Below are 273,896 nucleotides of genomic sequence, written 5' to 3'. Positions count from 1 at the left end.
TAATTGCTGAGCCATCTCTCCAGCCATACTTTGTATAGCTTGAATTAGGGGAACCAAGACCAGGCCAAGCTCTCTAGGTCCTGATATCCTTCTTGGGAAAAGCCCATCTTTTCTTTTGAGACTACACTGAAAATGTTGCTTAAGAAAAGAATATTCTCTTTCCCGGGTCTTTGCTCACAGGGTGAACTGGGGAGCTAGGGCAATCCCTTTGACAGGAGCTTTTCATGTGACGGTCCAAATGCTTTTAGATGTGTTTTAAGGGCCTGTTTTCTTTACTCATACAGCTTTGCTCTCCGTGTTTACAGGCAGCGTAGAAACAATCCTGGACACTTAGGTTTGCATACCTACCCTTAGGAACAATATTGCTGTTTAATAAAGTAGGTGGCAAGGTGGGGGTGGCTTGTTCTGAGGTGTAAGTCAGACTGGGGTGCTGTCACCAAATGCCTTTAGATGCTCTGAGAGGGGTGAGCAAAGGAAAGGGAAGTGAAGGTGGGTCTTCCCTAGAAGGGACTCATTTCCTAACATAAACCACACAACTGGGCAAATGGGTTTGAGGTGGAAGGTAATCTGACTCAGTGCCAACACCGTGAACAGCAGTGACAATAGAGCCTGGAGCACCAGACCCTTTGAGAGACTCAGCCCTGGTTCATGGATGAGAAAATGCTCAAAGCATGTCTCCTCTTGTTTTCCTGTTTACATTTGGCTCATAGCAGTCTGGGGCTGTTAACACAGGATGTTGTATAAATCTAAGTGGGCAAAAACCAGCACTTTTTTTTTTAAGATGGGGAATTTTCTAGCAATTCATCTTGAACACAGAACTCCAGCGTTCCTCCATCTCTGTGAGGCTTCCTGCTCCAGTGGATAAATTATGACTTGCAGACCTTGGCATTTCATTAAGCCCGAAGCATTTGACAAACTGCATTTTCAGAAAGTTTTTCCGTGAGTTGGTTTTTTTGAGGGAGGAATTTATGATGAGTTGACTTAATCTTTGCTTTTTTGGAGATGTCTAAAAAAAGTTCTTTCTATAAACAATGGGATTGCACCGAGCAGATTGAAGACCAAGAGCTATGTCAGCTCAGCCTGTAGGAGAAAGGTTGAGCGCCATTTACAGGCCCTGTGTGCAGGCCCGCAAGTCAGCCCTATCAGCTAATTGTGCCGCCCCAGGTCTGGCAGCCCGCCATCCTCACCTGAGCTCCTGGCTCCCACGCCAGCTCGCCTGTGTATTCACTTAGTCCAGCTAACCACTGCGAAATCATTCACAGGCCTGGGACATAGCAGATGTAAGGTGATTTATTTATATATTTTGACTAATAATCTTAACTTGTCGTTTAGTTTTTAACATTTGATAAACGGGCTGGGAGTTTGAAGAGGGAGCTGTTTGTGTTAAATTTATGACCTTGCTTCCTGGCATTTTGGAGTTGGTTATTGCTTTTGCATTTCTTTTTGTGAGGATGGTTTCTGTGTGTGTGTGTGTGTGTGTGTGTGTGTGTGTGTGTGTGTGTGTGTGTGTGTGTGTGAATTCTCCTGCTCACCCTTTTCTGGTTTTTCTAAATTCATTAGTATGATGTTTCACAGAGCAGTTTTCAGAAACATGGTGTATCAATAGAAAGTATAGTGTTTTTGCACATTCCTATACACTAACACAGGAAAACCAAAAACACGTGAGCATAGTATTTTATTAGACCAGTCTTTGTCTTTCCTTATGCCTTACACACAGTGTAAAGGTTTTTGGCATTTTACCAACAATTTGGTTATTTCAAGAGGTAAAACAGGAGACTCAAATTCCCAACCAGATTTCCTTGTCTCCCCAGATAGTGCCGCCATGTGGAATCCGCTGATGGCCGTGATTCCATACCCTCTGAGCCGATGAGAGACACTGTCTCTTCCTAAGCCTTTCTTGTCTGTTCCTATGACCACAGAGAAGTGGACAGGAAGCTGTGAGGCTGTGTTTGGATATTTCCTGTGACTGCTGCCATTGCCCGGGGGATACTATGAGTAATACGGTTGGCTGCTCATTTTGACTGAATGCACAGTTGACTGACTCGTTTCCTGTGAGTCTCTGCCCATGCTGACATACGTCCATGTGGCTTGGATTAAACAGAAAATACAGGCAAAGAAAGTCAGGGATGTGGTAATTATTTGGATAATTCAGATCAAAACCTACTTTTCCATGACATATGTTCAAGGGAAAGATGGCTTTACGTTTGGGAGCTTATTTAGATCAGAGTCTGGCAAATATTCTAGAGAGTAACTATTCCAGAATGTGCAGGCTATACAATCTCTGTTCTAACCATGCAACTTTTTGTGGCACCACAAAAATAGCCTTAGGAAATACCCAGAAGGATGGGAAGTCGTCTCATGGAAAACTTATTTGTGGGTTGGGAGATAGCTCAATTGATGATGCTCGCTTTGTGAGCAACGAGGACTTGAATTGGATCCCTAGAATTCAAATGAGAAAGCCAGGAGATCTTATAGTCCCAACGCTGGGGATGCAGACAGGAGGATCCTGCAGCCTGCCAGCCTTGACCACTGGGTGTGCTCTATGCTCTGCCCCCCAAAGCAAATGGCACCTGGGGAATGATATTCAGGTTGACTTCTGCCCTCCGTGTGCACACGTGTATGTGGGTATTCTCCACTTCCCAGGTCTTGCAATCTATGTGTAAAAAAAAAAAAAAGATGGTACCTCCAGACATGGCTCACAGGCTTGGATTATTTACCATCCTTTGATAAGGTCCAACTTCCATATATATATATATACAGGAGCAAATGGATCTATGGAAGGATAAAGCAAAATGTTAAAAACTTACCTAGAGAGAAATGTGAAGTGAACACCTCTCATTTCTGGCTGTCAGATGCCCAGACACCTTCCTTTACCTATACCTCAGGTGTACTCATAGTCTAAATTTATCAACCAGGCCAGTAAGTTGCCTGGTTGTAAAGTAGGGAATAAAATGCCTTCTGAGGTGTGTGTGTGTGTGTGTGTGTGTGTGTGTGTGTGTGTGTGTGTATGGTATGTATGTATGTATGTTGTGTGTAGGGTGTGTGTATACATGTGTATTGTGTGTATAGTGTGTGTGCATGTGTACGTACATGTGAGGTGTGTGTATGTGTGTCTGTGTACATGTGTGTATATATGTGTATTGTGTGTATGGTATATGTGTGTGCATAACTATATATGTGTGTGGTGGGTACATACATGTGTGTGGTGTGTATATACACATATACACATACACATACACATACACATACATGTGTGTGTGCATAGTCTATCACTGCTATTTATGGAGGTTAAAGTGAATCAAACCTATGTAAGCTGACATGTCAAAGCTCCCTGTTTTTAGAATTTACAGTGTTTTCCTCACTCTTGCCTCTTGCCAATCTTCTCAGTTGTTTCATGCCTTTTTGTGATCACACTGTGACGATCAGGGCTCAGGCCTGGCTGAGAGTGCTGACATCCCGGTGAAGGGAGGGAGGACTGTCTCCAAGCTGAAGAATGAAGAGGAAACACGGGTCCATTCTGGAAACAGAAGAAATGATGTGCAGAGTCTGAGGAAGTGAGGACACGGTGTGGCCAGTGCTGGCCCACACGGCCCAACTTTTTACGGTGTCCTTACCTGTTGTGGGCAGCAGCTGCTCTGACAGAACCATGAGCCTAATCTAATGCAGCCTAAGGTGCAGGATGATCACATGGCACCAACCAAGAGAACCAGTGGCCACGCCGACGGGGGACAAGAGATGCTGGCTGAGGGCTTGGGAAGGTGAAATCTCAGTCTTCTCCACGCATGCTCCCTGCTATATGAATGATTTATTGGCAGCAGAGAGAGTGGTAACCTCAGCAGAGGCAGAGAAGGGGACAGAAAGATAATCTGCATCTATTCCTCTTTGTAATGTCGTACCATCTTTGACCTCTGAGGTCCCCTTTGTCTCTACTTTTGACCTCTGAGGTCCCCCTTGTCTCCCCTGAACCACCTCCCCGTTGCCCTGTTTATTTTACTTCAGCTATTTTTAGGTGAGAAGATGACAGCTACAGTCAAGAGGTTCTCACTGTTTTCCCCTACCACCTCCTTGGTCAAACTGTCTGTCTTCAAATGTCATGTTGTGTATAGAATCCATATTTATGTAGAAAATCTGGTTCTTTTTAACAAAACTGATGCAGCTGTACTTCTCTTATATTCTTGACATTCCTACGAGAAGCAACGGCTACCTTTCAATGTCTTCTTAAGAAGAAATACAATTCTATCCAGAACTCTGTGAATCTGTCTCTCCACACTCTCAGGACTGTCCCTCCCCCCCATTTCTGTCCTCTCTCTGTGCAGCCAAGGCTGCTCACTTGCGACTTTGCTGTTGGGCAAATAATAAGAACAAGTAATGAAATTTCTACAAGCCTAAGCCATTGTAGCGGACTCCGGCAGCCATGTGAGAGCACAGTTCACTGTGCTAGGACATTTTCCATGAGGCGCCGTCATCAGCTCACGTGACTTGTCTCTGATACAATGAAGCGGAAGTCAGAACAGCTTTCAGCCGATAGAGATCTGGAAGAGAATACAGTCAGTATTCGTAAACAAACTATAAATTTCAGGGCAGAAAAATTCCATTCGATATATTAAGCTTTTGCATGAGGCAAGAACAGCATAGTCCTGATAGACAACATGCCTCCAAGTCTCCACTTGATTGTGCACTATGATCCAAGCCAAAATGGTTCAGAGTTCATCGGGAGAGAAAACTACAGCCATCTTGATTCCTAGTAGTAATAGCTAGCGTAAAGCTCACAGTGTTAAACTTTGATATGTACAGACACCCACAGAACTATCAGGATTTATAGTATTTCTAACCTGCCAATAAGTGCCCCAAGTGTTTCCTCTAAGTGAGAGTCTCCACTGAGGCAGCCATTACTCTGAACTTTGTCTCCACACTTTGGTCCTGTGTATTCTTAAGCACCATATAAATGGAGCCAGACATTGTAATCTCTATCAGGGTTGTTTTTTCAACTTGACGGTATTTCCTCTAATATTAGCCATGTTGTCGGTGGTCACAATTTATTTAACCATTTTGCTACTGACAGAAATTCAGAATGTGTCCAGCTTGGGATTATTATACGCTGAAGTAACAAAGTGACCTCATAGATAGCTGTGCGTTCACGCGGGCATCCTTTTAATGAACATGCGTGGGTGTGTCATAGGACAGGTGTGGGCTTAGCTCTGGTACACTTCCTGGCTCTCTAACTTTATTACCTTTGTTGGTAGCTGCCAGTCAGCTCTTAGTGTAGACAGAGGGACTTACTCTATATTCTCAGAGTCTTGGATGACAGTGGTCCAAGATCAAGATGCTGGCAGACTTGGTTTCTGGAGAAGACTCTATTTCTGGTTCAGGACAGATGCCTTCCTGCTGTGATACCTCTTGGCTTTCCCTCAGCTAGGCATAGTGTGTCCTGGCATCTCTTCCTTTTGAAGGATATTAATTCTGTTGGGTTAGATCCCCGCCTCTTTGAATTTACAGGGCCCATCTCCAAATACTTATTGGTCCATCTCCAAATACTTATTGGTCCATCTCCAAATACCAGTGCAGAGGAAGTCAGGGCATCAATTTATGACTTTGGAGAAATAGTCAGTGTATAACAGTGGTCTTCAATTAATATTTCAGTGAGGTTTGAATCCAGATGCCACTGATAACTAATGATGTTGAATAGCTTCTGTATGCCTATTGACCACCAGATACTTTTTTATAAGTGACTGCTCAAGGCATCCACAGAGAGTCATAGGTTCATCATTCCCCATGCAGGCTTGTGGGAGAGCTCGATGCATCCTGGATACTGGTCCTCTGGCAGGCACTTGAATTACAATCCCTCTTCTCTCTATAGCTGCTAATTAATTCATTCTTTTTCTTTCCCTTTCTTTCTCTGTCAGAGACTAAGCCCACGGCCTCACACTCGCTAGGTAGGCAGTCCACCACTGAACTCTCCTCCCGGCCTATTAATTCTCCTCATGTGTTACTATGATAAACAGAGGTTCTTTGTGTGAAGAAAGCCCGGGTTTTGAAACTTTAATAGTGAGTGACTTTTGTGTACTCTTTAGACATATTTGCCCACAGTAAATTTATGATCGTGTCCCCTGTGTACTTGTAGAAGCTGTGTAAGTTTGCTTCTTTACTTTCTAGAGAAAGATCCGTTTGGCACCGTACCACCTATTTAAATACTCCCTGCAGAATACAAGTGTGCTTTGACATCGAATCTTCAGCCTATGTGTGGGCTGTTAGGAGGTTCTCTGTTTTGTGCTGTTGGCCCACGTGTCTCTGTGTTTTCCTCACTGTCTTTACTGTGGTGGCTTTGTATAGTCATAGATAGTATACACCCATTAGATTTAAGCTGTGAATTGCCCTCAGAGGCTTCTTTCTATTTTCACACAGTTTGTCTTAAAAAGCCTGCTGTAATTTTTATTGGAATCCTATTGAATTTATATAAGAACATAGAATCCACACCTCCATTATACTAAGTCTTTTAATTTATGAAAGTGGTCTACCCTTGATCTATTTCAGCCTTGCAAGAGTTTTCTCAAAATGCTTTTTTTTTTTTTTTTTTTTTTGGTAGATCTCTTTTTCATGTTTATTACATTTATTTCTAGACATTTTGCAATTTTTGGTACTATTGCTTTCAACCCTAAAAAAAAAAAAAAAACCCTAAAAACATTTTTAATTGTTTTCCGTAAATGTGCAATTATCTCATGTAAATTATCTTGTTAAGTTACTTTTAAAGACTTGCTTATTTTTATTTTATGTGTAAGAGTGTTTTGCTTGCATGTGTGTATATGTGCCATTTGTATGTCTGGTGCCTGTGGAGACCAGAGGAAGGTATCAGAGTCCCTGGTTTGCCATATAGATGCTGGATTCGAACCTGGGTCACCTGGGAGAGGAACCAGCGTTCTTACTCACAGAACATCTCCTGACCTCATTAAGTGGCTTTAATCAGTCCTAGGGTCTGTGGTTTTGTTTAGCCTCCATGTGTTTCGTCACTCATGCCACCAACAGTGCTGCTTTACTGTGTTTCTTTTAAATATTTATTTTTGATTTTCCCAACTTATTTCTTTCATGTTTTGAAATTCTCTTCAAGGTTTTTATTTTTAACTACTAATTTTTCTTACCTTGTTGTACTAGGATATCTATTATGATATGGAATAAAAGGGACATTAGAGTTGCTTTGTTTTGTCCCTGACTACTAAATAGACTTTGTAGATATTTTTTATCAGATTAAGGGCTTTCTCTGTTATTCTTACTTTTTGTTTTAATCATAAGGCGTTGAATCTTGCTAATTCTTTGTGTTCATGGAGATGAGAATATTTTTCTGCGTTATTGTTTCCGTGTGGTGAGACACTGCATTGACCATGTAAGTGGTGAGACACTGCAGTGATGATGTACGTCCACTTTGCTCTCCTGGAATGATTTCCATTTGATCAGCACGTGCTGTCTTTTTGTGGCATTATTCAATTTGCTGTTAGTATTTTACTCTGCCTTTTTGACTATATGAATTTACTCTCTGTGACAGTCTTTGATATTAGTATTGTGATACTCTTCTTTAAGTCTCTAGAAAGGTTCTGTATGATTTGACAAGAAAGCCACTTGGGTATGTGGTTCTCTTTGTGGGATGTTTTCAAATAAATTGTAAATTAATTTCCTTCCCACCCTCATCCCCTCCTTCCCCCTCCCTCCCTCCCTCCCTCCCTCCCTCCCTCCCTCCTTCCCTCCCTACCTCTCTCCCTCCCTCCCTCCTTCCCTCCCTCCCTCCTTCCCTTCTTCTCTTCCTCTCTTCCATCACCTGCCCTGTCTTGAAAAACTCTTACAGGTTGGCCTTAAGCTTGTGTTTCTCCTGCCTCAACCCCCTGATTACAGGCACACCCCTATGTGCTCTGCCGATTACATTTTGTTTAATAGAATCAAGAACCGTCAGCCTTTCTGTTTCTTCTGGAGTCAGTTTTGTAGTGTGTATAAAATCTCAAATTTCCTCATACTATCCTAATATCTTCTCAGTGTCTGCAGCATGTGTAGTGACCTCTGTTCTTAAATTCAGTCTTCTGGAGTTCATTAGTTTTGTTAATCTTTTGAAGGGACAAACACTTGGATTTATTGATTTTTCCCTCATGCATGCATATTTTATGCTTCATTAACTTCGTGCTCCCCTTTATTATGATAACTCTCTGCCTCCCCTTTGGATGTCAGTTGCTGGTCTCCCACTAAGCTTCTAGTGACGAAATACATTGTTAATCTTCAAATGTTTTCTTTGAACATATATGCATTTGTTCAACATACCCGTCTCTGTGTTTAGCTTTATAAATATTCCTCTAAGCACAGCTTTAGCTGCACTTTTAACTATCTTGATTTCTTTGCTGATTTGTGGTATATTTAAATGTGTTATTGAGTGTCCAAAAATTTGATGATTGTCCATTTACTTTCCTGGCATTGACTTCTCCATAAATAGGATGATATTCTGATCTTAATCTAAAGTTTGTTGAGATTTATTTTTTAAATATTTTATTAGGTATTTTCCTCATTTACATTTCCAATGCTATCCCAAAAGTCCCCCATACCCTCCCCCACTCCCCTACCCACCCACTCCCACTGGTATATAGTTTATTTTTGTTTCTTATACTCTTGGAATAGAATGTACATTATCCAGATGTTGGGTGGAGCATTCATTCTAATTAGGTCATGTTGGTTAATCATGTTGTTCAATTTTTTTGTGATTTTTGCTGATCTTTTATTGGCATATACTATCAGTTCTTGAGACAAATGTGTCAAAGGATGTTCTGCCACCCTAGGTCAGGCGACTCACATTCCTTAAAGCTGTGGTCTGTCCTCATTCCTGGGCCTTGATGGATCAGGCATCTTCAAGATGAACCTGTGGCCTGTGTAGAAAATTCAGAGTGTTTGAGTGACAAATTAATCTATATTAATTGTATGGGAAGTTCCAGTTAGAGTTTAAAATAAAAATGTGTGTGTGTATGTGTGTGCTGCATGTACATGTCTGTGTGTGCTGCATGTGTATACTGTGTGTATGTGATGTGTGTATGCTACATGTTTATGTGTGTGCGCTGAATATGTGCTACATGTGTGTGTATTGCATGTGTGTGTGTGTATGCTACATGTGTGTGCTGCATGTATGTGGTACATGGGTGTCGCATGTGTATGTGCTACATGTGTGTATGGTACATGGGTGTTGCATGTGTGTGTGCATGTGTGTAAGTGTGTGTTCATGTTCTTCTGTGCCTGTGTGTACCTCAGAGGTTGACCTAGGGTGTCCTCCTCTGTTACCCATCTCTTTAGTGTTTGAGACAGACTCTCTCAGTGAACCCAGAACTTGGTAATCACCATGTTTGATCAGACCCGTTCACCATTGCTTCCTAGATGTCTCCCACCCTGTTACCCTTTCAACTCTGTATCCTCTTCATACACTTTCAAATCATTTATTAATAACTTCCAGTTAGTGCTGCCCATGTGTGTCTTAGTGCCATGGTGCCATCCACTGGGGCACGGGCAACTGAGAAGAGGCACCATCTTCTTTTAGGACCATCAACTGCTAATACCTCCTTCATCAAGGGGAGGCCTCAGGGCCCGCCCCACTCACGCTGGAATGTTGACTGTCTTGATCTTATGCTGGTTGTACAGGTAGCCACAGGAGTTGATGTGCAACAGCCATGTGATGTCCAGAAGTCTGCACATCCCAGCTCCCCTCCTCAGCCCTTCCGTCTCTCCACTCTCTTCTGAGCCCTGAATGGGGGGAAGTTGATGTAGATGACTCATCCAAAGCTGAGCAGACACAGTTGCATACCCTTGGCACTTTTGACCAGTTGTGAGAGTCTGCATTAACCACCGCACACTACAAAATGATGCTTCTCTACTCAAAGTTGAAAGCAACACCAATCAATGGATATAAAAATAAACATTTAGAAGACAGTTTGACAGCATGGCCATTTAATACAATAACAGTAGGTTCCATTCTAGGTCATATGGTCTCCCAAGGCATGGGATTACAACCAGGCATGAAATTATTCTTGTGGAGCAGCAGGCCTCATCATCAGTTAGAAAGTGGTTAGTTACCATGGGACCATTGTGTCACAATTATACCGGCAGGCACAGCTTGCCAGGAAGGTTATAATATGCAGGATCCAGTACTGGGTGAGACCATTGGTATCTTTCCCCTGCCCCCAGCAGCCTGCGCAGTACCTTTTGGTAACTATGTAAGCTAATGAACAGGGAAAGAGCTTTGTAGACACTGCTAGCAAAACAGGTGATATCTCCAGCAAAAAGATTTACCATCTGGTTATGGACAGCCAAGAGCAATGGCAGTAAACTGTGCTTCTTTGGCTGTCTCCTGGGCCTCCAGGATCTTTAGTTCACAGGGGGGTACCCCATGCCTGACCTGAGAGTTTCAGACACTGACTCGTGTATTCTGGGAGCAGCATTGTCCACCTATGGCGTGAAACTTCAGCTCAAACTTTACATACACGTGCACACATACATTCTACTGCTCTTTTTGTTTGTTTGTTTGTTTGTTTGTTTGTTTTTGTTTTTCGAGACAGGGTTTCTCTGTGTAGCCCTGGCTGTCCTGGAACTCACTTTGTAGACCAGGCTGGCCTCGAACTCATACATTCTAATTACTTTACAAGCCAGTGTGTTTCTGTAAGGCCTCTTCATCCCATGCCTGACTTTTTGTTGTTGTTTTTTTTTTTTTTTTGATGTAAAAAAATAACTTTATTGAGATATAATTTGCATAGATAAAATTATTTTTTGAAGTAAATCCAATGTATTTTAGAAAAGTCATCATAGTCCAGTTTTACAGTACTTCTATCCTCTTTTCATAGTCTTTGAAGCCATTTGTTGTTGCAATGACAGTCTTGACTATGTTGTGAATTTCATACCAGACTGGCTAAAAATCCAAAATTTTAAAAAGGAAGGAAGGAAGAAAGGAAGAAAAGAAGAAAGGAAAGAAAGAAAGAGAGCGGGAGGGAGGGAGGGAAGAAGGGGGGAAAGAAAAAGAAAGAAAGGAAGGAAGGGAGAGAGAGAGAGAGAGAGAGAGAGAGAGAGAGAGAGAGAGAGAGAGAGAGTTGTTTATTTTTGAGATTGTATTTTGATTACATTTCTTCCATTCTACTCCTCCCTCTAAACCCTCCAATATACATGCCTCTCTCCACTCTCCTTCACATTCATGACTTCCTTTTATCAACTGCTTTTGCATGAATGTATGTATTTGCACATCTATCTATCATCTATCTATCTATCTATCATCTATCTATCATCTATCTATCTATCTACCTATCTATCTGTCTATCTTCCTGAGTATAGCCTGTTGCATTCGTAAAATGTTGCATATGCTTTCATACTTGATCATGTGTCACTGAATAGCCAAGTGGTGTGCTCTTCTCTGGGAAGGACAACTTCCCCTGCTCCCAGTTTCTCTCAGTTGCTTGTGGTCCAGTGGCTCTCAACCTTCCTAACGCTGCAACCCTTTAATACAGTTCCTCAAGTTGCGCTGCCCCTCCCAACCATAAAATTATCTTTTTTACTACTTCATAACTGTAATTTTGAGACTGTTATGAGTCGTCATACATATATCTGATATGCAGGCTATCTGATATGTGACCTCCAAAGAGATCACAACCCACAGGTTGAGAACCAGTGATCTATGTGAAGAGACCACGGAATGAGAAAAACTACAACAGAGATGCCAGAAGCACAGAGGCAGCTCCAACCAGGTAAGAAGGTCTGTTTGTTTGTTCAGCAAATTCTCAATTGGAAGTGGGATCAACACTTCAGCAGTAACTGAAGTAGGGATTCATGTGTCTCTGGACCCTATTTCCATCTGGTGAGTGCTTCCTTGGTTGGCATTTGTGCCAACCCAGGCTGTTAGCAGTTGCACTTGGTACAATGAGGAGCTAACAAGTGAACATAGATATGGTTTTCCTACCTCAGGTCTAAAAGTTTTCTGAAATGAGCAGAAAGTCTTCAGCAGGGTGTCTGGCCATAGAAAGGATCAACATAGCCACAGAAAGGATCAACAGAGCCAGAGCCACTTCCTCCCTTGTTGCTCAGTCTCTTGCTGGGAAAAGAAGCCCCCTGCTGGGTTAGCGTTGGAGACTGAATCTCTAGAACCAGAGCCCAGAAGACAGCAAAAGGGAGAGAGTAGAGGTCTGCTGGTCTGAAGCCTTATAAACAGTGCCAGGATTTTTTCAGAAAAGAAACCAGGCCATTCTGAGCTGTATCAGGCTGTGCTCACTACCATATTTTACGCTGATGCAGCTGAAAGTCAGCACATCCCAGACAGCCATGCCTGGCACATCATTTCTGTCCAAATGTAGACGGATCCCTTCACCAATCAGAAATCAACCCAAAAATAACTGGACTGGCTTCCTTCTGCCCCGACTGGGATCTGTTAGCACTCATCGCTTTCTGAGAACCACAGGGAGGCACATCTTAGGAAAACATTCCTGCCAGCCACTGAAGGAGGGCTGGTGGTTCAGGCTCAGCAGGGGCTCTGGCAGGAATGGAAGCCCGGACTCAAGGTGATGGAGGGCACGTCCGCACCCATGACCTCATGCTGGTAAAACAGCCAGGCTGATCTGCAGTAATGACAAACAGTACCCAGGGCAAAGGTGAGCCTACACTGAGAGAAATGGTAGTACAAAGTTCAAGCTAGGCACACTCTGTGTCAGATTCATCAACCCTGGAGAGCCTTCTTTCTGGCAGGCAGCTTTGACAGCATTTTAGAAGTTTCTCTGGCTAATCAGGTAATCAGGCTGCGGTTGATTAGTGATGTCTGTCATGCAGCAGGAAGGGGCTGGTTGATTCAGGATTTCTCTCAAATTTTAATTTTTAGAAATGAACTCTTCTACCTATGGGAAAAGTTGAGGACTCTGTAGGCTTGCAAAATGAAAACAGTAATTCCTCCATTTTCTTTTTATTACGACAGTATCAAGTGTATAAGAGTTGAGAGGGAGCCCCGTGTCCCATCACATAGCTTCATCCACTATGATTGCTTTACTTATTTATTCCAGAATCCTTCCCTCCGGTCCCTGCTAATCTGCATGTGCTTCTCCTTTGCAGCCCTTCTCATTACAGCTTCCTTAGACTACCAGTCCTGGGCAGAACATTGACTCACGTGTTCCTGAACATATGAACAGAGCACCTACACACACACACACACACACACACACACACACACACACACACACACACACACACACATACGCAGAGGAATGAACACAGTATTTTCTTTGTTAAAACTTTTATTTACTTATTTTTACATGGGCATTTTATCTGCATGCATGTCTGTGTACCACTTGCAGTTTGGTGTCTGGGGGCCAGAAGAGGGTGTCAGATTCCTTGGGATTTGAATAACGGATAGTTGTGGGCTGCCATGTAGATGCTGGGAATTGAACCTGGGTCCTCTGGAAGAGCAGTGCTTTGAACTGCTGAACTGTCATTCCAGCCCTGCTCAGTATTTTCTATGTGCACATTTTATTTCTTCAAATAGAATTACAATTTGCTTAAATTTCTATGTGCACATTTTATTTCTTCAAATAGAATTACAATTTGCTTAAGGCAGAGGCCTCATTTTTATTTCTTGTATGTGAGCCTCCTAATCCTTAAGACACTTACCATGGTCACACACTCAGTAACTTCTTATTCTCAGAGAAACTGGTTTTAAATTAGGACAGAGGGTATACCATGTACCTCAAGCCACATGGACTTTGTTACCACTTTTGGTTCTGTGGCACAGGCTGAGTGGAAATCCCCCGAATTACCCTGAGTTCTTCTGTAACTCAACTTTCCCAACCTGCTTCTACCCATAGGTTAAATGGGGATGGTATATGGTTAGAGAAGATGTGTTGGGGGCATGTAGAGCTATGAATAGATCAGTGAGCACCACGCCAAGTCCAGCTTCATGTTGTCTCAGTGGGATCTCTGCAGTTATTTTCTCAGTCTCTTTCCCAGGACTGCACATTATCAAGATGCTGCTGGAAAAAGCAGAGATTCAAATGTAAAGCCACACCTAGGATCACATCGGCACGATAGTAAGGTAAAAATATGCATGGGGGGTTTGCTCACATCAGCATAGTTAACTGTACCCAGGGTCAGGCCAAATGGAACAGGAAGACATGTGGATGAAATATTATCATAGGAGCAAAGACATGAGAAACTGCTCAGAGCAGCTGAGTGATGATTTCTGACCAACTTTTCATCATCCTTTTGGTTAGTATCTGCAGACACACCCAAGTTCCTAACTCCTCAAGGATGGTGAGGAAGAAACAGGATGTATATGGTTATTTGTGTGTGTGTGTGTGTGTGTGTGTGTGTGTGTGTGTGTGTGTGAGAGAGAGAGAGAGAGAGAGAGAGAGAGAGAGAGAGAGAGGAGACAGCATATGCACATGTATGTTTAATTCAACTGTTGTATATATTAAATAGTTGAAAATAGAAGAGTGTGCTAGGCTTTCTGTAATTGAATTTTCTAAAGCATAAGTAAGTAAAAGGTAGGGAAAGAAGATGAGTTCTTTGATGTCTCCCCCTGGGTTGTGTACAGTTGACCCAATGTCCCTCTCTTGCTTAATGAAGGGGCTTTATTCTGCTCACACTCAAGAGTTGTAGCCTGTTTCTTTGCCTAGAAATGGACATTAAGTTCATGCGCTCTAACAAAAAGGTGGGATGTCCAAAGAGTTAGGGAATGCATACGGGAACAAATCATGGCATAAGAGGCAGCAGAGAAACACGGCGCCCAACTCTCTTCAGGATAGATGGTCCAGCAAAAGAGGCTATGAGATGTATGCGGCCTGCCACCTGTTTTTGTCAATAAAGTTTTATCGGAATACATTCGTTTACATTTTGTCCATAATTTTTGTGTCCACTTGGTGTCAGAGTTAATTTGTTGTGATAAAGATTGTATACCTAATAAATAAATAAATACTAAAGCACAGTTTGCCTTTCATTGAAATTTCTGTCATTTTTGGCCTATAGAATCTGTTTTTGTTTATTGCCTATCACCTGCACCAGCCTTGTGTCAGGTACTTTCATTTCTGGGACTTTTGTAGGTGATATCTCTACCCCAGTGCTCTGTCTGCTTTGTAAACTCACTCCTGTTGTTCTGATGTTAGTATAAATGTCATTTCTCCCATGACACCTTGTTTGGCCCTCAGAAGCTTAGCTAGGTGTCTGTCCTTGCTTCAGAAAATTCAGAATTTGCTACCAGGATGTGAGTCTATGCTGACTGCTTTGTATAGTAATTGTTCAGATCAGAGTTTGGGTCCCCAACTGGACCCTAAGCTTCGTAAGGGCAGGAATCTACCCGTTAACTCTGAATGCCAAGTAGCAGTCACGGAATGCTTAGTTTTAAACCTGATGATCTCACAACCAATGTAGATGTTGCTCCTGTTATAAGTATCACACACACACACACGCACACACATACACACACACACACACACACACACACACACATACACACACACACACACACACACACACACACACACAATCTATAGAAATTCATCATCATACTTTGCTTTTTGAAGAGAATGGGCTCCTCAGTGGACATTCACTGTGGCAGGACAGTGATATCAGAGCCACCCAGTACCACACTTGCTCCCTGCCCCCCAAACATCTTCTTATCAACTCTTCTCTCCCCTTTCTGAGTAAACAGAGGATAACCTACTGAGATTGAAATTATAGAGAATTTAAGAATGAATCTACTTTTTCTTGACCCCTCTACACCAGAATGCTCAACTTTAGCCTCAAGGAGAAAAGTCTTTCCCTCATGGCTCTTAGAGCATATTTATTCCCTTTTTCCTTTTACAGAGAAAGTGGAAAACCAATCCTGTGTGTTATTTCAAGAAGGCGATTTCGTTGAATCCCTTTTCCAGGAAGCCAGGCAGTGGCTTGCAAAGCTTATTTCCTCTTGGCAGGGCTCATGAGATCTTGGTCTGCCTATGTGTAGCTGTGAACTGGCCTCCGAAGACAGCTACCTTAATTCTTTCCTCAAATGCCCAGTGTTAATGTCTAAGATAGTCGCATCTGTGTGAAAGGACATCTCCTGGCAAGGCTTACTGATGTTAATCCACTTATTAAATGAAAGTTGGTAATATTATTCGGATGAGATGGTCTGAATTCCCAGATATACCTCAAATCCCCAATTCAATTTTTTTCTGAGATGTGGAAATTTTCACTGCCATGTTTGCACACCATGAAGTGCTTACCTCTTGTCCTCATGCTCTTGTTTCGGCTCTTTTTATGGTCATTTCCAGCAGGCCTGCTTTGTCATGTTTCTTGCAAGCCCTCAGAGCCTATGCCCATTAACGCCAATGCTCTTTCATTACCACAGATGAGCACTTACGACTTAGTATCACAGGCATTTCCTCTGCAGTCTCTTCCACTCTCTTTTTAAGGCAAGGAAAAAAGCTCCTTAGAAGAAATTATGTAACTCTAGAAATAGCAGCCAGCATTTGAGACATCCTGTGACAGCGAAAAGCCAAATTCCAGATGTGGGGTTTTGATTCTCCAAAGAAATGTGCGTAAGGAAGGAGGGATTGGAGTCTGGTCAGGAACGCCTGAGACATTTGCTGATTGTCCTGTCCATGAAGTGAAGCTCCAGACAGGCAAGGAGAAGGGAGTTGGGACCCAGGCCCAGACCATGCTACCTCTGGCCCTATTTGTCCAGAAGCCCACTGTCTAATGGTGGACTTTCCCAGGCCTGGCCCATCAGGAACAACTTCCTGATGGTCTCAGGAAGTGCTTACCCCAGGAATTCTCAAGTAGGGCAATCAGGACAAGGTGCCCTCCCTGCTCCTTCCTTCCTTTCTTTCTTTCCTTCCTCCCTCCTTCCCTTCTTACTTTCTTTCCTTCCTTCCTATCTCCCTTCCTTCCTTCCTTCCTTCCTTCCTTCCTTCCTTCCTTCCTTCCTTCCTCCCCCCCTCTCTCTTTCTTTCTTTCTTTCTTTCTTTCTTTCTTTCTTTCTTTCTTTCTTTCTTTCTTTCTTCCTTTCTTTCTTTCTTTCTTTCTTTCTCTCTTTCTGCATCTGTTTTCCTTTGGGGTCCTCTCTGCGTATGTTGAACAAGTAACTCCCTGAGCTTTTAAAGTTGACCTTTTGCATCCTTTATCTGAAGTAACTGCTTATTTTTCTGGTTTAGTTTAGTCATAGTTGGTATTTATTTTTTTTCAGATCACACACAGACATGCTTTCAAGTTTTGTCAAGAAATAAACAACATAATAACATTCATAAATAACATTCATAAATATTTATCATATGCAGATATGTGAAGATTTTTAAAGGAAAAGGGGGGACCTGGGGCTGTGTTAAAGTGGAGTTCAGCAGGAGAAAAGGAAACATTCTTTATTTTATTGTTTGAAAACTTGAAGGCAGTCACACAAGGAAGAAACACAAGGAAGTTTTCAAAGCTTTCAAAGGAACCGTGTTCTGTCCCCAGTGTAAAAGCAAGGAAAACAGCTCTTGATTTCCTTAGAAATTTGGATCCGCTGTCCCACAATGACAGGGTGAAGAAATGATTGCACTTAAGAGACGCTGAGTCATGGAGGAGAGGACACTGGCTCTGGAACCAATCAATGACCTAAGACAGAGCTGCTTGGGTCAGGCCACTTGGCATTCCTGCCTTCCCTTTCTCGGAGAGGCCTGTGCTGTCTCCTGGGTCTGGAAGAGAAAGTTGCCTGTAGTTCACTTCAAGAGTCTGGGAAGTGACTGGAGCTCATCAGACAGGATGCAGGGGTTGGAATGGTGGGCACATTCTGAAAACATCTCTGGTTTTGTCTCTGGTTTTGTCCAAGCAGTCGCCCTGGGTTTGCTAAGTAGTTGTCTTAGAGCATTTTGAGAAGACCAAAAGACTAAGAACTTTTTAGGGACCCTGATTAGGTAATACAGAGTGGAATATTCTTGATCTGTGTAATTTCTGCCCAAGTTTATTAGGGTATTTATGGTATCCTTTGTCACTCCCCTCTTTCCCAGACAAAGCACTGTTGTCTTTGGGGCAAATGACTCAGTCCCAGGGCCCCTTCCTGGGCTCAGTGGATGTTTAGTGCCCTTCCTTGTTGTTACCCAGTAAGTGACAGCTACACCCAGTCTTAGTGCATTTGGGCTGTTGTATAACAAAACACTATGCATCAGGTATAAGAACAACTCCTTAGTCTCTTACATTTCTAGAGGCTTTGATATCTAAGATAAAGTAACCTGCACTCTGGGAAAAGACAACCTCAGTGGAAGAGATGCAAGGTTTCTCTCCAGCCTCCTTTGCTTTCTCACCTTTATTTTGTAGCACTGGAGATGAAACTCAAAGCCTTGTGCACGACAGACAAGGATTCTACCTCTGAGTTACATTCTCAGACCATTTTTATTTTATACATTTTGAGAAAAGGTCTTGTTAACCTGCCCAGGCTGGCCTTCGAAATGTGCAGTCCTTCTGTCTTAGCCTCCTGTGTACCTGATGTTAAAGGCATGTGCTACCAAAGTTGGTCAGGCCTCTTTTATAAGGGCACTAATCTCAAATCAGGAAACTCTAGCCATATATCCCAATCATCTCCCAAAGGCCTAGCTTCCTCACATATCACCCAAAGAGGGAAAATTTCAACATGGGTTTAGGAGATGTGCAAACATTTATATTATGGTATGTTCCCATTCTCAGATGCTACCGTCAAAAATGTCTTCCAATATCACTGGGTTGGGACAAAGAGAAAATCTAGCTGAAAACCTCTGGTTAGGCCAAAGTTTGACTTCTGTTTCCTTCTCCCTGCCACTAGACAGGCGTGTCTCTTGTCTCTCACTCACACACTTATCCATGTCATTTATTCTTTGCTCACAGGCCTTTCTCCTCTAGAAATGCCACACTGAGGGACATGGATGACTATATAAAATACAAAATGAAGTCTTTGTACTGATGACTTAATTTTTTTTACATTAACTTTTTTTCTGGGTTGGTGTTAAAAATCCTAAGATATACTAGCACTCAGGTTGATGTGTGCAGAAATTGTGTGTGCCAGAGCTGTTTCATTTAGTTGTACAGGTTTGGAGTTTGAAACTTGAGGCAGCACATGTGAAGTGGAGACAACCGAATTTCCTAGCCTCTAACTCCAGGAAGTGCTATCTACGAGACACTATGAGGGAGGGGCCCCTTGATGCTGACGCTGAGGCTCTGTTCTGCACTGTTCAAGCATTGGAAACCTTTGTTCAATCAGACAAAGCTGACATCCAGCATCAACCCAACCCCAACATTCCAATTTCCAGAAGAAAACCAATCAACTCTATGATTTCATGTAATGAATGGCTCAGCCTGGCGCTCATCGGCAAGTGGGATGTAGGAACTGCACCTCCCAAAGCATCCATGGTGAGAATATTAAAGGGGACATTAGTCTGTGGGGGATGGAGAAGGGTACTCACTTTCTGATCAGCTAAAAGATGGCAAGAGCTCTGTTCTGACCCTGTGCCTTTTACTTCTTAAGTAATGGTAATATTTGATTGAAAACATTGCCCCAGTGATTGGCTCAAAATGGGACAACTCTGAAGAACACATCAGGGCAGGAAGAATCCATTCACTCTGCCCTTGTCTTAGGGCTTCTATTGCTGTGGAGAGATATCATGACCAAAACAACTCTTATAAAGGAAAATATTTAACTGTGGCTGGCTTACAATTCAGAGGCTTGGTCCATTATTTTCATGGTGGGAAGCATGGCAGCACACAGGCAGACATGGTGCTAGAGGAGACAAGAGTTCTACATCTGGATTAGAAGGCAGCAGGAAGAAAGAGTCCACCACTGGGCTTGGTTTGAGCTTCTGAAACCTCAAAGCCCACTCTCATGATACACGTCCTCCAACAAGGTCACACATACTCCAACAAGGCCACAAGTCCTAAAGCCTTCAGATGATGCCCCTCCCTAGTGGGGAGCCTATGGGAGCCATTTTTATGCAAACCACTATAGCCATTTATCAAAAACCATTGGGACTCAATGGCCCCACACATGATAAGATGGCTCTACAAACCTTCTAGTAAAACTCCAGCTGCGCACTCCCACTGGAAGAGACTGCTCTGCTGCCTTCCAGGAAAGATGCAGTACCCGGTGAGAGCATCTTTCCTAGCACTATCCTGGGTAATTTGTTAGTTGTTAGTCGGCTTTTGTTTCTGACGAGGTGGGAAATATACACAAGTGTGTAAAAGGACAAATTAATAAAATTTCATCCTGGTTGCAGAATAGAAGCAGGTTATTTGTAATGGCCAATTATGTATGTCAAAATGCCAAGCCACTGTGTTGAAATACCCAGTTTGATAATAGTCTGGATATTTTTGTGCGCTTTTAAAAAAATAATACTAACTTCACTATGTATTCTGAATAAAGAAGACTGTCCCTTCTAAAGTGGGAGAGCCTCACCCACTTGGTTGAAGACCTGCACAGAGCAGCAAACTTATCTTCCGTGGACAGAAGTGAATGCTGCAGGAAATAGCCTTGGAAGCTTACTACAACGTGACTCTTTCAGCCAGAGAGGCCCGCTCTGCAGAGTCTGAGCCACCCTCCACAGTCATGTGAGCCAAGGCTTTCAATTCATATCCTGTTGGTTCTCTTTCTTTGGAGGGCCTAGACTCTCCTGTGTCTTAGTCCTTTCTCCAGTCATCCAATGATACAATTGGCCTGGGGTAGCCAAGGAACAAATTATCAGGGGAGAGTTATTTTGAAAAGACCTTTGGGTGATTTGTATGTGAGTAGGGCTGAGTACTCGGTTAGAATCATACTCTCCTCACAAAAAATAGGCCCTGCTTCACACCACCTCATCAACCTTGCCTTCATGTGGTGAGTGACCTTAGGCACACAGCAATATAGTATTCTTATCTGATGAACACAGATGACAGTGCAGGCCCAGACTGCAGTGAGGTGCAGAGGGTGTCTCAGGCAAGGGGTCACAGGAAGACATATTTTCCGTTTTCTAGGTGTGTGTGTTGTATAACATCTCTCTGTTTCTATTATCACATGTTGTATGAAACACAGCTCTGGGACTGGGGTGCCACCGTCTGCCACTCCAACCAGCCTTTGGTCCTAACCTTTGGTGCTTCTTTTTAGATAAACGACACAGTGTCAGCAGTTTGCCTTGTGTGGTTCAGAGCCCTGGGTCTGACTTGTGTTCAGCAGAGCAAGGCCTAGCCAGGATGGACCCTGGGTATTAAAGACTCAGGTCTCTCTGTGGAAATGCTGTACAGGGGGGGATTGTCGGGGACTTTAGATGAAGTCATGGGTCACTCAGGAGATGTTGGTGCAACAAATCGATACAATGTAGTCAGACTGCTGCTGAGTAAGGACCGGTAGATGTATGTGACAGATTTTCATGGTTGGTACAGGGGAGCACGCTTGCCCGAGGTTAATGGCTGAAGCTCATGTGTGGATGTAAGTGATCCTTTCTGACCACCGTGGGCAGTGTGATGGTGATGGCACATTACTTTCAACCATTCCCCTCCTGTCAGAGTATCAGAGTGCTTGCTTATGAAGTGAGCTCCAACCTGCAGTTGGTTGCAGGACACCCAAAAGGCTATGCGAAACTACTTTTCCTGTGTTCTGTCATTCTGGATGAAATGTGTCCTGGATATTTAAAATGCATGTCTTGTAATTTATGGTAACATAAACAAAATGGAGCAACCTAGCCTGAAACTCCAAAGACAGAGGGGAGGGCAGAGACGTGCGGCCATGGATAATTCAGTTAGGGCATTCATCTCAGCTTACACGCTCAGCTTGAGTTCAAGTTGTGAAAAGTTGGATCAGCTTCTATCCTACCATGAAAGAGGACATTCTGAAAAAAATATTGCTTTGGATTTGTTTTTAACTTAGGCATATGAGTGTTTTGCTTTCACGTATATGTGCACCATATGTGTGCAATGCCTCCAGAGGCCTGAAGAGGGCGTCACATCCCCATGAACTAGAGTTATGGACAAATGACTTTCTTAAAAATCTTAAAGAAAGCAGTTCACTTGAAAACATTGAAGTGACACCAATGTATATGCAAACATATTTAGAAACTTTTATTGGGTAAGCAAAATTTCCCTATTCCAGGAAAAGAAGTTATTTAGGTACTATTTAATGGAAATCACAATATAACCTTAAAATTTCTGATCAAGTGATTTCCTCTCATTCCTGTGGTCTGCCTCAGAGTTAGTCTTTCTGCTAATCCCTGGACTGCTATAATGCCTATGCTAATTGGACTTATATGGAAATGCTATACGGGGCAATGGCTAACAGAATATAAATTTCACTGTACATTAGGGGTTTAATTGTATGTAAAGCACTGTCAGTTTAAAGTTTCCCATAAATAACATAGAGACGATAAAGGTGGTGACTGTGCTGGACAGCATCCTAGCACTGTAAAAAGGACCTCTGATGAATCAACATTAAGGAGGCAAGGCTTTGGTGCACAGTCTTGGAGGGTTCAGTGGACAATCACTTGGATCCTCTGTTGGGCCTGTGGAATGGCAGTATCTCACGCAGAAGCATAACATACCTGCTGTTAGGAGACTTGGTACTTACTAGCAGATTAGCGATAATTACTGTATTTGGTCTTTCTCCAGCTAGGTCTTATCTCTTTCTTTTTTAGAACTTACAACACCATTATCCAGGAACCAAGCATTCAGCCCAGGAGAGTGTGGAGACATTGCATATTCAAATCATCAACATCATAATGAGTATTTCATCAGTTGAATTGGCTGGTAGATGTTAGCTCTCAAACAATTGTGGTAGATGCTTTAAGAGACCAAGAACAAAGTCCTGGCAATCAGAGGAAGGAGATAGTACCCCTAGGAGAGCCTTCTAAAAGCTTGGCCTTCCAGAATGGACTTGACTACAAAAGACAGTGTGGCAACACAGCCCTGGCACACACATGGCTCAGAAACTGGATGGTGCAGGGCCACACTGGGCCACAGAGACAAGCCCAGCTGGATGAAGAGGGGAGGGAACATATGAAGTGAGATGGAGAATGTAGGATCTGTCACCAGCACCTTGAGTGCACGCCAAGTGTCGATGTTGGATTTGGTGGGTGGGGAAGCCCTTGAAGGATTCTAAGCTGTGAACGCCATGGTCAGGGTTGTCTTCTCTAGAAGGGGCCTTTCATGAGTTACCCAGGGAACGCATAAAATATTGGCAAAGCCATTGGTCCTGGGATTTAGAATGAACTCGGAGCCAGACCACAGCCCAATGTAGATGAGATTTTGGCTCTAAGGATAAGGATTAGCTCAGACCTGAAAACTCACAGGGGTCAGATTCAGCTGGTCTGGTCCCCATGTCAACAGCAGTGCCAACGATTTATGTGTTTTTGGAGTAACCTCACCCCTTCCACTTCCACTCCCTCCTCTCTGTAACAGAGACACAGGACCGGCAGTGATCGATGATAGCACACAGCCTACATCTGGAGAAGAGCCAAGCTGGGTGCGTTTGTCTCAACCTTGTCATAAAAAAGTTGTAGCATCCTGCATGTTACCTCCACCAGTTTTAAAGGGGGCAAAGTATGACTTGGGGACATGTTGCCACCGTATGTTCTGTGTGCCATTGATGTGATCAACACTGGACAGTTACACTTCAGGGTCTCCTGAAGCACTGGGGACACAGAGGCCACGGCCATACACCATTAGAGCTCTGAGCCCTGGGGGTGGGGCACTGCGGTGACTCTTTGGAGGAAACGGCACCTCTCATCTCTTCCTCTCACTTTCTTTATATTCTTTATAGTATTGCCTTTGAGCTGTTGCTGCAGTACCTGTGGGCCGTCTGTCGATGCAGTGTCTGCAAGTAGCATATCTTGGATCAAGCGATGCATATCTTGGAGCCACCTGGTCTGAGACTCCCCCAGGACTCTTAAGGCTTCACTGTCAACATGAGTGTAAAAAGGCTACAGGCCAGCTTGGATGCTTTTATCAGCAGAAAAATCCAATCTTAAGTAATCAAATGTCAACCAAATTTTCTAGTTTGGTGAAAAGGGAGCTGATGGTGTGGTGACCTATATTGTAGAGAATCAGACTTTTAATCCTGACATCCACAGTGGCTGTTCTTCCCATATCTGTTCCCCTCATACTTGTGGTAGTGTGATGTCTGATGCTCCACACATAGCCTCATCTTCACCAGATAGGTGGGGCAGCTATAGGCCACTTGCCTGCTTCTGAACAATCCTCAGAAGTGCCCATGCTGACCACTGGAAAGTCCTATGACCTTGTGACACTTGCCTCTCTGTGCCCAAGGTTTCTAATTAGTCAAGTGTACGACAGTAACCCCCTGTACAGATGTTGTAAGAATGCAATGAATGATCACTGGCTTGCTTTAGTGTTTCCCCAGACCATCTTCAGCAACCTGCTGGTGAGTCAGAGGATAAACTTAGTGAATTGTGACTAACTTAAAAAAAGAGAGAAGTGTGTTAGAGTGGGTGCAAAGAGCGAATGACAATGCACGCTGCATGCCATTAGCGGATGGCGTTTTGTGGAGCTTGTCATTGAGTTTTATATGTATTCATAAACTGTGCGACTGTAATGGAAAGTTGTGTAATAGTTCATGAGGAGAGATTGAGAAGGATTAGCTTGAGCTAATTAGGGTGAAAGGCTGAGGCAGGAGGTGTTCTTCTCACCAGGGCACCGGGAGAGAAGGGGCATGCTGGGGAGAAATGCGAATTGCAAACCCTTCTCTAGGATTTACCACCATGGCAGCTCTCTGACTGAAGAGCTGTGCTCACCTGCAGCCCGTGCAGCATCCTTGAGTCAGACTTCTGTATCTCCCCAGCGTCAGAGAATGAAACTGTGGGGAAGAAGCTAAACAACCAAGGCAAAGTCACAACTGGTGGTGGCAGGGGCCAACCCCAAAGCCTGGCTCTAGAGCCCATACCTTCAGGACACGGAAGCAAGGCTCAGCCTTCAGTGCTCATGGTGGCTATGCAGACTTAGAGGGCTTAGCATGCTGTGAGATAGCCACAAAGACTCTCCAAACAGTTGTCACCACCAGGAATATTATTTTGGAAAGAGCAATTTGTGGTCATAAAATAGGCTTCTCTGATGCCTTCTCTAGACCCAGGCCCTGCAGCTCACGAAGGAGAAGAAACGCTTACTTACTGTTGCATGAGTATGCTTAGCAAAGGTGATGTTCTATGCAGCTTACTCAGTTGGGCTGCTGTAACAAAGTGCTAGAGTCTAGGTGGCTTATAGACAACCCTTCCAGTCATTTCTATTATTGAAACAGATACCCAAGATAGTTAACTTATACAGAAAGAAGATTAATCTTGGCTCACAGGTTTAGTTCTTAACCTGTTGGCCCTATTGTTTTGGACATGTCGTGGCACAATAGATTATATTAAAAGTGTGTGTTAGCATAGGCTCATTCACCTAATGTTGTGTGTGAAAGAGAAGAAGGCTGGACTCTCCTTATTCCCATTGAACTTATGTCTCCAGTGATCTGAAATCTCATAGTAGGCAACACATCTTAGTTCTTCCAGCTCCCAGTGATGGTGACCTGGAGACCAAGTCTTTAATATAAGAGCCTTTTGGGAGAAATTCAAGATTCAACTACAGCAACAACAACAAAATGACTTCCCACGATTGTGGAAGCTGGAAGCAAGCTATGGTGCCTGTGTGGCTGGGTTCTGGTGAGGGCTTCTTTTTGGTTGTAAATAGCTGACTTCCTGCCTTCTCATATGCCAGATAGAAGACAGGAGAGCTCTGCTGGGCTCTTGTTTGTGTGCTCTCCATCTTTATGGCTTGTCCAACACCCAAAGGCTCTGCCCGACATCCAGGGGTTAAGATCTTAATAGATGCAATTTGAGGAAACATAAACATTGAATCCCATTCTCTCATATTATTCTCTAAAGAGCTTATGAGACACAGCCAAGTCTCTAAAGGAGTGGGTGGCACTGGGCTAGCTTGGAGCTGTTTGCCCAGGAACCACCATGTAAAGCCCTCTGCTGTCTGAGGCATGTGAGGTACTGGCCTTAGTGCTGCGTATGGAAACACACAGTAGAAGTCACTGAGAGCATGTGGCAAATTCAGGGCCAGGTTGAGTCCAGTGCTTTAGTAGGCTTTGTGGTCTCTTCCTGGAATATTTAGAGGACAAGCTAAAAAACCAAAGCGTGACCTTCATGTGCCCTGGTAAATGTAGGAACAAAAAGAAATGCCCCAGAGGAGTTTGACCTTATTTTATATGGGGCCATCTTGGTGAGGCTAATGTAATACAGTAGAGGAAGGATTTTTTTTAAAAAGTCCCAAGAGGACTAATAAAATGGCTTTGAATTTCATTATGTAGTAGAAAGAGGCACAAATCCAATTAGCCACAAAATGAGAGATTTTCTATCCCCTCCCTGAAGCTGATTCGAAGATAAGCCGGGGCCCAAGCATATGCTGGGGCTGCTTTTAAGATCTCCATTGTGAAGAAAGATGGTCTTGCCAAGTGTTCAGACCTTAACTTTCCCCTTTGTAAGATGCAGGTGAAAGTGGTGTGCCCTGTGGTTTTTCTGGGCGGCTGCGGTCTGTGCTCTCAGCCCAGCCTGGGGCACACAGCATCAGTATGGGCTGTGGCTTTTATGAACTCGCATGGTAAGTTATGTCACAACTGTGCAGCAACAGAGCTTTTGTTTTTCTTACCTGGCTCTTCGATTTCCCCTCAGTGCTTTTCATACTTCCAAGCTTAATTGATGCTCACCGGCAGTGGTCAGAATGAGAGTAAGCATAAGTGACCGTGTGCTCGAACACGTGGCAGAGTTTAGTGTAAGTGAAGAAACAACAATGAGATTTTTTTCTATCCAATCTTTCAGAGAAATCTGCAGATGAAAGGAGCGTAGAACATGTGACCCTTTATATTCTGTTAATCCATATTCACATGTTTAAGTCAGGCAGCCCCATCAGTGTAAACTGAATTATTCCATAGGAAGAAATAAGGTCCATCTTCCAGAGACTTCGAAACTGGTTTCCTTTTTGTCTACTCTGTTTCATTGTGGCTCATGTGAAACTATGAGCCGCATCATATCTGGCAGAAGAAGTAGTCTCAATTGGGCAAATTGTTGATCTTGAGATGAAAAACAAAACAAAACCCAACAAAACAGCAGAACACACTCCATGGCTCTTCAAAGCCTTGCTCTGAACGGACAGGTACTAAATCTCTTTGCATCTGAAGGGTTAAAAGTTTAAGGTCATCCTTTGGTCAATCCACCATTCAATGGGATGGAGAAATGGAACATTCCTCAGGAGATATTAGGAAAGAATTGGGCAAAATACATCTTTGATATTATCAGTGGGTGATTAAGTCATGTTGAAACCTACATATGAATTTAGGGAGTCAAAAGCCCTGATTGTATTTATTTTACAATATCTAGGGAAAACAGTACACACTTACTGCTATAGTTGCTATGGATTCTATGTCTAGGCCCAGCTTAGCTGTATCCTCTGCTCAGGATCCCACCAGCTAGACTTATGGTAAGGGCTTGTGTTGTGGAGTCTTTTTTATCCAGATCACATGAATATGCCCAGTCTCATCTGATATAGCAGGGCTCCAGGGTTGTTGGCAGAATGCAGTTCTCCGTGGTTGTAAACTAAAGGTCGTTGGCTCCCAAAGGCCTTGTATAGTTTTGCCATACCCTTCCCAAAGGCAAGTGATGACACACAGCGATCTCTTTGTCAACATCACCATGAGTAGACTCCTTTTCTTGTCTGATCTTTCTGGTTTCAGCTTGTTTCTTGGGCACAGTGCAGATAGCATGAGTCTCAGAGCCCATTCTCTGGCATTCAGATTCCAGATTTTTGGCATGTGTAGGTAACTATACTCTCTATGGGTTACTCAACCTTTCTGAGTTCAAATGTCCTTACTCGTAAACTGGGAAAACGAAGATAGCTACCTCCTAGAACTGTTAGAAATTTATGCTATGTCCCTTAGAAATGAGTCTGGGGCACTTCTGGCATTTACCATAGTAGGCTTATACTTTTTAAAAGCTACTTTTATTAATGCTTTAACCTCTCCTCCAGTCCACCACTCATCAGAGGTAGTGGAAAGGAAAGGTTGATAAGGCAAAGGGGGATGTAGACCTGTTTAGAAATAGCTCTTTAGAGCAATTCCAATCTGTATTGTCAGGATATCAACAGTTCAGTTCACATGAAACACCATAGGCAACTCAATCCAGAAGAAACACAATCCAATTGGACCAAGCCTGCAGAAGCAGCAAGAAGTCCTCAGACACCACCAGAAGTTCTTTGGTGTGTTTCTCTCTATGAAGTCATGATGAACAATGGCCAGCAAAGAATGGCAAGACAAACCAATACCATACAGTGTCAAAAGGGAAGACCAGCATTAACAAAGTTCAACAATGACCAGAAAAGAATGACAAGGTGGACCAATACCACACAGCATCGTCCAGTTTTCAAACATCACCCATTCTCTCAAGCATCCGCTTTTGCAGAACTCACATGTCCCTTTTTATAGCTGCTTCCATAAAAACATCAAGTGTCTGTTTGCAGCCAAGCATCCTCCCATGTGTCTGCTTTAGTACAGCCTCTCCTAAGACAGTTTCCAGTAAAACATCACATGACAGAGCTGAGTCTTCAACGAAACCAGAAAATTTTCACTTTATATCATTGTTTTTGTGTGTCTGATGTATGCCACTCACCATGTCACTCAAGGAGCTGGGGACAAGAGCCCTACCCTGGTTGTCTTAGAGTCTGTAGATATTCAAACCAAAGGGACTTGCCACCCCTGTGAATAGTGTTTCAGCATGGCTAAAGACAGAGTGACAGCTTCTAGAAGACATGGGAAGGCTTCATGAGTGTGACTTCATGGGTGTGTGTGCGTATGTGTGTGTATGAGTGTGCATGTATGTGTGTTTATGTGTGCATGTATGTGTGTGTGTGTGTATGAGTGTGCATGTATGTGTATGTGAGTGTGTGTGCATGTATGTGTGTGTGTGAGTGTGCATGTATGTGTATGTGTGTGCATGTATGTGTGTGTGTATATGAGTGTGCATGTATGTGTATGTGAGTGTGTGTGCATGTATGTGTGTGTGAGTGTGCATGTATGTGTATGTGTGTGCATGTATGTGTGTGTGTATGAGTGTGCATGTATGTGTGTATGAGTGTGTGTGCATGTATGTGTGTGTGTCAGTGTGTGTGCATGTATGTGTGTGTGTGTGTGTGTATACTTGGATGAATTTGCACAGGTAATAGAAGCTGAATGGGCAGGAGGCTGGGTGGCATGTCAGAACATAGGAAATGGTCTTGCAATGCTTTAGTGTGTTCAAGAATGGGGTTAGTTTCCAAGGGATGAGGCCAAGAATTTATAGGAGTGGACTGAGGCTATACAAGGATGGGGGATAGGCAGTGAACAGGAATTGGGACAAGAAAGTTCTTTTCGGCAAGGAGTTTGGAGGGTTTCTCAGAATTCAGTAATTGTATATGTCTTTGGGCAGAGGCCTTGAGAAGGTTCATTCACTAGCTAAAAGGTTGTGTCTTGGGGTTGACATCAGATCTTTTGTGGTTACTTGGATGATCTTCCTGTTGCCATTGAGAGTTTGATAATCTGGTTATTGAGGACACAGAAGGAAAAATACCCGAGACGGCAGACTCATTTGTGCTCATCTATGGAGTTTCTGATGGTTTCTGAACTGGGCGGTTCATACCATTTTCTCTTTCCTTTGATGGTGTCAGAATGCTGCTTGCTACACACAGTCCTTTACTTAGAAGTGTCCTTAGAAACTTAGAAACACCCCTTCTTACTATAGTTATGGGCACTGAGCCCAGGATCTCATGCATGCTGGGAAGTGTTCTACCATTGACTGACATCCTTAGCCTCTGTAAATTCATTTCAAGTCAATTGTTGGGACCATCAACTGCCCAGTTCCACAGAAATTATAATGTAACTGGTTGTTAGGTCTTGAGGAGTATTCTGGGGTTGTATAGCACACTGTATACCTGAGTAGTTGCTAACATTTATTAAACAAGTGACATGATTCTAATTCTAATCACCTTTGCTTTAAAAGGCTGGAATGATGGTTCAACAATGAAGTTCTTCCAATGAATGCTCTTCCAGAAGACTCAGATTCAATCTCCAGCTCCCTTGTAGCTCACAACCATCTAGGATCTGATGCCTTCTTCTGGTCTCTGGCAGCACTGCATGAATGTGGAACACACACATGCAGACAAAACACCCATACATGCGAAATAATAAAACAAATTTAAAAATGAAAAAATAAGCATATGGAAATGTTAGATAGAGACAATAATGTGATGATTATTATCCATTCTGCTTAGAATCTGTATCTAGTCCAAATCCCTGGGAACATCAGTTAATGGAAAAAAAAAACCAAAAAACAAAAAACCTAAAAACCTGACTACTGTCCTGGGAGGTAAGTACAGATCAGGAAACCGAGGCTCTAAGAAGTGATGGTGCTGGTCTAGTCCCAGGTACTGTCATTTTTAGGAGATGAGGGTTTTAAGACAAGAAGATCTTAAAGCCATGCATTTTTAAATATTCACTGAATGCTCACTTGTTATTTCCATATTTGGAGAAGGGTATCATAGATCGTTCAAAGACATAACCTCGGGTTTTTGTTACCTTGTTGCAACATTAGAAACTATGCAGTAGAAAGTTCCAAATATCAAAATGTCTCTCCATAGTAAATCACTTGAGTTGACATACATCATTTCCCTTGAAAAAGATACTGGGTAAGGCAAACTGTTTCACTGTAGAATATATGTATGTGTATGTGCATGTATGTGTATGTATATATGTTTATGTATGTATGCATGTGTATGTATGTATATGTATATATATATGTATATGTATATGTGTGTGTATGTATACATGTTTCTAAAAAGTGCAGGAGAGAAAGAGAAGAGGAGAAGAGGGACCACAAGAGAAGGGGAGAAGAAGAAAGAGGCTTTATATGACAAGGAAGCAGCCATTTGCTAACACCAAGCCCCACCCTCAGGATCTCTTAGCTATTTCTTATAGGATTTATTACATGGTTAATAAAACATTACTTTTAAAATTAACAAAATTATATATTTTTAGGATGTACAAGACAATGTTCTGAAATATGTATTCATTGTAGAATGGCTAAATCAAGCTGATAGGCATACATATCACTTCATGTAATTAACATTGCATTGTTCCAGGAGAGCATCACAGCTAGGCTACTGGGGATTTTCAAGTAGACAATGCATCGTTATTAACTATTTATTGTTTTTTTTTAACATTTCCACAGATGCTCTTTAAAATTGGGGAACTGAGAGTCATTCTCCTATATGTTCCATGAGCCCAAATGCCTTTTTAGTGTATTTTATTTGTGAAGAGTTTGATGAGTTTATGGAAAGATGATTTAGTGTAATTTAAATGGCATTAGCCAATAACATGCTGAGTCTGTGACTGGTTAGCTCTCTCCATGTGCACCCCCAGGCCTTGAGAGAAGTGGGGATCTCCACTCCCCATGGCATGGCAGCATCCGCAAAGTTTCCCTTCCATTCCATTCCAAGATGCATTCTCTCAAGGAATTGCTAGCTTTCTTCTCATACCTGATGATAAATCCTATGGAGTACATACCTTAGATGTGCCAAGGAGAGAGAAGGGGTGGGCGGGGACGGGGAATCTTCCTACTGTTGCTTAACTAAGTTGACTTGAGACCAAAACACATTATAAATGTTTACGTTTTTACTTGTAGATAGATGCCACTCTTGGCATCAATCAGAAAAGTTTCTCTTTGCAAAAGCAGCCATGGATGAAGACTCACTGAAGATGCTGAAAATCAGTGACAACTTCTAACAGTCAGGCAGGGCAGAGCGCTTCAGTCCTCGCTCCAGGTTTTCCCTGGAACTTAGTTTTCCTTCTACAGTACATTTAAGCTCCATTGTTCCCAGTGTGTTTATTTGTAAGATGGATCTAATTTCTGCCCTTGAAAAGCCTCTAGAAAGTCTGTCAGGGGAAGGGTAGGACACGTGGTGCTTAAGGGTGGCATTAAAGTTTTAGAAGTGATTTATCTTGACCCAAGGGCCAAATGGCACAGCCTGCAAATGTGATAAATCTAACAAATAAGTAAACAAATAAATAAATAAACGTAAATGCCTCAGAGGAGGCAACTGGCCAATGGGCAGGGAGGTGGTTGGCATTTAGCTTTACAAGAACAGCTGTGGATCCCACATGCTCAGGACAGTTAGAATGTCCCCAGAACAGCTCGTCTGGGTGGGGGGCAGACTTGAGGCTGGAACTATAAATCTGTTCCCCTAAGACAGTGACTTCATGGATACTGACATGGTGGGGAGTGGTTAACTCTTCCTGTGCTGTGTGGTAAATTCAGGAACCAACTAGCACAGTTTTTTGCATAGGCTTTTTTTTTTTAAAAAAAAAAAAAACACGTTCTCTGAACTTTTATGAAGTACATAAGTGGAAGATATCCTGTTTATTGCTGTGCACATGTAAACTCCTGACACATGTGTCAAAAACATACATGAAAGAATTTTGCAGTTTAGTGTGGGCAGGTAGGCCTGTCTTCAGCACTCTTGCAAACTGAAGGGAAGGTTAAAGTGGAATTTCCTTCTGGAATGGCCCATTGTCATCACAGTCAGCAAGTGTGAGAGCAAGCTGGCAAAATCCAGGTTCTTTTTATCATGTCCTTCTATGTCAGCTGCCACCAGAAGGTGTGGCCCAACTCTATCATGGGTCTCCCTGACTCAAGTAATCTGATAAAGAAAATTTCTCACAGGAGTGCCTAGCCGCTAGTGATGTAAATTCAGTCAAATTGATAACCATGGTTAGCCACCACACTATTAATCGGTCATCTATCACGTTCCTATCTCTCTGTGTGCATAGTGTAAGGCCTGTGACCCCTTGGCTGTTGGGCCTGTCCACTCTTATTCTTACAAACGGCCTGTGTACTTTGTCATTTGTCCCAGAGAGCTGAGAAGTTCATACAGGATCCAAGTCACTTGTTTGTTTCTGACTCAGGATCCACCTTAGACAAGGCCTTATCTGTCATTATGGGCTTTCCTTCCTTTGCCCCCATTTTTAATGAAGAAAAAAAAAAGGTCCAGTTTCCATGGGGCCTTTTATCAGTACATTGCAGATTCTCTATCAGAAACCAGCATCTCTTTGCAAGAAGTTTATCTTGTGATTCATGATGGAGTCTGGTCAGTCTCCTATAGTTTAGTCGGGGGCCACTGTACCTTGGAATTTTCTTTTTTTTTTTTTTTTTATAATGCCATCTCATTTTATTTTTATTAATTCCTGGAGAATTAGGTTTCACTGTGGTATTTTCTTTTTTTTTTTTTCCATTTTTTATTAGGTATTTAACTCATTTACATTTCCAATGCTATACCAAAAGTCCCCCATATCCACCCACCCCCACTCCCCTGCCCACCCACTCCCCCTTTTTGGCCCTGGTATTCCCCTGTACTGGGGCATATAAAGTTTGCAAGTCCAATGGGCCTCTCTTTCCAGTGATGGCCGACTAGGCCATCTTTTGATATATATGCAGCTAGAGTCAAGAGCTCCGGGGTACTGGTTAGCTCATAATGTTGTTCCACCTATAGGGTTGCAGATCCCTTTAGCTCCTTGGCTACTTTCTCTAGCTCCTCCATTGGGAGCCCTATGATCCATCCATTAGCTGACTGTGAGCATCCACTTCTGTGTTTGCTGGGCCCCGGCATAGTCTCACAAGAGACAGCTACATCTGCGTCCTTTCAATAAAATCTTGCTAGTGTATGCAATGGTGTCAGCGTTTGGATGCTGATTATGGGGTGGATCCCTGGCTATGGCAGTCTCTACATGGTCCATCCTTTCATCTCAGCTCCAAACTCCGTCTCTGTAACTCCTTCCATGGGTGTTTTGTTCCCAAATCTAAGGAGGGGCATAGTGTCCACACTTCAGTCTTCATTCTCCTTGAGTTTCATGTGTTTAGCAAATTATATCTTATATCTTGGGTATCCTAGGTTTGGGGCTAATATCCACTTATCAGTGAATACATATTGTGTGAGTTTCTTTGTGAATGTGTTACCTCACTCAGGATGATGCCCTCCAGGTCCATCCATTTGGCTAGGAATTTCATAAATTCATTCTTTTTAATAGCTGAGTAGTACTCCATTGTGTTACTTAGAATCATTTTCTTTCTTTCCTTCCTTCCTTTCTTTCTTCCTTCCTTCCTTCCTTTCTCTCTCTCTCTCTCTCTCTCTCTCTCTCTCTCTCTCTCTCTCTCTCTCTCTCTCTCTCTCTCTTTTTCTTTTTGAGACAGGGTTTCTCTGGATAGCCCTGGCTGTCCTGGAACTCACTTTGTAGACCAGGCTGTCCTCGAACTCAGAAATCTGCCTGCCTCTGCCTCCTGAGTGCTGGGATTAAAGGTGTGCCCCCACCATGCCCGGCTTAGAATCACTTTCAATGTGATAAGTAACTGGATACACCTCCAACCCCTGAGAGACAGATGTTCAAGGCAGCCAGAAGGTTCAAAGCTATTTGCAGCAAAAGGCTTGCTCCTCATGTATGGGGTGGGCGTGCACACTCAGTTCTCAGGTGTCACTACCAACTGCAGACATTTCAGCACCTTTTTTTTTTCCTCCCCAAGTCTTGAGTTTCAGGCAGGGAGGTAACCAGACCCTTCACATTTGCCACAGTGATGCTGTTTCAGGCCCTGCGTTTTTGACCTTACAAGTCACCTGTTCCTCTTGAAGTATTGTCACTCTGCTGGGTTGTACAGCTACTATCCAAATTGTCCCAACATCATGGGCAGTGATTTGCAGTCTAAATTCATGTCATCGTTTCTTGTGGCTCTTGCCTTGAATAGCAGGAAGGGCTGTTGGACGCCAGCTGTAGGTGTAGATTTAACTTCTCCTGACAGACTGGAGGGCTCTGTGGATCCCCCTGACCCTGGATGCTCATCTGATCCCTCCACAGTCTTTGTGCCTGCTACATATGTCTCTGTGCACTAGCCATTTATTAAGAGTACAGACTTTAAACCATTCTTTAGCGCTGCACTAGTAAGCCCTTACAGCTGAGCAAGGTCTACCTGGCTGCACACAAAGCTAGGACTCTTTAGCATTGACCAGCTCAGACTAAAGAAGGAGTTTATTGACCCAGGTAACTTAGAAGTTCAGGAGTGTACCTAGAAGCAGGTGACCTAGAGTCTCGGTCCAGGTCCTTAGCCCTTCTACCAGCTGTCATTCCAGATCTTAGTCTTTTCTTCATAGTACAGATAACCTCTTTAGAACTAATGGGAAAGGCAGTAGCTTTTCCTAAAATGCACATCTACCCGACTCCAGAGGAGGGAGCTGTTTGCATCTTCTGATCTCATACTAATCCTGAGTCCAGCCTGCTTGGGTCTGCTTTCTCTCCTAGAATAGCCATTAATGACAGACCTTTGTGACACCTGTGACAATTTCTGCCCATTTCCATCAGGGTTGAAGCCTGACACAGGGGTCAGGCAACCCCACTGGGACTGTGAAGGCCCACTACACTCAATCCCTTCTATCTGCCCAGTCCCTTCCCTGATAGGGTTAAAAGCACACGGAGCTGTTCCTTTAGCAGTCCCTTCCCTGATAGGGTTAAAAGCACACGGAGCTGTTCCTTTAGCAGTCCCTTCCCTGATAGGGTTAAAAGCACACGGAGCTGTTCCTTTAGCAGAAAGACCTCCAGTCAGTCCAGTTTTCTTTCTGTCTTTACTGGGATCCTTTCCTTAGCCTTCTTCACTTGTGGAAATTCTTCTCAGTATTCAAGGTTTAATTAATGTGGACACACATACACTTAGATAGAGAAAGGGAGGGGAGGGAGGGAAGAAGGGAGAGAGAAAGAGAGAAAGAGAGGAAAAATACAGAGAGGGAGAAAGGGAGGGAGGGGAGAGAGAGAGAGAGAGAGAGAGAGAGAGAGAGAGAGAGAGAGAGAGAGAGAGAGAACAAGGAAGGACCCCTAGACTGAGGGTCAGTGCCAGAGCGATGATAACTCCCAAACCTTGACATTTATTAGCCCTGCAGGGTACCCACCATCCTATGCATTCAGATGCCCTTCATGTTTATATAAAACAGCCACAGCACTTCACCCAGATCACTGCACATCACACTTGGGAGGAAGACACATGTGTGATTCATTTTCTCAAAGATGAAGTCTAAAGATTTACTTAAGGACCAAAGAATGTCGTGAGGTAATTTTCCGAAGTGCGGCAGGTGGTGTGGTGACGATCAATTGGCAGGCACGTCTCCTCATCCTAACTGGCTGAGGCTTTGCCTTTCCAACTAGTGACCTTCCCTGTTAATAACCTGATGGAATTTTCAAGGAGGCTGAGAAAGCGGCACTGTCCTTCTCTCCAGGAGAACAGTCCTACGAGCTAACATGTCCGTGAGCCTCAGAACTCAGGAGTTGGTCAGGCTAGCGGTATTTTAAATGCCATTATTGTGGACTCAGACAGGTTGAGTAAAATCAGTAACAACTCAGGAAGCAATGCTATTTGTCCCGAGTTCCTAGAGGGGTTAGTTTTTCTCTTTACTTCAAGACTGGTCACATTACCCTGTGACTGGTTGTAGATATACCCCTGGCCCCAGCAATCCAGAATCTTTCACCGGCAACTGACAGACAAGAACTAAAATCACTTTAAGCCAAAACAAGGTCTTATTGGCTAAGTAACCAAATATTTTGTGCGATCCAGAGGCTCTAACAATGTTTCCCATCCAGTCTCTCTCTGTTCCTCTTTCTCTTTCCCATGATGGCTCTGTTAGTCAGGGTTTCTAAGATTCACTTAAGCTTTTAAGAGCAGTGAGAATGCCCTGGGTCTTGGTGCTGAGGAGGAGAGGGTCCTAGCCTAGACTGTCTCTGAGCCACTCATGAACCACATGGCTCTGTCTGGCTGAACTTGTGGTCCAGGCCTCTGGAGCTTGGTGTTGGGTTAGACCTGCTTGAACTGTAGGGACCTGGGCCAGACAATAGGTTCTCAAGGGACACCAGGAACATCAGAGCTAGAAGGCAGAAGCAGGGATGCTGAGTGAGTACTCTCCTGTGGGGAGAGTGTCGTGAATTTTTCTTACTGCCTTACTCCTGGGAAAGGCTTCCCCTAGTGAGGGTGGTTTGCCAAATACCAAGAGAGCTAGCCTAATTCTCTAATACTTTCTCCTCTACCTCTCTCCCATGGATGAAACAAAACTTCTAGAGGAAGTATAAACACATCCATGGCTTTTTAGCATTTTCTCCCTTCCACTTAAAGATTGTATTTAGTCAAATCACCCTAAAGTTGCCATTTAGAGTCAGAAATTTCAGTGTTATTGCTTTTGACCCTGTCCTTTGACAATTTGGTCGGCACCTTGGTAAATGTTGGCAACAGCACTGCATGTACATCACGGGTATCCTTGGATTCTCTCAACCTCGTCTCCTGTCATCCAGCCGCCCCTCTGCTCATCTCTGCCCTGCTTCCCATTCTTAGGAGGGCCCAGCCAACCTGCAGCTGATGCCCTCCCAACCAACCACTGTGCCGGAATTTCCTGATTTTTCTCACCTAGTCCCACACCTGAATCCCTGCTACACGGAAGCCCTAGTTGGCTGGGCTGGGGTGCATGGCATTAACCAGAGGCCAGCAGGACATGGCAAAGAGCCACAGAGATACATCCTTCTCTTCCCCTCCCTCCTCTGGTCTCCTTTTTCTTTGAGGCTCATTGTGCAGCAGAAGCCAGGGTTGCATACATTTCTTTGCACTGCTCTTTAGGCTCCCTCCTTCACTTCTGTTGAGTTGCCTGGGAATTGCACCTCCCAAAGAAAACAGAACTTAATTCCTGCTTTGATTCCGTTCTCTAGGAGACTGGGCCTAATGTGGCATTATTTTCTTTTTATGTGACACTTTCTCTAAGAGTGCTGATAAGACTGTGTTTCTAGTCCGTTCCCTGTTGGCAGGATGGATAAACTGAGACTCATGAAGGACGTCTCTTGTTCAAAGTTATTGGCTTCATCACTGAGCCATTTAAACGCACAATCCAAGCTTCCTGTCTTCTCGATAATAACTCTGGACCTCATGGAAAGTCTGGGTCTGCCCATACAAAGAGTAGAGAATAATTGGAGTAGTTATTCCAATTATTGAGGCCAGCAACTAAACTTAAAATAACTATATTAATGAGCTCCATGGCTCCACATCACAGGGCATGTCTGGAAATGGCCGAAAACAAGGGATCAGATTCTCTTCAGTGTATTAAGTGCTGTTATTGGTGATGGGAGGGTGTGTGCTTTAAAGTTGTTGATTCTAGGTTTTTTTTTTTAATATTTTACATTTTGGGTCAGTTATTTGCTTTTTAATTAAGGGCAACAAGAATGGCATTCTAGGAAAGACAACTTATTTCTCAAAAGAAGTATGGAGGAAAAGGTTCAGATGTCTTCCACGGGTATGTTATGAGTGCGAAGGCGACAAGAACATTACTTAACATGTGGGCATTTTTTTGTGTTTTGATGTCATTGGTTCTAACGTGACTCCTTGCCATTGCTTTGTGTTTACTTAAAACAAGTTTATTTTTTACAATTTTTAATTGTCAAATATTTTAAAATTTGTTATTTTACGTTATGTGTATGAGTGTTTTGCCTGCACGTATGTGTATGTGTATATGTACGTATGTGCAGCACGTGTGTACTTGCTGTGTTCAGAGGTGAGAAGAGGGCACTGGCTTCCTTGGAACTGCAGTTATAACTGATTGTGAGCTGCCATGTGATGCTGGGAACGGAATCTGGAGCCTCTGAAAGCACAGGAAGTGCTCATAACAGCTGAGGCATTTCCAGCCTCTACTTATTGTTCATGTTAATTATTTATATCATGTTCTGTTACTAGGGAAAAAAAATCCATGAAAGGGGACTCTAATGCAGAAGAAACTCTGGTCCCAACCCCAGTGTGAAAGGACAACCTTACTGCCTTTGGTCTTTTGCTTGGGTGTGGATGTCGATACTTCAGGTGGGCAGACCGGACATTGTGTTGTTGTGTTATCCTTCTGTCTTTCAAGAGTTTTTAAATTGCTCCTGAGGAAGTGGTGTTCAGACTTTAGCTGTATAAAACCACATACCTGCTTTAGACATCACAGAGCGCCTGTGTCTAGAGAAGTCAGTGCCTGTCTAGCATGAACTCTGCTTCTGTGCACAGGACACCAAAACATGAATGTCAAAATAATACATTTCATGAGGCTGTTTGAAAGTGTTTACCTGGTGACCTGTACAGAAATCCAAGTAGATAGATATTTAAAGTATTCAAAGTAAGGGAGGCTCTGCTTTGTTAGAGTGTAAACCCCAAGGAAGGGAGAAAATGTCTAAAATGTCCTGCTGGTCATGGGCATGTTGGTTGGTGTTAGGCTCTCGGTTGGTTCCTTATTTGGAGTTTGACTTTGTTTCCCAGTGACAAATGTCTTGGAAGGAATGGTGAACCTGGAGACAAAAGGGCTTTACCAGGAACTGAAGGAAAGACCAGACCACACTCTTCATGAGCAGAACTTTGCAAAACACTGTTCCTGCTTTCTAGCTGGTGTGCTAGAGCCTGTGACTTGGCCAAGGTGTCTGAAACTCTTCTACATAAAGCAGTGCTGGGCAGCAGCCTCAGGAGTTCGTGGTCTATGCTATTCCCATGGCCGTCCTTCTCCTGTGTCTCACCTTCATAGATTCAGCTGTTGGATGACTGGAGAAGAGTCAGGTTCCTATCAGTTCTGTAAGGCCGAGCATTTAAAACGTGTTGATCAAGAGTATGAAACAAATGAGAACAGGATGGTCCAGATTCTTCTTCCCTGACTCATTCTCTCCAGAGTCTCAGAAGAAACTTGGAGATTCCAAGAAAGCCCCCAGTTTGTGGGGAGGATGAAGAGGTTCCAGAAACGAATAAGAGTTGGCAGCTTAGGGTTGTGAACCTGTCAACGCCTTGAGACAGAGAAACAAATGGCTGAGATCTGGAGCGTAGAGGAACATTTTAAAACCAAGGACTTCTGCCAAAGATTCCTTAATATCCACTCCCCTTAAAATCACAATATTACAATAAAGGCACAATGGAATTCAAATACATTCAATGTACAAACAGCACGGAAGGAAGACTTACCCCTTCCCTGGAGGCAGAAAGAAGTTATGAGCCTAAGGTTTTACTTTTCCATAGAAAGGTAACCAGAATTTTACTATAAACTGATTTAGGCTCTAAGAGCGTAGGAGACAATGAAGACTTTATAAAAAAAGATCACAGAGTAGAATTAGTTTAACAATCACTCCCTTCATATATAAAAGCAATATGGTGAACTATGCAGAAAGCCAAGTAGACAAACATTTAGAGTATTCAAAGTGGGGGAGGCTCTGTTTTGTTAGAATGCAAGCCCAAAAGTAGGGAGAAAATGTCTAACATGTCCTACTGGTCATGGTCAGGTTTGAAAGTTATAGGGCATGGTGTTTTGTTTAAGCTTGGATCCTTATGAAAGAAACAGGGACATCCAAAATATTTGGATTAAGTTTCTAGTAACACAGTCCTAACTTTGCCATCACCCTGACCTTTATTAGCTTTTTTTAAAAAATTCACTTATATGATAATTACTCTAGTAAAGTTACAATATTATAATCCATAGATTTTGAGAAAGTAAAGCCAACATGAATGTGCCTAGGTATCCTTAATCCCCAGACCAATATCATTGCTGAAGATCAAAGACGTAACTAGGAAACATCTAGCTCTAATGCTATTTGGGTGTGACAGCTGCCTCTGTACTTTGAATAGATCAATAACATTCATCTTTTCAGACACTTCCAAACACACTCTCTTGAAGTAACAGACATATACTTCTCACACATGGTTGTGTTGATTAAGAATGATGTATTGGGGTTTCCCCATCAGTTATTTTTAATTGTGACACATGGCACTTGCTACATACCATGTCCTCAAAGTTATCTATGTTTACTGGGAGTGTCATATTATAGAGATCTACAGTATGCCAGAGAACATGTTGGACCCATTTTCACAGATTTGTCTCAGTGGGAACCATGGTGATCATTATTTGTGCACGCCTGGGCATGCGCGCACACACATACGCGCACACACCCCCTGCCTTACCCTGGAGATAGACTGAAGCATGAAATGAGCCACCACAAAGTGATGTGCTATTAATTTATTTATACTTCTGGCTTGGGATTTTCCTGACTTGGTGTGGGGAGATGTTAGGTTTTATGTCTTTTGCTGAGCCTTGCTTTTTTGTTTGGATCAAACTGGAAAATGGGCCAGCAGTGTCTCTGAGAAGACTGTATTGTCCTTTTACATCTTTAAGAATCTCAGGGGAATCCACCAAATTGAGTATATTATCTAGACCTCAACACAACTACTAGTGGGCAACAACTACTTACTCTGGTGAAATCAAACAGTATTACATTTAATTTGAGGTCATCCACAAACTACAACCACTCAAGGAGAACTGTCAAAAGAAAAGAAAGTTCACTTAAGATACCATACTGGGAACATCACACATAGAGAATGTAGTATCCCTGTCTCTGGGGGCCTGAAGGACTACTCATGTAATCCTTGCCTGTCTAATAGAAAGAAAACCTAGAAAGGCACTATACCTAACAGAACAGCTGTGGAAACAAAAGGCCAGAAAGAATTATGTAGAATACAAAGCAGAACAAATGGCCAGGACTCACTTGAGAAGACAGGAAGCAGAGATGGTTGTCTTTGAAGGACAGATATTTTGATATTTGTATCTTACATTACTAGGATTAAATCAAGAGGTATTCTGAAGACATCTTCTATAGTATGAGTGGGGATGAGAGCATCATATCACACTCCATCTGATACCTTTATGGGAAATTCACAGAACAGAGATGGTGTTACAGGACACGGAGCAATAACACGGGGCCCATGGATGGGAACAGGCCACCATTCAGTATCCAGGACCGCCAAGACATCTGTCCCTTGGGGCTCTGCCCAGTGCTGGTCTCAAGGTACTGATCGTAAGCACTTTGCTCCCAACATCTTTGGATTCAGTACTGAAGTCTCTTTCTGTACTGCTCTAGGAGATGTGATCTAAACCTCACTCTGTGATTTCCTGCCCACCGCCTTAGGTTGGCTTTCTGCTTCAGTGCTGGAAATGTGAAGAAAGAACTAGAGTCACCAGAGACCTGCAAGGCAGTTTGCAAATGCTCATTTGTTAGTGAGCCATCATGCCACACGTGACTGTTGCAGATGCTGTTGGTACAGATGGTCAAGGCCTGGCGCCTGGGGGTGTCTTCCTGAGGCTGGGGAGCAGGAAGGGGACAATCAAGTTAACCTCTCTGTGTCTTTCTTGTCATCATCGTCCTGCCTGGCCATTTGCTCCTCTCTGCATGTGTTCCCTGTGCCAAAAAGCTGCTTCATTCTGTGTTTCCTCAGGCCCAGTCTTCATAGCCAAGACCCAGCATCTGGGTAAAGCCAGCATGTGACAGATTTATGCTTAGGAAGGACCAGACCCCAGCAGCTCTTTCAGAATATGGGAACACAGTGACAGGTTTGGTGGCCCTGGCAGCATGGAGACAGCTTTGGGTACGTGCTTGCAGGGTTTGGCTAAGCACCCTGCGTGGTCTGTATGGACCGTGTGAAGAACTTTTGCTGAATGTCTGCAGCACAGCAGCCCGACCTCAGGGCTTGGCAGCCACGCTCTCCAGCTCTCAGTTTGGTACAAAGTGCTATCATTACTGTTTGGAAGTCGCTCCTCCGTATAATGCGAAGGACTTCCAGGAAAAATGCTAGGAGTCACAAACAAAGCCATTACAAAACACAGGGTGATACGAACGCACACATCTTTGCAGGCTGTCGTCCGTTCCCCTCCCCCCCCCCTGCGCACCCCTGTTTTTCCTTTGATTTGACCTTCAGAGCCATCGGCGGGATGGAGGAAGTAGAGGGAGGGCAGGGTAGAAGGGAAGAAGGGAATATTTTCTCCGGTAAACGCAGGAAGCTCAGATATATGTGGAACTCCTTCAACAAGATCAGCTGGGGCTGAAGGATCTTTGGGGCAAACCCGAGTCAGTTTGTGGGTCTTCCCTGGGGAAGGCAGGCAGTGAGGCTGACAACCAGAGAAGTGGGAAGTAGCTCCTTGGTGCTGAGTTTGGCACCGAGTTTTGGGCTCCATTGGAGTCTTTGGCTTCCAAGCTAAACGCAGGGGGGATTGAAACCCACAGCAACCCAAACAAGGTTGAGGCTTGGCAGGAAGTTGCTGTGGGCTTGCGCTGCTCTTCACACGCTCTGGGCCGGGGCAGGTCTCTCAGAGGAGAGAGTAGTCTTTCCCTGCCAGTCCTGGTTCTTTGGACTCATTTGAACTCACACCACTGAATGCATTTACTTAGGGGACTGAGTTTTCCCCGAAGCAAAGCCCCTTCTAACACGTCTATCCTTGGTCTTATTTACCATGTAGCCTGCCAGTGAAGGAAGCCTAGGGTTGTTTTTGTGGAGAACTCATACTGAGATTTGAAGAGGCGCGCGCGCGCGTGCGTGCGTGTGTGTGTGTGTGTGTGTGTGTGTGTGTGTGTGTGTGAAAGGAAAATATGAACAGAGATTCGAAACTGAGATCTTTAGACTGTTAGTGTGAACCCCCACCCCTCAATAGTCCTAGAAAAACAGGCGATGTCGTCATAGCAGCTGCTGATGGCCTGACAGACAGTTTCCGCAGCGCTACATGAGGCCCTTTGGTGTCCCTGTCAGGAGATTGGCAGCTGAATGACACCAATGAGGCCAGGCCTGTATTCCCTCTGGGAACGCCGCCCTAATTGATAGACAGAAGGCAAAGAGAAGGATTGTTTTTGAACCTGAAAAGAATTCCCTTTTTTCTCCCTAAAGCTCACGCCCCCGCTCTCCACAGCTCTACCTCCCCACTTTTTTTTTTTTTTAAGGTGTTTTGTTCCAGAGGAGTTACAGAGCTTAATGGAACCAAGTGACTTTTACCCTTCTCAATCTGTCAGTCAAAAGCCCTGACTCCAGGCCTGTTAAATAAAGTCCTTTCAGAGGCAGACAGGAGAGGAATGTGTCAGTCAGTCACGCAATAGACCCTGTTGTGTTTTCATCTGTCAGAGGGGTGATGGGGGAGAGCCTCAGGCCCTGGGCAGGGCACATTCCCAGCAGCCGCTAAGAGGCCTTGACAAATCCAGGTGTGGAGCCAGAAGGTCCCCATTCACCCACATTCTTGAGGCCCAGACTTGGAGCCCCAGGCACTCAGCTTTGCAGTCAGCTATGAGATGTTTGGGCAAACATTCAGCACAGGGCTCATGCTAAGCATTTTTAACATAAAACCAACCACTAAGTGCCGGGTGACTGTGCAAGGCAAGGCTTTCAAATTAATACACTGCTTAGTGGGAAATACTGCAGACAGTAATGCTCCTGTCCAGGGGCCTTCGGGTAGACTCGAATTCCAAACCAATTTTGTAGAGCTGCTTTCCCCCCTTTTCCTAATACTCTCCTTTCCCATTATATGACAATCCATTAATCTTGCCCGTTTACTTAAATTGCTAGGTGATTTTTTTTTTCTGAGAGCTCTGAACAGTTGCTTTTGTTCATGATAGATTCAGAGTTTTATGTTTAAAAAAAAAACCCTCCTCTGTTAGACACACTAATGACCGACTCCTTAAGTTTGGGTGACACTTCCTCTGAGGGTTTTAGGAAAAAAAATAGGGTGAGGGAGGAGAGAGGGGGAGTACAGAAATTTCTCTGAACAAACAGGACTTGTTCTTCCCTGAGAACTGGCAAAAGCTGCAGGACATCACTCCAGATATTTTTATCTAACACAGAAGGTGTGTAGAGGGGCATGGGTCAGGTCCTGCGTGACAGTGGCCTGACAGTGGGTCTATGGGTCTATAGTCCCTCACTTCCAAAGTTTGTTTGAGTTCAGGATAAACCTGAGTATTAATTCTTTCTTGTTGGTTGTCATCTTTGTCCTCAGGAGAGCCCTTTTTGGGGTTAAATAAGACAACCCCTCCTCACCCGTCTCCTGAGTTCTTTCGCACCCCGAGGTCATCTCCCAGTACACCGCACCCAAAGGAGGCAGCTAGTGAGGTTCTCTGCCATCCTTCCCCCTTTTACCCCTTGTCTAGGAGGTTTAGGTATTAGGGGAGGCGGATCCTTCTGCAGCTTCCAAGACCACTAATATTACTTATAACATAGGTGCACAAGGCCATAAAAACTCCTCTGTTATCTACTTCTGTCCTCTTTTAGCCAAAAATGTAGATTTTATGTTTTCTTCTATTCATGTCCATAGCCCCCCCCCCCCCTCCTGTTTTAGACTAAACTCCAATTTAAAAAGCTTCTGGCATAGCCTGATAAAGTTATTCATGCTGAAGGCAGAGGTCTGAAATTGTCAAAATAAAATGTAACTAAAGCTAAGCAACTTCTAAGGCTACGGGTTTGAGCATTTTGCCATAAAAAAATGAGCTTAGTAAGGAAAAATGGACTGAACCTGGGCTAATTAACAGTGAGATGAAGCTTTCTATTATAGTCTTTCTCATTGTGTTGCTGGGGACGGAACCTAGGGCCTCACACACGGGAAGCAAGCACGCTAAGGCCAGCCACGTCCCTATAGCATCTACAGTTCTATATCAGAGCACCCACAATTCTTGTTCCTCAAAAGTTCTGGAAGCTCTCCTGAGCTTGGCACTCCTCAGGTTGTTTGAAAGGGGCTGTGAGGAAGGCTTTAGGGTCACAGAACACTTCATCTGGAGCATTTTCCTCTGGAATATTAAATGAATCGCAGAGATATGTGCTGTGTGGCTTCCCGAGTCCATCCTTCACTGGTTATTAATGAGCTGCCATACATGGAAAAAAAATAAAAAGCCATTTCTCAGCTCATTTTTTGCCTGCCTGCCTTCTCTTGGCCTAAAACAAATATCGCGCCCTGGTGTTGCTGGGGAACACAAGAACCCTCTAACCAGGGAGACAGTTTTTCTTTCGGGCCTGCAACTTAAAGTGGACTCTGCACTTCAGGCTAAATGTTAGTAACTACACAAACACTTGTGAGCCAAAGTTTACCGCTCACAGAAATCCATAGAACGACAGAGGATCGTTTAATGGGGGAGAAACCTTTAGATAAAGATTCCAGTCCTCAGGTTTTCCCTGCGGCTGCTCAGACCACTGTTCTGTTTAGAGGGCAAGCATGCAAACTCAAACTCCAGAGCTGCTAGGATCCGGATCTTCCTCCGGCTCCTCCAAATTCTATTGGTCTAAGCACCATTGTGAGCAGTAGAGTTTGAGCATCCCAGATCATTTCCTTAGGCCGGGGGCAGTGGGGGGCCGCCTGGGTGACAAGTACAGTACAGACACCGACTCAGTGGGTCCACCCTGACACCCAGTACCAAACACGGTGGGGTCTGTGGCTTGCTGGCAGGTAGATGTCACACTTCAACATCAGCATCTTTCTTAGCCATCGTCCTTAAGTAACGCTGCAGGACACCTGTCCAGTGGGGTCTATATCACCCTGGCTGCTGGCTGCTCTGACTTGCTTGGGTTTCTGGCAATACTTTCCTTTCTGGAGTTACATAGAGAAGGAGCTCAATACCAAGTTTGAAAATCTGGTTGAGAATTCTTAAATTCTGTAATGTAGACTGGTTTAGATTTCAGATGTTTTTTTTTTTTTTTTTTTTTAAACAAATAAAGCTAGCTCTTTTTTTTTTTTTTTAAAGATTTATTTATTATATGTAAGTACACTGTAGCTGTCTTCAGACACTCCAGAAGAGGGAGTCAGATCTCATTACGGATGGTTGTGAGCCACCATGTGGTTGCTGGGATTTGAACTCTGGACCTTCGGAAGAGCAGTCGGGTGCTCTTACCCACTGAGCCATCTCACCAGCCCCTCAGATGTTTTTTTAAAGAAATGCTATTATTCTGTTTTCACGTGCAGAAATTTGCAAAGGTAATGTTTTAGAGTTTCACCTGAAGGCCTCAGAGCCAGGTACCCAAAATGTCAAGGAAAAGCTAATTTTCTGAATTAGGAAATCAATAATTTGGGATATAAATGGAGTCAGGGCTTTGGAGAATTCTTCATCATTAGTTATTTTTTTAAAAGAAGTCCCTTTTCTTTTTATTTATGTGTATATGTGTGTGCCTGTGTGAAGGCATGTCACACATGTGAAGGTGCTCCTAGGGGCACTGGATCCCCTGAGGCTGGAGTTATAGGTGACTATGAGCTACCCGAGCTGAGGGCTGGCTTTGGGTTTTCTGGAGAGCAGCAAGCACTCTGAACTGCTGTGTCTCTCCTGTCCCCTGCCCACTAGTCCTTATGTGACTTTTAGTCAAACCAAGTCAGTGAGCTACTTATCATTTGTAACGGTAACAATCTTAGTAGCAATAGTAATTAATTACAATATAATGGATTGAATCCCTATTAGGTTATTGGTACAATTATCACGAGTACTAAGTGCATCCCATGTGTGGTTTCTTGTGTCAAACATACACTTCCTGTTTGGTTTGCCTAGGTGTGATAAGTTTGTACTGAGGCAAAACACATACATGCATTTGTTTGTTTTGTGGTCAAATAAAGGACGGCATAATTTCAAATCTGACCTGACTACAGTATTGTATTTTTTGATTGTTTACATGTTTGTATTTAAGGGATAGGCTCTTTCCTGTGTTTCCAGTTTGGCCTTGAATGTCTCACTCCAACGATCCTTCTTCTTCCTTCCAGCTTAGTGAAACTACAGATACTCACCACCACACCTGACTAGCATCGTCTATAGACACGATACAGGTCAGAACCAACAGTTTCGTATGGAAACTAACTCCATCTGATACAGAAGAAGCACGTATTAACTCCTTAGGCTCTTTGTCCCTGGTAGGCAGCAAGCAGTTAACACATCTTGCTGTTGAGGCTGGGGGAGTGGGGCCATCAGGATAGGGATATGTTTTATAATCAACTCTGCATTGAGAGTGTAGTCCATGAGCTACAGAGACACTGTCAGAGCTCTCAGGCAGGACAGTAGCATTATCGATGGAGAAATGATGAACACCTGTGGTTTTGTCTCACTTCTCCCCACTACCTCTCCACTCTGGGAAACTTCATTTTCCATCTTAGATGATTCTGTTGGGTTGTGAATCGTAGCGCCCAGTCCTTGGTGCTTGAGGCTTGGGTAGGCTCATGACCCTGATCAGTTCCCGTCCTTGTGTCTGCAGGGAGTGAGTCATAATGTATGGGCACCTTTAACTTACAACACAAAAGCCTCCTAGTTAGATTTAGGGTTCAAAACCCTCAAGATTTAGCCATTGTTCAAGCTACTTTTCATCCCTGTCAAATGCTTGATTAATCAGTTATCAATCCTTAATTATCCCATTTCTCACCGGCAAGAGAGTGGAGTTAAGTCTAAAGACAAGTTTGGAAATGTTGGTGGGTTGGATGAGGTAGCTTGCAGTAGAGACATCATGATAAGCACTGGATTGGCCTTGGGAAACTTTTCCTATTTGGTCATTCATATGGTCAAGCTAATAATCACTTTAACTCTAGAGAAAGTGGATCCAGGGTGTCAGCTAACATTTGTTGAGAATCTGCTCTCTGAGCTGGCATAGTGGTGGGAACCAACAGGGAGCCAATGGTGGAGGGGAGAGTGAGAGAAAGAGAGAGAGAGAGAGGGAGAGAGAGAGAGAATGAGAGAGAGAGCACTAAGGAGAGGATTATGCTGTGTTTTGTTTTGTTTTTAAGAGTTCTACAAGGAACATGGTAGTGTCACATTCTAAGAATCCTGTCACCACCCTTCCTAGACCCTTTCCCAATATACATCATTCTTCTTTGAACCCTCTTAGAACTGCCACTGCAATCCAAAGTTAAAAAAAAAAGTGTGTGTGTGTGTGTGGGGGGGAATTCTGACCCCAAAACGACTTTTTTGTCCGTGCCTGTGATAACTCACTCTGGCTACACCAGAGTTTTCTCTTTTTGCCCCGATTATTTTGGGGAAGAATCAACTTAGAGTCTTCTTGATGTTGAATCTCAGTTCACACCAGGCAGAGGGTAAGGGGGCAAGAGCACCCAGTAGACCTGCAGAAGTCAACCCACGACTTCCATCTGCGTGAGTGGATTCCTTCCTTAGTCCTCTGGGATGGACCTGCTTCTCCGGCCCATGTTCCTGGGTTTATATCTCTAGACTTTGTACAGCAATCTGGGGGTGGTGACTAACTTCAAATGCTTCAGCGTGAGGATATTTTCTCACCCATTTGCCACATAATGTGCTCTTAGAAGCATGCTCAATTTGCCCGAAGAAGCAACACCCAGCAAGAGGACAGAACTGTCGACTTCCTGGAGTGGAAATCTGGCCAGCCTTTTTGAAGACAGGTTTCTGGGGCTTGTTATAACTTTTTCCAGGAGGAAACACTTCTTCACATTGAGTAAAATATGTACTCTTCCTTTCTTGTTTATTTTAGGTGAGGTGTATTTTGGCCCCGTTTTACTCCTGAACTTAAAAAAAAAAAATCACCTTTCTGTGGAATAATTTGCTCTCCTGTCAAATTTATCAGTCAGCATAAGCAGCCTGGAACTGGTTTAGTGGAGCTGTAGGCTGAGCACTCTGACTTAGGCGGGCTAGAGGAACAGGAGTGTGTGAGGTCGAGACCCCGAGAGCCAGCACGCAGCCCTGATGCTTCATTCAGCAATCAAGGGACGACATAAATACAGCAGTTCCGTGCCATCCAAACTGTGGCAAGTGGCCGAGGAACTCATCTAAGGCCACCAAAACCTCCCTGCTTGTGTAAACCCCCTTTCCAAAGGGGCTGGTAATTCCTGCTGCTGAAGGACCTTAAGCCACTTCAGCATGAATACCTCGTGATTGGCAGCAATGCTGGCCATTGTAATCGTCATATTGTTTGGTGGTGGGGAATAATTTTTATTGCTAGCTCAATAGCATTTCACAGTTATTAAACCAGACTCATTGTCCTTCTAGACTCTGAAAGGCTCAGAAACTTTAGGGCATAGAGGAAGAAGAAGAAGAAGAAAAAAGCCAAAGGCACAAAACCTGTCAGTTATTTCCACAGCTCCAATGTGGCTGTCACATTCTTATCTTTTAAGGTGCTGGGGAAGAAAAATGAAAAAGCGGCTTTTCGGATGTGCTTATGGCCAACTTGTTTTCATAAATAAGAATTTATGGGAGTAGATTCAATTATGAAAGTTATTTTAGAATGGTTAAAAAAATGGAAACATTTAAGGAATGGGACACCTATCCTATTATGATTAGACATTATAGCACTTAGATTAAAATAATGTTCACACAATGAGCAGATATAGCTGAATGTCCCATAACCCTGAAGATAAATGCCTGACTGAAGTCATTGCCAGGGCCTGAGTAGAATGCTCCAAGGGGATGAATGGCTGTGATTAGGGAGGGAACACATCTATTTCTCCGAGAGGAAGGGCTCCCGGGTTTATTTAGCAGATAATGAAAGCATCCTGCAAGTGAGCTGAAGGGTGACCTTGTGCATCCACTAGGTGTTAGCGACTGTCCTGGCCTTACCCAGAGGTAAAGCAGCTTAGCAGAGGTTTCTCCCCTTCCATGAATCAAATGAGTACAGTGCCGTAGGCTCCTTCTGTAGGGCTAATTGGAGACCCCACGAGAACAGTAACATAGCTTTTCTTTATGGGTCACCCCCAGTGGAAGCCATTTATGGTCTTTTGTGAACACCAAGTTTCTGGGAATTTGACTAATTTTTGGGTAATTTTTTTTCCCCGGACATCGGAGAGCCCGTTCGCAGAGAATTCGCCCCCCTCAGCTCTTTGTGTGCTTTCTGCATGGTTTTGCTTTGCTTCTTCTAGGCAGAGTTTGCGAGGCCCCGAGGACCACACCAGCGCTCAAGTCAGGGGGCTGCACAATTAATCTTCTGCTGAAAGAAAAATGTATTCTTATTTCTCTTCAAGTGTCTCTGGCAGTAACAGGGTGTGGGCAGAAACTTGTGTTTACCTAAACAAAAAACAGAAGATGTATGACCCCTCTAAACATTCCTGCGGCTGGCTCTTCTCTGAGGATGCCCCTCCGTGGCTGGGAGCCAAGATTCTTTTATTTTTCTAGAAGTAATTACAGCTTGAGAGGACTGTGCCCCATGGCTGACATTGTGGCTGGGGAGTTTATGGGGTTGTGCTAATTCTGTTTGGACATGATTTTCTACTTTTCTTTGTGGGAAGGAGATCCCCTCCCTCCAAATTCTTGACAGTTGCCTCCAGTCATTTTCTCTGCCTTCCAGTCTCCTTGCTCCCAACTCCTGCCACCCTTTACCTCCCAAGGGAAGTCAGGGCTCCCTTGTGGAGTCTTGGACAGTGGGTCCCTCCCTATGCTAACTTCAAGGAACACTTTTCTCCCGACCAAAACCTTCTCTCATCCACCATAGACATTGTTATAGAGTTGATCTATATATCCATAGCCCACAGATAGTCCACCTTTTGTCTCCAAACCTTTCAACATCACCACCCAAAGGGATTTGCATTCAGTTTTGGCATTTAAAACTAGAAAGAGGAACCCGTAAGTCTGTTTCTGGGTAAAATCATTAGACTATTTTAAATAAGGAGTTGTAGGAACTTAATTGCTCTCATCCATAATATAGATTCAATTTACCAATGTTTAATTTCACCTTTCTTTTATTTTTTAAGGAAACACATGTGCATGTGTGTGTGTGCATGTGTGCATATGTACTTGTGTGTTCAGACTGGTCTATGCAGTTCCAGATACTAGGTAAATTGTCACAGAAAGGCAAAAGCATTAAAAAATGGAAACAAGCAAACCAGAAAACCAGAACAGAAGCAACAACACTCTCACAGAACACCCAACTGCCTTCATATATAGAACAGTTATCCTGGTGATACGCACTGGAGTGGAGTATCCCACACTCAGCAGTGGTGACACTGAGGTGGCCTTCTGCTAAATGCAGGTGGAGGACAGCAATGAGCCTTGAGTAGGGAAAGAATACCCAGGGGACACGCTGGTATATCCCAGACACACTGCATCCTGGAGAAGAAGCCTTGTCTACTTGGGCTTTGGGCCTTTTTTTTTTTTTTTTTTTTTTTTAGCTTATTTCAGTGCCAGGCAGGGCTGCTTGGCTCTGACTCCGGATTGTTTAGTAGTGAAGGGGTTATATGTAGGGGTGATCAGAGATTTAAACTGTCATGTCAGTAGTGCCAGGGAATAGGCTGTGTAAGGGCCTTAATAAATCTGCCCTTGACTTATGGCCAAACCTCATTCAGCAGAAAATTATTTCTGCAGCATACTGAATGCTCTGCTGTGATGGAGACAGAAATAAAGAAAGGTGGAAATGAGGAGACGAGAATGGAAATTCAATCCACATGCAGCAGGGGGGACTCCAGTAAAATTGTTTTTTTTGAAATAAGAAACAGAATGTGAAGGACTTCTGGAACAGGGTATATGCCTTTGATTACTAAAAGGTCTTAGGGGACAAAGAATGATTCTCAGGGAAATCATTAGGGAAGGGAGGGAGGGGACAGTGCGTGGCCTGGCCTCAGCTCTTGATGAGTGCTTCTCATTCGTTCATCAGTTGGTTGGCCTGGATCTCATGAGGGAGGTGCTGTGGACCCCGGGGTGAGCAAGAACCTCCAGCACTCACAGCTGGCCAGATAGAGCAACAGGCTCATCTCTCAGGTGAAATGTGTCATGCCTCAGCTCCCTGCAGACCAAGTAATGTGAATGCACTTTGGCTACCAGAGACAAGTTCTCTTGGGAATGGAAGATGGGGAGGTGCAGGATTGCAGATACAGAGAGCGTCAGCACCCGCCACAGCTCCAGAGTTAGTAGTGTAAGGAACAGGGTTTTCATTCACTGGACAGTCTGACTGAAGGGTCAAAGTGGCCTCTGGTTTAAATGAGATGGGATTTATTTCCTTAGGACAAGTTAGAAGGAGAAGGAAAGGGGTAATATCAGTGAGCAATGCATTTTTTTTTTTTTAAGATTGGTTCCTGAAGGCATGGACTATCCTTGCCTCTCCATTTTAGGCCAGAGATCACTTTAATTGGAAGGATAATTTAAGAGACAGGATTCCTTCTTTTTCTGCAAGTTTCGAAACTGTTGGGAAACGCTCGAGGAGCGAGGAACAACAAGAGCATTTCCTCTTCTAAATAATTTATTTCCTGTTAGTAGTTTTCCTTTTCTGCCCTGCACTTCCATTCCCAGAGCTGTAATGAGTTTCGGGAACATAAGGTGTCAGATATTGGTTTGGTGGTGGTGGTGCTGTTGAGATCTCTGAATTCACGACCCCTTCGAGCATCCGAGGCATGGTGCATACATAATTTACGAAGAGATCTGCCGCTTTCATCTGTTCCGCCTTCTAACTTTTGGCGCTTTTTTATCCAAAGGATGATTTGTTTTGCTGCGAAAGAACTTGCCATATTTCCAGAAGTTTCTGCAGAGGACTGGCACCCTGCGGCAGATCCTTTGTGCTCAGGGCGGATTCTGCAGAGTCTTCAATCCTAGAAAGAGAGGGAGGAGAGAGAGACAAAGCCATTCGAGCTGGTTTTCTTAGGGTAGAGGTGGTTGAAGGAAAGGCTCAGTGTGTGAGAAAATACATTCTTGTCCACTAATGAGAACAGTGTTTGGTGGATGGAGCAAAGGATGTGGCCGTGGTAAAGCAGGCTCTGGTTTTGTTGGTCTCACAGGGCTTCGAGGACCTAATTAGCAGCTCACTGAGCGGTGGTCCCTTCTAACAAGCATTCCCCGCAGAACCGCTTTTGTCTTTAGAGGTTGGGTGGGAATACAAATGCAGACTCTTCACTGACTCGCCTCTCTCTTTCAAGTCCTTGTCCACGTTTCTTTCACGTCCAGGTATAGCTTTCTGCTTGTTTTTTCATTTCTGCCTCTCTTTCTGAGAAAGGGCAGTTGAATTCTGAGTGGGCTGCCGAGAACCGGGGCTGAAGTGGCCTCTCTAGGAAAGCCAGAGGAGAAAGAACATTGGGGTTTCCGACCTGGATTGTCTGCTGAGACCAACCCTCGTCAAGAAACCTGCCTCTTATTGATCCATACTCCTCACATCTTAAATATTTAATAATGTGTTTTGCTGCTTGGTAGATTCTTCAGAAACCCAAGCTAATATCTCTTTGTGCACAAATGTGCATATATTTAACGATTGATTTGAGGATGGGCACTGTCTCCTGCCACGTGCTACCTTGAGACTCTTCAGGTAAGAAGCCTGTGGCAGCTGCTCTTCCTGAAGCACGAGGCACATAACCTCTTTATAACCTAAGATGTTCTTTTAAAGATTACTATAGTGTCTGCTTATTCATGTATATCCTATTATTGACTTATCTATACACACACATGTCATCCTAACATGTCATCCTGTGTCATGGATAGAGAGAACCTCTACTGAGATCCTAGTTTCTGTCTTCTGCAGAGAGAACAGCTTGTCCTCCCCTGTGGTAAGCCTTTCACCTCCTCACTTGGTTCTCACTGACACCTGAAGCTTTTTCATAAGGACTTTATTATTATTATTATTATTATTATTATTATTATTATTATTATTATTATTTTGCTGAGTGTCATGTGGTCATCTTAATTTTCACCTGTAAACAAAGTTACAGGATAGTCTCATGGACAGTCTGTCAGGATCTTCTTTAATTTGCAGCTGATAGATTATGTTCATGTTGTCTCTAGGCACCCACATCTCTCCTTTCCCAGCCTTGAAAGGATGGAGTTTTGCAAGAATGCTTCTTGCTCCCCTTTAAGAGCCAGCTGTTAGAAGGACAGAGTCCAGTGTGCCCCGGCCCCCTTTCCACTGCTAGCTTTCTCTTACCCACATCGAATGGCTTTTCTCTACACTTGAATTCAGAGAGCTCCTGCTGGACAAAAGGATGGGAGAACTCAGAGGGAACAAATGTTCAGGGCCCAAGAAGGTGAGGAGGAGGAGGGAGAAGTCACAGGCCAAAGGGAAGCAGGGGTGAGAAAGAAGAGGAGGAGGGCTGGCTCGAAGAGCCTTTCAAAGCCTGATTTGATCAGAAACAAAGGGCACTTGACATGTTTCAAAGAGAAAAGCAAAATTAGTCATTATACCTACCAGCTTGTTTATTGACTGTCCAGTAAATATCAATGCATTCTATCCTTGGACTTTCAACTAAAGAAGTGTTTGTCTTGATTAAAACTATGAAGTGAGATGAAAAGAACAGGGAAAGCATTTGGTCAGGTTTTTGAAATACTGTTTGTAGTGACTGCCTAGCTGCAGAAATGGGAATTTGGAAGGACCATCTGGAAAAGATAGAACAAAAATTAAAAACTGAATGGGGCTGGAGAGATGGCTTCACAGTTAAGAACGCGTGCTGCTCTTCTGGGGGACCCAACCTCACTCCCCAGAACCCACATTTGGTGACTCACAACTGCCTGCAATTCCAGCTCCAGGGTGTCTAATGCCTTCTTCTGGCCTCCAGAAGCTCATGAACATGGACCCCCTTTCTTCTATCTCTTAACAAAGAAAGTATGCTCAGCAGACCAAAGGGAGGGGACCATGTACAGGTGTCCGAACGGTTGTTAATTTGCCAAGTTTTGAGCTGTGAGTTTTACCTTGATGTGGTTTTCAGGGAGGATTATAGTTTATCCTTTGTGAGAAGCACCATCTTATTATAAAATGGAAAGAACAGCCTTCACAGAACCCGAGTCCCGAATTTTGCTTCCGGCATCCATCTCCCATTTACTTAACTAGAGAAATAAAATTGGAGGGAATTTGGCCTTCAGGTTATAGGGCTGGGAAATGCTTTGAGAGACCTTCTGGTTGGATTACTTCTAAACCCTCCCTGACAGAGGAAAATTTATCTTATTTTTAAGTGCTCCCCAGAGGCAGAGTGTCCGCAGACTCCCTTACTAACTCATTGCAGCGTTTAACGATCTCCACATTCAGGAAATTCCTTCTCCTGTCTTACCTAAGCCCCTCTCTGTCCAGCTTAGCCCATTTCTTTTGACCCAGTCCCAGAAGAGATGGGGAAAGAAAGGTCACCCTCTTATATAAACATCCTTTCACATAATTAAAGATTACTATTTAAAAAAATCCCCAAGTTGTCCATCTCTGCTCCCTTATCTCACAGACCCGTCCTGCTTCCTTTAGGGTTCCGCTTTCTTGCAGGGTTCCATCCCATAGCCGTATCTTCACCTTTGCAGAGGTCTCTCTCAGTCATGTCCGCATCACCCAAGGTCTGCAATGTGCACTGGGAGAGGAGACAGAACCTGACACGTGTACTGCATTATTTCCCAGACTCTAAGAGCCCGAGTTCATGGAAAAGGCCGAGTGGTAGTGATAAAATGTGTCTTTTAATTTTAATAGTTTCATATTATAATGATTTTCAAAGTTAAATTTATTAATCCTAGGTTTATGAATATTTCCACTGGTATACATGAACTTTTTAGATTTTTAAGAGTTTTAATAGAATAAAATATCCTAAGAAGCATAGCCTTACCTGGAGTTCACCAATACAATATGCTAAGAACCACAACCTTGGTCTTCACTGGAGACTGGCTACAGGGTCCCTTCTCTGCCCTTAGATACCCAAAGCTTCAGATATTCAAGTTCTTTATAAATGATGCAGCAGTCTGATGTACCGAGACATGCTAGACACTTCCTTCATACTTTAGATTATCTCTATATTCCTAGTTAAGCCTAATACATCATGAATGTTATATACGCTGGGCGGTGGTGGCGCACGCCTTTAATCCCAGCACTTGGGAGGCAGAGGCAGGCGGATTTCTGAGTTCGAGGTCAGCCTGGTCTACAGAGTGAGTTCCAGGTCAGCCAGGGCTACACAGAGAAACCCTGTCTCAAAACACACACACACACACACACACACACAAAAGAATGTTATATACACAAATGCTATACTGCATTGTTTAGGAACATGTGTGTATGTCTAGATGGCTGTAATGAGAGTCACAAAACAAAACCCAAAATCATGAGTCTGGGAAAGTGAATGGTAGTTATGAGGGGAGGCTGACAGAGATGGGAGGGAGATGAAAGAGGGTAGGGGTAGAGTTTAATCATAATATATTATATACACATATAAAACGTCAATTAATATGCCAATAAAAAGAAAATAAATTCCTTAAAAATAAATTTAATTTAAAAAGGTTAAAATGGGTCCACTTTTATTTAGTATTGATATAGTTTTAAAGATACTCTTGATTCGAGGTTGGTTGAACCTGCAGAAAACTCTGTGGAAGGTGAGGTGCTCTGCAGGGTCAAGGTAGCCCCTGCCCGAGCTCCTCAGTTAGATTACAGTCTGCCTTTCCTCACCGTTACCGCCATTTCCAAAGCCTCTTAGTTGTACGTGGGCGTGGCCTGAGGTTTTCCGTGAGCTCACTTCTGCTCCTTGGCTTGTTCTGGATGCTGAGATCCTGGATCCTAGACTGATGTCAAGTGTCAGCACTGCACACAGGCTTGCAGGGTGGGGTAAAAACGCTTGGTGCGTTTCCATAAGAATCAAAGCTGTTCACTAAAGTAGTAATGCATCTTTGTTGTTGTTGTTGAATTTTGCATTCAATGAAATCTTAATCCATTTGAGGAGTTTACAAAAGTTTCAAATATTTGGCAACGCAAGACTCCAAGATGTAGCTTCTTTATAAGTTGCATTAAAACTTTATAAAAATGACTTTAAAAAAAACCCTCAAATTTCCTAGAAGTTTTAAAAGACATGCTTGCAAAGGTAGTAAGTGGGAAAAAAAAAAACAAAACGATGTCTGTTATGCATAGTGTGATGTCTCCTGCTTGTATCCTAGCAACAGGACCCAGAAGAAAGGAGCCCAGAGAGAACCAGCCACACTTCAACCTTCTGCAGAATGAGGCAGCAAACCAGGGACAGTGAGGTATTTAGGAGTGCCAGGGAGGGTAGTCACAGTCACAACACACTCATCTTTATTCTTAGTCATGAAAGGTCACCTACCATGAGCCAGGCAGAGTTACTCCAAAGAATACAGAGTCAAAAGTCCCCACCCACCTTCAGACAGGCTATGTTTGGTTTTGGTTCATTCATTTACTGTCTCCAGGACTTATCATTAGGAAAGTCTCCTTCAAAACGACGATTAAAGAGTAAGATTGGTAAGTTTTGTCTTTAAAAATGAGTGCCTTATTTCGCTTCCATCAAAATTAATTCTTCACAAGGAGTGTACAGTTATATGGAAAATGCCTCCTGGGTTATGCTGTTCACTGATAAGGAGGGTACGGAGCTATCATTACATCTGAAGTCAGTACAGTGCCCACCTCCCCCAGTGGAATTTATGAAAACACACAGGGTTTGAGAAGGGGGATGATGGGAAATTCTTGCGTATTTTACTTTTCAGCATTTTCTCACTTTTTGTGGTAGTCACACATGACTTTTATAATAGCATGACATATATTCATTAAAAGAAAATTATTCCCTTCCATCTTTACAGTCTTTGAGCTTTTGCAGAGTCTCTCATTAAAATACACCTGGGATGAATCAGTCCCTAAGCCATTATCAGTGAAGACTTGAAAGATAAACACCTGGCTCGGAGAGCCAAAATGGTGCCCAGAGGGGAAGCAGGGGGCGGGAGACAAATCAGATGTTTCCCGACTCCTCCTGCACTGCCCCTGAGCAGCTCCTGGCATCGGTTGGATCACAGCAAAGAGTGCACCAGGCTTTGTTCACAGCACCTCACCAACAGGCAGTGACCGAGCTTGGGTTCAGGAGAGAGTTGCTACAGGATGGACAGGACTCAAACCCAGGTCAGCTAGCTGGAGAACTCCGAAGAGCTGCCACAGAAGCCCACGGTGCCTGCACACCAAGTCTCCAATAGTTCTAGGGAGGGCTGGGGACTGGTAACCACATGTCTCGAGTGTTTGAGGTGGTACTGTTTCGTAAGAAATGGCCCTAGGTCTGTTGCTAAAAACATCGCTAAATGCTGTTGTGAATTTGATGGATTTGTTAGAATGCTCTTTATTGGTTCGTTTGGACGTTAGAAAAATTCCTCCCCCAAACTACAGGCCTGACTTTAGTTTAGCAGATAAGCTGCTTTGGATGGAGAAGGGAAAAGTACACTGGGTCAAATACACTTTCCTCAAAGCAGAAGGCGCTGTTTGTGGGTGTGTAAAAATACATACACACAAAAAACCACACACACTTGCAGAACGTTTCCAGAGTGAGTTCAAGATTTGCCCCAAAGGGTCTTACTTTCTGCAACTTTAATTTAGTTCCTAAGCCTTGAGGTCTTGGGTGACTCTGAGTTTAATCAAATGTTAGCACACATGGGAGACATTGCTGTGCCTTTGTCTGTGGATTGATCCAGCCAGCGCTTGGTTGACTATTTTCTTTACTAACTAGAGATTTCAGAAGTGACGGGCCACTGTGTGCAGAAGCAGGTGAAGTCACAGAAGGTTGAGTGACCTGGCTCTGTTTGCAAGATCAGTAATCCTACTACTGAGTCAGATAGAAGGGCTATTTGGTAAACTCAGCCACAGGTCTGTCTGAAAGTCAAGGCTCAAGTTCGGCTTTCAGACACTGGTTATCAAAGGTTTGGCTGAAGAGAGTGAAGGAGAAAGTGGAACCTGCATGGCTTGGTGGGCTTTTCCTCATCATCTTTTAATAGGAAGGAAACTCAATGAAACTTTTGCACAGAAATAGCATAAAGTTTGACCCCTTGCCTTCTTAGCGTGGAATTCTGAGTAAACATGGGTGAAATACAACTTGTCAGCACAAAAATACCGCCTGTCATAGTCATTTGTGTATAAAATATGAGCCGCAGGTTTGGACCATATGGTTACATGAGTTCTAATTTACGTGGCATCGTCTTAAGTCAGCAGAACTCGTCCTGGCCTGCCTGTGGGGGGTGGAGTCAGCACCTCACCCACTGAAGTGAGAAGGCTCCCTGGGGTTTGGCCAGTTTCTGCCCCTGCTATAGACATCAGAGATTTGCAGGGCAGCATGGGACCCTCCCCAAGACAACTGAGCCCTTCCGGGATAAGGCATGTCTGACCAGGCTGTACCTGCAATCGGCTCTCAAAGTTGGACACGTGAAATTGAAAAATATTAAACCTCACAGCTTGTGACTTCTCCGTTCCTTCTGTTCCCACTGGGGGGAAAGTAACACAATCTCTTCCCCCACCCTCCCACGGGTGGGGAGAGCGGACGTTTGGATGCCATTTCAGAGCAATGCTTAATGAAGTGAGAAAATGCATTTGCAGTGTTGGGCTCTGTGGCACACGCGTGCAAGCCCAGAAGAGCACAATGGGTGTATTTTGTGATTTAGACATGAGCTACAAATGCCAAAGAAATGCCGTCGGAAGAAAAATCAGACTTGAAAGTCCAAGCTCAGCTTAGAAACAGATGTAATTTTTGTTTCTTAAAAAAGAAAATTTCAGTGGCCTCCTCTCTGCTCCCCCAAGCTGTGTCCTGTCACTGTCTTAGATGACCTTTCAACGGTGTCTGCCTGGGATACTTTTAGTAAGCAGGTTGGAGCATGTGACCCTTGACTCTGCTGCACATTCTTTGGGGGAGCCTGAAGGCTCTCCAGCTGCCCCCTGGGTGGTCTCTTCAGTTGTGGCCACTGATGTCTGAGCCTGATAAGCTGGAAGACCTGGGACCCAAGACCTTCCTTTGGCCAGCAAAGCACTGAGCAGTGCACCTTGAGGGCCAGGGGCCTCGCCTGGAACAGATGCTCTCGGTGGGAGGCGGTGGGCAGATGGCTTAGATTTTTTTGGCAGGTGTAGAGGATAATCTTGCTTTTGAGGATATTTTTTTTTTTCTACCCTGTTGTCATCAATAGACAACAGACTCCTTCTAGTGTTGACATTTGGCCTAGAGGTGCTGCCTGCACTAAGAACAAAAGCAAAAGCAAGCACAAAAGTGAACTTCGAAACCAACATAGGAAGAGTAGACACAGAGCCTGTTTACTCTTCGAAAGGGATGTATATCCAACAAGGTTACCAAGGAAATGACAGACAGACCCAAAAGACAACAAAGAAAGTAAATCTAGCAACCATTTCAGTTGCTAAGAAATGAGTCATCAATTCAGGGAAGAGACCTTACTATTTGCAAGTTCTGGGTATTTGCTGGGTGTGGCTCCTCCAGACTTACCACAGAACAGTAAAGGTGTTTTAAAATGTAGCAGCTGACTTCCTAGACTTGAATAACACTCTCTGTCATGAAGTTAACAAGCAATGAACCGGCTACATCACTCAGCTTTCTCTGAATCCAAATTCTGTGCTTTCTCTCAGATTGCTACATTGGGAGCTGGTAGGGTTCTCAGTGCGAATAGGTGTGGCTGAGCCTGACAACCTGGTTATTATCCCCAGGAACTAGCTCTCTCTCTCTCTCTCTCTCTCTCTCTCTCTCTCTCTCTCTCTCTCTCTCTCTCTCACACACACACACACACACACACACACACACTGTAATAATTATAAACAAAGCTGGTGTGAATGAGTGCGTATTGATGTTTAAAATTAAGGCTGCCTCGTCTTCACTTCAGTAGCAAGCTGGAACTTACTGATTGGAAGCAAAACATCTTACATGATGAGTTTTTAGCATAAAGAAGTCCCGTTCTTCTCTCTCATGTTCATATGTTGTTAAATCCCATCCTGGGATTCACCTGGCTCACAGATTGTCTGCCCCATGAGGTAAGCTCTTAGAGTTCACAGTTTCTCTGCTTGGATTCTGTCTTAGCCACAGTTCTCTTTTTCTCCTGGTCCCAACCTGGTCTGCTTTTCCTTTTCTGGCACCTGCCTATTTGTCTTCAAGGTCTGCTTCCAGGGCCCACAGGCTGCCTCTTTCCCTGGCCTCCTTTTTGGTGCTGGCCCCTCACTGCCCTTTATCCATCCCATAGCTTAGTACCATGGTTGCTTTGATGAATTAAAAAGGCTCAACGTGGGGAGGTTAGCCCTGTGTTTCTGCTGCCTTGAGAAATAATGCTGAACATTACTGTGCGATGACGATGCTCTTAAGCTACAGAAGTTCAAGACCAGTGTCTGTATTTAAAGCCCTGTTCTGGATGTTCCAGATGTGGCTTCTTTCTGTCTCTGGGGAAGCTTTCCTTGCACAGTCCTAGATAAACTGTAAGTACCTCCATCAGGCCCGGGATGAGGAGCGGGGCTCCTGGTCCTCTTGACATCATTGTTATTTAGGGGGGCTATCTTTGTATTTTTGTTCTTCGCCTTATTTCCTAAGATAGATGTTCCCTGGCAAAGGTGGTGTATGGACAGCTAAAAGCCTTATTCTGAGAATATGTGAGTAGTCTTCAATGATGTTTTTCACCATACAAAATGGGATTTTTCACAATAACCTATTTTCTTTTGGTTCACAAGTGGCATCTATTTTTCTAATTCATCTACTGGCTTCTCAAAGACATCCAGTTATTAAGTGACAAGGTAAGATTTGAACTCAGGCATTTCTCAACTACTACTCAATCTCTGAGCCCATGTGCTAAGGTTGTTTTGGAATAAGTATTAGTCTAAACCAAACGAAGATGCCTGTGTTTGACTTGTTTTGTTTTAAAATAAGGTCTTATTATGTAGTCCAGGTCAGCCTTGAACTTCTCCTGTTCCTGATTTTTGAATGCTGGGAGTATAGGCAAGTACCCCTGCATTCCATGATTCTATTTTTGACTTTCAAAAACTGGAAATTTGTATGTGGATTATATACAAATATAATTCAATATCATATGGATCAAATATCGCAATAATACAATGTCTCTTAGACCAACAATGTAAGAGAGACAGAACCGATGTTCTCTATGTGGGTTGATACGGTCTAGCTTTATCATGGGGCACACATGCCTTCTGGAAGACATCTGCAATAACTGAGGTACCAGTTATTAACCAGCATGATCCAGGTACACAGCATAGGGGGAGTTAACTGAAGAAATGCTGAATCAGTTGGATAATAGGAATCCTGTTTGATGTAATCTTTTCAAGCTTTAGCATATGTTCTATTTCTGGAGTCTGTGTGTGTGTGTGTGTCCCCAAAGACAAAGACAGAGGGACTTTTTATAGTTGGGAGAAAAGCCTCCAGCATGGCATGTGTGCCCTTGAAGCAAATACTAAGACCTGGTTAGATGAAGGCTCCACATGGGGGGGGAGGGGTATTACCATCACCATCCTCTCCAAAATGGCCTCACTTTCCGGGAGGCATGCTATTATTTTCTTTAAATTTTAAAAGTGAGGAAAGTGAGGAAAGTGAGGGAAGCTTATGTTTGTGGAGGGAGAGCCTTGACTCCTGAGCAGCATTGGCTGATAGAGCCTTCTGCCGTGATCAAAATGTTCTCCGCCTGTCCTCTTTAACATGGTAGCCACTGTCCACACGCGGATGCTGGACACATGAAGTGAGTATATGATTACATTTTAGATCTGTGACGATGAGGTGCCATTCAGATTTAAGCTGAAACTGTCACACAAGGCTAGGGGGTGCTCTATTGGGGTGTTTGGGTTTTAAATTCATGGTTTTTGTTACATTTTCTTTGCTTGAAGCAGGGGTTTTAGAGAATGAGGGAATGTCGACATCTCTGCCACTTGATTTTGATGGATCCTAGTTTCTTCCAGAGGATGATAAGGGATTGCGTCTAAACCTTGCACCGTGTCCTTTCCAGAGGGCTGTTAGAGTCTGCACTGATTTCCCAGGGATGCCTAACTACATTGTTCCCGTAAACAAGCCCTATAATAGGCTAAACCAGACTCTGGCGGTTTCTCTCCAGCCATATGGTATCATGACAAACATGACTAATTCCTGCTCTGTTGGTTCTGAATCGTGTTAATCTGCCAACTGGTTAGCGCCCATTATAAAGCAGCTTTTATCAGGAGAGTCTCATTAGCATGTGAAATTAGTCCAAGCCTAAACTTCATTTTGCCAAATCCTCCCTCAGGCTGCTCTTGAGATGGAGCCTGTTCACAATTGAGGTTTTGTGTCTTGACTGTCAGGCTATGTCCAGAAGGTCAATTAGCGTTTTTCTTTCTTCTTCTTTTTGATAGGATATGCCACGTTTATTTGCTGTGATCTAAATTCTGGTAGAGCTAGTCTGTCTTTCTGTTTGTTCTGCTTCTGTGATAGAGAAATATAATCTTTGCCTGCTCACAAAGATAATTTCTTATCATTTGGCTCAATAAAGGCTGACTTATAAATATTCTTCTGTGAGATTTCACCTAATGCATCTCTCCCTGATGTGTATCAAATAACCCCCTCAGCACCAAACCCTTTCAGGGTTACCCCCGAACCTTCTTAAAGTGCCCTTTGCACACATTGTTCAGGAGTGAAAACTAACCCAAACAACCAGAAGCCATTAGGTTCTTTAAAAGAACAGAAATAAGGTTTTAACAAAGAAGGTAGAGGCATGTATATGTTGTACCCCTGAAAGTTTTCTTTCTCTTGGAATTACTCCATTAGTTTTTTAAGAAATAATGCATGTTAGCTAATTTGGGGGGGGGTAGTTATCCTAAAATTCCTTAAATGAATAAAAGTTTAAAAGCATGACTTTGAAAAATTAATCAAAGACAGCTTAGTTTAAGGACAATGGGAGCAGAAGGAGAGAGAGAGAGAGAGAGAGAGAGAGAGAGAGAGAGAGAGAGAGAGATCGCTATGTGAAGTGGACAGGGCCAGTGTTAGGGAAACTGTCATCTCCCTCGTGTCCTGTTTTCTCTCCTGGGGAAGATGATGCTGGACTACATCTATGGAAAGCAGATAGAGTACAAATAGAGTGAACCCTCCACACCCCCCTATGCTGTGCTTTGTCTGGCTGGGCTCTTATTGGATTGTGTTTCATTGGGTTAGCCTCAGCTGTCTCAGAAGAGGAGACCTGCCTTCACTCTCATCCCCATTCTGCTCAGTTGTGTTTGTGAAACTTTCCTAAAAGCAAAATGTTGATGATGATGACTGCAAGTGATGTGTTAAGGTTTTCCCCATTATCTTGACATCTCTCTAAACACATACACACACACACACACACACACACACACACACACACACACACACACACATACACACACACAAAACAAAAACATGGGAGAGAACCTGAAATGTCACTCACTTAAGAATGTAACTTTCTCTGCCCCCCATGAAACATTATTGAGCAGCCGGACACATTATGGGATATTGGATCAGAGTGCTCATGCTGGAACTAGATATTAATTAGTTCTTCGTAGCCTTTGAAGGATTCTGAGTGTCAGTTTTGCCATCCATAAAACGGAAGCACCTACAGCTTCCCTCCTTCTGAAGATAAACTGTCATTATTTGGTTGATGTTGGATCTGGACCATGATGAGGGTGCAATGAGTGGCAGCTATTGTAGCTTCCATCTACAGGACACTGGGTGGAGGGTGAAGGCGCCTTTGTGCTCTCATTGTATGGGGAGCATTGTCACCACTTTCCAAGTCTCAGTTCTGGTCATCGTCGACAGTGGGTAGATTCTCTTTGGGAATGGGACACGGGGTCTTCCCAGGGCAAATGTCAGGCGCTTTGATGTGCTGCTGGGTCAGACTCTGAGAAGCTCCTGAGCAGTCAGCTTCGCCTCCCACTGAATGCCATCTGAGGCACGGCGTTCAAGAGGAAGGAGCTGAAAGGCTTCTGTGTGGGTGGGATGCCTTGAGAAGACACCCGAAGAATTCAGGGTGCCCACTCCTTGCTCATCAATCTCCCATTGTGAGGGGGTCCCAGGCCTGAGATGTTCTCTGAGTGTGGTGTGGGCTGGGCTTCCAGAGAAGACAAGGCCTAGAAGAAGATTCACTAGAGATGCTTTAATGTCTTTGTTTTTAGTCCCAGTTTTGCTTTTGCTGCTGAAGGGCAGGGGTGATCAGAGGGAATATTCTCCTTTCTGACTTAACATGGTTTCTTTTCTTCTCCCCACTTCTCCTTCTCTTCTCCTTCTCTTCTCTCTTCTTCTTCTTCTTCTTCTTCTTCTTCTTCTTCTTCTTCTTCTTCTTCTTCTTCTTCTTCTTCTTCTTCTTCCTCCTCTCTCTTCTCTCTCTCTCTTCCCCCTCTCTCTTCTCTTTCTCTCTCTCTCCCTTCCTCCTTCCTTCTTTCCTTCCTTCCTTCCTTCCTTGTTCATTCATTTGTTTTTTTGTTTGTTTTTCCAGATAGGGTTTTTCTGTGTAGCTCTGACTGTCCTGATACTCACTCTGTAGAGCAGGCAGACCTCAAATGCAGAGATCCACCTGCCTCTGCACCCCCAGAGGGCTGGGGTTAAAGACCTGTGCCACCACACCTGACTGCCATGGTTCCTGCTGTGGGGCAGGATTTTGGTTAATGGGAACAGACCACTTTCATTACAAACAACATTCTCTTCTGTCTTCTTGGCTATTGTCACCATCAAAAAAAACAAAACAAAAAAACAAAAAACAAAAAACAAACAAACAAAAAAACTGCTGGCGGTCTGCAGTGCCCCAGATGGTGGTATTGGACTCTAGATGCCCAGGCTGGTTAATATTTGGGTTGTCACTTTGGCAAATTCCCTCTTAGCTTCAAATTTCCTATCCTTTAAAAAGAATGCTCACATAACACCAAGCCTGTGAGGAGTTTTGGGTGGGGCAAGGGCAGCCATGCTTGCAAAACACGAGCCTGTCATGACTAGATTGGAACAGTGCATGTGGATGGTACAACAGCCAAGGAGAATCAGGTTGGGGATTTTGTCCTAACATTCCTGAACACTTCCTCCAGACCTCCTTTCTTCCTGATATACTTGTGAGGCTCTGTGGCCCTCCTGATGCCTACCTTGCAATCAATGACCCAAGGACAATCATCCTCTGAAGTGTAACTTCAAAGAGCAGCACCTTCTTAAGTTTGAAGAAGCTGTGTTGACCTGAGATGTGTCTATTTGTGGTAAAGAGTACGGGAAGGAAGATATTCAAGGGTGTTATTGAAGCCATGGAGAAAGTCAGAAGGGGCTTCTCATTCACCACAAGGGGTAGGTCTTGCTGGCTGTTGGCCTCACACGCTCGTTATGTATCCACTCTAATCAACCATGTGTCCCTCTCCACCTCTTCACATCCAGCCTCATGTTCTTCTAGAGCTATGTTATTGTCTCATTTGGAGGCTGATGTTCTGTAAACCCTTGCTTACCCTTGCTTGTGAACTGAAATAAAAAGAGGTTAAAAAAAAACTTTGCTTAAAATTAGCAGCAAATTCAAGAACTCCAGGCTTGTCTGTTGATAACTGGCATCTTGAGTTTTCTAAGATGTGGTGACAGATCATGTCTTTAACATTTTTAGTTTTGTGATTGTCTTAGCTACTGAATTGCGCTCTACTTTATTAACTGAGCCAGGGTTTCTCACTAAAGCTAGTGCTGGCCAATTTTCTCATTTAGGTAGCCAGCTTGCTCTGAGGATCCTGTCTCCATTTCACTGAGCATGGGATTATACCATGCCCAGCTAGCTTCTCCTTCTCCTTTGTTTAAGTGCCAGATTCTAATCTTTGTACTTGGACAGTAAGTACTCTGTCCACTGAGCTGTCGCTGGAGCCCAGGGGTCTGTGCCTCATTCACATGTCTCTTGTTAAAAATGGTAACACTGTAAGGATGTGTGTGTATGTAGTATGCTTGTGAGTATGTGTGCAGGTGCATGTGTGTGCAGATCTGAGTTTGACACTGAATGCCTTCCTCAGCTGCTCTCCCTCTTGTTCTCCTGAGACAGGAGCCCTCCCTCACCCGAAGCTCACTGATTCGGCTAGTCTGACTGGCCAGTGAGCTGCAGGGCTCTGACTGCCTCCACCTCCACAGTGCTATGATACAGGTGCCTGGTTCTGTGTGGCTCCAGAGTCAGCGAACTCAGGTCCTTTGCCTCGTAGGCACTTTCCTGACTGAACTAGTGAACTATCTTCCTAATCTCCCCGGGACTTTCAATCTAGTGCCAATTAAATCTTCCAAGGGCGTCCCTTCTGTAACTTATATCAGACAATATGGGGGCCTGTGGTTATCAGATTATTTGAGCCTTGTTTTTAAGGATAATCGAGTGAGCTTGGCAAGCCCGGGATCTCTCTCTCTCTCTCTCTCTCTCTCTCTCTCTCTCTCTCTCTCTCTCTCTCTTTCTTTTTTCTTTCTGCCTTTCATTATAAGAGATTCTGATGGAGCCAGGCCTTGAAGCAGGGGATAAAGCTCTTCTTTAGGGCTAACTACTCCTTGCACACATATCATCCTTCCTACCCTATGGAAGATAACAAATTCCCCCAGGGCCTTTTTTTTTTTTTTTTTTTTTTTTTCTTTTTCTGAAGGAGGAAGCCTTGGAGAAGACTTTGAAGGATCCGGAGTCAAGCCTGGTCCAGTTCCCAGGGATGTAATTTAACAGTGACTGATTGTTCATCGCGTGCTGCTTGAGTGTCATAATAAAGACAGATGGGAGCTGAAGAAAGATCTCCTTAAAACTCCCCTCCAGTACTGGGGCTCTGTAGAGCCCTCAGGGTGGGCTGTTGTGCCCCGGGAAGGGTAGTTATTAGTTAATAGGCACTCACAGAGCTTATAAAATGTTTTATTAAACGACAAATTCCTAAACATTATACAGGGTCCTATTTTGTGGTCCATATGCTGACTGAATTCCCAGATGACTTTAATGAGCAAGTGGCAGCCCATTAAAATTACAGTAGTTTTGCAAAGAAAATAGCTCCCCGGGGGAGGACCAGAAAACACACCAGGCTGCTACTGTGTCAAGAGTTGTCCTGGGAGCTCCTCCCTCCTCCCCCCAAGATTGCTGGTGGGAACAAATCTGCTGCTGTAAGAAGTGTCTGAGAGATGCTGCTTGCTCTTGCTAATCAGCCCCCCTGGTCTTGCTGACCTTGAAACAAGGGAGAAAACAAAGCTTTAGTGTGTGTGTTTTGCTTAATTGAGGAAACCTGCCTTGCTAGCCATCAGAAAGAAAGCGCTTAGTGTCGCCATTTTGATATAGAGAGCTCAATAGTCTCTTCAATAGATGATGGGAGAAAGCAATGGCTTTAGTTCTACCAGCCCAGCAAGCTGTAAACTATAGCCAATGTTCTGTTAAAAGTGTGGTAATCCCTGGTTCACGTTAACAATCACTGTTTTTTGGTGGTGGTGTTTTCTTTTTTGTTTTGTTTTTCTCCAGGAAAGGCGCTGTTGTGTGTATGCCCTAGGGCAGCTTTGGATCCCATTTCCTGTTTGTTTGTTTTGTTTTTGTTTGTTTGTTTTCTTTTTCTGAATATCCACGTGATGCTTTCATATTCTCTGGGCATGGTGCCCAACGCCTCATTCTCTGATGAGGGTATCTAGAGTCTTTCTTTCCCATCAACATTCAAGCACTCTTTATGCCAAGCTGTGGGGAGAGTTTGCCCAGTACCTGAGATGGTAACCCTGTTTTCACTCCCATTTGGAATCTTAGCTATTCACGGTGACCTATAACTCCTGCCAGGAATGGTCTCTAAGTGGACTTTAGGCTTCCACTGATGAGGGCTGAGAGGCAGCAGAATAAGAAAGACACCCTTCATGTTTAAGGGCATTAACTAGCATCACCGATTTATAAACTTGCTGTAAAATTGAAAATGTTTTCTATCTGCATTGTCCAAGAGCTAGAGACTAAGACCTCAATTTCATCTCTGACATAAGGAAGCGAATCTGTTTGTTGGCTTTCTATTGTCTCAGAAAATGTCTAATGTTCTTACCATATCATATCAAAGTTCTTAAAAATAACTGTCATTTATTTTATGTGTATGAGTATTTTGTCTGCTTCTGTGTCTGTACACCATGTTTGTACTGGGTGTCATCAGAGGCCAGTGGAGGTCATGAGATCCTGTCAAATACACTGGGATTGGAATTAAAGATGGTTGTGAGCTGCCATGTGGGTGTTAGAAGTTGAATCTCAGTACTCTGGAATACCAGCCAGTGCTGGTAACCACTGAGCCAACTCTCCAGGCCCTGGTCTAAGTTTTTAGTTGCAAGGAAGAGGTGAGTTCTGTATGACTTAGGCAGCCGAGAAAGTCACTGAATGGGTAGAGAGGAAGGTAGGAAAACTAGGAGGCCATAGGAACAGATTTATGAAGCTGTCAGGAACAAGTGTGGTTTAGTATCCGCTAAAACCATAAGCCCTTTAGTGAGGCCACTGGCCTAAAAACCATAGCCCTTTAGTGAGGACACTGACCTAAAACCATAGCCCTTTAGTGAGGACACTGACCTTGCCTTGGAGATCATTCTAGGCCATTGTGTGTGTGACTCTGCACCCTAGGAGACCCTAGACAATCTTCTGAGATGGGCCCTTATTGCTCTTTGATGATTGGCCAGCATTCCTACTTCAGTGACTCCCTGTTTGACAGTGGCCCGATTGGTGTGATGTGTTTAATTCATCTGAACCTCAGAGGTAAGGGAGGTGAAGAAGTAATTGATGCCTTCATGCTCGACATCCTGATTCAATATTCTGCCCTCAAAGACGCAAGCTGACTAACTCCTCGGATATAGGAAAGTGGTTTGTGCCAGTGAGTAGACAACAAAGACGTGTAGGAAGATGTGGAGAGTGGGAGAAAGGGCATGAGGAAGTGGGAAGAGAAGACCCATCAAACACGCTACAGGTCATACATGACCAAGCTACTGCCTAACTCCACAGTCCTCTCTGTTCACAGCAGTCTGGTGACCTTGGCCTTGCTTTGGTTTTCAGAGCACAGCCCTGCCTTTCTACTTGCTACTGTCCCTGCCAGCAAAGCTCCACCTCTGTCCATGGCTGGCTCATCTCTCAGGTCTTTCCTGAGGCTTTCTCTGACTATCTACTATGAGTCCCTAGTGTCCCTTTTGTCTACGGTATCACCTTTGCTGTCACCCCAGTCCTTGCCACTGTGTGGTTTATGTTCTTGATTATTATTTGATTCTCCCGCCCTTAAGATTGAGTGCCACTATGATCCTCTATGTCCTGTTCAGCATCTCAGCCCATAGGTGTTGAGAGTCCTGATCCTCTATGACCTGTCCAGTGTTGCATCTCCAGCACCTCCATCCAGCATCTCCAGCAGAATGTATCCCAGAGTGACGGGGCAGCTGTGTTAGTTAGTTCAGTGCATAATCAATGGAAATCCACAACACCGCAATTATCCCTAATATAGTAACATACTACATTTAAGGCTTTGTATGTGATGGACACTCTAGCATTCCTCCCATCATCTTGTTCATTCATTCCTTAAAATCTTTGTAACACAGAGCACAGTGGCTGCTGCACTTGAAGCCTACCAACCCTCACTGATCTTGACAGTATGGTTCTGTAGACTGTGTTTTTACATGAGGATCATGGCTGAATCTTTATTGATAAGATGTTAACAGTCTGAACAATAGGAATCTTCTAAAGTCAGTCAGTGATCCTCACTGTGATGAACTTTTACAAAACACTCGAAACAAACAAACCAACCAGCTAGGCCAGTTTTCCATCCATCCTCTGTCTCACATCCACTGTCTACTCCCAGGTGGAGCCAACACCTAGGCTCCAATCTTCTCAGCTTCCTCTTGTGACTTCTGTGGGAAAGCCTGCTCACAAGCCTTTTGCTTTCTGGTTCGTACTGTGACATTCTGCTTGAAGTTTCAGAAGTAGCCTTCCATCCCATTTCCCACCTTGGGACCTTGGTGACATCCCCTACTGCCACCATTTTATATTTTGTGTTTGGAAAGTATCTGTAGCCCATTGGGAGGTCTCATCATTGAGACAAACCATAATAAAGTATGTTGGCTACATCAAGTAGCAAAAACATAAGATAAGATTTTTAAATTTTAAATTATTAAATTATTTAATTATTAAACTGGCGATTTAAAAAGGGCAATCAGACATAGGGAGAAGGATTCTAAACAGTGAGTAAAGTCAGAGAAGTTACAAGGGACTGGACCAGGAAGCAATAAGCTAGAAAACAGGGAGAGGAAATAGTGTCATTAAAACTGCTAAACTCCAAGGAAACGAACTTGGTAGGGAAGTGGGAGGTCTCTATCTGGCAGATCTATGGACACATATTCAGGCAGCAGATTCCATACAAGACACGCATCACACTTATCATTTGCATCCAGATATGTGTTATGGGGGACTGAGAGACTAGAGTCAAAGTCAAGCAATTAGTATTCTTCATCAAGTGTCACCTTCAGGTCAGGAAGAGTTTATGGTGATGAAAGATAATTTAGATATCCTTTGTGATACCTAAAAGTTGAGGGCAGTCTTGAGATGAAGCAGTTTGATCCAGGAACACCTGACACTTTGGTCTTGGAGAGTGAGGTCACCTAGCCTATGGCAGCATTCAGGAGCTCAGCTAAGAATTAGGAAGTACCTTGATGTGTCAGCTCAGTGCCAGACCAGCATCTCAGTGGCCAAGCAGATAAGATCTCATCTTTCAGAGAGCTCAGATTCAGGTTGGATGAGCTTACAACAGTCAGATCGTAAGTGGGAACATTTTGGATTGATGCTACGTGGGCTATGTAACAGGATCACGGGACAGAGGATGATTGGTGGTGAGTAGCTAGGGAAGGGCTTTGAGAATGTGCCTCCAATCAGAGACTTAGATGACAAAGGGCCAACTATAGAGAGGAGCAAACGCCTTCAGAGTGAAAAGAGATGTCTTATTTACAAGGGCTAGAGAGTGACCAGGCTGATGGCTTCAAAATCAAGGTGTCCTGGATAACCTCAGCTTTGCCACACTGAAGGTCTGAATTTGGGCAGATAACTCATCTCCTTTTCTTCAACTAAACTTTGAACTTTACTAGTCAGCCTTGGGAGACTAGAGCTGTCATTAGTGCTAACATTACACGGTAGCATATTCTCAGTACCCTAATGGGCACTGGCCAGATTTGTTCTAATTGCAGGGAGCTGAGAGGAGAAGTCTTCCAACTTTACTCAATCCTGTTTCTTCCTGGGGAAAGAACAGACTTTGATTTGGATACTGGGTGACTGTGTATGGGTTTTATGAGCTCATGTTTCAAAATCTCATGGCTAAATTTGTGTCACTCAGCTTTTCTTGCTTGGTCCATGCCCCTTTTCATTTTGTTCAGCCACAGTGGTGGCAGGTCGACTTCAGAGGTATTTGGCCTGCTCTTATCTCTGTAATCTAGTAACACAGAAACAGGCATCGCTAGAGAAGGAAACCATGGACTAAAAGCTCTTGTAAGTAACACTAACAAACCACATGCAACAATATGCCAAAATTTTGATGCACCAGGGCCCAGCCAGGGTCTTTCCAGGAGTGCCAGGCTGGTTGAGAGATAATGATGCACCCCTCAAGTGCAGGTGCAGCCTGGCACAGTAGCAGACTAAGGAACAAAACTATGTCGTCATCTTGATGGACACCAAAAAGTCTTCTGACAAATTTGATATTCAAGGTAAAAACTCTGAAAATTAGGAATATACTGGCCTTCCCCAACCCAAGAAAGGTCATCTGTAAAACAAACAAACAAACAAACAAACACGCAAACAAACAAACAAACAAACAAAAACTGTAAGTAACATTGTAGATAGTAGGGGATTGAAAGATTTTCTCTAAAGGGAATGAGACAGGGTTGCCTCTTGTCCTCTAATTAATTTAAATTGTGAAACAAGCAAACAAATGAAGGAACAAACAAACACCCCAATATATACATACATCCCCACATATATGAAGAGGATAGAAAAACTTTCTATTTTTATAAGTAAAATCCCAAAGAATGTATCAGAGCACTCCTGGACCTAAAAATAGATTTAGCAACATTACAGAGTACCAGAGCAACATAGGAAGGGTTAGGGTTAGGGTTAGGGTTAGGGTTAGGGTTAGGGTTAGGGTTAGGGTTAGGGTTAGGTAGCCAGTTATGCTTCAATAGCAGAACCAGGATTCTCACTGTGGAAGAGAGATGCTGCAGACATGGGAGATGAGGATGCCCAGACAACCTGTGTGGTGCTGGGTTAGACTCCCAACTATCAGCATAAGTCACTTGTCTCTCAGTATGCCTACAGCTGAACAGGCACCAGAGTAAGTAGGTGTTGGTCAGTGTGTATACACATAGCCCAGCTCTGCCTCCTAAGACAGCCTGGAAGCAGTGGGATGCCTGAGAAATCAACACACCATTTTAGTTTTAAAACACTATTCTCCAAAAAAGGAAATAAAATGATCTTGGAAAAATGATTAATTCTAGGGCTGGCATGGTGAAACTTTAAGATGAGCTCAGAGCATCCAGTACATCTTCTGTTGCCAAAATGGTTAAGAAAGAAGGAAAAGGCGCAGCCTGGGTAAGGAAGGGGCAGGAGACTTTGAAAGGGCACAGGATTCAACCTGAAGAAATTTCCAAAGGTCAAATCTGGAAAATCTGAGTGAGAAAAATAAGTAATGAAAGTACCAGACCATTACCCAAAGAATAAAGTAATTATCAACAAATTTATATAGATACAAATACAAGATTAAATGCATAAGTCCACTGGGGAGAATGGAGGAGAAGGGCCAGTATTTCCCCATAGAAGAATTCCAATCACAATGTAGAAAGTGGGAAAAATAGAAACTCGCTATTGGGACCGCACGGTGATCACTCTGGCAGACATGGCTCCTGGAGGCAGGCTAACGTAGCAGGAGAAATGTTAAACAGAAAGTAGACACTTGTCTAACCTCAGAGTAGCTTCCCTTAGCACATTCAATGCTTTTGTGATTTTTAACATGAGCCTACAGATCCTTCTGATAATATCTCTAGGAATTAGAGTTGGACTGATCTCTCTTGAAGAATAAGCTGGACTTAGTAACTTTCTTCTAATAAGAAGAGAAATTTGTAACTTTCCCTTGAAAGTCGTTGAACGATCAAGGTTCGACTGCACTGGGAGCGAGACTTAACAGTGGTCACGTGCTCCTGAAACACCGCATAGGGCACATTGTCTATCTCGTGGTGTGAACTTCTGTGTGGACCTAGCATTACACAGCCTCAGAAGGACCAGCACTACACAGCCTTGGCCAGCAGTTTCCAAACACGCCAAGGTTATGAAACACTAGGAAATTCAGGGGACTGTCACAGAATAGAAGACAGAAAGTAGAAAAGACAACCCAGTGCTACTGAGGGCCATAGAGTCCTGGGTGGGAGCTGGCAATGAGAAGGTTAAAGAGATCACAGTAGAACCTGTAGTTTGGTTAGCAATGGCTTATCGATGCATGTCTGAGAACTGTGCCATGAATATCCGCCATATGAACATGAGGGAGAGCTGTTGAGAGTTAGCTGGGGACCTCACTCTACTTTCCGAGGAATTAACTTTCATACATTAAGCCTTTCTGTTCTGTTCTGTTCTGTTCTGTTCTGTTCTGTTCTGTTCTGTTCTGTTCTGTTCTGTTCTGTTCGGAGCAGGTTGGCCTTGAACTATTCATCTTCTTTCCTCTACTCTGACTCCAGGGGGCAGGGATTTCAGGTGAGTTGCCCTGTGTCATGGAAGCAAGCCTTTTCTCCTTGTCTTATTTCTTGTTCTTTTCTTTTTAAATGTGGTTCTAGGATGCACGTCCTGGAGTGGGGAAGAGTGATTCTGATTTCTAACCCCCTCCTCAGGATACAAACTGACATGAAAGGAGCAAGACTGATTTCCTCTGGTTTGGGGCAAAGACCAACCACAGAGGCAGGGCTAGGTTGCCTCCTGCCAAGGTACCTGTATGTGTATGTGGGGGTGGGGTGGGAGTGTTGGGAGGTCTGTTGAAACAAAGGGTGAATACCCTCAACCAAAGGTTCTGGCAACCCCCCAAAGACAAAGCTTCCCCTCCCTGTGCCTGAGCACTCGAGCTGACCTTTTCAGTTCTCAGTCTGTCAAACTTTTGCCTTTGGCTGAATCTTGGCCTCTTACTCTCATTAAACAAAAGGAGTGGAGACCATTGGCTTCCAAATGTGCTCTCTGCCTTTTGAAGCTCCAAGAGACTCTGGGCCGGCATAAATCAAAGGAGAGGGAGCTTATTCATTTAGCTCGTCAGAAAAACCCTACTGTCATCTTGTCACATCCAGGAGTTTGCTCTTTTAATAGCTTTATTCTTTTCCCGTTAAGAGAAGGAGCCGTTCCCGAGCACTCATTCCACACTGTATATTAGCCATTTCATTTTTCACCGAGGGGGGAGAATGCCTTTCTACACATGATTAATATTGAAGTTGAATACCAGAAGAGCCGACCATGTGCTGGCTTTGGGCCATCCATCAGCAATTTCACATCTGTAACCGAGCCGCAGCGATTCTCGGCTAACATCATGAACAAATCATGGCTGGTCCACAGTCAGCGCGGTTTATGGACCTTGTGTGACTAGAGCAGGCACTCTCCCCAGGGATGCGGAATCAGGGATGATCTAAAGCGAGGAAGTGCACACGTGACGAGAAAATCCACAGACCTCCATCTTTAACAATTCCCTATTAGAATCTTGCCAATGGAAGTTCAGAGTCTGGCCCTGTCCTTAGTGACCAAGAAGGGAAGAGTGTGGCTCATGGTTTTGAGAAAGACGAGCCAAACAGCCCAAGGGCATAAACACTTTGCATTTGGGTTCACCTGTTGGGTTGAGACTGTGACTGGGCAAAATCCTCACTGCCCTTCCCTGGGTCAGGATGGACACTTCTGACTCACACTGTCCCTTAGGACCAAGTGTTTGGTACCCAGATGGCCTGTGTTGCCTTTGTCTCTGAATGCGCCACCTAACCTCTCTGGCTTCCTGTTTTCTGTGGGATAAAATGCCCCCTGCACTCGGGTGTCCTGACATGGCTTGAAATGTCAACAGATGAGCTTCTCCCCAGCACATAGTAGGTCGAACCTCCCCCCTCCCCAACCCTAGCATGTGCTTCAGTTTCAACCATCCTCTTTCCTCTGTAGAAAGAACAGGGTGTCTCAGGTGGGGTTAAGTGATCAAGACAGCCAGACTCTGCTGAAAGTTTAGTTGAAGGGCAGGTCCTTTCAGGGGAACATGAAGCGCTTTATAAATTGCCTTCAAAAACAGCCCCGAATCCTTCAGTCAGTTTTAAAGGAACTGTTTACCGCTGCATATGGCAGACATTATTTGGAGTAATAAACCCTCTGAGAATCTGAACATTCATGGGCCAACAGATGGGTCAACCTGCTTTGCAATTTAACAAAGTAATTTATTTCAATCACCGGGACAGGGCCTGGGAAGATTACTAATTCAGTTCACAAGCAAAAGCAGAGAACACTACTCCATCCCTGAATTGGGCTGCTATTATGGAAATGCACACCTGTTCAATTGGGTTTGGGGCCGTCTCCATCTCGATTAGTGTTTCTGTTCCTTCTAAGGTATGGACGAAATTGCCGTGGTTTCTTCTGCTGAAACTCATGTTCTAATTGGTGTCAGGATGAGACAAAGATCTCACTGAAAATTTATACCACAGTGTAGGTAAAATGAAGATCATCAGAGTCAGCTTTGAGAAGCTGAGCAGGTGTGCCAAGAGTGTATTCTTAGAATAATTGGGCAACATGCCCTTTCTTCTTGAAGCAATCTTTCCAGGATTTAATGAGAATAGAAAGAAAGGACTGTTCTTCCTCCATCTTCAAACTTACCTAAATCTCCCACATCTTTCCTTCATTTCTCTCCATGCATGCTCATGCAGGAGCCAAAGGCACAAGGGTTTGAGATGGTCCCAGAGAGTATCTCTGGTGAATTTCTTCATTCAAAAGGGAGCGAGCACAGAATGTGTAAAATAACAGGAGTGGAAGTCTCCTGAGTGTCCATTGCCTGCTTGCAGTGCCTGGACTCCAACACCAAGCTGGACAGAGTTTCACTGATAATACGGAGGCTTTGCATAAACGATGGTACCTGGTTTGGGTTTCAGAACCGCCATATGCAATACTAACAGTTCGAGGTTGTTTTGTTGCCCCCCCCCCAATTTTTTTTTTTTAAAGAAGATACTCTTTTCCTTCTAAAGTCTCTCTCTGCTTTGATGTCTACAGTGATTACTTCAATATAAACAAGTGGGCTTTTTTCCCCTTCACTGTTCTTTCTAGACTATGTATTGCTGAAATAAATTCACGCAGAAGGCGATCAGAGCAGCTACTGGGTTCCAGTTGGACTGACAGAGAGCTGGCGATTGGTGGGAGAATCTCATTGTTCGAGGGAGAGATTACTGTAACTGCAGTGGAATGAAGGTTATGAGTTCTGAGTTCTTGGAAGATATTATTAATTTTTAAAAGTCTTTATGTGTAGGATAACAGTGAATACATATCTCAGTAGGGCAGGAAAATGGGGTCTTTCCAAAGTTTATGTTTACCGAATCTTCAACACCTACATGAATTCAAAGGTTGCATATTTGCCCTTGGGCTGCTTATGATGCAATAATAAAATGCCCGGGGTTGAGTGGTTTATAAACAATAGAACTTCATCATTACAGTTTTGAGGCCGTGGTCTGAAATCAGCATGCTAGCAGGTATAGTACCCAGGGAAGTTCTGCTCTCTGCTTCAAGATGATGCCTGTGCACAGAAGGAGCACTGTCCTCCTGTGGCAGAAGGGAACAAGGGCAGAAAGGGAAGACCCTTCATTCATGAGGGGAGAATCCTAATGGACAATTATGTTTCCCAAGTTCCCTCCTAGTAATCCGACCCTGAGTCCCGAACACATGAACATTGAAGGTCATTTAGATAACAGCCTTTCTGAAGAGACACTGAAAAAAATTCCGTGTGAGCAAATTCAAAATGATAAGATCTAGGCAGGCACATGGTCCTCTTCAGTGCTAAGCCAAACCAAGCCTAGGGGCTTTGAAGTTGCTCATATCTGAGACTCCCTGCCCTGTCCTTTTGAATCTTAGCACCACCGCCCTTATTCCTCGGCCCCCAGAGTGCCTCTTTCCTTGAATGGCCACATCATGTTTTCATTGACTGTGCCCCTCCCTTCTTGGTTCCTTAAAAATCTGACCAGTCATTAAGAGAGGCGGCTTTCCCTCAGTCCAGGCCAGGGAGTGTTTCCTGTCTTGTCTCTCCTCCATCTTTCTTTGGTGACATGCAGGCATTCACCTGGATGGTTACCATGACTCTCACCAGCTGCAGCTTCCCTATTTGTCAGATCAATTCTCTTTGTACCAAGACTTCACCCAGCTCTTCAGAGTCCCCCCCCCCTCCTTGCACTGAGGACTCTTGGTACCCTGGGAGCTATTGTCAGTCTGAAATGGCTGTACCCCCTTCCAGTCCCACTTCCTTCACCCCCTCAAATACTCTCTGTGTGGTGGATATAGATATTACGCACTCTGCAGATACACCTTTGCTTTGCTAGCTCCAGGCTTCTGTTGGCCTTCCCTCTTCCTATAACGCCATTCAGAGAGCATGCTTGCTGAGATTTTACCCTTCCTTAGGCAAGCTCCTGCCTCCACTCGCTTTCACCAGATGCATGGTGGCCCCTCTTAAGCACTGGCACCTCTTTGAGTCTTTTGATGTTTTATGGAGCTCAATTTTTTTCTAATTACACTCAACACACCTTCATTCTACAAACATCTACCTAGCACCCATTAAAGACCAAAGTTGGAGGGTCTGCTGTGATTTACTCGTGTGTGTGTGTGTTCATATGCAAGTGTTTGTGCACATGTATGTGTGTGCATAATATATGTCCATCTTTGTATGAACTTGTACAAGTGCAAACATGTGCATGTAGAGGCCAGAGATCAACACTGGATGTCTTCCTCTATTGCTTTCTGCTTAAAAATATCTATCTATCTATCTATCTATCTATCTATCTATCTATCTATCTATCTATCTCTATCTACCTACCTACCCATCCATCTATATAATCTCATATAATCTATCTATCCATCTTTATATCCATCTATTATCTATCTATCTATCTATCTATCTATCTATCTATCTATCTATGTTGTGTAAATGCCTGTATGCGGAGGTCAGAGGAAAACCTGAGGGAGTCGAATCTCTCCTTTCACCATGTGGTTCTGGATACTGAACTCTGATTCTAAGGCTTGGCTGCAAGGACCTTTCCTTCTATCTATCTATCTCTATCTACCTACCTACCCATCCACTAGCCTCCCTCACTGGCCTACTGCACCTTAACTTTTCAGCAAGGTCTCTTAATGATGCAGAGCTCATAAATTCTGTCCAGCTCTTCATTGGATGCTTGGGATGGAAACCCAAGCCCTCCCACTTTCGTGGCAGCCACTGTACTAAGGCATGTCCTCAGCATGTGCGGCGTTTAATGTATGTCTTTCTAGAGGGACCTGTTCTTGAGAAAAGAGCCTCTTGCCAGTGTATCCCATTGATGCCTACACCTTGTGCCCACCCCTCAGCATTTCCACGCCTGGGCAAAGATGCCTTGGGACAGAGCACTCGAGTTTTAACTTTGCATTAAGCTCCTTTGTGGAGAAATAATAGTTTGTGGGGATTAAAGTTGAATAAAATACAAAAGGAGTTTTGACTATAGAAGTTGAGGACTTTTTGAACGCTTTGGATAGTTTTTAATTTGCTGTCTCCACAATGACTGCCACCCCACGACTTTCAAAAATAAAGCCACAGGTGTAGGAAATGACACGAGGATAAAGTGTCAAGTCAGATGGCTTTGCTGTACAGCTACTACCTCACCCACATCCTAACATCATTAGTAGAGTGCATTTCAGAGTCCCCAGGAGAGAAGGGAGAAGTCAACTCTAAGCATTCCACCTGCTTGATTTGGGAGAAAAATTTAATATTTCAAAGTGCTGGCTGGGATCGAAGGGCTGCATGGCAGACCCTTCTCTTGTCTTTTTGGGACAACTAATAGTTATTTCTCTGACAAGCTTGCTGGTCCTTTGGCCACATTATTGTGTTCTTGCCAATGGGATGTGGATTGTCTAGTCAACACTGTGGTCTTACACTCCTTCACCCCAAATTCAGGATGGCAGAGACACAGGTGGTTCAGTCAGGGCCCTGTCTCTTCTCCAGTAAGATCCTGCTTACCTGACACCTCACTCCACCCTGGGTATTCAAATGAATAATGGTAAACTTGGTCTAGGCTACTTGATACAGAGATTTGGAGCCACACAGACCAAAGCGATGCACTGCTCTTACACTGCTCAGAGCCGAGAACACATGGGCAGGTTCTCTGAGACCTTTCATCTTGCTGGGGACCGATTGCTTGGGTCCTCTGTGTGCTGTCAGCAGACCCTGGAAACTTGCGGTATTGGACAAATTGAAGTTGGTTCAAAAGGATGTCTGAAGTCATTCTGTGTTGAATTAAGAAATCAGTAGTTCAAATGTGGATGCAAATTCTTCATCACTTTAGCAACTGAGAAAACTTTCCAGATGTTTCAGAGAGCTGTAAAATACTGTACATTGTTTTCTTTTTCAATGGGAAATTATTCGCAGGGCAATAAAAAGTTGTTTTTTTAGTAAACAGATTATGTTTCAGGCTGCGGTGTGAATGCTTAAAAGGAACGATGCAATCTGCCACTTTTTAAAAGGGGGTTTTAAACATGTCAGTACAGACCTTTCAATCCTCTGTCCCATAAATTCTACTTTTTAAAATGAAATCAACGTGAGCCCCGAGAGCGTGCATGCTACTATATCAAAGCCAGTGAGTTTGGCTGTTTATTGCCACCCATGCGACGTGGCAAAGACGCCGCCTTTTCACATGGGACGTTTTCCTCAACTTTACACCGAGTGAAACTTAATTGCTTTTCGTGTCCTGGGATCATTAGGCCTTAGTACTCCCGGAGGTGGAGGCAAAGGAGAAGCTGAAAAATAAGTCCGTTAATACGTTTCACCTGGAATTCCATCCGTCCTTCCTTGGACTGCCGGTGGTGTGGCAAGTTGCAGTTTGCGAGGCCACTTTCTAAAAGCAGTTCACTTCAACACGGGTAAAATGACTCTTAAGCCAGTTTCTTGTGCTTCAACTATTACTGCCAGGCAAGCGAACAGGATGTGTGATTCTTTCAGTATGTTTGTTTCTAGTATGTTTGTGTCTTAAGAAGGAGGAAATATATAGTCGTCAGAGGAATAGAAAGAAGCCTGGGCAAAGGCCTCCAAGGAGTGACAATTGTACCTACGGAGCAGAGAAAGGACAGATCTGCACAGCCATGCACAGCACAAGGCTTTTCTTCATGTTGCAACACTGGGCTGTGTCCTACTTCTCAAAGGGATTTATGGGTCCTCTTAGATTTAATTACAAATCATGTATGAAAGTTTCTTGCTGGGTATTTGAATGAAGATTATGGTAATTATCCAACTGAGGGTATGAGAAAGGGTACAATTCAAGCCAGTTGTTAGAATTGCTGGCAGAAGTGAAGAGTTCCTGCGAGGATAATGGAAGATGAAAGAGAGAAGGGCTCATGGGAGACAGCCCTTCAGTCTGTGTCCTTGTGAAATGCAAGCAAACCCACGTCATGCTGAAAACACCCTCCCATCCTCCATGGGGATGCTTGCCCCCAGTAACCCACAGGAGACTCTGGTAACCACAGGGAAGGCTGTTATTGAGAGTGGTCTGATACACTAAGACTCTCACCTAATATTGGCCTCTGAGGATACCATGGATGAAGACAGAGTTGGAAAATATGCATCCTTTTTCTTGGCATAGACCTGGAAGATGATGGTTTAATGATACCTTTGTCGCCAATAGCTTTCATTTATGTCCACTCTGGCGTGGCTCAGTAGAACTAGATCCTGACTACCCTTTGTCCTGACCTTCTTTTCAAGATGGCAGCTGCCATCCTTCCTTACTGGATAACAATGTGACTGTGTGGAGAAGAATTTACCAATGTGGGACTGGCTGGATGGCTCAGGGAGGAAGGGCAGTTTCTGCTAAGCTTGATGACCTGAGTTGGCCCCCTGGGACACATAAGATGGAAGGAAAGAACAGACTCCTGAAGGTTGATCCTTCCCCTCCCCCATCCCCGTGCAAGCTCATATGTGCATGTGTGCACAAACAAACAAATAAATAACTCAATAAAATCTAAAGTTAAAACTGTTGCCTATTTGGGTGCTGGATACCAGCCACACTGCCATCTGCGTTCCTTGCAGTTTGAGCACCTGGATCTCCAGTTTATTCTGAAGGCAATTTTTCAAAAGGTAGATCTATAAGACATATCCAACTTCACTGCTTACGTAGACCAGTGGTTTAGGAGCCTCTGTTTTTGCAATCTGTGAACACCCAGAGCTCCCTGCTTTCCTTCCCTTCCATCTCTGATAGGTTCCTCCCCTGGGAGACGTATGCTGAATCCCAGCAGAGTGAACATCAGCCAAGAGAGCTCTGCCTTGTCAAAAATGATCTCCCACATTCCTCCCATGAAGTTTTGAAGGCCTAGATGTAGTTTCTCAGCTAGGTTTGGGGAGTTCAAACATGCCAGATAAAGGAAAGCCCCTTGGGAAGACAGACAAAACAGACTCACTAGTGGAATGTGTATGTGTCTTCATAGACAAAGGGCCCCCGAGGAGGTGACCCTTATGCCAAGATTTGAGACTGAATGAGATTGGACTAGTAAAAATAAAATCCCGAGAGCATTGGGCAGAACCTTGAAATGGGCAGTCTGGGTGGAGAGGAGGCCAGAGCAATGAGGGGGAGAAGAAGGGGCTGGAACAACTGATGGAGGGAAGAGGGTGGGCGGGAGAGCAGACTTTAATGGAGCATTGACAATCCACTCCTAAGGGAAGATTTTTGAGTTGGCTTTTTCTTAAGTAAGCATCGCTTGCAAGGTTTTGAGCTGTCCATCCTTAATTGGGAATGGGGTCAGGAATGGGGCAATGCTTTAAAAATAGTGCTTGTTTGTTTGTTTGTTTTTCCCATATGGCCCTGATCTAATTGTACCGAGGTAACAAGAAAAGACTGTGGGTCCTGGTGGGGATCAGGCTTAATCACAAAGGGAATCCATGAGAAGTTTCAAATAGGGAAGTGACATCTATTTACCTCGTGCCACCAGCTACTAATGCCTAGGGCTTGGATGAGGGCAAAGGACAGGGTCTGTAAAAGTCATGATGATGGATGTTAAGGAACTATCTATATTAAGTATTGAAGGATGACTTGGCTGGCTAAAGAATGAACGACTTTTGATCACAGGGAATTTAAGCCAGAATTAGTCTCTAACTTGCAGCTGTTTTGAACCAATGAGTACTGGCAGTAGCCTTCTAAAAACTGTACACCAAGAAGAAGCTCACTGTGGGAGGGGTAGAAGCCATCGCTGACATATCTGCCTTGGGATAGGAGGTACGGTAGGCAGACATGAGTGTTCCTAGATTGAAAACAAATGTGTAACCTCAGCTGAAATATGCAGAATTGTTTCATTTGTACTCTTGACTAAAACGGGGAAAGGATTGTGCACACTGTAGATCATTTGTGTCTTATGATGAGTTGAAGGATTTTTTTTTAATAATAATTCAGTGGCTCTTTTTGAATATCCAGATGTTAATAATAGTTTCCTGCTATGTGATTAGAAATGAATCTGCCAAGGGAAAAATCCATGAGGCCTTTTCTCTTGGGGGAAGCTGAGTTACTTCTGTTATGTTCTCAGGCTTCCTGGGGAAGTCTATCAACATATGAATTAATGATGGGAACTGGAGTCTGGCTGGTCACCAAGGAATTACCCGCCTTGTTTTCCAACTTTGACCTTTATTATTTACACACTCAGCTTGAAATAGGACAAATGCAGCAACTTCCCAGCTATTTCATTCCTGGAAACCCAGCCATAGTCTGGATGCTTCTGAGAGTGGAAGAGCTATGCATTTCATAGGGAGTTTCTGCTGTCTCTGGTTCAAGAGGCTGAGACCTGCAACCTCATTAATTAAGAGATGATGTGAATGGCAGCTGGGGACTCTCTCTTTTCCATTATAAATTCCCTGACAGAGAAAAAGTGAAAATTCACACACACACACACACACACACACACACACACACACACACACACCCAAGCTTCTGTGAAATGTTCAATAGCTGGCTTGAAGGACATAACAGTGTTTAATTGTTCAATGCTTAACGTGCTCATTTAGTTTTCTCTCGAGAATAGGTTGTCTAGAATAGATCTGGAATCTGTTTTGGAATAAACTGTTCAAACATTACAACACACCATTTGCTGACATAAAGATGTCATAGACGGCTCTAATACTCAGGGACTGAGGCATCTCTGGCATCAGCCTGGTAGTACAGATGCAGCTGCAATGTTTATATGTCATCCCATGTTTAGGCACCGTGCCTTTAACAGTTTGTTGTTCAATTTGATCTTCTCTTGCAAAGTGGAAACATCACAGCAAAGGGGAGGTCTCTCTCAGTGCTGTTTACCAGAGGGTAGTTTTTTTTTTTTTTTAACTTGATGGCATTTTCCTGAGGAGGTAAAGGTGAGCTGAGTCTTGTAGGAACAGCAAACTACAGTGAAGGCTGATGCTTTTCACTCACAGCGAGACAGGTGCTGAGGTTGGCACATCTTCCACCACCAGGGCTCAGTTCTTCCGCAAGCGCACTTTCATGGGAACGGTTATTATGATTCCCATTCAGAGAAGAGGAAACCAGAGTTTACTAACTTGCTCAACAATATTTCCAGGGTCATCTTCTCAGTGGGAACTGTAGCTCTGAGGCACTCCCAGCACGCTCATGGCACTCTTTCTAGAAACCCATGGGATCAATGTGCTGTCGACCTCTGGATCTGGATAGTCTACAACTGAGGATTCAAATAACAGTAGATTGGATATATGCCTTCTCTACCCAGCATGTCTTGTCCCCCCTCTCTAAACAATGTAGTTCAACTGGGTAGCATTTACACTGTAGTATACTAGGCATGAAGAGACAGTTAAGGACACAGGAGGATGTGTGGGGGCTATATGCACACAACATTGTGATTCATCATTGTGACTTCACCATCTTTGGATCTGAGATCCACCGGAGATCCTGGAATCAGTTCCCCATGGATACTGAGAGACAATGGTGGGTTTTCTTTTGTTTGTGTTTACTTTGTTTTACCTTGTCCATGGGGCTGTTTTTTTTTTTTTAACTGATGATGTAAACACCTCAGAAACAGAACTGGTATAGTCAAGGCAGAGGCACTGTGCGCGCGCCCTGATGCAGCTCTCCACCATGAATTTGTGAAGGGAGGAAAAAAAATAAAGCCAGTTTCACCCAATAGCATTCTTCATGGAGCAGTAAAATATTAATATTCATTAAAACAAAATAGAATATTTATTTTCTTAAATCATACTCCCTAAGTTCACATTTTAAAAAAAGATTCAATTTGTAAAGTCCTTGTCCTGTTCACAGAAAAATTATTGCTGCCTTGATGAAAAGAACCAGCTTGGTGGATTTAGCTGTGAATGGAGGTGTTGCGTCTCCCATGGGGCTCCAGTTTTACTTGTAGGAATGACAGAAAAACTTTGGATATTCAGATTTATCGATCTATTTGCATGAATAAACTGAGTGAACTTGTTGTGTCCAGAACATAACTGATAGTGTTTATGGATAAGATTAAAAATTGAGCTTCCCGAAGAAGTTTGGAAGTTTTGACAATTTGGTTTCGCCATCATGCGCCTGTGAGCTTCAGAATGGGTGAGGAGTATGCCAACGAGCTGAGAAGACATGTTGGCTTATGACTCTGTGCCACTTGTGATTCTTCTGTAAAACAGAATGTGCCAGAGTCTGAAAACTTATAGAGCAGAGAGAATTAGTATTTGCGCTTAAAGTTACAAAACCACGTGTGGATGAAAGTCCAAGGTGGACAACGGACCTGACTGTACCCATACTGTAATGGTTTGGTTCTTTGGTGTGATCACACAGCAGTGGTTTGGCTCTGCACTGTGATCATGCAGCAATGGTTTGGCTTTATGTTGTGACTGTACAGCAATGGTTTGGCTCCATGGCTTCAGAGGCCACATTTTAAGTAATCTTTAAGAAGCTGCCGCTTGGCAAGTTCTGGTGAACTCGCACCTCTTCGTAGCCCTCTGTATACCTCTACGTACTTGAAAAGTCTGTCCAAAGGCCTCTTCGTGTTAGAAAGCAGCATTCCTGATGCTGCATAAGCTCTGTGTAACTTCAATCACAGCAGCATATGACAATGGGTTGAGTATCAGGAGTGGGTAAGAGAATTCACCGTAGTTTGTTAAACTAGACAGTTGTAAGATCTGCAAAAGTGTAAAAGAATGCCACTCCCTTCCAAACATTAACCATCGTTAACTGTGGCAAAATGCAATTAACATAAAGTTTATTGTCTTCTACTACACATTTAGGCTGTGGGATATGAGAAATCACTTTCTAACTGAATGGGAAATTTCTTCTTTGCTGGCTAGCTTTCATAATGCCAGATGGTGCTATGCAGGATGCTGAGGCAGACCAGAAATCAATGATCTTATCCTATCCTGAGTTTCATGTGCTCAATTTGAACCCCCCAGGTAAGATTGCCCGTGGGCACAACAGTGGCACAACTACTGTGGGCTAAGGAACCACTTTCTGATCGGCCTTGAGGGCTGATTCTCAGGAAGGGATTTCGTGCCTGGTCTTGTAACTCCGTCAACGGCCCATAGATGGGGAGCTCATAAGCCCTAGAGCAGAAGCTGTTATTGTTATCCTTAAAATAGTCATGCAGTCATATTGCCCTCTAAATATTTGTGTTTATATCCCTAGGCCTGGCTGCTCTCAATCTTGTCAGAAGAAGTTTCTCTTCCATTTTTTTCCCCAAGAAAGAAAGGGGTTGTTTCATCCTACAGCTTGTAGTTCATCATCCAGGGAAGTCAGAGGAGGAGCTCAAGGCAGGACCAAGAGGACCAAGAGCAACTGAAGCAAGCAGGACCAAGAGGTAGCAACTGAAGCGGACTGTGGAGGAGTGCTGTCTACCAGCTTGCTTCCCAGGCCTTGCTCGGTTACTTCCTCTACCATCCAGGACCACCCACCCAGAGGCAGGGACACATATCAATCAGTAATCAATGCCTTACACGCTTGCCCAGGATCCAATCTGCTGAGGGCCTTGAGAAATTTATTTTTGTGGCAGGCAGCAGTGGAGAGATGCAGGACAAGTCCAAGTGCCGAAGAAAAGAGGACAGGTGCTCAGCATCCTTAGGAAGTCCCTACCGAGGTTAAGGGAGGACCCTTGAAGACGAGGTAGAGCGAATGTAAGAGGCAGGGGGTAGGGAGAAGTGCTGTGAAATCCTGTCTTCTGGACATGATATAGCTTACACAATCGTGAACTGACAGCAGCATAGTTATGCATACAAGGCCTGGACAAGATCAAGCCAGCTAAAATGCAGACCTTGATAAGAATGCTCTCCAGGTTTCACCGCTCACCGAGGAGCTGCCGCTGGTAGATAGTTGTTGACAGAGGAAAAATTATTTGGTTTTGAAGATGTGGCCACTGGTAAGTTTCCCACACTCACTAGATGGCCCCACACTTGTGTACAGATGAGTGGTACCAACTAGACTTAGTGAGTTATTGAAAAACAAAACAAACAAACAAAAAAAAAAAACAGACATCTTACCAAGTTGGTGTGTGTGTGTGTGGGGGGGGGGTATAGAAGGAGTGGGACGGTGATATAGGGTTATGTGGGATTATACTTCTTTATGTATGTGTATGAAATTCTCAAAAATAAGAAAAATATTTTTGTGTGTGTTCACCATTTTAAAATATTAAAGCATATTCAATTGTGCAATCCGTCTCAAACCTTCTATCTCCAAATCAAGAGTGTCTGGGCTCTCAATAGGGCAGGATACCAACAATCTTAAATTCTGTGGGAAAAGAATTTGAGAAATGTGGCCTTTGTTATTCTTAGTAAAGCCCTAGTCCTCTCTATACCTGATTTTGACTCTCAAAGCCATGCTAGCTCTGTTGGAGCAGGTGGTTAACCTTGAGCCTTTCCTCTAAAGCCATAAGACAGACTTTAAGTTCTTAATTAAAAACCAGGTACACAGTCTTGTCTCCATTTCTTGCCCTCGTAGAGTTGGATAGGAAGCATTGTGGATGGTGTTTTCTTTCAATGGATTTGGTCCAGGGCTCAAAAGGGTCTTTCCAAGTAACCTAACCTGATCTTTTTCCTAATGCTCTTTAATTCTGAAGATCACAGATGACCTGAACCTAAAGATAATCAGAGAGAAAAACAATTCAGTACACTCCACACCTGAAGAACCAGCCAGGAAGCTGGGTTACCTGCCCTAGTCAACAGGGACTAGGCTGGCATCCAACCTCAGGTTTCTCTGTTGTTCATTTCTCTTTTAGCAATGCTAATGGAGGATATTTGTGGGTTTGAATGCAAGCCTGGAATAGACAGGAAGCAGGAGCAGCCCTGGAGTGAGCCCCATGCTTCCTTGTCACACACGCTTTGCTTGGGTGTGTCATTTTGCCCAGAGATGGTGAGAGCTGTGTTGGCAGTTACACGGACTCCACAAGTTGACACACGTGGAAACCCTTTGTGAGGAGCAAATGACTGCAGGAGGCTAAAGCTGCAGTAGGACAGAAGGGGTTTCAAGTGGGGCCCTGCGATGCTTGTTCACGCAGTGTTGTGTATAGGTACATGGAGTCTCATGGGGCCATGCATCCTGCGGTCTGTTTTCACTTGCATAATTCATAACTTGGTAAGGTGATATTGTCATAACTGAACAGGCCTCTCTCTTTCTCATCCTTGGCAGCCTTTTGGCCCCATTCTTTAATTTCAGACCTCACTAGAAGTCCCCTTGGACCTTCGGTTTGTTATTTCGAAGCTGGGATAAAAAGAGTTTAAGGTATGGACATGTTTAAGAAAAATACACTTATTGCTTTGAGCCTTCTCTTTCATTTTGTGTTATTTGGCAAGCTTCTTAGGTTTGCTGGAGCAGTGGCTGGAGGTTAAGAGACTGAGGGTTGATCCCTGCTCTGTTCTGTGGCCCTTTGGAATTGGTACTTAAGCACTGTATACAATGAGACTGCTGATAGGACCACTAAAGGCCATAGCTACAATGTGGTAGCCCAATGCAACAGCATAGACTGGGTGGCTCCAACAGGAGGGTTTTGTTGTTGTTGTTGTTGTTGTTGTTTTTGGTTTGTTTTTTACTTTTGGAGGCTGCGAAGCCAGAGATGAGTTCTGGTGAGCACTTCCTTCTCATGGTGCACTCACTCAGCAGAGAAAGAAAATGACAGCAGGCTTTCAGAATCACTTCTCAAAAAGACCTCAATCCCATCGAGAAGGGTACCACTCTTAATGTCTCACAAAAAAATTGAATTATTTTCCAGAGGTTCCTTCTCTAAATACCATCACTCTTGGAGTTACCTAGGATACATTGATGTGGTAGGGACACAATTTGGTTCACATCAAGCTCCTCCAGTTTAAATGCTGTAAGTCATATAACATTTGAGGCAGGCAACAAGAACTCTCTCTCTCTACACACACACACACACACACACACACACACACACACACACACACACATATAAAATCTCCACATATAAGGTCCAAGGTCTAATATAATACAGAAAATCCAAACTATAATGCATGCACAACAGCACACACAACAATGCACGTGGAACCCAGAGAAGAGAGCAGAGGTAAGCTCCATGGGACACAGAAGAACACTGACGCCTGACTGTTAGAAGAGATGGAAGAGATAATGTTGAGCTGAATTTCATGAATATGTTAACAGAATTTGAAGATGTTAATAAATGATGGTGAATATGGGGTGGAGGCCAGGCAATAAAAACAAACATGAAAAAGTACCTTTTTTTTTTTTTTTTTTTTTTTTTTTGGTTTGATGATAGCTGAAAGACAGATAAATGACCCCATTCACCTTGAGCCTGGCTGGTGAGGGTTTCAGAAATGTAACTTTACTCCAGACAGTTCTAAAAGGAGTTTGGGACTGAGTATAAATGGCTGGGGAAGCTTCTTGGTGAATTAATAAGCAGAATGGGCTATGAGGACATTGGCGGCAGGGGAATGTAGGAACAGAGCGTGATCCACACTGGGGCCTGTGGTCCACAAAAATGCTAGTCGAGTTTCAGCCTTCTGCTAGCCCAAGCAGCAGTCCATATCAGAATCCTCTAGGTTCTCTGGCACAATGTCTGCAACAGTCATCTTGACATGAACTATCAGGTCCGGTTGTTTTATTGCATCTAGTCTGCTGCAGTTCAAATGTGTTCCTAAAGCCCAGGCCTCCAGAACCTAATTTCCAGCCCAATGGTGCTGAAATAGTGAGGAGGGGTAGGGGCTTTAAAAGTCAAGTATATGCTGAAGATGCCTCTCAGGAATGGGTTTGCACTGTTGCCATGGCAATGGGCTCCTGACAGAAGGATGGGTTGGACTCCATCTCCTTCGTCACTCTGATGTATTTTCTCTCCCTCTCGTTCTCTCCCCACCAGTCCCTCTCTGGTGCAGGTGAATGCTCTCTTGCTCTTCTGCCTTCCATGGTGGGATGATACAGCAAGAAACCTTTTTGCCAGAAGTAGGCTTTTTGGCCATCTAGCTGTGAGAACTGAATTTCCAAAAGGACTGGAATCCTTTTACTTAAAATCTCTCCATCTTAGACATAGTGGGGTAAACTGAGGCTGCTGACACCACCACCTTTCCCTCCAACACCCGAGTCTCCCAGGTTTTTTAAGGAGCACCTTTGACATGATCTCTCATGCAGAGTATATGGTGAGGAAGTCCTCTCATGAATGGGTTAGCACTGTCACCATGACAATGGGCTCCTGGCAGGATGGGCCTGGCACCATCTCCTCTTGGAGAATCTGCCCTCTAAGCTCCCTGTTTGTATTGGTTTCCTGGAATAGCTCATTACTGGAGGCTTTCCTGATTTCCTTCTTGCTGAGTTGGACAGTAATTGGCGTGGTACCGAGCACTCCTCAGTCAACTCCAGATCTCACTATGCTGAATCCATGTTGGGGTCTGTGGGCTTCCTTTCTCTTTCCAGGCCTCACTTCTCATTCCAAGAAATGCTCAAGCCCATTACGGCAGAAGACTTTAAGACACTGCCAGCCTTTGAGTCTCAGTTTAAACCAAGTCTGAGTCCCCATACAGCATCCTAGCATCCCAATGTATGCTTAGCCTGGGTCCTCACATAGTCCCCAGCATCCCAATGTATGCTGAGCCTGAGTTCTACTGTCCCCAGAGCCCTTCTGACCTAAACAACTGTCATCCATTTTGTCCACCAACCGTTTTGGGACACTCAGCTGCACTCCTTTGCAAAAAAAAAAACTTCACCCCATTTTGGCTTGTTTGGCCATTTACACCCCCACATAGAGGGGTGAGGAGGGACATAAGATTCTCACCAGAGTATCAAGCTGATTCCTATCACCTGAGCACAAGATCCTGTTTGGTCTGGGGGAAGAGTCTATAAAGGAGCTGGAGTGTAGAAAGTCCAGAGCAGACTAGGGTTGGGGTTCCATGTATGTGGATAGTGAGAAGTCCTCATCCTTGCTAGGTAAGGCTTTCCAGGTACAGCCTTTTGGAGGAGAGGGTCTGTAAATAAAGCCCAGCTATGGTCCAATAAACTCAATGATTCTCCAGAGTGACCATTGGTACAATTGTGCCTTAGTTCATTGTTGGGCTCTTAGGAGGAGGGGTCGGTGTTGCCCACGTCTGCTCTGGGGAAAGGAATTTCAGCAACACCCTTTCAGGCTTGTCATTGCTGAGCTGGCTTCTTGTCTAGGTGGGAGACAGCAGATTAGGCACCAAAGGTAGCCAGTTATGAGGTGTTATGACCACTGAAAGGAAGCTTGGCAGAAAACCACACATATATCAGAAGTATTGGCCATGGAAATAATGTCAGAAACATCAGGACAGCTAGGTTGTCTTTGGAACCCAGGCAGAGCAGCTGGTCTGAGTCTGGACTCTGCTTGCTGACTAATTAGGGATCTTTGTCCTCAGAGTACTTATGACAGATCGAGAAGCAGGGCTGAAGCTGACTGGCCTGAGATGGTACCACTTCAGCATGATGAAGGCTGAAGTACCTGTGAAGGAATTTGGTTTGGAGGCAGGGACCTGGCTGCAGGCCCAGTCTACATCCCAGGATATAGGACGATAGAGTTTACAAAGACTGTGACCCACTATGACAGTCCTCTGTATTTCCATCATGATGTGAGGTTTCTTCTTAGATCTCACTCTGAGAGTCAATTTATCATGGACTGAAATCTCCAAAACCATGAGGCAAATAAACCTCTTCTCACAGGTGGTACGTCTGAGGCCTATTTCATTTAGAAGTATGGGCTCATGGAAGGCTTCCTAGTCCCTGCTTGTGTTCATTTATGGATGCTCCTATTGATATATGTCCCTTAGTGATGGACTCTTAGGGATGCTTTTAGGTTCCAGTTCACAGAGGCAGAAAGTGCTTCTCTTGGGTGTGGGTTTTTAGAGGTGCTAGTTAAACTGCACATGCATTTACATTTAGATAAATATTCACACACACACACACACACACACACACACACATCCCTTTATAGTACTAGGGATTAGAGATGGAACCCAGGACCCTGTGCATGTTAGACAAGTCGTCTGCCACTAATCCCAACCACATTGGTTAGTTTTGGTTTGCCTTTTGTCTTTTGTTTTTTTGATTAAATGAAGGCCATGCCTCTTTCTACTTCCACCCAAAAACCCACAAGAGTAAGCCTGCATTGCTACTCTTGTCAAGATGTTACCAAAGAATTTCTCTGTTGTCAAAATTCTTTGTTGGAAAATGACTCTCATCGTAGTTCTAAACCAGTGTTTCCTATTATTCTAAGAGAGGACCTTCAAACCTGGGAATAGAGGGAAGACCTATTCAGGCTACAGAGGTCTCAGTAGCAAGTGGTCAGTGGCTTGCGTTCCTCCAGGGTAACTGCCTTTTCCCTCTTTTTCTTGTCTGGTATGCAAAATTCACTTGATGCTCCTGTCAGATTGAGTTTGAGTCACTAGGGTGGACAAGGGGGCTCTTTTTCACGCTGCCCTTCTGACCTTCAAGCTTTGATGTTTCCAGAGCTTTTGAGTGCTTTCTTGGACAAGCTCAGTTCAGGCAGTTCAACTTTCATTTCTTGTTTTGGTCATGCTGCTTGAAGGCACATTAAGCCATTTTCTCCACTGATTTCCTGTTCCTAGATGGGCATGTATTTGTGGGGAAGGTGTCAGCACAGTGTGGCTTTGGTGGATGAGGAAAGATTACTTGAAAAGGAGTTTCTCTCCTGCCCACGTTTCTCCTGTCAAATCGTTTCTCTGTCATCCGCTTATATTAAATGTATGTCTCGGCCCTCTGCAGTGTTCACCTTAGCTCCAGGATGCTCACCAGAGGGGTTCTCTTGGCTAAGTCCCCTGGGAAGCTAGTGTAGTGTAATCTATGTCACAGCCAGTACTGCAAATGTTATTAGAACACAGCGTGATATATCAACATCTCTAAACAGGAATCACTTTTGGAATTTAACTTTGCAGCCATGAAAACTATGTATAGCCAGAGATCTTCCTAGGCAATAATGTTCATACAACATGACGGGGAGCCTAACTACACTCAGCGAGTTCACATTTCAGGTTGAAAGAGAGCAGAGCAATAATTTAGACACAGATGTCCTTTTGTCTTGTCTCCTGAGGAATGAAAAAAAACTCTGTTTTTAGTCAGTAATTTTCATTTTAGATGTCATGCAAGAAAGATTATGGGTCAGGTCACACCCTTTCTCTTTCTCCCTCCCTTCCTCTTTCTTTCCCCCTTTTTTTCTATGTCTGAAGAAGTTGCCACACAGTAGTCACTTCGATAGAACCAAGAGTCCACATTCCTGCTTATAAACATCTTTTCTAAAGCCTTTGCGTCTCTTCCAGCCCTTGATGGGGAGCCCATTTCTCATATATGATGGCTAAGCAAATAGCAAAAAATTATTATTCTTAGAAAGGGAACCCAGTGACTGATCTGTCTGTCTGTCTGTCTTTCTGTCTGTCTGTCTGTGTAGCTATCTTTATGACTTCACAGATTCTAGAAATGAGAGTCTTGTTTCTAGAAAATCCCTTTACTGAAATACCTTATCTACTTTAATATTCAGTACAACCTAAGATGTGTGTATGGCAGACTCTCTCTTTCTGGTGAAGGAGTTAAGGGTTGGCAAGATCAACTCAGGTTTTCAGAACCACACAGCTCCTTGGAGTTCAGGCCCAAAGCTGCCTGAGTTGGAAGTACTTGAGGTCTTCTGCTATGCTTCCTCCAGAGTCTGCAGGACTCTGCAGGGAGGGCTTGCAGGCATCCTGAAGGCATTTTAAGTCTAGTAGCAGAGGACAGCAGATGCCCTGGTCCCTACCTAATCCCAGGCAGTAGAAAAGTCTAATGAAAATGTACATGAAAAGACTTACAGCCTAACATTTGCATTGGGACAGAATCTCTTCGTTATAGCCACACAAGAACAAATCTCTGCTGTTCATTCAGCTCAGAAACAGACAGGAGGAGATTCATCCTGACAAGAAGCATGCCCCTGAGTCTCTCCATTAGCACACCTTCGTTTCTTGCAGTGAGTTCAATTTTAACCAGGAGCTATTGGCCAAGCCTTGCCCAACATGCTGACTAGTGTTATATCAACCAGATACAAGCTAGAATCATTTTAGAAGAAGGAATCACAAATGGAAAGATGCCCTCTCCCCACACACCATTAGATTGGCCTGTAGTACATTTTCTGGATCCATGATTGATATGGAAGTGCAATCTTACTGTGGGTGGTGTCACCTCTGCGCTGGTAGTCCTGGATGCTGAAAGAAACAGGCTGAGTGAGCCAGGAGGAGCAAGCCAATAAGCAACATCCTTCCCTGGCCTATGCATCCGTTATTGCCTCCAGATTCTTGTACTGAGTTCCTGCCTTGACTTTCTTTGATGATTGACTGGGCTGTGAAAGCAGAAGTGAAATTAACCCCTTCCTCCCCTAGCTGCTGTTGGACATGGTATTTTATCACAGCAATGAGAAAAGCAGCTAAGAGACTCAGCTAGGAGGGTATCTGCAGGCGATACAGCTTATCATTTCCCCTTGTCTGGCCTTGAGACATGAATTTGAACATAGGGGAGAAGGGCAGCACCAGGGCAGTGCTGAGGACTTGAGTTCCATCCCTAGGATCCACTTGAAAAGCAGGATGTGTTGGTACAGGCGAGAGCAGGTGGCCCTCTCTCTGTCATCCTGGGAAAAGGATACCTTCTCTTTGGGCTGTTCTCCCACAAATCAGTGGCTGCAGTCCACTTTCAGAGATGACATCAGGAGATGTGACTGAAGAGTCCTTGTCCTTCTTATCTCTGGGAAGCTCCTCAGGGCACATGGGAAGGAGACCCACCCTACAGGCATTCTGTTCTCAGAGTTCACAGACCTCCTGAACTCATGAGACTTCTTACTCTCAGATGACTAACTGAACTCTGGAAATCAGCATTATGCAATCTTTTTTTTTTTTCTGTAGAAACTCATCCTTTGAACCATGTCTGCTTTCATTTGGCAGAGGCCCAGGAGAGGTTGTGTCTCAGGAGTGGTTGCTGAATCATGTGGCGGGTTTCCACAAGAGCTCTATGTGTTAGCAATGCATACCTTCCCTTCGCTATTACCTCTATCATGCCTTCTTGTAAACCTACCAGCCTACAGCTCCTGGTAAGGGCCTGCAGGGCTGGAACACTCTGAGCTAGGATCCCAGTCGTAGCTCAGTGCACTGCTGCCACCACCTAGTGAACTCCAAGAGGGTTCTTAATGCTTTGCTGTGGATATGACCGGCAAGGTTATCCTGAAAAATCCTTTTTCCTCTTGAATAAAAGAATTTGATTTTAGGCTTGGTACGGGGGTCCCTCTGAATGAAGCCCAAGCTTGTCTTGCATCTACAAGAAAAACCAGATGCCCTGTCTAAGAGCCGTGTGTACAAGGAGTGGATGTTTTCCTTTGTGTTTTATCCTCTCTACTGCTGGAGTAAAGAGTGACTGCAGGAGCCTGAGAAACCATGTTGTAACCTGAAGCAGAAGCCACACTCTGGAAAGTCAAGGCTGGAAAAGATGGCTCCGCAACTAAAAGCATGTGTTGCTCTCTCAGACAAATGGGGTTTGATTCTCAGTACCCACATCATGGGCAACAATGTTCTGTAACTCCAGTTCCAGAGAATTTGATGGCCTCTTCTGGATTCTCTGCTCAGTGTGTACATGTAGTACAAAGACACACAAGTCAAACACCCATATACACAAAATAAAAATGAATAAATCTTAAAAGAAGTAGGAGAAAATAAAGAAGAAGGATGGAGAGAAAGAGGAGGAGGAAGAGGAGGAGGGGGGAGGAGAAGGAAGAAAAAGTGGAGGAAGAGGAGGAGGAGAAGTAGAAGAAGTAGTAGTAGAAGAAGAAGAGAAAAATGAGAGGGAGAGGGAGAGGAAGAGGGAGAAGGAGAGGGAGAGGGAGAGGGAGAGGAGAGGGGGAGAGGGAGAGGGAGAGAGGGAGAGAGGGAGAGGGAGAGGGAGAGGAGAAGAAATAAAGGAAACCACATGCTGAGCCAGGGAGCTGAATATGTACCTGAAACTGGCTGGCATATCTGGGTCCTTTTATGGGAAAGATTGCTGCATATTTTGTCATGGAAGCCATCATTACCTCTAGCCCTCTGCACCTCTATACAGTCTAGTCTAACAGTGTGCACTCCTTCTAACTCTTCTGATCTCTTAAGAACAAACCAAAAAAACTCCAGAGTTTCCTGGAATAGTCCCTCAGAGTGCCCCAGTGTTAACTGAGAACAAGCCTGCATCAGGAGGGCTACACAGGTTTCTTCCCAACATTCATACGCCTCTTCTTCCTAAGGATGTTCATAAGGGGATCAGCAGAAGGGAGTTGGCTGGAAAGGCCTCTCCTCTGCAGGGTTCAGCTCATCCGCAGACCCAGCTCGGGGAGCTAGGCTGAATAGCCATATGCTCCTTCACCCTCTGCCCCAAATAATCATTCCAGGACTTTTCCAGACTCCGGGTCTTCATCTGTTCACTTGGCCAAGTTCCGCTCACTGCTACTCAAGCCTTTCCCAAGAACCATCCAATCTGTGCATTTGTACACGTATGCACCTTCTACTATGAAGGGCTTTGGTGTCATTTAGTTCCAAGTCAATCCTATAAAACATTTCAGTCAACCAAGATACCCCAACCACTAGTATGAGGCTGTCCTTCTCCCTTGTGTTCAAACTCATACACCAAGGTTAGACAGGAGGAGACCTTGGGCTGTTCCACCTGCAGACACTTTACTAACAGAGGACTAGAGCATCATCAAGATGCTGCAAGCACTTGACTGACTGAACCACTCCCAGTCCTTAAACCCGGGCTTGATGGTTGTTTTATTTTGATTTCACCTTTTTCTGCTCATCACACTAACCTGGTCTCATTATGCAGCACTGCAGAATGGAATGGAAAATTCTTTTGGCTTGTTTGCTTCTGCAGACATTGGAATGTAAACTAGAGAACATTTGTAAGTTCCAAGAGAGCATCTCGTTTTGTCTTTGAAGACTGACACCACCACGAGTTTCTAGAGCAGTTTGCTATGACTTCATAAGCGTTACCAGAGTTTCCCAAGAGAGAGACGCCATTCCACTTACAGAGCGTCTCAGTTGGTATGATGATTTGCCCCAAAGCACTGGAAAGCTAGCGAAAGAAAAGTGAGAATTCAGCAATGTACAATTGAAGTCTGGGCTTATATTTATTAGATTCATAAGGCCATATTACCGATACAGAGATGGGGGAATTAAGCAGAATTGTCAGTGACATTAATAATATGTGCCAAAGGGCAGGGGAGCTCACTGCTGTGAATGGAGCTGAAAAATTCATGGGCCTCAGTGGATGAAGGCACTCATCAACCTCCGGTCTGGGTAAGAAATTTCTACTGGATCCCAAACTTGAGACTCTGCATGGAAACCTGATAAATGAGCTACTTCATGTCTCCGAGCTGCGTATTCCATATGTGGCTAAACACTTCAACGCTTCAGACCACATCCCTTCTGATTTTAGAATTTTTCCAAATACAGCTGCTATTAAAAACCCGAGTCTTGGATGTAAGAAGAAAAACTTTTGTGGTCCCTACCAAATGAAATGCTCAGCTGTGACTCAGAAGACAATACAGGCATTTACATGCCACGCTTTCTGGAATCCTCATTGAGAAGTGTTGGATGGGGGTCTCCACAGAGGGTGGCCCACATCCTGGTCCCTGCCCAGACCTCACGCCTCTCCCTCTCTCAAATATCTCACAGTGGCAGACACAAAAGCCTGTTCTGTCTTTCCATGGGGAAAAAGAGCCTCTGATTTTGTGACTTGCACAGAGTTTTCGTTTTGTTTTGTTTTTACTTTTACTTTTAAATTATTATTTTAAAATACATCATCTTCCCTCATTAAGTGTTTTGGAATCAGTCAAGATTCAAACCCCTCCTCTTCCTTACTATTTCCTAAGCAGCACACAACTTCTAGGTCTGGGATTGTTTTGAAACCCAGGAAGAACTCACTTGTATGGAGTTGCTTGGTTTTTCATCATCATTGTCAGCATGGATAAACAGTGTGCATCTCACACAACTGAAAGATGTAAATACAGGGTTTCTTTGTGAACTCCACTGGTAGATAAATGTAGCATGCCATGGAATGTTTTACATATGTGTATTGAAAACTCATAAACACACATTTGTTTAAGTTTTGGATATAGGAAGTTTAATTACAAGTAAAAAAAATTGGCAATGTTTATTTCTGTACTAAACTATTTGAAAAAACATGTATTTGTATGTATAGAAAATATATACATATACGAAATGGATGTGTATTTTAGAGTGTGTCTTTATGTAGAATTGCGTGACCCATCTCAGTTGGCTCTGTGTTCACCTTTCTTTATGGACAATGTTCTGAAAGGGTGGTTTTATTATTTCTATGTGATTTTTGAGGGATTAGGTAAAAGCAGATACGAGCTCAGATCTCACCCTCCTCCTGGCTGGTGCCTGCAGCAGTCCTAGAACTGTGAGCCAAACGAAGTGAATGGGGACTCAGTGACAAAGGGACCACCTCTTCTGGTTAACATGAGCATACTAGATGTAGCACTGAGAGTTGCCAGTCACACTGGCATGTGCAAGGCGGCCATGGCCAATTGTCTGTCAGGCTGCTGGGCACATAAGCTCTGAGGCAGGCTGTGGAAGAGAAGACATGCTAACACCGGAAGTCAGCACATCTCGCCATGCCAGTAGCTAGTTTCCATCATCCTACAGAATAACCAGCCTCAAGAAATATTCTCTGTGTAAGATTTGAAGAAGCAGGGGACGTGGACACTATTCTAAACAGCCACAGCCACACATGTTAGTGGCTAAGCCACTGAGTGTGCCCGAGACAAGTGAAATTCAGTGTCCTGATTTGCTGCACATTTCCCAACACTCGCAGGGCTGATGTTCCTGGTTCAACGATCTTTATTTTACTCTTCAGCAAAGGGAGAAAAGTCAAGTAAATGGTCACTATCTTGGGGTCATAGAATGAGGTGGGCTCCGCACTGACCTCTTGGTGCAGTTATAGAATTTTGGTCTGGTGTGCGTTGGAACATGCAATGGGGCATGGAGCCCTGTGCCTTGGGCATGCTAGAAGCACTTTCATCTTTTTACTTTTGATTTTGAGGTAGAGTCTCACTAAGAGGTGCTGAGACCTTGTGGTCTTTTTGCCTCAGTCACACAAGTACCTGAGAGAGCCAAGCTTGGCTTACTTTTCGCTAATTACTCTCTGTCTCTGTCTCTGTCTCTCTCTGTGTGTATGTGTGCATGTAAATTTTAGGTTTACAGAAAGTATTAAATGAAAAATAATGGCTCTCCTCATGTGCCACCCAATCCCAACTGCTCTTCATTCTGACAAACTTGAGTTCACTATTCCTTTAACAATGAATGAACTGATCTTGCTCTATTGGTTATTATAGTGTTGATTAAAGTCTACAGTTTACATTAGGATCTACTCCTTAGATTGGGAAGTCTATGGGTTTTGACGGGTGTATCATTGTGTGTACCCACTATTATAGTGTTATACAAGAATAATCCTGCTGTCCTAAAATCCCCTATCAGTCATCCTTCACAGCTCCGCAACCTCGAGAGCTGTTAAAAAAAAATCCCATAGCATAGAACCCCTTTCAGTGGCATCTTTCCCTTAGCTATACACACTGAGTGTTCCTTCCTATCCTTTAGGGGCTTGATAGTGCATTGCACCAACGCATCCTGTTCTGTCAATATAGATGCCCCAGTCCTTATTCCATTTATGTATGAAAGACATCTTGCTTGCTTTCAAGTGTTGGAAGTTATAAATAAAGCTGCAAGACAGTTATCTTTTTATTATAGGACATTTCTTTCACATGCACCTCACAAGATCCATTTCTAAGAGTGGTTGCTCCTTGGTCTTACCAGACTTTTCCAGTCTGTCTGTCACTGCTGATTCCAAGAAACCTCTTTACTCTGTCTCTATTCACGACTATAATCTGCCTACTCCAACCACCCTCTGGCTGTATTTCCATCTCTTTACCATATTCCCAGTGTTTCCCCCTGTGTAGTAATCCAAGCCTTCCTAGCTTATCCAGGAACCTTTCATATCCCGCTTCTGCTCTCAGGTGTCCTTTTGATGTGGAGAGATGAGCAGCCACTCAGATTTGGTTTGAAGCCTATTCCTCTACTTTGCTAACTCTTTGCCCTTTGCCACATCATCTCATGAACTCTCTTTTTCCATCTGTGATATGGGTGAATACCTTTAACATGTTAGCTTTCCCAATACCTCAGCAGGAGATGCTCCCCATCCTCTTCCCAGGCTGCCTTAAGACCATCACCTTCAGGTGAAGCCACTTCTCCACCTTTTGCATTATCTGTGCCCCAAACTAGACTATGACACTGGCAGGTGTGGTACCAGAGAAGGCTTTTAAGGTTGCATTTCTTTTATTTTAAATCTGTGTCTTCAAACAGGGTAACCTCCATCATCGTAATTTCAAAAGCAAGTCACATCATTGGCCTTGGGGTACACGTCAGCAATCTGCCACTGTTGTAAAGCAGCCAGATAGAAAATAGTATAGGATGAGGGATCGAATCATTAATATTACATGTGCAAAACCCATCCTTGCCACACATGAACAAATGGATGTGGCTTGACTCCAAGAGAACACCATGTTCATGAGTCACAACACATCAGTTTTCTAGTCTATTCCTCATCCTTTTGAAAAAGCAATAACTAGCCATAGCGCCTCGGCTGAGAAAAGCAGGTGGCAGCCACAGTAAGCTGCAGGCTGCTGAGCCCCACCTATGATCCCATAGAGAAAACTGGCTTTGGCAGAGCTGAGGTAATTAGACCCTGGTCTTTGGGATGAAGCTGGGGCAATGAAGGCCATTTGCACTTTGATCTTATCACCTTTATTTGGAGCCCAAATCCAAATTCTCTATATCATCTCAGCTTTGCTACTGCCGACAGCAGGGCCAGGTACATTTTGGTTGGGGGTAGGTAGTGAGTATTGTGGAGTCTTTATCAACACCCCTGGCTCCCACCCACCAGACAGTATCCATAAGATCTGTTTGTCTCCTGGTTGTGACAGCCAAGAATATCTCCAGATATTACTGTGTACCCAGCTGAGAAGGACTGAGTTATTGAAGCTGCCTCAGAATGCTAGGAGATTCACAGAACTGTTAGTAGGCAGGTAACTAGGATAGAGGAGAAACATGCATGTGGGTACATAGATGGGTGCCCACCCACACATAAAGGAGTCGTCCATGAATGGCTTCGTGTTTCTGGAACAGGGCATTTTTCTCTGGATCTCAAATTTAAGTAGATTCAAGAGGAGGATAGAGAAGTAGTTTTCTTCTTCGGTAAAAGTGTGTTATCACATAATGTACCTACAGGAAGTGCTCCCTGGAGGAAATACTTCCTGCAAAAAGTCTGTCTTCCTTCCTTCCTTCCTTCCTTCCTTCCTTCCTTCCTTCCTTCCTTCCTTCCTTCCTTCCTTCCTTCCTCCTCTCTCTCCCCCCTCTCTCTTTTTCTCTCTCTCTCTCTTTCTTTTGGACAAAATCTTGACTCTCTGGAAAAGGAACCTCAGTCGACATTGAGACCTTTCGTTTTTTAATGAAAAAATATAAGAGAAAAAATATAAGAGAAAAAAGGTGTGTGGGGGTAGGGCTGGGAATATTTAAACTCAAAGGAGAAGGCACGTGGTCTGTTTTCACCTGGATTTCCAGATAGAAATACTAAATTGGGAACTGTAGTGCTGGAAAAACTAGACAGCTCCCAGGAACGAACCAAGCAGCATACACCTGAGAGAGAGATCTGCTACGTCAAACTTGGAGTTTAATCATAAAAAGCACGAGTGAGTCCTAACACTTCGTGTGGTCCTCTGTCGTTCTGCATTGGTTCTTTATCATTTCAGGTGAAACTGCCCCGGAGATGTGTAAGAATTAGTTTGATCATCACACAATCAGTTGTATGTTTTGTGATACCGTTTGCTCTCCATGGTGGACAGCTAGCTCTCTAGGGATGCACTCATGGTTCAGCTATGTACAGAGTCTTCCCACTCACACCCATAGTGCCCTGACCCCCCAGTTCAAAACTAATCCGAAGTCATCAAGCCTTGACCCTTAGGGAGGGCAGCCATGCCGTCAGCCAAGTAGGTTTACTGCCCCTCCTTCACTCTCTACCACTCATCAGCCTTGGTTTTATTTGCCTCAAAACTCCCATTAAATGTGTCTTGTAACACACAGTTCATTTCCCATGACCAGCATGTGGAGCTGGGTCGTTCTCCTACCAAAGAATCTAAACTATGCTTCCTTTCAACAACCCCCACACCCTGACCCACGATATACATTTCAGCGTGTTTTGTCTACGGTTCTGATTCCAGCCCTGTCATTTTCCTCATGATCACACCTTTGTGCTTCGGGACAGACACTGCAGAGTGGGAACAAGTCATTGATGCCAATGATACAGCAGCTGACCCAAACTCAGCTGTCACATGCCATCATCCTAGTCACCTACCCACGCCCACCCGCTGTTGACTGAATCATTTTTTTTCCTAATGCATATTCCAGTCTTGATTGACCATCCACCATATGGCAGGACTGTCCTGTGGGCAAGTTTATTAGTAACAGCTCACAGCTGGAGTTACAATAACTCCTCATGGCTTTGACATTGTACTAATTGACCAAGACATGTCTGTGAACAGGATGCAGAAAGTGGCCATTGCAAATTACCCCAAGCACAAATGGGAGGTTTAGTGGCAAAAACCAGTTTCAGATTAAAGGTGTCTGTATTTTAAGGCCAATGGGTGATAGGATGGGGAGATGTGGGAACCTTCTAGAAAGAGGGAGAGAGGAGGTGGGCTGGAATTCTTTGGAGCACCTAGCATGTCTTTATTCAAATGAATTGATTTGAACAAATTTCTGTTAATGAGAAAGAAGCAACTGTACTTAAAGTGGAACTAATCTCACAGTTTCAAACACTCAGACAATTAAGTCACTAAACCCATTGGGCATCCCCTGGTCATACTTCCCTGACTAATCCTGCTGTCCCAGGCAGAGCTGGGCAAGGCCAGAGAACAGTGTGTGCTGTGTTCGCCCTGTCACTTAGCATTAGAGTCAAAGAGGCCAAGTGTAAAAGGGAGCTGCTTGCCAGTGCTCAGGACAGAAGTGAGGGGACAGGCACTTGCTCTGAACTGTGAGTCTGGGGAGCCCCTGAAAAGTTATGAGAAGTGAATGGGCTGTCTGTGCATGGCTGAGGAAATGTCTTTCTCAGATGTTTTCAGCCAGTGACTTGATTGAGAGATGACCAGGGGAGGAGAAAGGATTACGCCAATGAGCTTGGAGTCTTATAAATCAGCAGTGTAGACGAGCTCAAGAGGAACTGTCAAACTCTGCAAAAACATGCTGTTGTGCAAGCTTCCGTGTCCTCTAAGAAACAAAGCCTAGCCTTGCCTTGCTCTCTAGATGAGAGAAGGCTTAGCTGAAGCTCACAGAGAACTGAGCACCGGAAGAAAACTATGGCCAGCTAAGAAATGGAAAAGAATAGATTCAAAGTAACACACACACACACACACACACACACACACACACACACACACACGCACACACCACTTCTCAGTTGTGATCTTGGTGCAAGCATCAAACTACAAATAGGGTCAAGAAACAGAGTCAAAAAAATGTCATGAGTAAAGCCTGACTAGAAATCCAGTAACATACTTGACTCTCATAAGCCTGCTCTCAACCAATGTCTTGATTTCTATCTGATGACTGAGGAAACCGAAGAGCAGAGATGGGTAGGAGGTGAACCTGTGAAGTATGGTACAAAAAATCTATATTCACATGGTTCCCCATTGATCTCCCTTTTTAGTTAATGACCTGCATACTAGGCGGCAGGGATTTGTGTGATATTGACATTTCACATTCCAAGAGTCATTCTGTGCCTTGAATGCATCTGTCTTCTGCTTTGTGCCCATGGCATTGGATCATCCCATAATCAACGGTGTCTGGCTTTATGTTAGTGAAAAGCAGCCTTGCATTTGCAAGCATAGGACTGAGCAGGAACCCTGTCAGGTTTCCAATGGCAACTGTGAGTCTGCCAGATCACGTTGTCTCCACCCACATGAAGGAATGAAGGGCAGTCTCTTGCACATCAGAAAACAAGGTCTGTTGACCCAGCCTGAGCTTGTGTTACTGTTGCCAGAGAAACATAATTGAATTTCCTGAATTATGCATAGTGAGATATAATGTTGTTTGAATAATCATATTTATTTGACTTCTAGGCCCAGTGGCATCTGTTGAGTTCACAAAGATCCTCTTGATGGAAGGAGGGATTTGTTCAGGAAGCTGTGATGGGCCCATGAGGCAGCAGGAGCTGGAGGATGCCTGGATAAGGTTGAAATGGGTCATCAGCTCCCCCATCCCAGGCCATATGTCTGCCCCCCGGGAAAGGAGAGGTGTCGGGAAGGGCAGAGCAGACCGGAGAGAAGGACAGAGGTAGAAGGGCCTTGGAAAACCATGGGTGAGCACATGTTTACTATCATGTACATCACTCACATGTGTGGGGACATTCCTAGGCACAGGCATGGTCTAGGCTAGCACAGTGATACCTGAGACAGAGCTAGAACTCCCCAACGAGTCAGTGTCCTGAGCATCACGACAAAGCTCTACAGGCAAAGACCTGGGAGTCACAGGAGTGGTCCCTTAGCTCCGGTGAGTAGGTTTGAAGACGACTCTGTAGTTTGGTACGTTGAAGATAAATTCTTAAAAGATGAGTGGGATTCCACAGGATGGTTAGCTCCTCAAACCCAGGGAGAGTGGAAATGAAAGTCCAGCAGGCAGGTTCTCAGAACCCAGGCAAGCAGCAGTTAACTATGGCCCTGCCAGTCACAATGACGGCAGCCTGATAACTCCAGACGTTTTGAGGCATCTGTAATTTGGTCTTTGTTCTCAGATACTTGGAGACTTAAGTGAAGGACAAGCCTGTTGCTTCTGTGCCTCTGTCTGGACGCCCTTGTCCCTCACCCATGCAAGGAGCTGCTGAGAATGCTATGCAGCCTTCCCACTGTCCCACAGTCTTTAGGGGCACAGTTCCAGCCCAAGGAAAAGAGCTGGAGGTGTTGGAGATGAAGTATCTGTCCCTCATAGTTTAAATTGCACTGGACAAATTTATCTTCTTAAAGCTTGCCAGAACATTTCATGCAATTGCTTAGTGTAGTTAGCAAACGAATGGAAGCCATCTTTAAAGCAAGGGTGAGGGGATAAAGGAAGGGAGAGGGGAAGAGATAGTTGGCCCTCCAAGTCATGGGCACAAAGAATTTTCTAGAATAGAGACACAATCACTAGCAGAAACCAGGCTTTTCTGTCTGCCCTGAATGAAGGTTATGAGTATTTCCGGGGGGGAATCAGCTCCGAGGTGTGCAGCTCTCTACCCCATGCACCACAAAGCAACTCTTGCCTCTTGCTTGCTTCCCTCTGGTTGCTTCTATCCATGAGGTAATCAAGCAGTCACATCTCTGTCCTCTAAGGTGACCTCTTCTTCGCCTCACCTCCTATTCACCCACAGGATTTTGCAAACCATTGGACTTGGACATTGTTGAGTTCACCCTGCTGGAAAAAATCTCCCAGAAAAAAAAAAAAAAAAAAAAAAAAAAAAAAACTAAAACAGCCTTCAGCTTTTGTTAGGAACATCTCAAGCCTTTATGGACAGTAGAGAGCGTAGATGGCCCATGAGCCTCTGATGCTTACTGACCAGCCTCCCCACAGCACATGACTGAGACTTCCTGATCTACCCAAGCCCCCTTTCCCCCACGTTACCAGGGCCCCTGACTCCCACATTTATAAACACCAGACATTATGTCATTTGAGCCAATACCTTAGTATACATCTTGATAAAAGACAGACTTTTTCATGCATAATTACAATGGTGTTATCATACCTCAAAGAAAGAATATTTTATTTCTGGTCAGTTTAAAAATTTCCCCATAGGGCCCCTACCCGCTCAGAGGAGAAATTAAGAGAGGTATGGGGGAAAGATTGTGGGAGGGATAACTGGGAGGGTGGCAGTGAATGAGATGTAAAGTGAATAAGTAAAAATTTAAAAAATTTAATTTAATTTAAAATTTCCCCATAAATGATCTATAAATGTGTATTCAGTAGCAAACAGGATTTGTCTTTCTCTCTTAAATTTCTTTAAATCTATAGCCCTCCCTCTCCGTCTTCCTCTTTCTGCTTCTTCTCTATACTCTGTTGAGAAGATAGGTCCTTCACAATGTAGAATGAACAACATTCTCCAGTTTTCAAGTTTCCCCTCCTCTCCCTCTTTTCCTCCTGTCCCCTCCCCCCCCCCTTTTCCTTCTCCTCTTGTAACAGTCGGTTTGTTAGTTAGCCTAGGCTGTCCTTAAACTCATAATCTTTCTCATGTACAAAGTCAGAAAGCCAGAATTGTGGGTATGCACTTCCATAGCCAGCCAGTTTTCAACTTAATGGTAGCACTGGCTGCAGCCCTGTTAGGTGAGAAACCCACAGGAGCTTGGAATGGAGGATGCCTGGGCCCATCCATCCCTCAGTCCCAGGTTCTCAGAGCCATGTCATGCTTACCTCACATCCCATGATGGATGCCTACCAGCAACTTTAACTGTGACCCAACCGAACCTTCAGCTGTCACCACCAGCTTCTGTAAAATCAAAGGATGGAAGAAATAAACAAGCAAATAAAAAAAAAACCTATCAGATGATAGACTCTCCTTCCCTGTTTTCAACATGTATTTGAAGTGTGTTTGATTATTATAAACAGGCATCATGCCATATTCTTTCACCCAGGACTTGTTAGGGCTGAGGGAGTGTTTTTCTCAGACTAACTGGACACAGACTACAGGCTCATTTTCCTTTTCTGTAGCCTGCGTTTGGTGGATGTTCACTGCTCTTTGCTAATCGCTGGGCTGCTGGCTGGCCCAAAACAGGTCTGTCCACCTTTTGCGATCCTCCTCCACCCAAGCCCTGCCTGTAGGCTCTTCCCATTTTACCATGGATGAAGAAACTGAATATCATCTTTTCAAAACGTATCAAATAAAAGTTAAAATGGCTCTAGGCAAAAGGTGACCAAAAAGTTCCTTCTACTAAACACTTCAATACTAGTAACTAGATAGACCTGGGTGGTAGCCATTCAATACGTTTCATTTTCTTTCCTTTTTGGGATGGGTTGGTCTCTTTGGCTCTCTGGAATATTTTGCATAGCAGAAGTTACTGGAAACGTGAGGTGTGACTTAACGTTGCTAAGTTGGGCTGTGGTGTTACAGTTATAACTTTGACCATATGAGGTTCGGCAATGGAGAACCCCCAAACAGCATATATTCTGAAATCTGACAGGAATGTGACCTGGCTCAGCGCCCTGACTCTCAGTGGCTGTGACAGTCAGCCTCCTTGTTGGCTTCCCCTTTTCCAGCTACCCCGGCGCTCTCAGGGTCTCGCTTACTCCTCGGGGCTCTGTAGCCTTTTTTGCTGGCACAGGTTCTCCTTCCTGATCATTGAGCATTGGAGAATTTCATGATTTGATCCTCTGGGCTCATCTCCTCCACAGTCCACATCCTCCTTCTGGGATCTCATCCATGCTTTCGGTTTTAATTATTATCTATGTGCTGATGACTCTTGAATTTATATCTCCAGTCCAGACACTCCTCTGCGCTCCCGGTCATAAATTGAGTTGCCTGTTCCACATCTTGACTTGGCCATCACCAGGCACTGAGGACTCTGCGTGGCCCCAAACTGAACTCCCACTGTCTCCCTGCCTCTCTCCTCCCCCTGCATTCCCGGTAAACAGCTCCACCAACCCAACATGAGCCTGTCAGGCCCTTGGCAGCCGTCCCCTGCACCTCCCGCTCCCCTGTCACATCCATTGAGCCAGTAAGTGCTCTGATTCTCATTTCCAGATGTGTCCACCTCTCTCTCTCCAGATGACACTGCGGTCCACACTTTTGCAATCCTGGATTACTTCGGGAGCCTCCCACTTTCCCCAGATCTACTCTATGTCCTACCCACCCATCAGCCAGACTGTTTACAACACTCACCTTTATGGGAACTTTAAAGACTCTACCTTGGCAAGCAAGGCTCTACACTGTCTGTCCCTAACCTTTCTTGGCCTCACCTCACATCCTCTGCCTTGTTCTTTTCTACCAAGCCATTCTGGTTCCCCACATCTCAGCCCCAAGACCTTTGTTCCTGCCTTTGCTCTAAGTAGGATTGGTCTCCTCTTCCTTCCCCCTTTTAAGTTAATCTGCACCTTTCTGGATTCAATTCTCGGATTTGGTCCCAGAACAATGTCATGTTCTTTGTGATTAAAAGTCTTTATGTTGGAGGAAACTGAGATCCAGGAATGCCAGGGAGGAACTCGCTTGAGCCTTGAACGATGGCTGTATGGAAACACACCTAGACTCGTCTCGCTTCAATTGAGCTGGATACTTGTGGAGCGTTAGAGTTTTACCTGCCTGTTGGCTTCTGAGTGCTACGTAGAGGCTGGAATGAGTCGAGAGAAGGACAAGGCAGTTAGAGGGAAGGCGAGTCAGAGCTTTGGAGAAAAGGCGCAGGAGATGGAGACTGTTTAGTCTAGAATGGCATAAAGGAGTGGGAAGAAAAAGAGCTGGGAAGTTTGCATGCCCAAGGAGGTTATTATAGCATTCACAGTCACAAAAATATCTCTGAATGGCTACAGGGCACAAATGATTTTATTAGATCTTGCATCTCCATAGATATGACATGTCGTAGCCAGAGAGAGTTTGCCTTGACAAAAGAGATGTTATTAAAGAGTCATACGAGATCCTGAATGAGCCCTTGTCATGTCCTTTCACAAGAACTCTTAGAAGCTGGATCAACAGCCACCTCTAGCTTTGCAGGTGCCTCTGGCCTTGCACTTCAGGCATTGAGACCGACAAGATGGCGCCGGTCGGTGTTCAGGGTGAGTGACTGGGTGAACGAATGAATTAACAAAAAGTGGTACTTATCACCTCCCAACTTGCCTGAAGTGGAAAAAAAGTCTAGCCAGTGGCATGCATCCCCTAGAGGTCCTCACCTGATCACACTCAGGTTCTTTAACTGGCTTTCAGGTGTTTCCACTTATCTCTGATAAACTGTCAGCCAAGAGTCAAGTTTTGGTGGTAGGGGGGATGAGGGGAGGGGAGGCTAAGACCCCAGATGGTTTCCAAGAAGGAAGACAGGAGAAAGTTATTCCTCAATACTAATATATTTCGTCATCCTATCTGCCTGCAGATGTTCAATTTGGGAACATGCCCTGGTTGCCTTTGCAGTCTTAAAATAAGCTGTGTATCTAAAACACCCAGGACTCAATTGTCCCCAGAGACTATCTCTTTGGTAAATGGATGAAGCAGTGAGGACTTGGGAGGATCTTAAATTTCACTTGCTAGGTTTCCTCCAGCCTAACCAGTTCTGTGTGCTTTCTCCACTGGGAACCAAGAAAAATATTAATTGAGGTACCAGTTGCTGAACTTCTAATGTGTGGCGTATAAAATCAAATCTCCATGGCAGTGCTGCAAATACTATATTGAAAACTTTTCTACACCAGGGGACTTTACCCGGAGGTGGTTGTCTCCTCCTGTTCATACTAAGTGACAGTGCCAGGCCCAGACCCTGGGCAGCGTGACTCCAGGTAGTAACTGCAAGTTCTAAGGACTGTTACAGGAGCTGATCACACTCTACGTACTCTGCAGTAGGTGAGCTTTGCAGGTGAGGGAACTCAGGCGTCAGTCACATACCCACAGGCAGCATAAGAGGTTCCCGACTTGGCGTTCCAGCTACAAGCTTGAGCCAAGTTCTAGCCCTTTCTGCGCTACATAGATGACAGCATTGGTGGGAGGCAAGTTTCATCAGAAACTTTTCTCAGGTTTTCTCTGTACTAATCTTCTGTTGCTTCAGCAGCCATGAGCTCTCCAGCTTTGTGATAATCAGTGTGGAAGCCAGTGGCTGCAGGTGGCAAGGTTGTGGCTCCAGTTCAAGTCTCTTCTCCCATATGGGACATTTCAGAAAGGACACTCTGTTCCACGGGGCTGTATCTCCAGCACACACTTTGATCTCAGAAAGGATGAGCCTTTGTACAGAGTCGAAGCTCTCTGTGCGCTTTGTTTATGTGAGCACCCTTCCAGGATGCTGTCTGCCTTTGGGGTGGAAGTGCCCTGCCAAAAACTCCAGCTCTCCATGCTGGCTGTGTGGCCGACCTCCTCCAGCCTCTTCAGTGATTTTTCTGCCTGGATGCAGATCAGGGTCTCCTAACAGTTTTTGGAAACGACCAAAAGTTTCCCTGGCAGGTTGAGTGATTGACTCGGCAGCCTGTTCTTGCCTTTTGGAGTCACACTCCAGATTTTCCAGGCTCGAGTCAGTAAATCACTTCATCTTGTACAAATACTGGACTGTGAGCAGCGATGATCTCAAAGGCGAGGATAATTTGAAACCTCATTTGAGAATCTATTCTCCTTTCAACAGTCAGTACAGCTTGAATTTGTGAATATAAATGTCCTTCGGCGCAGGCCAACATTCAGGTACCTGGAGAGCCTTTGATAGGAGCAGGGCTATGCTTTTGCTCCATGAGGCTGTGGAAAAGTGACTTGTCTGTGTAATGATATTAATTTATTACTGAAGACATTGAAGACCCTACTCGGTGTGCATGCTCGTGGGTTAGGGCTGAGGAAACAAAGAGATCTGCAAGCCTTAGGAGACCTTTTGATCACTTACTTTACATATGCAACCTATCTGTGTGGAGACAGAGTCTTGCCAGTGAGGCTGAGGTTTCTTAACATTGTCAGAAGAGCAATTGCGGCAATCCTATGAAGCCTTTCCATTGTATTTCTACTAATTTCCCCTGGTGTCAACGTGAAGATTGGCTAAAGGAGGGCTGTAATGGGTTGGTGAATGCCCCTTGGAGAAGAAAGCCCTTCAACATTGAAACTCTTCCTGTAGACAAGAGAGTGCCTGTGCCCTCTGTAGACGAACAGGCACATATGCCCACGCCTGCACCCTCTGCGGTGGACGCTTTAGAAATGTCTGCTGGACTTCGTGAGTGTGTGTGTGTGTGTGTGTGTGTGCGTGTGTGTAGGAGTTCTATCTTTTAATTATACTTGAAGGAACAATTTGATATTTACTTGTTGAATACATAAAATTTGGGGTGATCCAGAGCCTTAATATGCACATATCAAAGCATGATGCTTCATTAAACTATGTCCTGGAAATGGAATTTAATCTGTTATATTTGAAAATACCACAAAAAAAAAATCTACCAAAAGTGGTTGAACTTGGTAAATACGGGAGGGGAAAAGAAGGAAGAATGGACAGTTTCTGTAGGTTAGCTGTTAAAATGCAGTTTCATTTGCGGTTGCTGTAAATGGAATCAAATCATACTGACTTTGGTGAGCAAGACCCAGATGGACAGACAAACCCCTCATGTGCTCTTAGATACACTAGTGTTTTTAACTTAGAGTGCCTGTAAGGGTCAGAAAGCTACAAGAACTCTCTCTCTCTCTCTCTCTCTCTCTCTCTCTCTCTGTGTGTGTGTGTGTGTGCGTGTGCATGTAGGCCTTAAGGGAGGTGGATACCAATATGGTAGCAGCAGAGCAGCAAGGGATAGTAGTTGGGGGATCAGAAGAGTTAGCCAATAGTAAGTGTCTATGGAAAAGCCTCATGGAAACCTACTATTTTGTAAACCTAATAAGAAATGTCATCTAAAATTCCTTTTAAAAGTTTGAGCAGAGAAACCTGAATCAGTAGATAATGGCCTCCCCCATCCATGATGAATAAGAGAGCCCATGGAGTCCAAGGCTTGGAGCCCAGAACCTTTGCTAGGGATAGTAGAGGGACGAAGACAGGAAAGACACACAGACTCATGTACAGTGAAGCTGGGATACAGTGGGGTGCTCTAACTTCCACCACCACAGTCTGGAACCTCAGTGTGTTTATTTGGTGCTGCACAGGGAGAGGGGTAGGGTAGTCTTGGTGGCAGGTGCCTGTGAGGAACAGTCTTAGGCTATAAACAGCCCTGAGGAGGAAGCTGCCTTTGTTAGTCTGCACACAATGATCCATTAACACACAGACTCAGATTCCTGAAGAAAGCTCCCTCTTGAATCTAGCTGGCATGGGGAATAGCTTTGCCAGATCACTGGGGGCCTATTGGTCTTGGAGTCCTCAAGAGGTTGGGCCCATGTCACAACACAGGTCTGCACAAGCCTTCACTAGCTCTGCTTTCTGCACTTCCATATCACCCGTCGCTCATGAACGTTCTTTGTTACTGAGGAAGGAGGTGCCATTTTTTCAGTGGTGTGGCCATGGGCACTGAAGTAGGAAAACAGAACTTTGGAGGTATGTGTGGTGACTGAGTGTTTGAAGGACCCATAGCTTTCATACCCTGGCCGACATCCTCCTGATGGTCCCAGGGCACCTCATAAGTACAGTCACCATGGAGTAGTCCCATTCTACCTGAGCACTGGTCCTAAGACTTTGAGACAAGGGCAGAAAGGTACCCAAGAGGGAAGGGCCTTGCTCATGCATAAGGTTATTTTGGGGTGAACTTCAGCTGTTTGTGGGCAAATTACTGTGATCCTTTCTACATTAGTCCTTTATCTGTAAAAAGAAATGTGGCAATAGGCAGAACCACAGCCTAACATTTGGTATGCATTTTGTGTAGAGCCTGAGAAACCAAACCAAAGGCATATCTCAGTGTGACTGTACAGTCTTGCACGGTTTAGGCAAAGCCACATACAATAAGGCATGAGGTTCTTATAACACAAAAATAAATGTCTGTGAGCACATTTAGATATACTATAGGTACTGGGGGTGTGGGGGTGGGTGCAGGGGAGTGGCAGGCAGAAACAGCCAGCAGCCTTTCTCTTTCAAACAGGGCAAAACTTGAAAATCAAGGAGCTAGCCTGGAGCCATGGAAGACCTGTGAGGGACTGCCATGAAGCCAACAGTTCCAGGACGATGGAACTCTCAGGGAGGCAGGCCAGGCCAGTGGCTGTTTGGTATGTCTGGTTTCATCAGCTTCATTAGCTCCAGCATATTATTCTAAAAAATAGGAAGCCTGTGGTGGTGTGTAGTCCCAAGAGGAGGATATGCTTGCTACATTGTACATATGTGTAGGTGCCACACCTCAGGCCAGGCCCTCAGACCGTTATTATGTGTCAAGAAGTGAGTCCTAAAATATTGGCTGGCTCCAGAGAAAACAAATTTGCCATCTTGTGAGCTTATTTTTTTTTCTTTCCTCCTTTCTTTCTTTTAAAGACTAAATAAAATTAACTGCTTCCTACTAAATACTTGATTTACATCACATTTTGAATTTCCCATCATGTGAAGGGATTAATTTTTTCCCTAAGAGCAATGAAAATAACGGGCAGAAGCCAACAAAACAGTTCTTTGTGCAAGCTCCATTTATTTCTGCGGTCTGAAGGCCTTTTCGATTTCCTCGCACACAGAGAGAATCCCTCCTCGGCATGTCAAAATAGGGTCTTTTCAAACAACTCTGACACTGTGGGATTTCCCCTTCACTAGACACCCTTCCTTTTTCTCTCCTTGCCTTTCCTTCAGAGCGTTAAGAGTCTATGTGATGGTGTCGCCACTGAAGCTCTGTGTTTCAGGGACATCTTATTGAGCGGCTCAGCTTCAGCAGTGATGTCATCGCTCCCGGGTTGGGTATTGGAGAAGGATTAATGAAAACAAAAGGTTAGCCCTTTCCAGTCCTGGTTGGGGCCATGTTGTCTCGGTTTTGATCATTTGCCCCAAATTAAGATTTCTGACGAAAGCCCTCATGTCCATGCTTGGCTGGCAGTTTTATGGCTGACCAAAGTGTGTCCTGGCCAGGGTTCTGGTTGGCTGTGTGTTTATACAGGCTGTTAATCAGATGGGGAGGGGGTGGCCAACCTGGAGGCCGTGAGCAGAGCCACCCCATGTGCTGTTGTTATGCCTGCACTTTGTTACTACAAATTACATAATGACATGTTACATTTCAAAGTGTATTTTTACTTCAGGGAAAATTAAGTCAGTAAACAAACAACGCTGAGTTGGGAGGAGGTGCGGGGGGGGGGGGGGGGAGAAGGAAAGGAAAAGAAAAAAAAGGCCCCTGGTTTGCAGGTCTTCCTCCTAGAGAAGGCTCTTAATTAAACTGTAGCTATAAACAAATCGTTGTTTTATTGAAAAGAGAACCATCGAGTATAAAAGCTATTTTTAAAATTAGGATGTGAACAATTTCTGGACAGGGGTCTGGGCCGTGTTTTGGATTTTATGATCTGTACAAAATGAACGGGCCAGCTTGTGTGGCAATGGGAGGCTTGCAATTTTTGATTGCTAATCCCTCTTGAATGTGGCGGCTGCTGCTTTGCTTGAGTGGAGCCTGTAAACACCAGAATTGTTGTAGTGTTTCCAGGTACTAATTCAAGCAAAACTGCTTCATGCAAGTGTGGAATTGCCAACTGTGGAACTTGGGGGCTCATTTGTACAATATCTGCCCAATATTTGAAAGACTTCAAAGCTTAAAACAAAACAAAACAAAACAAAACAAAGCAAAACCTATAGCCCTCCAGATCAACTTCTAAACTGCTCACAGCCTACCTGTGAACTCAACGTACATTCTTTTCTGTGAGCTATTGAAATAAAGTCTGTGTTCAGGATCCAGGGTTACAAGGAATCTCTTTTGGGGCAGTGGTCACACTCATATATTATTCAATTACATGTGTATGTATTTGTCCAAACTCTTTCAGCATAAACTATGTTACCAGATGACAATGTGTCCTCGCTTTCTTTTTGCTACCTACATGGAGGAATGAGAAGGACACATACTAAACTGCATTAACAGTGAACCATTGGACCAAATCTAACCGATCTGAAGCCTGTGGCTTTCAGTTCACTCGGCTTGAAGTCTCTGGGTTTGCTCAGGTGTTTCCTTGTCACTGGGAATAGCAGCCACCCAGGAAATGGCTGGATGACAGATGGGCCCTATGGTATTTTATAAATATTTCTTAGGCCAAGTTATGGTGAGGCGATAATTTATCAGCACAATGCATGGAACTAACAATCACAAACTGATCCAAAGAGATGAGCTAAGCCTTCTTGCTCAGTTTATTTTTAGACTCAAGAGGTTGGAAACAACAGAGTTTTGAACTTTATAGTTAAAAGTTCAGACTTCCAAACACATGGAGAAAAGGAAGAAGGGGCCACAAAGTGATGGGTGTATATTGTACATTTTTTGTGGGTAAAAGGGACCATCTTGAACAATGTCATTTTCTAGCAATATGCAAATGTCCAAGTCATCCCACTCTCTCTTATTTTAAGGCAAAATCATGCTTTTCCTCTCATTTTTAACTCTTAAACGTCCATTTGAATAAGGAATTCAGATTATTTTGTTATTTATGAAAGTACTCAAGCTTGACCCAAATTGATCAAAAAAAAAAAACTTTTCAAAAGGTTTTGCTTGCAACTGTAGGCATCTCAGTCTAAGAACTGTCAGGGTTACTCTCGTGCTACATGACCTTGACTTAGAAGGTCAGTAAAACATTTTCAGTGTTGCCTGAGCTTTTGTTCACTGTTATCAAACAAAGAACAGCTCCATGAGAGAGTTGGGTATTATTTCAGGGCTTTTGTGCTAGGAACAATTAACCTAATATGAAAGACAGTGGTTCGAGATATTATATCAGAATTACTTCATAAATGAAGACATGTTATCTTTATTCTAGCTTTTGTGTTGAGCCAGCGTCTGAAGACATAGATGGAGTCACCATGACTTGCTGAATGAATTTGTGAGAAGGGAAATGCAAGGGACAACAGTGACAAAGGTTCTTTGCCCCTTATCTCTGATTGGGTAGTCTGAATTTCCCCAGGTTGGCAGCATCTCTCTTCTGCCCACTTCACTGCCCAGAGCACGGCTCAGCAATGCCAGAGCTCCTTTGTGCAAATCCAGATATGTAAAAAGAGGCTGAAGGCAGAAGGAAGGGTAAACGTTTAATTATCAGATGGCAACTTCAATTTAGAAAATAGACTAGTGTCCATCTTTCCTTCAACTTTGAACTTTACTCTTAGAAGGTATCTGTCCCTCTGTTTGTCCATCCAGCCATTGATCAGTGGGTCGATCCTCCATCTTTCCTTTTCCTGCCTTCTCTTCATTTCTTTCTTACTCTCTTTATACCTCTTTACCTACATCCCTCTTTTTTCTCTTTTCCAGAATAAAACCATGCTAACTCAGTAATGCAGGAATTAGAAATTAGCCCTTTAAAACCAATATTAACTTTTTCTTTTACAGAAAGATGGAGACTACCTTCTTTCCTTGGTTGTAACTCTTCTGATACTTATCCAGTGTGACCTATCAGAAAATCCCTTTGAAAATGTTGTTTAATGGAACTCAGGGAAATAAAAAAAAATTCACTTTAAAAAAAAGTTTTCTGATTATGGACATGTTGGTTAAGCCCTGTGGAAGCCTATTTTCATATGCATGTAAATCCACTTAAAATGAAGCTTTGCACTTTAAACCACACCCAGACATTTAAAACTCACGTTTTAAAATATAATCTAAAACTTTAAAGCATGCATAGAGAGGGCCAAAAGCCAGGGAGAGTGAGAGGATGCTTGCACATCACAGGAGCTTTGGCCTTGAAAAGTAAGTGTTCTAGAAAGCTCGACTGACCTTGCTGAGCAACAGCACTCACGTCGGATGCTTTGCAACCTGTGCACCCCACTATCCTGAGTATAGCAGACAAGGGTGCCATTTAGGAAAGTCTACTGATTGAATGAATACACCCACAGGTTTACTATTTTATATTTCTTTTCCTAAAGACATGAAACTCATTTCAGAAACGCTGGTTTAAATGGGTACAATTAAGTCTTTATCAGCTCCGAGCATTTCAGTCTTTTGCATGGAGAAATTTCTCAATCTGACAGAATAAGAAATGCATTTACATGGCCCGAGCTCTTAAATTGTCCCTTTCAATTAATGCCCCATCATGGAGCAATCTGGAAACCATTACTCAGTAACTCTTCATTATAATTGCTTGCAGCTGAGTATCCAGCTCTCGGTAATATAAGAATAAAAGAAAACTCAGTTAGTAACAAGTGCAATTGATTCCATTCAGAATTCCCTTGGTGCTCCGCCATGTTTGGCCTGCATAAGAGGAAACACGAGGTTCCCCCCTCCCCTTTGGGGGCCAGGAAATGAACTGGCAGACATGAGATGGTTTGTGTGGTGTGCGCCTTCATTTCTCAGCTGGTCCTTGTTAAAAATGAGACGGTGGGGCTCCTGCTCTCTCCCTCATCGGCTACATTTTCTTTTTTTCTTTTTTCTTTTTTTGGGGAGAGTTCTGGTAGTAGATAAAGCTACAAAATTTCTATTTGCTGCAAAGTAACAGCATCCAGAAACTCTCACCTTCTGCAGCTCCTCCAGCATATCCTGGAACTCACTTCTGGTGAGAAGTTGGTTTTCGGATTTTTCTCTCTTCTTACCTTGATCCCACACCTCTGAGAGCGAGGTCCCTGGAGCCTTCTGTCCAGGTGGAGAGTGTTTATGTGTTTGGGGGCTATCAATCACCAATTCCACAGATGGAAAGGTCTAAATTAAGATAGATGAAAATGTGATGAGGTAAATTCCCTCCCCAAATGCTCCCCCAAACCCCAATGGAAAACAAGGACTTGGCTTCTGAAATGTGAAGGGAAGTTAGGAGTGGCACCCAGGTCTCTTTCAGAGGCAGGTGCACCTCAGGGCACACACTGCGGCCATGCTCTCATCTGGGTTCCCCCGTGTCATGCCTGAGAGACCGTCAGACAGTCCCTAACATGGAGTTGCTTTTCCTCAGTTATAGATCACTGAGGTGATGAGTAGCCTGGGCTTTCCTAAATTAAAAACGAGTGACTTATAAAATTTATTTTCAATTATAAAAACCAACCGAGGCTCCACAGAGAGAAGTTGGACCCCATAAAACTGCAACTGCTCCTCATTTCTGTCATTGACTCCCATGCAAACGAGGGGAGAAAAATCTCTCTATGAAGTTAACTGGTGTTTCGTTGTCACTTGCTGTGAAAAGAAGATTGTAGAATTTTCCATGGCCATGCAAATTTGCAGCCAATATTTTAGTGTTTTTTTTTTGTTTTGTTTTTTGTTTTTTGTTTTTGTTTTGTTTTGTTTTTGTATTCTCTCCATGCATTTTTGGAGAAAGAAAATTGGCATGACCATTCTCTAGTTCCTTCCTGATGCTATAATTTTTTTTTTAAATGCAGTTACCACTCACTTGTTATATAATTTAAAATTCTGCTCCTGTGTTTGACACAGGACAAGACACACTAAGACCCCCCCCTCCCCCAAATAAAAGAAGACAAGATGTCTCACTCACACATCGCGGATTCACACATCACAGATCCCTGTGGCTCACATGGCAGGAGCTGGTGATTTGCTGATGTCACCCACACTGCTAGAGTCTGGAAGCCCCACTTTCTTAGACCTCACTCACAGCCATTCAGGGGAGCTGCAAACAAGCCTTGTCCCACTGAGAAGAAAGAATGCTTACAGGCAGCTTTCAGGAGGGCAGGGGAACTGGGAACCCTCTGTGCTGATTTCATAGGTCCTTACCAAACAAATGCCAAGCAAGCAACTGGATTATCCTGTTTGAGGGGTTTCGCTTGCTTCTGTTTTTAAATTTTTATTTGATTTTATGTGTGTGCATGTTTGCCTGCGTGTATGTCCGTCTACCATGTGTGTCTGGTGAACTCAGAGGCCAGAAAAGGTCATCAGATCTGCTAGAACTGGAGTTATCAGTTGTAAGCTGCCCTGGAGGTAGATAGAGCAACCTTTGGAAGAGCATTCAGTACTCTTAACTGATGGACCTTCTCTCTAGCCTCAACCGGGTGATCCTAAAATGATGATGGTTAACAATCATCTCCAGGCGTGGTGACACAAGCCTTCAATTCCAGCACTTGAGAGCCTTGAGTCAAGAGGACCACAAGTTCAAGGGCAGCCTAGGCTAATATAGACAGGCCATCTCATAAACCAAACTGACCAACCGAATAAATAAACAAAACAGAAATATCAATTTCTTTGTTACTAATTTTCAGCATCTCACTAGTTTAATTGGTTTTGGTATGAAATTATACAGACGGTTAAAATCTGGGTTAATAAAACTTGAATAAAAAGTTTTCGAGTCTGGGGAGGCTGTTATATGGGAGTAAACTCCATGTTCAGTGAAGCAGCTGTAGCCAGTATCTGTGTCTGAGCTAGTCAACCTTTGAGGGCTTTGGATGAAGGGCATGGAGATATTTGCAGGCTTGTAAGTTTTCCACTGAAAGCCCCCTGGATGGGAAGTGTCATGGTTGGACTGGCTTATATTCCTGCCTAAGCTAGCTAGGGCTGTCTGCTAGATTCGTCTGCCTATTGGTGGCCTTTTTGCTTTCTTTTAAGCTTTCAAGCACATTTATTTAACTTACAAACATCCCCCGAAGTATTAAAGCAATTTTTCTTTGGCTAATCAATCAGATCTTTCTTGAGATCTAATTTGAGAGAAAGTGCCCTCCTTTTGCATGCTGTTGATTAGTAATGTCTGTGGCTTGGCTTCCCAAGACTATTGCTTGGATTTTACTGACTCCATAAGGTCTTCCCTTTTCAGTGAAAATTGTATGTAGCAATGCTGAGCATAGCAGGGCAGTGGTGGTGCACACCTTTAATTCCAGCACTTGGGAGGCAGAGGGAGGTGGATTTCTGAGTTCGAGGCCAGCCTGGTCCACAGAGTTCCCAGACAGCCAGGACTACACAGAGAAACCCTGTCTCAAACAAACAAACAAAAAAGAAAAAGAAAAGAAAAGCAATGCTGAGCATAGTTTAAAGTTCTGGAATAGAACCCTGCTTTTATGAGTATGTAAGGGAGACTTCCTGCACCCCAAATCAAGTCTCCTAACTTGTATCCCTATGGAAAGAGTCTTTTGGCAGTGGTTTCATTTTACTATTACATATAGAAGCCCCATGATGTGCAAAATACAGGCGGTAAAGGGGAACATAGCAATTACTTGTAGGGGAGTACATTGACTTAGAGATGACTTGTACGCATTTGCCATAAGATATATTTGGCTAGGAGAGAATAGAATTTGAAAAACCAAACACCATGCCCATGGTTTTCAGCATCACAGTATTGGGTTAGTTCTGTAGAAATATTTTCTAGATTCTCTTGAAAGTCAGTTGGCTGGGCAACTATAAGCACAGGTCTGAGAGTAACAGCTCCCTTCCATGAGAAATCCTCTTCAGTTTGTCCCTAGGAGGTACCCAGCCAGCTTTATTGTTCGGTGCCCCCAGGGACCTTAGCCTCCTTTGAAAGTGGGATCTCTGCCATATGTTAGAGCTACTTGATATCACTCAGTTGTCCTCTTACTTATCAACAACGACAAAATTCTCCCTAGTGCTCCCTGAGAGGCAGTTGGATATTGAGTATGGTGTCATGCTGGAATCAAATATCTTTCACGAGAGACTATCTGAGAAGGTCGGAAGGACTTCCCCTCCATTTGCTGATGGATGGAGACTACTGTCATTTTCTCTTCCTGTCTTCTAGCTGTGGGGAGAAGCCTTTCACAGTTTGCACAGGACATAGACCTCTAAGGAGCACTGAAGGGTCCAGAGAGAAGGCCGGGCGTGAGCACCATCATGCAAACAATACAACATCTCTGTGAGAATGAGAAAGCAAATCCGTAGGGTGTCCATTTTCTCCCCAAATCCGGAATCTTCTAATCGGGGATAAGGAGTGAGCCCATTCTGGTGAGCGTTCTCAGAGAAGAAGCGTCTAAGAGAAGAATTGGCCCTATCCTTGGCCCTCACCGTGCCCTTGGCCTAGGCATGTCCTCTGAGAGGAGGCGGTGGTGGATTCCTGCGTTCTTGCAGTGTTCAGATCCCTTCCCTTTATGAGGTCTCCAAGCCCAGTTTAGATTGGCAAAACTGGTTGAATGATGACCAAATCAAATGTTAGCGGTCTCTTGGTGTTAAAGGTTTCCAGTCCATAGCACCCATAAAAGCAAACAAGATAAAGTTACATTCAAAATAGGAAGGGTAGGAAACAAGGTCTCCCAGGGTCCAAGATTCTAATCATCCCCAGGCCCTGGGGGACGGCCAGCTCACTGGTTCCTCATACTGCACGGCCATTGCCCAGCCGCTCCTTCTCACAGTTCTCCTGGCATTGTTGACTACACCGTGAGCATCTAGGCGCACACGCATCACCTGGGTCTGCTCCACACAGGGCAGACATTTCACAGTTGGTAGCAGATGAGGTGACACCAAAAGCCCTTCCATCCAGATCAGCAGTGCCACACCTTTTAGATGAAACTGTCCGGCACGGGAGACCAGAGGAAGAAAGGGTGGAAGGAAGGTGAGAGGTAGCAGTTTCAACCTAAACCAGGCCCAGCTGCACACTGACAAGGTGTGAAGATTATGTAGGCCACCTACTGGTGACTTCTCTGAGTGCTCACCTGGTCAGTGGCAACAAAATCCTGTGACCTTGGAGAATTCTTTCTGATACATTTTCTCCTCTCCTCTCCTCTCCTCTCCTCTCCTCTCCTCTCCTCTCCTCTCCTCTCCTCTCCTCTCCTCTCCTCTCCTCTCCTCTCCTCTCCTCTCCTCTCCTCTCCTCTCCTCTCCTCTCTCCTCTCCTCTCCTCTCCTCTTCTCTCTTTTTCCCTCCCCTCCCCTCCCCTCCCCTCTCCTCCCCTCCCCCCCTCCCCTCCTCTCCATAACCCACTTCTTTTCCCTCCCAAGCTACTTGAGGCTTATCTCTGATTCAGTAAAGTGGTTGCATAGCTAGGGGTGGGGCTAAGGAAAATGGGTGCTGGTGACTTGTATCTCTTCTGGGTCTGGACTATTAAACATCCCACTTGAGGTTCACTGCACTTACTGTCTCTTTACAGTGGAAATTATTCTAGGTCAATTTGGATGTTGCCTCCTAGAGATGCTGAGCAAGAATGTGGGAAGAGTCTGGGATCCTATGTTGTTATGGGTAATCAGAAGCAATCATGTTGGGCTGTGACATGACTAAGAAATTAGATTTTCCTTTTATACTACCATCAAGGGTCTTAATCTCTTCTAATAAAATAAAGAAGTCAATGTTATTTTGAACAATGTAGACACTAGTCTGAGAAATTCTGAAAGAAAGAGATAAGAAAATCAGACTTTTTGGCAAACTAGGAGCTGGACAATAAGGTTTCTTTAGGATAAAGAAGCAGAAAGCAGCAGTGAGCACTTCACAGTGTTCAGTGTAGATGACAACATGGAGCAAAAGAGTCATGTCTAGGGTAACTCAGTCGGGGCCTATACTGTGTTCTCCAAGTCTGAAACACGTGCAACTTGGAAAGACAGGCACCTCTCCAGGTAATTAGGAGCCATGGTCGTTGTGCATGCTCACCTGGGAAATGTCAGATTATAAAAGTCCTGCAAAAGCTTTCACTTGGCACAGAGTACAGCATCAAGTCTCTAATTGGGTCTGTCCCAGAGTTACAACCTTTATCCAGACAGAGAAGGAAACAATAGAAAGTAATTGAACGTTGACCAGTTTGCTTATAGTGTAAGGAAGAGGGAAAGCATACAATAAGGAAAAAAAGGCAGAGGAGATCTACGCTTCTAAAAACCTCTCCACCGGTCCCTTACTTTGAAAAGAGGTGAGTCAGGATCTAAAGGAAGCAGAGACTAGACTTACCCTGAGACTGTTGTTGTTAGAACATTCCTCGAGTTTTTCCTGGACTATTGGGTCTTTTTATAGTTAGATCACTTTGCAACCCTAAGATGGGAATGAATGTGTAGCCACGATTTCCCAGAGGCTGCCATGTTCCTGAGGGAGAGCACTCCCTCCTGATAAGATCTCCAAGTAGACTGAAGACAGGCGGTGGCATCTGTCTGCCACTGCCCGAGCCCTCCACAGCCCTCAGCTCCAGATATGGAAAACTAAATGCCACAGAAGAAACATCTCTCTCTCTTTTTCTCTCTCTCTTTAATGAATAAGGAACAGGAAATCACCTTTTATTTTAAAAATACTACTGGTGAATTGAATTGAATCACATTTTACTAATACGTGGAGTGAATATACTTATTTTGTTTCAAAAGTTCCGAAAGCTAAGCACACACCTCTGTACTCAGTGAGAACTTGGGGCATGATTCCAGACAACAGATGAAAACCGACTCTGGAGCTTTCCCATAGTTTGGGAGTTCTGTGTCAAGGGAAGAAGAGAGGCCCATGTGGTCTCTAGAGGCCACAGGCCAGCGAGTCTGTTCGTTGTGTTTTCTTTCCACTCCTCTATCTGCTCTTCTACCCTTGCTGTAAACTGCATGCGTCTACTTTATCCAGTTACCGTGGAACATATTTGATTGAGTAGATCACAAAAATATTTGATATGATTTCAATCATGCACTCAGACTAAATTTAATATTTAAGTCATGTCTATGAAGGACTGGTCTATTTTAGCCCGTGTCTTTGACATATTATGTGAGTGTGTGTTTGTGCATTATTTGTATATTATATATGTACTCAGAAGCTCGTCTTAATCTTGTGCTTTGATTGCATGGCCAAAACTGTTAATTTTTAAATTGTGGTTCTGTTTTTTTTTTTTTACTCCCTTCTGGGCAGTAGATGCCTGTGGATATGAGGATGTCTGACCGATTTCAAAGAAACAACAGAAGTCGATTTTTCTACATACTACATGCTGCCTGTTCTGGCACATCTAGGTTGATGGAAGAGAAAAACCAGAGGGCAAATTTAGCAAGCATTAAAAGGCTGAGATGATTTCTCTTAACATCAAGAGGGGAGTCTTACAGCCCCGTAAAAACAGTAGCAGAAGGCGAGGAAGCTGGCAGGTGATCACATGGAATTCAATGAGCCATCAGCAGGGCAGTGTGGCTGCTCGTGGAAGGGGTGGGTACACAGGTTTTCCAACACACTCATAAATACTTTACAAGCCACTCCTCAGAGATGGCCAAAGGTCCAGCAGAAGCAGCGCCACAGGACCATGGATTCTAAGACCTTCCCAAGCCCCCGTACCAGGAATTCTGGGGTCATCTCTGCAGTTTGTTTTGTAACCAGCCTCGGTGGTTCTGAAAAGGGGCTAAAGGGTGAGGCTTTCTGTACCAAAGTGGGTTGGAAGTGGGAGGCGTAGCTTCAAAACTCTTGAAGATGAATTTTTTTACCTCCTCTTTCATACAGCAGCCTCTATTAACACTGTTAACCATACAGTGCACGCTCAAGAGGGCATAGGTACCTATTTCAATGCTAGAGACAGAGTAGGTGGGCTGAGTTTACTGCAACTCTACTTATAGCCATCTTTATAGACATCATTCCAAATGGTTTACAAGGCTAACTTAGACTAATGTCAGTTTTCACTTACTGGGATCACTTTCAACTCTGGATAGGTCTGCCTTCTCTGGTCTTGTTATAGCTCACGTCCTATCAGTATGTTGGGTTCTAATTATCAGATTCTACTAGCCTTGACAGCCCGGTAAACACCAAGCCCCACTGCTTCTGAAGGGATATTTCACACTTTAACAGTTGCGAAGTTAACTGCCATTTTACACCAGAATTCCTAGTCAACATCACAAAGGATTTCCTTTAAGGGTTCATAGGTTCTTCTTCTGGTGTCTAGAGTATTTTAATAGATATTTAATAGATACAATGAGGTGTCTCCCGGCACTTGTACTTGGGATGTACATTCTGCATCATGGTTTTAATAAAAGGTTTCCTGCTTGATTATGAGCCAACAGGTCTCAGGACACACCCGTTTTATGAATTCCACTCAAGCCCAAAGGTAATACAAAGAAATCATCTGGGCAATGTAGAAACAAATGCTCACGCTGCTGTTCAGAGATGTTAAAGTTGTTATTTGGCAGATGTGGGACAGACAGAAGGATTTTTGCTCAACATTCCATTTTGTTGGGGAGCCCATTGCTCCACGTGATTGCCTGGCATGTGTAAGTACATCTGCCCTGTTTGACTTAGCCACACTGACAGACAGGAGAGGACTGGAAGCTGGCAAGGAAGGGTTGTGAGACAGCAATAGATTAGAGTGGGGAGCACTGTGGCCTGCTTGGCCCCTGGTGTCACATGCAGGTATTACATTTTATAACTGCCAGAGACTTGGTGGCTCTATGGGGATCCAGAGAAGAACACTTACATGAGGGTCTCAAACTATTCTCGTTTCATGGAAACTACCAACAGGAAACAAACAGCAGGCAGAGATTCATGGGTGTGCTAGGCAGAAGATAAGTGATTTCAGTTTCCGAACTCTTTAAGAACAAATCACTGTGCGTCATATGGTTAAAATTGAACTCTCCGTTGCCTTTCAGAAGAGGCAGTCCCGTTCTAATGATGCTAGGTAATCAATGTGACTGGCTACCTAGAAAGAATTAAAGGCGCCAATAATGGGTATCTGTGGCTAAAGGCTCTTCATAGCAAGAAATGAGAGCTGGTCATGTTCAAAGAAGAATGAACTGAGAGTCATGTCTCCTGGCTTGGACACTTTGGACAGACTCGTTTATAGTCCTGCCTATGAAGGCTGGCTTATGTTGAAAGGTATGGAACAGTCACACCCTTAACACTAAGATTCTGATGTCTGTGCCACTGCTGGCATTTCCTGACCATGTAATTTACCTTTTACTTCCATGAGATAGTTCCCAGGCTGCTGCTGTTTGTTATAATTAGCTCTATCAGCATTTCTTGTTTAAGCTGCTGTGATGAACCGGGCGTCCCTGTAACCCACTGAGAGGGCTGAGCACTGCTGACCATGCTCTTTCTGCAACTCTTAACATATGCTTGTGCCACTTGCCCGTCCCTCCTGCCCTCATAAGTGCGGAACATCCCAGGGCATCTGGATCCATGAGACCACCCCCACCCCACCCTTTAATTCTCAGAAAACATGTGCAGAATAATACCAGGGCATTAAATTAGACCTCATTACGTAGCCAGTTGGGCCGTCCAGCTCTCCTGCACATAATAATGAGGGCTGATTTATTGTGATCATTATTCAGGCATTACAGGTCACTAAATAACATGCTCTGCCCACACATGTCTTCTGAACTAATAAATATCCTGAGAGGAAACATTCTTGAGGGTGTGAGTCTCAGGTTTGGATCTGTAACTCCAGGCTCATTAATTGTATGAAGGTGCTTTGCCTATGGCTCACAACAGCATCTTGGGAACAGAGATGGGCAGAGTTTAATAAAAAAAACCTTTGGGAGACATGAGTGGGAGGCTGTGGAGAGACTGCTCGGTTCTGTGACCTATAGGGCACAGGAGCAGGAACCCCAATGGAATAGAGCCTGAGCTGACCCTAATCCAATTGACCATCCAACACTATAGCACATTATGCAAGTGTTTTTAGCAACCACGTTTCTATTACCTCTTGTACCGTGAATGCCTAAGATATTTCTTAAGGATTTCCCATTCTGTCTTTCTCTCTCACCTCTTGGCTCTTAGATACATTGTTCTTCTCTGTCAGGAATGCCACACTCTATACCCATCTCCCTTTCTTATGAACATCACATTTGGAAACTGACCTTAGATGTCCCATCTCCCAAAAAGCCTTTCAGCCTTACAGAAGCTGCTATTTACCCTCATCAATGAATCTCACACTGCTCTCTTCCATGGCCTGCCTGCAGTTGCTACTAGACCTTTAAAAAGTCTCACTGTTTGCTGTATTCCTTCTGCTTATAGCAATGTCTGGGATAATTTCTTGGTGAGTGAAGAAACAAATGCTCTCATGAAAGGGGAGAGGGACAAAGGCACCATGACACAAGGTGGTAGCAAAGGATATTGACAGTTTAGACCTGGTCCTCTCTGTTCATGGAGAGGAGGGCCCTGGCCATTTGGACATCACTCTGGAGCCTCTCTCTCTCACTATGGAAGTATAGCTCAAGTTGAAATATCTCAAAGAAAGGAAATATAGTTTGGTAAACCTCATACCCTGAGCCTTGGTTTTGGACCTAGTAGGTATTCATCAACTGCAGTGTTGGACTCTGGGCACGAGAGGGCTACTGGGCTACTTGTCTTAAATGTAAAGGGAGTGAGGCTTGTGGCTGAGCAGAAAGAACCTTTGTCCTTGCATTGCCCCTGATATGGGTTTGCTACTTTGCAGGAGAGACGTGCTCCACTGGGGTTAATTCTCTCATTCTGGCTGCAACCAGTCTACACTGCCTGCTCTGTGCGTCCCTTGGATCCTGTCAAGTGACTTCAGCTCCAAGTGTAATACAATTATAAGAAAATGGCAACATCAATGGACTGTCACAAGTCCTATTTTGATAATGTCTACATTTAATTTTTTTGAATTGCAGTATATATTTTTAAAGGCCTATTTGCCTCGAGGAAGACACTAGGGACTAGGAAAACGGGATTGGAAATAATCTCTTCCTCTTAAACTCATAATACCAAATGTGTAACCGGTAAATACAAAGTAAATCTGACCACTCATCTACATTATTTATGGGAATAATTTAGGATTATTTGCTTTATAGGAAATTTGTTGGAATGCTTTAAAAATTACTGAAATTAAATGAAATCAGGCTCCTTGAATTATCCATGAGAACAGCCTCACAGAATCGATACTTCAGCCATTCTGGGATGACATTACATCTCAGGACTATTTTCTAACTTAATAAGATTAGAAATAATAAACTGATATTATTTCTTTGAGAATTGGGGCCTCTGACCTGGTAATTTAATGCCTTCATTATTGCAGGAGAAGAACAAGAAAGATCCACTGAGACCCACAACCACATTCTGTCCAAGTGATAGACTAATTCTTCTTGCTTTCTTTGGATGTTGGGTTGTGGGCAATTGAGGAATATCCTTAACATTTCTAGAGCCCTCTGAACCGTATTTTCAGGACGCTGGCATTTTTTTTTTTTAAATGGAGAACTTCTATCGACTCAATAACAGAAGTCAGTGGGAAATAACACAATTTATTCCTGAATTGTGCTATTCTAGATATTTTCACGCTGACAGCATTAAGCTCCATCACGAAGCCATGAGAGAGTTTGTTTTGTCCAGCCTGGGCCAGAGGAGAGCTGTGGTTCATGCTATGTTTTACTGCGTGCTATCTGGGAGAAGAATGAAAGCAGGGCACTACTGGAAAGTGATGTGGGGCCTGAGGGCTGAATTCCTATCCGCAGTTCTCACGAGTTCTGTTTCTGGCTTATCTGGGGTGGGGACTCTACAATCAGCCCATATAAAATTACATTCTCAGGAACATTTGCTGTTGCCTATGCAACTCACAGGAATTTCCCACCCTGTTTAAAATATGTTCCCTGGCTTCTCTGCTCAGGAGTTTTCTGCTCTGTGAGGCTGCCTGCAGCCCCTGCTCTGGACTGGGAAATGCAATAGAGTATAGGAGCTGCCCCATGTAAGGCTTGTCCTGGCTGGGACGGATAGGGTTTGTTTCCATTCAGAGTGTACCATGTAAAGCGGGACAGTGAGGGCGGGAGGCCTTTATGAATTCTCTAATTAGCCAAGACACTAAGGAGTTGAAATCTCTTAGGTGGGATGGAGATCACCCCATGGTCTGTGACTATGGATTACACATAAACAGCTCTGTCACTGGGGAGCCTTGTTGATGGCCACATGGCAGAGATCACTTGGGCCCAGTTGCCATGGTAAAAGCCATAGCATCCCACTGTGTGCCCCTCATGCTGTTTTGCACCCATTACCTCTTACTACTTAGATAGACCACAGCTGTAGGAACTGCACCCCTGTTCCACATTTGAGCACGTGATGAGCCTGTGATGTTTACAAAGTCACTCAGCTGGGAAGGAAACAGCGGGGACTGGATCCCAAGTTGTCTGTCTTGAAGAGTCCTTAGCATCTACCTGCACCAGAGGGATGCAGGAAAGGCCTACGGACACACGATGTTCCCACAGAGAAGGGTCACTCTTCCCCTCTTCACATAATTGGCCCTATCTTGACAGCAGTGTTTCTCAGCTATCACAAACACCCAGAGGCGTTGTTTGTTTCTGGAACCTTCAAAGTGCCCACACTGGGTAAAGATCTCACCATGCTCACCAAAAATGAGCACCATTTGTGAGCTGGGTTGCATTTTCCTGAGAACCAGGGGGACACTGTTGCCCATGAAAATTATAACATGTCAGAGAAGGGGCTTGCTTTCATTACAAGGAAATGGACTTGTTTGGATAGCAGTGTACTATGGGAAGCAAAGACAGGAGGATTGCCATGAGTCTGAGGCCAGCCAGGATACGTGGTAGGTTCCAGGCCATCTATAGCATAGGAAGCAATTGGTTTGAAGACCAGAAGTAGAATTCTTTGTTGCCACGGCCAAAAAGATTCTTTCAGGTGACTATGGAGACGATGAATTGTAAAAGGCAGGGATGGACACAGGGAGAGCAAGCAAGGAGTTACAGTGAGTGCTGCTTTAATGTAGTCCCAGCGGTAGAATGGAGAAGATAACTGGCGAAGCATATCCTGACAGCACTGCCCTCAGTAAGATCTTCCCCCAGAAAGGATGGAGGCAGGTCAGGGAAAGGGATGTGTGATGGGCAGCGTGTACTTTGGATTTGAGGGAAGGGATAGCGTTGATAGAATTAGGGTGAAGAGAAAGGAAGTCAGTTGGTCAGTGGGCATGTGGCTTCAGCTAGGTGTAGACTCTTCAACAAGGAAGAGACTACACCTTATGTAGCTCTGGATTCTTAGAATCCAGAACAGTGATGGGTGCATAGAAGGTACTACTTAAATCAACCACAGAGGGAAGAAAGCAGGAGCCAAGTTTACCAAGTGATATCCCCACTGATTTTGTCACTCAGTTAATTCAGCAACTATGTAGTGATGAAAGGCCCAATAGTTATTCATTCGCTTAACATTTCTTAATCACCTATCATGTCAGAGGCTGTGCACTGGACACGGTAAGTCATTGTGTCTGACTCTGAGGAGCTGACGGTGGTGGGGACTCAGATGAGAAAGCACAAGCTACCAGTGCAGCAAGAAGCGTGTGGGCAGCAGCTTGTGGGAGCCGAGAGTCTCCAGGGCAGCTGCTGAGGAGACAGCCTTCAGAAGAGGCATGGGGGAACATGTGACACACAAACAACACAAGGAAGGAGGAGGAGGAGGCTTGACCAAGGAGTTTGTTTGTTTGTTTGTTTGTTTTAGCACATGCAAGAAACTACTGCGTGGGAATTCAAGTTGTGTTTGGAGAAGCGGGTATGGCCATGAAGGACTTTGCATTTCATGCCCTGTATGTTGAGGGTACTAGCTAATGTTGGGGTTTAAAAACACATCTATTTAAAGTTTTTAATCTCTTTTTTTTGTGTGTGTACACATGGGTGGTGTGGAGCTAGTCCTAAGGGTGACTGGCCCTAGACCCTGGGATGTGGTGCTTTCTGGCTATACTAACTACATGGTGAATGTACACTGACTATTACTGCCATTGACGGGCACACAATTCCTGGGGAAGCTGTCCTGCCCACTGTAGGGTGCTTAGCACTACTTACACTTTCCCCACTTACACTGCTTACCCCAGTCACCGACACCCACGTATGACAACCAGAGTGGCTCTGGATGTTCACCCGAGAGTGGCTATCCTCAAAGAGCTCATTCTTCTCGGCTTTGTCTTGGCTGTACTAATGGCGATGATGTTAACATATGTAACCAAAAGAATGAACATTTCCAGGTATTTTACTGAGGATGGTACCCAGCTTTCAAGAAAAATTGCTGTGTGGAGGGTTCTGGTTGCTTCTTACAATGACGTTGGAGACTCAAAGACAGCTTAGTCCTGTGAAAGTCAAGTGCTTGTTCTTGACAGCATATCCAAGTAAACGCTTCAACCTCTCAGTCTAATGAGCTTAAAACACCCATCTAGCAATGACCACTATACACCATGGGAACTCCCACCCCTGTGGAGGTCTGAGCATCTGTGTTGTTTATAAACGTTGACTGTATGTCCAGTGTTGGTACAAGCATTTCTCTAATGTGAACTCATTTCATTTCTAGATGATCCAATGGAACACCTCCTACTGCTGCTTCTGCTTTATGGATGAGGACATGCAGGCATTTTGAGGCTGAGTAACTTGGCTGAAGTCAATCAGTAAGCCACAGAAGCATAGTTCAGATCCATGCAGTATGGCTCTGGAGACCAGGTTTGACCCAGTACACTGTGTCTGCTGTCTGGTAACAGCTAAGGCCATCATGCTGAAGGGTTGAAGGGTTGAAGGGTTTGGGAATACCTTGTAGCCATTAGCAGTCCTGAAAGGAGGTGACAGATGGGCTTTTTGGAGCACAGTCATCAAGCACGATGTTTACTGGCACATCAGAGCTAAAGAGAGGCCATTTGAGTTCCTTTCCAGCTGCCCCTCCCTGCTACACAAGCCTTGGTGCCTTCCAAGGCCTCAGAGTTGACCATGTTTGTAGGGAGCTCCTTCAGCCTTCGTGGGGCACAGCTCAAACTCCATCCCTGAGGTCAGCGACACAGATTAAGACAAGGCTAGCTCTATCTTCAGTTTCACCATGCGACTTGGGGTGACTGGGAGGTAAGCCTTTCTCGGTCGCTGCCCGTGTGGGGAGGATAAGGAAAAGCCCAGGGAGATCTCTGAAGTCCATTATCAGAATACATGGAGTGGTTATGCCCCTTATGGCCTCAGAGCCAGGGCAAGGAGTGGGAAGATGGCTGCACAGGTACTGGTTTTGGTAGACTAACTAACTGATGGAAAGGCAGGACGGACAGTAATCCATCACAGACCAGTAACTATAGTACTTACTTTGTATCAGGAGAAGCAAAGCACGAAGAACAGACTCTCCAAAGGGCAGCAGCACAGGCTGATGGCAGGAGAGAGCAATGGCTAAATCTAGGCAGGCCCAGAGGGTCCTCTTCCCAGCTGGTGAGACCTGGGAGGGAGCACTTTAATATCAACCTGACTTTTGACTCCAAACTAAGCTAAACTTCTAACAGGCCAAGAAAAAAGACATTTTTAGACCTGCAGATTTCGGTTCCCTTCCCACTTCTGTGGGAGTGCAACTGCCTTAGGACAAAACTCAGATGTGTCATCCGTCACAGTGGTAGAGCTGCCATTTTTTTTTTTTTTTTTTTTTTGGAAACAGGAAGACTCAACAACCCACTAGATTATTTGTCTGCAGAGAGCCTCACTCTAGTTTCCAGATTGGAAAGGTCTGAAGAGGTCTAGGAAAACAGTAAAGGCTATGAGCTTCTCCCAATGCCCCCTGGGTCTTCCCAGGGCTTAGGTCAGAAGGGGGTGGCACATACAGCCAAGACTGACTACTCAGGATGCCTGAGCCATTTGTTAAAGTGTTTAAGAAATCCCTGACCCAGCAAATATGTATCCAAGGGCTCTCTGTTCAAGACAGTGGCTGGCAGTGGAACAGAAGGGAGAATAGAAGAGAAAGAATCTACCAACAGTAAAGCTATGGCCTGCCCCAAGGGGCCCTATGGTCCAACCTCTTACATGAACAGAGGTCCTTCTCCACTCTCAGTCATACACAGAATGTCAGCTGCCAGTGACACATTACCTCTCTGAGAGTAGATTTATCCACTCCAATAACTGCTCCCATGAAATAGTTGGTTTTTCCTAGTAGATGCCCCAACTTAATAAGGGATCTATCTAGTGGGCACTCTCCCCTTGAGCTCTGGTGTAAAGATGAGGGAACTGGGGTGGCATGCCTCTCTTAGAATACTGGTCATTGTTTCTAAGGGGCTTTGTTGACTCTAGATGACCTCATTAGGTGCTGATGACAACTAACTCTGCTGGGATAGAGTGTACCCCATGGCTTGTGGATTATCCACAGGAATATAGAGATGACAATAAAAAATCACCATCCATTGAATCCTTACACTGTGGGTCTCTGGACCAGGAATCCATGCGGTGATGATGCTTGTTTGATTTTTACAACAAAGAATGCTCCTCTGCGCCTCTTGCTGATGCCCTTGTCCCCATCCTTATTTAAAAATGGTTTTCTTGATTAAGACAACTTGGCTCGGTGGGTGGATGAGTTACTCGGGATCATACAGCCAGTTCGTGCCAGAGATAGATTTGAACCCAGGTCTAGCTGAAGCAAGCCCTCGCTCAGAAGCACTGAAATTAGACTCCAAGGAGTTAATGATTTGCTGAAGGTATCCAGCCAGGCAGGGAAAGGCCTGAACCCAGCCCTTGCTCCAGGCCCTTCCCCACTGCCAGGACTTTGCTAGCTGAGACCTTCTGACCAACAACAGATCGAGCGGTTTCCAGCTCTTCCTGTCCCACTCATCTGGTCTTACCCTCCTCTGCCCTTCCTTTTTGTGCGCACTAATGAGCTCTCTGAGCCAATGTGGCCTCCAGTGCCAGACATTAGGGCCGCAGTGGGAGTCAGTGGGGCATGCCGGCGTCTCCGCTTGTTTTGGGAAAGCACCAATTCTGGACCACCCAAACTGCCCCTTCTCCAGAGCTTACTTGGGAATCCTAACAAGGAGTTGGCAGCCTTTTCTGCCCTCCTGGTAACCCCCTTGGGCCATGCACTCAAGTACCACAAGTCATCACTGTTGGGACTCAGCTGGAGACGCCCAGGTTCTCCCATGCAGAGAGGAGACACAAACGCCATTCTCTTTCCCACAGGGCTCTTGGTCTGGGTTGTGCTAGCCCCAGCCTGTATGGGTGGGCACTAAGTCTCCCCCTCCCCAGCCTAGCCAGGCATCTCACTTTCAGCATGGCTGGCTCTGGGGTCTGGGGAATGCCTGCCATGGGGCTGTCCTGAGGGTGGCAGGATGGTTAGCAGCTTCCCTGATCTCTGTCCCTGTCAGTGACAACCAGACCACCTCCAGACATATTACCTGTAGCTGGAGGAGGAAGAAAAGCAGTTTCTCTGGCTGAGAATATTCTCCTCCATTTTGAGTTCATTTTAAAAATCATCGTTTCATACAAAACCTTCAAGCAATGATAAAATGAAAAGAATGGATAATAAATCACATCCAGTATGTTCTTTCAATAATTACAATTATTTTAGCAATCTTTCATCTCTTTTTCTCTCCCGATGTCATCCGTTGTTTCTTCTATATTTACCACTGTCTATTTGTCTAATGTTTGAAAGCAAATCTCAGGCACCGTGTCATTTCTCTCATAAATATTTAAGCATTTATCCCTGAAAGACACGCTTAAAATGATCACACTATCACCACATCTGCAAGGGATTCCCTGATGTGATTGAACACTCAGCCCATGTTCAGATTTCTATGATTTTATCACATTACAGAACCTTTTTCTTTTCTTAGAGAAACATAGATTCGTTCAAATTGGTTTCAAGCAAATCAGGAAATGCACTTAAAATTCTTTTAATCTATGTTTTCTCGCTTTTTATTCATGCCGATGATGCATCTTGTAACTGAGTGGGAGGTGCTAGGCTGTGTTTTGAGGCAAAAGAAGAGCGCTTCTGAATATTGGTATGAAATTCTCTTCCCGGAAGGATGTAAGTTAATACCGTGTCCACTGGAGTAGCTCTCACAGCGGACTGACTCGCACGCTGCCTTAGTTCCTTGCACATAAACAGCTCAATTTTAATATCAAGTGTTTACATGCTCACAAGTTAAATATAACGCAGTGTGGAGACTACATTGGGATATTTGGAACAGTATATAGAACTTGAGGAGAAGGGTGACCATACACTCTGGGTTTTGAGGAGAAGGGTAGCCATACACTCTGGGTTTTGAGGAGAAGGGTAGCCATACACTCTGGGTGTTGAGGAGAAGGGCAGCCATACACTCTGGGTTTCTAGGATGGGCTTTCCTTTCACACAAGGTAGAGTGGACATGGAAAGGCATCTCCAGACTTGGCTGCTTCACTCTCTGTCAATTCAGATATTCAGCTATTTAATGTAATTTGTTAGCCAGCGGTCCTCTAAATCAGGCATGTACTTGTATTTTAGTGACATAGCCAGACTTTAGATACTGACTCTGACTCCCTTTTTTGTGTGTGTGTGTTTACAAATTTATTCTACAGCCAAAAACAATAGGATTTATTTTCTTTGGGAAAGTAACCTCCGGGTGGTAGGAAAAATTATATATGTAGCGTTGTTGTTTGCCCGTAGACGGTGCAGTTTGTTTTCCTCTCTTGAAATGTTTGCTTTCCTTCTGACATGGAAAATATCCAGAGATATAGTGTGCGTGCACTGGCATGCATATATCCTTGCCCTTGGGTAGAAATCTAGTGTCCGTGGAAGAGTGTGGCGTTTGATTGAAAGCCAGAGAGCCTGGCAGTTTTTCAGCGGCTCCGGTCCACAGTTCTCCCTGAAGTGAATGTCACCAACTGTGGACAATGCGCTCGCTCTCCTTGAGAATCTGAGACAAGCTGCTGGTTAATGTCTCTGAAACAGCCTGTTAAGACTGTTGCTACAAATTAGAGTCTGGATCATTCCAAAACCCAGATAGATTCCTTTCATCCCCCAGATGGCCGTCTGATTGGGAGCTGGGCAGGATCAGGTTTCAGGTTGTGACTTAATGATTCAGGACAATATTTATGGTTATTACTTGACAGAGGGCAGCGGGGAAAATTAAGGCATAGCCCCATGCTTCATTTATGACAAAAAAACAAATTCATGGCAGGACTGTGGATTAGAGGTGGCATCTCGGAGCTGCAGGCAAAGCCCAGGTACAGTTCTGAGATGGTCCGTCTGAGCAGGCACAGTCAGGCTGGCGAATCCAGACTTCAAACCCTTGGCTAAAGCATCACTAGTGGAAAGAATGAAGTCACCCACCAGCAGCACATCCAGGGTAGACACAGCTGTGTGTGAGGGATTTCAGCACAGAGCACATCACTGCTCTGTATGTGTAGTGATCACACAAGTCAAAAAATGCCACCCAGGGCACATTTTTTACTTTATTATTAATCTTGGGACTATCAACAAGAGAAAGAAGTAATTATGCTTGCCACTTGTGAGTATTTGGTTTCTCCGGTGTGTAATTTCTACATGAGCCTCTAAAACATGCTCTATATAATGCCATTTCTTACATTGCCCCTGAATTTTGAGAATTCTGCAATTGAGCGATAGTGAAAAAAAAAAAAAAAAAAAAAAAAAAAAAGACTGGCTAAGAGGAGGCCCGGGAAGGGGTTAAGTAAGCCTTGATTCCATTCATGGAAATATAGATCAGCTAGGAGAAAAGCCAGCAGAAGGTTTACCCCTTTCGGCTAATCCTCTGCTCCCTCTGGGAACTGAGAATACACTCCTATTCCTCTGTGAGGAGACAGAAAACTACACCGCACACTACGAATGCATTTGACCAACTGTGACATTTTTTAAATAAGGTTTTAACTGGTTTTATTACACCAACTGTGTAATTTCAAAATGACTCTGTCATCTATTATATCTATTATAAACAAGTACTTTGTTTAACCAAGCCAATAATAACCTTCCCCGACCGAGACGGCTGGGGTTTGAGAACAGAGTTCTCTGATTGTTTAGATAAGGGGAAGGAGAGTCTTTGGCTAGGAAAAGCAAAGCAAGCATGGTTTGGAAAGAAAAAAAAATTAAATGTGTCATGCTATTCCCAATAATTTGAATTTTTCCCTCTGCTGTGTGCAGGAAAGGCTCCTACTTGCTGAAGTCCACCTCACACTACTACAATCTTGGTTACAGCTTGCACAGTCTGTCCCTGGACTCTCAGCTTTCAAAGGCACAAAACAGCCAGGCTGTGTGAATGTCATCCCTGGTGCTTTGGAATGGACCATGCTACATTCTTCTCTGTGTATGACCTGAGGGAACTGTCAATCTCCAAATCCATCTAGATGCTAGGAATGACAGTTCCAGTCTCATGACATTGTGATAAAAGTTTGGTAACACTGTATGCCTGAGACATGGGGAAGAACTCTATAACTAAAAGCCCCCTTCTAATCTCCATGGGGCAACGCCATGCCAACTATGCCTCAGAATATGCAGTTGTCGTAGAAGCTATGACCCGAGGGCTCCTAGACACCCAGCCCTCTCAACTACAGCCTCCTCCAAAGTGACCCCATTCTGTCTGAACTGACCAGACATCTGCAGTGGTGCCATGCTCACTGTGGCTTCTTGACATTCTCTGTCTGCTTTTCTCCCGCCCCAGGGCACATTTTCAAGCTAAAGCTTACCTAATTTAGCTTCTGGGACAAAATATCTACTTTTCTGGGAGGCTTAGAGGCTCTGTGACTTTGCAAAGACTCTTAAGAAAGCTTGAAGCAATCCAAGCCTCCCAATGCATGGGGAACATTTGTGTATACACATGTGACTCCTAACTATGCCTCTCCCCCCAACATACACACAGTCAGGTACTCACACTTACACACTCACACAGTTCACTCTCACACATACACAGACTCACACATACTCCCATGCTCTCAGTCTCTCTGTGTCTGTGTCTCTCTGTGTCTGTGTCTCTGTGTTTCTCTGTGACTCTGTCTCTGTCTCTCTGTCTCTGTCTCTTTCTCTTACACACACACACACACACACACACACACCTCTAAGATTTAGAGTTCTGTGTAGATGTATCCGTTCTAGACTTTCTAGCACTCTCAGAAGGTAACTTAGTCTCTTAAGACCAGGTTAAGCATCTGGACGCGTCAGCAAACAAACATGCTGTCAAATAGCCTCTCTTTCAGTTTTACAGACATATTATCCTGCACTAAAAAGCAATATGGATAAGATTTTTGATATTGGAAGATAAGTTGCACTCTGAAGCGATGGCTGTTGCTTTCCTTTCCCATGGACCTTGGTTGTCCTTGTGACAGGGACCGCCACAGTCCTGCTGAGACACACACGGTGGGAAAGATTCCTTGGAGCTTTTTCTGCAACACAGAGTGGAAGGATCTATTTAAAACAAACTGTCTTTAACTGCAACCAAGCTGGGGATCTAACCCTGCAGATTTCTAAGCCTGCTTGTGGGCGACAAGGCACAGACCCAAACGGAAAGCAGTGCAGAACCCTCGGGGAGAGGTAGACACAGTGGAGGCCAGTGCACCAATTAGGGGAGAAGCGAAACAGATGACGCCTGACATGGGCTGGAGAAAGAGGAGAGGTTTCAAATACACATTGAATTCTGTTTTCTCCAAAGGTCAGCTTTAATCAAGTTCCCATGTAAATATTACCAATATAAACCAAGTAATGGAGGTTAAATGGCTGCGCTTGAGGTCACTGACTCTTGGTCAAGCTGGAAGATTTCACATGAAATGGACCAGTTGTAATATACCTGGAGGGCCTCAGGCCCAGCCATGAAACTTGAGCCCCCTGCCTCCTCTAGCTGTCAGATGGAGTGTAGAGTGAAAGAAAGAGGGGGGCAGGGCAAACACCAGATGCATAGGGGCCCTGAGGATTTTCTAAACACATTAAGCTTAGACTCTCTGTGGCTGAGAGTAAATGGGCAATCTCATGTATGTTTGACATATATGTTAGTACTTCTTGTTTGTTGATGTCATTATGAAGGGACACCTAACAGTCCTAAGAGGATTCCCCCCTCCTTGGTTCTATGGGTCTTTGATGCATTCTTTGCAGAAGTGCTGCAAGATCTTGCTTTAGAGGCAGAGCCTCTGTGCCCAACTAGAGGAGAGCCAGGCCTGCAGGGCTCTATTCCTAATGTATAGGGGAGGAAACTGAGGTAGAAAGGTCAGATAATTTGCCTACGGCTGCAGGGTTGTAGGATGGGACTTGAATTCAGATCTGACATCAGTCCATGTCTTTAAGCACACAATTCAAATCATTTCCCTAACTGGCATCCTTAAACTGGCATCTTCTCACACCGGCTTAATCTCAGTTGTTTTCAACTGGCTTCTAAGTAAATGCAGCTTGCCATCTAAATGCCAGAGTCGCTTCTTTGGAAGATGGTCTTCTAATCAGAGATGTGGACAGATTCCCACATATTTTAAGCCTAGAGATAAACCCATGTGCAGAGCACACACACACACCATGGAGAGTGGGAAGGATGTTGGGCCAGCTCCTAAGAGTAGCAAGGGAGCCTTCCAGCAGCTACTGCTCACTAGTTCTAGGAGCTTCACTGCTGCCCCAGAAACTGTCTTGCTCGCTCTTGAACCAACCGCATGATGGGGCAGAGTGAGACTCAGTCAGGGTTTGCTTTGATGCCTTCTTCTCTGCTTCCACAGGAAATGGCCTGAGAACCCAAGGCTTCTGAAATGCTCTGCCTGTCATCTTTATGGGAACACCAGACCATAAAGTGCAGAGAGATGTGTGCAGATAACTGTGCTATCGTTTTCAAGGCAAAAAGGCTTAGTAGGGCAGAACCATGACACTGATATACAAAAGCACAAGCCTAAAGAAGCTGTGCTCATCCAGTTCCACTTTCCTGGGACTGTGGATGGAAAACACGCGCTTCACTAGAGAGAGAAGTTGATGGTGTCCCCGGGAAGCCTTGTGCCTTCAGATCTTCTGGAGCAGTTGTCTCTAAACTTCCATTCTGCAACAGGCAGGGTTTGCATGCCTGAATAACTCAACACCAGAAGTGAGAGCAGTTCATGACTCATATGTGTCCTGCACGCATCAGGGACGAAAGATGAGCAATCATGTGTGCAATGTACAGGGGATGGAGACCTAAGTAGGTCCTGGTGTGATGTTTTGGGGAAATGGTTGGAAGGATGCCCTGGGTAAGAACTGAAGGTGGACCAGCGGCTCAGAGGAAAACAGAGTAGAGAATAACTCAGAGTGAGATGAGAGGATCTCCGTGGGCTGGAGAGGTGACTCAGTGTGCTACAATGATTGCCAGCAAGCCTGACAACTCCAGTTAGAGTCCCCAAGATTCACACTGTAGAATAATAGAACAAATACCTGCAAGTTATTGTCTGACCTCCACATGAAAGTCAGATGTATGTTGCAGCCGTGCATGTGCACATTCACACAAAATAAGTAGGCAAACGCAAAAATAAAGGAACTTCCTTTGTGGAAGGTGGAGGCATTTGCTTTACCCCTCTGGCTCTCAAGCCACAAGTGAATAATAAATGAAAATGGCCTGGTCAGGCATGGTGGCCTACGTGGGAGGCAGGACTGTTGCTATGAGTTTAGGACTACCCTGATGTATATAGATTGAGACTCTTGCTTCACAAAACAAAACCAGAAAACCCAAAATAGCTCAGAGAAGCAGCATGAGGGGCTAAAGTTAGACAGCTGGCAGCTGTTCCTGTAGAAGACTGATCTACACAGACTCTTTAGTTCTGGTTCAAATTACAGTCAAAGATGAGAGATGGCAATGTGAGATCTTTTCAGGAGAAGAGACAGAAGAGAATGGGTCCTGTGCTTACTAAGGACACCAGAATTCCACAGGATTGTCCTTTATTATTAGCTTCTGTGAGCTTTGCTAAGTCACTTCACACTCCTCCTCCATAAAATTTATTTTCCTCCTCCATAAAAACTGGTACACTGATTCAGAAAATACCTGTTTATCAAATGCCCTGTAGTAATGATTAATATCACATATTTCATTCTCAAGATGTCTTGGTTTAGAGCACATGTTATGTGGTTGCCTCTCTCACAACAGTTACCATAACAATCTGATGTGAGCTCAGCTAATGTTGTTTTTCTCAGTACTGTGTAGACAGAAAGAGCCAAACAACCAGCTCCTTTTCTTTAAGAAAACAATAGAAAAAAAAAGCTCTAATTTCTTGAGTTGACCACATATTTGGTCTTCTCCCTGGGTGCTTTCCAAGTATTAGCTGATGCGACGTGCACGAACATTCTCAAGTCAGAGACAGCTCTTATACCACTGGGAGCACTGAGTCTCAAGAGGAGAAGGGCATGTGGCCTGTTTAGATCTGAACCCAGGTCTCTCGATCTTGAAGTCACTTTTCAGCTTCCTGTGATGCTGTGGTTTGGATAACACATTTTATCAACAGTCAGAGCACCAGCCCACCAAGGGCATGGTCTGGTTTTAGCCATGGTCTGGTTTTAGCCATGGTCTGGTTTTTTTGTTTTTTTGTTTTTCTTGGCTGAGAAAGCATTAACCCTATAAATCCTAAACCACATGACACTGGTGTATTCAGATGAAATACCTTCCAAACTTGAGATGATTTTCCACCAGTAACTTTTTCTTTCTTTCCTACAAAAAAAAAAAAAAAAAAAAAAACTCTAGACATGTGGACCACCATTGTCTCTGGCACTCTAAAGGTTAATATTTACTACAAAAGGCAGACCTAGAGATTACTGGGACATCATGATTCTGATTAAATCACAAGGGTGCTGTTACCCCCCCGCACAGCAGCCGGCTCAGGGATAAAAACCATCCAGCACTCTGAGGTCACACTCAGAACACAGGAAGGGCTGGAACAAAGTGAAGGATCTGAGTGCAAGGCGTAAACAACTAAGCAGGGTTGCAAAGGAGACCAGAAAGGAGCTGTCTGGGATCTGCTTCTGCTTTTGTGACTTTCAGGGCAAGGCTTGAGGCCTCTTAGATTTTCAAAGAAAAGTAACCAGAAAGGAAAGAAGAACAGCTGGATACAGCAAGGACATCAGTTGGATCAGACTGTCACCAAGCACTGGGCATGAACTGGTGGGGTGGTCAGGCACTGTGGACAAGTGCCTTTCGTTTAATTGTTTTTTTTCTTAAACATTTTCTCCTCCTCTTCCTCTTCCTCTTCCTTCTCCCTCCTCCTCTTCCTCCTTTCCCTCCTCTCCCTCTTCTTCCTCTTCCTCTTCTTCCTTCTTCATCCTCAGCCATGCTATCCCAGTGGATATTAGCTGAAAACATTGCCCCCTTTTTTATCTGGGACAAGCTCACAAGTGGTCTGGGGTAAAGCTGAGTTGTCTTTGGATTCCTGTTAACGTTTATTTTGGTTATTGTGCAAGTTTGGAAGGACGGAAGAGCTATGTTGAGAAGACTGCGTGTTTATACAAGATGTAGAAAGAGAAAGGCTCCTGGAGTGCTCTGAGGACAAGGGAATCCTGTTTCCTCACTCAGGATAAAGATGAAAATGCTATGACCTTCTGGTTTACCCCAGTGCTAGTTAGCACTTGCTGAAATGTTTGGGCTCTGAGATATCACTAGGCAAGGGCTACCATAGATTTTAAAACAGTGTTTTTGCATGGGATGGATCTCGTTGTGAGACACAGTATGGCTTCTGTGTTAGGAATGTCTCTTTATACTCACAGCCCAATATCCCCTGCCACAACCACGTGTACCCTTGTGGATATCAAAGCTAGACTCTCCAGAAGCTATCTGAGGTGCACAGCTCCAGATCCTTCTAGAGCTGAGAGTTAGGGCATCCTTCAGAGGAGTTGAGTTCTATTCCCTGCTCCATGCTATGGGGGAGGCCCCTTCTCTGGCTTCCTGGATGCTGTCCTTTCTGTCTCTCAGTAAATCACTTTGAACTTGGAGAACACGGGAGGGACAGAGTACACCCAGGTGTCCCGAGTCATGAAGCACACTGGCTCCTCTGGGGGCCCACTAGACTCCCTGAGCTTTGACAACAGTGAAATGTGACAAGAAAGTAAATATTCTTGTGCCCCACTTAACCAGAGGTCAGATGTCCCTCAACCTCAGCCTTCTGGAATTCAGCTTGAGCAGCAGGAAGGAAGCAGAGCAGGCTGGAAGCGGCGGAAACCCCAGTCACAAGGCGGTGCACTCTAACGATGTCTAATTGACTCTTAATTAACGCACACTCCTAATGAGCCCACTTATTTAGTCACTTGGGCCACAGCGAATTAAAAGCAGAAAATTGAGGGGGCCAAGGAAAAAGGAAAGAGAGATTAGTGGTAATCACCCCAAAGGCCGTAGGAAATGAAGACAAACAGCTTGACATCAAAGAAAGAGATAAAAAGCAAGCTTTCAGAAAGGGGTCCCAGAATTAGCAAGGCCAGCAGTCCTCAGCATCTGTAATGGGTCAAACATCATTGCACATCTGGAAAGCCTGAGGGCATCACCGCCACAGTGAAGACACAGTTCCTGCCCTAAAAGCCAAGACAACGTGCACGCAGGGGTTGAAGTGTGGCCAAGTCCCCACCTTCCGAGTCCCACGGTTCTTCTCCCATGGAATGATTTACTCTGGAAGCTTGTTGAGAACAGCAGGCATCCTCACAAGGCTCCACTCACTGCAATGCTGACTCAGAACCATGCTTCTGAGAACTGGTAACCCCTTCGCTGTGCTGGGAGTCCTAACTTAGGCAACCAACTCAGCGCACTGGGCCTTGACTCATTTTAAAACAAAACATTCAAGCTGTTCATTTTCTCTGTTCTTCAACTATTTCCTGGTCCACTAAAGCTTCTGTTGACTGTTGGCACTGAGTAGGTCCTGCCAGGCCTTGTGCTTTGTGGAGTGGCATCTGGTCATCCTCATGGGAACAAAAGAGCAGGCAGAGCTGACCAGTTCAGTCAGCACCTCTCCTTTCTCTTAGTTATCCAGTCTATCCCAGACAGTGGGCTAGCCCCAGAAAGTGGACACTTCTATTTGCTTATAAAATACCCAAGTGCTAATAAGCAAATATATGGTTTATATCAGAAAACACAAAAGATGCAGGTTATCTAATTTTGCTTTTCTTATTTTTTAAAGGAAGATGATCTCACTTTTTAAGAACACTGGTATAAGGCTTAGGATAAATTCAATTCCATGTATTTTAAAATGTTAGCTATTTGGGGGATAAATTTACTTCATTGTAAATTCTTAAGGCTCAGGATAATTTCTGGCTTATGGTCCAGAATTGTTTCCAGATGAATGAAAGAATAATTGAATGAATGAATGAATGAATGAATGAATGAATGAATGAATGTCTTAGGATTTGAAATAGCCAAGTTTTGGGTTTCTCAGGATGTTTATCTATGCAGAATCTCTGTTTCTTTCATGATGGTTGGCAGTTACAGTACACAGACTGAAGGGAATAGGGGGTGAAATAGAAAAATAGTTCTCATATTCGTAGAAAGCACCTGTTAGGATTTAGGGAGCATGTTTAATATTTATGAAACTCGGAAAACCTTCTGGGCAAGACAATGACTCACAGCTCGTGAAGAGGTAAACTTATGTGCCATTCTGTAACAGGTATGCGTTAAGTACCATATGTGTTCTTGACGTTGTATGTGTGTAAAACATTGTTTAGGAGTCAGGAGTCATTTTCTTTCCCACGGATATTCTTTGTCTGATGCAATGAATTCAACCAATTTCTTTCTTTTTCCTTTCTATCTATAGGAAAGAAATGCTCTTAAAACTAATATATACTAGGTCTTTCTTTACAAAAACGTTTAAAATTATGTTGGCTCCACACAATGTAATCTGTGGCTTAGGTCCCATGAAGAGTCACTTTGCCAAGTGACAAGCACATATTCCTTTTGTTTCTTGTTCGCTGAGATGACCGAACCTCTGCTCCTGGGGTGTGCACAGCCATATTGGTATGCCAAGTGCATCAGGGAGCACAGAAGTCATTTGGGAGCTAAAAGTAAGAGTTATCTGCAAACAGACACAGTAGAACTATCTTGGAAGATATGGAGTAGGGGGGCAGATGTTTTACTTAGTCCATTGGTTCTCAAGCTTGCTGGTCTTGGGATCTCTTCACATTCTTAACAGTTAGTGGTGACCAGGCTATGCTTATAAACATCATAAAATGTTCTAGATACAAGGATGCAGATTCTATTGGTCATAAAGATGATGAAAACATCGTCTGACTTCTTGTCTCCAGAAAAACTACACTGTACATGAGTAGACAGTTGAGCATTGTTATAAAGGTATTTTTAATACACAAATCCTGGAAGGGACTCAGAGCCCCCAGACCCCTGCACAGCACCATGAACCACTGATGTCACTCATTCAGGAGACAAAACAGTCATCCATACCAGTCTCCAGAGGGGTCAACCAAGACAGAGTAGTGACACTTGGCTGGTAGAGGCTAAAGAATCTCATGTGGACTGTGTCTGCCTCAGTGACAACTCCAGCCTGCATTGCAACAAGCATGCACCGTGAAGAGCCAGTGTGCAGGACATGGTATTTAGAGAGTGACCTTTTCACCTCTGAAATACTTGAAAGTGGTGACCTTCTCTTCCTGAAATGACCCTTGACTCACAGACCAGTGTCCCAGTGCTTTCTTCATGGTGTCTGCCTCTGGAAATCATTAGCTTCTGGGTGTAGTGAAGAATTTGGGGCTCAGTTGCTTCAAAGTTGCCTCAAAGCCCAGTCCTCAAAAATCCATGAACTGTGTCAGACACAGCACAAAATGCATATCCACTGAGGAAATGCTTGACTTGATATTATGTAAGTTTGAATTCAGTTAACTTTATAAATGCTCATTGAATGGATGAAAACTAAAGCCCAACGTTGACTTATGACTAGCTGTAGACTTAGAGAAGCAGATCTTGTCTTAGGACAGGATGGAAATTCTTTCCTCTTTCCAGTAGAGAGGGGCACTGGGTGGGCTCACTCCTCATCGACAGTTCTTCTGAGATTGGTACAATAGCCAGGGGCAGAGCTAGCTATCAGATGCAGGAAAGGCAGGATGCCTTAAAAGTAAAGAAAACTTAACTTTCAAATTATTAACACAAGCATTAGTCTTCATTTTTTACATGCTACAAAACCAGTTTTAAATGCATATATAAGAATATGTATGTGAAATTCATAACATTTTACAGGTTTGTTTTCTCCTTTCTTTTCCTTTTATTTCCTCCCTCCCTCCCTTTCTTTCTCCTTTCTATTTTCCTTCTGATTTTTATTTTCTTAAAAAAAAAAAAAAGAGTTTTACCATTTATCCAAGGTTAGCCTTGAACTCATGAACCTCCTGTCTCAGAGTACTAAACACTGTGGTTACTCCATGTCCTTGCCTACGATATGGTTTCACAGCTCCAAAGTGTCCAAGGATAAAGTCTGGGACATCATCAGCTCCCCCGTCAGACTTCCTTGAACAAGAGTCTAAAAGGGAGAGTCAAACAAGTGGCGCCATCAGAAGTAAGAATTTGCTGAGTTACATGTGGCAAATTTTAAGGTGGTTCTTATGAGGCTCATTTACAGATAAGAATATGGAGAACCAGAGAAAAAAGGAACTCACTGGGTTACAGAGCTAATTATGGCTTAGGTTTTTTTTTTTTTTTAGGTTTCTTTTTATGGGTCCAACCTGAAGAAACACTCTACATGGCCAAATCTAATGTTGTCACTAAAGCTGCTATGAGGAACTGCAGGCCCAGCAGAAGGCACAGCCAAGACTGAAGGCTACTGTCATGGCTGAGGCAATCACCAGCATCTTGTATGGGGAAGGATAGAGGGAGCTGAGAGGTGAACAGAGACTACTGGCTTTGGAAATAGATCCATACAGCCTCTAGCCCTGCAAAGGGCATCCTTTATCACCCACAGCAAGCTCAAGGGCATTAAGAACCTTACCGTGATCTCTTTGGTATCTACAAGATCCCTAAAAGGTAACACAGCCACTCAGCTCCCATTGCAATCTCCGTGGTTCTGAGTGGCTGGGACAAAGCCTGCTGGAGGGAAAATCTGCCCCACTTCAGATGCTCATGCTGGCTCTGACACATGCTGCAAACAAGCAGCTTCCCACTGTCCATCCATTTCCCATTTTCCTCATTTGGTTAAACCACTCACTCAGTACTGGGAGCTTCCGTTTTTTTCCCTCATCTTGAACATCACGTACTGTTCCAGCCCACAGCCAGCCACCCAGGAAGGAAGCACAGTGTTCCTGGTCAGCCATATGGCCACATTGTTGAAAAGCTCTGTAAGTCATGTTATCTGAACCCCATTAAAAAAGATCTATGAGAACTTGAGGCACACAGTGTGGTTGGTTTCATCCTTATCTCTGGTCTGCTTACCTCATAATAAATGTGAAGAGAAAAATGGGGAAGGCAAAAGAGGGCATGTAAGGACACCAGTGGGGTTGGTGACCAAGCAGAGACCTCTTCTCTTATCTCCATCAAGATTTTCTAAACTCAGTTATAACATAGCAGCTACATATGCCAGACTTCACTCCAGTTGGGACCAACTGGGAATCTAAACTTGTCTGTCCTTTACTGTAATCAACTCGCTATTCAAAATAGAATCACATGCTTATCATTTTTAATATTACTTGAAACATTTTTATTTTCCTTTCCTAACTCCAATAACATCAATTATTTTGGCGTTTATATGCAGACATAAAAAAGCTGTTGCTGTAAATGTGTCTTTCTTGGGGAAAGAAAAGAAACACACACAGCATGTTCTAGATCTTGTGTTTATACTTTCTTGAGGTGTCTTATTCCCTCCCCCAAATCTGTGCTTTAAGCCAGCTGTTTACCCTGATTTATACCGAGAGAACTAGGAAATTCTAATGAAACAGGTAAAAACATTTATAACAAAGGCTGTGATTTGCTGGGGTCTCTTCCACCTAAGAGGCAGTGTTTTTGCATTTTGTGGCCAAAATGGTTAATGAGGTATAAAGGTCAAGAGAAACTTAAGTTGTCCGTGGCATAGGAAGAAGTATTTTTCTTTTTCTTGCTGTCCTAGGAAGTTTAAAAAAAATACTCCCTATTCTAGACAGCTAGAATCTTTGATGGTGTGCATATGCGTGCCTGCAGCTGTGTGCGCGTGCCTACCTGTGCATCTGCATATGGACTTGTGAGTGGAAAGAAGGGATCATTTGCCTCACATAACAGCTCACTCTGCACACTTGCATCTGTGAGACTTGATCTCTATTCATCTCTGCTTTGGCTGTTCAGCGCTGCTCTCTCCTGAGCCTTGGGATAGGTTTGGTTTTCTAAGAACCCTGCACAACACTTTGGGCTGCAAGTCACTCCCTCTTCCTGTCAGCTAATTTTTCTTTGTGTGTCTCTGTGTCTTTAACTTCTTGATTGTTGCTGGCAGTCTCCAAGAGTGCAGAAGAAGATGTAGTTTTAGCCTGGGCTTTTCTATCTGCCTTCACTCCAGTTCATTTGAACTTCACTGTAACCTCACGATGCAGATTCTGTTAATGTTCCCGTTTTATAGGGGTCAGGGGGTGGGGGTGGGGACTGAACCTTAAGGAAGCAAGGTGACTTGTCCGAGGAAATACAATGTATGTAAGGAGTAACAAGATTACAAAGCAGTTGCTTATAATCAAACGTTCCCTATGTTACCCCTCTGTGTTTGGAGGTTGAGATGACTTAAGGGGAGCATGAAGTGGGGCTTCTGCGTTAGAATTGACATTTCTTAGTTTGGCCATGCATGTATCACTGTGGAAAAGACACAGGACTGAATATTTGAGTCTCTTATAATATGTGTCTTCTACTTCAATTATATTAAAATACCAAATAAGGAATAAACAAATATGAAGACGAAGCACAAGTGTACAACTAACAATTATCTGACTATTGATCTGCCTGGTGCTCAGTAGGTAGGAATCCACTGCAGACAACACCTCTAACTCACGGAACTCAGCTCAGACCGAGCGGTGGGAAGAGCACCCTGGAGTCAGACTGTCTGGACTTGAGGCTGCCACAGAGTGAGTGTGGGGAAGTCACATGATCTCCGCCATGTTTTAATGTGTTCATCTATAAACAGGGATGGTTTAGTCCCTTGCTGAGCTAGGCTAACCCATATAAGGATTTGAGCATGAACAAAGTCTCTTGGTACCATGGAAAGTTTGGTAATTAGGCATACTTATTGGTACAGGCTGGGTAGGCAGCACCGTGGTCAAATGGCAACCGTGATCCTGTTCTCCCAAACCAAGTGCAGGCGTTAAAAGCAGCTTTTGTTAACAGGCTCAGGTATATTCCTTTTCCTGGTAAAAAGCCCTTTCCAAACAAATCGTATGACCAGATGTGTTAGCCAACTGACACTAATAAATCCACCAGCTATCCTTGGCTCGGAGGGTGCAGACAATCATAAGAGCACTTCCTTGTCTTTGGTGTAAATCTTGTGTTCCATAAGTACAATTCTGAAGTGAAAATGAGCAAGCTTCTATCACTCCCTGGAGTTTATGACAAAGGTGAATTCCAGGGAGACACAAGGGAGGAGAGGAAGAAGTTAAAAGCCTTGGGTAATATGACAGGCACTGCGTCTTCCCATTGGCCTGGTGTGCTGTAAATCCATGGCATCTAAATCTTGGTTGCATGCTCCACCATACAGAGCTAGCCTGCAGCGCTTCCAGGATGCCTGCTCTGAGTCCCTCCACTATGCGCGCCTATGCGGAATAGCCTACCCTTCCTCACAAAGGCTCATTCTAATTGTGCCAATGGTCAGCTGGGCTTGCCATGATTCTGTCAAAGCAGACAAATTAAACATGTCAGGTGACATGTGGGGAAAAAAGGCTTCCTGATTTATTGTGGAACTTTTTACGGATAAGAGTTATTTCTTTTGGCTGGTTACCTACTCTCTCGGTCTTGATCACATTTCAAGGGTCCACAGCCGTTCCTCTCCAATACTCTGGGTGCTGAGATGTTTGCGTACTTGTGTCCCTCTGCCTGTTTACACATCTGGGTACAGTTGCAAAGTGAGTGGCTACAAAGTGTTGATTAGGAGATCAGAATTAAGGGGGAGATTTCAACCTTCACTCAAACTACCTCAGCTCAAGAAAAGACTCAGCATCACATTGTTATTAATATATATATATATATACATATATATATATATATATATACATATATATATATTGTATTGTGCATTTAGAGGTGCACAAAGAAAGCTCTGCCCCATCCTACTTGTGAATATAAATGGGATGCAGTTGCATCTTTTTCTCTTGAATGATTTTCTGTTTGTATGTGTGTGTGTGTGTGTGTGTGTGTGTGTGTGTGCACCTAGTGGTACAGAAAGGTCAAATTTGGGGTGATCCTTCTCCCTCTAGCTTTTCAGATGTCACAACCAGATGAAGGATAATTTAAGAAGCCCAAGCTGGGTGATGGGTCTTGCAGAGCGGTCCGTTGGTTGGACCTGGGCGAAAGCTTAGACCAAGCAAAGTAATTTACGACCCAAGGCGAGCTCAGCTCCCTGCAGGCAGCACAGCCTAAGTTCTCCAAAGAACTCCTGGTTTATGAGAGAGAACTGTAAGGCTGGAGACAGGATAAGTTATGGCTTTCCAGTGGCCTTCCCTCTCCCCCATTCCTGGTGATATTTATTTGTAGGCAGGGATGAGAGGGTTCACTTTGCCAACTTTTGAACCCTCGCCAAATTCATGGTTCTGAGCTTGACGCCAGCCATCCCTGAACCTCTCTGCTCTGGAGTTCCTGTTTCCTCAAGCATCCCGCAGCGTCTTATCTGGAAATGGGAAGAAAACTACAAGCTTCGCTTTTAAAGCTGGAAACGGTTCCTTAAACATCAAATAGGTTTCCTCTTCTTGAGATTGCAAAGTATTTTGATGAGATGAATATAAATTAATTGAGAACATAAGCTCTGAATTCCCCCAGTTTATACACCAAGTTCACGGCTGAATTGCTGAATTGTGCTTACGTTTTATTAGCTTTAAAGTTGATAAGAAATCACGGGATGAGAGAAGGGCCCTCACACGTTTGTTCTTTTTTTATGTCTATTCCCCCTTTTCCTCCTTTAATATAAAATGGGCTTCAGCGGAGTATACAAGGCTGGAAAGAGGAAGGAGGAGCAGGAGGCATTCCCGTGCAGAGTTTTGCCAAGAAAGAACTCTGTATTAGGAAACAGGGTGTTTTGGCCAAAGATTTAAATTCTTGATTTAATGACTGTAACCTTAGGAGGTCGACATAACTTTGAAATCTGCATGGCTGACTCTCCACCACACTGGAGCAGGCTCATCTCCTTCACACCTGCAGCTCATTTGGCACGTCCTTCTCAAACTTCAAGCCCTGTCCTTAGGAACCCTGTGAGCTTATTTGGGTCTAGTACTTTCTATGGCAAATTGCCTCTTGTCCTTTGAAAGTGTGCCCTGTGCATATGGAGACAGCTGTGCAAGGCAGCCTGGGGTGAAGTGGAGATGGCTGCAACCATTTTGATGTGCTGGTGAAGGACGTACGAGGTTGACTGGGAGAGGGATAGTTTTGAGGGATAGGAGAGCGTGCCATATGGTATTGATCAAGAAATGTCTGCCGAATGAAGCTCTTAGAATCTGGGCTATCAATGTTCATCAGGTGCCCCCCCCTCCCCATGTCATTCTTCTGTATATAGTGTGTAGCTGGGAGGAGTTGGTCACACGTTCACATACTAAGCAGAGAAACAGGTAGAGCGGAACATTTCATTGTCTTGCCATTATTTCCCCAACATACTTGGGAAGATGGCTCATGATATTCTATGGGCTTGCTATTACCTCACCGGAATAAAGATGGTTTTAGAATGGCCATCCTATTCAGGAGTTGAATGTGGATTCAGTGAGAAAGTCCATGGGACTCAGGGATATTGGGTTCAAAGTAGGTACCCATAAGGGGCACCTTGCATGGAACAAAAAGTGCTTGGAGCCTTAGATCCAGATGCCCTGGGGCAATAGGTGTGGTCGACATTCCATCAGCAAGCAGCTTCAAACCTGCTCTCTACTCATTTGGGGAGAGGAAAACCCAATTCTGTGATGACAGAATGTGCCAAGAAGAGACTGACCAAAAAAATCCCTCTGCGCAGCTGTGGCCCCCCGGTCCTGCTGCCAGCTGGGATTATCCAAAGTGGGTGTCCACAGAGAACACGGGCATTCTCTCCCACCGCAGAACGTCAAACCTCCCTATTTGACTGTTTGAAAAGCTGCAGAGAATTAAAACATAGGCTCTTTGGGAGGGGGTGGAGAAGGTCCTTTGGGGGCCCTTTATTTGGTTTGGTCTCTATCTCCCTGCCTGGAATGTAGCAAAACCCAGGAGAAGTAAGTATGCAAAGAACAGGCCTTGCGAGAATTGAAACCCTCCTGCCAAAGTGAAGGGCAAGGAGGGTTTGGGTTTTTTGTTTTTTCTGCTCTGGTTTTATAATCATTTCTGTCATAGTGGCAAAGAAAGCTCCCCCCTCCCACTTGAATTCAGCACATGGAGTCCTTTCTTCCTTGCTCCTTCCTTACATCCTAGGGCCCAGTCCTTCAGCGCGGGTTTATTTGAGCAGCTAATGTTAAACACAGATGAACTCTGCCACTTGAATGAGATGCCTGTGTCTCTGAAAGTGCCACTCACACGAGGGAGGAGATGATTGCACATGGTGACTGCTGGGTCAAAGTGGCTGGAATGGGGTAGGGGGAGAGGAGAAGCGTGACTTTCCATGCTTTGGAAAGTTCAAGAGTGGGAGTGAAGAGGAAGGAGGGACACCAAGTGTTGCTGTGTCGACCACTGGGTCTGAGGACATTGATGTTAGCCAGGGTCCTGGGAAAATGAAGGGAGTGAGATGTGTCTTATCTGATGACCTGGTTCTCTCTCTGTCTGTCTTACACACGCACACACACACACACACACAGACACACAGACACACAGACACACAGACACACACACACACACACACACACACACACACACACACACACACACACACAGTGTCCTCCTAGCTCAAATTATATACGGTCCCAGAACCATAACAAGTGTAACTTTTAACTTTGTATTAAGATTCCTTTTTTTTTTTTTGGTGGAGGTTTCAGGGTACTGTGTTTCCTTATTTGTTCTTCAGTCTGCCATAGTTTAATGAGTACACGATTCCTTGCCTTGGCACTTACTTCTGAGTTGGTTTTGAAACGATTCCTTGATTATTGTACCAGCTGGCAGGACTACTGATCTCTCCATTCCTTTGGGGGTGACTCTGCCAACAGGGGACAGATTCCATTCTATTCCAACTTGTGTGGCTGTGTGTGTCCACGTAGAAACACAGAAGATGCCTCCATCTGCTAATATAGCATTTCCATATTTGTCATGGAAACTAAGTGTCCTCTTCTGATGGCTCGGCCTTGCCACCACTTGCTGAATGCTTCGAACTTGGAGACGCCTTAGTGCCTTTTTTGGCCAAGGGCAACATTGCAGAGACGAAGATGGAACTGCGGAGACTACTCTGCTGCCTTGGTGTGAATTCCTGTATTAAGATTCCTAATGAACTGTCTTACCTTGGTCTTGAATTATCTCAGAAAAACCCAGTGAGGAGAGACTGAAGCAAAGGAAAACAACCATAACTCTAGATGTCATGAAAGAGCTAGTTTAAAGAAAGGGTTCCCACCGGCCCAAGCCCCTGGCTCCTGTGGAGGAGCAGGGCTCTCTCTGAGACCTTGCTCCTCAGCCCCTTCCTGCCTCAGCTCATGCTGGGCTGCAGCACACTAGGTACCATGGTGATGGTGGTCATGCTGTAGGAAGAGGGAGCCTTTCCTCTCTCACAGGTAGGGTTTAAAGATGCATAGATTAACCCCATGAGGTGTTGCCAGTGTTCCAGACACTGGATCCCTCCCTAATCTACAATGAAAAAGAGCTTATGAAAAATTTTTTTCTTTTCTCTACCACAAGAGAGACATGAAAATTAAAAAGTTAATATTTCTGATAGGCACTATTATACTCAGGTTAGAGATGCAGAGATAATATGTTTATCATCACGGCCCCTGCCATGTCCCTCCGTGCACATCCTTTTCTGTAATAACTACGGGGTAGGCAAGATTTCCTCAGGAGGAGACAAGAGCACAGACTGCTAATGACTGTTGCTGGGGACACACAGGACAGTTGTTCTGGATTATAGATTCCTTGAGCATTGAGCATGTCCCGTTCTTAAGTGAGGAGATCTAACAACCTGGCTACCTGGAAAATAACTGTGTGAGTACTGGAGGGCTGAGACAGATGCAAAAACATTTTAATTAATATTCAAAACAGGGCTAAACTTAGCTGACTCACCCGTGTTTGAGTCCCTGGCCATATGTGGTCAGGTAAACATTTGAAATGTGGTTTGTCTGGATTGGAACACACACTGGCTTTTGAGGACCCTGTAATTTAGAAAAAGTTAAGCATCTCCTTGATAGTTCTTCATATTTATTATATGCTGGAATGCTTCGCGTGTACGTACATCTTAGACTTAATAACTGCTTCTTCTGCTTTTTAAAATGCGGGTCCTAGAAAATTTTAAATTACATATGTGAGTGCATCTTGACATGCCTTGCATTTTGCTGCATAATGCGGGCATGGCTTTTGTAGAGCACACGAGGCGATTGCTACCAGGGACTCTGTAGCTCCTTTCCAATCGTATGGTCCGACTGTGACTGGCCTGAATGGATCCTCCTGGTGCACAGGTTGGCAGGGAAAGTTATGAAACACTTTGAAATTGATGGGAGAAAAACTCCCGAGTAGCCTGCCCAAGACATTCCTCTTGTTATTTTTATCTTTTGTTGCTAAGTAAAGAGCTATTTTATAATCAAGTAAGTTGTAGGAGATTGATAATGATGAAAATAATTATCATTTATAGGAATGCAAATATGTGTTTGGAAGGATAGAATTGATGATTGCCTTATGGATTATGGTTTTTATTCCCTTTTATAAACACATCCCAACCTTCCTTATTTCACATGGTTTGACCCCATTACAACATCTCTCACATCCCTTATTAGTTAACAAATAAAAACCCTGGACACCAGCTGACTGTATTTTCACTTGTGAATCATGATTTTCTTTCTTTTGCTCTCTCTCTCTTGATTTTTTGATTTTTTGCTTTCTTTCTTCATCTCTTACTCCTTCCACATGTCCTCATTTTGCAATACTAGAAAATTCAGAGGTCCACAATGATCTCAATTCACTGCCCTGTCCTTTCCTCCCCCTCCCCCTCCCCCTCCCCCTCCCCCTCATCCAAACTTTCCAGCTTCTTTTCTGGCTTCTTCTCAGGGTGCTGAGATCTGTGCAGCTTTATCTTCAGCACCCGAGACTGCATAGAGAGTGTTTTTCTATAGTAAATTCCTCACCTGTTAGCCAGCTACTGATTAAACACTACTCATCTGCTTAGTTTTGTGGCTCATGCCTGTGATACCAATACTCGGAGAAGCAGAAACAGGTAGGTTACCACAAGTTCAAGGCCACATGAGCTGTATTAAAAAGTTCCAAAAACAGCCAGACCCACATGGTGCCCCACACCATCACCAGCACCATCAGACACCCCTGTCTAAAACAGGTGCACCTACGGCTTGTTCTGAATTTTCTGGGTCAGCCAGGGAATCCTCCTATTTCCTGAAACATTTGATTCTAAGAGAAGGATGTGCTGAGTCCCAAGTAATGAAAGAGAAATGCAGCCCGTGCTATGAAGTCTCCTCACCGTGGGCGTCCACCAAGTGCCGGGGATGTAAAACTCCCAGCTTAACGATAACAGAGACTTAGAAAAGATGACTTAGTATAATATTTTTCAACAGCTTTGTTCGGATCCCTGTTTTTTGTTTATTTTATTTATTTTTTTATTTTGTTGCTTGGTTTTGGTTTTGGTTTTCCTCCTAAAAAGAAATTGACTTTTTCAAAGCAAGGTTAGATAGGGTAGGGCAGAACCCCTCCGTATCTATTTGACATTTTCATTTATTCTTGTGAGTTGAGTGAAGAAAAAATGACCAGGATCAAAGTGAAACTAGAGAGCCAATAATTTCATATACTTAAAAAAAAGCAGTTTAGAAACGCCATGACGGAGGCAATACGTTTGCTTCTTTTCTTCATTTTTTTTTTAAAGAGAGACTTAACTTTCCTTTTTCCTTTAGAAACACCATCAGATGTTGTGTGTCCTGACCTCCAGATTTCAATTTCTATTGAGCAGGATCTACCTGACCTTTGACAAGCAGTGACACATGATTTTATAAGTCTGTAATTCTGAAAATGAAACTGTCTCTGTGTAAATGCAGAAGAGCCCACATCAACACAACATCCTTGTTAGCATCCTATATATTTCTTGTTTCTTTAGGGAAATAATATAGACAACTTTACCAGGGGGATCGACACTTTAATTCAATATTTTAATAGCACAATTTACTTGATGACACACACAAAAACTAAAGGATATTGTAACATAAAAATCAGAATGTTTTATAGCCATTTCAAACATTAAAATTAATTTAAAACAATGGGAAATCATGAAACATCTAACTCGGCTGGAGGTGCCTTAGATTTTTTTATATTAAATACTTTTTAATAAAATCAAGAATAATAAGAATTTATACTACTATTTGTTTCAGAATAAGATAGGATACAGTCTAAGAAGTTGATTTAATTAAGTGAAAATCTGTGGTAAAATTCGAAACATCTTTATGAGCCTTTGATGTTTCTTTAAAAAGTTCAGGTGTTTCATAGCTCTCAAGATGGGAAAGAAATGACTACCACTGTATATCATCTCTCCTTAGTAGAAACAATGAAGTGGCATGCTCTAAAATGAAGAAGTGGGCTTTGCATGGAAATTTTACTTCCAATCAAAGAGGTTTAATTTAAGCCATTTTTTTCACAAAGCACATCACTGTTTTTTTTTTTTTTAATTTTTTTTTTTTAATTGGGGTTTCTCTCCCAAGTAGATCTCACGTGTTTCTTTCTCTTAGAAAGTATCCATTGCTAAACAGAAGCAGAACTTACATAGATTGTTTCTGGGGAGCCAAGAATCATGAAAGCTTCTTTAGAGGACGGCCTTACTTTATTTCATTAACCTGAAAGTATTGAAAGTTCTAATTAGAGGGTGATGTCTCTGTCCTCTGCTGTTTACGGAGGAGCACTCAATTCACATGGCTACCTTCCATCAATGCTAGTGGCCAAGTGAACATTATCACAGACCGTTATGACATACAGCTTCATCTGCCGGGAGGGTCTCCCATGTCAACATGCCCATTACTCATATGGAAGGGTGAATTCAGGCGCTACAGACTGCTGCAGGGTTTTTTTTTTTTTTTTTTTTTAAGTACCTGGCGTTGTCTGGCGATGTTTCATGCCATGTTTCATCATGGTTGAGGGGTGTTCATCAAAGCTTCAGCAGCCCCTTTGGCTCTCCCCTCAGGAGGAGTTCAGAGCTGCGTGGACAGCAGGATTGATAAGGCTTGCTATTTGTCTCTATAATTTCTAGATGAAGTGAAGATTTTTAAGAAACACCCTGTTTTGTCCAGAAATGGCTATGGACTGCAGCCGGAAGATTGTAGCTTCTCTGCAGACATGTCACAGTAAACCCAGGAAGGCACAGACTTAACCCACATGCCGGCTCAGGAATCATTTTCTCAAAGTAGAAGTCTCCCTTTCTTTTTAGGGTCATGCTAGCTTGCATTTTGGCCTCCAGCCTTTCCTCCTTCCTCCCTCTGAATTAACTGTGGTACTTTCATCGTACAAAGGGTTAATACCCTCACCACAACGAGCAGAGTGCAGTGCTGTGATCTAGCTAAGGATGTAATCAGCGGGTTTTTTTTTCTTACAATGCATTTGTATTAAGAATCAGTTTCAAAAGCAATATTGTGCTGTTGATAATTTCCAAGGTCAGACCCTACTGTTTCTAACAATAATAGGAGCAAGAGAGTGATGTGTTGCTTCCAATCAACCGCCATGGAGCGGACATTATCAAAGCCTGTATTTGCTGGAATCTACACTATCCGGTTTCCCACTTCACAAAGTGATCACTGGTTCCTCAACCAAAGACTGGCATGCAGGCAAGCAGAAGTCAAATCCAGTGCAGTGCATCCTGGGAGCCGCAGACGCACCATGGAGACAAGCCTGATCTGTAAGAGAGGGGTGCTGGAGGAGGAAAACATGGCAGGAGGATTGTTCTCCAACAGTCTGGGGTTTCTTTGACCAGAAAGCACATGGAAATCTGCCCAAGAAGTGAGGAAATTCTGGAGATATGATTGCTAAGAGAGCTATGGAGAAAGAAGGTCTTCAAACTAGGGTGCGTCTCGCCTTGCTAGTTCCTGCCCTTTGTCTCTGCATCTCCGCCTGAGTGGCAACCCTGACAACAAATGACAAGCCTTTTCCAGATGTCTTGGTGACTTTCTGACTCGCCCCCCAATAGATGATAACAGCTACCTTTCAATTCAGACTTTCCTATTTAAAAAACAATGAAATGTCTAATCGTCATGATTCTGTCAAGTCACTGTGACTGAGATTAGCAAACCGATCTGCACAGATAATGAAACTGAAGCTGAGTTCTTTTTCATCGAGACATAAAGCTGCAGAGCAGGAATTTAAAAACACAAACCACCACCTCCAAACCCTTTGCTTTTCTGCATTTGGATGACAGGGATTTAGAATAAGAGACACATGCGTTAGCCCACTGTGTCTGCCTTTCTGAACAGGAGGCTAGAGAGATGTAACATGCTCTTTTTCTTTTCTCAAAATTAACCTACGAAGAATCCAAAGCACTCCTATGTTTATGGACTTATACATTATTTGTACTGTTTTGAAATATTCAGGGAAAGAGGAAATATAATTCTTTGCCGTGGAATAAGCTAATAGCAGTGGGCAAGGAGCCGGAGCTAGCAGAAGCATCTTGATTGCTCCATACACTGATGAAAGCTGGGCTAGTGGGAGGAGGGATCAGCATCGTGCACACTGTGCCTGGGATCAGTACCAACCCACACGGGCCCCAAGAGGTGCCGCTAGCCTCACTTTATCCCATACCCACTTAAGGTGCTTTGGCAAGAATTCAGCCAGGATAACCAGTGCTTGGTTTGTAAGAGAACTACTGACAACTTCTATTTTACAAATGAAAAAAAAATGAAGCAAAGAAAGATTGTCTGATATCTAAACAGAAAAAAAAATATCAAAGGAAGGTGTCAGGATCTTCCGACAATGCCACGTGGCTTTTTCTACCCTTTTAGTTAAACTCAAAGGGTAGAGGAAAAAAAAAACTTTTGAAGCTACTTTTTCCTTCTTCTTAAACACTAGGCTGCCTATCCAAAAGAGAATTGATATCATTGGAGAATCCAAATCTCTGATATGGGATTTTCTTTCCATAACAGATTAGTGTGTCCATGGAAAGGTACCTTATTGCTTTTTTTTTTCTGTGTCTTAAAAGACGTGTGGTTCTGATTGACAGGGAGGGACCACAAAATGGCAGTGATGTTTTGTCTTAACTGCCCCCTCTCTCCCAGCCCTGATGTTCGGGCATCCACATTTCAGTTGTAGGTCTCCACCAAGTCTAGCACAAGTTCCATGGCACTTTGTGGAGATTCATCAAAATCCCAGGCCAGCATTTGTGAGAAGGTAGTGATTACACAATATCCATTTCCTACCATCTGTCCCCATATTGCTTTCAACTACCAGGCTAGTCACTGACTTAGGAATACAGGCAGAATACCAGGACTTAGGAATTCTCTTCATGGAGTTCAAAGGAACAGGCATGCTCGCATGCTCATAGACTCTATAGCTGTTTCTTACCACATGAAGCAGGCAGAGACTGCTGGATAGAGATGCACTTTACCATTGTAATGAAAACACGTTAAGCTCTCAAGGGCTGGCTTATACATCTTATGTGGACTGGAAGGGAGATGCCTCCTGGCTCCATGGGAGAGAGAGGACATAGGCCACAAAGGAGGAGGGGGAGAATGTGTTGTCAGTCTTCTCATTGCGAACATCCTTTATTCCAGATTGGGGTGGGGGGGGGGAGAGAGGGAGAGAAAGAGATATTAGTCTCATTATCATGGCATTTTGACTGCCCACCCTCTTCTTTCTCCAGCGTGTTCTCGTGATTCCCCAAAGAGCCTAAGTCAGAAGATAAAACCAGGAAGAAACGAGATGTTGTATTTGGCCAGTGAGTCAGACTTCCTGGCGGTACCTGAGTCACAGCACTCTCCACTCTCCAGTGATTAGTTTCTCTCTTCTCAGGCAATTCTGATTAATTGACACAATAAGGGTCTGAAAGCCCTAAAATGTGGGTCCAATTCCCAACCCTGATGCCAATCAGCTAAACAACCTGCAAGAGGATATGTAGAAAAATCAACAATTTTTCCATCTGCAAAATGACTGCCGCTGAGACACAGGGTGGCATTAAAAAAAAAAAAAAAAGTGTTCCAAACGCTAATTATACACCAGTCACTGTTCCAGACTGTGTCCCTTGGTATCCGTGCGCTGATTGCTTTCAGTGCAACGATGCTGCCTTAAAATCTCAGTGTGTTTCAAAAGAGTAAACATTTCGAAAGTCATCGGAGATACAGAATAGTGGATGTGGGGGGAAAAAAAAACTTAAGCAAGAATCCTGACATCCACTTCTTCACTTTTTAAGAAGGACATCAAGGCCCGAGAGAGACTACTGACCCAACCAAAGTCACAGCCGGGGTCACAGCAAAGTGCACGAGGCACTGGGCTTCGGCGTAGATCTGTAGTATGCTTCCTTCCATTCGCCGGCTCCCCACCACGGACCCCATGGAGGGGTTTCTCATGACGTGAGATTTTTTTTTTCTGGCCCTACACATATGACTGGGGTAGTATGTAAGGCCCTTTTGTGATCTAGCTGGATTCCCAACAGGTAGAGAGCGCGTTTCTTGATGACAGGGCTGCCAAGTCTCCTATGGGCTGCTGAAGCTGTGGAAAGTGGGGATAAACAGAGCCTGACAACCCCTGTTCCCGTGTCCTGACCTCTTCACCTCTCCTGCCATTTCCAACTTGGCTTCTCCAGGAGCTGCCTCCTGTTATTCAAGTCAGCAGGACTTCCAGGCATCAGGCTGCATGTGCCCCGGGCTGCTGGAGGAATATTTGCACAGTGGGGTGCAGGAGGTAGGTTAAAGTGCTGGAGAGACTGGCCGGTGATGGGCACAGAAGGGGCTCTGAGCATCTTCAAGCTTCCTTGGTCTGGAAACTTCCTCCCAAAGATTCCTTTTCTTTATTTTAACCAGTCATGCCCTGGAATCACTAATGTTCTCACTCTGATTAAAAAATTGTTTCTTGAAACCTTCTTGAAACTACCTCATTCTGGAATGTTCTTATCCAATAGGCAGCTTTAAGAAGAACCTAAGTGATAAATTTAAACAAATTAAATGCAGCTTAAGGATCATGGTGGATGACAATAGACATCCTACCTCAAGTTGACCTACAGAAATGTTCCTGCAGCCTCCTTCACAGTAGCTACAACGTAAAAGCAACACAAATTATCAGCGGATGCCTAGGTAAACTAAATGTCTTATACCTGCTCAGTGAACTGGTGCCCAGCAATGTAGACAAAGTAGTCACATTTGAAATGTGGACCAATCTTAAAATAGTTATGCTAAGTCGATGTCCTCTGAGAGTCTCCACCTACCAGCTGATTCAGACAGATGCAGACACTCACAGTCAGTGGATGGAGCTTGGGGACTCTTATGAAAGAATACGAGGAAGGATTGTGGGCCCAGAAGGGGATAGGAACTCTGCAGGAAGATCAACAGAGTCAACTAACCTGGACCCAGGGGGCTCTCAGAGACTGAACCACCAACCAAAGAAGAGCAAACATGGCTGGACCTAGGCCTCTCCATACATATGTTGCAGATGTGTGTGCAGCTGTGGCCTTCATGTGGGTCTGGAACAACTGTACCAGGGGCTATCCCAAAAGCTGTTGCCTGTACGAGGGATATGTTCTTCTAGCTGGGCTGCTTTTTCTGGCCTCAGTGGAAGAGAATGCATCTCGCCTCGCAGAGACTTGATGTCCCAGGGAAAGGGGAGATACCCAGGGCCCCCCACTCCTGCTCAGAGAAAGGTGGGTGGAGGAAGAATTGTGGTGGGATGGACAGGAGGGGGACAGTGAGCAAGATGTAAAGTATAAAAAAAAAGTTATGCTAAGTGAAAAAAGCCAGACAAAACAGAGCATAGTCTGAGTGATTCCATTTCTGTGAAATGCCCTACAAGGGAAACCAGAGACAGAAAATAGATTAGTGGCTATCAAAGGAGTAATGGGATTTTAAGTGAGTCTGGAGTTTCTTTTGGGGGTGATGCAGATGACCTAAACAGACCAATATTGCAGTTTCTCTACTCTCTACATTCACTGCAAGTTATTGAACTATCTATGTTGAGTAAATTTTCTGATACCCGAGTTATGCCTCCTAACGCTCTACAAATGAGCATCCACGGGACAGATGCCCCATCGCCCAGCACGGAAGACATCTTTGAAGTGTTTGGATACCCACCAGACTCAGTTTTTCAGTTCTCCTTACCCTAACTGTCCCCCAACGGGAAGCAAGTGACCTTCAAGTCAGAACAATCCAGCTGCCCTGCCAAGGTGAAGTCTGGCAGGGCCTTGATTCAGGGACAAACACATTTGGTGAAAAGCTGTGGCAGCAATTTATATCTGCAATTAAGACACTTAAAGTGTTTGGGACGGGCAAGAAGTTAACCCAAATGTTGATTCAGTTGTAAAGTCTTTAAAGATGTAGCCTCGCACAAGGCCCTTGCACAATGGATGCATGGTTGTATTTATTTATGCAATGTTACTGTCTGTAAAATATTCTTTTTTCCCCTAGAACTTTTACAACAAGTACCAGGACCCTTAGCAGGGGAGACTAGAATTGGGTCTGAATAATGCATTCAAGATAATTTCCAAAAAATCACCCTTTAACGAGGACCACATTCCTCCAATTTTCCGTTATATATGATTCACTATTTTGCAAATGCTGATGTATGAAGAATGCATTGAATGTGGCAAAAGTTGAAGATAGCCCCTGTGGATAAGACCTAATGGACACCATCCTGAAATAATACATAGAGCTCAACCCCCAGACATGTGTCTTCAATTTAAAATAATTCAGCAATCATGTTCAACTAGAACCTGATTACACAAAATGGGACTTTTTAACTCCCAGACTTGGATCAAATTTTGAGGCCCCAAATGCAGGAGGGGGATAGTATGTAGCGTGTTTATATATCCCAGATCTTGTGATTAAGTGCTCCACACACACATTTAAGTGTTGTTTTCAGCTTATCAAGGCACCCAGCACTGTTTCCCACCTATAAATATTAGCTCGCTTTATGAGAAACCAGGTGAAAACCCTGGCTGGGATACAAAGGGAAGAAAGTGGAAAATAACCAGAGCCTCTGGCATGATATTATGGTTTCCAAAATGCCAAGCTGAGGTCTCCGTCTCCACTCTCTCAGAGGTTAGGGAGGAAAAACTCTGGCCAGTGTTCCTCAAGGTTGGTACAGGGTGACCTAGTACAGAGGCTCTTCACACAGTGTCCCCTGAGTCTTGAAGATCGGTTGTTCCTTGATGAGTTTTTGGTTTGTTGCTGGTGCTCTCTTCTCTCTGATGACCGAGTAGGTCTACTTCCAGAGAGACACGTAGGCCTCTGTCTGTATTATGACTGCTGAGATGCTGGGAGGTCCTCTCGCACGTCTTTGATAGGCTGCCCAATCCCGAGCTGCTATCATTACTAGGTAGTTATTTCTTGAAATCCCTTTGATCAGAAGAAGTCATAACCGTAAAATGCTTCATGAATCACCAGCAATGGGCGTTAGGGAAGAAGACGGCCAGATACAGTACAAACACCCAGTGCAATTTCAGTTTCAGATCTACCCCACATGTGTTTGTGTCACTGGGAGAGTGCAGTGCTGTGGTTTGTAAGCAGAGACCTTAAAGCCTTAAGATATGGTGGTCTAAGAACTAGGCAGAAAAACTATGCTTGACCATCGATCTAGGCTTTGCTTTTTAATAAACAGGCATACACAGACTAGGTGAATTTTCTTACAGTGTGGATGGTTCTTTGTATGCCTCTGTTTGCAGGGATTGTGGTTAAAAGCAGAACCATTCCCGGGTCCTGGCTGAAGGGCTTGCTCCTTCCTGATGCCTTTTAGTCTAACTCCTGGGTGCAGTGGTGGTGGCCCGTGAGTTCTCCTGGCTGGTCCACCAGGACAGGGATTTGAAGGTGGAGCTGAGGTGTCAACAAACTGGTTTGTTTCAATAAATCTGTTATTAAGACTAGAAGAGCCACCCATAAGCCAGAGTCTGATGAGTTTGGGCGCCACGTGGGAGGAGGGTGGGTGGAGACTCTGGGACTCTCCAGGTAAACTGAGCCACAGGCCCCACCATTCCTGTATCTATCCTGTCACCCATCCTGAAGCAAAATGTTAGCCTAAGGTTCAGTGTCAGACCCTGGCAGGAAGGAGGGAGGAGGGAGGAGGAAGGAGGGAGGAGGGAGGAGGGAGGAGGGAGGAGGGAGGAGGGAGGAGGGAGGAGGGAGGAGGGAGGAGGGAGGAGGGAGGAGGCTGGGCTTCCTGTATGCTCCATGGTATCCTTTCCTGCTTTGCAGTAGTATCTCAAGTTGCCTTCAGCATCCTAAACTTCCATATTTAAAAGTAAAGATTGCCTACCACAGATGGCCCATAAATAATCTGTTAAATGGGCGAGATAACGATGATTAGTAGAAATCGTCAAGGCCTCCCCCCCCCCCCCCCCACACACACCCTTTTTTTTTGGTCTGAGACTGGGTTACATCATGTGGTCTAGACTAGTCTTGAACTTATCATCTTCCTGCCTCAGCTCTCAAGTGCTGGGGTTCATTCCCGTGTCACTATGATTATTTATTTATTATGTGTGTGTGAGAGAAACAATTACATGCAGGTGCGTATGTGTGAGGATGTCAGAAGACAAATTGTAGGGCTGCCTCTCTCCTCCAGCACTCGTGTGGGGTCTGGAAACGGGACTTACGTCTTCAGGCTTGCCCTGTAAGCACTCCCCTCTGAGCCAGCTTGATGCCCCTCCTTGATGTCATAGGTAATTCCTGAGGGAAAGGTTGGGTTACTGTGATTGCTTGCAGAGTTGCCCTCTGTCAGCATAGCACCCGAGGAGGAGCCAGGTCTACCACAGCATTTAGACAGGGGTGAGAAGAGCTTTACCCTCCAGCTTCCTGCCCAGAGTGGGCTTATCCCTCAAGACAACACTTTGTGCAAGAAGCAAACTAAAGTGTGTAAGAACGTGTGGATGAGAATATCAGTTGAAAATGGCAAGTGTGTAAAAGATGTAACGGAGTCCAATGTGCCTTTAACAATCCACCCTGCCTTCCCGTAAGCAGAGAGCAGCATACCCACGGGACTTTGTGCCCACAGAGCTCAGAAGAGCAGCTTGTAACTTGGTATTTTCTCTCAGTGATGGATATGGGTATTATTAATGTTATCTTTTAAGGCCCCCTCCCAAAATACAGCTGACTCTGCCTGGCAGAGCTGGTCAAATTGCTGCTGATAAATCTCTCACATTGGAAATCCAAAGACAGAATCTGTAGAGCCTTTGAAAATGAAAGGACCCAGAGTGACAGACCTGTGACTTTACTTTGTAGGCTGTCTTTGAGTTTGACAGGACGTGTCCTCTAACCCCTCCTGTGGTATTATTTCTACTTCATCTTCTCATGGGGCTACAGAAAAACCAAGGTGTTGTGTTAAGAGCAGAGTGAGAGGTGACATTTAAGCCTTGCCTGGGATCCTCCTCAGAGCATTTGTTTCTGCAAGGACACTGCAAGGATTTCATTCTCTATGCTCACCCAGGCATGTCAGCTAAGGGCAGTTAGAGAAAGGACTGAAGGAGCTGAAGGGGTTTGCAACCCCATAGGAAGAAAAACAATATTAACTAAGCAGACCCCCAGAGCTCCCAGAGACTAAACCACCAACTAAGGAGTACACATGGCTCCAGCTGCATATGTAGCAGAGGATGGTGGCCTTGTTGGGCATCAGTGGGAGAAGAGGCCCTTGGTCCTGTGAAGGCTCGATGCCCCAGTGTAGGGGAATGCCAGGACGGGGAGGCAGGACTGGGTGGGTAGGTCGGGGAACACCCTCATAGAAGCATGGAAGTGGGGATGGGCCTCCAGTGGTCCTTTCCCCTGTCCTCACATGGGGGTTTGAACCCTAAATTTGGTTTCATACAACACACTTTGAAGGGTGTGACTAAGAAGAGTCATCCCTCTAATTTATAGAGGACACCTTTAAAGATCCCCAGTAGAAGCCTGAAGTCACAATGGTACCAATTCCTCTCCATCAAGCTTCTCCTATGTGCGATGCAGCCCTGACTCATGGTAGCAGATGCTAATCTCTCCTGCTTTGTTTGATGTCCTGGGACCTTCTCTGCACCCTAACTTGTGAACTCTGGGATTGTTAAACAGGGGTTTCTTGAATACAGCACTGCTTGAATACAGGCAATCTGACTGAAAATCGAGATGACTGTGTGACTAATTGGAATGGATACACTGGACAGAGAGGATTCCCATCCCGGGCAGGAGTCAGGGGCTATGAGGTTTCACCAAGCTACCCAGAGGTTTACAATGTAAAGCTTCTAAACTGCTCAGAGACTTTTCCATTGATATTTTCAGATTGTGGTTGGGTCACAGATGACCAGAATCATATATGCTGGTAGTTGTGGGGGTAAGAAAGTCATTTAAATTAAAACATACTGAGCAGAGGTATAGTCAGCAGGCATTTTCAAACTCTTGTTTCTGAAGCCCTGGGAAGATTTGAAACCATGTATGATGTCCCAATTTTAGGTTAGGATTTCCTCTTTCTTTCTTTCTTTCTTTCTTTCTTTCTTTCTTTCTTTCTTTCTTTCTTTCTTTCTTTCTTCCTTCCTTCCTTCCTTCCTTCCTTCCTTCCTTTCTTCCTTTCTTCCTTCCTTCCTTCCTTCCTTCCTTCCTTCCTTCCTTCCTTCCTTTCTTTCTTTCTTTCTTTCTTTCTTTCTTTCTTTCTTTCTTTCTTTCTTTCTTTCTTTCTTTCTTTTTTAATCCTGACTTGTAACAGCTATTCTGGATGTAATTTTTTTTAAACCAAGTTTTAGGTACTGACATTAAAACATTATATGGCTCTTTCAAACATAGCCACAGAGTCTATTCAATTTGATGCTTTCTATTTTTTGCATGTAGCTACATGTGCGTGTGGTATATGTACGTTTACATATGTGAGGGTGCACATGTGTATGCTAGTGTGCATGTGTGTGTATGGAGGCCCGAGGCCATCATTTCCACCTTATTCTTTAAGGCGGGACCTCTGGATTGAGCCAGAACCCTGCCATTTCAGTTCGTCTACCCAGCCGGTTTGCTTTGGGGTCTTCCCTCTCAGTCAGAATTACAGGCGAGCTACTGTGCCCATCGGGCATTTACAGGAATGCTGTGGATACAGACTCTGGTCCACCCCGCCAAGATGCCTCCTTAGTTCCAAAACTTGCTGTTTCTCAAGTGTACAGAAAAAAAAAAAAAACTCTTGAAATTTCATAGTATTTCCTTATTTCCATAAATGAATAATTTATATTCTACTTTTCTCATATTATTTCAATCCTCTGGAATGTATTTTTATGCCTAAAAACTTTTATTGAACACTTCATTTTACTTGCCTGCTACAAAAATATGTATATAACCTGAAATTAATATTTTTTACTCATTAAGCCTAAATGATCAGTATTAAGAATTCTACCGCTGATGTTTAATAGCAACCCATTCTGAACCTTAATGATAATATCAAGTGAGAAGTCGAAATTACTGGATATTTGCCTCCTAATGAGATGAAAGAAGGTTTTTATTCAAATCAGTCAGAATTCAAATAAGGCCTATATGAAATGATTGACTGATGCACTGCTTAAATCCTCCAGACTCTTTTCCATCTTTGTGTGTTTATCATTAGGACAGGATCTCACTATGTAGCCCAGGCTGACCTGGAACTCACTACTCACCCAGGCTGGCAGTGAACTTGTGACCTTCTTGTCTCAGTCCTTCCATCTATAAACTTCAATCTCTTGCTCGCTTTCTCCTCCATGTAGAAGCAGATGAAGAGGACATTTCCAGAAGCAGATGCGCTCATAGGGACAGGGCTATTCATTGGTCTTCTCTACAGTGCATATGTCAGGAATATCTGTTGTCCCAAATGCACACTTTGCCCAAGGCAAACATTAGTTCCCTTGGAGAGAGCAATATGAACCCTCTCTGAAGACCAACTCACTGGGAGATTAAATGTCTTCTTGGCACTTCAGCTTCAACGGGGAAGGAGTTCAAAGATGAGACCTTTGAATCAGTGTGGCAAGGTTGGAAGAGCTTGGGTTTGGTGAAGCCCAGGACTCACTCAGGAGTTTCCATTGAAAGAGAGACACACAAGTTAAAGTGGTCAAAGCAGAGGGCACAGGCGACCCAGCCACAAAGTGGGGCAGGGCTCTGGGTACTACTTGAACTGGAGCACATTACAGGGAGCCTCAATGTCTTGTTCCACAGTAACAAGGCGGCTGACCAGAGGGCTAGAGAGATGACCCACTGGTTAAGAGCATGCACTGCTCCTCCGGAGGGCCTGGTTTCAATTCCCAGCACCTACGTGGTAGCTCATAACTATGTGTAACTCCAATTCTAGGGGATCCAACACCCTTTCCTGGCCTCCTCACGTACTAAGGATGAACATGGTACACACATATACACATCTATACTCTAACGCTGCTGCTAACTTCACCTGTGTCCCCCGGGAAGCTTCCTTCTTTCTCTGCATTAAAAGCAATCCCCACTTTTTTTCCTTCAGCTGATGACTGCTGGTATCACATGCCTGGCTCTTAATGGCATAGGATGCTCTAGCTGACCTAACTGATGCATCCCAAGTCACACATCTTTTCAAGGTCCTATAAAAGAAAAACCAGTGCGCCCCCCCCCCCCAAAAGAGTGAATGCACACCTATAGCCAACAGACAGTTCCCACTACTCTGGGTTCATCCTCTGCTCAGTTGATCAGATAGCCTAGTGGACGGTAGAGCTGAGCAATAGAATGGCATGGTGTGGTCAAGATTAAAAAGCAATGAGTGCCACCAGTGAAGAGATCAGAGTCCTGCTGGCATGCAGATACGGGCACACAAGCTCCTCTTCGCAGCCTGGCAATGGGTAAGAGGGAGTGTGTGAGATCTGGTTTGGAGCAATACTTCTAACATCTTACACCCAGAGGATCCATTCTATAGCAAGTGCACACATCAGCATCCCACTGCCTGGGCCATAGAATCTCCCACCCTCTCCCTGGGGGAGCCTGAGCTCTAGAAGGCAGGGGACAAGCCTCAGGATTCCTGATGTGTGCAGCTCAGCAGAACAAAGGCATGCTCACAGGGTCTAAACAAGCACATATATTTTCACAGAAGGTGACAAGCCTAGAACTGGTTGTACATGTTTCCCAGTACTAGGCTAGGAGGGGTTTGGGGACTGAGGTACATTCTGTGTGTCCAAGCAGTGATGTAATGGTGACCAAAATAAAACTCTTGTTTTTTTCAACAACAGACTCCATGTGAAGGAGATGCAGAAATGTCATTGAGAGTTAGGAGGGTCAAGATCAGAAAGGGATCAGTTCAAAGGGACTGTGGCTCAGACTGCTTGGATCAGAGACTGCCTTCAAAATCCTGTTATTTCTTTATTGTGATGGTAGAGATAGAAACTGGGGCCTTACACATGCAAGGTAAGTAACCATGCCCCGAACCAGTCCCCTAGTCTGTGGCTTTTAAGTCAGGCCAACTGGGTTGATCCTCAGCTCTGTTACTCACTCTGTGTAACGTTAAGGACATCTCAGCTTCTTCCCCTACAAACAGATGCTTATTAATGATAGCAACAGGCTTGCATTTGCACCTAATATAGACCTGGACCGCTTGCCTCCACCTTCTGAAACCCAGAGAGAACCTAAGCTCTTTATGTGGAAAGAGCTCACTAGGCTGTCCAGAGTAACACACACACACACACACACACACACACACACACACACACACAGAGAGAGAGAGAGAGAGAGAGAGAGAGAGAGAGAGAGAGAGAGAGAGATTTCAATACTAGGAGCACATTTTCGTTCCCCCCACCACCACCCTTTTCTTTGAACCAGATGAGCACAAAGCTGTTTGACGGCTTTTGAATTTACAGAGTCCCCCCACCTTCTGCCCCCAACTCTTTTGAGCATCTCAGGCCAGATGAATTCTCCACGTCAGCAGAATTTTACATATGTTATGCAAAAGTACATCGCTGAAACACAGAGCAGAAGACATAAATAATGCAAATTGAACATCCATCTTAACCCCAGCCAGATGAGGCGGGGTGGGGCTACAATTAGCTAGGGAGAACTGACAATGGTTATTGTGGCGACATAATCTATGGGAGGTGTCCAGTTACAACCAGCACATTTGCAAGGCAGAAATATAGAGCCTGATAAAAGGAAAGGACAAAGAAAACCGTGAAGGGACAGAAAACATGGTAGGCAGACAGATAAACAGAACCCCCTGAGATGGACAGGCAGGGAGATGCACACACAAGGGAAGGCCAGCTTTGGCTTTGAGTCAGGGCAGAAAATGGCAGTGTTGTCCTTGAAATCCCTGCTGTGGGGGTCATGATCAAGCTGTTGATTCTGTTTCAGTCTAAATTACAAAGGACTTGCAATTATATGTTGAAAATTGTCCGGCCGTGTCCCCGAGCAGATGGGAAGGCCGTGGTGGCAGATGACATGAAGCTAGCAAGCTGCTGGCCCTTCCCTCCTTGGCGTGGACAGAGGTTGCCTGAGTACCAAGGCCAGCATTATCAACAACAAAATAGCCACTTTAAAAACAGCCTGTAGACAGTTGTCTGTAAACTGAGGACTCAAGTCATCAACTGGTTTGAATACTTGGTCCCTGGTAGACAAAGAAGTGATGGGAGTTTTCTTATCACTTGCCACTTACTCTGGCAACCCTGAATTGTGTCATCGCGTTGCTAGTTCTGCACTGGGCACAGGTGGGACAGTGGGAAGGACTATCAATCTGGCTCTCTGGCAAAGGATGCCAGCCTCCTTCCTTCTGGAGGCTGTGCTGGCTGGAGTGAGCCGCAATCACAGTACAATGCTTCGTTGCAAGCTTTCGCTGGACAGACACTCTAGGCACATAGAGAAGGAGCAAGCAAGCCCAGGGACAACAGTCCTCACCAAATGGCCTGGGCCATGGTAGGGAGCAGAGCCAGCATGCTCTGATCAGCAGTTGCTGGGGAGCCAACCTGAGCTTCCAGCAAGTCTGGATTGTGTGGAGGCTCATCTCCCAGGGGGAATCATCACCCAGCAGAGAGAAGCTCAACAGCATCATAATCATCACCAAACTTAGCAATGACGATCAGCAGTATGGGTTATGATCATAAAAACAAGCAAATTGAAAGCTAATGCTGACCGTGTGTTCCACACTGTGTTAAATACTTATAAGAATTTGTGTGTTTAGGAGATTGCTTCTGTTAGTTTTATTTCAGTAGTAAAAGGGATTGTGGTGCAGAGAAAAATGTTCCTCCAAGGACACAGGGGTAGCCTAATGACCTAAGTGACCACCACTCTTCATTCTTCCCAGGAGCTACCTCTAATGTCATTTTTGAAGCTCTTGTCTGGCCTGATGTCTTGTTTGACAGTGTCCTCATTCTGTGACCAGTTCTCATGATAACACATAGAACTCATAGATAACTCATGCTTTTGAACCCTTGGGCTGCTGGGTGCTTAAGCCTTGCCTGGCCTGCTAGAGGACGAAAAGCCATGTGGAACAGATATGCACTGTCCCAATGAAGACCAATCTATTCCAGCCAGTGCCTATGGCCTCATGAGAAAGTCTAGACCAGTGGTTCTCAACCTTCCTACTGCTGCGATACTTCAATACAGTTCCTCATGTTGTGGTGATCTCCCCCCCAACCATAAAAGTATTTCTGTTGCTACTTCATAGCTGTAATTTTGCTACTGTTATGAATTATAATGTAAATATTGTTGGAGATAAGAGGGTCAGTGAGGGGGTCGAGGCCCACAGGTTGAGAATCAATAGTCTAGCTATCCTCTGGTGAGTGTGGCCCACCCGTACTGGCAGAACCTCTAGTCAATCTCCTAACCTGTAAACGAGAATCTCTGGTATTGTTCTAGGCTAGCAAGATTGGGACGGTTGTTAGTCAGCAACGAAAACAAAAACAAAAACATGCATTCTATCCCAGCTTTCTTGCTCTGAAAGTCCCTTCAACCTTTACTACTGATAAACACACCGTCCTGTGCCCTTTTGTTCACCACATGTGCCAACTCTGATGTCTTTTCCAAGTAGGTTCTAATAGCAGATGTTGCTGGTTGTCCATGCTATTTACTTTCTGGCAGAACCCCTGAGACACGGAAGCCCTCTCTCCACCCTGCCCCCGCCTCCAGGGAGAATCTCAATTGAAAAAGCCAATAGTGGTGGCTGCAGGACTGCCATCAGACACTGGCTGGGATGACCCTGTGACCTGTTTCTGACTGAGATGGATGGCCCAACTGAGTGTCGTTCTGCAAAAATGCTCCTCTTGCTTATGCCACAAATACTAAAAAAGGATTTAAAAGACAATCAGACCCTGCCCACCAGCTTTCAACAAAAAGGCCTGGCTGAGGCTGGCACACATGCCAAGGACGGCCCAGCATGAACCTGTGGCAGAAGCATCACTTCAGAGGAGAGTGATGGCTTGGGGCTCATGTAGGATGACTGCAGATGGGGTACAGGGAGAATGATTTGGGGAAGTTCTGCGGAGCATGGTAGAGTGTAGTCAGAGGTCCAAGGGAACAATAGATAACTGGTCTACCAAAATGTGCTCACCTTCCGGTTGGTTCCAAATTTCTTCCTCATTCTTCCATGTTCAGGAATCATCTAGGTTACCCTTTATTTGTAGATGTCACTCAAAATGTGACAACTGGGGTGGCTGAGCTACAGATCAATTAAACAGATGGCTACCATGGCACTAGGGCAGGAGATAGGAAGGCTGGTGGGCAGGGTCTGATTGTTTATGTCATGGGGAGAGCTCAGTGGAGAGAAGGCTCTTGGGTAGCGGTCAGGCCAACTATGTGGGAATAAATGGATAAGCAATCAAGATACTGACTCTATTTCAACCATTTTGGAACGATTTCCCAAGCACGAAGACAAATCCCAACAGCTTGCTCGGCCATACTGGGTCATCTCAGACAAGACTGGCTAATGATGCATCCTGTCATCTTTGTGGATGCTCTGTCTATGTTGCTACTCTGTGCACTGAGAGCCCAGGGACACAAGATGCGGATACATTGAGTATGCTGAGCCCCCAGCACAAGCCACAGCATGGAAGCCACCTATGGAGCAAACAGCAGAATTACAGAGTCAACCTCGCAGCCCTTTCAAGTCCCCTGGTCTAGACTCCAAATGAGGAAGAATTTGAGTGGTCACCGTCCCTTTCCTTCAATGACATCTTCAGAAGAGCGCTATGGAGACCAGGTGACCCTGAGGAGGTCAGATGGGAGAGGAGCCAGGGAGCACAGCAAACCCTGTGCCCTGAGGGCCTTTGGAGCAAGCTGTGCCCAAACTGCTGGCTTCCGTGGTTGTTAGTGAGCTCACCGTTCTCAGAGAGAGAGCACAGCTGGCTTGCTCTTCACAAACCTTGTTCCCAGGTCTTCTAAAACTCCCCTGTAGTCCTAAAACCTGGTTCCCGAATGGTCTTTCCCCAAACTTGAAGTGACGTGAAACCATGGCAGGATTCCAGCCCATCCCCACTGAGGGCACAGGTGAGGAAGTGATTAATGAGCGACCGAGGGCATCCTCCTCCTCTGCAAGTGCTTCTAGTGAGGGGAACGGGAAATAAAATCCCAAGTCATGATAATTTGAGTTCAAATACAATTTTGTTGCTTATAAATTATTGGCTTTCCTTTATAGGAAATTCCAGTTGCTTGTGTGGAAGTGGGCATCACCAAACCCAAGGCCAGCTGGGAAAGTTCTCCTGACAGTACCCCGGCATGCTCTGTATCTTGTAACTTCCCCTCCACTTCCTTCATTTCTTTCATTTCACCTTTTGTTATACTACATGTATACAAGTATATTGGTATAGTAAATATATTAACATCACTACTTAGAAATTTTCTCTTTCTCTTTTTAGCTAGAGCCCTGTGCATGCTAGGCACACATTCTATCACTGAGCTACAACCCCAGTCAGAAACACTCGTCGCAGGGACTCAAAACATTAGCTTATATTTCTTTTTTTTTTTTCAGCTACATCATACTCTGGTAGATCATCATACAAGCGGTCTTGCTGAGCCAAGATTTTTGTTGTTCTTTTTTAGACGTAACTGCCCTACAGAGAGGGAAAGGACCTATTTGGAGCAGGTCCCTGCAGGGGAAGAGCATCTGACTGCAATGGCTGCCTTCGCCCATCTTCTCCCTTATCCAGTGTAACGAGCACTTACTGAGGCCAGCACTGAGCTCCAGAGCAGCAGAGTCAGAGGGAGTCTGTTAGAGATGAGAACACGGTCTTAGAGTGGTTACAGGCGATGCAAGAGAGGCAGCATCGTGAGCACTGCGGCCACCTTTCAGGGATCCGTCCCTTTCTCCCTTCAAGTACAACATACTCTGCGTCTACTTCCGAATCCTGTGAGTCTTTTGGCTTGAGCCACTGCTCACCATACTTTGGACAGTGATTGGTTCAGGCATCCTGGATCTCAGCTCACCAGTACAGGACATACCCCATGTCAATCATTGTGATGGCACTGACTCTCCCCCAGCCCCCTCTCTCCTTCTGGTTTCTCAAAAGGAAGCTGAAAGCTCATACTACCACCTGCAGTCATGCTGCAGCCCTGAAGGAAACTGTGGTCTTAGTCTCAGGCTGAAAGTGAGACAGCAGATCGGGGAGAGAAGCCTGTCATGGGTGTCACACTGAACCCCAGGTCAAGCAGGCTTCCACGTAGCTAAAAGCCTGAAGGAAGCAACCAGCAGATTTTCGTTGGCATAGCGATACCCCATCTTCTGCTTAGGCCTGTTGCTAAGTAGGTTAAGTTTACTTTGGAGCAGATACTGTGATACTTCAGGCAGTGTGTTGGTTAACTGAGACGGCTACTCTGTGGATGTTGTATACAGTGCGGGTACATTAGGTGAAGGAATGATTCATCTCCTGGGTGGGACAGAGTGGGACGGTGGGAGATGCCATTACGTTATGGAGAATGGTATACAATTTAAAACGCATGGAGTCTTTGTTTATGGAATTTTCCATTCATTACTTTTGGAGTGGTATTGGCTGTTGGTAGCAGAAACTGTAGAGGTGAATCTGAAAGTCTAAAAGAACCTCTCCCTGAATGGCTCTAGTCAAGGGAGACTTCACAGAGCAGGAGGGGGCAGAGATGTTCATACACAGGCACCTCTCTGCCACTGCTCAGCGCTGATACATTGAACACACAAGGATGCTAAACTTCTCTGCCAGCAATCTAATTTGTACAAGTGCTTAGCAAGAACACTGGATTTATCAGAGCTTGAAGTGCAAAATATTAAAAAATAAATCACAGCTAGTAAAACCATAGCGCTACCAGGAGATCCATTTGGAAAGACAGTTAGCGAAGTAAATTTGAGGCACATCCATCAAGCTTTGAAATCATGGGAAAGGCCCATCCACGTGGGCTTCCTTTCAGCCAGCCCAAGAGGATCCCACAATATAAGGCAGGGAACAGCTGGATCCTGATAATTAGCAATGAGATCCTTGGGAGTTTTAATAAAAATGCATAAGAAGATTAAAAACAACATGGCAGCTTGAGGAACTGAGATCTAGTGGATAGTTAGTTTCAAGTCTTCCTTTCTCTTGTAGGAGATGATAGTTTTAAGTCTTCCCTTATCCTGGTCCTTATCCTCATGACTACACTGAATGGGTCCTGGAAGGGTTCTTGATCTAGCTTGCCCCCTGAACCTGATGTTTGCAGGCCTAGATACTAAGTCTTTTACTTAGACCTGTGGCTTAGGTGGCTCTCTCACAACAGAGAGCTTCTTCTATTGTCTGCAGTCTCCTTGGATGACTACACATGAGAGCTGTTTATAGGCCCCTTTGGGAGGACATCTGCTAACCCAGTTTGTCCTCCCATAACTTTGGCCCTCCTAAATTCTGACTGCTCCATGTTTTCTTTCCGTCTTCCAACCCCTAAGAAGCCTGAGCCCTTGCGTCCCTGGGCTGATCCACCCCACTGCTGTATAATGTCACAGAAGGTCTATGTCTACAGCCCTGGGTGCTTAACTGGGGCCGAGGACCTAGCACTTATTCCTTCCCAGGCATTGCTACTGCATGAGAAAGACCAAACCTGACTCATTGGTGGGTTTACATTCTTCCAAAATGCATGACTGGAATCGTGGTTAGAAGGCTGTACTCAGACTGCTTTCGTCCAATGATCAGATTTGTGTCTGTCAGGCTGTCACAGAATGAGACCTGGGCTCCCACAGCTCCTCTTAACACACGTGGCAGGTGCCTCCGGATCATATATGTGGATGTCACAACAGTGTCATATTACAAAATCTCCACGGAAGTATTTTCAGTTCTCGTACTTGCCTTGCCACAGGCCAGGAAGAGATGGTTGCTGTCTGTAGTGAGGGTGGACTGTCCTATCAGCATCTTTTGGACCGTCTCCCAAGCCTGCAGCACCAGCGTCATTTGAGGATTTGTACCAAATGCAAATTCTCAAACCCTAAGAGGAAGTGAGGAAATCAGGAACTTAGAAGCTGAGCCCTACCACTTGGGACTTCCGCTGGCTTTCCAGCACCGTGAGGAGTCTGCCATATTGGAGAACTGTTTTCACACAACTGGGCCAGGAGAAAGGCCGACATCAGGAGGTATGGGGTTTCTTCTGTTAGTACCATAGGTACCAGTCAAAGGAAAATGGGCATATCCATCTCGAGAACCTATTGAACTTAAAAAAACAACAACAAAAAACAAAAAAACAAAAAAAAAAACTTTGAACTGTATTAGTCTTGAAATCAATGAACAGCACCCACAGAAATTTACTTATGTACTCACCTTAACCATGCCTACAATTTGAATTTTCAAAGTCAATCTTTGACAGATTTAAGAGTGAGAGGCCGTTTTAGAGGGAATCTTTGTCATGTTTCTTTATTGCCCCTTCTTACTCAGGGAGATGCCAAATGTAACCCAAGGTCAAGTCTCTCTCTGTCTCTGTTTCTGTCTGTCTGTCTCTCTAGTCTTAGCTCTCTGTAAAGAGGAATAACAATTAAGTTAACCTCACAAACATTTTAGGGGACTAAATGGATGGAGTACAGAAAGCATTTAGCATAGTAACTATTACTGTTAGTCCTCATCTAACAGAGTGCTTCTCGATTGGCTAGCGATGCTTTTCCGGCACCCAAAGGCAGAGCCAGAGACTCAAATGGAGATGTCTAAGGGAAAATTCCCACTGCCAGACTAAGCTTACATCCCACTTCATGAGCTTGCTTTGAAGGAAACAATGGCTTTCTCACCCAAGTACATATCATCCTTGGAATATGACAGTTGATGGCAGGATGACCATGAAGCCCAAAGCACTAGTCAAGCCTGTATCCAGCTCTGCAGAGAGGGACACACTGAATCAGACCCCAAAGCTGTGTCCGCCAAGTTCCCCTATCTGCAAGAAGCCCTTATGGAATTCTAGAGCTCTGAGCAGGTCTTGCACATTTTGTCTCCCAAGCCTTCTGTTTCTGTCTTCCTGTCTACTTACGTCAAATTGTCTTAATATTTAAGGGCTTTCAGGAAATTCAGCTTTAAAAAGGCAGCAAAGCAGCTTTGAGTTGGCAAACACCCTGCATTTCAGAGGTGACACTAACCAAAGAAACACACTATTATTTTTGCAATTTCCAATTGTCCCTGGAAGCACTTTGCTGCGGAGACCAGTGCCAGCTATTAAGTAGAGGAGCTCATTTTGGTGCCAGAATTAGCTGAAATTAAGATCCTTTGACATCTTCGTACAGAAAAAAGTCAGATTCGGTACAGACAATTCAGAATTTAATAGATTGTGACAGGTTATAAAATTCTATGCATTTGAAAGAAAAGCTTTGTCGGTGGAATAATGTGTTTCTAATTTACACATAATAGGTCCATGGAGCTGTGACTAGAAGGACATTAAAGTAATGAGGAAATTCCAGTTATGGACACCTTGAGCAGCGATCACCAAGATTATGATTAGGCCAGTCATTCCCCTGAATACCTCACAGAGCTAAAGCCGAAAAGAAGGGACCCGGGACAAAGAAAAGATCAGGAGAGCAATCGGCTTCAGGATGGGGAGAGAGGAGAGCGGTTGAGAGAATTCTGCTTCCTCTTGGGGAAAGGGGATGTTTTGAAACTGAAGTGCTGTGTGGACCGGATCCGCCTCTCTAAGCCATGCAGCAGAGGAGAAACCATTGCCAGTTATGTCAACGGCAGGAGCAGCAATGTTATTTTTGTGACTAAAGCTCTTCCCCAATAAAAAGGGGGGGGGGCATTTTACTTTCTCTCCATTCTTTTATCCCACCAAGCCCCTCTTGTCAACCACAAAGAATACAATACCAAACGGCCCCATCGGACACTTCCATCATTGAAAGCAGTCTTGTTGCTGTGTTACTTAAAATATACAGTAGAAGACAAGCTATTTGGAGTGGGTAGCATGTCACCTGACACAACTCTGGGCAGACATTTTCATGCCAGGAGTGGGAGCAGAGAAAGGAGCTGCACCTCAGGCTGAAAAGCAAAGTACACTCCCAGGAGGCGTCCGGTCCACTCTAGTGCCAATGAGTAGTGTTTTCCTGTTCTTGTTGGCGACCAGTTTCTCAAAACGGTAAGGTGATATAAACTAGAACCCTGCATTTTGACCTGAGGAAGATGGGGCAAGGCAAAGCTAGTTGGCATTTAACACATATGTGGTTCATAAACTTTGGCCTCCCTGGTGGAAGAAGAAATGGCACCTCCCCATAAAAGCTTTATTGCTTTTACTGTGTTTGAGCCTCTAACTGTCAGGCAGTTTCTAGGCTCCTTGTGATATCTACTGCTTTGTTTAAGCTCCGATGGTCTACTGGGGAGCATTTGATATGTATGTATGTGTATATGCACATATATATGCAACTATGCTATATGTACACATATATGCATATATACAATAGATTTCAAAAGAAGCAATTGGATACCACCATGCACCTAGAACTCTGTGAAGGTGATGGGTTTATAGCCTAAGGATGACCATATAACCACAGAAGAGCAGAAAAGTCCAAATAAAATTTTTTTAAAAGGAGAGAAAATGCTTTGGCTTACAGCTTTTTGCCTCCAAAGCCCATCTCTTCCCTTGGCTAATCCAACAGGCAGAAGGCTTAGCTACACATTCCACTTCTGTCTTCCCCATTTAAAAGGATTCTGGATTTAGTTAGAGTCTAAGATGAAAGAACTGTAGCCTGTAGCCAAAAGCAGAGAGATATTCTGTTCCGGCTTCCAGAGAGCCCTGCTCCCTGCGGATTGCAATGTGGCTCGCAGGCCACTGTGATCTCTTCCAGAGCAGACTCAGGCACCAGGCAACCTCTCTCACTTCCTTGCAGAGCCTCTCATGCGGGAGTCTCAGAGTTGGGAGGAATCTTAAAAGTTTTGTGGTCTTATCTTCACCCCTTCCACATCTAACATCTGCGTCTCTTAAAGGACCAAATGTCGTTATCAAACGAAAGGCAGTGGTTTGTGATAGATGAAAAGAGCCTGGCCCAGCTGTATGTAGTGAGATTTACAGAGCGAATCCATAGATGGATTCAAAGATGCAGCCTGTGGCCCAAGTGGCCCATCCGCAGAGTGTGAGTTATATCCCAGACAGACAGGCTGGACCAGAGCCTCCCTACCACAATAACAACCAACGCCCTTCAATTTTGAAGCTCTGCCCAGGCACACTCAAGCTACTTGCTGCTCCCTTTTCTATAATCCTTATTTCTTGAAAGTGCCTACACAGCTCATGCAGTTAAAAAAAAAAACCTCCATTCCAAAGCCATCATTCTTAAAAGGCAACATCTTCTTTTGTATATTCTGTGAGCAGAATTATTCATCAGCATAGAACTATCATCCTCAAGGTACCAAGGAGCAATCGACCTTCAGTGCCTTACCTGGCCTTTTACATAAGGAATATAAGAGTAAAATGACTGTTCAATTTCTCAGCAAAAGTCATTAAAAACATATATACCTTTTGACTTTGCAATTCTGCTTCTAGGAACTTATCTCAAAAAAAAACCCATATTAACCAAATAGCCAATATCATTTAAGATAATTTCCATTAGCTTGCCTAGAGAGATGGCTCAGAGGTTAAGAGTTCTTCCTGGGGTCCTAGCTCTGCTGTCACAGGCAGCTCATGACTGCTTAGAGCTTTAGCTGCAGGGGATCTGACGCCCTCTACTGGCCTCTGAGAGCACATGCATGCCCATGTGTAGACACAGACAGACAACACATACCTGTACACAGTAAAACACATCTTTAAAAGATCACACATGGCTTAATGCAATCATTATTTATTCTTAACTTAGGATGCTGTTCAAGGTGAAAGGTTAACTTCCATATGTAATTTAAGGACCCAAATCACTCTATCTTGTAATTGTGATATGAATATCAAAATCCTCCCTGACGAATGAGGAGAGAGCAAAGAGAAACAGCTGAGTTCACTAAGGATGTTGCTCATACAATTATGACTATCTTTTTATTTATTTATTTTTTTGCCAGAAGCTGGTGTAGTGGCCACAGAAACTGCAAAGGGTGCTTTGAAGTATTATGTTCAATTTTGCTTAATCGATGGCTTATTCCCAGATTATCTGAATAGAGAACATACACCCATAAACGTGACACTTATACAGCCATTAAAGAGGTTGTTCTCCCTGCCAGCTAGCTTTCATAGTCCAGACAGTTCTACGCAGGCTGTTAGGGGAAAGATCATCCAAGCTCTTACCCAGATGTGAAACCTACAAACTACAAGATCAACCTGCCTGGCAAGATGTGCAATTATGGAATTCCTATTATAGGGGTAGCCAAGCACTCTCTAATTGGACTTAAAACCTGCTCCACAAGAGGGAGCCCATGCCTGGAAGCCTGGTCAGAAACCTGTGCCCTGGAGGGGAACTGAAGACTTTGTTTAGCTGAACTGACTTTCGTGTCATGCACAAGGCACTAGTTTTAACCCCAGCCTGGGAGAAGGAGGGGGTGGCTTTGTACACACCTGCAACCCCAGTTCTTCATCAGTCCAGGCTTACATAGCCAGATCCAATCTTAAAGACAAGAAGTGTCACAGGAAAGTAGTGCATGACAGAGTACAATTACTCTGGTGATAAAAACTCTGTAAGACACAGACAGTATATCATTTCAGTATATAATCAATACAAATTAAAATAATAAAATATATGTTTCATATTTTATTGTTCTCTCTATGTGATGTCTTTAGAATCTGCATGAATTTCTCAGGATGGTATTGTTTGACCTGCCACAGTAAATGCACGTAGCCAGTAGGTATTGAATGGGCAGCAGTATGTTAGAGTGTGAGAGGGGTCCCAGTGTAGGGGATGCAGCAGTGTGAGGGAGATAGGAGGAGGACATTGTCTAAGATACACGCGGTGTTTCAAAATGCCACTGAGACCGGTCTTCACATCTAACACTGTTTGCCATGTTCATTTCCATGCTGGCCACCAGGGGTCACTAGAGAGGAAGAAGTGAATTTTTTTTCTTTTTCTTTTCTTTTTTTTTCCTAAGGAAATGCTACAGCAGAGGCCTGAAGAACGTATTCACAAGTACAGATGCTCCTCGGTTTACAACGGGACTATGTCCCCAACAAAACCATTGTAAGCTGAAAATACCATGAATCAAAATTACACGTGTACACGAAACTATGAAATACCAGTAGGCAAGATCCACCAACATGTTGTCGAGTTTATGATAACTATATTATAGTTCGTGAGATGGACTCAGTACTGGATCATAAATAAAATACAGGCCTGTGGTAAGCATACACTTCATAAATTGTTTACATTTGTAAGTTTAAACTAGCATATATTGAACTCCGTATTTGGGGTGGGGGTTGGAATGAATGTATGTTGGACTGCTAGAAAATGAAAAATGAAACAGCAAGACGAACATTGGGATCAAATTCAGAAGTGACTCTAAGTTCTAGAGTGTGCTCTGTGAACCAGAAGAGTGACAGCTACTCAGTGTCTGGGACAGAGATGTGTACTCAGTGCCACCTTAGTCTGTGATAGTCAGTAATATAGTACCCATTTCACAGATGAGGACATGGAGGCACAGAGATCTATGGTACATTGCAAAACATGGATTGTGCCTGTCCTACCTGTATGAAGTTTCACTGCGTGGGTAGAATGACCCTGAGCATGGAACGTGTGGGATATTCTACCTTAGAGCAGTCACCATAGATGCCCTGAGAAGAAGTGGCGGAGAGTAGCTAGGTCAAACCTTAATCAGAGAAAGGAGGTGATTAGACTCACACTAACCAAGAGGTGTTTTGGAAATACCAGCCTTCCCTGGTTCATCTGTCAGGATGAGTTTGAGTTAGGAAGAATCTGTAAGAAAACCACGTAATATTCCAAGGACAGATGTCAGTGGCAAAATGGCCAAAGGATTTTAGAAGCAGAGCAGGCATTGTGGCCACATCCCTGCTTTATGGAAGATGTGCCATGCTCACATGAATGATGTGCCTCACACTAAACCTTGGCACTCGACTGGGACTTTTAACTTCCCCATTCATTGGCTTTTCCACAATTAACCAATTAAAAATTCTGGAGCCATAGATATTTGGGCTGGAACTGAAGTCAGCTAGAAAAAAAAATCCCCACACAATACTACCTCTGTTTTGTACAAATAATGCCTGTCCCATTTCTCGATTGCTCCCATAAACAGTCATCTCATTTGTCCTTGACCATGGCGCCATCCTCCCTCCCTCACAAGAAGGAAGGTAGACTGAACTAATCCTCATTATTTAGGTAAACTGAGACACGAGGGAATGGGGCTCATTTCTGAGTCAAATACTCACATCCATCTCTTACATTTTTGAAATCAAAGTTTATTTTGATATAAAAAAATAAGTAAAAGTTAACACGGGTACTAAACTTAAAAAAAAAAATCAAACTCCTCAATAGAGTTTTTTGGAGAGAAAGAGCTTTACAAACATGTCATTATTTAAATTAGAAGTCAGGGTTTATCTGAGATACATCAAAAGGAAGAGTGCCCTGCAATAAGTGGGAAATAGTGTATTTTCACTTGTTCTGTTTGTATATGGCGACTGCACGTCTATCTTGCTTAGTAGGTACACCAAGGGACTGTTTTTACCTGTGCAAACAGCACAAAGCAAAGGAACAGGCAAGGTGGGTTTCCTGCCTGCATAGCACCACCAGGGGGCGCAGAAAGCACCAGCTGTTGTAAAAGAAAATAGACACCAGGTGGCGCCACTCCGCCATTTTCCTTCAGTCTGGTTTTAATGTAGTGTTTTATTTCTTTGTTTAGCAGTGAAGTTAATGGCTTAGTTTTAGCTGTGTAAAACACGTTTCTATTTTCCTAGCCTCTTACTAACATGTCTGGTTCCTACGCCGTTCTTTTCTAAAAGCGTAGTAAAAAAGGGAACTCGTTATTTGTCTAAACCTACCTTCCCCATAGCATATTTTTTAGGACATTCAATCATATCCCAGATTAAATTTTCCTCTTTGGTCTTTCGCAGACTTTCTGGAATTTTCATTTTAGTTCGATCTTTAAGAGTCAGAATTCTAAATTCTACCAGAACTACAAAAGAAGTTGGAAGCAGAAGAGAGCAGGGATTTTTGCAAGAGCTGGGGGATTGGCTCTTAGGTTGAATGGTGTGAAGTAGTTTATCCAGCATCACCCCTTAGTGAGTTAGGGGTATATCTGTGAGCTGTTCCCCTGCCTGGTGTCTCTCTCTAAGGATCCTCAAAGATGTCTTCCTCCCTTGGAAGTCTATGAGATCATGTATAAGCATAACCACGCCCCCTTGCCTTCCCTAAACATACTTCTTGGGTATGTCTCGCAACTGATGCCACCCCAAAGTGTAGATGCTTCTCTGGGGCATAACACACGCACGTGACAAGTGCGGCTTAGCTTTTCAGTCCACCTTCTGTGGCTGGAGTCCTTCTGAGAACAGATTGGCTCCATCCTTCCTGCCTGAGTGGTGCTAACTCACTAGTTAGCAGATGGGCATGGGGTTCAGTGTTCAGCACCGTAGTGGATATGTGGAGAGACACACAGCCAGGCACTGCTACTCTGGACAAGTTGTCCGATATTGATGAGTTAACAAAAAACGGAGTTGCCAAATGAACCTGATCCCTAGCTCGCCTTACCTGACTCCTGGCTAGATTTTGCCCACAGTTAAGTCACCATGGGAGGTGCAGGATGGTTTTTTGTTTGTTTGTTTGTTCCATTTTGTTTTTGTTTTGTGTTCTTTTTTCTAGAATCCCCCAATTTGTTATACAGAAGAGCTGAGGGGAGCTGAGATGAGATAATTCACATTCTTTGTTAGCTGATAGCAGATGTTAGACCTCATGATCAAAGGTGCTAAACTCTCTAAGAAGCAACATGCACACACACACACACACACACACACACACACACACACCCCACAACTGTTCACTAGCCTTAACAATACCTAAAATCCTGGAATGGTCACAAAGAGGGAATCTTTGACAATATCCCCCAGAGTTGATGAATTCCCCTGTGTGCACTCACCAACCTAAATGTTGCCTAGGGAGCCCTTTCAAATGCTACTGGTGGGGACAAAGGCTTTCTGCTAATCTCTTACAAACAGAGAAGTGTTTCTGTCTCATCTGTTTGCTGCATGGTTTTATGTGTGTCGTGCTGGTGAAGGGGTACCGAGACAAGTGGTTATGTGACCCCCCTGAAAGCCATAGCTACAAAAAGGTGCGAACTTGAATAATCACGAAGCTAATGTCATCTGAGAGGGCTTGGTAGAACTGTGGAGAGTTACTCTAAGCCCTGCTGTACCCACAGATGATGCGGCAAGCACAGCCTGGCTCTCTCTGGTCATGAGATGGCAGGTTGCGTGGAGGCAGGAGATGCTAATTGACTGGTGGGCTATTTAGAGTTAGGAGGCTGAGGTGGTGGGCCAGGGACAGAAGGTGAGGGATGCTGCCTAGGTCACAAACTCAATCATTGAAAGGCCCCTGTAATGCAAGCTGGAGCCCACAAGAGCAGCACACAAGGTGGAGGGATTCCCAGAGGTGCTGACGGTTCATCTTCTAGGTTAAACCAGAGGCTTTCCAAAGGCTGCTTGCTGCTAATGAACACTGAGGAGTGTTAGTACATGAATAGAAGAGATACCTTTGCATCAAATTAGCTTGGAAAATGCTTTATTGAACAGAGTCAGTCAGATTTCTTTGGTACCCAGGAGCCTTTAATCGGCTACAATGGTAAGGACTTAAGAAGAGGAGCCCTCACGCCGGGCTTCCCAAGCTTCTTTAATGTAGCATTCTCAAACTTTCCAGTTCTGAACCTTTTTTTTTTAAAGATTATCTCAGAATATCTCAGAATGAGTCTTCAGAGTAACACTTTTTGAAAGACAACACCCTATTGCATCCTAATTTACTTAGTATTAAATTCTATTTATCAGGTTTCAGCGTAAGATTTCAGAGGACAGGGCTGTCACACAAGCAAAGGATTCAACACATGGACTGGACGTGTGTGGCACCGCCCAAGCAAACCTGGAAGGGGCTGGAAGGATGCCCCCCACCCTTTCTCCTCATTTGTTTGATGCTGATGGTTCACACGCTTGAACATTATCTTAAAGGATGTAGAATGTAGATGCCCCATTTTCAGATTCTTGTTCTGTCATGGGTCTATGCTGAGTCTCTGAAGGCGGCACATGGGTCTCAGCTACGGTGGCCATCAGAGGTGGTGAGTGGGTCGGAGTTCGGGATGACGACTTGGACCTACTTGGACTGTCCGACTAACTATACCTTCTGCTGCGAAGACAAGAAGAACAAACACAGTTCCCAGTTTCTACAGCAAAGACAGTGCCAATTGATATTACACAGTAAAATGCAACGAGATTAAATCAATAACATCTGCAATAAGGCATAATGAAGGTAAAATTATATCTCTGGCTTCCTCAACAGCTGTGAATCTATTTTTAATGATCCTCATTTTTGGCAGTCAGCTAACAACTTCTAAAACGTCCTAGAAATCGGATTGTTAAGCAGATGAGCGCTGCAGTGGCTCAGAGTGTCATTAATCAGCTGCGGATCCATCTGCACAGGCGAGCTGGAAACACGGGGAACTCACCCACTACTCCCAGCGCTGAGCACCCCACTCTCAGACTGTGGGCAACCTTGCAAATGCTGAGAACAGCAAGGCAGGGACACTGGGGGTGGAGGTTGGGGGACGGGCGCTTTCTGGGAGGGGCTTGGGCTGTTGAACCAAAGGAAGAGACACTTCCAGTGGAAATGGAGTTGGTTTCACGTCTCTCTTGCAGGGTTTCTTTACCCAGGGGCCAACAGGAGCAGGGCTCCAACCAATCTTTCCTTTCAAACGTCAGGGCAATTTCCATGGGCTGGCAGATCCTCCACCATGTGCATCAAGTTATGGAAATATGACTGTCCTTGCTCTTTGTAACTGCCTCCACCTCTGCTTCTGAGGCTGCTTCCTAGTACCCGTGCTGGGGAGCGGGGAAGGGCGATCTCTTTGAGTGACCATTTTGTGCTATAGGAGACAGGCCTATATAGGAGACTGGCGGTAGGTAGCTCATCCTGTCCCCTCAGGTCCCTAGTCAGAAGATTCCACAGAGGATAGGAACTCACCTCTCAGTTTCCCCCATCATTGAGTGAGGGCCGGTGCCAGGGAAGAGAAGTACAGCCCTGTGCGTGGGGAAGGGAGTTTGGGTTCCTACGCAGTGAGGAGATGCCTGAGCGGAAGGTCTTGGCATGGCTGCCTAGACCAGCTTGGCAGAAGGGGCTGACCCCACAGGGAGCCTGCTTTCAGCTGCTGCACCTGCTGGCCACTGTTTTCATCTTTAAACCAGGGATTGGGCTGTAACATGGGTTTAGACTGGAGAGAACAGCGGCTGCGGGAGTTGGCTCATGACAAAGGATAAGGCAACTCAAGTGGACAGCTCTACTCAGCAAGAACACAGCTTGCAGTTTTCTGACTGTAGGAGTAGAAATGCTGTCAGTTGGTCAGGAGAGGAGGAGGTGGGGAGGGAGTTCTGTTAGGGTGGGACGGTATAATAAAACATGGGTCATGCAGAGTGTGGTAGCATCGACAGTGATGCCACTCAGGTGGCAGAGGCAGGTGAATCGTGAGTTCAAAGTCAACTTGAACTATGTGGGGATGCTACGTCTCAAAAAGTATATATAACTAAAAAATAAAAACAAATGGCTAAAAGCTAAAATGACACTGAATGCTCTTGGAAACTAAGACATCCAGTGATATGGGGAGGCGGGGGTAGGGGGAGGATGGGGGGAATGGGGTTTCCGTGAAGTGGACAAAAGATGGTCAGAAGCAGAAGGTGTGGAAGCCTAGGGAAAATGGGAAAGTTGATTCCATCAGGCTGATGGGGGCCTGGACACTAAATGAACTTCAGAGTCCCAGGGCTTGGCATTTAATAAGAAGGACCCCCGGGCAGCCTAGTCTCTGCACGATGGACCAGGGTGTGACTGACAGGCCAGGAGAGTGGTGAGCCTCGGGCAGGTAACTGACAGGCTTTACCTGGCTTCTTTTCCCCTCGTGGGTCTCAGTACCAGGATCCCCACATAAGTCAAAGGATGGCATGACTTATCCAGCATGGCTAGTTACAGGCATACTGGCCTCATAGCTCAGCTGGGGATGAAGGGATAGCTTTTACTGCCCTGGGACCTAACCCTCTGTCAGTGTTTAACTGCTCCCTGATGCTCATTGCCAAGGATGTTATACAGAGTTGCCAAGGCTTCCACCTCCGGTCAATTGGCTCCTTGGTTTGAAAGGGCTCTGAGGCTAGACCCAGGTTCATGGGCACCTTGTCCCAGCAAGAACTCACCTTCCAGTGTTTGTATGATCACATCTTGCTCATTACTCCCCTCCTGGTCACTCCCTCCCACAATCCTTTGCCCACCTCCTCTCCTCTGAGCGGCTGGGAGACCCCTGGGTATCCCTCTACCCTGGCACATCAAGTCTCTGTGAGGCTTGGCACTTCCTCTCCCTCTGAGGCCAGACAGGGCAGCCCAGCTAAAAGAACATATCTCAGGGATAGGCAATAGTCTTTGGGATAGTCTTGGGGGGGGGGGTTAACAAGCACTGCTTATGGGAGCTTGGGGTGGAGGCCAGAGGATAACCTTGGGTATTTTCCTCAGCCACAGTCTGCCTTTCTTTAGAGACGGGGTTTCTGGCTGGACCTGGGCTCTTCTTAGGCTAGGCTGGCTGGTCGCTGAGCCCCAGGGACCCCTCTCAGTGCTTAAGCAGTGCATGCTAACACACCTGGCTTTTTACTTGGGTTCTGGGGGCCAAATCTGAAGCCTCATGTTTGTATGACAATTACTTTCTGGACTGAACTGTCTCCCCAACCCTGAATGGATGGGGTCTTCACATGTACTCTCCAAATGGTCTCCATACAGTCTGACGGTTGTGATGTGCTTCCTGCCTTCACTATCATTTAAAATGCACCAACCGTGGAGGTCTGGAAGGAGCCACGGTTGCCAGCACCTGTGAAGCTGGCCTTGGCAGAGTCACCGGGCACTGGTTGAAGCTCTGATACGGTGCAATCCTCGCTTGATGGCTAGTTCTTGCCATTTAACATGCTATTATAGATGTAAATATATTACGATCTTGTAAATTTCATTTAAAAATAATTTGGTAGCTGCATTTTACTGTAATTAATCCCCTTTGTAATTTTTTGGCTGATATTTCATATATTAAAAATGTGATTCAGACAGAAGTTCTTGGGTAGAGTGTGGTCTCCAGAGAGGAGCCTTTGCCTCAGAGTCTGCTAAACATCTAAAGTTGTCTTTCTAAAAATGTATATTTCTGTTTTTTTCTATTTTTTTATTTAAAAAGTCTTTAAAAACATACTGCATTTTGACCATGTTTCCCTTTCCTCAACTCTCCTCAGAGCCTCCTCACTTGTCTTCTCCACCCGACTTTATGTTCATCTTCTCTCTCTTTAATATACACCACACACATACACACACCACACACATACACACACCACAACATAACACAAAACACACCACACACATACACACACCACACACATAACACACACACACACCACACACATACACACACCACAACATAACACAAAAACACACCACACACATACACACACCACACACATAACACACACACACACACCACACATACACACCACAAACACCACAACATAACACACAAACACACCACACACATACACACACCACACACATACACACCACACACACACCACACACATACACACACCACAACATAACACACATGCACACACCACACATCACACACACACCCACATATCACATACAAACACTTACAAATCAAAGCAAACAAACAAAAATCCTAATAAGACAAAAGAAAGACAACACACACACCCCACACCCGTATACACACACACACACACACACACACACACACACACACACACACACACACACAAATACCTTGGAGTCTGTTTTGTGTTATCTAGTTGCTCGTGGGTAAGAGGCCTGCCTCAGAGTGTGGCTGTTTACCCAGTGATAGTTCATTGGCGGAAACTTATTTTCCACTCCTAACCAAGGAGCTACTCGCCATTGATGCTTGCTGGCAAAGGAGAAAAATCTATTTCATATTTTTATGTTGAAACAAAACTCATAAAAATCTATAGCATTGAACAATCTGCAGGTTTGAGCAGGTGGTGTTCCTGTGGTCATCACTTCCTAAGACTTTATCACCCCAAAGGAACTTTCTCTGTTCGTAATCACAACCATCCCTCCTTCCCTGGACCTGGCCCCTGGGATCTGCGTTTAGCTTTAGGATGTTGCCAATCACAACATTGCTTATGAATGGAAGGGTGCAATCCGTGGCCTCTGATGCCTGTCCTCTCTCACTCAATGACTTTAAGGCCACCCTCTGAGATCATGGGACAGTGCTTTCTTACTTTTCCTGGCTAAGTACTATTTCACACAGCAAACATATCACACATGGCTTACCCTGTGTCCATGTGATCAAGTGTCATCTCTGTCTTGGCTCCTACATCTCTGAAGTGCAGAGATGAGGGTGGATTTCGGCTGATTGCAGGTTCTCATGGTGTCTGTGTGTCCTTACAGGCTCTTGCTGTGTTATTTTGCATACATCTTCGCTTACATTCAGTCATAAGTGACTCGCTATCAGAACTGGCCTATCAAACACCCAATCATATTTTCCACTTCCATCTTTTCGTATCTACTGAACAATCTAAACCAGGCTTGTGGAATCTTACCTGAATTGTATGGGTGTGGAAAATGGCTTAGAACAGGATATACCCTTTCTCTTCAACTCTCTTTGCATACTTGTGGCGATCATCCAAACGATTCCGGGACAAGCTCATCACAGAGGCAAGTAGAGTCGACAGAAATCTTTCAAGATGGTGCTGGTCCTTGAGATCAGTTCAAGGGCTACTCTGAGAGTCTCAGTCCACCGCTCTGAAAGGGGGTTGATCTGTCATGTTAACATGTCAACAGCACCTCAGAAGAACCTATTGCCATAAGCTGCAAAACAGCTAAGGAGGCAAAGACTGGCAGCCTGCCCTCAGGCAGAAGCCAGAGCCTCTCTGTTGTGTGGGTCTTTACTCCCGTCTTTTGTGAAGGCACTTGCTAACTGCTGTCAGAGACTAACTGCTAGAGAAACAAGTAAGTATTTGCTTAACCAAATCAAACTGTAAAGTACACATTATTCACTGACCCACTCCCTCCCTTGAGGCACACATCAAGGCAGGGATGAGCGCTGCTCCCGTCCCCTCACTGCTTGGGTGCCACACTGAGATCCACTGGACTCCGCTCAGTCCAGCCCTCCCTTCTCTCCACACGCCCCATCACACGCGTCATGATGTTCAAGCCCATGCCTGACACCCTGCACCAGACCTGTAGTCACACGTGCCAGAGCCCCTTGGGTAGGACATCCTTTTAGCAAAACCCTAGATGCTTTCCCGTGGGAGTCTAAGCAGGAGCCGTGCCTGTCACAACCCTGCTGTCCATCCACTCATCCAGAGAAAGGAAGACATTTCCCAGTTTCATAGCCTCCCATCCACCTCATCCTGCTGTCTCTCAACACCAGTGGGCTGGACTCAGTGCGTTCTTCCTGCTCCTGGCATCACCTTCCCGACAGGTGTCAAGGGGACCTGTTCGGTGCCCACGTGAGCATCGTGAGGTGAGGACAGCAGCTTCATGGCAGTGGCTGCAGGGGTTGCTTCACCTGCTTCCTGCAGCACAAACTCATTCTTCCAGGGAACAGAGAACAGAGGTACTCTGTTTGTTTATTTTGTTTGTTGGTCTGTCCCGACAAGATAGGACCCATGATTGGTGACCTGATCCTGCAGTCAATGGGTGGTTGGGTAGGGGGGGGCTCCTTTTCTATTAGATCTAAGGGCGAGTTCCTCTGAGATTCTGCTTCATCTGGTTATTCCTGCCTCTGAAACGGTTTCTTATGAGAACATAGGCTGTCACTGGGTCATAGGAATATGAGAAACTGGGAGCAGACCCTTCTAACAGACATCCCTTTGAGAGGACTCAGAGTCCAGAGGGGGGTGCAGGATGCAAGGTGATGTTAGTACCCACTCTTCCTTCCAGGAAACACCCTGCTCACTTTTCTCCTCTCCTTCTCCCCCCCATCCCTCCCTCCCTCCCTCTCTCCCCTTTCCTCCCACTCTCTCTCTTCTCCACTCCCTCTCCCCTCTCTTTCTGTATGTTTCTTTGCTCCAGTGTATTTTTAAAAAACCCTAGGCTTGTCCTTCGGGCTCAGGCTCCTCCTGGCTGCGATTTACTCTTTTTTTTTTGTCTCGTTCTTGCTAGACTCTAGCCTAACATCCTAGACCGTCATGCTTTTTGTTTATCTGCCAGGCTTGACTGAAGCATCCTTAATTCATCTTTATGACTTTGAGCAATATGAACAGCAATCCTAGTGACATCGTGGGGCTTTTTGCTTGTTTATTTCGTTGGTTGATTTTTTTTTTTTTAATACATGCTTTCCCATGCTCAAAGACTCTCTGTTGCCAAGAAGTGATAAACACATTGCCAACTACAAGACAAAGTTGTATCATCTTGAGAGGCCTCAGAAAGCCCACTTTAGCTCTAAATGACTCTCTCCCCATTGATGGATGCTCATGTCTGAAATTCTACCTTAAAGTCATTTTCTTTTGGATCAGTTAGTGTCATCCTCTTGCACTATAACACAGTTAGACGTACCCAAATATGCAGCATCTTTCATTGACATTCTAGTGAGAATGGTTTTATTTAAAATCCTATTCTAACAGCAATCATGTGAGAAAATGAAGGGGCTCTTGGTTTTGCATGTGTATGTGTGTGCAGTCTGTGTGCATGTGTGTCTGTGTGTGCACACGTGGAGGCTGCAGGTTGGCATTGGGCATCTTCCTCAGTTGTTTCCCACATTATTTATTCACCTCAAAGTTCACTGACTCATTTAGCCCCACTCTGATTGCCCTAGGCAGTCCCTGTTTTTCCCTCCTGGGTGCTGGGACTATGAGAGGCCCCATGCTCATCTTTAATGTTCACATGGGCTTTTGGAAGTTTGAACACAGTTCCTCATGTTTGGGCAACAAGCACTTTATCAACTGAACCATCTCCCCAAACCCTGAAAGAGATCTCAAATATACAAGAACTAAACTTTTGGTTGGTGGGTCTGGCATGGAAAAGCACAGAATATAGTTTATGCACATTTGAGTTTTCAGGGCGGGGTCCTTCAGGGTATATGGGAAAAGCAGGACAGCATTTTCTTACCCGTGTCTTTTCTAGAGTGACCCCAGAGCAGAGGTTAATATGAGTGGTCCAGCAGTCTTAGTGGTCCCCCTAGCTCACACAGGGGCAAGGTATTCATTTCTCACAGCGACAGGGCTCTCGGCTGAAGATGCTTGGACAGCTGATGTCAGTTGCCAGCAACAAGATCCCTGTCAGTTTGGTTCTGCGATTCACAGAGTGAGACACGTGTATAGCAGCTACACAAAGCCGAGAGTTCTGGACAAATTGAACATGACACGTATTCCTGAAGCATCAATTTTACTAGACAATAACAAATTTAAAATGTTAGCTTCAAATTAAAACACGCGTGACTGTATCGTGGACCAGAAAGCAGCAGTCACATGAATTTAAACAAAATTCTGAAGGAAATAAATTCGACCTCAGAAAAGAGTGTGCACAGATATTAGTGAGCACCCAGGATTGGACTTCACATCTGATTGTCCTCAGAATCAGCTACAAGACTCCAAAAAAAAAAAAAAAAAAACAGTGATTCTGGGATTCTGGCTCCATTTCCAAGTGAGATCTATTACATATGCCAAGGTAGCCAGAGGTCAGAAAGGGAAAAGGACAGACACAAAAAACATGCTGTTAATTTACATCTGAGATTTTTAGCCACTGTCTTTTGCTACACCTTGATAAATATACTCAAAGACCCTCCCCTCAGAGAACAAAGTGGGGGCTGGAAAGACTGCACAGAGGTTGAAGGGCTTGCTGCTCTTGTGAGGACCTGAGTTCAGTTCCCAGCACCCATACCACTACCTGTAACTCCAGTTCAGGGTTCTGGCGCCCTCTTCTGGCTTTTGTAGGCACTGCACTGATACACACAGACACATACATACACTATGAATAAATAATCGAAAGGAAATCAAGTCTCGAAAAGCACACAGGAAAGGATGATGGTGTGGGTCTCTTGAGTAAAGGTTCTGGTTGGAAGAGCTCTTATTTATGCTGAGATTAACTGTGCTTGTAGTTTTAATATCAAGATACTTTTTGATATTGAAATGGAGTTATGGTAGTTGTTAATTTTAATACATGACAAAGTAGAAGGGAAACTGAAAAACTCATGTATTTCTCCCCACAACCACACAACTTTAAAAACATTACTTTACTGCCTCATGAAAATTTAAGGGGTAGGGCGTTGGAAGCCTCTGCTGTGGACCACCCTGGCTGTAGGAGAAAGAAAATGACTTCCAGATTAGAAGTTACCTGGAACATTTCCCCAGACTACAGACCCCTGGGCTTCCCTGCTTGAATGACTTTATGTCTTGTAGTTGATGCCAGCAAATGAGGCTATAAGGGCCCCTGGAAAGTATAAAAGTTCTCCAATAACCCAGCCTGTGCTGGCTTGGGGGTGAGCATGTTTACAAAACATGAAGTCAATTGTCTATGCAGTCTTGCACACATCAGCTTTAAGACTGCATTTGTAGCGGTGGGGAATCCAGTGTTATAAAGCCACCCCTGTCATTGTTGGCCCTGTCTGGGAGATGACATCTCCGTTAACGTTATGTCTTGTTGGGTGGTTTGCTATGGTGACCTCGGGTTCCTAGAACTTTCATGGAGCAATTTCTGTGGTTCTCTAAAGCTTCCTGGGGAGGCCTTGATGGAGCAGGGCCATGGTCCTCCTCTGACCCGGGGGCATGTCAGTTCCCACTTGCTTCAGTTCTCCCGGCCTCAATCTCCCCCATCCTCTCTTCTTCCAGAAGGCTTTGTAACACACTTTTCCCCTGGGATGATATCTGCTCATCACCTTCCATAACATTCATTTCCAAGAGAACTCTAAGATCTGAAGGCGTAAATAACTTCTCGTATGACTCTCTTACTGATTATCACAACACAGACGAGGTACCCATAATGAATTCCAAAACGGTTATTTCTATATCTCTTTTTCTTCTATGCCCAGCTATTGAACCCTCAACACATTAATTAGACAATATGTTTTTTTTAAATAACCATATCACCAGCACAGTATATGGTACACACACAGTAAGTTCAACAAATGTTAAAAAAAATTAAATTGTATAAAGTTCACAGAATACAAATGATGGTCATACTTTTTCACAATGAGTTCTTACTATGAGCAAAGTTTATCTCCAGGGTAGGAAGTTTCATTTAAACCATGCAGAAATCACAGAAATTGGGCAATTTACACAGTACTCAGATGGGGAAAGCCCCGAAGAAACACCAACTCATGAAAACCAATCCCTGATGCTCTCTTCAAACAGCATCCACAGGCTTCGGCAGTGCCAGCCTCAAGGGACCATCATTTCCCTTTTTAAAGAAATGTGAAGGGAAGAGTCAAGAGTGAGTTTTTTTTTTTTTTTTTAGGTCTTTGAATTAAAAACTTTAGCTTTTCTTTGAACATCCAGATGACTCAATGAGACCCAGATGAAAACTGGCAATTTCCAAATCTGAAGGCCAGCCAGGGGGCGTCTGCACCCCTCGCATTTCTCCCAGTAACCCTGCGGTAAAGCCGTGATTGATTTGAAAAGAATTACAGCTATTATAAACCGTAATCAGGGGTGGATGAGAATAATTACGCAGGGAGAGGGGAAAGGCTGGAACATGGCTGAGCACGGTTCTGATGGATGGGAAGTCATTTCCTGGCTGTTAATGACTGATTTTCAACAATCAGCACATAGGCTGCAGCCCCAGTGGGGAGGAGAAAAGAAGAGCTTTTCCCCCCCCCCCCCTATAACCAAAGCTATTGACTTAACTTTTCTGGCTTAAGTCTGGATATCTAGAGCCTGTCCCCCTCCATATAGCCTGGATTTTCTCTTTCAGGCATCCTCTCCAGGGTGGGGTTAGAGTCTGGCCTTCAAATAAAAGCCACCAGGAAAAATCATAGTCAGAGAAACGAGCTCAGAAGGATGCAGTACTTCTGGGGACTCTAGCATCCCAGGATGTCAGACCCTGGGAGCTGCAGCAATCATCAAGTCAGATGAACCCAGAGACACGAGGTCACGGAGGCACAGGCATTTGACACTAGGGGAAATTGCCCTGTGGGCTTGAAGCAGACAGGTTTTGTAAAAGAAGAAAGGTTCCATCTGAGGGAAATGCTTTCATTGAATCTTGGATGAGACTGACAGGCTCTCTTGCTTTCAGAGTCACCGTGGTCTTACTGAGTCGGCTATACAAGGTCAGAGAAGGCAAGCACTGTAGGATGGAGGGTTTTGGTTTACAGATCCCATGAATACTCTGAATTGAAAGAGCAAGCAAAAGAGGGATGGAGAGGAAGAGAGAGGAAGGAAAGGGAGGGAGGAGAGATGGAGACAGAGAAGGGAGAGAAGAAGGGAGAGGGAGAGACAGAGAGAGACAGAGAGACAGAGAGAAAGAGCAAGTGAGCAATTGATCTTGTCATTTGCAGTCTTAACACAAGATAACAGATGGAGGTAGACTCAAAGTCACAAAACTAAGAGTCTTTGGTGAGAGACATTCTCACCCAGGGCTCCTGTGACTCTAAAGAACCCTTTGGGTACCTCGGTGCCATGCAGGCTGGACATGTAATGAATCCCAACCCCCTGCACCCCACCACTTAAGGACAGAATGCACTGGAAGAAAGAAGGGTGTCACTAAGCAGACCCTGCTGCCTGCACGGCTAACCGCTGGCATGCAGGCTGAGCATCCAGATGTGCTTTGTCCCATCTTAATTAAATTTGGACTTCTTGGGTGGGGGGAGGAACTGAAATACCTCAGTTCCTGGAAAACTCATTTGAACTCAAAGTTATTTGGATTTAGTTTAATGAAAATGGATACTTTTGATCATGATTGGGGGCACATTCCTGGATTTTCTCTGGGAAGGTACTTTGGGGGAACAAACTCCCCAGAGCCACTGTGTCTTCTTGATAACCCTGGGTGGAGCAGTGTGATTCAGCTCAGCTTTCTGTCTGGAGGTTTTGTTTTGTTTTGTTTTGTTTTGTTCGTTTTGTTTTGCTTGCTGTAGGACTGCTTCCCTTTCCCCTTCATATACATTGCACGGTGATGTTTTGTACAGTTGTCTCTGGGTGTGACAATGCCACACCTTTTTCAGGTCCATCTACCACTTTCCTGGGGGCCCCTGTGTTCTCCCATGCCTTGGGTTCCTTAGTAGCAACCAACAACAACCCTTCCTAATTCAGGATGCATACAGAGAATGCAATTTTCCAGGGCAGTCCAAGCCCTGTATCCCAAAGACAGCGTGATTAGCCTTGAACTAGACATAACCCTTAAGGAGACAACTGTCATTGTCCCTTTGCTGGAGTTTGTGTATGGAAGATGATTGGGAATGTTGTCTCTTTAATGTGTAACAATGGCCTGTATACTTTTTAAAATATAGTGAAGGAGAAAAAGAGAGAGAGAGATCGATCATGTTGTCACCCAAGCCCCCTAATTCTAGTAGAGCCTGTTTTTTATCCATAACCCTAGATTTCCCACTTATGGATTACAATGGATTTCCTCTTTGTCTACAAGCTGGACAGACCCAGTGTCTTAGTCATTGTTCTGTCGATAGGAAGAGACACCATGACCACAGCAACTCCTATGAAAGAAAGCATTCAATTGAGAGCTTACAGTTTCAGAGGGTGAGTCCATTATCCTTGTGGCAGAGAGCATGATGGGGGACAGGCATGATGCTGAAGAAATAGCTGAGAGCTATATCCTTTTCTGAGAGAGAGGGAAGAGGGAGAGGGAGAGGGAGAGGGAGAGGGAGAGGGAGAGGGAGAGGGAGAGGGGGAGGGGGAGGGAGAGGGAGAGGGAGAGGGAGAGTGAGAGAGAGAGAGTGAGAGAGAGAGCAAGAGCTTCTAATCCTTCTAATTCTTTCAAATGGTACCACTCCCTAGTGACTAATCATTGAAATATATGAGCCTATGAGGGTAATTCTTATTCATAAGTCTTGGGTTCCGGCCACAATCCTTAAAATCCTGACCAAGACAGAGATATCACTGAGTCTTCCTCGATTTCTGTTCAATTTTAGCTAGAGAAGACAATATTGATTTGTGAAACCAATCACTTAGACAGATGACTGTGTTATTCACAGAGGGATGCAGTGCTGGCTGTGTAGAGCAAGAGAGGAAACACGTTTGTTTATAAACTACATTTCCAGGCCCATCAGCCATCCCATTGACAGCAGTTGCCAGGTCCTATACTTTGGAAATAAAAAAACAATTGAACAGACACATAGACTTAAAGTCTTCCATGTAACTTCAAGCACCACTGGAAACTGCTATTATGGAAATGACTTTTTTGAATGATTCGTTTTGTTAACCGCACACATATATATAGTATTCTACTTCATCTTGTATGAGGAGCCCAAAAGATCTTGGCATGCAACATATGTTGGAGTAACACCCTCCCACCACAGCCGGCTGGTGACAATGGCTGGAATAAATAAAAGAAATTACAGAGCAATGGTAAAATACCAGGGGCTGGGATGAGTCTCAGTGTAAGAGATATACAGAGAATGGGCAAAGCTCTAGGGCCATCCACAATACTGTATTTTTTTTTTAATGTATTTATTTGAAAAAAAATTCACGCTGCTGCCGCCCATGCATCTTCTCCCTTGGCATCAGCCTTCTTAACACTGAGGATTAAATTATGCACGAGGATGCACTGTGCATCATAGAGACTGAGTCCAACTCTGTGAGAAGCAGGGAGGGAGACGGAAGTGATGCACAGAGCCAGACCTGAGCACTCACAGTTGAGGAGGCTGTGGAGTTGTGGAGTAGTAGAGCCTGAATCTTGAGTTTATCTAAAGACTTCCACTGAAGGTGAATCCTGAGCACAGAGAGCAAGGGTACCTGTCAGAAGAGGCACTAGCTGATGACTGACAGGAAGCCTGCTGGGGCAAGCATGTTAACAGAGCACACAACAAGAAATCTCTTGACTTGGGAGCCTAAGAGCTGGCCCTGGGTTTGTCTTGATTTGAGAGAACCTCCTCTCTCTCCTGCTGCATCTGTGTGTAGTTTCCTAACTGGGAAAAGTAGAGAAAAACTTCTTTTGGGCACAAATGTCAGTGAAGATTACAGTTGCCATGGTGTCATCTGGTCTCTGAAGGGTAAATGTGTCACTGCAAAAGCCCCTGAACTTGGTGGGCGTCTCTGTTCTATTTGTTGTTGGGATGCTGGTATGACGGATATCTGTAGGTTTATAGACCAGTCCTCTATATCTTTGTTGCTCTCCCAAGTTAATCATAATAAGATGTATATGTATATAAACGTGGGCACAGGCTCACACATTTATTCACATTTAGTCATGTGTAACCACGATGTCTTCTCACACACAAACAGGCACAAACATATTGTTGTGTTCATAACTGAGACTCTAAAGAGGTATTTAAACATAGAAGTTGGACAAATGATGTAGCAACTTTTTCTGTTGTTAAGTGTGGCACTCCTCATTGAAGAAAAATTAGAAGATGCAAGGGTTTATAAAAGGAAAACCACCAAGAGTCTCATTTAAATGGAAAACATGTTCTACTTCATTTATACCCACAGTTTCAGAATTTAATAACAATCCTTTTAAAAACCATAGTTCAAAACATGGTATCAGAACATCACACAGTCCTGTCTTCCACTCAATCCCCTGTAGAAGGCATTTCCCTTGGTTGTTGAATGATCTCAAGCCTAGCCAATGCATTTCTTTGCAAGGGTCTCCTGTAGGAGTGTGTGGTGCATGTGTGGTCCAGGCACAAGACTGCCTCCACCCCAACTCAGTTTCCTGAAATTGACAGTTCCTCCTTGTGATGCCTATTCTTGGTTGCCAATTGTAGTGGCTATTCCTGGTTGTCAACTTGACTATATTTGGAATGAACTATAATGAAGAATTGGAAGGCTCACCTGTGACCCTTATCTGGAGGCTTGGAGATAGAAGTTTCTGATCAGGATCTTGGTATGGAGATCTTGAGTCATAGTGGCTATGGATTCCAGAAGATTAAATCTCTGAGTTCAAGGTCATCTGGGATTAAAGGTGTGGTGGAACACACCTTTAATCTGGGCTACACCTTCTGCTGGAGACAATATAAGGACATTGGAAGAAGGGAGTCTCGCTCTAGCTCCTTTGTCTGCTTGCTGTGTGAGACTGAGAAACTGCTAGATCCTTGGACTTCCATTCACAGCTACTACCGAACCATTGTTGGGAATTGGGCTGCAGACTGTAAGTCATCAATAAATTCCTTTACTATATAGAGACTATCCATAAGTTCTGTGACTCTAGAGAATCCTGTGTAATACACCAACCAAATTAAAATTAACTAAAATTCAGGCAGCTGGACCCACCTATGAAGTGGGTTTTCTTACTGAAGTCATTTGAAATGGGAAGAGCCATTTTCAATTTGAATCTGTTGAGGTGGGAAGATACACCTCTAATCTAGATTTTTTTGAGGCTGGAAGATCCATCTTTAATCTGGGCCACATCTTCTGCTGGCAGCCTAGATAAAGGGCATGGAAGAATGAGGCATTCGCTTTTTGCCTGCTTGCCCTTATTTTTGCTGGCAAGTCCATCCCTTCACTGGCATCAGAGCTTACTTCTTTGGGATTCTTGTATATACTGAAAACCAGCTGAGACATCCATTCGAGTGTACTGAGAAATTACTAGATTCTTGGATCTTCTTTTGGTAGACAACCACCGTTGGACTAGCTCACCATAGCCTGTAAGCCACAATTAAAAACAAAAACAAAAACCTTATTAGATCTATACATCTGTATCTATGGCATATCTATCTATCTATCTATCTATCTATCTATCTATCGATATAGATGATATGTATATATATATATATATATATATATATATATATAGAGAGAGAGAGAGAGAGAGAGAGAGAGAGAGAAAGCGGGGAGGGGAGAGGGAGATATGATTCTAGAAGTTCTGTTCCTTAGGGAACGCTGACTAATACATCCCTGAAGGGGAAGGATCAAACTGGGCATTGCCTACTAGATGGTACCCAGGACCAGTGCCTCCATCACTTCTCTGTCAACATCTTGCTCTCACCTCAGGCTTATTCCCTGATTTGATCCACCAGAGGCTTCTGGCTTAGCACTGAGGATAGCATCCCTGGATTTTGATGGGCTCTTGGCCAGCAAAGCAAGCACCCCTTTGAAGATGACAAATGAGCCTCTCTGCCTACTTGATTCTATATCGGACTGGTATTTCCTGTAGCCTTGCTGAAAGTGAGCACCCAGGGAATGAAGGTCCTCACTGCATGGGGCTACTGAATTCTGCTTTATTTCACCTGGGTCTGCCTTGGAACTCACAAGACATAGGGATTTTTTTTTCCTAAAAAGGGTCTTCTTTCTTCTTTTTTAAATGATAACTTTCATGTTCTCAAGTTTCAACTATGACAATTAGTTTAAGAAAAAAATGTCTTTGTTTTTTATTATAGAATGCTTTTTTATGCACTCAGGAAAATTGCAGAACACACAATACTCATGTGTCCTATCACTATCCAAATATGTACCAGGAGATTGTGTTCTTTCTCCTGCACTCTCCTCCCACTTCTCCAGTCACCTGTGCTGACCTTGGAGATGCCCTTGAGTCAGAAAGCTTGCAGAAGTCCTAGAAGATGATCTAAAAGCTATAGAAAGGTCTAATGAAAGATGCAGGGTGAATCCTGCCATCTGCTTCCCAGGGCCCAGAGAAATCTTACAGCCAATGTACAACACCCTTGGAGTTGGTTTACTGCGTCTTATGGCCCAATGGAGTCACGGAACACTTGCTTCCACATAACGGTCATTACCATCTTGTGGAATGAACCAAGCATAGTTTTAAAACCGCAGCTAAATCAGGAGCAAGGTATACAGCCCCTACCTCTCCCCCTGGTGTGGCTGGTGTGCTGTAAAGAGCATCTGGTTGGCTTCCTCTAAGGAGGGCACCAGGGCAGGGGCTGGCCTGTGAAATTGCACGGATGCGATTCATGCTTGAGATAGCAGAGAATTGTATTATTGGATCTCCCTTTGCTGTGTGGTTAGAAACACTTTGGTGTCTTGTTTCCTGGCGATTATCATCAACATTACCATTCGTGACATTTACTAAACATTTGCTGCTTCCAGGCACGGTGCTGAACCTTTCACGTGAATTATCCCACTTAATCTCACATGGCCCCCTGCAGCCTGATAGTTCACACGCTTACCGATGAGGAAACTGAGGATCAGGTTGGCTCAGGGATGTGCTTGGGGCAGTCAGCTTCAAAGGGGTTAGGCTGGGATTCAAATGCATGTGGTCTCATTAATCACCCCATCCTGTTCTTGTTCAATAGCTCAGCTCCAAGGCTTGCAAACATCCAGAGATCAAGTGTGCACAGCCCCAGACCTTATGCACTTCCCCTGAAACATATTTATAGCCCTATTCCATCTAATTATCAAACTGGCTTTCCTCTCTTTTGTTCTCTTTCCTTTTATTTGAGTTTAGGACATTTCTACTGGATGTCAAATGTTAAATTCAATGTCGTATTGAAATACAGTGTTAAAACATGGGGTCCCACTCCCAGGGAGATAACAGGACAATCCAAGATTGCTGTGAGTAAATCATTAGTTGAAGCATGGTTCTTGTTCCTCTGAGAACCCTAAGGAGTAACATTCAACTTATTGGGAATTGGGAAGAACCCTTCTAGAGGAAGTTGTTAAAGGGCTGAGTTTTGAAAAATAGGTGCTAACTCACTTGAAAGGTGTGGAGGCAAACAATGGCTGAGGAGCTGGAGACACGAGTCCTGGAGTGAGACGGGCTGGGAGAAATGGGCAAAGGGCCCATGCAAGAGGAGATTGGGGGACTGGCAGGGTCCAGAAGGTCCTAGATGAGAGATTCTAGACCAGTGAAGCAGATGGTTAGGTCTGGGTTCCAGAAGATTTTCAGGTGGGGAAGCTGCCTGAAGGGGAGAAGTTAGAAAACAGAGATTCGATTCAGAAGCAGGCAGGATGAGGGACTTGAAGTGTGGAGTGGGTAGGAAAACATAGGCAGAGAAGGTCTAAGAGTCTTAGATGAGCTGTGGTCTATAAGTAAGGAGGAAAGCTGGCCACCGGGAATGTGATGGTAGTGACCGTGTACTGGGTGGCGGGGGTGGTGGTGGTGGGGCAGAGTGATCTCAGGAGTTTGATCTTGAAGGACAGAGTAGAGGGCACAGAGGAGATGGCCAGGAGCCTGTGGGTAGACTTGGTGATTCAGGTGACAGCATCATTAAAACAATTTGGACTTTTATCTCAAGACCTGATCCCAAAGAGTATATGTTCTCCAATTTTATCCAGATCTCAAATTTTACAAAAATCACTTAAATGTCATGATTTCTTTGTATGGTGGAAACAGCAGATCTTTTCTTTTCTTAAAAAAAGATTTTGGTTTTTATTTATTATATGTAAGAACATTGTAGCTGTCTTCAGACACTCCAGTAGGGGGCATCAGATCTCATTACGGATGGTTGTGAGCCACCATGTGGTTGCTGGGATTTGAACTCAGGACTGTCAGTGCTCTTAACTACTGAGCCATCTCTCCAGCCCAGAAACATCATATTTTATATCATATATTCAGGAAAACCAAGAAAATTACAAATTATCAACCATGCTATTCACTTGAGGCGTATATATTTGGTGGTTATTTTCTTTTTTACTTTAAAGTTGTTATTACAAAGTTGAAAATATATATATATATATATATAATGAAATTAACCAGACTCAGAGACAATCCAGTGAGCTTCTCTACAGTAGGAGTAGGTTTTCAGGACAGAAGCTGTGGAGATTCACACTGGTCTTATACTTTCACCACCCAATGGGACTCCGCAAACACTTAGCCTGCTTTCTTCTTCCCTTCCATGCTCACTCATCTTCTTTCCCTTTCTTTTGTGTGTAGTTACTTAACTACCCACTCACCTGTTCATTTGTTCTCTTGACATCTATTTGACATCAAATCTATGTCTGGTACTGTCGGTCCATAAACAAGCCAACAAAACCACTCCCCAAGGAGCTCGAATTCGAACTGGAGGGATTTGGGCAATATCAACAAACATGCTGAGTGGAAAAAAAATTCTATTGGGATGTTGCTCACTTCAAGCAAAAAAAACAAAAACAAAAACAAAAACAAACAAAAAAAACGTATGTAAAATTTTAGTTCACACTACAGAGAAAAAAATTAAAAAATTAAAGTGGTTATAGTGCACTAGGTGAAGGTTTGAATGTTGCACAGAATGATCTAGAAGTAGCCCTCTAAGATCTGAGGCATTCGGTACTGGCCTGAAAGGAAAGGAATTGAGCCATGCTGCTTATCCAAGTAAAACGGGTTGAAGCAGAGGGATGCGCATGTGTCCATGCCTGGTTGAGGGATGCTTCACGTATTTATGGCTGGAAAATAAAGCCAAAGCAAGAATACTACAGAGCTACTGGGTAACTGACTGAGTGGAGAATTTTCTGGAAAAGGAGCATGAAGGGCCTTCTCGAGGACTGTTTTTATGTTCGGCACAGAGATTACAGTGGTCCTGGTAGGGTTGTGTTAGAGGGGCTGGGAAGCAATTGGATCCCTGCCTGTTCTGAAAGCAGGGCTTGAGGCCAGTGCAGTGTCTCTGTGGGTTAAGATGCTTGCTAGAAAGTCTGACAACTTGAGGTGATTCTGGGGAACCTATGAGATGGAAGGAGAGAGCCAACTCTTGCAAGTTGCCCACTGACCTCCACAGGCCTGCCGTGCCATGTGGGTGCGTCGTGGATGTGTGTGTGTGTGTGTGGAAGGGGCAGGGACTGGAGGAATGTGAGATGCAGTGATCATCATCCACTCTTCTGTCTTGAGCGAAGAGATTGGAGCTTTAGTTCACTGGCATGTGTTGTGTTAGCTACTCAGACATCAATAGTTCACGTAGTTGATACATAACTTTGTATCTTGCCTAGTCCTACCACTTCCAACTTGTTTTCTCAAAAAGAAAATTAAAGGAAGATGAAAATAAGATATACTTCTTTTTCTGCTTCCCCCCAGCTCTACCCTTTTTATGTCAGAAAAAAAAAGTGAGTGAGTTAAGCTGTGTATTTTGAATTTTGCTTGTGACAGAACTTGGCCAGAGGCTGCACTCTATTTGAACTCTATGGCCAGTAGCCAAGAGAAATAAAATCGAATTAATGTTAATTTTCCTAACCCCTTTCTGTGCCTTTTCAGCAAAATAAAACTACCCATGAGTGAACTGGCCAAAAAAAAAAAAAAAAAAAAAAAAAAAAATTTAAAACAGACCCTATACTACTAAATCCAGCCATTGATCTTGCAAAAATATTTTTCTCCACAGTTCTGTTTAGTTATAAATAATAAGGTATTTTACCTTTCTCCTCCTCAGTCAATCTTTATTTGTCTTTATTTCTTTGGAAGACTTGTACACAACATGTGGGTTCGCTCGCACTGGGCTGTGCTGAGTACCCAGGCTTGGCTGGACATTCAGCTGCTAACTTTCTGGGTGTGGAAAGAGCTGTCAGGAGAGACAACCAGCAGAGTTACTCAACTACATCTCAATCGGTTAGCCCTTTCAGTCCGAGAGATCATTAGGAAAGCTCTGGTGTTCAGCATTTCTAGGGGGGAGTATTTCTCGTTTATGAACTTGGCATCAATGGATGTTCTTGTTGCTCTGTTGGTGAGAGCCATCAGCTGCTACCGCTCCTGGGCTGCTCTCTTACCAGTTTATAAAACAGTTGAACTGTGGATAAGAAGAGCAGTAGTCTCTTAGAGGCACAGCCTTTCTCCACAACAAGATGCTCTAAGGCAAAGCCTTATGCTAGGATAGCTCCATGGTGGTTTAGAAGACTCTTACCTGTACCAACCCACTTCCCCAAGCTTAGATCAAAGAACTAAGCAAGCAAAGCAAAGGGAATGCAATCGTCTAAGCAACCCTGATGCCACCACCAGCATCCTATTTTAAGAACCAGGACACCTAGGTCAAGAGAGTGAAGAGGCTGCTCAGAATCATCCAGCAAGAGAGCATCAGAGCTCAGCTTTGCATAGGACATGGCTACAAAGGGCCTTGAGATTGCCATGATGACACAAACACATCTTTTTATACTTGCGCTTGAATCTCTTCTAAATTGAGGTTATGAATTGGGGCAGTGCCCTGTCTGGTCTCACCCAAAGAAGTTGCCTCCTCATAGACTTTCTCTTATGCCCGTTCTCACTGGGGAGATATGAAGTGGATATTTCTGGTCTCTTTGGAGACTCAGTTGTGTCACGTGCTGTTTTTTCTGGAAGCTGTCTTATGAGGCGATGTTTTGCTAAAACAGACACATGGTATTTTTCTGGAAACTGTTTTGTGAAAGGGCATGTGGTGTTTTGCTGCAGTAGACGCTTGAGAGGGCGTGCGATGTTTAGAAAGAATATAAACAGAACTCCACAGACAGTAGGAGGACACTCTTGCATTGGTTCACCTTGCCACGTTCCCCTGGTCTTTGCTGATGATGCTCTTGCATTGGCACACCTTGTGGCATTAAGCTGGTCTTCATTTATGTTCACTTGTGAGTTCATAGTGAGTAACTCACGGAAGAACTCCTTGTGGTATGCCAGCTGCCTCTCAGACTTGTGCCAATTTTGGGGAGCCTCAAGGTTATTATGGATTGAGCCTTTGCGGCTGATGTGTGTTTGGTGACACTATTGGACTCCACTGCTGGTATCCTGACAATGAAAATTAGAATTTCCCCAAGAACTACTTCCAAACAGGTCCACACACCCTTTGTCCTATTAACCATCTTCCTCCCCTACCTTTGTTTGGTGGGCTATAAGGGAGATTGAAACATTTAAGAATCTTTATTAAAGTAGGTTTTGAAAAAAGCAGTGCCTACAAAGATGAGGGTGGGTGGAGAAGAACCATAAGACATGCAGTGGAGCATCACAGAAATGTGAGCAGGGCAGTGAGCAAGAGCTGTGAAGCAGAGAGCCTTCCTTCTATCTATCTTGACCCCTTGAGAGCTATTCCTACTGAGAACCCAGTTGGAAGTCCTCTGCAGAACCTATTTGATAGGGTGTCCTTGCTGTGTGTTTCCATCTCTGCCCACGAGGTGTGGTAACCAGCTGCCAACCATTGTAAGTGTTCTCTGAGGACACATGGGAATATGATGTTCTATATATCTCACTAGGGATGTTGGTCCATCTCACTCATTCCTTCTTGACTTACAGTTTTTCCTCAAGCCCCTGAAATGGTTACAAAGAACTTTTGAAGGGACCTAGTGTCAGGTCCATCCTCATCTTGGGAGAATTGTTTTATTTTATTTCATTAAAAATATTTTTGTTTCTGTAGACCAATATTTGAGAAGCTATGAACATACATTCACAGACTCTAAGCTTTCCCAGTGTGTAGAAAGCATTAGGTTGTCACCACCTGACAATTCCAATCACAATTCAAAGCTTGAACTGACAGCTAGAGTCTGTTGGGTCAAGTTTAAACATATCATGTCACAGTCCAGAAATAAGCTTTTTTGAGTTGTGCGTCTTGACTGTTTATCTTGCCGCTCAGCTAGATGGTTCATTTCTATTTCCTCCTCACAGTCCTCGGTCCTCATCTCAGCTCAATGCTTTATTTCATTATGAAAATCGGGCAGTCCAGAGGGAACTTTCACAGGCTACAGTGGCTGTATTCTCCTACCAGACGCACCTATTCCTGGGTGCCACACGTCCCAGGTTGCCATAAATGAGCTGTCTGGGATAAATGCTTCAATGACATGTGGAGTACTGGCCATTCTTTCTCACTCAAAACAGGCTTCAGTGCCTGCTATCTTTTCTTAAGTACAAACTATCCCCTGCCCAGCCTTGTCCCATTCACACACAAATCTACTGTAATCCCCCACACAAGGTTAGGCAGACCCTTTTCTTCAGCTCACATCATTCCCTTCTCACGGCCAGTTTTACCATCTCTGGTTATGTCAAACCCCCTGAAACTGATAACCTGACTTCTCCCTTTCATCTCGCTCCACTCTCCTATGAATGCCCTCTAACCTGGGTTCTACCTACACCACTCTGTGGGAATAGCTCCAGTCAAGGTACCAATGAACAGCATGGGTTTCAGCAAAGACTTGCCTACCCAGCGTTGCTTAACAAAGGTTCCCCAGAGGCTCTTCTGAACAATCAAGCAGGCTTCCCAAGAGAAGGGGAAAAAATCCCCCAACTGCTTCCCAGATTTGAATCCATTGCATGTGGAGCCCTACATGGCATGACAACTTTTTGACAAGAGTGAGCCACACAAAGAAAAACATAAGCAGATCTCTAGGTCTGTATATTCAAGGGGGGCATGGGCAATTATTGTTCAGTGAATCTGGACTATTGCCTTGTATATGTTAAGGGTGTGCTCTATCACTAAGCTACATCCATATCTGTTGTTGGTTCTTGTTCTGCGATGTGATCAAACTGCTGCCCTTTTAGGCTACACAGCACACCATCCCTGGCCATGGGCTCTCGGGGGAGGTGACTGTGGACAATACAGCTTTGTGAACTCGTGAGCCTTGGAAAACAGCAGTAGAGAGAATGATTTTGAAAGACTCAGGGTGTATTGCGGTGAGGTATGCACACCCTCCTGCCAACCAGGAGGAAAGGGGTTTCCATTCTTATTTTATGAACTTGGGCTATTTCTCCTTTGTCTTCTCATGGGGTAGTCATCATTCCATTTCCTTCTAGAATGAAAAGGTGATTTATTTCCTTAGAAGAGGTCTGAATAAGGGCAAGAGGCAATGTAAGTGCAGCTAAGCTCAAGGTAAATCAGTCATTCAGAGGAAACTATTTTATACTAATTCTTTTTTAAAAAATAATTTATACTTATCAATGAACTTACTTCCACCTTTTAATTTTTTAATGAGGTTATAAATTTTAGAAATTCAATGAGGTTTTTAAAACTTAGTCACAAGATTTTGATAGTATGAAACAATATTTATTTCAGATACTAATATATATAAATATATATTAGATTATATAATAAATAGATGAGTTATGATATAATATATAATACATAATATATAACTAATAATACATAATATAATATATACTACATAATATATATGAACTATATATAGTATTATATATAATACTATTAATATTTTATAAAATATATGTGTAGTATATATGGTATTATACTTATACATTATGTATATTATACTATTACATATGTACTATATATATTATATATTATGTGTTATATTTTTAAATAATATACTCAGAATTGTTATTGATCTCTTTGGGTTGCTGTATGTATCAAAAGCTTATGTTGCACTTTTGTCATACATTCAGACTACTATATTAGCAATTGAGATGTCACTATCTAGTGTCATTTGTAATTAGACCTGCATTTGAACTTCCAGTCTACTGATGAGTGAACTGAAGTTTGTTACCATGGAGGAATGGGGCTTACTGGATTGCTCTTCATGGCTTGCTCATCCTCATCCTGCTTTCTTATATATCCTAGAACCTCCTGTCCTGGGTGGATTCATCCCCCCTATGAGGGGAGATCCACTCCAGGTCGTCTCCATGGGCCAGGGCCTGCTCTGACTAAAGGGGACAGGAGAAATCCAGAAGAGTTATGATATTCTCTCTCTCTCTCTCTCTCTCTCTCTCTCTCTCTCTCTCTCTCTCTCTCTCTCTCTCTCCCCTTCCTGACCACCATGGCATAAGTTTCTGTGATACACCTCATTTACCACGATTTATTAGGCCCTCGGAGACCATAAAACGGTAGCACAGGGCCCAGGAGGTCAGTGGTTAGTAGTGTTGAATGCCCAGAATAGAGGAGAAAGTTTCCTTGCATGGATTCTTTCTGTTTTGTTTTGTTTTGTTTTTCATTTACTGCTAAGTAGGAGGTCAGAGAAGCTCTTAGCATATCACCAGCAATGACAAAGCCCTGGTCCCTGCCTGGTCTCCTGTGTGGCATTATGTGGCCCCTTTCTCTTTCTCTGCCCTCATAATGACATAATGACTGACTGCACCATCCCCTCCCAACCCTTGGGTCAAGTTAAACCCTGGAGTCAAGCGTTTCATCTGATCTTTGTGAGAGCTTCAGGGTGTGGTCTTTATAAGTGTACGGTCAGCCAGAACCATCAGGATATAAAGAAATTTGAGGAGATTTCAATATTTACTTTATTATTTTCACCATAGTATTAGAAGACAAAAAAAAGAAAATGTAGATTAGAAACACCCTATCCTTAGAACTAAGACTCTGGGGCATCCTTTCTGGGAGTAAATAGCCAGTAGGAATCTTTAATTTCTCCTAAGGGAAAGTAAGACATGTTGTAACTCTGCCAAGATGCACAAAATGCCTATGGTGAAAAGACCCTTGGTTCCGCAGACAAGACCAAATGTTCCTACACAAACATCAAATAAATGTTCCAGTGCTTGAGGAAAGGATGAGAGAACACGGGCAGGAGACACAGGATCAGGGAGCAAGTTCTGTCTTCTTCACTGTGAGCCTGGTCATCTTCTTCCCGGGTTAGTTCTCCCACTGTCTTCTCACGCCATGGCTGACAGACTTCATCAGTATCCCTAACTCTTCATCCATTTTGTATCTATGTCCTCGTCTCTGGCACTCTGTGACATCAGAAGTGAATTCTGCTTCGCCATCTCCTGACCTGACCACATGGTTCGCTTGGTCAGCAGGATGTTGGATGAGTGCTAGCTGTGGATTCAAGCCCAGGTTTTGGCTTCTCTTTCTCTTGATGTGCTACCTCAGGGGCTGGCTTGAAGCAAGATGAGGGGCCAAGTAGGAGAGAGCTTCCCATGGCAGCGCTCTAGGCCAGGGATCCTGCCAGCCAGCACACTAGTTGATCATAGAAGCTTGAGAAAAATTCCACCGAGATCCATGAAGACCCCCTGCAGAACAGCTAACACAAGGACAAACTTGGGCAACACCATCAATCTGCACTGATTAATCCCCAAAGTTTAGAAAGCACATCACAGAGAAGCTAACTATTGTGTGTGACCAAGTCCTTTGTCTGTCCTCCTGCCCTTCCCGCTCCACAAAAGGTTAAGGCAGCTTGATTCTGGTGAGTAAATTAGGAAGGGGCTTGCGTTGCTGAGATGGGGCCTCTCGCCTCTTTCATCTGAGGATGTGTGATCTCTATTTATGGAATATTAACTCGCCCAAAGTGACTCCATTTGATCTACGAGAAGCGTTTTCCATCGTAACAAACCGTTCCTCTTACCCAGAGCGCGATTCCTCTGTGCTCCCAGGGCTGAAGGTCATTGCTAATTGGCACGGCTGCTCAAATCTTTTCTGGGCATCACTTCACAGACAAATCTTTGCAAAGTGGGAGACCTGAGGGAAACAGCAAGATTCTGATCACCATTTGAAAATAACTTCATTGGCTTGCCCCAGGCCTTGTTTGTCAGGGATAAAATAAAGGATAGGAGCTCAGAAACCGAGGTGGCTATGCCATAAAGCCAGCTTGCCCTTAATAGGTGCTCTGAGCCTGCCTGGTTTCTTGTCCAGACATTGGCAAATCTGTTAATGAGAACTGTGCCACTCCCTCCTCACATCAGGGCTATTGGGGAGAAGGATTACCTGTTTCTTTTCCCATCCTCTAATTGAACTGCTGACCGACACTTAGGTACCTGAGTGGCTTAAGTGGGGATGCTGAGAGCTCTGGCATCAGAGGGTTATAGAGGGCAGCGGGAGGTGTCATTCACTTTGTCTGCAGTTTCATTTGGATAGATGTGGACATCTGCCAGGAACAACTAGGCTGGAAGACGTCTGTCTGTACAGAGATGATTGATTGGCAGCGACCTCCAACTGTGCTTACACAGCTGAATTCTGCTGGCTGCAGCGGGCAGAGACAGAGTATACTTGATACCATAGAGGCATGGCTTTTTTTCCAAGCCTTTCTTCAGCAGCTGGGGAAACCCAGACAGGAAGTCTTCAGAAAGAGGCCTTCTGCTTTACTCTTCCACAGCAAGAGGTAGGGGCTACCTCCAAATTTGATGTGAAAAACACTCAGACATGGTTGGTTGCGATGAGTCACAGCACAGGTCTGTGGATGACTGAAGGAGTTATGAGCCATCCTTTCAGCCGACAGGTTAGTGACTGAAGTCTGTGCTTTCAAAACTCACTATTTTGTTTTGTTATTGCCTGCAAGGTCCACCATTGCTGCTGTCTGCTAGTTACTAGACTGTGCAGTCTGCAAAGGGGACTGCATTAGTGTGGAAGGAGACGACAGTAGAGCTCGGGAAGGAGGTAGGTTCCTTTGCACACCAGGCTTCCTCCCTGCTTTCTAGGGTGTTCTGCTGACCTCACCAGGCTCTATGGGAACTGGACTGCAAGGGTAGATACAGTATGGCTCCCCTTTTTTATGTTAACCCACAGATATTGGTCTTCGATCTAGAATACCTTCTCCTCTTTCCTCCCTGTCTTGAGTGTAGCCATTGTCCTCCGAATCCACTTGATCTTAATGCTGCTGGTAAATGGGTTTCTGCTTCATAAAAAAAAAATGTGATGGAAACCTTTTTTTATTAAATACCTGCAAAAGTGAACCATATTATGTATATATAGTTCCTTTTTATGCCACCATTTTCCAAAATGACTATAGAAATATGGAATAATGTAAAAATGGAAAAGACTGAAGGAAAAATTCAAGTAAGAAGCAATACACAAAATATGTGTCATGAAGTCATACACATTTGATTGAGGCAGGATGAAGGACCACACATCTGGCAAGAGCATCTTTGATTTCTAGTGTAAAACCTCTTTGTGGTTTTCTCAAAGAGAATTCTAACCCTGGATTTGTTACATTTCCTATATTTGATTTTTCTTCTTTTTTTTTTTGATGTAATTTTATTGCAGTATTTTCGAATTTTTTATGTTTTTTTTATTGGGTATTTATTTCATTTACATTTCCAATGTTATCCCAAAAGTCCTCCACACGCTCCCCCCCACTCCCCCCCCCACTCCCATTTCTTGGCCCTGTCGTTCACCTGTACTGAGGCATATTTGATTTTTCAAGTCACTGCACATTGCAAGCTAAAGGAGACTATCAACGCTGAGTAGGAAGGAGAACTGAGCTCAAGTGAGCTCAAGAGTCAGTAAGATAACTTGCCAGTCAGTTTATCTTGCCCCCTGCACTTTAAGCAAGAAGAGTAAGAGTTTTTAAGTCAGGAGTAATATATATAACATATCACACTTTGCCCCTCTCTACCTCTAAGTACAATGCTTGTAAACAGCTCAGAAAGATGAGAGGGAAAAAGTGTGCTTTCCATGGGATCTCTGTTTGTTTCTTACCTGTCTAGACCAGCTACAGAGGGGCCACAAGCTGGATCCCACAGTAGCAGAAATACAAAGGAAAAAAAATTACAGAAAAAGCTTGTTCCCTCCATCCGAGCCCTGATAAAGTAGCTAAGTAGGAGCCTAGTGGACAGCACCTGCCTGCAGTAGAGTCAAGACAAAAGGAGAGGTGGCCCAGTCTCTGCTCAGTGCTCTTGAGCAGTGGCAGGCCCATGGACCTTCAATAAAAGCTACCCCAGAGCCTAAGAAGGGTGACTCCTCTCCCTCCCCACTATTCCACAGCAGAGGTGACCTTCTTTGTCCTGTGCCAGCAGCTCTAGAAAGACCACTTTTCCAAGTCTAGAACCAATAGCTAAGAATAAGCCACAACTGGTAATGCCCTTTACCTATGAATGAAAAGTAACCCAAGCCTGGGCTCTTATATTTTTCATATAGCAGTAAAGGCACATTAGGCCAAGAATAGCCTGAGCCTCCACCAATGACAGAGAGCTACTCAGACCTTAGAGATTTCTGCTTTCTACTCAGCAACAAAGGATGTTTCCTTCCTGCATAGTTAACAGATGAAGCAGGAAACTCACTATCTTCAGTGTAAAGAGCAGGCTAAGGACAAAGCCAGGATCTAGCATGAGCCCATGTGGAACCAGAAGGGCACAGGGGAACAAAACTGTGTCACCAGGCTCAGGAGCCAGAAAGGCCATGGGGAAGCACCAGGAGACCATGGCAGAACCTACACGGGCTTAAATTAGGAGAGCACCTGATACAAGTTAAGGTTTAATGAGACCCAGAGTCTATTAATAAAGTACCCAGACTATCCATGGAGTAACTGAAAGCCACTCATCAAATTGCAAACCAGGAAATCATGACCTGGTAGAGAAAAGAAAGTAAACTGGTCCCAATATACGTATGAACGTAACTTATTGAAAGAGACTTCAGACTGGCCACCACTAAGTTGCTACAACACATAACAACAAACTTACTTGAAATAATGAAAGATAACAGAAAAGAATAGTCAAGAAATAAAAGCTACAGAAAGATCAGAATACAAAATATAGAGTTGAAAATAAAGTAACCAAACCCAGACAACCTGACAAAAATGTCGCGCCCACCTTGTCCAGCAAGGAAAACCGCAACATGGTCGGATTCTTCTCAACAGCTTTATTGCAGGAACACCTTGATGCTACGGGAACTCCGGGAACCCAGGGAGGACTGCTTATATACACCCCAGCCCTGGGGAGGGCTATGTGTCCTCCTGGGATTGGTCAGTCTGCCGGTACCTTAATTTGCATGCACCCTCTCGGGAGGGGTAGGTGCCAGATTCGGGCTGGCGCCTGCGCAGTGGTGTTGTTTACGGCCACGGTGTACTGGAAACCGGCGCCATCTCTTAGGTGCCAGCGGCTGCCTACACAAAAACACAACAACACAACATAAAACAACATCCCAAGCCAAAAAGATCTCTTGGTGGATACAACAAATAAATGCCATCAGTGGACTGAAGGACAGAGTACTAGAGTTTATATAATGTCAACAACAAAATGAAATAGTTATAAAAGAACAGGACTTGGGGACTTGTGAGACAATCATAAATACAGAAACCAAGTATTTGTATTGACAGGGCTCCCCAGCAGATAAAAAGGATTGTGGCGCTTAAATTATTCAAGAAAAAATTATATAAGGAAAGCAAAGAGAGTGATACATTGCTTGTAGGGGAAGAATGATTTGAATGGCAGATTTAAAACAAACTTTATTACTATTGAGCATGAGCATGGGCACACACGTGCTTTATCGGCTGAGCTGCCTTGCCTCCACAGCCTTTCCTTATCTGAGGGATGAAGTACAGAGAGGGTGACACTGGTGCTGAAAGCGCTGAGAGGAAGGTGTCCCTTTGAGGTGGAGGAAGAAGTAGAGACACCCCAGATGAAGGAAAGCCAAGAGCATTTGTCCCTACACACCCACCCTTGGCTACAGGAGACTCTCCAGACAGAAGGACGGTGATAACAATGGCTCAGGATATTAGCAAGCAAAGAAATCCAGAGTAGGCAAATTAGCAGTAAGGACACAAGACCTGACTTTCCTCACAAATGTCTTCAACCTTACTTGATGAAGCATACAAAAGTCAGAACAGCAGTGTGCTGATGCATGCAGGGGACTATTGAGATGATTGCAGTTGAAAAATGGACACAGCAAGGCCTGGGAGGTGGCTCAGTTAGTGAAACACTTGCAGAGCTGTGTGAGGACTGAGTCTGGTCTGTTAGTAAATGAAAATGTTGCTTTTATTTAAATGTCCTCAGATGATGAGATGAGATGAGATGAGATGAGATGAGATGAGATGAGAGCTGTACCCAAGCTATGTAAATACATAGCTTAGACTGAGCCTGGAGCATTTTCTTCTCTGTTGTAACTATCTCTAGACCTAGGCCCATACAATCTAATCTTCTAAGCTGACTGATTCAATCTGGCTTCTCTCTGAATTGCTCTGCTTGGTCTCACTCTAACTTTGACAATCTGTTCTAATCTTCTGGCTCTTTCTCATTCTCTGGCTCATTCTGTCTTCACCTATGTCTAGCTTGTTCTCTCTGCCACCTCTCTCTGTAAAAGTCCTGGTAAAACTGCCCTGCCAATCTCTCTCTCTCTCTCTCTCTCTCTCTCTCTCTCTCTCTCCCTCTCTCTCTCTCCCTCTCTCTCCCCCTCTCTCCCTCTCTCCTCCTCCTCCTCCTCCTCCTCCTCCTCCTCTTCTTCTTCTTCTTCTTCTTCTTCTTCTTCTTCTTCTTCTTCTTCCTCTCTCTGTCTCTCTCTCTTCTCCTTCTTCTCTCTCTTCTTCTTCCTCTCTGTCTCTCTCCTCTTAAGTAGCCTTTCTTTCCTGTGATTTCACATTTGAGTTGAATGCATCCTATCTCTGCCTCATTCTGTCAAATCTCTGATTCATCACCTTGTCTGCCCCTCAATTAGACATTATTTTCAAGCATGGCAGGTTCCTTCTACAAACTAAGCTTTTCATTGTTGGGGATTAAAGGTGTGTACTAAGGGTGTGTTTGTATTCCAGCCAGATCATACTGTAATTCAGTGTATGAATTCATTCTGGCTGGATTAGATAGACCTAGGACTTTCGATGGGCTCTCCTGCCAGAGCAGACATGTTTACTGGATTAAAATTCCTCTACACCTGTTTCTCACAGAAATAATCAGGCATGGTGGTGCATGTTTGTAATGCCTTTTCTGGAGAAGCAGGGGCAAGATTCTAGGGCTTGATGTTGAGCTCTAAGCCAGTGAAAGACCCTATCTCAAAACAACAAAGCAAAACCATAAGAGTATGCAAAATAGAGATGGAGAGAGGGGGAAAATGATGACAGCTCCTGAGAAGTGACATCTGAGATTGATCTCTGACCTCCACACACAACAGGACTCATGTGCACATGCGCACACACACATTAGAGCTGGTGAACAGAGGACTAATGTGAACTGGAACTTTCAAGAAGTAATGAAAAAAAATACTGAGTGAAATGCAGGAGGAACCAATACTTATTCTACACTGAGGTTATATATAATCATTACAACCCTGAAATCAATCCAGGGACACTCTCATTTCATGCAAAGGAAAGCCAGGTAAAGCAGCATGCTGTGGTTCCCCATGCAGCAATGCCTGGGTGCTGACATCGGGACATCACTGGTGCTTTTGCTCCGTATCAGCCTTGGATTCAGTTCCACTATTTTCTAACCTTTCTTTTCTGGACACATTTCCTTTGTGATGTCACCCTCTGTTCTCCAGGCCACACTCAGGCCTCACTAGGACCCTTGCCAAGCACAGAGTCCTGTTTTCTCGATTTAGTTGTATCTGTACATAAACATTCCCTGGGGATAAAATGTAGCATACCTGGAGATGAACAAGAGGTCTGCCTTCCTTCCAGACCCCAAAGGACTAGTGAGAGAACAGGAATAGGCAGGGCAAAGAGAATAAGGAATTAAGGATGTCGTTGGCCATAATGGGAAACTGGAAATCACTCTTTTTTGTTTATTACTTCTGTTTCTTATTTCATCTGGAAAGCTGTAGGTTTGGAATTCAATGAACATATATTGACAATGTCATAAACCACTGCTCTTGGCATCCCCAGAACTTCCCACCCTCTAAAAGAGAATCCAGATATCACTATTGACCTTTTGTCTCCTCCATCCAGCTCCTGGAAATTACTTTTCTATGAGTGCCCGACTCGCCAGCAAAGCAGACACCACAACAGGATCCTTTTGCATACGTTTATTGGAAGAGCTTGATTGCAGAGGCAAAAAGACCCCAAGCCCAGAACTGGTGCTGCTTATATAGGCCTAAGAGAGGCGTGTCTCACACCCGGATTGGTTATGCATTTACCACCTCATTTACATGTCTACATCCGATTGGTTATGCTCTCAGAACCTCACAGAACCTCATTAACATGCCCAGGCCAGGCAGTGACTCGGCAAAAAACTTTACTGCATATGTACACATTGGTTGTTTACCCAAACTTATGCGTGGTGGCCAGCGGTAGCCAGCGCCACCTTGTAATGGTATATGTGGCTTCCCACACTTTTTTACTTTATCATCTTTCTATGAATTTAACTGTTCATTGTTCCTCAGATAAGTAGCATCATACAGTATTTATCCATTTGGTCTGGCATCTGTCACTTAGCATGATTTCAAGATTAGCATGTTTGGAAGCATGAATGTAAAATAAAAATCCTTCCTTTTTAAGGCCGAATAATCTTCCATTGTTCAGAATAGTATTTAGCCATGCATTCACTGGTAGGTATTTGAGTCGTTTCTGCCCTTTCGCCATTGTAACCACTATGCTCTAAGCATGTGTGTACACATTTGTGTTTACGTCCCAGTTCTCAGTTCTTTTCACTGAAGACCCAGGGATTGACTGCCTGCGGGTAGGAGAAGGCTGGCAGGAGTAACGTGTGTTTTCTTTGTAGGAAACAGAAGACCTGGACCCCAATTCTGCAGTTAGCAGTCAGGGTGACTTTGAACTTGTCACTGTATCCTTCCAAGCCTTGCTTTACACACTCTAAAGTTCTTGAAGCTCTGACATTCATGAAATGTTATATCAAAAGTGCAGACAAGTTGTATTATCACCTGATACTGGTGGGAATTTGAGAAAAGCTGAGGTTGTGGTTCTCGCTTTCTGGGCATACTGCCGAGGGGTGGGCCAGAGATGCCGTGTGCTCAATGATGTCTTCACCTTGATTCTCCATTAATGGGTGGAATGTGGTATTGTCTTTGGTCAGGAAATTGTAAGCCCATTGCCAGTCTGTGCTCAGGTATCATCAGCTTTTAGCAGAGAGATTGGTAGTGCTCAGCGGTCTTGGTCCCATTGTTTCTTAGATACTCGATTGTGCAGTATCTTCAGCTGGAGGGAGGTGGGCTGGCCATCGTTGTCGCCACACCACCCAGAGAAGTGTCCTGGCTGTTCCATAAGCAACCCTCCTCCTGCTGCTCTGAGCTTTCCTACAGAGCCAAAGCCAAGGAAAAAGGGCACAGTAGGAACTATGGATCCAAAGGATCTTGCGATGCCTCTAGTGTTAAGTTGCAGAAGTGGCATTATGCATTGTGTAGGGCACTCCATGCCCTGCCCTTGCTGCCAGGCATTTTTCTCATAGTGTTTATTAAATGGCAGAGCCCTAGGAATCATCTGAATGCTCCTGACCACTCTGCCCTGAGGAGGTTTCTTCCCTCCCACCATCTCTATATAATCCTTATTCACTCTTCCTCCTGTAGGATAAGGAAGGGGAAACAGAGCATCTCTCATCCATTTGTCACATGGCTGCCTTATGTACTGGGATCTGTCCCACACTCTCTCAGCCATGCCTAACTACTGGGTCCTAAGGAAGTCCGATTCTAAGTTAATAAAATTAATTCATAGCAACCAGATGAATCTGCACTATCTGTAGGCCAATGTGTTAAGGTATTCCAGAAGAACTCTACAAAGCGGTGATAAAGCGTCTACTCATTATGGGTTAATGGACTGATAGTACAAGACATTTATTTATTTTCATATGGATGCAGTGCCTGCCTGTTATCATGATTTATTCCCAAAATTTAGTCTTATGTGCTTAAATTGAGAAGTTACAATGCGCGGGCTTTATCTTTATAGCTGTCACTGGTGCTGTATCTATATCCATGCCGCTTCACCAACACTTTAACAACTGAGTGGCAATATAAATTGAATGACTTTAAAGGCTATATATGTTTCCCTCTAGTGTACAAGTGTACACTCATTTCCATTATAACCTCATTTCTACAAAAGATCAGCTGCAGCAGAATTGAATCCAAATGGATTCGACCATTGCCTCCCCTTTCAACTTGAAACACACTGTGCATTATTTTAGTTTCCTCTATGATCACTATGAAATAACTGGATGATCAAACGGTAATGAAAAGAAGTGTGTACACAAGGAATTGATATCTTCAGCGAATGTCTTGCTCACATTTATTGATCTACAGCTTCTATGTTAAGTAGTTTTATAGTTTGTTTTCAAGAGCTAGCCCTCATATCCGAGGAGATAATCATTGCCACTGAAAGCTCCACATTCTGGGGAGTTGGATTTTAAAGAGCAGTGTGATCCACTGAAGCCACAATCTTTAAAGACTCAATGTCTTCATCTCACAAGGAACATAGCACGTTGCACATTGTACACACGCACACATGAAATAGTGCACGTGGGGCCCTAGAGTGCCTACCCAAAATTGCAAATGACAATAAGATTTAAAGGGTTGGGGAAAAGATTCCAAAATAAGATAAGTTTTTTTGCATTTTCCTCCTATTTCACTCTTTCTTTTTCTTTTATTTTCTCTTCTTTTCTTCTTCTCTTCTCTTCTCTTCTCTTCTCTTCTCTTCTCTTCTCTTCTCTTCTCTTCTCTTCTTCCTCTCCTCTCCTCTCCTTTCCTTTTCTTTCCTTTCCTTTTCTAAAGTGAAGATCCAGTGTATGTTACATGGAAGAAACAGAGAGCTTGCTTTGTTTCTAACACTTGTCTCAATTAACAGGAGAGGTTGGAACATGCAAAGATGACATTGTGGGAGTGGAGGATAGAAGAGTGGATCTACAGTTGGGGAGGACAGGGAAGGAAAACAGAAATACTCAATGTCAGGTACAAGACTACAGCTAGACTGGAAGGGAAAGCTGTGGGGTCTACAGGGTGTGACCCTACTAACCAGAAGGGTTTGCTTTGTTTTGTTTTCCTTTTGCCACTGAAACAAACATTGGGGAGAAAAATTTACAGAGAAGAAATTTATCTCCGCTCCTAGTTTAGGAGGCGTCACTCCATGATCATCTTCCTCCGTTCCTGTGGGCCTGGAGTTCACATCAGGAAGAGCAAAGTCACTCACTCGCCCTGTGGAGACAGAGGGTAAGAGAAGGGCTTCTCTTTCTAAGCTATGTTCCAAAAACCCACTTCCACCAATCAGGCCTACAGTTCTAGAACTCTACTCAGCTCTACTCCCTCACTATTATGTGTTCCCTTCAACCTTTGCGGCTGGTGCAATTCTGGTCTTTTTGACGTTATTTATATTAGACTTGCTTCCCAGCCTGATAAAAGGACAGGGTAAGACTGGGAAATAAAATAAAAAGGGATTCTGAGGGAAATGACCTCCCCACCTCTGAATTACCTCAGCCTATCTGATTCTGAGGGGAAACATCTCCTCACCCTTGACTTTGCCTCCTACCATTTGCAGACACAAAGTGGGGCCTACTGAGAGGCTTTGACAACACAAATGGCACCACTGAAAATTTCAGAAGACCTTAACAAACCACGTGACTTTTATTTGTATTTCTGTATCTAGAAAATGCAATCAGTGCTGTCTACCCTAGACCCTAGAATCCAAAGGTGACTGTATAGGAAGTACTGTGTGTCTTTTCATGGGAAATACAAACAATGTCTAATCATCCCACACAGGACACCAGTTTCACCAGGCCTAGCTTTGTGAACCAGTGAAATTATTGGAGTTATAGGAACATGGGGAAGGGCTACTTACAGGAGCATGAATAAGGGTGCTTACAGAAACATGGGTGGGGTCTACTTATGGGGCATGGATATAAAATACATACAGGGCATGGGTGACTCCTGGGCAACTACATCACTGAGAATCCCAACTCAACATGGGTAATGTGTTCCTAGAGCTTCCTGGGAAGCTTTCAGGCAGTTCCACAGTAAGACACTGCTCATACAGACATAGATGTCACAGTTAGAAACAGAACCCACAGACTAAGTATATGTTAAAAGGAGGTTTGTTCAACTGTTTTACCTGGCACAGTTTGGATCTTCCAAAAATGACTGACTTTGCCCTGGAGAGAACCTGGCAGTTTCTTAGTCCTGGAGGCTGGACATGTCATCAGTACTATGGTGAACACCTGGAAGATTACTGGAGAAGAGCTGTCTTCGGTGCATGTTGGAATGTCCCAAAGAAGCTGAGTTCTTATATCAAGAGAAGAATGAGATGGCAGCTGTGGTGGCGATAAGATAGACGAGGTTCCCCTTTGGGTAGATGGACTGGCTGTCCTGATGAGCTGTGGGGGCACTGAGGCAAAACAATCATGTTTTCCCCTGGGACTTCCTTTACCTGAGCAACCACCAGAGGGTGCCACTTCCACACAGGGTGGATTATCCCACTTGGAATGACCTGGTTAAGTTAACAACCAAGATTAGTCATCACTTTGGGGGAGAGGGCTCTTGAGTCCTGTAACTTAGCACCTTCCTAAACCTTGTAAGTTTCCTTATCTTCCTCAGTCTTGCCATCCTCCCTTCAGGATGGAAGGTTTCAATGTGAAGAACATCCTTGCATAATAGTGATGTTCAAGAAAGGTAATTGGTATTATGTACAACTGGTATGATTAATAATGAGAGGTAACAGATTGAAATCAGAACATAAGGGATGGCCGCCATCACGGAGAAACAATTAAACATCCTGGAAACCTTCAAAGGTAAAGGGAAGTCCGTTCCCTAGGATATTCTTCCATTCATGTGCTTTGCAATTTTTAAAAAAAAAAATGTACCATAAAATTATCATCTTACGTTCATAATGCAGCAACACTAAGTACGTTTGCCTCATTCACAGGAGCCTCCTGTTCTTCCGTGTTCCCAGCTATTTGAAAGTGAGTCCCACTTGCTGTAATTCTTCAGCCCTAAGTGAATATTCCTAGATACTGGACTTCCCCCTTCATAACTGCAGCGGTTTTGCCAGATTTTCGCGTTTCCTTTTGACTATTATCATTTTTGCCTTTGTTAAGAATTCTGACGTCATCACGTTTTCCCCATCCCATCCAGAAGCCCAGCGTGACAGTGAGACTAAAACTCACCCTGTCAGTTTGGTTTAGTTAGTTAGCAACTATCTTGCAATCCTCTCCACTAACAGATATCCTGTGTGATCATGAGACCATATGATGCATTATTAAGTGGATGAAGCATCTGGGGATGACCCTTGCCTGAATCAATTATTACATTGGTAGGTCTTAATTTTAATTTAATTGTGTTTTAATAATGATTGATCCATTTCCAACATTTAAGGTCAGGTCCAATTCTTGCCGCTGTTAATATTGCCTTAAAATGTGAAACTAATGAAGATCGTCCAATTCTATGAAAATATTTTTTCATGAAATGGAGCATATGTTAGGAAAATGGCCAAAACTCATCATGCAGTTATAGTTCAGAAATCAACATGTATTTTATGGAATGACTAACCGCCGCACAAGATTTAATATTGTCCATGATGTTCGGCTTTTGTAGTTTGTGGAAGAAACACTGTAATATGTCATTTAACATCATAAAGGAATCTCATGTCTGTCCACTGATAACTCATTGGCAATAGACCACAGCTGTTAAAAGGCAGCTCTGAAAAGGGGGAGAGAAACCCACAAGCCAGTCATCTGACTTCAATTAGGGCAGAGGATAGTCCCTGAATCCACACAGATGAGGTCTTTTTCAGGTCAAAGCATTATACTGGAGCTTGAAAAGAGGTAATACACGGACCACAAAGGTGAACACAGAAACTCTCTCCTCACCATTTTCTGGCATCGTCTCTTGCTATGGCTATGGCAAACACCCATCTGGCACAGTAGTGATGCTTTCTAATGACTGACTGAAGGCTCTCCAGGTAGATAAAATCAGGATTTTGGTTTAGGCACAGCATGTTTGAGGCACCCATTAGAGATATAATAGGCCGATATCTGACATGTGGTGATGCTCAGTGCAGTCACCATGGGGGAAGGCACGCACTTGAGAACTTTTGGAGATAAATGCCATTTAACGCTGTGAAACTGGGAGACAATCACCTCGGGCTGAGAACGGGGTGACAGGTGGCTATGTCCTTCTCATTCAGATGTTATTTAAAGCCAAAAAAAAATTGAAGTAGAAGAGAAAGAGAGGGGATTAAGGGAATCTGGACCAGGTTTGTGGCATGTCAGTGTTATGAGGTGAAAGGGGCAAAATGGAAACAGTAAGGGAGACTAAGAAGGAACAGTGAGAGAAGTTGGAGGGTATTAAGTATACAGTGTCTTATAGAACAAGCCAAGACATCATTTCCATGATGAGGGATAGGTCTGTTGTTCTTTGTAGCACCCATCTGTCAGATTCTATGGGAACCCAGGGTGTGCTCCACAGAAGTCACTGGTGTGTTAGAACCCACAGACTAACTAGAATAGATTTCACTGATAATGGGAGGGTATGGGATTGGACCATCTTACAAGGAGTTTCGTTAAGTGGTAAGTAGGTAAGGAAGATTAAAGGGGGGGGGGCAAGCACTGTGAGAAGCAGCAAATTCGATCTTACATTTTCACTTTTAAGGCAACAAATGTAATGCTGAGGTTGTATACTGGTAAATTAGACCTGCTACAGAGGAGAAGGTGTTGATATGGAATAAAGCGGGGAGAATTACTAGGGCAGCACCTTTGAGTAAGAAAGTGTGGTGAGACCTCATGCACATACATAGGTTTGTAAACAAGACAAGGTCAGTTCCATAGCTGGGTGGGTGAAGAGAGCAACACCCACTCTTCAGATCCTGGCAGGCAGTAAGAAGTTACTATGAAAATTTGGGAGTTGTCCTTCAATGTTCCCTTTGTGATTTCCAGTAAAGTGTGAAACAAGATCATTGGCCAATAGTTCAGACACAGCAAGTGTTAGAGATCTGAGCACTGTGAGTGAGTGACACGGTTGTCTGTAACAGCAGAAAATATCAACAGAACCTACAGGGGAGAAACAGTATAAGTCACAGTCTATGGTCGCAATGATGCTGTTAAGACAAGAGACTCGTGTTCCTAAAAACACTCACGATTAAATAACTTCTGCGTTAAAGAGAAGAAGTAAAAAAACCTAAATATTCAGAAATAAAGACGTGGAAAAACTACCTGTAAAGTCTCTGCCCCAGAGACTATGTAGGAGTTACCCCAAGGCTGTGCAGTCTTCAATCCGAGGCTGGCCATTCTTTATTGATTACCAGATTGTTACTCACTATATTAATCGATTGTAGAAAGAAAAACTGTCATAGTCTCCCAGATGTTGGAAAGATACCCGATAAAATTCGTCATCTACCCAAGTTTCATTTCTAACAAATTCAATGTAGATATTTAAATTTTACTACTGCTCTGTACTATATTCTGGAGTTGCTAGCAGATACAATTATGTAAACAAAAGAAGTTGGAAATATACATCTTGAAAAGAAGAAAGTCAAAGTAATATTTGTGAATGGCATGATTGCTTACTTGGAAAACTTAAATGTGTCCACTCAAAGCCTGCTGTAAGTGATGACAAGAATCAAAGCAGTGTGGGGGTCCACACATAAGTAAATAGCAACTCAGTACAACAAAACAGGAAGCATCTCAGAGGTTGAGATGAACGCAGAGATCTCAAATGCATAGGGAGAGGATGTAGGTATGCCTAAGGCATTTAGGACATGACCTAGGTATCATTTCAAGCTATTCAAAGCAAGTTGGTTATACAGCAAACTGTTTGTATTACAGGGAATATTTGAGAAAACTCTCCCTGTAAGGCTAGGTAAGTTCACACCTCAGCTCTTACACTTAAATTCTCATCTGGATCAGAACTTCTGATGGCAAAGAGATGAAGTCACAAAAGAAGGGGGTTGGAAGGGAGAAACCTAACCCCAAGGATATTTGAAAAAGACATGTGGACACCTACTATTTCATATAAGACACATGTGCGCATACACACACACACACACACACACACACACACACACACACACACACACACCTGTGTCCCTATAAAACAGTTTGGAATACCTTACATGGAATAGTGCTTCTTCCAGAATCCATAGGTTTCCAGATAAAAAGCCCTTTTCCAGGTGTAAGGTGCCTGGTTGGGGGTAACCCCAAGAACGCTCACCACACACACACACACACACACACACACACACACACACACACACACACAAAGGGTACAGGCTGCTACCATTGCTCTTGGTTGCCCACCGTAACTTGATGGTAAAACCCTGTTGCTGACAACATGACATACTTTGATCTCAGGACATGGGGAAATCATGTCAGCACTAGTCAGGAAGCCTCCTCCCTGTTGGCTGGCTTCAAAGTGCCAGGTTATTGGGCTGCCAGGGAGGCCATTAACAGCTTTACCCAGCTGTGAGCCCTCCAAGCTGCAATAGTAGCCAATGTGACAAGGGGTGCTGCTGGGTCCAGTCGTGGCATGAGTGCTCTGAGGTGACCAGCTTCTCTTTTATTGGGTTGAAGATCCAGTCCACAGGGTGAGACATGTGCCTGCTACTGTAAATTTGGCTATGAAGCCATGGTTGGAGAGATTGCAAGGGTAAACCTACTATTGTTATTGTGCTAGACCAATGTAGGATCAAAGCGTCCTGTCTATGCCTCTCTCTCTCCCCATTGATTACTGTAGTTTTCAGACTTCACCATAGAAGGTTCTTTGTGCAGTGGACAATAAGGCAGACTCTCAGGTCTGGTCAAAATGCAGAGAATAAGTGCCAGTGGGGTGCATAGCCACAGACCTATCCTCACAAGGCTCAGGGACTGTCTCAGAAGAGAGGCAGAAAAGTGTAAAAGCAGAGGTTGCAGAGAAAACACCAAAACAGGATCTTCTGGACATGGCAGGGCCTCTACACCCATGAACTCACAGGAGCCATGACTGCCATACAAGACAGGTACAAAATCAAGCCAGTCAACACTCCAGTGTGGGGGCTGGAGGGGATCACGAGTCCTGATCCCTAAGGGAGGAGTTATTGACAGTTAATAATGTCTTCTGTGGAAAACATGGTCAGTTTTCTTGAAGGGTGAAGCCCCTGGTGGGTCAACTACACCCCAGCAGATGGCCCCCATGAGTAGATGAGCACTGTTCACTGGATTAGACAGGTTATTTTTTTTTTTTCTGTAAGAAAGGGGAAGTAGGAATCTGGGGTCATGGATTGGGGAGCTGTTGGAGAAATAAAGGGTGAATATGATGGAGAGACAGTGTATGATATTCTCAACAAATCTTATTAATTATTTACAATGTTATATTAAAAATCCTAGGCATATATTATGTACCCAAGAAACTGATGGTGTTGATCATGGAGGAGGGGCACTAGGGCCTGTGTAGGAAGGAGTTTTGAATTATTTAAACTCAGGCAAATTTAAAAAAATAAACAAAATATAAATATACATAATTATTCAAGATGGTTGAGTTTTAAAAATATTTATTTTTATTTTATATGTATGAGTGTTTTGCATGTGTGTGTGTGTGTGCATGTGCCTGTGTGTGTGTGTGTACCATGTGCCCAGTGATGACCAGATGAGTTGCATTTCCTGGAGCTGGAGTTACAAATGGCCAGCAGCCACCATGAGGTTGCTGAGCACCAAACTCAGGTCCCTTAAAAGAATAGTAAGTGCTCTTCACTGTTGAGCTATCAGATTGCTGCACAGAGTAGGGATCAATAAAATATAAAACTTTAGGGATATACAAATAGGTTCTTAGTCTTTGTGGCAAGACATCACTCTCTCTTGCCTTAGCTCCCAAAGGAGGCTTGAAGAGCCAGTGACAAGTGGACTGGGGGGAGGGCAGCAGGGTGTGGGAGCTGGAGAGAGACAATGGCAAAGACACAGTCACAGGCTAGGAATCTGCAAGCCTCTAAAACGTCTGCCACCTGATTATGTGAACAGAAGTCAAATCCTCAGAACCCGCATGCAAAGCTGGGTGTGGTGGCACTGGCTTGAAATTCTAGCATTGGGGAAGCAGAGGGGAGATCTCTGACGTCAGCTGGGCATTCAGGAAAGCTTAATTTCTGAGCCCCAGGATCCAGTAAGGGACCCCTTCTCACACTAAAGAACAGCAAATGAACAACATGCAAAGTGGGTGACCCCTGAAAAACAACACCAAGGCTTAGCTCTGGCCTCCACATTCATACAGACACAGGTACACCAGCACCACACACACACATGCACAAGTACCACAACACACACACTGATACACACATACACACACACAGGTACACCAGCACCATAACACACACATACACAGACATACACACACAGATACACAAGCACCATAACACTAACACACACACATAGACACAGAGATACACAAGCACCATAACACACACACATAGACACACACACAGATACACAAGCACCAGAACACACACACTCATACACACATACTCACACACAGGTACACCAGCACCATAAGACACACACACACACATACAGATATACAAGCACACATGTACACAAACACACACAGATATAAAAGCACACACACACACACACACAGATATACAAGCACACACACACACACAGGGGTGGGGTCCAGCCACACAGGTTTAACTGTCCTCACAGTACTTAGCACAGTACTTCACAGTACTTAGCACAGTATAATCACCTAATAAGGACTCATACCCTATTTAGTGAACTGGAATAAGCTAAATTTTTTTCCAACCTAAAAGTGATCTAAAGAATCTCAGCCTTTACAGGGTAACCCCAGAAAACTGTCCACAGAGCAGTTTCAGCTCTAGCATACTCAGTCCCTGCTCTCCAATTAGAGAACTAAGAAGGACAAGGTCACCTTTTGTGCTTGCTTTGGGCAGAGCATAGTCTGGCCATAACATCTTGCTTTTCTTTCTTTCTTTTTTTTTTGGGGGGGGGTGTCACTTCTCTGGTCTCCAGTGTGGAGTACAGCTCCCCCTTCTCATTAACATAGACAAACCACCTCTGTGCCTAGAATTTCTGACTGCTCGGGAGAAAGAGGCAAAAAGATGGTTTCAAAGACTTGGGAGGGAATGGGACCTTTGGGTGCCAGGCCCGGATCTGAAGCTAATCTGAGCACACAACGTCTGATGGATTTCCAACATTTTCATATTTCAGCAGGATCTGCAATGTTGCTGTTAATGTAACTTGGTGGGAGGTTTTGTTTTTTTGTTTTTTGTTTTTTCATTTTTACAAATTTTCTTTGTTTAAAATCTGATCCTCTAGCTCATTTTGCTTCCACTCAGGGACCCCCTTCCCCCTTTCTCCAAAGTGGAAGGCAACAGAGGCCCTGCTCAGTCTGTCCACGGTGGGTCCCAAGAAAATTTGCCTTCTGATTTGCCCCCTCTCCTGGAGCAGCTTTGCTGTAGGACACTGGGTCTGCTGAAGCCATTTCCTGGCTGCCTGACTGTGCCCACATCAGAACAATCAGGTCCGCGTTCATTTCAGAGGTTGAGACCCGGCCCAAGTAGGTCCTGAATCAGCCCAGCCGCTCCGTCCTGGCAGATGTTTTTAAAGTCTTTAAGTTTCACCCTTCACAGAGATAAACTCGGCGTCCATGTGGCCCACAAGGGTAGTTTCCAGCCCTTGGAAAACCATTCTCGATTTGATGGTTGATGTGGCAGAAAACCCACTAATTTTAATATGCAGATTATCAGCGAGCAATTCCTTTTATATTTATGCCTCCTTTTATGGGCCTGATTGAAATAAAACGGTAGCTGGAGTTGCATTAGAGTTCTCTGAATGGGGTCTCCACAGAACTGGGAAGAAAATAAGCTAAGTACTGTCTGAGACAAGCCTCTGAGCCTAACTGCTCCTTCACCCTTCCACAGATACATTTTTGGATGGTTTTGTTGTTGTTGTTTTCGTTTTTGATTCTCTTCCAATTTGCATGTTTACCAAAATCCCAAGGAAAGAAAAATAAAACAATTAAAAATTTTTTGTCTATAATCCATTTAAGTCAAAAATAGAGAAGAGAGAGAGAAATTTGTAGCTTTCAAACACCATTAGTTTGCTAATGATAGCTTTCATCCGACGACAGCCAGCACACAGATAAGATGCTGCAAACATCTCTGGTGAAGGAAGAGGTCCATTTATAGGCCCCACTCTGTCTCTGCAGCTTGCACATGTTTTCAAACATAATTTCATGCCTGCTTTCTGACAGCTCATTAAACAAAGGCCTCTTGGTGGCTATATTGCCCGTCTCCCTGCTGAGACTGCAGCATATTTACGGCTTTCGCAGATTGCCGGCTGCTGGCGCCTTCTCTTGCCCGTGGCCTGCCTGCCAACTGCTTATCAGTCTTCCCCCAAAGGTGACATCGTCGTTGTTTGTTTAGGTAGCGATGGTCCGGGTTTGACCCTTGGAGGCCAGCAGCCGCCTGATTAGGAGGGCGCCTGCACTGGTTAGATAAAGGCAATCACACTCGAGACAGCCCGGGATGCTGTGCCTCGCCAGGCTGCAGGCTCCCATTCAGCAGCACGCAGACAGTTCGTTAGCTCGACAGCTGGCAGCGGGCAGACCTTGTGGGATTTCTGCCTCAGAGAAAGCAAACAAGGCTTCAGAGTGCTGGGAGCTATCAGGGGCTGTGTATGGGACGATCAGAGCGGCCTGATGCGCCTAATCACCTGCCCCCTGACTACCATTAAGCCCACATCACACATCTAAACCCATAACGGGCCCTCTGGATGCAAGGCCTTATACCGACTTCTGATCCCTTCCTCCTTCTCTTGCCAGTAGCATTTTTCCTGAGGTCCTGGGAGGACAGATGAAGACATCTTGGCTACAGCAAGAGGCTGCAGGCTGCAGCCATCTGCCATTTCAGGAGCTGACAAAACTGGTAACAGGTTTCTGCCTCTGCAGTCTCCTGGGGAACTGTCTGTTTCCCACTACATAGAACTGAGTGAGAAAAGTGGTGGTGGGGTAATGACAGGAGAGCAGTGGGGGGAATGGGGCTAGGCGATCCAGTCCTTAGCTGCTAGAAGTGAATAGTGAGGCTCCAGAGACAGGATTTTTGTTAAGGTTTGGGGTGCCCTTGATCTCCCTGGAAGTGCCTCTGGGATGGGGTTAGTACCACAGTGGGGCATAGATTGGGGTGTGCCTGGGTTTGCCTTTGGGAAAGACAAGGGCAATGGCATGGTATTTCTAGCACCTTCGGTGAATAAGGCAGTATATTCAACACCCCTGTATAAAATATCTCACTTAATGGACACCACTCAGAGGCAGGCACCACACATATGATGATAGCAGTGAAGGCTGAGAGGTAGGATTTGGCTGAGTTTCATATGGTCACCAACTGAGTTCAGGTCTGGCATTTTCCAAAGCGCCCCCCCACCCTCCCCACTCCCATCTCCCCACACACACACACAAACTCAGAGACTCCACGATTCTGCAAAATGCACCATTGCACTCAAAGATCAGAATGCATGGCTACATCTCTGGGCATTGCCAGGCCAGTGTGTGTGACCATCAAATGGAAAAGTGGTCAGTCAGTGCTGCTGCGTTCCAGATAGTCTACATGAAGGACCCTCAAGCAAGGGATTGGCAATCCTCAATACCCTCTTCTCGCTTTTCAAAATCACCTTGGGAGATTCTATATAGGGGCACTAGAGGTCCTCATCTCAGACTTTTGGAAGGCATTACCTAATGTGGAATCTTCTGGGAGGAAATTAGTGTCCTCTATCTTTGTACTTCTGTGCTCAGTAGAGTGATCTAGAACATCGAAGGTGTCCAAGCCATGAAGGTTAAGCCAGGAATAAAATTTAAGTAAATATTTTGTTCCTAATATACCCTGAGTGCTGCTTGCTGGCTTACTCCCTGTGACTTACCCATCCTCCTCTGTTATACTACACAGGACACAGGCCTAGGGATGACACCACCCACAATGGGCTCTGCACTCCCTGATCAATCATGACTCAAGAAAATGTTTCCATAGGCTTACTGGCAGGCCAATCTTCTCATTAAAGATCCCCTCTTCCCCAATGACCCCTGTTTGTGTTAACAGAAAACTAACCAGCATACCTTCTTTTAAATGACTTGAGCCAGGCAGTGGTGGCGCATGCCTTTAATCCCAGTACTTGGGAGGCAGAGGCAGGGTGATTTCTGAGTTTAAGGACAGCCTGGTCTACAGAGTGAGTTCCAGGACAGGGATACACAGAGAAGCCCTGTCTCGAAAAACTCAAAAAAAAAAAAAAAAAAAAAGAGTTTTATATGACTTGAACTCCTGTTTCTAAGTAAAGGTTGTAGTCCTGTATGCAGTGCTGTTTCTGAAAAGCAATCTCTGTGGATGTCAGCATTTGTTTAAAATGCTACACATGGAACTCAGGACTTTGTAGCTATCAGGCAAGTGTCTTACCACTGAGGATTTCCACAGCCTGACTTATTCCTTCATGCATGTTGATGTGTTTATAAAAAAGATAAAGAGGAGGGGGTATGTTTTATGGCGGTGTGGTGAGGTATGGGGGAAGGGGGTGCCTCGGTGGGCCCATGCTGAGGCATCCCTTCTCCCTGAGGGACCAGCCACACAACTGTAGGGCATGAAGAAGGGAGTTAAGAGGGTAGAGGCAGAGAGAGAGAGAGAGAGAGAGAGAGAGAGAGAGAGAGAGAGAGAGAGAGGAGGCTGGCCATGAGCACATGGAGAGAGGGGGGAAGGGAGTGGGTGGGGAGGGAAAGCAATAGCATGAGAGAGCAAGAGAGTGAGGAGAGGGCAAGCAGCCCCTTTTATAGTGAGTCAGGCATACCTGGCTGTTGCCAGGTTACTGTGGGATGGAGCTTAGACAGAATGCTAACATATGTAATTTTAAGTGACTATTGACTTGGAAAGCAATAATCATGTGATCCATTTTATGAATTAGGAAAACAAAACCTGGAAAACCTAAGTGCCTTTCCTACAGTGCCATAGCCAGCAAGTAGGCGAGACAAGACACTAAATCATTTGTTTAGATCTTTAAAATTTTTTTTATCTCTATGACTGTTTCATCTAGATAAATGTATGAGTACTACCTGTGTGCCTGCTGTCCAAAACAGTGAAGAAGAGAGCCTAGAATTAGATTTATGGGTGGTTGGGAGCCACCATGTGGATGCTGGCAAGATCAACAAATGTTCCTAACCACCAAACATCTCTGCAGATGCCTCCCCAGAGGCATGGCTATGTTAGCCTCTGTGTGATTCAAAAAACAAAATTTCTTTTTTTGCCACACTGTCTAAAGAACAAATGATATTCAAAATCTGACCAAAAAAAAAAAAACTACAAGAAATTAATGATGATTTGTGTGTGTGTGTGTAGTGACTGCCTTTGAGAGAAAGAATCTGGGGTATTTGTACTTTTGTATTTTCTAAGTTGTACATGCATAATTTTTATAAGAAAAGTCTTCAGTAATCTCCACCATCCATATCTCATACACACACACACACACACACACACACAGAGAGAGAGAGAGAGAGAGAGAGAGAGAGAGAGAGAGACTCTCACTATTTGGTTTAGCTTAATTATCACTAATTCACCAAGAATTGTTCCAGTAAATCATCTGTATGTATATATATTTGAATGTATGGTTCTATCAACAAACAAACAAACAAACAAAAAAAAAAACAGAGCAAAAGCTAGGTCTCAGTGGGACTTCCTCTTAATTAAAATATCCACACAACAATGACACCAGACCCTGGTTAACGAAGCCCACTTTAGTTTGGTTCTTTAAAAACACAATAGTATATACCGGCATTTCAAAGTCACCTCTTCCCATCCTTGCATATGGCTGCCCACTGCTTCAGCCCAGCAGAGGCTCTGGGAGAATTTCTCACAACTTTTGAAATTTTCTCTCCTCTCATTTCTTTGTAATCATCGATTCATGCACTCAGGTACCAGACAATACCCACACTGATGTCTTGAACCTTAATTACCCAATTTGACCTTGATTCTCAGAAGTTTTGTGAGGTAGTGGAAGGGTCTAGCGTTCCCCCATCACTAAAGAAGAAGGGGAAGAACTTTGGTTGTTGAATGACAAGGCAAAGAAGGCATGAGAACACAGCCTGAGCTAGCTACTTCCGAACACAATCTCTTCTCACTGCGCATTTCCTCCTGTGGCGGATGCAGTCAACACTATTCTTGATGGATACTATGCTGCATGTCTGGCTGTGTTTTCCAACTCCTTTATTCCTCTTGCACTTACCCAGCTGTACTGGGTACCACCTACCAGCAGGGACCCCAGACCCCACCTCCCTATATCCTCCTCAAGCAGCCCTCTCTTGGCCCTTGAGTCTAAATCTGAAGAACATAGATTCCATTCACTCAGGAAACTAGCACATGAGTCTAGCATATAGCCACAGAGCCACAGTGTGATGAGGATTCTTGGGTGACGATCTTGCTTTACAAAGAAATGTATGAGTACTCTGCCTATAGCAGTGGGCAAATTAGACAACACAGGAACCAGGCTAATGGAAAGAGGGGGGAAGAAAGAACAAATATCAAAGGAAAACAAACGAGAGCACCATTACATTTTGGAGAGGTGTTTGGTGAGTGGCTCTCATAGATGATTCCCTTAGAAAGCATGGGCAAGACACAATAAATATGTTTAAAACGCCATAGCCTTTGTCTTGGTAAATTCATTTCTGGGACTCTTCCAGAAGGAAGAATTCTAAATACAGAGAGAGCTTTGTGTATAAAGATGCTTGCCATAAGGCTACTTACACTTAAAATGGCAAAACGGACATTGGTTATGGTTACGTACATCTTTATATGCTGAATTAGTATAGGGGCTATAAATGATGTTTGCAAGACGTTTGGAAATAGCTTGAACTTTTTTATAAGATAAAATAAAGATGGGCACAGAATATCTTTTAAGTGGGCTTTATGCTAATCAGGTTTCAAGTAGGTAACGGGTGATTAGCCAGAGATAGTTCTGTGGCCAAACTACTCCACAGGCAATGTTTTCATTCTTTCTATTTTCTTTTACTTCCCAAGCTTTCTTGAATGAAAATGTAGCTTTATTAATGAAAAAAAAAAAGATTCAAGGTGGAAAAATGCCTTTTTATTTTATCGTGGTTTGTATAAACCCTGGAGTGGTATGGAAGCCTGAACTGGGAAACAAGCCACAGCACATATGGGAGCCCATGAAAGGCGGGAGGCTGGCGTCTGGGAAGTTAGAGTGCAGTAGGACTCTCACCATTATTAGCGAATGGTGACTCACTATGTTAAAACTGCTTACATGGACAATATGGTTTATTTGGAACATTTATGTTCCTTCTGAGAATTGGAGTTTTGGCATGTCTATGTGCCTGCCCCCCCCCCCCCCACTCCCAGTAGAAACTCTGGGGGCGGAGTCTCTACAAGCATACATGATTGGCCACATTTCACACTTGCTGTCACAACTCATCGCTGAACAAATCCATGTGACTTCATTTGAGAAGGGCTTTGGTTGGAGGCTAGCGCCTATTCTCCTGTGGGACTCTGGCCATGTGCTTCCACCTTGCAGACAGAATTGGCTTCTGTTTTGCTGACTTCTGCCGTCATTGTTGTGACTGTAGGATGTTTTCTCTGAGCCCTCCTCAGGAATCACCAAGCATAGCAGTGGTCTTGGGATCAGTCAACAGTAATCATGTGGTGCCGAAACCAGCCTCTGGCCAAACTGTAACTGCACAAAAGCCACAAAGATGGTGCTTTCAAAACATAGTTTAGCTATGTTACTAGAAAAAAAGGCTGTCCCATGTTTGTGCATTTCTTTTGCAGATGAGAAAACAGAGCTAGGAACAGAGAGAAGGAGGGTGTCCAAGAGAGCATCTAAGCCCACGAGCTGTGGTCCTTCAGTTTCTTTCTAGAACACCCTGACCCTTCCACGGGCATTGTTTTCCCATGAGGGAATAACTTTAATGTAGAAGAGAAAAGACAGCATTAACAACAGAAAGTGGAATAAATAAATAGGCATTGGGGAATTAAATGTAAGGGGTCTGGTGTTGATACATTAGGCCTTATGACGTCATTAATATGAGATGTGACAGTCACTGATGCTTGGGCAGACAGAAAACATGTGATTCCAGGCACAGGCTCAGCTGCCAAGGAAACATTTGCTGAAGGTGAGCCCTAAGAGGCAAGCTGAGCTAACCTGTCCTTTACTCCGTTGACTGGTAGCTATCCCAAGCCATTGGGCCTGCTGTGTGCTGGCACTTCCTTCGGGAAGACGCACACCTCCAGCCTTGTAATCATGAGTATTTATAAGTGGATCAAAGAGAAACTGAGTCAGTGACCTAGTGAGTGACTACATCATGGGCCACAGTTTCCTGGCTTGTTTACTAAGGTGAAGAAGAAAGGGACAGGGAGGGAGAATCTTTTTTTTTAAAAAAATAAACTGAGATGCATCAGAGTGACAGAGCAGGTGCCCAGCCTGGGTAGATCCCTGGCTTGATCCCCAGCTCTGCCAAGACAAAGGCACGTAAATAAATATGCCAAATAAAACAAACACAGTGGGATTGTCTACCCAACGCAACTAACTTTACACCTCAAGGATTTTGCTGAGAAATTAGTATCCTTCACTTAAAACCCAGTCACAAGCTGTTCCCTTACACTGGGGGGCCAGATCATTGATCATCTAATAAAGAACCAACTGCTTCTGTCCTGAAGGACTGAAGAACATACCAGGCGTGTAGAAAACGTACAGTTTTCTGTCTCTAGTAGGAGAAAACCAAGATATAGACCTTGCATGGGAGGTAAATTGATGACTGGGTCAATTTTGTTACTGCAGCAGGGGAAATTGTCTTCCATGACTTACTGTATCTGCCAGTGAAGACCCGTTAAGGACATAGGAAAAGTTAAAAATAAGGAAGGTAGAAGAGGAAGTGGGAGATGGAACGTAGAGGACTACGTCATTTTCATAAGGACAGTGACATCATGGAAACGCTGTAGCACAGCGGCAGATGCACGTGTACCAGGGGCTGAAGGTGCTTCTCCTGACTCACCAAGCTCGTTCTAAGGAGTTGGTAGCCTCCAGAAACTCAAACCAATGTCTTATGTTACTCTGCTATAACAAAATACCATAGACTGGATGGCGTCACCAGTAGACATGAACTGTTCATATCCAGGAAGCAGGATGGAACAATGGGACCTGCGTTTGCCCCAGCCCAGCCCAGCCCAGCAGGAGCCCTGGTGCTGAGAGGGCTCTTTGAGATTCTTAGATTGAGTGAGTTGAAAGGCTGTCCCTGCATCTGGGAAGAGCAAAATTGCTTCCTGTGGCAACAGTTAATGCCCTGGGTTGAACCACTGGTATGAACACAAATCAGCAGCCTGAGGCCAAGAGACTGAGAACCCCCAGCAGGAAGTCACGATTTGACTAGACACAGTATACACAGGTGTGACCTTTTGCATCTTCATCAACTGTATGTACCCTGCAAAGAGGTAACATTGATTGCACCATCCCTTCAATCAAAGATGTACCAAATTTTGACCGTCAACTTTTAGATTCAGGTATGAACACAAAATATGCCATGTGTATTACTGCTCAGTTTCAACTCCAGATCCTACCCTGCCTGGATAAAGGGGCTTCATCTAGACCTGGGATAGCTTCCCAGCTGGGGCTGATTCTAGGTTCTAGAGTTTTTGGCAGAGCCAAAGCTTGAGGACTAGTTGAACACAGAGTGCAGACTCAGCATGGCCACGCTCCTTGGCCATGGAGGATCACCAAGACCTTTTACTTTTTCTCTTGAAGGCCATGCTTTGGCCACACATATTTATGACCCCTTTTCCTCTTCTGGAAACTTGACACCCCTCTGAAGGCTACCACGGAAGGGACCCTTTCTTCCACTGTTCTGGACTTAGTGACCTCTGTGTTCCTTGAGCCAAAAGCACACCTTTCCGATTTAGAAGCCCCTATCTACCCTTAGCACTGTAAGACACCCGCTCTTTCCTACAGACTCACATCTGCTGAAATTCTAGGCAACCAGACAGCGAATGCACTTCTAAAGTAAGGAGGGCTTAATTTTGCAACTGTCTTTGAAGAAAACATCCATGATCAGTCTCTTTCCGTGGAATGAAAGGAAAAAAGGGGGAGGCAAAACAGCTAAGTGCCTACAGGAAAACACTCCTAAGTTTTGGGCCAAATTACTTCACAGGCGCTCATTTAGTGCATTCTGGCTCCAAGGAGAAGGCAACATATTTTCGATAGTCAGGAGCACTTGGGTTTTACACACAGGACAGTTTCAAGAGCGCTTGTCCACAATGGCTCTTAAGTTGAAAGGTTACCCTTTAAGACTGAGGTTGAACATAAACACATTGAAATATTTCCTTTTAAACGTATCCAAAATGTAGACTATTTCCCTACAGCCAAGCCTGTGTGTTGTAATGATTTCTGTTAGCGAGCATTTTGAACTTAAAACTCTACTTCTGACACACTAGCCGTGTAATCAGCCACAGGCAGCCCCAATCTTGCAAAGTGTTGCTTGCCAAAGGGCATTTATGCATCTGTTTCTATTAGACTCTGTGTTCCCAATGTCACAAAAACAATGGCATAAATTGTTTGTACGTCTCTTGTGTGTTCATGTGTAAAGAACCTGACCACTTTACCACAAAGATGGTTTTCTTCTCATTCTCCCTTTTCATATCATTTGATATTCATTATAAAACAGATGCTTAATGCAGACAAACTTTAAGAAAGGGTAAAGGCTTTTAATTTCCAGAGTCTGAGCTGTGCCCCAGGGTTCTGTTACGATAACAATGTTTTACACACACACACACACACACACACACACACACACACACACACACACACACACACACTGTTAGGCGGTGGTCTCTATCTTAAGACTCAAACCCTTTGTCTTATCTTTCTTGCTCTCTGTCCTTCCTCCTCTATGGTTTTCCTCCCCCCTGCCATGGTTTGAATGACAAAGTCCTCTTAGGCTCTGCCATCTGAACCTCAGCTGGTGGCGGTGGTACAGTTTGGGAGGCTTTAAAAGGTGTGGCCTTGTCAGAGGAAGACACTGGAAGTGGGCTTTGGGAGTGTAAAAACTTTACAAGTTTTCTTTCTTTGTTTTGTGCTTGTTGTTCAAGCTGAAAACTCTCAGCTCCCAGCTCCAGCCAGCTCTGCCACGGGCTTGCCTCTGCTCTGCCACGGGCTTGCCTCTGCTCTGCCATGGTAGCTCCTTATGCTTTTAGAACTCATTGTAGCAGAGGAGACAGAGGATTTGGGATGCTGAAGGACTCATATGTGGTCACAGAGCCAGTGAGGAAAGACCTGCCTCCAGCCTTCACGTCCTTTCCGCATTCCTTGTAAGTGAGTATCAAGCATGGTGCATCACCCTGGAGACTGACTCCAGGTAATAGGACTTATTGTCTCTGCAGAAGTGAGAAACCAGCATTCGTTTTGAGACCTGCAGCCAGAGATCAGTAAGCTGGACAGTAAATAGTTAAGGCTTTGATAGCTTCTTCTCTGTCTGTGTAGCACAAAATAGCAACGGACAATAAGTAAGCAAGAGATCCCGGCTATGCTTGAGCTGCCTCTCACCTGATGCAAGTGTGTGTGTGTGTGTGTGTGTGTGTGTGTGTGTGCGTGCGCTATGCATGTGTGTGTGTGCTATGCATATGTGTGCATGTGCATTTGCCCACCCATGCCCACTGGAGGTCAGAGGTTGAATTCAGGTATTTCTATCACTCTCCATCTTAATTCTTTGAGACAGAGTCTCTTCATAGAACCTGAAGCTTGTTGTTTGGGCTAGACTTGGCTGGCCAGTGAGCTCACAAGGACCTGCCTATCCCAGTACCTCGCTGCTGGTGCCATAGGTATGTACTGCTACACTCAACTGTAGTTATCTGAGGTGTGGGTTATCTGAGCTCAGCTCCTCGTACTTATGAGACAAGCATTTACACCTTGAATAGTCTTGTTGGCCCTACAGACAAGTTTTAAGGACAGAGAAACATAAGTATGGTGAGGTAAGCTGCCCAATTCTAACTGTACTGGAAAGATTAAAGAAAGAAAACAATATACTGGCTTAGTGTTTTCATGTCATAGAACTCTGTAAAAGAATCCCCAGAGTTGTTTTAACTCCTTTTGAACAAAACGTTTTTACACAGGTGTATCTTTAAGACTGACACAGTGACAAGTCAAACTTCCGAACTACCATGGGAATTAAATTCATAGTCATGCTCCTGAAAGAGCTATATATTGGCAATACTGTGTCATGTCATGTTTTTTCCTCTTCACTAATGTCAACATGCCCTTGGGATGATATTTATAAAGACAGTTGAATTCTGTGTTTGCTAAAAATGCATACAAGAGAGGGTCCCTTTTTCCTGTGTTCTTTACTCAGTTCCCACAAGGGGCAGACTGGATTCTTGCTGCTGTGGCTTGCTGGAGGCTGAGACATGCAAACAAGCCAGCGCAGCATCTGTTCAGGAAGAACTTGGTTACAGAACTTGCCTCCTTCAAGATATTAGCTTGGCACTTTTCATCTTCATCCATATGCCTTTGAGGGGAACTGTACCGAGCCAACCTTGAATAATAAAACAGCCATAAAATGAGAGTCATTATCATTGGCGTCTCTGGATTTGATTCCCAACAAAGAGGAAGTACCTTTGAGGAAAAGCCAACATTCCAAGCTCTACCGTTGTCCTGCCCCCGCCTTCCTTGTCCATCCTTTGAAGTTCACAGGGGTGGGGGAGGTGATCCTTTATAGGGGCCAGACCTTCTCCCCTTTCATTCCCCAAGCTAACCCTTGCATCTGTGTGGTGGTCTTTGTTTACAAACTGCTCCCACCTCTGTGGCTGCACTTCTGCAACCTCTTAGAGGGGAAAGAAGCCTGTGTGTTCTTAGGATCTGAATTCAACTCAAAACTCCATCCCAGCCATCATATTGATGTTAAATAACTGTGCCACATGCCTACCCTTGTATACACCTGAAATCTCTTCAGCAGATATTGTAGGCTTCACCCTTGTTCATGTTTCTGACAGCTTGGCTGGTAAGTAATAGAAGCAAGGAGATCCTAAGGGCTGAGGGAACTGGCCAAGGATGCTGGGGCAGAGACTTCCTAAGGTGAGTCTGCATAGTGCTGCCTCACTTTCTCAAAGGAATTGACATCTGCTTCCCCAAAGCTACCTGAGTCTAGAAACAAAGAAAGCAATGATACCTTAATTTCTGTACCTAAGTTTCAACATCTGCAGCCCACACACAGCAGAGTAGCCAGACTTGGACCTTACGATTATACCAGTCTTCCATGCTTCCCTGTGAAATGGCTCCTCTTATAATTCTTCTATGAGATTTACTTTATCGGAAAACTGAACCCTGTACACAGAAACAAAAATCAAAGAATATGTTTTCTATGAAGAAAAAAAAGTCCATTTTCCTTTTGCCCCATCTTCCTCGTTCTTTCTTCCCCAGAGCTACAAACTGCCAGTGATAGAATGTGTATCATTCTGTGATAATTCTGTACACACACAAGAAAAGAGAAAATATACATATAATGATGAGTATGCATCAATTCAAGTGGATGAAAGAGATAGTGTGAGATTACTTAACCTCATTCAGAGGTTATCCATGTACCAAATTCTTATTAGCTCTAGGACATTCACATGTTAAAACGTTTTTTTTTTTAATCATAGATTTAATATTTACCTTTTTGCTTAAAGTTAAAAAACCTAAATGAACAATTGTGTTAGCTTTCTGCCACTGTGATAGGAGGAGAAACAACTTAAAGTAGGGTAAAGTTTTTTTTTCTTGTTGATGGTTTCAGATATTTCAGTTCATGGACGCTCTCTTTTCAACTATACCCCATCGCTTAAGTTTCAACATCTTCCAATCAAATTAAAAGTCTATCAATGGAATAACCAGAATACAACCCTATAGCTCTACCTGTGACCACTGTTACACTAGGGACCAAGAATCTAATACATGTGTCTTTCAGGGTGCTACCATTCTAAATCATAATAGTATTTCCTTATAGATGTAAACAACTCCTCCAAATGGGCTCTTATACAGTGTTAACTGACTGACTTCCAAAAGGTTACAAGCAATGCGGTTTCTGTGAGCACCTGGCTGCTTCGGGGTCTGCTGTTGAACTTTTGTTTAGGAAACGCCCTTCTTTAATTTGCTGAGGTGAGCTGTGGAGAGGATCTCGCAGCCTCCTGCAGACATCCTGGCTCCCTTCTATGCCCCCTAGACCTCTAGACTAGGAAGTTCTCATCACAAAAACCACAAGCTTTGTGTGTTGCCTTCTTTCCACTGGAAAAGGTAACCAGGCCAGGCTAACCAACTCCTAGACTGTCAGAAAATAGTCACCAAGAAGTATTGTGGCCTATGCTAAAATGTCACCATGCTAAAATAGCATGCACTGTCCATGTACCTTCTTACCTCCCGAGGATGGCATGTTGATGGTTCATGTTTTCCAGATGAAAGCCTCAGAGAGCTTCAGTATCATGAATATAGAACTCCTGCCCTATGTTATCAGCAAAGGGTGTTTTGATAATTCAGCCCACGGTCTTCATCCCCGGGATTCTACATCACATGAGCTTTCATTTGACCCTCCGCTCCCAGTCATCTAGTTTATCCACTCGGTAGCAATCCCTCCTAGCCACCCTGAGGGAAATGTTTCCCTTCTCCTTCATCAAGGCTGCCATTGCAAGCCCCAGGACTCCAGGGTCCACAGGTAATCCTCTGACATCCATCTTTAAGCCTTGACTGATGAATCTGGCTACACATTTGCAGGTTATCATTTTGTTGCTTATTACGTATTATCATAACCTCTGATTTAAATGATACTGGAAGGTCTTAAGATGGGGAGCTCTTTTGTTCCTCCTATCGCAATCCCCATGCTATATCATCTTCATGGACTTACCACCCTAGGTGCAAACCTATGTCAGTGAATTGGGGCCAACAAGCAGAAGCACACAGTAAGGAGAGCCGAGTGACAGAGTGAGGTCCGCTCCATATTGGTCCTCTCTTGCTATTACTGAGTACTCTTAAGCCTTAAAAATCAAAGTATGGTGTTCCATCCTGCCTTAAGAACCAGCACAGCAGAGAAAGGGCAATGTCTCTGTTTGGGTATGCTGGCCAACAGTGGAAGCAGATGGTGAACATCTAGTCCCGCTGTTTTTAGTTTTCACATCATGGGCCAAGCTATGAGGAATCCAGACAGAATGATCTTACCCAGTGACTCCTGCCCCAGCACCTCGGGGCTCTCCACCTTTTGAGGAAATAAGGTTTCCATGGCTGTCAAACAAGTTCCACTCATTCTAAGGCAATGCCTCATTCCAGGAAGCCTCTTTCAGCCATTGCCAGAGGCCACCGGGCAATTGCTCTCACCTTCCTCATTCCCTCGCTGTTTCTGCTTACCAGGCCCTCGGTGCAGCAAAAGTGCTGTAGAGGACACTTTGACAAAGAACAGAATAGGCAAACTAAGAACTGCCTCAGGCTGAAGACCCCTAAGTGTCATGTGTACCTGCACCCGGGTAGCATGACAAGCTCTGTGGCTTGGTGAGAAGGTGAGTGGACAGCACATGACATCTCAGCATAGTGCCTGGCCCAGAGATCCTCAGTGGGTGGGTATGATTCTTAGGTGGCTTCCCCCTGTGGCAAAGAGAAATTTAGGATTATGACGGATTTCTGGGTGAAGAACGTTATCAAATCAGAGGCTTTAATAGGATAAATACCATGTTTGAGTGATTGTGAAAGAAGTCAGAGAACCCAAAGGCTTATGTCACTCAAGTCCCCCCCAATCCCCCTCCCCACACTCATCACCAACCTTCCTTTTCATCTGCCCCTGGTTACTCTCAACAAGGTGAGAAATCCCACTTAGACAGATTAGTTAAAGTGTCTCTTGGGGAAGCACTGGTGATTTTGGCACAATTGTGGAGGAACACCCACATTGAAATTGCTCATCATCCTTTAATGTCTAAAGGACCCAGCGCTTTTGGCCCAGGAAGTCACAATAACAAATGGTTCTGCGCTGTAGTTTTCCCTAGTCAGTTACTCACCCTCTCGCTCGACTGTGCTCCTCTGAAGCTGAATTTGCTTCTGCGTTCTTGTTTGTTTGTTTGTTTGTTTGTTTGTTTTGCTTTGTTTTTTTCTTTTAGGAGATCCATTGTCCTCTTAGTAAGAGAGGCGTCTTCATGTTTAAGTGGAAGGGCAGGTATCAGTAAAGGTCGAGAGTTAGAAGACACTGATGCACAGGGTTGTTTTTGATGCCATTGCAAGGGTCACTGGGGACAATCAAGTGTAGTCTGCATTCCTGGATAACCATTAGACAAAAGGGTTGTCATATGCAAACCCTTCATGGGGCCAAAGAATGTTTCTCCCTGTTGCTCATCCAACTCCCTCCTATCCTCTCTCTGCACAGAGCCATGGCAAGGCTGGATCTGAATGCTTCTGCTCTCTTTGGCCATGAACACCTTAAAGTACTTTAATATTTAGGCTGCTAAAATGTTAGGGGAAAGCTGGTTGCACTGACAGCAAGGGGACCAATGGAAGTAAGTTCAGCTGGACAGAGCTTTTCCCCAGCCTGTGAGTGAGTAGAGTTCCTGTGGTTTTCAAAACTGGGATACCAACTATTGGAAGAAATAAGTGTCTGGTCTTCCTCCAGAGAAGGCTGCCTGGTAAGCTCTGGTCAGTCGTTAAACCAGAGAGGCCTGCTTTCGTACAATAAGGTGTTTTGCTCTTTCAATTGCATTTTCTGCTGCATTTACGCTATTTTGTTTATGTATGGGAATTTTGAAGTGGGGGGGGGAGAACATGGGCTAATGGAAATGCCTCAGATTCCTGCCTTATGTGCCCAGCTTCCCAATGGGATAGATTTCATTGCTGCTGTAATACAAGATTTCATTGCAGCACCGACTCTAGGTGTTCTGGTTCAGTTAAGTACCTTTAACCACTTTCAAACTGAGATAAAAGGAGCTTGGCAATGTGAACCTTTGCGGACTCTGGGACAAGTTGTTATACGTGTGTCCATCATCTCTCAAGCTCAGAAGGGATTCCCAGTTCTCGGGCTCCTTTCAGGATCATCTAATCAAAGCAGCCCTACTTCTTCCAGCCAAGATGGATGTAGCATGTGTACTTGGCACATGTATTAAAAGACAACTTTGTAGCATACGTTTTTTTCTCTCCAGGGCCCAAAACTGATTCTTATGAGACATGTCAGCAGCTTGAAGGCAGAGCAGCAAGTAGGCTGGATCCCCCTTTAATACAGACAAGAGCTCAAGTCGACAACTGAGTCCATGTGCAGGGTCCTGATAGACAGATGAAGATCTGTCCCATTGTGATAGGAGGGAAGCAACAATGAGAACTAGTCCTCAGAAGGACTCAGCAGATATGCTCAGGATGGATTTGAGCTAGGGCATACAAAATAGAAAACACACCAGACATGGCCATAAGAAAACACTTTTAGGAGATAGCCATGGAGGAGCTACTAAGATGGCTCAGCTGGTTAAGGCATTTGTCTGATGGCCTGACTTCAATCCTAGGACACACATGGTGAACAGAGAGAAGCAAGTCCAGAAATGTGTCCTCACATGCACTAAGATCCATCCATCCGTGGCCATGTATGCTTGTGCACATGCATGCAGACATACACAAATAAATAGATCAACAGCAGGAGGGGTGCACAGGCCATGGCTGGGTAAGACAGGCAGGCTTGTCATGCAAGGCTCCACTCTGAAGTGACTGAAAATGCCTGACATGCCACAGATCTATGGGAAAAAAAGAATCCTGGTTTGCTGAAGTATATCTCGTTGCTGTTGTTTTTTCTAAGAACACTACAGTTGGGCTGTAGATTCTTCCCCTCTCCACCTTACATTTCAAAATCTTGCCTCTCCTAAGAGCAGCTTCAGTATGTTGGAAAAGACTCTCCCCTTTTGCCCTGCTTCCACTCAACAGTGAAGAAAAAGAAGAGGGCCAAGGGAGAAAGGACTGTACTCTGCTGTTAGAGGCAGAGCAAGGAAACCTCTTCTTCCTGGGACCTGTAAAGGATCACACTGATGATGCTAAGTGCTGGGCAACTGTCCCCTCTCATCTGCTCTGCTCTGCTCTGCCCCAGATTTTTTTTCATCTGACTCCCTCAGCCCTCAAAGTACATCCACTGCAACACGTCTTCCCGGTGACTTCTGGGATGGCTATTGAGAAATTCTACTTGGTTTTCTCTTAGGGCAAAATGATTGCTTTTGGTTTGGCAATTATTGGTTCTTTTTCATGCTTCTCCTAAGGTGTAATGAGGGTGTTAGGCTGATGAAGGTACCCACCATTCTGTTTTGGGGAGCACTAATCAGTTCTCTTGTTGAGAGAAACATCTGCTGCTCAGAAAGGCCTCAGAGTTCACCTGCTAGGTCCAAAATGACTTTTTTCCTAAGAGTGTCACACTTCTAAATGGACAGTTGAGGCTCTGTGTGACCTGGGAAGCAGAGGCGTTCACCTCTACATAAATACTGAACAAGAACCCTGTGGCGAGCTCACCTTTTCAAAACAGGAACAATATCTTACATTGATTTCTAGAAAATTCTTGCTGACTCCTGACATTGATTTTTGAAGATGGGCTTACATTTCCCCAGCAGCAGGGTTCCACTTTCCCCCTGTGATGTAATGCCAGCTTCATATGCCTAATACAAATTTATGAACTTTACACTGCTGAATTGATGTAATAAAAACAATCATTTTCAGACCAAAGGGCATGTCTGTGTGAATTTGACAGCCTTGTGCATCATACTACAAGCAACAATTTTTCTTAATATCAGCCACTGAAACAGAGTTATGTGTGAACGATGTTGCTAATATACGGGACCACTGATGGCCAAGCCAAATGCAGTGTGATTTCTCTTCTGGAAATTTTTTGCTACCTGCCTGCTGTGCACTGGGATATATATATATATATATATATATAGCTCAGCTCTGGTTATAGGTTCCAGGATTTCCAAAGGAACCAAGCTACCCCACAGGGAGACGCTAAATTAATTTTGAGTCCCTAGATGATACAAGTAATATAGGTGTTCATCTGGATATTTTTCTTGTCTGCATTAAAACTTGTGGAAGTTAATTTATTGCAGTTTTTAACCGATTAAACCTTTTACCTAAACATGGGATTTATACAGTTTCTACAGGCAATATCTAGATATCTCTCAAGGGTGTTTATTTTGAATATGACATATTTTTTCTTTTCTTCAACGTAATGGGGGGGCATTTATAATTCTTGTTTGGGGCCCTATATTACCAGAAAAACTTAAGGAAAGAAAAAAGCCCATGGGACTGAGGACAAGCTAAACTCAAAAAGAGGAAGGGCAAATATAGAATTGGTGATTTCACAAGAGTTCAGTCTGACCTGCTTGCTTGACTTCCCAATAAAACAGAATGTCACTGCAACCCACTGGAAGTGACCCTAGGACTGACACCTGGCCCCCATATGGTCACTGAGGAACTCTGAAAGGCAGAGAAAAGACATCAAGGGTTCCAGATTCACTTCCCCTGCTCAGCTTCTCACCCCATCTTGCTAACACCTCTGTGAATGCAGACGTTACATTTGCGTTACATTTCATATGTTTATGTGGTGTGCACAGGGAGGAGGATGCGTGCCACAGTAGTTCATGTAGACAGTGGGCAGCTTTCAGGGACTTGTTTCTCCTTCTACTACCTGCATCCCACGTTATGAGTCTTGATGGTAGCCCCCTTAGCCAGCTCACCTGATCCAAGATTTCTGAAGCCTGACAATTTTATGCATGTATAATATACTCTAATTACTCTCTCCCACCCTCTCTTATTTCCTTCTCGTTCATACCAATTCCACCTCCCTGTTCATTCATACCAGTCTAGTTCGTGACTTTCAATTTTGTCTTGTGATCACTTAGTTGCCATCTGTGTGAGCATCACATTGAAAGTGTCCACTGGAGCCAGGCATGGACGGGTACACAAAGACAATGATTTATCCTTTCTGGGATTTTTATAAACCAACTCTTTTATATGATGTCCAAAGGCATTTGCTCATTTTTTATTCCTTCAGTAATTATTTCTGTATTCGTGTATCCATACATTTTAAATGATCTAGTTATTTTTTTAACTTTATGTGGGGATGTGTGTGTGTGTGTGTGTGTGTGTGTGTGTGTGTGTGTGTGTGTGTTTGTATATATGTGGAGTCAGTACATCCATTTGTGTACGCATGGGGGCCAGATGTCAGGCTGGGTATCACCCTCCATGGCTCTCCACCTTATTTTGAGATAGGGTCTTTCAACAGAACTATAATTTGCAATTTTTGTTGGACTGGCTTGCCAGAAGCTCTAGCAAATGTCTGTCTCTGATGACACAGCCAGTGCCAGTGCTACAGATTTGTGCCACCATACCTAGTCTATCCGATTGCTAGGGATCCAACCTTGGGCCCTCAGGCTTGTACAGGAAGTACTTTTTCCATTGCTCTTTTATTTCTATTGACTAAAAGCCACTTGGGGGAGAAAGGACAATACAAAAGAGTCTCTGAAGCAGATACCCTCTCAGAAAGCTATTCAGAAGGTAGCCATTTTCTACCCTCTTCCTGGTTCAAGTGGCTTACAATTCCAGATTCATCAATTCCAAATCCATCAATGAGAGAAGTCAAGGCAGAAACTTGAAGACAGACCCGTCTGCTATTCAGAACTTCTGACCAAGAAACTCACTTCACAACCAGAGAAGCACGGCAGGGGCCAAAGAGAATATGGCTTGCTGGCTGGAAGGCAGGATTAGGCTTAGCTAGGTTTTTGGCTTTTGTTTTGACAATTCAGGATCACTTGCCTAGGGAATAGTGCTGCCCACAGTGAGCTTTGCCCTGCTAAATCAACTAACAATCTCCCACAGGCAATTCCTACATGACAATCTCTTCCAAAATAATTCTAGGTTTTACAACTCTACAGCTGAAGCTTACTAGAATACTGTGCACGGAGACATTTTTCAACAGGCTGGTAATAATCCCCAAACATTACACTATAGAAGACACCACATCAGAAATTTGAGGAAATGGCAGGCGCACTGAGAGGAGCTGGCCTTCTTCCTCCCAAGTTATAAAAATGTAGACGTGTAGACAGGTTCTATTCATAAGAGCCATGTAGAGTGTGTTTGGCATAATGAACGTTTATGACAAAATCTTGTGGAAATTCCAGAAAGTAGTAAAACTCTTTTTCATATAAAGCTTAAAGAAAACTTCAAAAGCACTTAGACTTGGAACTTTTTGGCAAGATGGAAGTACTTTCTTGGAAGCAGTAAACAGGCTCATGGGAAGCAGTAAGAGATGTTCTCTGTAAGTCTTTTCTTCATTTTGAAACATCACAACCCAGGCTTCCATTGTCTGTCTAAATTGATCACCCACCTTATCTTCCAAGCTCCCGTAGAGCATCTCACAGAACTTTGAGCACTCAGTGGCTTTTTCAGTCCAAAGTTCAAATGTCCTCACAATCTTTCCCCAAAATCTGTAGTCAGGTCCGTCTCAGTAATATTCCACAGCCTAGTATCACGTTCTTTCTTAGGTTTCTGTTGTGATAAAGCATTGTGACCAAACACAACTTGGGTAGGAAAGGGTTTATTTCTGTTTTCACTTCCACATGACAGTTCATCACAGAGGGAAGTCGGGGCAGGAACCAGGAAGCAGGAGCTGATACAGAGGCCATGGAGGAATGCTGCTTACTGGCTTCCTCCTCTTGGCTGCTCAACCTACTTTCTTATACAACCCAGAAATACCTGCCCAGGATTGGAACCACCCATGGTGGGATGGTCCCTCCTATATCAATCATTAATAAATATGCTTTCTTATAAACCAAACTGATGGAGACATTTTCTTGATTTTGAGTCCCAAATAACCCCAGCTTGTATCAAGTTGGCATAAAACTAACCAACACAGGCTTCTATCCTGTTTTCTTTTAGAAAAAATATCTGTAGATCCTCTTTGTCAAAGGCCTTTCAAGGTCCTGGTTCTCAGTCCTTCAGCAGAGCTTTGTAAGATCTGCATTTATTATAGCCTGGATATAAGATCTGCCTTGTGCTTGGTGTTCGATGGCCCAGGGGCAGTCTCCAGCACGGGGTCTGCTTAGTGAACGGATTTCAAGGGTACAGTAGCTTCTTGTTCTCTCCTTATCCTTTAAGGTTTTGGAATAGGTTAGAATAGTTTATGCTAAGATGAAAATGCCAGTTAAAAGACTAATGCTCATAAAGCATGCCGCTAGCCCTGGACCCTCCAGAGGGAAGTCCATTTGTCTCCTCCGTGAGATTGGATTTGAGAGGAAGTGATTTGCCACTAGCACCTCACCAATTATGGAGTCACGACTCCCATGACATCTGGAATAAAAATTTCAAGGTTAATCATAAAACGTAAAATGTGATGTCATGATTTATATAACAACCTCCTTACTAGGGACCACAGAGAGCTCATGTGAGACTGTGGGCTCATTGAGGACTGAGGAGCAACTGGTGGAAGTCACCCATCATGGGTTCCATAAATTGTAGCCCTTGCCTATTGGAGAGGCAATCCAATAGATCTAGAGATATAAATATAACCAGGGCATGATGTCAAGTCCATGATAGGTCATGATGACAGAGGATTGTGTCCAAGTATGATGGCAAATTTGATGTATCAGCTATGTGTGTCAATTTTATAGGCACTGATAACTGGTTAAACATTATTTTTAGTGTGCAGGTAAACACAGGATGTTTCTGAGTGAAATTAGCATTTGACATTTGAGTCAGAACTCAGGACCAAATGTAGGTGAGCCTCGTTTATCAGTTGAAGACTTGATTGGGGCAAAATGAATGATCAACCTACAAAGAAAGAGAGATCTCCTCCTACCAGATGTATCTCATTTGGAAAATGAGCTACTTTGCCTTTGGACTGAAACTACACCGTTGGGTCTCCTGGATCTCAGTTCTTTAAGGTCAAATTGATGCCATCAGTGTTCCTGGGTCTCCAGATGGCCAACTGCAGAGGCTGGGACTTGTCAAACTCCATGGCTATGAAAGTTCGTTCATGATAATGGGTGCATTATATTGTTTTACAGCACATGTGCACACATGCATATACACATATGCATGCACACATACACACACACACACACACACACACACACACACACACACACACACACCTTCTGCAGGTATTATACTTACAATTTGTTCTAATTCTCAGTTGAGCCCTAACACCTTTTATGCTGCTACCTTTGAAGACATTCATCAGGTGTGTGCTGTGCTTGAGTTCATTTGTTTTTGTTTTTTTTTTTCCATTCATCTTCAAAAAGCATATGGAACTTTCTCTTTGTATTCAGTCATCAGCAATAGAAGATGAGGCATGGAGATGTTAAAGTTTCCCCAAACAGAAAATGTCATGAAGCCTCATCTAAAGTTAGTCTTTTATGACCTCAGAGCCTCTCTGGTTCACTTGAAACCTTTTCTCTAGTTCATAGATGTGTCTGTGAGATTCTCATTCTGACCCATAGTACCAACAAAGTTCACTTTGTCACTGATGGTTTCCCTAAGAATTCACACCCTCCATCTGCTTTGAATACAAGTGTAAATACATGCTTCCTACAATGAAATATTCTTTACAAACAAGCAGAAACCCAGCCCTTCTCATGCCATGCTCCTGAGTGTGGCCCATCACAAGATAGAGCTCTGTAATGCTCACTCTCTTGGTTTATGCTGCTGTAACACCATAGACTGGGTGGCTTATAAAACAAACATGCATTTTCTCTGTTTCTGAGGGCAGTCCAAGTCGAGGTACCAACAATGCAGAATTCAGGGAAGTCCACCTCCTGGTTTTCAGATAGACATCTTCCCCTGGACTTGTACCTGATTGGAAACAGGCTCTCAACTCTGTCTCTCTAAGGGCACTGATATCTCCCTTCTTTCCTCCAGTATTACTAAATTGAGGATTATGTTTCAATACATTTAGAAAGCAACATAAGCCTTCATTCTCAACTATCCCACTAGGGAAAAATCCAGTAATAATTTTAATAATGATGAAAACAAATTACTCAAATCCATTTTCCATGCAGGCAGTGAATTTGCTATGACACTTAAGGAACATGTCATCTTACCCATCTTCAGTATTCATTCGTATTTGTTGGGTTACCATGCTTAGGGTCTCTGTCTGGTAAATATGTGTTTCATTTCTATTATAATCTTCTGAGGAGCCATGGTTCCCCACCAGTAACCCACTGATGTACAGTGGTGTGCTTGGGGTTTCAATCCAATACAAAGTTATTGCAAGCTGTGCTTAGCGCTCCGAGGGCTAATTCTACCACATATGCCAAGTGTGCACTCCAGTGATGGCAATGTTCTGCTCCTTAGATAAGCGCCTCCCAAAAACAGGCAGTGCTGTGCACTCCGGAGATATGTGCCCATAACTGAAGGCAATTTTAATTGCCATGCACGGCTTTCAAAGCTTTCATTTGTTTAATGCATGGAAAACCATTTGGGGTGGTATGACGGCCAGTGTTAATTGCCAGCCACACAGAATCTGGAATTACCAGGAGGCAAATCTCCCAACACACCTGTAAGGAGTTATCTAGAGGAAGATTGGCCTCCGGGAATGTCTATAAGGGATTATTCTGACTACATAAACTGATTTGGAAAGACCCGCCTTAATTGTGGGTGAATGTGTTCCTTGGGTGGGGATTTTGGATGATCTAAAGCCAGAAAGAGGTTTCAGTGCTCTAGTAAGCACACACGCAAGCGCTCCTTGACCAGCTGCTGACATCACGACTTCTCGGATGGTAACTTGAACTAGGAGTCAAGTTACTTTTGACACGATATTTTATTACAACAGTGGGGAAGTAAATGAAGACAGGGAGTTTATTCTTAGCTTTGTCTTACAGGAGAAGAAGCTGAGACAGTGGGATGTTAAGTAAAACATAGCTGGTCAGTGGCAGAGCTAAGGTTTAAATCTGCAGCATCCACTCACCCACAGCCCCGGATGCTGCCTTCTGTAAGACAGATCTAGGAAAGAAATGGCTTCAACCCGACCATGAGATCATCATCCCCTCCCAGTTTCTTTGAGCAGGGTTTTGTTATCTGTTATGATGCGTATGACTTGAGTGCCGTATTGACATTGAGGATCAGTCAATGTTAAAAAAAAAAAAAGGTCCTCTTCTCAGATGGGGACTGACAGACTGATTATAAACACATGCATACACACACACACACACACACACACACACACACGCGCGCGCGCGCATGGACAAACTTTACTTGTCTCTGGTTCCAGACACAAGGCTTTTAAGTCCTGAAACTTTCCAATCCGTAAAGATGACAGCCAAATCATGTAGTTTGTAAGATGGCCCTTTCAACTTTGTCTATGTTTTTGCCAATAATGACCTCCTGGTAGGCCCATGGATAGTTTAGGGAAGGGTCAGGTTGCTAGGAAAACCAAACGTATGATTACAAAGTTTGTGTTTTCGGAGCATGTTCCCGCTGACCTCCAAACTCTCAGCAAACATGGGTTGGAATAGATTAATCACCAATAGACAGTGATTTAATCCATCACACCTAGGTGGTGGAGCTTTTATAAAAGCTGTTAAATGATGTTTTCAGGAAGCTTCCCAAATGATGGGCATCAAAATGCTGTAGGTAGGGTTCACTCACAGAGAGCTCCATTCACTCCACACCTTGTTTATGCATTTCTTCCACCATCTGGTTATTCCGTATCCCACCTTTTGTAATAGTCAGGCTGTCCTAAGTTTCTGAGTCATTTTACCAAGTTACCTGAAGAAGTCTGAGGGAACCCCAGACTTTACAGCCCAACAGTCAGAAGCAGAGCTTTCAAATGGAGCAGGTAATTACTGTGAGACTGCACCATTGACCCTGGAGACACAATGGTGGATGGAGTCAGACTGAACTAAAGTGGAGAGTGCATAGTCCTCTCTGGATTGAAGATTGGCGGGCATGCAGGGAAAACACCCACAGATTTATTGTTATAAATAAAAGGCTATCACTTATTAGAAGGAGAAAATGCCTGGAACAACATCTACTACCAACATATTTTTAATTTGTTGTATCCTTTTTATGAGTAAAATGAAAAGTCATATGTACTTTTTAAATTCAAAAGGCAGAGAGAAACTGGTCCTCTTGGCATGTGATCAAGTCCCCTCCAGCTGACACCCACTGCTCCCTTCATAGCTTTTCCATAGCCTTTGCTGGGGTGTTTGTATCTGACTTTTTCATCCCTCTTTCCCTGAAACTTTCAAAGGCTCAGGGGTCATATGTGTCCTGTGACTGTCACCTTCATTTATCCCTGAATATGTTTAGAGATGTGACTACTATATGAAACAATGAATGAATGAATGAATGAATGCGTGAAGGACAGAAAAAATTGTTACCACTCTGTCTATGGATACCAGGTCACTTGAGACTGGAATACAAATCCTAGATATAACTCCAAGCTCCAGTATGTGTATATGCATTTTTATGACTTACAATGAAAATTAAGTACTTCATAATGACCTATTTCATTTTTATGAATGTGTAAATTAGGATAATAAAACCCGAAATTAAATTCACAGACAAGCCTCAGTTCAACCATCTGCAGTGTTCCTTGCAATGTCCTCTCTAGGGCACTCCCTCAGAATTTCACTTCAGAATGGTTTTAAACGTATAAGATTTTTCTCTTTCCCTGTATTGGTGATTTTGCTGAATCTAACTTTCTTTGTGTTCAATGTGACTGAGTGATATAAGAGTCTGGAGCAGCCCCTGGAAGTAGGACTTACAACGGTCCCTTTAAGTGGATTTTTTGGGGAATTAAATCAAAATAAGTCCACATATGAAGAGCTCATAAAACATCAAGAAGTAGTATGTATCCTGGACCTACCTGTTCAAGCTTCCAAACCATTAACAATTTATAAGAAATACAAAGGAAGGAGAAGTATGGTTGTTTAGTCCTCAAAGTCAGGACTATGAGAAATCCTATAAAACAAAGGAAAAAGACAGAAATAGAGAGGGAAAGAGAGGCAGAGAGAAAGAGGAAGAAAATAGAGAAGAGGGGAAGGGAAGGAAAGGAAAGAGGAGGGGAGAGGAAGGGAGGGGAGGGGAGATGATAAGGGAGGAAAGGGGGAGAGGAGAGGAGAGGAGAGGAGAGGAGAGGAGAGGAGAGGAGAGGAGAGGAGAGGAGAGGAGAGGGGAGGGAACAGGAGAGGAGGGGGAGAGAAGAAGAAACACCAAAACCAAACATGGATGAAGATGAGGAAGTTGGAAACAAATAATTAAAAGAACGTGAGTTTATTAGATAAGTCACTTGTGCATAATCTTGAATTATAATAAAACTTTAAAGGCAAGATAATGGTGCCTTATACTTAATACTTAAGAGATTTTCTTTTTAAGTATTCTTTTGCAAGGTCTGGGGATGTAGCTCAGTGGTAGATTACTTATCTAGTGTCTGTTGAGATCCTGTGTTCAATCCCCAATACTGTCAAAATAAATAAGTATGTTATAAATTAAAAAAAATCCACTGCTACAGTTTGAATATAACTTAAGCATTTCCCCCAAGGATTTATGTGTGGGAATCTTGGTCTTTGTTGTGATGATGTTGAGAGGTAGTTGAACCTTAAAGAGATGGGACTCAGAGGAAGGTACTTAGGTCATTGGGATAGCGCCTTTGGAAGAAACTAATGGAGATCTCAAGGTATGAGTTTGCTCTTGGAAATATTTTTGGATTGTTAAAAAAAAAATGAAATGAAGTTTGTTCCTTCTTCAATCTCTGGGTGCCTATATCATCATGTGCTCTTCAACTTCCATAGTCACTGCTACCATTGTGGTGGCATCCACCATGACACCTTCACCACATTACATAAGCTTGGACATTTAGTCTCTAAAACTGAGCTTAAAAACAACCAGCCTCAAGCATTTTGTTATAGCAACAGTAAATGAACGAGTACACTTACTGTTTACAGGTATAGACTAAAGGGTTTTTTATGAGCAAAATGATTTTATTTCTCAGGCACAAAATAGCATAGAAGGATATATCTATCCTCTCCAGTCAATAAGGAATAATAGGAGATAGATTTAAGTAATTTAAAAATCCAAAATATTTCTCCCCAGAATACAAAATTTACAAAGTGCTGTTTCTTAAGACAGTGAAAGGTTTTCTCTGAGGACTGCGGGAAGAAAGAGACGAGTCCTTTGGTTGCCACAGCGGACTGTGTTGATAAGCTGCCAGATGGTAGCAGAGCAAAGATTTAACTCAGGAGGCTCCTAAAGTTGAAGTGAAAAAAAATGTAAGAAAAAGATTGTTACAAGGGCAGAGTGCCCAAAATAGGAGTAAATACTAATAATATTTCTGATAATCTTAGTGCAGAGTGACTGGAGTGGTTATAATAAAATTATAGATTATAAAATAGTTTTCAGTTCAAAAGAAACTTTTAATCATGATTCAAAGGGCTAGTTTCTCATGAAGTAAGCACATATACACATACAAATGCGCGCGCGCGCGCACACACACACACACACACACACACACACACACACACATTCACCTAGTGATAAAATGTACAAAACCCCGAAGCTGACAAATTGCAGGTAGAAACAGAGAGTTCAACAATGAGAAAGGAAGATGTGATCTCCAAATAGGAAAAATACACAAAAAATTAGAAAGTATATTAAAGAGTAGAAAAATAGTCAACTAACTTAGCATAACATCTTAAGACCCCATCCAATAACACCTGACTGTGCATTCTTTTTAAGTGTGCACAGAACATGGACCAAAAGATCATCTGGGCCATGAGAGAAGTATAAACTCAAAATGCTTTAAAGAAAATTTGTTTTTTGGAGTCTGTATTAGAGATCAGTATCAGAGAGGTAAAAAGAATATCCAAATATTTATAAAATATTTCTAAATAGCCCCCTAGTCATCAAGCAATTTGAAAGAGAATTTAGAAAGCAGATTTATTCCAGGGAAAGTGGGAAGGTGCCGAGATGTGTAGGGGGCAGCTGAACCAGGACCTCCAGGGAAATGTTTAATAAAAAAAATGCCCCTATTGTCAAAAAGGAAAGGTCTCAAATCAGTTGCTTTATTTCCCACTTTAAGAATAGAAAGAGAAAAGAAAATTAAATCCAATGTAGGCAGACCAAAGAAAAAACGATTACATTAGAAATGAATTAATTAGAAGATGGGGAAAGTCTAGGAGAAAATCAATGACATCCGAAGCTTGCTGGGTCAGTGGGTTGCTAATCCTTCAGCCAAATGATGAAGCACTTGAAAGGTGAATGGCAAGTGTCCAGGAGAAGACAGCACCGCCCACAGAGCAATGTATAATGGAAAAACCACAGTGCTCAACAGTGTACATGTGAACCGGACAACTTGGTGTAAATAGAAAATTTCTTTGAAAGACACAAAAGACCAATGTTCCCTGAAAAAAAGAAAGAAAGATGGTCCTAATAACCCTTTCCCTTGTTTTAAAAATTAAATTTGTAGCTTAAAGCGTTCTGCACCCAGTTGACTTCCCTGGACAACTACTATATATCTATAGAAGAGGCAATGACAATTTGACACAAACTCTTCTAGTAAGTTCAGGAAATAAGCAATTTCTCAGCTTATTCTATGAGGTCAGTGAAACATGATAACAAATAGCATTAGGTCATTTCTTTATTAGAAACAAATATCCACAGAAAAACAGAGAAATCATTATTGAATCCAAGGAAGCAACTAATGTTCGAATACCCAGTCATACTTTCTGATTATCACCCAAGTCCCTCCCAGACTCATGCCTGTGGCATTTTATTGATAGGAGTATTCAAATTTCCCTTTCTTAGTGTCACCTGAAGCCTGCTGATCCCAGGGTCCACACTCAACATGAAGGGATTCTCCCAGAACATAGAGGGTGATCGTCATGACTTTCCTCTTCCATTATTTTTGCCCTCTCCATTCCACCTCATCTTCTGATTAACCTCAGTCTATTATTTCTAGACACTGACTCCTCCATGAACCCTTTCCAATCACCTCTCCCTACAATGCACTTCTGGGTCTGGTGCCTTCCTAACACTCATAATTTACTATAATCTACAATTGTATGCATATTTCCCCACTAGATTATCATCTCTTTGAAGATGAGGACACTGTTGTTCAATGGGTTCTTCCAAACACCTAGAACATTATCTAAAATCCAAAGGACAATCAGCTTAATAGCTATATTAAAAGCTATTGAACATATTGAATATTTTTTACATCCAGAAAGTGTCCTATGGGTTTCTTCACATGTACACTTTACAGATTCTAGTCTTCTACTTATTTAACAGGGGACAAAACCAAGAAAGGAAACTGAAGTAAACCCACTTAATACCACAGTAGAAACTCTGTGTAGCCAAAATTCATACTCAAGTCAGTGATTCTCTGGACTGTGTTATACAGACACAATAGCTTAGAGGTGGTGGGTAGATGGATGTTGATAGATGAATGAATTTATCTATCTTACTATTTATCTGTTCTACGTCTGTGCCTAGTCTGTATGCAGGCCATATTGTCTTAAATAAAACTGACTAATATCCATTCTAGAGGGGAAGAGGGTCAACATATAAATATTTCTAGGATACATATTACAAATGCAGAAAGTCAAGGAAGAGAGATAAAGAGGCTACCCAGTTTAATAGGGTGACCAGTGGAGGTATCATTGAGAAAATGATGTTTAAGTAAAAATCTGAAGGAGAATAAGCAAACAAAAGCCTTTCTAGTATCATACAATCCACTGACAGCAAGCATTTCACATAAATAACAAGCAGTTTGTAAGAGAAGCTCTATTTTATTTGCTAAATTTAGCAATTCTATACTCATGGCAAAGCTTGCTTGTAAGACCGACTAGAACAACTGCTTTTTACTAGTAATTTTGAACCACAAAGTTTGTGGGTTTTTTTCCCAAACATCCCCAAATATGGGTTGCAGGGCACTGGCCTATTAGCATGCAGCCACAGTGGCGTCCTCCTTGGCAGGGAGGCACTCTACTCCACATAGATGTCTCCCATAAGCAGGGAAGATCATTTTGTAGCTCTTGACAGATGGGTCTTGCCCATGAGGAAAGGCATTTAGGATGATTCATTCCGAATAGCACATCAACAGACTTTGAAAGAGCTATTAAAAATGGGGATGTGTTAGCTCTAATTTATGCTAAATAAAGTAAAGCAAGAAGCCATTAGGAGGAAGATGCAAGATACTTAACATTTGAAGACTTTGAAAGGCAGAAGAGAAGCATGTATTTATTTTGCTGGATTCTACCATTCTGCTTTTCAATAAAGAGCTAATAGCACAGTGACTTTGTAATCGAACCTAAAATGTTGTCTAAGCTTGAACAAATCCACACACTCCCACAAGTGGGTTAATTTCCTCTTATGAGCCACAAACCACTTAACTACAATGAAGACTCTAAATTGAGTCACTTTAACAAAGACATCCCACAGTGATATGTCTTCTAAGAGCTTTCCCTTGGAAAAGTGCTATAGAGCGCCCAGAGTATGTGCCTGGTATATAGGAGGACATAGGTTTAGTCACCAGAACCAACTTTAAGCTGAAGGAAGCCCTTCATGACCTTCAAGGCTACTTTCTCAGCACTCACGTCTTTTTCCATAGCATTAAAATGTTACCTCTATAATATCTGTTAATATCACACTTGTAATTATTTACACAGTCTCAAATTAGGCAACCTAACTTGGGTCTTCTGGAAGATGTGCAAGTATTCTTAACCACCTACCCATCTCTAGGCCCACTCTCCCAAACTTGCTTTTAGTCATGGTATTTTTTCACAGCAGCAGAAAGCAATTCTCTTGCTGTGAAGAGACACCATGGCCACAGCAACTCTTATAAAAGAAAGCATTTGATTGGTGCTTGCTTACATTCAGAGGCTCAGTAGATTATCATCATGCAGGAAGCACAGCAGCATGCAGACAGACATGGTGCTGGGGAAGTAGGTGAGAGTTCTCTCTCTAGATAGGCACCAGCAAGAACCAAGAGTAGCACTGGACCTGGCTTGGGTTTCTGAAACACCAAAGCCCACTCTCAGTGACACACTTTCTCTAACAAGGCCACACCTACTCCAAGAAGGCCATACCTGCCAATAGTGTCACTCCTTATGAGCCTATGGGTGCCGTTTCTCATTCAAACCACCACATCCATCACTGGAACTGTGGTAGTTGCTCTTGTTTATCAACATGACACACCTGGGAAGAGAGAATCTCGGGTGAAGAATTGCCTCCATCAAACTGGCCTATGTGCATGTCTATGGGGGCATTTTCCTGATTGGCAATTTGTATTGGAAGACCCAGACCAATGTGGGTGGCACCATCCATAGTCTGATGGGACTGAGCTGTTTAAGAAAGGTAACTAGATATGATCTGGGGAGCAAGCCAGTAAACAATATTCCTCCATAGTTTCTGTTTCAAACTCCTGCTTTGAGTTCCTGCCTTGGCTTTCTTCATGATGGGATAAATATAAACTCTAAGATGAAGTAAACACTTTTCTTCCCAGTCTTTCTTTAAAAAAAAAAATCAAAACATGTTTATGAATGTTTTTCCTGGATGTATATATGTGTACCAAGTATATTCTCTGGCCTGTGCCTGAGGAGGTCAGAGAAGCCATGAGGACTTGATCCCTGGAACTGGAGTTATGGTTAGTGGTAAGTTGCTAGAAACCTAACTTGGGTCCTCTGCAGGAAGAACAAGTGTTCTTTACCACTTAACCATCTCTCTAGGCCAAGTCCCCTAAACTTGATTTTGGCCATGGTATTTTTCACTGCAACAGAAAGCAAACTAGAACAGAGATCATGTTTATTTATTCTTTATCCCTTCAGCATCCAGCATAATTTGAATAAATAGATGGTGCTCATTAAATATGAGTTAAATTAATGACAAAGCCTTCCAGGGGTTGGCAGACTCATCAAGATGAGCCAATTATGGAGTTTGATCTAACCGAATGAAATCAGACACACAGCAGAGTCAAGAAAAATGATAAATTTCAATTCTTCAGATAATAAATTTCTACAGCATCTCTTTTATAGGAGAGGAGGTTAGGAACACTTCAATTTTTCAAACTGAGGCCTCAGGACTTGGCAGTTTATCTTCTAGGATCAAAGGAATAAGACGAGCCAATGAGTACACAGAGTCCTAGACTCTTTCTTCCCAGATTCAGAGTTGAGGACATAGAATCTGATAACAGAGTGATGTCCAGTGGTATGGACAAGCTGGCCCTACATTAATAAACATGCACTTGTTTTGGTGACAAACCCATCTGTTAAAATAAGAGCAGACTCTGTAATGGCTCACACTGCTTCTATTTCTGCCTCCACCAACCTGATCCAAACCAGAGAGTCGTTTCTTCCACAGGAATGCTGATATTCTCACAGAGAACCTAGGATTTTCTCAGACTCAGAACCATTAGTGTTGTGGTCAGGTTGATTCTTTTAATTTTCTGATTCAGTTTTTGGTTAAGCCATGTTCCTGGGTGCTGTTTTATGTAATGTCACATGTTAAGGAGCATTCTGGAACTTGACCCAGTCGATGGTAGTAGCACTTGTCAGCCCCACTGTGACATGTAAGCATGTCTCTTTGCATTGCCAACTGTCTCTTGAGAGTACATCTGCTTCAGACAAGAGTCATGGGCAACCTACTGAGCAGTGCAAACATTTCACCGTGCTCCCAAATGCTCATAGGAACTATGTCATTTGACTCTTAGAAAGCTACTATGAGACAAGAATAATCACTGTTCCCATCTTATAGATGGGGAAAGTTAAAGATTGCTAAAGCTCACGTAGCCAGCATGGAGGGAAACCAGGCTTGTCATCACTACTCTAGCCTTCAAGAATTTTGTAGAAAGAACGGGATGAATAGAATTTAACGAGGAGGAAGATAGGAGATAGCAAATGTTCAACAGGCTAATATGAAAGCTTTATGACTGTTTCTTAGCCAAGTCCAGCTAGTGACAGTAAGGAATTCCTTAAAGGACTTTGTTCAAGAGGTAACAGCAGGGCAATCAAAGCCGGTCTGTCTCCTTTCTGCTGCCGATCTTGCCAGCTATCGGTAGGCTGTGTGCTGCAGTGACTTAAGAGAAATAGCAACAGGAAAGTGAAAGCCAAGTTTGCATTGTTGTCGTTCTTTGTTCTTTAATTTTTAGACACAGTGAACCCACACACTGAGAATCTGTTTCCTGTGTGCCAGACTTCAGTCTAGGGTGTCAGACTTAAAAATATGATGCCAAATTTTTGATCCTAAAAGTCTCTGATCCACCCTGGGCCCTTCTGTGTCTAGAAGAGCCAGGAAAAGACTTCATCTAAGCAAGATGGAGCATGGTGGCTTTATGTGAAGTAAGGCTACCTTATGAGTGGTCCTCATCTGTCTCAGGGATTGAAAGCTACTGTTGATGACATGAGTAGATGACTTAGATCTGGAAATGGAAGAGGAGTGGGAAGGACAAGGGTGTTCCAGACTTGGCTGATGGGAAAATCACCATAATCATCCCAGCAAGATGGTTGGTAAAAAGCTGGGCCTGTGGGGTAGCTGTGATGGAGGGGCTGTACACAGAAAAGAGGGAGACAGACAATTTTGAAGAAATAGCCACTGACAGATTTCTCACTGTAAATCAGAAGTCATTTTAAAGCTATGAGCACTCATAAGTATGTAACTTGGGGAGAAATGGAGATATGTACAGGAAGGTCAGCAAGCTATTAAGACAAACAAAGATACCCATCAATGGGGAAGTAAATGGTCTGCCTTTGAGATATAGGGCAAACATAACACAGCATGCAAAAACCGGTGTGCGGGAAGGGAAAACTAACTATATGTAACCCAGCTCGTTGTACTGTCTCACCAGAGCAGGGGGTAATGACTGCCTATGAAGTTCATAGGCAGTGGTCACTGGCTCCCTAGAAAGCTGACAACAAATGATGGGGCCACAGAATGCTTCCTCTCCTTGCACCACACTGGCAAAGTTTTATTCTGTAGTTTCTTTTACACGGTACATTTTATCTTAGGAAAAACAAACAAAAAATTACAAGACATTCTAAAATGCAAAAAAAAAAAGCACATTTTGAAGAAAGCAAGCAAGCAACTAGACTTAGCTATGGGAGGAATGTTAAGATGGTAAAAGTTGATAAGAAGTGTCCCCCAAGCTTTAACGACAGTGGTAGACAACATTTGGGAACACATAGGCAATATAAACAGAGAGCTAGTGATTAAGGAGACTATAAGAGAGATATAGACTGTTTCAATGGGCACACTAGAACACTGTTCCTAGCTAAGAAAAGAATACTACCATGAGAATTTGTCAATCATAACTCCCTGAACTGAGAAGCAAAGAAGAGGAAAACTGGAAAAATTTGGACAGAATATGTAGGGATTCTAGAATTAAGAAAATGGGTACATGTGCAATAGGAATGCGGGGAGAAGAAAGGGGGATATTGAGGAAATAATTAGTAAAGCCCCTTCCAAATTGATATCAGACCACAAATTGCAGGTTCAGGAATCTCAAAAGAACATCAAGAAAAACAAATGTTCAAAAATGCATATTCACAAACTATACTTAAAGTGAGAAACTCAAACAAACAACAACAACAACCAACAAACCAAAAACTTAGGGCTGGAGAGACAAACCAGCCATCCAGAGCACCTGCTGCTCCTGCAAAGGACCTGAGTTCACTTCCTGGCACCACAGGAGGCAATGACCACTCATAACTCCAGATTTGGGGGCTCCAAAGCCCATTTCCTGGCCTCCTCCAACCCCACACATGTGGGATACACATAAATAAAAGTAAGCTTTACAATCAAATAGTTGGAAAAGAGCCAGTGTGAAGATGCCGTATTGACAGAGGAGCAAAGACAAATGTCACATCCAATGCTTCCTCTGAAACCCCAAGGGCAAGAAGAAAACGGAGTGAAGCGGCTCACACTGTTCTGAGAAACCGCCAAACAATACTCCCGTGCCCTGAGAAGTTATTTGCATATAAGAAAATAGTTCTCTTAACAAACAAAAATAAAAATAAAAAAATTGGGGCTAATAGACCACCTTGCATGAGGTTCTTCACAGAGCTGGAAACTCAGATCTATATAAAGACAGGAAAAGTGTGGGAGAGAAAGGTATGAATGCAAAATTCCAAAATGTTTCTCATTTGAATTTTTCTATTTAAATTTTTTATTCAATATATATATACATCTTATTCAATACACACACACACACACACACACACACACACACACATTTTAATCACATTTTCTCCTCCCCCAATTTTTCCAAACCCTCCCCACTTCCCTATCCACTCAACTTCAGTTCCTTCTTTCTCTTAAAAAAAATGACAAAAACAATCCCCCAAATAAAAATCATAAACAAACAAACAAAAATCAAAATAAAAATACATAATAATAAAAAAGAAAAAAAAATCAAAATAAGATTTTTTAAAATGCCAAAACAATCCAGAAAAGAAACAACATCAAAAAAAAAAAAAAAAAAAAAAAAAACAGAAAGCAAGATGGGAGTTTGTTTTATGCTGACCAATTACTTCTGGGCGTGGAGTTTGCCTTGGAGCTTGGTTAATTTGCCCAGTGACACCCTACTGGAAAAACAAAACAAACAAACAAACAAAAAACCCCTGACTTTCCCCCTTCCCAGCAAGTATCAATTGCAAATAGCTTCTTGATTAGGGGCAGGACTTTGCATCCATTTTCCCTGTCAGCAGTGAGATCTTGTCCCCATATGCATCTGTGCAGGTCTCCTGCATGCTGTCACCGTATATGAGTTTGTATGTGCATCAACCCTGTTGTATCGGGAAGACATTGCTTCTTAGGAGTCATCCACCACCTTTGGCTCTTATAGTCTTTCCACATAGATCCAAGCCTTGAGAGGAAGCATTTAATGAAGACAGCCATTCAGAACTAGTGCTTCAACGTCTCTCACTCTCTGCACAGTGTTTAGTTGTGGGCCTCTGTTGATTGCCATCTATTGCAAGAAGAAGCTTCGTTGGCAGTGGTGATGCACTGGGCTGTGGGTATAGCAATTGTTAAGTCACTGTAGTGCTGTGTTCCTCTAGCAGAATAACAGTAAGTAGGAAGCTGTCCCTAGGCCTATGTCCTATCTAGTTTCTGCTTCTTGATCAATCTAACAGTGTAAAGTATGACTTCTACCTCATGGAGTGGCCTAATTTCCATTCAAAAAGTGGTTTGCTACCCCTTTAAGATTTGTGCTAGAAAGATGACTCATCAGTTAAGAGGACTGGATGCTCTTCCAGAAGACTGATTCTATCACCCACTGTCTGTAATGACAGTTGAAGATGGGGGTGGGGATCCCGTGGCATCTCCTGGCCCTGGAGAGCACCAGGTATGCATGTGGTAAACAGGATGCACGTAGGCAAAACACTCATAAATATAAACAATTATTTGTGTAGGGCAATGGGGGTATGTGTACTTGAGTGCAGGTACCTGTGGAGGCCTCATATCTCCCCCAGAGATGGAGTTACAAATGGTTCTGAGCCATCTGACACAGATGCTAGGATTGAAGTTGGGTCTTTGAAAGAGTAATAATACACTTAATGGAGGAGCCATCATTTACAAGTGAAATGAGTTGTAACCCTGTTGTGAGAGCTAAGAGGAAAGAAAGGAAGAAAGAAAGAAAGAAAGAAAGAAAGAAAGAAAGAAAGAAAGAAAGAAAGAAAGAAAGAAAGAAAGGAAGGAAGGAAGGAAGGATGGAAGGAAGGAAGGAAGGAAGGAAGGAAGAAAGAAAGAAAGAAGTCTGGAAGGCAGTAAAGGAATATGTTGTGTTTGTAAATACTTTCACTGCTTCTGTTATTTGAAATTTGATTTGCATTAAACCTCAGTTTATATTACAAACTCTTGGGTGGCCACTAAAATAGATAAACTAAAACTGAACAAAAATATAACACAGAGGCAATATAATTGGAATGCCAAGGAGGGAGAGAAGATTTAGTCATATAAAACGCTTAATTAATATAAAAAAAAAAAGACAGAAGATGAGGGAGAGACGAGTGCAGGAACAAAGCATGAAATGTAAAAGTCACAAATACAGAGGCTCTCAATGGAATCCATCAGTGGATTAGACAGGAATCGGCTTAAATGCCATTGGGAAAGGGCATGGGTGGCATGGCTCAAAACAATATGCAGTTATATGTACGTTATTCTAGGAAATTACTACATCTTTAAACACTAAAGGATTAAAAATTAAATATATCAAGCTTAACATTAAAAAAAGAAAGAAAAGAAAAGAAAAGAAAAGAAGAGAAGAAAAGAAAAGGAAAGAAAGCAGGAACAGCCCTGTCGATACAGGGCAGACACTAGAGCAAATACAGTTATCAGGAATAAATGAGTACCACATAATGATTAAAGACCAGTTCCCAATACCCCATGATCCTTAGCATGTGTGCACCTACCAGCAGAGCATTGAGATATGCAAATAAAAACTCACAGAACTGAAGTAGATGAATCCACAGCAGTAGCTAGATGCTTAACTGTCCTCTGCCAGAAACCTAGCAGGCTGGAACAAGAACTGAACTGAAATCAGCATCACTGTCGGTGAATAGGGTACAGCTGACATCCACAGACACCTAACTGAACAGCACCAAAGGCACAGTCTTCCGAAGGCTATACTCAGCCCCTCTAAGTCCAGTTCAAGGTCATAAAGCATCACTTAAAAACTTTAGGAGACTGGAGTTCATACAATTTCTGTCATCAAGCCATTGTGGAACCAGACTGGAAATCGTTAATGGGTAGTAGAGAATCCTACAACACTAGAAGGGGAAAGTTTCTGCACCACCAATAGATAAGACAGTGCTGGACATATTCTAGGAACACCCCCTCCCCGACTAAACCTGTATCCAGTTCAATTTTCCAAGGTTAGTATAACCTTGGAACCAATATAATTGAGAACAGAACAGGAAGGGATGGGGCAGGCCTTCTTAAGCAGTTTGAAGATGGATGCACCGGGAGGAGAAGATATTTGTTACCCTTTGCCAGCCCAGCATTTAAAATATGCTAGGCAGTGCCCTGAGGGCTTCCTGGTATTTCTTCATTTGGCTGGCATAGGTTGGTAGGAAAGCCTGTCTTGGCTTCACATCCTTGTATCACGAAGGTTGCGAACGGGGACCATTTAAAGCCAAGGCCAAATCCTGGTGTTTCTTTTTATATGACCTATCAAATAAGAATGATTTTCAAAAAATATTTTTAAAACAGGCTATTACTATGAAAGCTAGACTGACCTAAAACTCACAGTCCTCCTGCCTCAGTCTCCCAAGTGCTGGGGTTAAAGGTGTGCTTTACCACACTTCACTGTTATTTGGATCTCTAAGAAAATATCTGCAAACCATTGTCCAGGGGTCCGTCAGTCACATGTCACAGTAGATACCATCAGCAGCTGAGTCTGTGGGTGAGACATTGGTTAACACTGCTTCATCGTGTGAACTAGGCATCTGTACAACATGGTGCTTAGATTTCAAGGAAAACATGTTTATGTGTGTGGCTGGGAAGGAGGGGAAGAGGAGCAGGAGGAGAAAGGAAGAAGAGGAGGAGGAGGAGGAGAAGGAGAAGAAAGAAGAAGAAGAGGAAGAGGAAGAAGAAGAAGAAGAAGAAGAAGAAGAAGAAGAAGAGAAGAAGAAGAAGAAGAAGAAGAAGAAGAAGAAGAAGAAGAAGAAGAAGAAGAAGAAGAAGAAGAAGAAGAAGAAGAAAAGAAGAACTTTTTTATGACTAGCTTATACAACCATGCAGATGATTCTACCACATTCTGTGCTGTGAGGTGGTTATAAAGTCCTGCCCAGATTCAAAGGAGGGGAAACTGATTCCAAGTCTTGATGGGAAATGACAAAGTTCTGGAAAGAAATGTGAAATGAAAACATCATCATGACCACTTTTGAAAACTACATTTTTGTTACACAAACCAACCTAAAAGAAACATACAAAGAATGTCTCAAGACAGGTGAGCCTGTGAATAGGCCCATGTCATAACAACCAGTGACCACAGAAAGGTAACGTCTGCATGGTCTGCAAAACAAAAATAATGCTGTTAATAGTAAACATCAGATTATGGAGACAACAGTAAGCACCATGCCTATATAATAAACTGCAATTTACAGGAAGGCCATGTAGCATAACTGAGTGAAACTCTATATGTGCATGCCTACAACCCAGCATTACCTCCAGTGGTATCTATAATAGAAATACTTCTACAGGTGCACTATGAGGAAAGTGTGAATGCAGAAGTTCCCACCAATAGATGAATAAACCAATGATGATCAATGCACACAAAGTTTAAACTTCTAGGGTGTACCTTAATATGAGCAGACCTTAATATGCAAAAGACTGAATGAGGAGGAGAGACAGGTCAGGTGTGACATAATTTTTCCACTGAGAGCACAGAGAAGAGAGCTCACACAGGGCACTGAATTTGAGTAAGGCATCAAGGAGAAAGGTGAATGTTGACCTTTATTTCTAGAATAAAAAGTGAGTGGGAAAGGTTGGTAGGTAGCCATGTTGTATGGCTCTCCTGGCTGAATCTTGAGAGGCCATGACTTGGTCAGGTGAGTTCTGAAAGAACCCACAACGCAATTAGGTGAGTTCTTTTGGTGGCTTCATAATTTCAAGATGTGTTTAACTCAGATTCTCAGTTTGCAAGCAACAAAAGTCAACTGGCTGAAAGAAACAAACCTTACTATATTGGGCTGTGTGTCAGGGAATCCCAAAGATTAAAAGGAAGAGGTTATGAACCTCCTTGAAAGAGAACAAACCCTGTACTCTGGGGGACCAAGGAGCAGTAACTGGAACGAGTGTTGGCCAGTGGCTTCTTCATTTTATACCCTTCCTCACCTGTCAGTTAGAATTTCAGACAAGCAGTGTCCAACAGACAGAGAGCAGCAGGTCATTGTCTTAGTCAACAGTCTGTCAGCTTGTTATTTTGTGGGGAAAGGCAATTCCCTAAACTAATGCAAGGGTTTGCCATGAAGAGACAGAATGTGTGATAGACAGTTAGAAAGCATTCATGTTCTCTGTCTAGCAAGAATGGACAGAATTAGAATGAGGCTGTGGAAAAAGAAGAGAGATCAGAGTAAGACAAGATATGGATGCAAATTCTAGTGCAGCTTCATTCTAACTGATGCATAATCTCCTGTCAGGATTTGGCTCTCTCTGGCAAACTGGCTGTCCCCTCGCCCTGTTGCCTGGCACACAGCAGATGGTCTGATGTGAACATGCAAGTGGAGATCGTGAAGACATGCAGGAAAGACTCAAGTTCATGAGTCTTCATCAGTGGGAATTGCAGAAACGATTGAAATTAGATATCTCTTGGAGGGCCACTTACCGGGCTAATGTTCTGAGGAGATCATCTGCAGCTCTGTGTTGAAGCAGCTGGAGCATCTCTCTGGAAGAGGCACTTCAGTGTAAGTTTGGAACTTCCTATACACATGGCCTCCATCATTGTCTGTGCACCCAGATGAAATCTCCAATCTTCTCTTTGGCCATACTTATAAATAGTGGCTATTTTCAGACATAAAAAGCATGTAGACTTTGAGCTTGAACTTTAATGTTTAATATTAAACCTACCCATTTAACAGCGCTCCCAAATGGTGCCCATTACCCTTGATGTCTCTTCTCTCTCCTGCTCTATGCAAAGGTGTCTGAGTCTGTGGGCTTAGGAGAAGTCAGGCACAGTGAAGTCTTGGACCAGAGATAATTCAGTCAACTAGCTGCATCCCCTTGGTAGATAAGTGTTTCTAGAGTTCTGTGGCTGCTTGTTCTAAATATGGGTAGCTCTAGGATTATCAGAATGTCACCTGGATAGTCCATCATGACAGCCAGGTCCCCATGGCCCTGGCTTTCATCTCTTCCTCCCTTACTTAAATGAAGCGTTAGCTAAAGTGTTTATTATGTGGTCAGGTTTATAGATGACTTATACCCCAGAGTTAACTCACAAGGTGGTGAGGAATAGTGAGAGGCATCAAACATGAGAATGTTCTGGAAAAATATTGGGAATTGCATATCCAAAGGTGAAATACGAGGAGGCATAAAGAAGGGTTAGCATATAGAAGGGAAAGGAGGCTGAGAACCAGGGAATTTTTTTACCCTGAGAATTTTGGTCTATAGATTGTTGGGTTGAACTTGGATCTCCAACAGTAGTTTTTGTTTTAGTAAAAATTTTCAGAAGCAATTCTTTCCAAAAATTCACTAAGAAATTACCTCACCACATATCCTGGGGTACGTTGAATAAAAATGATACTTTGAGCAGTTCAAAGTAACTTGTAGAACCAATTTTGATAATTGTGTGACCCCTGTTTCTTCTATTTCTGAATATCACTCTACTTCATCTGAGGGTCCCTACAACTCCCAAAATGGGAATTCAAAGCAGCTCCATCCAGGGACATGCACTCAGTTACAAAGACTGTTCCAATGCAACGAAAAACAATATACAAAATACCACTGACATAAGGCTGGAGGAGGAAGAGTATCAGAGCAAACGCTAGGAAGGAGAGATGTCCATCCATCCCTGATGCTTCTCAGTCGTTGTGGAAACTCGCTGTGTGGATGTAGAGATATATTTTAATGATATGAGAAAATCTTTGTATCTTGCACTTGGAACATAATGAAATTTCAATTTCATAAAAGAGAGAAAGTGCATATAGTTCTTGGAGTAGAAAGCAGAGTTACACGCAGCAAGAGTTAGCAGTGGGTGTCTCTCAGGCATAAGAGAAGATGGGGTTTTAGTTTCCTTCCTGCCTATGCCTTAGCTCTCTAAACTTTAACAGAAATATGCTACTATTATATCTAGAAGAGTCTTACTTTTCCTGAGAGTATTGTACTGGTATGGATCCTGAGGAAAGCCTAACTCACCGTAGGCTTGTTCCAAAACACGTGCAAACAGGGCCAGGGAGAGGGTGGCCTGGAAAATATGGAGCAGAGATGAGAAAGAATCCTTTGGAATCTGGAGCTGGGTAGGGGTGGAGAGGAGCATTCTATGCCCTGACACCAACTCTATCATGGGCTGGAGGAAAGGCAAGTGTGGACAGACCCCTTCTGTAACGCTCTTGGATTTCATCAAGAGATTGTATCTGGCTGGAGAAATGGGGTCCTCTGGCTTTCAGCAGTTAACACAAAGGTGCTGAAATCTGGGGCTGGAACACAAGAGCTGTGAGTGAAGAATCGTTTGTAGTGGAGGGCTCTCTGAGAGGCGGGGTCCTATATGCTCAGGGTGAAGGGCAAAGTGCAATGCTTTCTGACAACTCCTTGAGCAGCTGGACTTCAGATGAGATCATTATGAGTTGACACAGTTGAAAGAATAATTTCTCCAAATGCTGTTTCTAATCTACAGAAAGCACACATATAGTGGGCAAATAAAAGGCAATACCCAGGATGCAAAGCCATATTGAAATTTTTAATTTTAATGGTAGTTAGCAAGGTAGTTAGCAAGGCACCTAGTGGGGCATTTATAACCAAAGACAAGGATTTTGCTCAGCACCGTGCTATTGGAAAACCACAGGATGAGACTTCACTTAGAAATCAAAAGCTTTGTGTTCACATGGTCTCTTGTTCAGAAAACTGATGGGACTTATGTAGTCACCCCCACGGTGGCCTGAGCCCTCCCGCATCCATCATGAACAAGAACATGTCCCCCAGATGTGACCAGAGAGCAATCTGATGGAGTTCATCCCTCAGTTGAGGTTTCCTCTCTCCAGGGGACCTTAGTTTCTGACAGGCTGACAAACACCAACCATCACAATCTTGAACAGAAGTGAAGAATAATCCTTTGTTGACTTTACCTGTATAATTAAATACATAAGACCCTGTCTAAGGCGCAAGCTCCGGGAGCCTTGTGTCTTTGAGTATCTGGCCTATTTGTAAGAGATCTCAGAGCTTGCGTCTCTCTCTCTCTCTGCACACTAATCCTGTGAGAGCAAGCTGAGTCTACTTTCCATAATGTTCCCCATAGAAACATACAAGAAGGGATTCTTAGTCACCACTGATGGCTCCAACAACCACGTCCTGCTCCGTGTCAGTGTGTGTATGAATATGGAAGAAGGGTTTGGGTAGTTTCCATGTGTTTCTCTCACTAGGGACATAGTATTTGGAACGTGAGATATTATGATCTCGAGTAACTATGTTAAAGGGAGCAGCAATGCCTACCTGGTGGCTTATAAAGAACAGATTATTTGAGGGTATAAGGAGATGGCTTAGCAGTTAAGAACTCTTGTTCTTGCAGATGACCTGGGTCTGGTTCTAAGCATCTACATAGTAGCTTGCAGTTTGCATCCATTCATCCTCCAGTTCCAGGGCATCTAACACCCTCTTCAGAACGCCAAAGGATGCCAAACACACAAGTGCATGAAAACACTCATACACATTAACATTAAAGAAAAATGACAACGACGGTGATGATGACGACGACAAAGATAAGGAGAGGAAGAAGAGGGAGGATAAGAGGAGGAAGGAGCAGGAGGAGAACTGATCTTTCCTCAGGACTTTGTCCTTCTGTTTTTTAGGAGGTAAATATAATAAGGATATTTCCCCTATCCTACAGGCTATTAGGCTGGGAACTGAATCAAGAACTTTGCACATATTGCCTTGAACTCTCAGGGCAATTCCAGAAGATAGCTGTAATCAACATGCTAGTCTCACAGACGAGGAAGAGACTCAGAGGTGATTAGCAACTCCCTACAGTCACACACTAAGTGACAGAGGCAAGGATTGAGCCTGGGTCCCTGGTAATGAAGTCATCATGCACTCTGCTCCTTACAGCACTCTGCTCCTTGTTATATGCCAATGGCCACATAACTGTCCTGTCGTATGGAGATGGCCAGAGGCAGGAACTTAGTGAGTCCCAGGCTGCCAAGCACACGTTTTTGGAGGACAGTGCCCTGTCCCAGTGAGCCTTTCCCTAGGTCAGCAGCACAGCTCTCTTAGCCATGCCCCATCATACTGAACACTGGAGCCAGGCAAATTCCAGTCTAAACACGTTATTTCTCACAAGGCTGGTTTGCCTAGTGAAACAAGGCCCTTCTCTCTGGGGAGTATTGTTGAAGACCAGAAAAAACAAACCATACTGTGACACATGGCCTTTCTCTCTGGGGAGCATCACTGAAGACCAGAAAAAACAAACCCTCTTCTCCCCCAATTCTCTTAAGACTGCTCAGCATACCTCTCACTGAATAGAACCCTTGCGTCAGAGGTAGAGAAACTGTAGCCTCATTCAATCAGACCTCTGAGGCCAGGCCAACAGCCTTGTGAATTCAATCCTACCAGACCAGATGGCCATGTTGGAGTCACTAACAGCTCGGGGTTCTGAGGGAAAGGGCCAAAGCTCTCAGAGCTTTTCAAGTTTTAGCACTGCCTCTTACTCAAAGACTGCCCTCCTTGGCTCTTATTGTCCACCCTTCTGAGTGGCCCCTTCTCATGTCACATGAGTGGATAAGGTCTACTGTCCCATGCGTGGGTGATCTGATAAAGAGACGTGCACTGTTGCGACAGTGACAGAATAAACCTAGTAAAGTCGTGAATTTTCACGAAACCATTTCCACCTCCAGCTTCTGAGCAGACAGCAATATCCACATGCAGAAGTCACGCCTTCAATCGAGCAGACAGCAATATCCACATGCAGAAGTCACGCCTTCAATCGTTGTCATTGCTCCTGGGGCCCTGAGGGAAGGCCCCCAACTCTGTGAGCACACAGAAACAGAGACCTAGCCCCTGCCTGTCGTCAGAATGTGCTGGGGAACACATGCCCATGAAGTCAGTGAAAAATCCCACCGAATGTTGTTTACCACACACTTAAATGAAACCAGCAAACTAACTCTTAGTTTTATATTCGCCCTATGCCAGATATTTATATCTGCATGTGTTTTTCTTTTCTCTCCATGTAAACTCTGTGTATTTGTTTTTGAAAACTTGAAATATATTATAAACAAAACTTTCCAGGAAGACATGCCTGAAACCAAAGTCATAATTTAATTTCTGGTTAGATCCACGTGTGCTTAAAGACAAGGCTGACATAATTATCAAGGTAACTCGGATAAAACAGACCTAATCCTGTTTTGAAGGGGACCAGATTTTTTCCCAGGGTAAGAATTTTCCAGATTGGCATTATGCTCATTTCACACTCTCTACTAGATCTGCATCTATTATCCTCAGTAGATCTGCATCTATTATCCTCAGGAGGGGTTGACTGCGTTCTTCTCTGGAAGGTGGATGCCAAGGGAGGGTCTGGGGGTGGGGGCTGGAAACCGAGGATTTCATTCACGCGGCTGGGCCCGCATCCAGCTGCAGCTCCACGCGGCTTTCATTTCTCTCTCTTAAACCATTCCAGATCTTCACCTTGCTCTGGCAATCTGATAAAC

General features: G+C 43.9%; 8 long non-coding RNA genes across 15 annotated transcripts, besides 5 other annotated features; 6 read left to right on the top strand and 2 right to left on the bottom strand.

Moving 5' to 3' along the window:
• Positions 1-20,362: 20,362 nt before the first annotated feature.
• On the top strand, positions 20,363-24,520 carry Gm32190. Its single transcript, XR_377660.2, has 3 exons — positions 20,363-20,553; positions 22,605-23,431; positions 23,729-24,520. It is a non-coding gene; the product is annotated as a predicted gene, 32190 (long non-coding RNA).
• Positions 24,521-53,023: 28,503 nt separating this feature from the next.
• On the bottom strand, positions 53,024-133,635 carry Gm46959. Of its 7 annotated transcripts, none has more exons than XR_001785241.1 (5): positions 133,488-133,635; positions 132,722-132,848; positions 118,395-118,577; positions 107,598-107,673; positions 105,246-106,618 (listed from the first exon to the last, which is right to left on the bottom strand). It is a non-coding gene; the product is annotated as a predicted gene, 46959 (long non-coding RNA). The 7 variants fall into 7 exon arrangements; XR_001785242.2 differs by lacking the exons at positions 132,722-132,848; positions 133,488-133,635 and adding an exon at positions 119,356-119,544 and having other exon boundaries at positions 105,246-105,383; positions 105,608-106,618; XR_001785245.2 differs by lacking the exons at positions 105,246-106,618; positions 132,722-132,848; positions 133,488-133,635 and adding exons at positions 53,024-53,349; positions 119,356-119,544.
• Gm31746 lies at positions 59,778-88,100 on the top strand. Of its 2 annotated transcripts, none has more exons than XR_869076.1 (2): positions 59,778-61,481; positions 87,265-88,100. It is a non-coding gene; the product is annotated as a predicted gene, 31746 (long non-coding RNA). The 2 variants fall into 2 exon arrangements; XR_869077.2 differs by having other exon boundaries at positions 59,778-63,181.
• Positions 67,762-69,263: an enhancer, noted in NCBI's record as "VISTA enhancer mm407". NCBI's record gives its function as "enhancer in: limb[5/8]" and the evidence as "EXISTENCE:transgenic organism evidence [ECO:0001131][PMID:17130149]".
• Positions 130,852-147,651, top strand: Gm38809. The gene is made up of 3 exons (XR_869079.3): positions 130,852-130,873; positions 131,958-132,103; positions 146,973-147,651. It is a non-coding gene; the product is annotated as a predicted gene, 38809 (long non-coding RNA).
• Positions 136,225-137,068: an enhancer, noted in NCBI's record as "VISTA enhancer mm406". NCBI's record gives its function as "enhancer in: limb[5/5] | facial mesenchyme[5/5]" and the evidence as "EXISTENCE:transgenic organism evidence [ECO:0001131][PMID:17130149]".
• Positions 138,705-139,964: an enhancer, noted in NCBI's record as "VISTA enhancer mm405". NCBI's record gives its function as "enhancer in: branchial arch[4/8] | trigeminal V (ganglion, cranial)[5/8] | facial mesenchyme[6/8] | other[4/8]" and the evidence as "EXISTENCE:transgenic organism evidence [ECO:0001131][PMID:17130149]".
• Positions 162,797-164,079: an enhancer, noted in NCBI's record as "VISTA enhancer mm404". NCBI's record gives its function as "enhancer in: branchial arch[8/9]" and the evidence as "EXISTENCE:transgenic organism evidence [ECO:0001131][PMID:17130149]".
• Positions 176,653-187,634, top strand: Gm31686. The gene is made up of 4 exons (XR_377658.3): positions 176,653-177,180; positions 178,433-179,150; positions 182,069-182,315; positions 185,961-187,634. It is a non-coding gene; the product is annotated as a predicted gene, 31686 (long non-coding RNA).
• Positions 194,798-196,487: an enhancer, noted in NCBI's record as "VISTA enhancer mm403". NCBI's record gives its function as "enhancer in: branchial arch[10/11]" and the evidence as "EXISTENCE:transgenic organism evidence [ECO:0001131][PMID:17130149]".
• Gm31579 (predicted gene, 31579) lies at positions 210,611-214,629 on the bottom strand. Its single transcript, NR_157241.1, has 3 exons — positions 214,558-214,629; positions 211,380-211,492; positions 210,611-211,058 (listed from the first exon to the last, which is right to left on the bottom strand). It is a non-coding gene; the product is annotated as a predicted gene, 31579 (long non-coding RNA).
• On the top strand, positions 212,058-220,580 carry Gm31631. The gene is made up of 3 exons (XR_377657.3): positions 212,058-212,132; positions 212,310-212,407; positions 220,461-220,580. It is a non-coding gene; the product is annotated as a predicted gene, 31631 (long non-coding RNA).
• Positions 220,581-238,414: 17,834 nt separating this feature from the next.
• On the top strand, positions 238,415-240,148 carry Gm45922. Its single transcript, XR_001785434.1, has 3 exons — positions 238,415-238,916; positions 239,324-239,426; positions 239,954-240,148. It is a non-coding gene; the product is annotated as a predicted gene, 45922 (long non-coding RNA).
• Positions 240,149-273,896: the final 33,748 nt, after the last annotated feature.

The sequence above is a fragment of the Mus musculus genome, chromosome 6, assembly GCF_000001635.26.
Source record: "Mus musculus strain C57BL/6J chromosome 6, GRCm38.p6 C57BL/6J".
NCBI lineage: Eukaryota > Metazoa > Chordata > Mammalia > Rodentia > Muridae > Mus > Mus musculus.
Note: the sequence above shows the minus strand (reverse complement) of the source record. Positions and strands in the feature narration are given on the sequence as shown.